The sequence below is a fragment of the Capricornis sumatraensis genome, chromosome 9 (assembly GCF_032405125.1).
Source record: "Capricornis sumatraensis isolate serow.1 chromosome 9, serow.2, whole genome shotgun sequence".
In the NCBI taxonomy this organism is placed as follows: domain Eukaryota; kingdom Metazoa; phylum Chordata; class Mammalia; order Artiodactyla; family Bovidae; genus Capricornis; species Capricornis sumatraensis.
The window spans coordinates 86,220,073-86,508,430 of record NC_091077.1 but is presented as its reverse complement, the minus strand read 5'-3'; the positions used below and the strand labels follow the sequence as shown (position 1 = coordinate 86,508,430).

The following is a 288,358-nucleotide window of genomic DNA, read 5'->3' as shown; positions in this document are numbered from 1 at the left end:
TCTAAAACAATAAAAACTTTGATAATTGTGAAAAATATCAACAGAGGTATTAGGAAATTAAATTAGCAAAACTGCTTAGTTATGGATAGAATAGAACCAGAATGCAAAAATAAGTATAAGAAATAAAGGGTAATTAATCCAGAAATATCTAAATATTAAGAGTTCCAGAGAGATTAGGGGAAAGGAAGGTAAAGAAGTAACCAAAGAATTAATAGCAGACAATCTCCTGGAACTAAAAGTCTTGCTGTAATTCAAATGAGCCCACCAAGGATCCAACAAAAAGGAAACAATCCCCTTTAAGTCACTTTCTCTAAAATTTTAGAATACTGGTTTCCAACAAATGAACTTAAATTCTTCCAAAGAAAATAGTGAGATACAAATGACAGACATCAAAATGGCATCAGCCTTCAGACTTACAGAGCAGTACTGAATGTCCTAACAGTGAGGGATTACTTTCCAAATCCTGAGGGTGAATACATTTTCATTTAAAATTTGGTATCTAGGTAAGCTACCAAGAAAGTAGAAGGATAATGTGAACATTTTCATAATACAGTTCTTCTAAAAATTAACCTTTACACGACTGAAGCGACTTAGCAGCAGCAGCAGCATCCTTTTTTAAGTTACTCCAGTATATTCGGAAGAAAAATGAAGACTCAAACCAAGAGGATACAGAGATTCCTACTCACAAGGATAGTGAAAGGAGGTGTTCAGATGGTAGTACTGTACCAACCCTATAAAGAAACCAAGTCAAAGCGATAGAGGGATAAGAGAAGGAGGTATATAGAAAAAAGTTAAATAGAACAACTATTTTATCTGATATATGTATGCTTTTGAAAAAAATTCTAATAGCTGTTTGAAACATCTGCGGGGAAAAGTGGCCAGAAAATGATAGCTAGACAATTATCCTTCAACTGAAATAAATAAAAGAAGATGATAGCTAGAAATAAGAAACAAAGCAAAGATGAGATGAAGTAATTATTACTGCCCCCTCCCACAAGAAGAAATGTTCTACTAGAAAAGAAACATAATCATAATTAACAAATTGGTACAGCAGTAAGTGATACTTGCATACTCATAATGATGGAAACATTGACTGTCACTAATAATTATGACATATATTCAGATAGGAAGTGAAGTCACTCAGTCGTATCCGACTCTTTGCGAACCCCCTGGACTGTAGCCCACCAGGCTTCTCCGTCTTTGGGATTCTCCAGGCAAGAATACTGGAGCGGGTTGCCGTTTCCTTCTCCAGAGGATCTTCCCGACCCAGGAATCGAACCCAGGGCTCCCGCATTGCAGGCAGACGTTTTAACCTCTGAGCCACCAGGGAAGCCCCCTTCAGATAGGAGGTAGTATGTAAATCATGTAAAAACTAAATCCTCAACATAATAGAAAATGAATAATACCTAAAATTTATAAATTAAAAAACACCTAGAAATATAGACCAATTAAAAAGACTCAATATGGTACTTGCTGAAGAGGTAGGTTGAGAAGTAGGGTGGTACATGGCAGGAAAACACATTTTTTTTGTTACAAGGCTACAAACTGCAGCTTGTACATGTTGATGAAACTTATTTTTAAAAAGAAAAACTGGAATCATTTGGAATATTTGAATAACAAAATGGCCAAGCATGTCAAATATATACCTTTTTATCAGATCAAAGAGTTCCTTTTTGTTACGGTTTATAACAGTGGTTTATAACATTATGTAAGTTTCATGTGTACAATAGTATATTAATATTTTTAACTCTGTGTGCCCTACAGCTTGCTCATTACTAAAAGTTTAGTTTCCGGTCATCCCCATAAGGTTGAATTCTCTTACCCGTTTTGTTCCTTGACCTCCCTTCCTTTCTGGTAACTGCTACTTCCTTCTCTCAAACTGTGTGTGTGTTTTTGTTTGGTTTGATTTCTTCTTTTATTTTCCTTCTTTACTTCCTTGGCTTTTAAAAATATTGCATAAATGAATGAAGCCATATTGCATTTGTGTTTCTCTGCCTGAATTATTTCACTTAGCATTATACCCTAAAGGCCATTCATGTTGTAGGTCTGCTGCTGCTGCTAAGTCGCTTCAGTCGTGTCCGACTCTGTGCGACCCCACAGACGGCAGCCCACCAGGCTCCGCTGTCCCTGGGATTCTCCAGGCAAGAGTACTGGAGTGGGATGCCATTGCCTTCTCCATGTTGTAGGTCTAAATATCAATGGAATGTCATTTTTATTGAAAATGAGTTTTCTTTCTTAGAACATGAAATAATGCTTTGGTTAATCAGTAGTATCTTAGATTTGATAAAATAAATATTTTGAATATTACTGTTAAGTATACTTTTAATGACAGATAATTTATAAAAATCAATCAGGTATTAAGCCACAGATTCTGTCACAGAGTTGTGGCTATGGTAGACAATTAGAAATATCTAATGTAAAAGGAGAAGTAGGCACAACAGTCATAATGATACAGAGGTATCATGGAATGAAGAAAGAAAAGAGCAAGAATCAAGATAGTGTTGGCACTGAGATGCTTTTTTTCAGATGCATATAAATATATGATTGGAAAATGAGAGTCATCTAGATGTACTGAACAGAAAGAAAAAAAAATAGAAAAATGAGAAAACAATCTGGAAAGAATTTTGGAAATGCAACTTACTAAAGACCAAATAAAATTAATCTAAAATCATTTATAACTTTCTGGACAAACAGGCAAATATCTTTTTTCAGCAAGATGATACTGAGAGATAAGTGTCTAATGTACAAAGGGAAGAATCTACAATAGGCATCCAGTTAAATTTGCTACAGGAAGACAGGATGGTGATTTCATAGAACTTACCAGGGCTTACAAAGTTGTTAGTGATAGTGAAGTGACAGAAGAGTTCTTCAGTGCAACCTATTCAGCTTAGGTCTCATAATTTTTCATTTCTACTGTATAAAGCACTCAGTTCCCCTACTGGAGGCTGCAGACTGACAAGGAGCCTTTGGATGATGCAATGGCAGAATTGGAAATAATGAGGAAGGAAAGTATAAAGATTCTACAATCATCATGCAATTGTTACATGAGAAACTCATACTATGGACTTCAGCCACCCAGGGTGACACTGAAGAACAGAATAAATTAGTATTACAGCACGTGGAAGATGGAAATCACTGAGTCATCAAAGCCAAAGGATCATTCACCTCTGATTAGCCCAACCATGCTCATTCCTACCTGTCCAAAATCTCTATAGTCACTAAAAATAACCAAATCTTATTTTTACATTTGGGTGCAGCATACAGGTTTTATCCTCTTATTTCTTTAAAAAAAAAAACTTTCAGTTGTCTTGAAGGCAAAGAATAAACCTTGGTGAATTTTACTAGTCCTCATCATTTTAAGGTTCTTCAAGACACCAAAGCACAGGCTTTCTTGAGTCTCTACACTATTGCCTCACCAATGGGAAATATTAGAAATAGACAGTCTATTTTAAAAAATTAATCCTCCTAGTAATAGAATCTCAGAGAAAGTTTTATTTCTGTAAGGAATATAAGATAGTATATTTCCTTTTTAATATAATTTCTTACTGAGTTATATATTGATATTTACAGTTAACTAGTTGCTTAAATTAAAGGTCTAGGTAGATATGATTTATTGTATTTATTGTAATAGTTTTATTGTCAAAATTTTTCTGAAATGTGCTGAAATGTTACAAACAATACAGCATAGATTTTTGCTCCTTTTACCTTATTTCAAAGTAGGAACCTGTACTGAGAAACCTACATCAATCTTCAGTCCTTTATTGTTATTTTATTATTTGTGTGTCTTTCCTCTTTCCTTCAGTAGCATAGCAAACTGTTTGGGGAATGAATAGACCTCAAAGGTTTCGGAAATCAGGGATATAGTGGCTGTGAAAAGTGAAAGTTTCTAGTTGTGTCCAACTCTTTACAGCCCCATGGACTGTAGCCCACCAGGCTCCTCTGTCCTTGGAATTCTCCAGGCAAGAATAATGGAGTGGGTAGCCATTCCCTTCTCGAGGGAATCATCCTGTCCCAGGGATCAATAAAACCTACTCAAAGTGGATTTGCTCTTTATTATCACCATGCTGAAGCAATTCTAAACAATATTAGTGATAAAGCTTGCTTCCACCTAAAATAATCTTGCTTTTGTTTTAATATTAATATCTATTGCAATTATGGCTGAGTTTTTATATGTAAGTGTCAAATAAGAACAACTGTATTACTTATCCTCTAAACAAAGACAGTATTTTCCTTAGATGTTAATTCAAAGAGCCTCAGCTATAGTTGCCTCCCATATAGGTGTGGATTTAGCTATATGCATTTGTTTGGAGAGTAATTTCCTAAGGTTACAGATCTTTGACTTGCTTCCAGCACTGTTGGTGTCTTCATCCCCTAAGATATCACATATTGCTGCCTTCAAAGAGTAGACTCAAAATAAACAATGATAGTGCAATGATTATAAAGACAAAGAAACAGAACTTGAGTTATCTCAATTCTATCATTCTGTGACCACGTGGAGTTTTTATTTGTGCTTAAAATATTTAAGAGGGCTTCCCAGGTGGCCTAGCAGTAAAGTATCTGCCTACCAATGCAGGAGAAGCAAGGTTTGATTCCTGGTTCGGGAAGATTCCCTGGAGTAGGGAATGGCCACACCAGTATTATTGCCTGGAAAATTCCTTGGATAGAGGAGCCTGGTGGGCTACAGTCCATGGGGTCACAAAGAGTCGAACACAACTGAGTGACTGAGCAGCAGCAAAATGTTTAAAACAGGAACAGTGAGCAAGTGAAGAAGTATAATATTTCATAAATGCAAATTTTATAGGTGTGAAAAATATACATAAATATGCATGAAATATATTTATTTCATCTTCTGGTTATTATTGAAAATAATTTTCTTAGATAAAGGAGAGAAGGTGTTTTTAAATGATCTACTTTGAGATCAGATAACTAGAAACACCAGTGCCCACTGTTACCCATCTTCCTTGCCAAGCCCCTTTCAATTGGTATGTGTAACAGAATACTGACTTCGATTAGTAATAGATATGATGAAGGGACACATATTCAGAATCTTATTGTTACTGAAACAAAGCATCCAATTCACATTTAAGTAATACAAAACCAATTTTAGAATACCCCTGAAGGGTTATAACAAAATCATAAATGAGCTGTAAATAAACAAGCATGTCAACACATATGTAAAACACACAGGCCTATATATATGTTTTGTGCATATTATTTTATGTATCTTGGAAAAATAAACATCCTTTTATTTAGATTTTAGATGAAAGAGGAAATTAAAACTGAAAATACATAACATTCAGAAGTCAATGGCAATGAGAAGGGGCTACATACCATATCTGTGAAATGTAGATAAGATAGAATTGAAAGAAAAATTCAATTTAATGTCTTTATTGGGGATAAAAGCATAAAATGACAAATTAAAATTTTAATTCAAGTAGCTAGTGGGAATATTAACTCTATATAAAAAGAAAATAGGATAAAATAGTTGTAATATAAATAGATTTATATTGTAATAAATAAAAAATTTACTAATTTAGAAGAATTAATAATATTTGCCTCACATAAATTAATAAGGAAATGACAAGAAATATATTTAAATGGAACTAAAAATATGGAAAGGCAGGAAGCATAAGGAATATGCTTAAACTCATATGCAGTCAAGGAATTACAAACTAAAATAAGAAAATAATTTTCTATTGGATGGGCAAATTTTATTACCGATAACATGAAGTGATAGAAAAACTGAAAAAAAATAAGATTTCTTGCACACTGTTGATGGAATTTGAATTAGTGCAGCCCTTTGAAAAAAATTTGTCAGTACTTATCAATAATACAAGTGATATACCCTTTTGATCTGACAATTCAATCTAGAGAAATTTATTTTACAGAAAGATTTGTTCACATGTTCACAAAGATATTTGTATAAGAATATTTATTACATCTTTATTTATAGTAACAAAAATAGAAAACAACTTAAAAGTCAGTTAACTTGGCATTTTTATGTTATGGAATATCATGCTGTCATTAAATGGAATGATACAGATTTGTATGTACTGAAATAAACTCAAGCTACCTAATTCCTAAGCACTTTATTAAGTGAAGAAAGCTAACTCATGGGAAAATGTATACTATGATCCCCTTTTTGGAAAAAATTTTTTTTGACTTAAGTAAATGTGTATACCCATCCCTGTAAGTAAATGCATGGAAAGCAGTCTGGAAAATACACAACAAACTGTTTCTTCATGGTGTGGCATTGGAATTGGGGTAGGGAGATAATAGAAGACTTATTTTTCATTCTATATGATTTTGTATTATCTGCAATTCTTTCAAGAATGCATTTATGAAAACTGTGCAATTGTGATATATAGACGGATAGATAGTCTTTAAAATAGTTACAAAGGAGAGTACAAGAGTAGTAAATGGAAAACAGTCCAGAAATTAACAATGAAGACAGGATAGTTGTAGAATAATCTCTAGAACCTGAGTCTAAATCCCACAACTGTGTGATCTTGGGATGGTAATTAACCTCTTTGTCTCAGTTTCTTCATCTGTGAAATAAGGGTGGTTAATGGAACATTGTTCAAGTGAATATGTGTAAAATCCTTAGACCAGTGTCTAAGGATATATAAAGTACTCCATGCATGTATAAAAAGAGTGTTAGCTATTCTTATTAAAGTCAATAGAGGAGCATTTCCCAAGAAGAAATGTTTGATATTCTCAAATTGGAAATGGATGAGAAATGAAATAACTGAGATGTTATTTTCACATCTAAAAGGACTAAACCAAGAGAATAGTCCTCAGGTTAAAAAACAGCAAGAAGTGGGGGGCACCAAAAATGCTGATACCTTTAACCAATATACAAGAAAAGAACGAAGTGATTATAATATAGATTAATTTGTGAGAATAGACTTAAAGGAAATGTTTTCAGAATAAAAGTGTTCAGTATGTTTGTAGCCTTCCATGAAATTGGTCCCATCCAAAATGTCCATAAAAGATTTTTTTTGATACAACATTTTGGCTCATGCCAAATGATCCTTGAAATTTGATCCTATCCAAAATGTTCATGAGCGTATTCGGTCGATGCTATTTGGTTTTGGATAGGAACAAATATCAAGGACCTTTTGGCATAATGTTTTATGGACAGTGTAGACAGGACCAAATGTCTGCTAACTGTTGATAGCAATGGAAAAAAGGAATCAGTGGACAAAAGATGAAAGGTGAGTTGGGAGAGAAGGGTGACTGGTGGAAAGTGACCTCAGAAGGGACAGAAGGAGATAGAATCAGTAGCACAGAATAACGTGGTGGGGAATTATTTCCAAATAGAATTTGAAGCATGGATCCAGCATTCTGGAAAAAAACTTACACAGATCTGTAATTCCGGACTTTGGAATCTGCTTTGTACTGAGAGTGCTTTCATATTGGATACAGAGGAAAGGAGCAGTTGTCATGGTGGCTTAGGAGATGAGTAAGGTTATCATACTGAATGACAGATTAGTGCATCAGAAGGACAGGAGGAAATTTCAGAGCCTCAGAACTGTTAGTGAAAGTTTTAAAGAATTGTGGAGATATGAAAGTGAAGTCACTTGGTCATGTCCGACTCTTTGCGACCTATGGACTATAGTCTGCCAGGTTCCTTCATCCATGGGATATTCCAGGCAAGAATACTGGAGTGGGTTGCCATTTCCTTCTCCAGGAGATCTTTCCAACCCAGGGATTGAACCCCGGTCTCCCACTTTGTAGGCAGACCCTTTACTGTCTGGGCCACCAGGGAAGTCCAGTGGAGATATGAGGGAAACTTAAATCTAGGTGTGGAAGCTTAAGAGTGTGCTAAATCAATCAGTTACAAGAAACTCTGAAGTTTCAGTCAGATTTTCAAACTTCTTCAGCATAGGAAATAGTGAAATTGGTGAAATGCACTATCTACCTACATCTGTAAGGGATGTAGCCGTCCTACTTTCGTTGGCAATTGTTTCTTTTAGCAGTTTGGTAGCATTTTGAATAGAGCTTCCCAGATGGCTCCTGCCAATGCAGGAGACCTGGGTTCAATCCCTGGGTCAGAAAGATCCCCTGGAGAAGGAAATGGCAACCCACTCCAGTATTCTTGCCTGGGAAATCCCACGGACAGAGGAGCCTGGCAGGCTATAGTCAATGGGGTCACAAAGAGTCGGACACGACTTAGCCACTGAGCCACCAGCATTTTGAATACCATGTATTTAATTAATGTTAAAATGCATTCAGTCATAATACACTGCATCTACTACTACCTTTTTTTTTTACTACTTTGTTTTTTAATAAAATAGAACATTTAACATATTTGTTAACCCTCAAATTTTAGTGTGTTTTTATAATTTGAAAAGAGACATAGAGAAAAACCACACACATAATTTTAGCAATGTCAATTACACCTAATTCTGCTTGTTTCTGTCATGTTCTAAATCCCTCACCAAAAGTTGAAGTATAAGGAAAGGTGAGATGGGAGAAAGAGTGAACACGGGGGACAAATGAAATGGGAGGGACATATGACATTTATTCCTCCACATACTTGACATGTCTTTCCCATGCCTAAACTGTTCTAATGGAACTTCTTTCTTCTTTGGCAGATGTTTTGGAAGAAAACAGATGAAGGGTGGACAGACATAGAGTAAGTAAAAAGAGACACTGTATACCTTTGTGACAAGGAAATGTATTTTTGTCCATACATTCATGGATCCATGAAACTTTTAAGACTATATCTCACTTTAAGTAAGCTCATGAAAATAATTGATATGTGCAAAAAAAAAAACCAAATCAAAAGGTTATTATTTACTTTAGAAAAGATTATTTCCTGTCATGAATGTTTTCTCTTGAACTTTAAATTAGCAAGTGATCCCCAGGGCAATAAACCTAAGAACTGATTTATAGTCCTTCAAAAATGTATCATTATTTGCCCAAATTCCAAAAGCAGAAACCTAGTGATACAAAATGTGGGTCAGTAATAATTTTTTTCTTGCTGCCCTTCTAAATGCCCTTGGTACTGAAATAGAGCATGAGTTGAATGTAAACCATCCAAAAATATATGTTTTTAAATCTCCAAAATACACACCAGAAGTATCTGAATACAAACTCTAACCATTCTCCTCAGCCTCCCTTGGTTGGGGATCGGGGCAGCCGTTACCGACTTGAAAACAGCTAGTTTGCCCACAACTCCAGATTTGAATTTAGCCACTGTAGAGTTTATCACCAAGAGAGTGTCAATATAATTCACAGGCATGCACACAAGACTAGGTTAGGGGTGGAGGTGGGCGGCGAGGGGTAGAGGTTGAAGGGATTGAGGCTGAAAACATGGGCCCTGGCCTAGGGACACTGAATGGAGGGACAGGATGGCCCTTGGGGACTAATCTCTAGCTCTTAGGGTCTATTGTAGGCAAGCATGATGATAATTTTACAAGCCTAATTACCTCTTTGGTGGGTAGAAAGGTTTTCCTAAACTATTTATAAAGTGAAATTGGAAGAATTAATGAAGAGGAGGTTTCTGCTCAACAAGTGAATTGGCTGAATTAGAAGTATTTTCTTGCTTTGTCATCTATAAAAGTCAATAAAATGTTTTATAATATGTGTTTGAATATCTATTTTGTTTTTCTGATCTTAGATCTCTGTAACACTTAAACAGTGGAAACTTTGCTTGGCTTTATCTCTTTGATATCTAATTAAACCTGATTTAGTGGAGAATTTATCAGCATGCCTTTTTCCTCATATTTCATTTATGGATATGGACAGACACCCATTTTTACCATGCACTGTATGTTGAAAGATCAAATACATCAGCATAATTTAAATAAATCTGAGCCCTATAAATTCCCACTGGATACAAGACCACAAATGGAAACAAGAACAAGGGCATGTTCAATGACATTAAAATGCAACTAATTTAAAACACAAAGGAAATACATTTCTATGGAGCGCCTAATAAATCTACAGCATTCATTTCCACAAGATTTCAGTGAGCCAAATACCTCAGCAAATTTCAAGAAAGAATTACACATTCATAGCACAGGAAAAAAATATTTGTGGCTATGAGGCTACATGAACTATCAATTTCCATGCTTTGTTTTTGAGTTGAAAGAGATTTCAGTCAACTTCCTAGATTAGTAAAAATTGCTTGATAATTAGGGAATGTGCTAAAATAAACTAGATTTGAAGGTCTTCATTTACTTAATTCTTTTATTTGACTGATGGGTTTATTTCAAGTAGCACTGGGGATACAGAAATGGCAGAATGTTTTCTTGGCTATCTTTGAATTGATTACACCAGTAGATCATTAGTGTAATTGAATCAGTCTCCTGCAAAGATTGGATGATATGCAGAAACAGTCATTTTTATGGTAAGACAAATATATTTTGTATAAGAATATTACTGGAGGGAAAGAAAAGAAAGCAGACTGATAGGAGAGTGAGTGAGAGCTGGAAGAGAGAAAGAAAAGAGCCAGGTGATCACATGGCTGGCATCAGAGAGTGGTTCTGAACCAAAACAGAGGTAAGAAGTCACAATCCCATGGACGGAGGAGCCTGATGGGCTGCAGTCTGTGGGGTCGCTGAGGGTTGGACACCACTGACCGACTTCACTTTCACTTTAGCTAATGAACCAGCTAAAGCCTTTATTTCCCCTCCTTATTACAAATGTTTCTTTTTTTTAATTCACTGATTTTATTTCCGGCTGTGGTGGGTCTTGTTTGCTGTGCGTGGGCTTTGTCTAGTTGCCCAGAATGAGGGCTGCTCTCTAGGTGTGGCTTCTCGTGATGGCTTCTCGTTGGGGAGCACAGGCTCTCGGGCACGTGGGCTTCTCCAGTTGCAGCTCACCGGCTCCAGAGCACAGGTTCACTAGTTGTGGCAGATGGGCTCACTTGCCCCACGGCATCTTCTCAGACCAGGGACTGAACCTGTGTCCCTTGCCTTGCAGGGCAGCTTCTTAACCACTGGCCGACCCGGAAGCCCCACAAATGTTTCTCAATGCATAGTCTTCCATGTAATGTGGATCCCCATGTTTTCCTTTTTATTCCTCTTCTCATACCAGCAATTACTAAAGAAGAGATGCACAAGTAAGCTTCCCTTTATCCAGATACCTTCTTAAAAGTATCTCTGAGGTTTCAGAAAGTCAAATGTCCCTTCCTATGAGCACAGCCTTCTGAAATATCATCCATGAACTCTCTACAATTCCAAGGCCTTGATCTTTCCATTCCTTCAAATATTTTGTAAGCCATCTGTCATCCCCCAGGCACTATAATAGACTCTGGAGATATGTCAACAAAATAAAATATTCTGCTCTCAGGAGTTTACATGCTACTGGGAGAGGGAAGATGGGAGAGAAGATAAATAATAAAATAAAAAGTAAAACGCACTGATGGTAATAGATGCTAGGGAAAAAGACAAGTCAAGAAATATGAGGAGTGTGTGTGTGTGGAGGCTTGGGAAATGGTATATAGTTTAAATAGAATGGTCAAGAAAATTCTCACTCGAAAGTGTTGGATGGACATTGTAAAACATAAGGAGTGAGGTATATATAAGGATGCTTCAAAGCAGAAGGAAAAAGGGCAATGCAAATTCTCAGAGGCAGATAGTGATTCTGGATTTAATTTTGGTAAAGATGGGGACTTGGGGATCTTGACAGAATTGTGTCATTATCTGATTTGCCTTTTAATGGCTCATTCTTACTTTGAGAGTGAACAATTTGTTTACTCATTGAGAGAAAACGAACCTGAAGTTTTGCATTGGTAGGTGTAAAGGACTAAACTAATCTGTTCTCTATGTCCATGCTTCTGCTTCTGTTTAAAAAATTGGTTCAATTGTGTCATATTTTACATTGCACATGTAAGTGATATCATGCGGTATTTATCTTTCTACCTCTGAATTACTTCATTTAGTATTAATCTCTACTTGCATCCATGTTGTTGCAAATGGCATTATTTTGTTCTTTTTATGTCCTAGTAGTATTCCATCCCATTGTACGGAGAAGGCAATGGCACCCCACTCCAGTACTCTTGCCTGGACAATCCCATGGACGGAGGAGCCTGGTAGGCTGCAGTCCATGAGGTTGCAAAGAGTCGGACACGACTGAGTGACTTCTTTCACTTTTCACTTTCATGCATTGGAGAAGGAAATGGCAACCCACTCCAGTGTTCTTGCCTGGAGAATCCCAGGGATGGCGGAGCCTGGTGGGCTGCCATCTCTGGGGTCGCACAGGGTCGGACACGACTGAAGCGACTTAGCAGCAGCAGCAGCAGCAGTATTCCATTGTATTGCCAGTAAAAGCAGGTCACATGTAAATGTTCCACATCTTCTTTATCCAGTCATCTGTTGAGGGGCATTAGGTTGTTTCCATGGCCTGGCTATTGTAAATAGTGCTGGTATCAACATCAGTCAGTTCAGTTCAGTCACTCAGTCATGTCTGACTCTTTGCGACCCCATGGACTGCAGCACGCCAGGCCTCCCTGTCCATCACCAACTCCCGGAGTCAACTCAAAATCATGTCCATTGAGTTGGTGATGCCATACAACCATCTCAACTTCTGTCATCCCCTTGTCTTCCTGCCTTCAATCTTTCCCAGTATCAGGGTCTTTTCCAGTGAGTCAGCTCTTTGCATCAGGTGGCCAAAGTACTGGAGTTTCAGCTTCAGCATCAGTCCTTCCAGTGAAACCTCAGGACTAATCTCCTTTAGGATGGACTGGTTGGATCTCCTTGCAGTTCAAGCAATTCTCAAGAGTCTTCTCCAACATCACAGTTCAAAAGTATCAATTCTTCAGCGCTCGGCTTTCTTTATAGTCCAACTCTCACATCCATACATGACTACTGGAAAAAGCATAGCGTTGACTAGATTGACCTTTGTTGGCAAAGTAATGTCTCTGCTTTTGAATATGCTGTCTAGGTTGATCATAGCTTTTCTTCCAAGGAGTAAGTGCCTTTTAATTTCCTGGCTGCAGTTAACCATCTGGAGTGATTTGGGAGCCCCCAAAATAACGTCTGCCACTGTTTCCATTGTTTCCCCATCTTTTGCCATGAAGTGATGGGACTGGATGCCATGATCTTAGCATCAACATAGGGGTGCATGTATCTTTTGAATTATAGTTTTTGCTGGATCATATGGTAATTTTATTTCTAGTTTTCTAAGGAGTCTCTACACTGTTTTCCATAGTAGTTGCACCAACCTACATTCCCACAAACAGTATGTGAGGGTTCCCTTTTCTCCACACCATCTCCAGCATTTGTTGTTTGTAGGCTTTTTTATGATACCCATTGTAACAAGTGTGAAAAGTGAAAGTGAAGGTTGCTCAGTTGTTTCCAACTCTTTGCGGCCCCAAGGACTGTATTGTTCTTGGAATTCTCCAGGCCAGAATACTGGAGTGGGTAGCCTTGGTACACTACTGTAGTTTGGATTTGCATTTCACTAGTAATTAGCAATGTTGAGCATCTTTTAATGTGCCTATTGGCTATCTGTATTTTTTTTTTTTTTTGGAGAAATATTTAGATACTCTGCCCATTTTGGGGTTGGATTTTTTTTTTTTTTTTTGGTATTAAGTTATATGATCTGTTTGTATATTTTGGAAATTAAGTCTTGTCAGTTGCATTGTTTGCAAATATTTTCTCCAATTCCATAGGTTGTCTTTTCACTTTGTTTATGGTTTCCTTTGCTATGTAAAAGCTTTGATTAGGTCCCATTGTTTATTTTTTATTTTATTTCTATTGCTTTGGGGGACTGTTCTGTTTGGGTTTTTGTTTTTGTTTTTTTTTTCTAAATTAGCAGAGAAATGTCTGCCAGTGTAGTTTTTGTTTTCAGAGTGAATGCTGAAGCAAATTGCTTCTTTTTATCTTAGGTAAAGTTTACTGTTTTGAGTTTGCTACTGGCCCTTTTGAGTTCCAGTCACTAAATATGAACCTAAGTTTTCAGCTTCACACCTCTTTTCCTGATTTTTAAGTTTGTCTTTTGGTGGAATAGATGCTCCCTATATGAAAGCTGTGCATAAAATCGCAACAAAATGAACTCAAAGGTTCCTCTTTGTCATTAATCTCCAAGTGTCCATCTCAGATGTAAACCTGCAGAGGGAGGACTTGGTAATTCCCTGCAACAGAGTAAAATAAAAATTGTATGGTCCTCAAAGGTAGTGCTCCCACAAGTAAATCTAGCAGCACAGACATCTCCTTTTTCATTTAAGCCAAATGTCCATTTTCCTGTAGCATGAATAGAGAATTTATCAAGAGAAAGAAATTCTCATAAAAGCTTAATTAGATGTTAAGAGAAATAAGCTAATAGAAAGAATTAATAAAAGGGAAGACAATAGCAGGCATATTTTGATGAATAATGTCTACTAATGTGTTAAATTGGCAGTAAAAGAAAAGTTATGCAAAGAAGTGGGAAAAAAGCAGAGAAAAGAAAAAGGAACAAAGTTCTCAAAGTATATAAGAAAATGAAGGAAGGACTGAAAGACAGCAGTTAAAAGTAGATGTTGAAACAGAATTGAAAGTTCCCACCATTTTAAAAACATTATTTAACTAATAACATTGAAAGTATTAATATTAAACTACAGGGTAATTCGTAAACAGAGATAAAGATATTTTATTAAAATTCTGTTTACATGCCACTGGATTTTTTTAACGTACTACCATTATAGTAGAACTGTCTATAATCTGTTTCTTTATATCATTGGATAGATTATTCCATATAGAGTTCATATGAAAATAGAGTAATCATACAATGTCTCAAATGCAGAGGACTCATTATATGTGTATATTAATCAGAATATTCAATTCTACTTGAATAAACACAACTATAATACTAAAATTTTAATATTTTCTGGATTCCTAACTATTCCATCGGTGATTTAGGATTACCCATTATTTAAAGTATAATTGGGACATCCCCCAAAATCTGATGGTTGCTCCTTTATTATAGCCATGTGCTCAGATTTATTCAAAGAGAGAACAGTTTCTGCAGCATCCTTTAAAAATAAAAAAAAATAAAGTATCTGATTGTGATTGCTGTTTTGTAGGTTCAGACATTTAATGCATTCTTCCTTGGAAAAAAATAACAACTAGGAGCAATAATCACCGGCAAAACTTTGCAACACCAATTGCCTTGAAAAGGAAACAAATATTTCCCCCACACACGAGAAAAAATACTGTCCATTCCTGTCAGCCTTTTCAACCTCTTTTGTGTTCCAAGAAATTGCGAGTAATGAAAACAGGGCAGAGCCAATCAAATGGGTGTGTATACTAGTGCACTGTGAGAGTTGAAAGCTCTGCATTTAAAATAAGGTTTATGCATAATTCATAGCCTATGCATGTTTATGTAAATTACCAAAGGCGGAAGTATATAGGAAACCAGAATCTGAGGTAAAATGACGATGTTATAATATACTGCTGGACTTGGATCTCGCCAGTTCAACATACCCCCCTTTATACTATTCTTGAAAATTACATCATATGCCAGTTCACACTAGGAAACCTAATAAAACTTTGAGGCTCACACCCATAGTATATTTTTCAACACTTCTTTCAGATTCCGTTTATTATTAAACACTGAAACTTAGCCATATATAATTCAGACAGCCTGGGAATAAAAATGTACATGCATATTCCGGTTAATGGGTGTTATATAAGTTGAGGGAAATAGAAACAGTGCCTAGAAATTTTATTTAAAGATTGGGAGGTTTTAAATGTATGGAGATTTCCACTTCTAAAAAATGGAGGAAATGAACTCTTCCATCACTGAAAAAAGAGTCAGTGAATTTTGGAAGGTAAAATAGTGTTGGGAAGGCAACCTCCCACGTAACATGGAACACTGGTGTGGTTTCTGGCTGGCGGTATTCAGCTCAGACTCACCTTCTGGGTTAAAGTGTTCATTTGAATCAGTCATTGTGGGCTGCCAGCAGAGAAGAGCTTATTTGCATGAGCTCTCCACCTCCTGGTCAGCTCTGAAAATCGTGGCAGCGAAACACTGCAATTGGCAAAGGAGTGTTTTAAAAAAATAATAATAATAAATAAGGGCTTCCAAAGAAAACACTGTCATAGAATTAAGTCCAGTGCACCTGAAATTCATTGTTGTGTTATCTCTTAAACTGTTATAAATATAGCAGGCACTTTGAAGTCACTTCTGTTTGTTCCTTTCCTAATGTACCGTGTGAACCATTTTTCACATGTGTTAACGTACTATATGCAAATTGCGTTTAATGTGTTTTATTCACAGAATGCATTTACAAATCATTTTTTGTGTATGGGAGGAAGCAGTTGCCCCACTTTTGCATGTGAAACTGAAAAGGAGGAGTACATATCACTACATTTCTCAAATGAGAGAAAATTTAAATAAAATGAGGAAGCCTACAGATGCTGTAAGAGAAATTTTCTAGGTTTCTAATTCACCTCTTAGTACCTTTTTCTCACTTCATATACAAAATCTGTTGCTGAATTTCCCTCCTTAAGAGTTTTAAGCTCTTATCGTGAGAAACAGTTATCCCTTCCATTATTCGTGCTTAGTTCCACGTATCCTGTTCCTCTTAGAAATCGAAAGGAAAAGCTCAGAAACAGCAAACACTTACAGGTGAAGCAAAGATTAAACATTTGTGCTCCATGTACTACCACAGTAACAGAATAATTTCTCACACATCTAATAGTCATGTATTTTATTTATGGCATTTAAAGACTTTCAAATAATTTGCAACAGAATTTATTTTAAATAGTTCTCATACACTAAACTACATAAATCAGTATGTTTTAAAAATGCACAGTAGGTTAAATATTGAAAATATATTAAAATTCCATTTTATATAATATTAAATATGTAACCGAAAAGAACATCTCTAATTGTGATAAAAATAATGTGAAGAATGTGTGCAACATAATGCTGTTATTCTGCTAATTTATAGAAATAGGTCCCTAAATGGTTATTATTTTCATTCCGTGTGTAGAATGACCAGGAAAAATGCTAGCAATTACTCGGTGAATGGTGTTCTACCCTGGCATGAAGCTATCACTGATTTGCATATAGCATTGTTGGAGATGAAGCCTGTGACATACAGATCATCATCAACATTGGGAATTCACACTGCCAACTGTACCTCCTCATACAAACACATACTGCCACTTATGGATCAAAGGGAGTGTTGCCACTGCAGTTCTGAGCTATTAAAACACATCACGCTCCTGGAATTTTAAACATATTTAGAAGTGGGATCTTTTAGAAGGATGTTTTTTCCTTTGTTATGTAAATAAAAGGAATTCTTTTAGGAACTTATTCCATGGAAATATTGGTCTTTTACCTACATTTTCATGGTTTCCTCAAAGGAAAAAAAGGCGTGTAGCACAACATTAAGATTTTAATTATTTGATATGTTAGCATCAAAGAGAGTGTAAATGTAGTTAGGAAGAAAATGTAAAAGTCTTCTTTAAATTTAAGAATAATACAGAAAAGATCAAAATGTAGATACAGTCCACTAATTTCTGAGCAGTGTCTTTTAGTAGCTTCTGTGGTGACGTGAGTCCACAAACATAAACTCTAATGAGGCAACGTTTACCTCATTTATCAAATAGACAAAAGAGAATCTTATTTTTAATTATTGGGATAATTATCTCTATTATTTCCTTTGTGTTGCATATATAGTCACTGATTGACTTATTTCCTGCTATTCATCCTTATTTATTAAAAAAAAAAACTAAAAATTCTTCTCTGTGCATTTTAGATTAAGTATTTTGAATTTAACATAATGAGGGATTATTATTATTTCTTGATTTAAATAAAAGCTTAATTGATAACAAAGTAGTGAATTGGTTGTGGAACTTGAGAATTATACTCTCAGCAAAAAGATATTTTTCTACCAAATTTTTGAGAGGACATGTGAGTGTGTTAGAGAATTTACGTCTGCCCTATGGGACTATCTCTAGTAGATTGTTTCTATACATTATATGTCAAGACTTGTCTGTTGAGGCAAATACAGCAGGTATGCACAGGAGTATAATTTATAAAGTATGCTTACAGGGTATTTTTTTTTATCATGTCCTCACCTATTCTCTATTACCTTTCTTGTCCTCTAATTTTCATGAGGCACTGCCGTGCATCTTATTTTCTATTTAGTGAAGAAGCTGAGTGATCGGTTATGTATGATAAGAGGAAAAATCAGTCAAATGTGGACAAGGCTGGCCTGATAAGACTGAAATGAAGTATGCTTTTGGTTGTATAATAATTTCCAGCTGTGTTCTAGTTTAAGAAACCATCCAACATGACATTCCTAGCTTAACTCAGTCACACATTTCATACAGGTAGTATTTTTCAGATGACACCAAGTTAGAAGGGGTTGCTAACACTTCAGAAGAGAAGATCAGAATTCAAAGTGACCTCGATAAATTGAAGAAACAGCATGAACCAGATGAAAACACTGGCTTGCCACAGGTCCTTCAGGGGGGAAAAAATCTAAGCTGGAATTCATCACTCATTTATTTATTCATTCATCCAGTATTTATTGAATTCCTACTATGTGCCAGCCACAAAGTGAATATTGGTTAATCTTAGTTTGGAATTCTGACCCCTGCTTTGATAACTGGTCATTTATCTCTCTCAAAATTGTATGTTCCTGCATTGTGCAAAACTAACAGGTTTCAGAAAAAAAATACAAGCAGATCAAGGAATACCATCATCATACAGATATGTGTGTGTGTGTGTACACATATATGTGTGTGTATAAATACATACATATATATAATATATGTATATCTATATAGTGTATATACATATATACACTTTTCATTCTTTTTAAACACAAGTCACTTTGAGGAGATAAAATGTAGTATTTAATGTTTAACTTTGGGTTACAATAGGTTGAAATGTGGTTCCCAGGTAGTGTGGTAGTAAAGAATCCGCCTCCCAATCCAGGAGACACAAGAGACTCAGGTTCAATACCTAGGTCAGGAAGATCCCTTGGAGTAGGAAGTGGCAACCCACTCCAGTATTCTTGCCTGAAAAATCCCATGGACAGAAGAGTCTGGTGGGCTACAGTCCGTGGTGTCACATAGAGTTGGACATGACTGAGCACACACACACACTTCCACAGGTTATAATAAAAGTAAGTGAAAGATATTTTCATACTGTTCATGGGGTTCTCAAGGCAAAAATACTGAAGTGGTTTGCCATATCCTTCTCCAGTGGACCACATTTTGTCAGAACTCTCCACCATGACCTATCTGTCTTGGGTGTCCCTACATGGCATGGCTCATAGTTTCACTGAGTGGGCCTTAGGAAGCATCACTACGAACAAAGCTGGAGGTGATGGAATTCCAGTTGCACACTATGTCAAACCCTAAAAGATGATGCTGTGAAAGTGTTGTGCTCAATATGCCAGCAAATCTGGAAAACTCAGCAGTGGCCACAGGACTAGAAAAGGTCAGTTTTCATTCCAACCCCAAAGGAAGGCAATGCCAAAGAATGTTCAAACTACCACACAATTGCACTCATCTCACATGCTAGCAAAGTAATGCTCAAAATTCTCCAAGCCAGGCTTCAAAAGTACGTGAACCATGAACTTCCAGATGTTCAAGGTGGTTTTAGAAAAGGCAGAGGAACCAGAGATCAAATTGACAACATATGTTGGATCATCAAAAAAGCAAGAGAGTTCCAGAAAAACATCTATTTCTGCTTTATTGACTATGCCAAAGCCTTTGACTGTGTGGATCACAATAAACTGTGGGAAATTCTGAAAGAGATGGGAATCCCAGACCACCTAACCTGCTTCTTGAGAACTCTGTATGCAGGTCAGGAAGCAACAGTTAGAAGTGGACATGGAACAGACTGGTTCCAAATAGGAAAAGGAGTACATCAAGGCTGTATATTGTCACCCTGCTTATTTAACTTATATGCAGAGTACATCATAAGAAATGCTGGGCTGGATGAAGCAGACACTGGAAGATTTCTGGGAGAAAAATCAATAACCTCAGATATGCAGATGACACCACCCTTATGGCAGAAAGTGAAGAAGAACTAAAGAGCCTCTTGATGAAAATGAAAGAGGAGAGTGAAAAAGTTGGCTTAAAGCTCAACATTCAGAAAACTAAAATCATGGCATCCGGTCCTATCCCTTCATGGCAAATAGATGGGGAGACAGTGGAAACAGTGACAGACTTTATTTTTTTGGGCTCCAAAATCACTGCAGATGGTGACTGCAGTCCAGAAATTAAGAGACACTTGCTCCTTGGAAGAAAAGCTATGATCAACCTAGACAGCATATTTAAAAAGCAGAGACATTACTTTGCCAACAAAGGTCCATCTAGTCAAGGCTATGGTTTTTCTAATAGTCATGTAAGGATGTGAGAGTTGGACTATAAACAAAGCTGAGCACTGAAGAATTAATGCTTTTGAACTGTGGTATTGGAGAAGACTATTTAGAGTCCCTTTGACTGTAAGGAGATCCAGCCAGTCATTCCTAAAGTAAATCAGTCCTGAATATTCACTGAGAGGACTGATACTGAAGCTGAAACTCCATACTTTGGCCACCTGAACTGACTCACTGGAAAAAACCCTGATGCTGGAAAGATTGGAGGCTGGAGGAGAAGGGGATGACAGAGGATGAGATGGTTCAGTGTCATCATGGACTCAACAGACATGAGTTTGAGTAATCGCCAGGAGTTGGTGATGGACAGGGAGGCCTGGCGTGCTGCAGTCCATGGGGTTGCAAAGAGTCAGACATGACTGAGTGACTGAACAGAACTGAAAACATATTTTAGTGGTTAAATCTTATATGCTATAATTCAGGAATATTCAATTCACTTTTAAAAATTTGATTGCAATAGTATTCTACCTTTGTTTTCCCCTGGCTGTCTTGAGGAAGTGTAATCATGCATCCTAGTTTGATTGGGACAATTGACATTTGCTTTTTCAACATAATTGTTAGTCTCTTTCACTCTCAGAAGTGATCCACTTAAAAAATAAATTATGTGATCCCCCTACTTTGAGATATGTACCCAAACAGTGTGCTTTTTGATGGTGTCAACTAAGATGTCATTCCTGCCCTTGGACACCTGGAGAGACATAAATATCAACAGATCTTTTCAGAGGAAACCAATGACCAGAAGGATGAACAGACTTCACAAAGGAGCCAGTAGTCAAGGGAACATTAAAACTGTTAAATTTGAGAACATAGGACAGTAAAGACTAATTAACAACTTACCAGACATAGTTCGTCTTTGAGCAAAAACTACGTTAGATTGGTGTCTTTAACTTGAAAACCTGGTTCCCAAGACAAAATAGGCAGGAATAGTAATAGTATGTGATAGTAACACCCATAAGTAACTAATATATACCTATCTATAATGAAAGCATTTCCATTACTTTTCCAGACTTCACCATTCCTTGAAATGGACATGTATATATTTTTTACTGGTAACCAAAATTTTATAACTATTTTATAACTGTTGTACCTAGGTTTTATTTCTCATAATCTTTTTCTCTTCTCAAATTTGTAGCCTTAGGTGTGAGGAAATAAAGAGTTAAATTTTTAAACAGCCACTGATATGCTCTCTAAAGCAATTATTCCTTCTGTCACCAAGAGATAAATGTACTACCACAAGACATTACAAATGTGCTCTTCTAGACTCTAATACAAATTACTGTCAGACCACACCACTTAAAGCCTTCTTGCTCTTATTTAGTAAAGCCAATTCCTTGTGATTTTTATAAAATATATAAAGAAGAAAATATCTTGCTCTGAGGATTGAGAATACATTTAAAAAATTTTTAACCCTTTAAAAATAACATTAGCTGCTTATTAACTCTTTCAGTACCAAGATGCACAGACATTCTGGAGCAAGTAGGTGAGGCAGAGAACCTCTGGTATTGGGTGAGTTTTCAATGTCTGTTAGGTATGCAGAAAGCACCTCTAATCAAGGAAAGGAACACTAAAGTTAGCCCGTACTTCAAGCCTCATGAAGACAAATTTAAATCGCAAAAAATGTCAACTAAGTTTACCTCCCTTGTAGTCTCACCCGAAGCAGAAATGATCTCAGGGTCACACAGAACATATCAATGTGCCTAGAGATTGTGAACACAATGCATGCATCTAAATTTGTGATTTCACTATAATTTTTTCAATTCCTTAGCTCTGTGAAATGACAAGTCTAATCAACAACTCATTTTGAGGAAGCTAAACTTAAAAACAGAGCTACTTGGCAGCCCATAGGCCATAGAAAGGTGCCACAAATTAGGCTATGAGTGAAGCAAGGTTGTGAGTGAGCACTGTCTTTTTTTAAAAAAATCTTTTTAGCAGTTTATTATTGACATTTCAAATATGGGAGAACAATGAAAGAATTTTGTAATGAACACATGTATACCTACTACCTAGACTCTACATTTATCACATATGTTTTATCACACTTATTTCTTATCCTTCTATCTTTCTTTAACCTCATTTTGGTTTTTTTTTTCCTTTTTTTTTAATTAAAAAAACTATTTTATATTGGAGCATACTTGATTAATAATGTTGTATTAGTTTCAGCTGTTCAGCAAAGGGATTCAGTTATACATGTGTCTATTCTTTTTCAAATTATTTTCCAATTTAGGTTATCACAGAATATTGAGTAGTGTTCCTGTGCTATACAGTAGGTCTTTGGTTATCTATTTTTAAAGTTTATTTATTTAAAATGGAACAAAGATGAATATTTTTAATGATAAAAGGTAAATTTCACAAATATAGCAGTGTATGCATGTTAATACCAAACTCCCAGACTATCGCTCCTCCTCCCCCTTCCCTTGGTAACCATAAGTTACTTCTCTAAGTCTGTGAGTCTATTTCTGTTTGTAAGTTCATTTGTACTTTTATTTTTTAAGATTCCACATGTAAGTGATATTATATTTGTCTTTCTTCTTAATCTCCAGGTCCCTCCATGTTGCTACAAATGGCATTATTTTATTCTTTTTAATGGCTGAGTAATACTCCATTGTATGTGTGTATCACATCTTCTTTGTTCATTCACCTGTCGATGGACATTTAGGTTGCTGCCATAATGGCTATTGTAAATAGTGCTACAATGAATATTGTGGTGCATGTATCCTTTGAAACCACATGTTTCTATGAATATATGAGCAAGAGTGGGATTGCTGGATTTTATGCTAACTCGATTTTTAATTTCTTAAGGAACCTGCATACTGTTCTCCATAGTGACCATATCAGTTTACCTCCCACCAACAGCATTTATTGTTTGTAAATTATTTGATGATGGCTATTCTGACTGGTGCAAGGTGATAGCACATTGCAGTTTTGATTTGTATTTTTCTAATAATTAGAGATATTGAGCATCTTTTCATGTGCCTCTTAGCCATCTGTATGTCTTCTTTGCAGAAATGTCTAGGTCTGCCCATTTGTTGATTGAGTTGTTTGATTTTTTTTTTTATATCGAGCTTCATGAGCTGTTTGTAAATTTTGGAGATTAATCCCTTGTTGGTCACATTGTCTATAGATAAAGTTCTCCCACTCTATTGGTTGTCTTTTTGTCTTGTTTACAGTTTCCTTTACTGTTTAAGGATTTCAGTCTGTAGATTGGAGAATGATGTAGAAATGCAGAGCAAAGAAAAGATGCGATGTGAGCCTGGAGGACTGACCAGTCCTCAGGTGTGTTTCCAGACCAGCCTAGCAGGCCCAGCACTGCTTCAGCTGCAGGCCTCCACTCTAACCACCAACACCATTTCATTAGTATAACTACAGCAGTCTTGTTTTATTTTTTCTAGCCCAAAAAAAAATATATTTTGAGGAAAAAAGTGAACAATTAAATAGATAAATAAGAAATGAGTGAGACAGAGAAATTGTCTTCACTACAGAATAGAGGTTGTGTGTTAACAGGAAATAGATTACATAGTATGCCGAGAAATATAGACGATCTGGCTTTGAGACTATTTATCATGAAAAAAGTCTTGACACTTGATTTGAAAAACTTTCACTAAGCACAGAATAGGAGACTACAACGCCTTGGCCTTTTCTCCCAAACACAGTTTACACAAACTATAACAGTGGGAGGAAACAGCTGTTGTCATTCTGTCCGTAAGTCATGTCCCCAAAGGATCAGTTCTTGGGTACTAAGCCTACTTTATGGTCCAACTCTTACATCCGTACATGACTACTGGAAAAACCATAGCTTTGGCTATACAGACCTTTGTCAGCAAGGTGATATCTCTTCTTTTTGATACGCTGTCTAGGTTTGTCATAGCTTTTCTTCCAAGGAGCAAGCGTCTTTTAAATATACGGCTGCAGTCACTGTCTGCAGTGATTTTGGAACTCAAGAAAATACAGTCTGTCACTGCTTCCAATTTCTTCCCTTCTACTCAACATGAAGAGATGGGACTGGATGCCATGATCTTGGCTTTTTGAATGTTGAGTTTTAAACCAGCTTTTTCACTCTCCTCTTTCACCCTCATTAAGAGGCTCTTTAGTTGCCCTTCAGTTTCTGCTGTTAGAGTGGTATCATCTGCATATCTGAGGCTGTTGATATTTCTCCCAGCAGTCTTGATTCCAGCTTGTGATTTATCCAGTCTGGCATTTCACATGATGCACTCTGCATATAAGTTAAATAAACAGGGTGACAATATACATCATTGTCGTACTCCTTTCCCAATTTTGAACCAGTCCATTGTTCTATATCCAGTTCTGTTACTTCTTGACAGGTTTCTCAGGAGACAGGTAAAGAGGTCTGATATTCCCATCTCTTTAAGAACTTGCCACAGTTTGTGTGATCTACACAGTCATAGTCAGTGAAGCAGAAGTAGATGTTTTTCTGGAATTCCCTTGCTTTCTCTATAATCCAGTGAATGTTGGCAATTTGATCTCTGGTTCCTCTTCCTTTTCTAAATCCAGCTTGTACATCTGGAAGTTCTCAGTTTACATACTACTGAAGCCTAGCTTGAAGGATTTTGAGCATAACCTTCCTAGCATGTGAAATGAGCACAACTGTCTGGTAGTTTGAACACCCTTCTTTCAGATTGGAATGAAAACTGAACTTTTCTAGTCCTGTGGCCACTGCTGAGTTTTCAAAATTGGCTGACATGTTGAGGGCAACACTTCAACAGCATCATCTTTTAGGACTTGAAATAAATCAGCTGGAATTCCACCACCTCCTATAGCTTTGTCTGTAATAATGATTCCTAAGGCCCACTTGACTTCACTTTCCAGAATATCTGGCTCTAGGTGAGTGATCATACCATCATGGTTGTCTGGGTCATTAAGATCTTTTTTGTATAGTTCTGTGTATTCTTGCCACCTCTTCTTAATATCTTCTGCTTCTGTTAGGTCCATACCATTTCTGTTCTTTATTGTGTCCATCTTTGCATGAAATGTTCCCTTGATATCTTTAATTTTCTTAAAGAAATCTCTAGTCTTTCCCATTCTGTTGTTTTCCTCTATTTCTTTGCATTGATCACTGAGGAAGGCTTTCTTATCTCTCCTTACTATTCTCTGGAACTCTGCATTCAGTTGGGTATATCTTTCCATTTCTCCCTTACTTTTCACTTCTCTTCTTTACTCAGCTATTTGTAAAGCCTCCTCAGAGAACCACTTTGCCTTCTTCCATTTCTTTTCCTTTGAGATGGTTTTGGCCACCGCCTCTTGCATAGTGTTACAAACCTCTGTCCATAGTTCTTCAAGCACTCTGTCTACCAGATCTAATCCTTTAAATCTATTCATCACTTCTGCTTGTGTAATCATAAGGGATTTGATTTAGGTTGGTCATACCTGAATGACTTAGTGGTTGTCCCTACTTTCCTCAATATAAGCCTGAATTTTGCAATAAGGAACGTATGATATGAGCCACAATCAGTTTCAGTTCCTGTTGACTGAATAGAGCTTCTCCATTTTTGGCTGCAAAGAATATAATCAGTCTGATTTCACATCTGGTGATGTCCATGTGTAGAATCATCTCTTGTGTTGTTGGAAGAGGTTGTTTTCTATGACCAGTGTGTTCTCTTGACAAAACTCTGTTAGCCTTTGCCCTGCTTTATTTTGCGCGCCAAGGCTAAACTTGCTTGTTACTCCAGGTATCTCTTGACTTCCTACTTTTGCATTCCAATACCCTATGATGGAAAGGACATTTTTTTATGGTGTTAGTTCTAGAAGGTCTTGTAGGTCTTCACAGAACCATTCTACTTCAGTTTCTTGAATGTTAGCAGATGGGGCATAGACTTGAATTACTGTGATATTGAATGATTTGCCTTGTAAATGGACCGAGATCATTCTGTCCTTTTTGAAATTGCACCCAAATTTTTGAAATTGCATTTCAGACTCTTCTGTTGACTGTGAGAGATGCTCCAGTTCTTCTAAGTGATTCTTGTGCACAGTAGTAGATGTAATGTTCATCTGAATTAAATTCTCCCATTCCTATCCATTTATTTCAGGATTCCTAAGACATTGATGTTCACTCTTGCCATCTCCTGTTTGACCACATCCAGTTCATGGACCTGACATTCCAGGTTCCTATGCAATATTGTTCTTTACAACATAGGATTTTACTTTCACCATCAGACACATTCACAGCTGAGCATTATTTCTGCTTTGGCTTATCTGCTTCATTCTTTCTGGAGCTATTAGTAATTGCCCTCTGCTGTTCCCAGTAACATATTGGACACCTTCTGATCTGGGGGCTCATCTTCCAGTGTCATATCTTTTTGATTTTTCATATTGTTTATAGTGTTCTCATGGCAAGAATACTGGAGTGATTTGCCATTGTCTTCTGCAGTGGACCACTTTTTTCAGAACTCTTCAGTATGACCCATCCATCTTGGGTGAACTGGCATGGCATGGCTCATAAATTCACTGAATTACAACAAGCCCCTTCACCACGACAAGGCTGTGATCCAGGAGGGAGGGAGGAAATAGAGGCATGGACTGTTCTGCAAGGCTTGTCTTCTGTTTGGGGAAATTATGTCAATTTCCCATTTATAACATTCCTATTAGAGATTATAAAAATACTACTTCTTGGTGCCCTAAGGAAGAACAGTTATATTTGGGTGGTGTTACTCTCAATCATATTCATAAAAGAGGAAATCCCACCAGCTCATCTTCTCTTAAGTGACAGTGAAAGTGAAGTAGCTCAGTCGTGTCCAACTCTTTGTGACCCCATGGACAGTAGCTTGCACCAGGCTCCTCCATCCATGGGATTTTCCAGGCAAGAGTACTGGAGTGGGTTGCCATTTCCTTCTCCAGGGAATCTTCCTGACCCAGGGATCAAACCCAGGTCTCCCGCATTGTAGACAGACGCTTTACCATCTGAGCCAATTTCCTCTGAGTTTGGGCTGTGGACAAAAGATTCTTTTCCATAGGCCCTCATAACACTGAAAGTCCCTTGGTCTGCAAGGAAATCAAACCAGTCAATTCTATAGGAAATCAACCCTGAATACTCACTGGAAGGACTGATGCTGAAGCCGAAGCTCCAATACTGTGGCCACCTGAGGCAAAGAGTCGAATCTCTGGAAAGGATCCTAATACTGGGAAAGATTGAAGGCAAAAGGAGAAGGGATGCAGAGGATGAGACGGTTAGATAGCATCCCTGACTTAAAGAATGTGAATTTGAGTTTAACTCCAAGAGATAGTGAAACACAAAGGAGCATGGCGTGCTGAAGCCCAGCCAGTCGCAAAGGTTTAGACACGATTTATCTACTCTACAATAACAACATGATACTGATAGTAAGTCTTAACTTATTGTAGAACTTGAAAAAACCAATTGAAAAAGCAGTAAAGAGCTAAGACCCAATATACATACTATCAAATTATTATTGTTTAGTTGCTAAGTCCTGTATGACTCTTTGGGATCCCATGAACTGTATCCTACCAGGCTTCTCTGTCCATGGAATTCTCCAGGTATGAATATAGGAATCTGTTGCAATTTCCTTCTCCAGGGGATCTTCCCGACTCAGGGATTGAACCTGTGTCTCCTGCACTGGCAGGCAGATTCTTTACCACGGAGCCACCAGGGAGGCCTAAATTTAACTCTAAAATTAATTCCCTAGATATTAATACCACCAAATTGTACACGTAAATGGTAAATTTTATATTATGTACTATAATTTTAAAAGTTAGAGTTAAAAATATGGTTTGTTTTTAAAAAAAGAAAAATTTTTTTGATTGTTTATGCCTCCTAAAATTCTAAGCTTTCGGCTTTCCTGGTGGCTCAGTGGTAAAGAATCTGCCTGCAAATGTGGGAGACATGGGTTCAATCCCTAGTTGGGAAAGATTCCACATGCCCCAGAGCAACTAATAAGTGTACACCACAATTATTGAGCCTGTGCTCTCGAGCTAGAAACTGCAACTCCTGAGCCCACGCACTGCATCTGCTGAAGTCTGAGCACTCTAGAGTCAGTGTTCTGCAAGAAGAGAAGCCACAGCAATGAGAAGCCTAGGCGCCGTTAGCTAGAGAGTAGCCCCTTTCTCCACAACTAAAGAAAAACCCGCACAGCAACAAAGACCCAGAACAGTGAAAAAGAAATTAATTAATTAACAAAACACATTCTGAGTTTCAGTTCTGAGCCAATTGTTTGTGCAAATAACTAATTACTTAATGAGGAGCTGAGCGAAGGAAGAGACATCTCTGATCCAGGTTTTTTAAAACAAATGGGTTAGATGAGGTCAGAATAAGGCAGGCCTTGAGAATTGGTTAGTGTTATCTTAAGAATGTGTTTAAATAAAACCAGTTTGGTCCTCACGCCATCTTATTTTTGAGGTCTTTATTACCATTATGGAGAGAGATTAAACAAATGACCAAGTGAAAAGAGGAGACAGGTGATAATTAAGAGCGGAAAAAATTAATTTTTAAACGTTCAGAAGCCTTGAGTATAGTGATTGCTTTGCTATAACTGAGTATGAGGACTATTAATTTGTTTAAAGAAGAGAAAGAAAAGTTGTTGGCACATCAAAGAATTAAGCGAAATAATCCCTGATGATATGTTCAAACTATGGTTAGGATGACTCTCAAATAAACTAAGATCTTCCCACCCCTATAGAGAATGGTGTTTTTCAAGAGACCAGATAGCATCAGGATTGTATTTAATAATTTTTTTTCTTTTCAATTAACCTTCTAATGCTGAACAAATTCAAGTATCCTTATACAGTGCAAGCTAACATGTTACATTTCTCTACCACAAAATGTATGCCGTAGGGAATTAATTCAGTTAAATCCACACATACGGACTATTTAATGGCCTGTGATACCTCTCTAACTGGTTCTTCAAGGCTGGTCTCATCCTCCTTTCCATTCATTGTTCTGTGCCAGAAGCAACCTTTCCCTCTTGCTTGGTCTCTGTGAAATACCAAGCAAGACATCATCCATTAAAAACTGAAAGTGATAAGAAACTACCAACTACCAGATTGTTGTAAAAGCAGCAGGTCCGTTCCCTCGTCGGCGGGGGGAGGTGGGGGAAGGGCAGAAAACAAGGTTCCGCATCAAAAATAATTATTTATAGCAATATTTTCTTCCCCATTTTGTAGAAAATATAAGATATGAAAAAGCCACAAGGTTCTGCTCTCGTTTTGCATTTTAGTAACGTGCTGGCTGAAGATCTGAGGACAGAGATAAAAGGCTTAAAGGTTCTAGGTAATAAAGACTTCTGGATTTCTTCCCACTTACTTTCCCTTCACAGAGCTACCAGATGAGAGATCTTGGCTATAAGCATCAGCTCTAGCAAAGCTGCTCTTCAGGGGAAACTTCCCACTGGAGCTTCCACCTCTCCTTTCATCACCCCTCCTTTGTTGGTAGGATATGTGTTGGTACAGCCTTTTGAAAATAGTTTAAAAATTTAAAACACACATACTTCTTGATCTTAACATTACATGAATGTTTCTGTAGGACTGATTTTTGAGACGGGGGAAAGCAGCCCCTGATGTCCAGGAACTGGCCTTACAAAGGGAAGCCTTGATGGTGCTGATTGTTTACCTGGCACCCACAGCTAGATGGAGGTGTTCTTCTGTTGGCCATTTGAAAAATCTCGTAGAACACTAACACTGCCCAGGGTCACTTGGTGACTGTGATGGAGTGAGACCAAAGCAAAACAAAACAAAAAAGATAGCTTCCTGGAGTTTTACCCAAAATTGCCAAACCAAAACCCAAATTCTGTGTTTTCAAATGCCCTCTTACTGAGATCCCTCATGGTTCACCATGATGCATGATCTCCCTTATTGCAACAAGCAATAAACCCAAATTACTTTCTGGGGGTCTTCAGTGGAAGGACAGAAACAGCTCTTTGAGAAAGAATATTGCTTACAGCAGTATTTGTAATAGCAAAAATTGGATCCAACCTATTCAGAAATATGAAAATGATTCGACATGTTATAAATACATCCATTTTATGAAATAGGCCTTGAATAAGTTGGATGCATAGTTTTGGGAATGGGGAAAAGACTGTCTAAGCTGTGCTGTTATTTGGAGGAAAAGGGGAAGCAACTTAAATAAAATCACAAAAAAATAGGATACTGTTCTATGTTTAAGAAAAAAATCTGTGTGTCTGGTGTATATACAGAAAAAGTTCTGAAAGAATGTACATCAAACTCTTTAACAGTACCATGAGGAAGCAGTTAAAAAGAAATTTTCATATTTCATGTTACTCACATCTATATTGTTTTAATTCTGACAAAGTTCTGTAATTTTTAGAAAGGACTATAATTTTTATTTTTTAGCTTATTTTTTATACTGGAGTATATTTGATTTACAGTGTTGTGTTAGTTTCAAATATACAGCAAAGGATTTATACATATACCTATATCTATTCTTTTTCACCTTTTTCACATATGGGACTATTGAGTAGCGATCCCTGTTGATTATCTATTTTATATATAGTAATGTTTATATGTTAACCCTATCCTCCTAATTTATCCCCCCCATTTCTCTTTGGTAACCATAAATTTGTTTTCTAAGACTGTTTTCCATAATGGCTGTATCAATTTACATTTCCACCAACAGTATAGGAGCATTCCCTTTTCTCCACCCTCTCTCCAGCATTTATTGTTTGTAGACTTTTTGATGATTACCATTTTCTGACCTGTGTGAGATGATACCTCCTTGTAGTTCTGATTTACACATCTCTAATAATTAGTGATGCTGAGCATTTTTTCCATGTGCTTTTTGGCCATCTGTGTGTCTTCTTTGGAGAAATGTCTGTTTAGATCTCCTTTCTGTTTTTATTGGATTTTTTAGGTTCTGATATTGAGCTGCATGATGTGATTGTATATTTTGTCAGATACATCTTTTGCAAATATGTTGTCCTGTTTTGTAGTTGTCTTTTCATTTTGTGTATGATTTTCTTTGCTGTCCAAAAGTTTTTAAGTTTAATTGCTGCTAAGTTGCTGCTAAGTCACGTCAGTCATGTCTGACTCTGTGCGACCCCATAGGCGGCAGCCAACCAGGCTCCTATCCCTGGGATTCTCCAGACAAGAACACTAGAGTGGGTTGCCATTTCCTTCTCCAATGCGTGAAAGTGAAGTTGCTCAGTTGTGTTGGACTCTTCGCGACCCCACAGACTGCAGCCCACCAGGCTCCAGGCTTAAGTTTAATTAGGTCCCATTTATTTATTTATTTTTTCATTTCTCTCAGAAGTGGATCCAGGGAGATATTGCTGTGATTTGTGTCAAAGAGTGTTCTGACTGTGTTTTCCTCTAAGACTTTTAGACCGTCTGATCTCACATTTAGATCTTTAATCTATTTTGAGTTTATTTTGGGGTATGGTATTAGAGAACGTTCTAATTTTTTTACATGTAGTTGTTCAGGTTTCCCAGCCACTTATTGAAGAGTTTATCCTTTCTCCATTGTGTACTCTTGCCTCCTTTGTTGTAAATTAATTCACCAGAGATGCATGGGTTTATTTCTGGACTATTTTATCCTATTCCATTGATTCATGTGTCTGTTTGTATTCTAGTACCATACTGTATATATAACTATATTGTTGCTGTTCAGCCACTCAGTCAGGTTCAACTCTTTGCGACCCTGTGGACTGCAGCATGCCAAGCTTCCCTGTCCTTCACCGTCTCCTGGAGCTTGCTCAAACTCATGTCCATTGAGTCAGTGATGACATCCAACCATCCCATTGACTGTCATCCCCTTCTCCTCCTGCCTTCAATCTTTCCCAGAATCAGGGTATTTTCCAATGGGTCAGTTCTTCGCATTAGGTGGCCAAATTATTGGAGTTTCAGCTTCAGTATCAGCCCTTCCAATAAATATTCACAGTTGATTTTGTTTAAGATTCACTGGTTTGATCTCCTTGCAGTCCAGGGAGCTCTCAAGAGTCTCCTCCAACACCACAGTTCAAAAGCATCAAGTCTTCAGTGCTCAGCCTTCTTTATGGCCCAGCTCTCACATCCATATATGACTACTCGAAAAACCATAGCTTTGACTATATGGACCTTTGTTGGCAAAGTGATGTCTCTGCTTTCCAATATGCTGTCTAGGTTTGTCATAGCTTTTCTTCCAAGAAGCAAATGTCTTTGAATTTCATGGCTGCAGTCACCATCTGCAGTGATTTTGGCGTGCAAGAAAATAAAGTTTGTCACCATTTCCATTGTTTCCCCATCTATTTGCCATGAAGTGATAGGACCAGATGCCATGATCTTTGTTTTTTGAATGTTGAGTTTTAAGTCAGCTTTTTCACTCTCCTCTTTTACTTTCATCAAGAGGCTCTTTAGTTCCTCTTCACTTTCTGCCATAAGGGTGGTGTCATCTGCATATCTGAGGTTATTGATTTTTCTCCCTGCAATCTTGATTCCAGCTTCTGCTTCATCCAGCCTGGCATTTCACATGATGTACTCTGCATAGAAGTTAAATAAACAGAGTGACAATATACAGGCTTGACGTACTCCTTTCCCAATTTGGAACCAGTCTCTTGTTCCATGTCTGGTTCTAACTATTGCTTCTTGACCTGCATACAGATTTCTCAGGAGGCAGGTGAGAAGGTCTGGTGTTCCCATCTCTTGAAAAATTTTCCACAGTTTGTTGTGATCCATGCAGTCAAAGGTTTCAGTGTAGTTATTGAAGCAGAAGTCAAGAAGCAGAATTTCTGGAATTCTCTTGCTTTTTCTATGATCTAATGGATGGTAGTAATTTGATCTTTGGTTCCTCTGCCTTTTCTAAATCCAGCTTGAACATCTGGAACTTCTCAGTTCACATACTGTTGAAGCTTAGTTTCGAGAATTTTGAGCATTACTTCACTAGCATGTGAAATGAGTGCAACTGTGCAGTACTTTGAACATTCTTTGGCATTGCCCTTCTTTGGGATTGTAACGAAAACTGAGCTTTTCCAGTCCTGTAACCACTGCTGAGTTTTCCAAATTTGCTGGCATATTGAGTGCAGCACTTTAACAGCATCATCTTTTAGGATATGAAATAGCTCAACTGGAATTCCATCACCTCCACTAGTTTTGTTCGGAGCAATGCTTTCTAAGGCCCACTTGACTTCGCACTCCAGGATGTCTGGCTCTAGGAGAATGATCACACACCATCATGATTATCTCTGTCATTAAGATCTGTTTTGTATAGTTCTATGTATTCTTGCCACTTCTTCTTAATAACTTCTGCTTCTGTTGATTACTATAGCTTTATAGTGTAGTCTGAAGTCAGGGAGCTTCATTCCTCCAGCTCTGTTTTCTTTCTCAATATTACTTTGGCTATTCAGGGGTCTTTTGTATTTATAGACAAATTTTAAGATTTTTTTGTACTACGTTTAAAAAAAAATGCTATTGGCAATTTGTTAGGGGTTGCATTGAATCTGTAGATTATCTTGGGTAAGATAGTTATTTTAACAATATTGATTCTTCTAATCCAAGAACATGATATGTCTTTCCATCTGTTTTTGTTGTCTTGATTTCTTTCATTAGTGTCTTATAGTTTTCAGAGTACAGGTCTTTACCTCCTTAGGTAAGTTTACTCCTAGGCATTTTATTATTTTTGATGTGATGGTAAATATGATTGCTTCCTTAATTTCTCTTTCAAATCTTTTGTTAGTGTATATACATGCAGCAGGTTTCTGTTTATTAATTTTGTATCCTGCAAGTTTACCAGATACATTGATAATCTAATAGTTTTCTGGTAGCATCTTTAGGATATTCTTTTCTGTGTGTGTGAGTTAAGTTTTATTTGGGACAAAATGAGGACTGTAGCCCGGGAGGCAGCATCTCAGATAGCTCTGAAAGACTGCCCCAAAGTGGCAGTGGGAGAAAGACAATATATAAAGTTTTGGTGAAGGGGGAGTTCAATACCTTGAATTTTCATTTTACAAAAGGCTTCCTGTTAATCATGAGAATCTGATATCACCATGAAGGGATTTAGTGCTTCTCTAGATATGAGGAGATGCAAGGATTGAGATGATAAAATCTGTTCCTAAAAACATCCAACTATCTAAAGACCTGTCCCACCAGATTCCCTGGAGCACAGAATGCATCACTCCACCCTGAACTCCCTCCAGGGTTGTTGAAGGTCAACAGCTATAGCAGAATGGGGTTCAATCTCCATAGAGCCAGATGGCAAACGCGTTTGTTATTCAGTCATTGGCAATGCTCTTCATAAGTGCCAATTTGTAGTTGATACGGCCCCCTTGTGGTCATAAATCCGACCATACTTTGGGGGGCATTTCATGACCATTTTGTCCCACGTTGCTGGGAAGGCTCGTTCCTGGTTCTAAACAACGTTTTTGTTGATGAGATACTCAATGTGCTATTAGTGGACTAGGACTTTTTTTTTTTTTTTACTTTACGATACTGTATTGGTTTTCCCATACATTGACTTGAATCTGCCATGAGTGTACATGTGTTCCCCATCCTGAACCCTCCTCCCACCTCCCTCCCCATCCCATCCCTCTGGGTCATCCCCGTGCACCAGCCCCGAGCACCCTGTATCATTCATCAATCCTGGACTGGTGATTCATTGCACATATGATGTTTTACATGTTTCAAGCCATTCTCCCATATCATCCAGCCCTCGCCCTCTCCCACAGAGTCCAAAAGACTGTTCTATACATCTGTGTCTCTTTTGCTGTCTCGCATACAGGGTTATCATTACCTTCTTTCTAAATTCCATATATATGTGTTAGAATACTGTATTGGTGGTTTTCTTTCTGGCTGGCTTCACTCTGTAAATAGGCTCCAGTTTCATCCAACTCATTAGAACTGATTCAAATGTATTCTTTTTAATGGCTGAGTAATATTCCATTGTGTATATGTATTTTGTGTATATGTATTCACAGCTTTCTTATCCATTCATCTGCTGATGGACATCTACGTTGCTTCCATGTCCTGGCTATTAGAAACAGTGCTGCAATGAACATTGAGGTACATGTGTCTCTTTCAATTCTGATTTCCTCAGTGTGTATGCCCAGCAGTGGGATTGCTGGGTCATAAGGCAGTTCTATTTCCAGTTTTTTAAGGAATCTACACACTGTTTTCCATAGTGGCTGTACTAGTTTGCATTCCCACCAACAGTGTAGGAGGGTTCCCTTTTCTCCACACCCTCTCCATCATTTATTGCTTGTAGACTTTTGGATCACAGCCATTCTGACTGGTGTGAAATGGTACCTCATTGTGGTTTTGATTTGCATTTCTCTGATAATGAGTGATGTTGAGCATCTTTTCATGTGTTTGTTAGCCATCTATATGTCTTCTTTGGAGAAATGTCTGTTTAGTTCTTTGGCCCACTTTTTGATGGGGTCTTTTATTTTTCTGGAATTGAGCTGCAGGAGTTGCTTGTATATTTTTGAGATTAATTCTTTGTTTGTTGTTTCATTTGCTATTATTTTCTCCCATTCAGAAGGCTGTCTTTTCACCTTGCTTATAGTTTCCTTTGTTGTGCAGAAGCTTTTAATTTTAATTAGGTCCCATTTGTTTATTTTTGCTTTTATTTCCAGTATTCTGGGAGGTGGGTCATAGAGGATCCTGCTGTGGTTTACGTAGGAAAGTGCTTTGCCTATGTTCTCCTCTAGGAGTTTAATAGTTTCTGGTTGTACGTTTAGATCTTTAATCCATTTTGAGATTATTTTTGTGTATGGTGTTAGAAAGTGTTCTAGTTTCATTCTTGTAAAAGTGGTTGACCAGTTTTCCCAGCACCAGTTGTTAAAGAGATTGTCTTTTCTCCATTATATATTCTTGCCTCCTTTGTCAAAGATAAGGTGTCCATAGGTGCATGGATTTATCTCTGGACTTTCTATTTTGTTCCATTGATCTATATTTCTGTCTTTGTGCCAGTACCATACTGTCTTGATGACTGTGGCTTTGTAGTAGAGACTGAAGTCAGGCAGGTTGATTCCTCCCGTTCCATTCTTCTTTCTCAAGATTGCTTTGGCTATTTGAGGGTTTTTTGTATTTCCATACAAATTGTGAAATTATTTATTCTAGTTCTCTGAAAAATACTGTTGGTAGATTGATAGAGATTACATTGAATCTATAGATTGCTTTGGGTAGTATACTCATTTTCAGTGTATTGATTCTTCCGATCCATGAACACGGTATATTTCTCCATCTATTTGTGTCCTCTTTGATTTCTTTCACCAGTGTTTTATAGTTTTCTATATATAGGTCTTTTGTTTCTTTAGGTAGATATATTCCTAAGTATTTTATTCTTTTCATTGCAATGGTGAATGGAATTGTTTCCTTAATTTCTCTTTCTGTTTTCTCATTGTTAGTGTATAGGAATGCAAGAGATTTCTGTGTGTTAATTTTATATCCTGCAACTTTACTATGTTCATTGATTAGGTCTAGTAATTTTCTGGTGGAGTCTTTAGGGTTTTCTATGTAGATGATCATGTCATCTGCAAACAGTGAGAATTTTACTTCTTCTTTTCCAATTTGGGTTCCTTTTATTTCTTCTTCTGTTCTCATTGTTGTGGCCAAAACTTCCAAAACTATGTTGTATAGTAGTGGTGAGAGTGGGAACCCTTATCTTGTTCCTGATTTTAGGGGAAATGCTTTCAATTTTTCACCATTGAGGATAATGTTTGCTGAGGGTTTGTCATATATAGCTTTTATTATGTTGAGGTATGTTCCTTCTATGCCTGCTTTCTGGAGGGTTGTTATCATAAGTGGATGTGGAATTTTGTCAAAGGCTTTCTCTGCATCTATTGAGATAATCATATGGTTTTTATTTTTCAATTTGTTAATGTGATGTATTACATTGATTGATTTGTGGATATTGAAGAATCCTTGCATCCCTGGGATAAAGCCCACTTGGTCATGATGTATGATCTTTTTAATATGTTGTTGGATTCTAATTGCTAGAATTTTGTTAAGGATTTGCTGTAGTTTTCTTTTTTTGTGGCATCTTTGTCAGGTTTTGGTATTAGGGTGATGGTGGCCTCATAGAATGAGTTTGGAAGTTTACCTTCCTCTGCAATTTTCTGGAAGAGTTTGAGTAGGATAGGTGTTAGCTCTTCTTGAAATTTTTGGTAGAATTCAGCTGTGAAGCCGTCTGGTCCTGGGCTTTTGTTTCTTGGAAGATTTCTGATTACAGTTTCAATTTCCATGCTTGTGATGGGTCTGTTAAGATTTTCTATTTCTTCCTGGTTCAGTTTTGGAAAGTTGTACTTTTCTATGAATTTGTCCATTTCTTCCACGTTGTCCATTTTATTTGCATATACTTGCTGATAATACTCTCTTATTATCCTTTGTATTTCTGTGTTGTCTGTTGTGATCTCTCCATTTTCATTTCTAATTATGTTGATTTGATTTTTCTCCCTTTGTTTCTTGATGAGTCTGGCTAATGGTTTGTCAATTTTATTTATCTTCTCAAAGAACCAGCTTTTGTTTTTGTTGATTTTTGCTATGGTCTCTTGTTTCTTTGCATTTATTTCTGCCCTAACTTTTAAGATTTCTTTCCTTCTACTAACCCTGAGGTTTATAATTTCTTCCTTTTCAAGTTGCTTTAGGTGTAGAGTTAGGTTATTTATTTGACTTTTTTCTTATTTCTTGAGCTAAGCCTATATTGCTATGAACCTTCCCCTTAGCACTGCTTTTACAGTGTCCCATAGGTTTTGGGTTGTTGTGTTTTCATTTTCATTCATTTCTATGCATATTTTGATTTCTTCTGTGATTTGTTGGTTATTCAGAAGCATGTTGTTCAGCCTCCATATGTTGGGATTTTTAATAGTTTTTTCCCTGTAATTGACATCTAATCTTACTGCATTGTGGTCAGAGAAGATGCTTGGAATGATTTCAATTTTTTCAAATTTACCAAGGCTAGATTTATGGCCCAGGGTGTGATCTATCCTGGAGAAGGTTCTGTGTGCACTTGAGAAAAAGGTGAAATTCATTGTTTTGGGGTGAAATGTCCTATAGATATCAATTAGGTCTAACTGGTCTATTGTATCATTTAAAGTTTGTGTTTCCTTGTTAATTTTCTGTTTAGTTGATCTATCCATAGATGTGAGTGAGGTATTAAAGTCTCCCACTATTATTGTGTTATTGTTAGTTTCCCCTTTCATACTTGTTAACATTTGTCTTATGTATTGTGGTGCTCCTATGTTGGGTGCATATATATTTACAATTGTTATATCTTCTTCTTGGATTGATCCTTTGACATTATGTAATGTCCTTCTTTGTCTCTTTTCACAGCCTTTGTTTTAAAGTCTATTTTATCTGATACGAGTATTGCTACTCCTGCTTTCTTTTGATCTCTATTTGCATGGAATATCTTTTCCAGCCCTTCACTTTCAGCCTGTATGTGTCCCTTGTTTTGAGTTGGGTCTCTTGTAGACAACATATATAGGGGTCTTGTTTTTGTATCCAGTCAGCCAGTCTTTGTCTTTTGGTTGGGGCATTCAACCCATTTACATTTAAGGTAATTATTGATAAATATGATCTCATTGCCATTTACTTTATTGTTTTGGGTTCGAGTTTATACACCCTTTCTGTGTTTCCTGTCTAGAGAAGATCCTTCAGCATTTGTTGGAGAGCTGGTTTGGTGGTGCTGGATTCTGTCAGCTTTTGCTTGTCTGTAAAGCTTTTGATTTCTCCTTCATATTTGAATGAGATCCTTGCTGGGTACAGTAATCTGGGCTGTAGGTTATTTTCTTTCATCACTTTAAGTATGTCATTCCCTTCTGGCCTGAAGAGTTTCTATTGAAAGATCAGCTGTTATCCTTATGGGAATCCCTTGTGTGTTATTTGTTGTTTTTCCCTTGCTGCTTTTAATGTTTGTTCTTTGTCTTTGATCTTTGTTAATTTGATTAATATGTCCCTGGTGGCTCAGACGGTAAAGCGTCTGTCTACAATGCGGGAGACCCAGGTTCGATCCCTGGGTTGGGAAGATCCCCTGGAGAAGGAAATGGCAATCCACTCCAGTACTGTTGCCTGGAAAATCCCATGGACAAAGAAGCCTGGTAGGCTACAGTCCATGGGGTCGCAAAGAGTTGGAAACGACTTCACTTTCACTTTCACTTTGGGGTGGAAAAGGAGTACATCAAGGCTGTATATTGTCACCCTGCTTATTTAACTTCTATGCAGAGTACATCATAAGAAATACTGGGCTGGAAGACCCACAAGTTGGAATCAAGATTGCCGGGAAAAATATCAATAACCTCAGATATGCAGATGACACCACCCTTAGGGCAGAAAGTAAAGAGGAATTAAAAAGCCTCTTGATGAAAGTGAGAGTGAAAAAGTTGGCTTAAAGCTCAACATTCAGAAAACGAAAATCATGGCATCTGGTCCCATCACTTCATGGCAAATAGATAGGAAAACAGTGGAAACAGTGTCAGACTTTATTTTGGGGGGCTGCAAAATCTCTGCAGATGGTGATTGCAGCCATGAAATTAAAAGATGCTTATGCCTTGGAAGGAAAGCTATGACCAACCTAGATAGTATATTCAAAAGCAGAGACATTACTTTGCCTACAAAGGTCTGTCTAGTCAAGACTATGGTCTTTCCTGTGGTCACGTATGGATGTGAGAGTTGGACTGTGAAGAAGGCTGAGCGCTGAAGAATTGATGGTTTTGAACTGTGGTGTTGGAGAAGACTCTTGAGAGTCCCTTGGACTGCAAGGGGATCCAACCAGTCCATTCTAAAGGAGATCAGCCCTGGGTGTTCTTTGGCAGGAATGATGCTAAAGCTGAAACTCCAGTACTTTGACTACCTCATGCGAAGAGATGACTCATTGGAAAAGACTCTGATGCTGGGAGGGATTGGGGGCAGAAGGAAAAGGGGACGACAGAGGATGAGATGGCTGGATGGCATCACTGACTCGATGGACATGAGTCTGAGTGAACTCCGGGAGTTGGTGATGGACAGGGAGGCCTGGCGTACTGCGATTCATGGGGTCGCAAAGAGTCGAACATGACTGAGTGACTGAACTGAACTGAACTGAAAAATATATCTAAGACTTTCTTTGGAGCTGTTGCGGACAGTGTGGGGTCCGTTCATTTTCAGATAATTCCTTGCTCCAGCTTGTACTTCTCACAGTCCATAGGCCCCTTCCTATGTAGTCAGTGTTAACTACAGGGTTTTAATCTATTGCACCTGTCACTTCCAAAGCAGTTCACTCTGCTTATTTTAGCTTCTTCTATTTGCTGGTCGCTTCAGGGTCTAATTTCCGCCCTGACACAAGGGGTGCAGTGGTGTTCACTTTTTTTAGGCACGCTTATTCAGTCGTGCTTTGGGGAAGGAGGAAAACTGCAAACAAATATCACTGGCATGTGTTCACAGTGATTTAGCCACACTGGGTTTGCCCCCGCTCACGGTGTGTGTGCTTTCCCAGTCTACACTGCTCAGACTCTAGGTTACTCTGCCGGGAACTATCTGATGCGGGCCCTGGTTTGCATGCACTTCCCAGGTCTAAACCGCTCAGGTTCAGGTTCTCAGGGTACTCCACAAAGGCGCAGACTTGGTTGGGCCTGAGTTTTGCGCCTGTCCCAGGTCCAAGCAGCTCAGGTGACCAGATCCTTAGTGCGCGTAGTCACCCCCAGTTGAAGGCTGCAACTTATCACCTCCCCCTTCCCAGGCACTCAGTTTTCTAGGTGTACAACGGGCACACCTTCTCAAGTGTGCCATATGTCACTTTTGGGAAGCTGATCTCTGGCAGCAACCGTCCTGGTGGATGTGAACAGTCCAGAATCCCAAGAAGTCTTGGTTAGCAAAGAAGTCTGCTTGCAGTTTGGTACAGGATGCCTCTCTGGGGCCATGATTGTCCCCTTCCAGCTCTGGCTGCCCTCGCCTGCCTGTCTGTGGCAACGGATGGGCCTGTCGACAGCCAGCTAGCTCTGCTCAGTCCTTTGTTCTGTGAGCATGCCTGGTGGTGGTTAGGGCTTTTTGCAGGATATCAGGATAGCTGTCCCACAGTCTGGGTTGCTATCTCAAGCTAGTTCTCTCAGATTGCCCCCAAGGCAATAAGGCCTGGTCCTTATCCTAAGCAATGCCTCTGGGCTCCTCCCTGTCCCTCCCTCACTTGCTAGTGGGGGATGTGAGCTTCTGGGCTGTTGCACTACTGGGAGTTGCTGTTGGGCACGTAATCTGTGGGTTTTAATTATTTATTTATTGTTCCTCCCGGTTATTTTGCCCTCTGAGATTCCAAGGCTCGCCACAGTCCCGCCGAAGAGAGTGTTTCCTGGTGTTTGGAAACTTCTCTCTCTTTTAAGACTCCCTTCCCAGGACAGATCTCCATTCCCTACCTCTTTCGCCTCTCTTTTTATCTTTTATATTTTGTCCTACCTCATTTCAAAGACAATGGGCTGCTTTTCTGGGTGCCTGATGTTCTCTGCCAGCATTCAGAAGTTGTTCTGTGGAATTTGCCCAGCGCTCAAATGTTCTTTCAGTGAATTTGTAGGGGATAAAGTGGTCTCCCGTCCTATTCCTCCAGCATCTTAGGACTGCCTCTGGACTAGGTGTTAATAGTCAAAGATCTCTGGACACCTGTCTTCTAGTTATGGTCCAGGAAAGTATTCCCTCTCATTGCATCTTTTCATACCTAGAGTTACACTATTACAATCACTGATCATCTATCAAGCTATATATTTGATCAACTGCTTCAAGTCTAGTCATCATTTTCATGGGAGGCTCAGTAATATACTTGGTAATACAAGAAATAATGTGAAACAAGCAAAATACAAACGGTATGCTGCTCCTGCTGCTAAGTTGCTTCAGTCATGTTGGACTCTGTGCAACCCCATGAACTGCAGCCCACCAGGCTCCTCTGTCCCTGGGATTCTCCAGGCAAGAACACTGGAGTGGGTTGCCATTTCCTTCTCCAGGGGATCTTCCCGACCCAGGGATTGAACCCAGGTCTCCCGCATTGCAGGCAGATGCTTTAGCCTCTGAGCCACCAGGGAAGCCCAATCTGTAGGATTGAATGATTATACAGTGGAAGTGAGAAATAGATTTAAGGGTCTAGATCTGATAGATAGAGTGCCTGATGAACTATGGAATGAGGTTCGTGACATTGTACAGGAGACAGGGATCAAGATCATCCCCATGGAAAAGAAATACAAAAAAGCAAAATGGCTGTCTGGGGAGGCCTTACAAATAGCTGTGAAGAGAGGCAAAAAGCAAAGGAGAAAAGGAAAGATATAAGCATCTGAATGCAGAGTTCCAAAGAATAGCAGAAGAGATAAGAAAGCCTTCTTCAGTGATCAGTGCAAAGAAATAGAGGAACACAACAGAATGGGAAAGACTAGAGACCTCTTCAAGAAAATTAGAGATGCCAAGGGAACATTTCATGCAAAGATGGGCTTGATAAAGGACAGAAATGGTCTGGACCTATCAGAAGCAGAAGATATTAAGAAGAGGTGGCAAGAATACACAGAAGAACTGTACAAAAAAGATCTTCATGACCCAGATAATCACGATTTTGTGATCACTCATGTAGAGCCAGACATCCTGGAATGTGAAGTCAAGTGGGCCTTAGAAATCATCACTATGAACAAAGCTAGTGGAGGTGATGGAATTCCAGTTGAGCTATTTCAAATCCTAAAAGATGATGCTGTGAAAGTGCTGCACTCAATATGCCAGCAAATTTGGAAAACTCAGCATTGGCCACAGGACTGGAAAACGTCAGTTTTCATTCCAATCCCAAAGGAAGGCAATGCCAAAGAATGCTCAAACTACTGCACAGTTGCACTCATCTCACATGCTAGTAAAGTAATGCTCAAAATTTTCCAAGCCAGGATTCAGCAATACATGAACCGTGAACTCCCTGATGTTCAAGCTGGTTTTAGAAAAGGCAGAGGAACCAGAGATCAAATTGCCAACATCTGCTGGATCATTGAAAAAGCAAGAGCGTTCCAAAAAAACCATCTATTTCTGCTTTATTGACTATGCCAAAGCCTTTGACTGTGTGGATCACAATAAACTATGGAAAATTCTGAAAGAAATGGGATTACCAGACCACCTGACCTGCCTCTTGAGAAACCTATATGCAGGTCAGGAAGCAACAGTTCGCACTGGACATGGAACAACAGACTGGTTCCAAATAGGAAAAGGAGTATGTCAAGGCTGTATATTGTCACCCTGCTTATTTAACTTCTATGCAGAGTACATCATGAGAAACGCTGGACTGGAAGAAGCACAAGCTGGAATCATTATTCCCGGGAGAAAGATCAATAACCTCAAATATGCAGATGACACCACCCTTATGGCAGAAACTGAAGAGGAACTAAAAGGCCTCTTGGTGAAAATGAAAGTGGAGAGTGAAAAAATTGGCTTAAAGCTCAACATTCAGAAAACGAAGATCATGGCATCCAGTCCCATCACCTCATGGGAAATAGATGGGGAAACAGTGTCAGACTTTATTTTTTGGGCTCCAAAATCACTGCAGATGGTCACTGCAGTCATCAAATTAAAAGACTCTTACTCCTTGGAAGGAAAGTTATGACCAACCTAGATAGCATATTCAAAAGCAGAGACATTACATTGCCAACTAAGGTCTGTCTAGTCAAGGCTGTAGTTTTTCCAGTAGTCATGTATGGATGTGAGAGTTGGACTGTGAAGAAGGCTGAGTGCCGAAGAATTGATGCTTTTGAGCTGTGGTGTTGGAGAAGACTCTTGAGAGTCCCTTGGACTGCAAGGAGATCCAACCAGTCCATTCTGAAGGAGATCAGCCCTGGGATTTCTTTGGAAGGAATGATGCTAAAGCTGAAACTCCAGTACTTTGGCCACCTCATGCAAAAAGTTAACTCATTGGAAAAGACTCTGATGCTGGGAGGGATTGGGGGCAGGAGGAGAAGGGGACGACAGAGGATGAGATGGCTGGATGGCATCACTGACTTGATGGACGTGAGTCTGAGTGAACTCCGGGAATTGGTGATGGACAGGGAGGCCTGGCGTGCTGCGATTCATGGGGTTGCAAAGAGTCGGACACGCCTGAGCAACTGAACTGAACTGATCTAGGTTGGTCATAACTTTCCTTCCCAGATGTAAGTGTCTTTTAATTTCATGGCTGCAATCACCACCTGCAATGATTTTGGAGCCCCCCAAAATAAAGTCTGACACTGTTTCCACTATTTCCCCATCTATTTCCCATGTGAAGGCTTAGATATGGTCAGTTACATCCTCCAACCCCACTGAAGGCACATGCATGTGCACACACACACACACATACACACACACACACACACACACGCTGCTAAATGGTCATACCAGGAGAATACAGTTCTTTGACCCATTGAGCTCATACCAATGGTAGATTGGTTAGGGTTACCTCTAATTCATTAACATGTATGACCTTTAAATTCATGGGAATCCCAGGCTACACCTTCATATCCATCCCTGTAGATGTGAAGGCCATAAATTAGTGCAGCAAATCCAGAGTTCTATACCGATCACTCTCTCTAAGGTTAATAATAGACATAGTTTATAAAGCACCCAGCCTTGTTTCATAATTACCAGGTTGATCATTTTATGTTTAGAATCGTTACACCTGCAAACAGTGACAGTTCTTCGTTTCTAGTTTGGATTCCTTCTATTTCGTTTTCTTCTCTGATTGTCATGGCTTCCAAAGCTATGTTGAATATAAGCGGCAAGAGAAAGGACTGTAATTTTTTAAATTGTCTTCTCAATAAAGAAATGCCATATGATCATATATATGATGTGTGTATGTGCATTATATATGTTAAGAAGGTGATAGATATACTTTTGTCTGCATCTGCTATTTTATGTACATCACAGAAAACATCCGCATGAACTGCTGTAGGCCTTCCTCAGTATTGTAATAGCTACATAACATTTCATAATAAAGATGCTCAGAATTTATTCATCCATTCTTATATTGATAGACATTTCTTTTTTGTACTTTTTCAGTCACTATTTATCTATATTTTGTGTCTATTTGAGCTGCTGTGTATATCTCCTTGCATGTGTAGTCAGTTTTCCCCTATGGCATAGTGATGGGATTTAAGGGTCAAAGGGCAAGGGCTCTTCTCAATTTTGATATATATTGATAGAGTGTTCCTCAAATTAATTTGTATTTCTACTATCAGATAGAATACTTTTTCCCCTGAATCCCTGTGACCAATAGGTATCACCTCTCTGTAAATTATGCCAAATATATATAACATAATGACCTATTTTTACATTATTTTGCATTTCCTTTCATAAAAGTAGTTGGCCAATTTTTATTAGAACATTTGAATTTACGTTTTGATGAACTGCCTCCAATAGCCTTTGTTTTTCTATTTTTTATTATTTTGTTAATAACATGAATTCTTTGTATGTTGTAGATAAATTAATTTGAAATCTTAAAGAATATTTTCTCTCCTATTTACTTTGGGTTTGATATCTTTCTATTTTAAGATATTTAAAATGGTTAAGTGTGTATTACTTTTCTGTAATGGTTTGTCTTGATTAAAATATTACCTCTAGTACCTCCACATGTACTCTTTTAAGTTTTCTTTTAAAATTTGTATTGTTCTCACATTCACGTTTTAATTCCACCTGGAATTATGTTCTGCTTTTTACAAAAGTTAAAGGATGATTCCATTTTCTTCCAAATAACCTATGCTGCCACTTATTTAAAATGTACTCTTCCCCCAACCGATTGGTAAACCATCTTTTATATATTCGAGTGCCACATATACTGGTAAGCAACCCTCCTGCCAATGCAGGAGACATAATAGAAGGGGATTTGATCCTGGGTTGGGAAGATTCCCTGCAGTAGGAAATGGCAATCCACTGCAGTAGTCTTGCCTGAAGAATCCCATGGACACAGGAGCCTGGCCAGCTACTGTCCATAGGGTTGCAAAGAGTCCAGCTCGACTAACGTGACTTAATACATGCATATATACTAGGATCTCTATTCTGACTCACTTTTCTGATTTATTCCATCCTCTACAACCCTGAAAACAAGTTGAATTATAATTATGATGTATATTATCACTAATGTTAATTTTTAGGTTCTCACCATTTAAAGTTGTATTTGTTATTAATTTTGCACAATCTTTACTGTATTTAAGTACAGTTCCTTCATTTTTATGATTAAAGAATCTCCTTTGAGCCTTTTATACAGCTTTAATTTGTAGAAAACTACAAATCACACTTTGGACCAGGAATCTTGCACAATTAAAAAAAAATCAAATAAACCTTTTTTTTATTCAGAAGCTTTGCTATAAATAGCCTTTCTCTAACCTGAAAAGGAAAATAGATAGTTACAAGTTTATGAACTTGGAAATAATGCATTGTCTGAGTAATCAGGCAAAAATCATGGTCCCAAATAAGATGAAATTTGATTATGCTGTATTCACAATCATAAATTATAGATCTCTTGTGTTGTGTTTCCTAACACCAGGATCAGTTACGTAATTTGTGAGACCAAGAGCAAAATGAAAATGTGGGATCCTGTACTCAAAATACAGGAAAAATGTACCATGAAATGTAGTAAAATACTGAAAGTTTTCCTTTTTCCCATGGTCTCTTCTTTGACCTGTCATGCCGTCTGGGGATGGCTATACTTCTGAGCAAGTGTAGACTCTCAAACGCACCCAAGGACTGGGCTGTGATTTGCCCCACAGGGATATCCACCTGCAGCCAGGCTCCCCAGCTAGTCTCAGAAATATATGTTGAAGAAACTTTCCTCACATATGCCCAGAAATTCTATTGCAAAGGATATTTTTCTCTGGAAGCATTTTTCTCCAGTTTTTGAAATTACGAATAGTAAGTTAATGTTCCTTCTCTCTCTCAACCTACAATATTTTATTGATCAACCAACCACATCAAACTATAAAAGACAGATTTCTCATAACTCACATATTTCTTAGGAGCAATAAGTTTCAAATTATCTCAAATCATGCTTGCAAATACGTGTTGGACCCTTAGAAGTTTCACCGTTTTGCTTACAGTAGTTTCAGAAGCCACTCATTTGTCACCACTCACCTAGCACAGTTTTTCACCAGCTGAAGACAAATGAGGAAGTGGCAATTTAGAAAGTTGCTACAGATAGTAGTGCATGCTTTCTTTGTACTTTGTTGATCTGTCTTAGAGTTTTAAATACTTATTTTTTTTTTCCTTAGGATGTTCATCTTTTGACCAAGAAGAGAAATAAAACTATTCTGTGATTACACTAGTAACTCCTGACAAGAAATAAGTAGGAAATTTTGCTTATATAGTTATATGATGCTCAAATTAATCTGATTCTAAATTTTAAAATAAAAAGACACTCTCCGTTATAACAATTCTGTCATCACCTACATATATACTTAATAGCTTTAAAATATACTGGTTTTATTTACTATTGAATTTCTTGCTGGCAGATCCTTAATATTTCTCTATACTTCTATTTACTGTTGTTCTTTATTTATGACACTATGAGATTCTATATTATGATTTTGGAAGTGCAACTATGGCTGAAAGTTCCCATGTGCTGCTAGTGCCACACTTCAGAATGAACATTGTATAGCCTACTGCACAGAGTTAGGTCTCCACCCACAATTTCCCTGAATTATGTATCAGCTAATCAGCACACATAAGCTTATAAATACGTGAACAATTTTATCTTCAGTGTCTTTAAACATTTAATTTAATAATAATTGTTTTTTGTGGGAATTTTGGAAAATAAAGACAATTGGTAACTTTACGCTTCTGTGTATCTCTCTTCATAAATACATGTGTACAGCCCACCAAAATCGAGATAATATTATTCATCTGATTTTTGTTGACTACTTTCCATACTGAATATATCTTACAAAACTTTTAAATGTACTGGTGCTTTGCATATCTTTAAATTTGACTTCTGCATAGGTATAATAGTAACTATATTAGCATCCCATGCCTAGAATAATGAATGTGTTTCTTAAAGATATAGAAATTGCTCCTTCAATTTTGCTTTCTATTTCCTCTTTTAAGTAGCTGATAAGAATTAGTACACTAGTGGCTTAAACTTATAATAAATGTGTGGTTTAAAAGGTGAAAGTCTTCTTAGTTGCTTTTCAATAATTAAACTCTAATATTAACAAAGTTGAGTCCTTAAAGGAGCTGGCTTGAGCTACTGTATACAAAAGCTTGTTTTATTTTTCAAAGGCATATTTAGATATATAATTCTAAGTGCTGAAAAGTATTTAAGACCACCACAGTACGTAAAAGTTTAAAAAGTACCATTCATAAATATCAATAGATAATATTTCTATGTGTCTAATTTACTCAAATAATTCCATTTACAAAGGATATTTAGAAATTAACCATAAACCCATTAAGGAGCTGAGTTACATGCTTCTCTTCAACCTCAGCCCCTAACATACAAACAAACGACTGCTGCTTCTACTCTTGATAAAATTGATAGGAAAATTATGTTGATTTCTGCTTCATTTTATTGCTCTGCAATAACTTGAGAAAGTTAATGTATATTTGAGTTTTTATCTCCAAAATAGAGTTCAACAAATGTTGAGTAATAGAACAAAATATCTAGGTCTTAGCCCTTGGTAGAATTGTTGGAAAGACTTTAAAAATTGAGCTGTACAGATTGAATTGAAGTAAGCAATATTGTGTGCCCAGGCCACAGAAATCTTACAGTGGATAACCACATTCCCTTATTACCCTGACCTAAATTTCTCTCCATTCTTACAGGCTAAATAATGTCCTCAGTCCTTTGCTCTTTACAGAGTAAAGTTGCTACTGGTATTAATGAGAAAACATCCTGCATTCTCATTAGCAACCTATATTCTTTATGATTGAACACATCTGCTATAGAGTACCAATATATTCCTGATCTTCAAATTTTTTATTAGTTTTGGATAATAGGCAAAACACATATGACCTGAATAATATCCCTGGACCCTAGCTACTGGGATCCTTCAGCATTTAATTGTTGATTGGCTGGAGTTACCAGAGGTCACCATCTGCAAGTCTTCAGCAATTGGGGTTACTAAAGATAATCAACTGCTATTGAAGTTCTTCCTTGCTGACTTCTTCCTCCCTTCTTGCTAATGATGAAAAGAAGGCTAAACAATGTGGCAAAGTGAAAATTCAATGGCAAAAGAGAAAACATAGAGTTTTGTGAGACTTCTGAGAGCACACCATGATGCACTACATCATATTTACCGCAATGCCATTGCACAACATGAGGTCAGTAGGTTTCCTTGGATTCTGTAAATCAGACTAGTTAGTCTTTACTAGTTTGTCACTGTGATTTCATAAAGCCGAAGGCTACGTGAGTGGAGGGGCTCTGACACTAACATGGTGTTTCTTCTTCTCTTATCTTAAATTTCTACATTTTTGAATTAAGAATACATGAGCTTGTAACATTTCCTGCAGGCTAGTGTGTGGTCTGCCACAACAGATTCAGACTGTGGGAGCTGGACGAAAGTAGAGCTGGTGACAGAAGGAAAATGTAGAGTGAGAAAAAGGAGAACCAAAAGAGTGATCTGAACTCCATAAATATCAAATATCTTTGTATATTCACTTCCTTGCACATTTTAAATTCCAAATCAATGATTTACTGTGAAATGTTTTCATTGACTAATTGAAATTAAGTTCTTTGTTTTTGGCAGTGAGTTGTAAGCCCTGAAGATAGTTTGTCTCCAGTTTCCTCATTTTGGGAAACTCTCTCGATATAACTGTTTTGTTCTCTCACCCCACTCTGGCTTCCATCAGCATCTCCTTGTATATGAAGCATCTGTAATATTCTATATGTTACTGTTCTAATAATTCTAAGATTACACATACTGTTATCTTCACCATCTCTTTTCACTTTGCATGAATCCAGTTTAAGCTCCTTAAAGATCTCAGATATGTGATAATTAGAGTGGCCACCCAGAAAGTATCAGTGAAATCAGGCTGCTGCTACTCCAGCCTTCTCAGTCTATTTGAAATGTCCTAGGATGCACAAGGGTATTGAAAAATACCAACCCTAGAGAACAGGATTTATCACCCCTGTCAGGTAACACTCAACACTGATGAATTCTGACATTCACCTCAATATGAGTCAGAATCCACTTATTATTTAATTAGCCAGTTCTGTGTATCTTTTGCCATTAAGTTTGACAACGTAGGTAGCCTCTCTCTTTTCTTGTATTGTGGTGTAATCTAACATGAATTAAAGAGGAATTTAAAATGGAGACTTCAGTCTTCAAAGTCATATATTCTTTGACCTGGAGCCTGACATCCTGTGGGTGATATGAGTTTCTCTGAAGAACTAAACCCTGTTGTAACACTATAAGGTCTCGTGTGGCATTTTTTAAATGCAAATTCTTGACATCAAATTGAGAATTCTTTCTAGACATGGGTAGCTTAGGAGTACTTAATGGTTCGTGTGTGTATCTGAAATATTACTGTTGCTATTTAAATAGTTTTGGCTTGAGTATTTAAGAACTGAACCACTCATTCAGCCTCTGTGGGAATAATTTGGCCGTACAAGTTGAAAGTGCTTCGAATTCCACATCTTGCATAGTTGAGGAAGTCATATATTCAATTCTAGAGGGAAAGTGTATAACCCTTAATATCACCAACTCCTTACTCTGAAAACTTCCCTTATTTAAAAAAGGAGCCCCCAGTATCTCAGTTTCTAGAAGTGCTTGTATGAGGTGGTAGATAGCAGCTGTCTCGTTAAACTAATAACCTGCCCTGCATATGTCATCTTTGCTCAGTTGCTAAGTCTTTCCGACCTCTTGGACTGTAGCACACCAGGCTTCCGTCCTTCACTATCTCCCAGGATTTGCTCAAATTCATGTCCAGTGAGTCAGTGATGCTATCTAACTATCTCATTCTCTACCCCTCTCTTCTTCTTTTAACTTCAATATTTCCCATCATCAGGATCTTTTCCAGTCAGTCAGCTCTTCACGTCAGGTGGCCAAAGTATCGGAGTTTCAGCATCAGTCCTTCCAGTGACTCTTCAGAGTTCATTTCCTTTAGGATTGACTGATTTGACCTCCTTGCAACCCAAGAGACTCTCAAGAGTCTTCTCTTGCACCACAACTTGAAAGCATCAATTCTTCAGTGCTCAGCCTTCTTTATGGTCCAACTCGCAAATCCATACTTGACTAGGGGAAAAACCATTATTTGACTTAGAGAGACCTTTGTCAGCAAATTGATGTTCTTTGGAACTCTCAGTTCAGTTGGGTATATCTTTCCCTTTCTCCCTTGCTTTTCGCTTTCATTCTTTCCTCAGCTATTTGTAAAGCCTCCTCAGATAACCACTTTGCTTTAATTTTTTTTCCTTTGGGATGGTTTTGGTCACTGCCTCCTGTACAGTGTTATGAACCTCTGTCCATATGAAACTCAGTCCATAGTTTGTCAGGCACTCTTTGTGCCAGATCTAACCCCTTGAATCTGTCAGTCACCTCCACTGTATAAACATAAGGGATTTGATTTAGGTCATACCTGAATGGCCTAGTGATTTTCCCTACTTTCTTCAGTTTAAGCCTAAATTTTGCAATAAGGAGTTCATGATCTGAGCCACCATCAGCTCCAGGTCTTATTTTTGCTGATGGTATAGAGCTTCTCCATCTTAGGTTGCAAAGAATATAATCAATCTGATTTCAGTATTGACCATTTGGTGACGTCCATGTGTAGGCTGATCTCTTATGTTGTTGGAAGCAGCTGTTTGCTATGACCAGTATTGTCTTGACAAAACTCTGTTAGACTTTGTGCTGCTTCATTTTGTACTCCAAAGCCCAAACTTGCTATTTATTACTTCAGGTATCTCCTGACTTCCTACTTAGCATTCCAGGCCCCTATGATGAAAAGGACATCTTTTTGGCGTTAGTTCTAGAAGGTGATGTAGGTCTTCATAGAACCATTCAGCTTCAGCTTCTTCGGCATTAGTGGTTGGAGCATAGACTTGGATTACTGTGATATTGAATGGCTTGCCTTGGAAACGAACAGAGGTCATTCTGAGACTGCACCCAAGTACTGCATTTCAGACTCTTTTGTTGACGATGAAGGCTCCTCCATTTCTTCTAAGGGATTCTTGCCCCTTGTAGTAGATATAATCATCATCTGAATTGAATTTGTTCCTTGCAGTCCATTTTAGTTCACTGATTCCTAAGATGTCAATGGATATTCACTTTTGCCATCTCTTGCTTGACTATGTCCAGTTTACCTTGATTCGTGACCTAACATTCCAGGTTCCTATGCAATATTGTTCTTTACATCATCATCAGACTCTACTTTCACCCCCAGCCACATCCACAACTGAGCATCATTTCCACTTTGGCCCAGATGCTTCATCCTTTCTGGAGCTATTAATAATTGCCCTTTGCACTTCACCAGAAGCATATTGAACACCTTCTGACCTGGGGGGACTTATCTCCCAGTGTCATATCTTTTTGCCTTTTCATACTGTTTATGGGATTCTCGCAGCAAGAATACCGGTGTGGTTTGCCATTTGCTCCTCCAGTAGACGACATTTTGTCAGAATTCTTAATTATGACCTGTCTGTCTTGGATGGCCTGGCAGGGCATGGCCTGTAGCTCCTTTGAGTTATGCAAACCCCTTCTCCTCAACAAGGCTGTGATCCATGAAAGGGCCCTGCACTACATTATCCTAATAGAAATAGCCCTTTCTTTGTGGAATTTTTCGTTCCCTAATCCATCCATGCAATTCTAATGGGAACTGCTTTTATTATACTACTTCCATAGCTCAAAACTGGGTGGAGCCCTGACTCGTACTGCCCCCAACATACTGCCCCATCCCTGGGGCTGCAGTGATTGTCCCAATAAAAACTGGTGACTGAAGCTGGACCAGAGGGCTTGTTAGTAGGATCTAATTATAGACTGTCAGGATCTCCTTTTGCTTTTTGAATTAAATAGATGGAAGTTTCTTAGTCTGGAGTGGTCTAGAGCCATATTCCCAATCAGGTTTTAGTTTTTACTTTTTTGATGTTGCTACCGGAAAAATTTAAATTATGTATGTGCCTCATATTTTGCTTTGGATGGTACTATGATTTGAACATTTGTGATCCCCCCTGATTCGTATGTTTAAACCTATCCCCTGATGTGATGGTGTTAATAAGTGGTGCTTTTCAAATTGATTAGGTCATGAGGGCTCTGCCCCTATGAGTGTGATTCGAGACCTTATAAAAGTAGTCTGACATAGCTTTCTTGTTTGTTCTGCCATGTGAAGTTACAGCTAGAATACTCCTTTAAAAAAAAAGAAAAAGAGGAAAAGGTTATTTGTTTGCTTACTTATTGACTGGCTGTGCTGGGTCTTCGCTGCTGGGTGCAGGCTTTCTCTAGTTGCATCGAGCAGAGGCTACTCTCTAGTTGTGGAACATGGGCTTTTCACCATGGTGGCTTCTCTTGTTGTGGAGTACAGGCTGTAGAGAGTGGGGGTTTCGGTAATTGCAGCCCATGGGCTCAGTATTTGTGGTACACAGGCTTAGTTGCCCTGTGGCATGTGGGATTTCCCAGACCAGGAATAGAACCAGTGTCCTCTGCATTGCAAGACAGATTCTTTTTTCGTTTGTTTCTTTTGGGGTTTTCTTTTAAATTAATTAATTAATTTTAACTGGAGACTAACTAATTTTGTGGTAGTTTTGCCATACATTGATGTGAATCAGCCACGGATGCACATATGTCCCCTCATCCTGAACCCCCCTCCCCGTTCCCTCCCCACCCCATCCCTCTTGGTTGTCTCAGAACACTGGATTTGAGTGCCCTGCTTCATGCATCAAACTTGCACTGGTCATCTATTTTACATATACACATTTCAGTGCTATTCTCTCAAATCGTCCCACCCTCACCTTCTCCCACAGAGTGCAGAAGTCTGTTCTTTACATCTGTGTCTCTTTTGCTGTCTTGCCTATGGGGTCATCTTTATTGTCTTTCTAAATTCCATATATATGCATTAATATACTGTATTGGTGTTTCTCTTTCTGACTTACTTCACTCTGTATAATAGGCTCTAGTTTCATCCACCTCATTAGAACTGACTCAAATGTGTTCTTTTTTTATAGGTGAGCAATATTCCATTGTGTATATGTACCACGACTTCCTTATCCATTTGTCTGCCAATGGACATCTAGGTTGCTTCCATGTCCTAGCTATTGTAAACAGTGCTGCCATGAACATTGGGGGTACATCTGTCTCTTTCAATTCTGGTTTTCTTGGTGTGTATACCCAGCAGTGGGATTTCTGGGTCATAGTTCCAGCTTTTTAAGGAGTCTCCACACTGTTCTCCATAGTGGCTGTACTAGTTTGCATTCTCATCAACAGTGAAAGATGGTTCCCTTTTCTCCACACCCTCTCCAGCATTTATTGTTTTTAACCACTGGTCTACCAGGAAAGCCCTAGAATACTACTTTTTAGAAACCAGATGCAGGCCCTCACCAAACACAGAACCTGAAAATGCAGGTACCTTAACCTGAGACTTCCAGCCTCCAGAACTGTGAGAAATATATATCTGCTGTTTATAAGACACTCAGGGTTTTTTTTTTTTTTCTTTTTAGTAACCTGAATGAACTAAGAAACATTGTATCCCATTGGTTAGGACTGACCTATAGATTTAGTCCAATAAGAACCCCCCCCCCCACCCACCCCAGGCTTTTGTTAAAAATTGACAGACTCGTATAAAATTCATACTGAAATGCAAAGATACCCAGAAGATATTTTTTAGAAGAACAATGTTTTTCAGAAGAACTTACACTATCTGGTTTCAAGACTTATTATAAAGCTATAGTAATCAATACAAGGTAATATTTCACATAAGGATAGGCTAATCAAGGGAACAAAATAGAGTACAAAAATTGACCCACATTATATAACCTCAGTTAATTTTCTACAAGGCATGAAAGGAAATCAAGGAGGAAAGGATCATCTTTTCAACAAATAATGTTGGAACGACTGAACAGCTATATAGAGGTCATCTCATGTGATAACACAACAATAGTTTGAAATGGACCATGGTACTAAATGTGAACTCTAAATAATGATGCAACTTCTGAAAGAAAACGGGATAAAATCTTTGCAACTTTAATGTTGAAAATTTCTCAGGACAAAAAAGTACAAACCATAAAAGACCAAAAAAAGGTACATTGGACATTCTCAACATTTAAACTTCTGCTCAATGATAGACACCAGTGAAAAATAAAATACTAATCACAAACAGAAAATATTTGTGATAAGTGTATCAGATTAAGGACTATATCCAGAATATAAAAAGAACTCTTAAATTCAATAATAAGAACATAAGCAATCTAGTTAAATCTAGTTACATTTGGCAAATATTTTAACAGAAATTTTATTTAAAAAACTAATAGATAGCAAATGAGGAAATAGAAAGATGCTCTTAATCATTAGTAAAATGTAAATTAAAACTATGGTGAGATATATAGCACAAGCCCATTAGAATAGGTAAAATAACTTTAAACTAATCATATCAATACTAAGTATAAGCAAGAATATGGAATAGGAATTCTTATACATTGTTGGTGGGAATGTGCAATGGTATAATCACTGTAGAAAACACTTGGGCAGTTTCTTATAAAGCTAAACAGCCATTGACCATCTGACCCAGCAATTCCATCCTTAGGCATTCACCCATTTAAGCAAGTCCACACAAAGATTTGTTTATGAAGTTTCGTAGATTTATTCATGATAGTACTGCCAAAACTCGGCCTCTGTCATGTTACCAGCACCGAATTGAACCTTGGAGACAGTATTTGATAAAGCAGAAAAGGACTAGATTTTATTGCTTTGCCAAGCAAAGGGGGCCACAGGAGGCTAATGCCCTCAAGACTGTGTGCCCATATCTTGAAGCTGGTAGGACATGATAGTATGATAGTAATGGTCCAAGGAGCAGGGTGTGACCATTTGTGGACGTTCTGATTGGTTGCTGGTAAAGTAATAATAATAATTGGGAAAATTGGGAATATTGGGAATCAGCATCATCAACCTTCTTGTTTCAACAGGTCTAGGGTCTATTACATTCTTGAGATCAGCAGTTTTCATCTGGTGTGGTTCTGCTTCCTGTTAAAACAACAGGAATGTGTGTCAATTCTTTATCTATATCTCTCAGGGAAGTGTGGGTTCCATGATTTTGCTGTGTGACAGATTTATATTCTAATTTGGTCCCCAGCCCAACAGCTATTCTTTGTTTCTACATATTCATATTTCCCAATTATTAACTCTTGAGTCAACTTTTTACTTCAAAGACAAGGCCACATAAGCTTGTACACAGTTTCCATAGCACCCAGTTAGAACAGGTGCTCTATCCATTCCCATGTAAATGAATAAATGATGATATCCATACAATAGGAGACTCTTTAGCAGTAACAAGGAGTGAATGTCTGATATATTCAGCAATTGAATAAATATCGAAAACATGCTGAATGAAAGACTTTAGATACAAAAGAATATAAACCTTTTGATTCATTTATATGAACCTAAAAAATTTAATTTATAGTGATAAAAAGATCACTGGTGGAGCTAGATAGGAGGGGACAGACAAACTAGGGAAGAACACAAGGGAATTTTTGAGGGATATAGGAAACGTTCTGTATCTTGATTGTGGTGCTTACATGGGTGCACATGTTTATCAAAACTCACTGAACTCTTCACTTAAAATGAATGCATTTATTGTATATAAATTACAGTTCAGTGAAGTTCAGGACTTTTTGATCTCTATGTTTGTAAGCCTATGTCTTGATTGTTATATTTACTAGTTTGTTGTGTTTTTCTAGATTCTACATAAAAATGAGAATTAGATTCTACATAAAAATCATATAGTACTTGTCTTTCTCTCTCTGACTTATTTCAGTTAGCATAATACCTTCCAAGTCCATTCAGGTTGCTGTAAATGACAAAATTTCATTCTTTTTAATGGCTGAGTAACATCCCATTCCATTCCATATTCTATGCCTTCTTTATCCATTCATCTATTAGTGGACACTTAGATTTCTTCTGTATTTTCTAACTTTGTGTTTTGTTTTTCTTTTTCTGATTCCTTAAGGTGTGGAGTTAGTTTATTTGAGGTTTCTTTTCTTTCCTGAGGTAGGCTTGTATTGTTATAAACTTCCCTCTTGGAACTGCTTTTGCAGCTTTCATGGATTTTGGATCTTTGTTCTCTTTTCATTTGTCCCCAAGTGTTTTTACATTTCTTTTTAATCTCTTCAGTAATCCATTTGTTGTTTAGGAGCATATTGTTTAGCTGCATGTGTTTTTGTGTTTTGCATTGTTTTTTCATGTAGTTGATTTCAAGTCTCTTAGACTTGTGATCAGGAAAGACACTCTCTGGTCACACCAGCCTGAATGCCCCTGAATTCATCTAATATCGGCAGCTAAGCAGGGTTGGGCCTGGTTAGTACTTGAATGGAAGAAAAGATAATTTCAGTTTTCTTAAATTTAGTGAGACTTGTTTTATTGTCTAACATGTAATCTATCCTGGAAAATATTCCATGTGCATGTGAAATGAATGTGTACTGTACTGCTTTTTGATAGAATGGTCTATAAGTGTGTATAAAACTTATTTGGTCTCATGTGTTATTTGAGGCCAGTGTTTCCTTATTGATTTTCTGTTCAGATGATTTGTCCATTGATATAAATGGGGTGTTAAAGTCCCTTACTATTATTATGTTGCTGTCAGTTTCTCCCTTTATGTCTGTTAAAGTTTGCTTTACGTACTTAGGTGCCCTTATATTGCATGTATATATCTTGACAGTTTTATGTTTTCTTCTTGTATTGATCATTGGTTGTTACATAATATCCTTCTTTATCTTTTATTACAGTCTTTGATTTAAAGTCATTTTTTCTAGAGTAAGTATTGCTACTCTGGCTGTCTTTTCATTACCATTTGGATGGAATACCTTTTCCATCCACCACCTTCAGTCTGTCTGTATTTTTAGATCTGAAGTGAGTCTTTAGTGGGCACCATATATGGATCATATTTTTGTATTCATTCAGCCACTCTATGACTTCTTTTTCAATTTTAAAACTATCTCTGCTTATTAACTAACCAGTCCAGTTCATTTGCTGAGTCGTGTCTGACTCTTTGCAGCCCCATGAATCACAGCATGCCAGGCCTCCCTGTCCATCACCAACTCCCGGAGTTCACTCAGACTCATGTCCATCGAGTCAGTGATGCCATCCAGCCATCTCACCCTCTGTCGTCCCCTTCTCCTCCTGCCCCCAGTCCCTCCTAGCATCAGAGTCTTTTCCGATGAGTCAACTCTTCGCATGAGGTGGCCAAAGTACTGGAGTTTCAGCTTTAGCATCATTCCTTCCAAAGAAATCCCAGGGCTGATCTCCTTCAGAATGGACTGGTTGGATCTCCTTGCAGTCCAAGGGACTCGCAAGAGTCTTCTCCAACACCACAGTTCAAAAGCATCAGTTCTTCGGCGCTCTGCCTTCTTCACAGTCCAACTCTCACATCCATACATGACCACAGGAAAAACCATAGCCTTGACTAGATGGACCTTAGTCAGCAAAGTAATGTCTCTGCTTTTGAATGTGCTATCTAGGTTGGTCATAACTTTTCTTCCAAGGAGTAAGCGTCTTTTAATTTCATGGCTGCAGTCACCATCTGCAGTGATTTTGCAGCCCCCCAAAATAAAGTCTGACACTGTTTCCACTGTTTCCCCATCTATTTCCCCCATGAAGTGATGGGACCAGATGCCGTGATCTTCATTTTCTGAATGTTGAGCTTTAAGCCAACTTTTTCACTCTCCACTTTCACTTTCATCAGGAGGCTTTTTACTTCCTCTTCACTTTCTGCCCTAAGGGTGGTGTCATCTGCATATCTGAGGTTGTTGATATTTCTCCTGGCAATCTTGATTCCAGCTTGTGTTTCTTCCAGTCCAGCGTTTCTCATGATGTACTCTGCATAGAAGTTAAATAAGCAGGGTGACAATATACAGCCTTGACATACTCCTTTTCCTATTTGGAACCAGTCTGTTGTTCCATGTCCAGTTCTAACTGTTGCTTCCTGACCTGCATACAGATTTCTCAAGAGGCAGATCAGGTGGTCTGGTATTCCCATCTCTCAGAATTTTCCACAGTTTATTGTGATCCACACAGTCAAAGGGTTTGGCATAGTCAATAAAGCAGAAATAGATGTTTTTCTGGAACTCTCTTGCTTTTTCCATGATCCAGCGGATGTTGACAATTTGATCTCTAGTTCCTCTGCCTTTTCTAAAACCAGCTTGAACATCAGGAAGTTCACAGTTCACATATTGTTGAAGCCTGGCTTGGAGAATTTTGGGCATTACTTTACTAGCATGTGAGATGAGTGCAATTGTGTGGTAGTCTGAGCATTCTGTGGCATTGCCTTTCTTTGGGATTGGAATGAAAACTGACGTTTTCCAGTCCTGTGGCCACTGCTGAGTTTTCCAAATTTGCTGGCATATTGAGTGCAGCACTTTCACAGCATCATCTTTCAGGATTTGAAACAGCTCAACTGGAATTCCATCACCTCCACTAGCTTTGTTCGTAGTGATGCTTTCTAAGGCCCACTTGACTTCACATTCCAGGATGTCTGGCTCTAGATGAGTGATCACACCTTCATGATTATCCGGGTCGTGAAGATCTTTTGCCTACAGTTCCTCTGTGTATTCTTGCCACCTCTTCTTAATATCTTCTGTTTCTGTTAGGTCCAGACCATTTCTGTCCTTTATTGTGCCCATCTTTGCATGAAATGTTCCCTTGGTATCTGTTTTCTTGAAGAGATCTCTAGTCTTTCCCATTCTGTTGTTTTCCTCTATTTCTTTGCATTGATTGCTGAAGAAGGCTTTCTTATCTCGCTATTCTCTGGAACTCTGCATTCAAATGCTTATATCTTTCCTTTTCTCCTTTGCTTTTCACCTCTCTTCTTTTCACAGCTATTTGTAAGGCCTCCTCAGACAGCCTTTTTGCTTTTTTGCATTTCTTTTCCATGGGGATGGTCTTGATCCCTGTCTCCTGTACAATGTCACGAACCTCATTCCATAGTTCATCAGGCACTCTATCTATCAGATCTAGGCCCTTAAATCTATTTCTCACTTCCACTGTATAATTATAAGGGATTTGATTTAGGTCATTCCTGAATGGTCTAGCGGTTTTCCCTACTTTCTTCAATTTGAGTCTGAATTTGATAATAAGCAGTTCATGATCTGAGCCACAGTCAGCTCCCAGTCTTGTTTTTGTTGACTGTATAGAGCTTCTTCATCTTTGGCTGCAAAGAATATAATTAATCTGATATCAGTGTTGACCATCTGGTGATGTCCATGTGTAGTCTTCTCTTGTGTTGTTGGAAGAGGGTGTTTGCTATGACCAGTGCATTTTCTTGGCAAAACTCTAGTAGTCTTTGCCTTGCTTCATTCTGCATTCCCAGGCCAAATTTGCCTGTTACTCCAGGTGTTTCTTGACTTCCTACTTTTGCATTCCAGTTCCCTGTAATGAAAAGGACATTGTTTTTTGGGTGTTAGTTCTAAAAGGTCTTGTAGGTCTTCATAGAACCGTTCAACTTCAGCTTCTTAAGTGTTACTGGTTGGGGCATAGACTTGGATTGCTGTGATATTGAATGGTTTGCCTTGGAGATGAACAGAGATCATTCTGTCATTTTTGCGATTGCATCCAAGTACTGCATTTCAGACTCTTTTCTTGACCATGATGGCTACTCTATTTCTTCTGAGGAATTCCTGCCTGCAGTAGTAGATATAATGGTCATCTGAGTTAAATTCACCCATTCCAGTCTTTTAGTTCACTGATTCCTAGAATGTTGACGTTCACTCTTGCAATCTCTTGTTTGACCACTTCCAATTTGCCCTGATTCATGGACCTGACATTCCAGGTTCCTATGCAATATTGCTCTTTACAGCATCGGACCTTGCTTCTATCACCAGTCACATCCACAGCTGAGTATTTTTTTTGCTTTGGCTCCATCCCTTCATTCTTTCTGGAGTTATTTCTCCACTGATCTCCAGTAGCATATTGGGCACCTACTGACCTGGGGAGTTCCTCTTTCAGTATCCTATCATTTTGCCTTTTCATACTGTTCATGGGGTTCTCAAGGCAAGAATACTGAAGTGGTTTGCCATTCCCTTCTCCAGTGGACCACATTCTGTCAGACCTCTCCACCATGACCCACCCATCTTGGGTTGCCCCTTGGGCATGGCTTGGTTTCATTGAGTTAGACAAGGCTGTGGTCCTAGTGTGATCAGACTGACTAGTTTTCTGTGAGCATGGTTTCAGTGTGTCTGCCCTCTGATGCCCTCTTGCAACACCTACCATCTTACTTGGCTTTTCTCTTAACTCTTACCTTCTCTTACCACCGCCCTTCCTGACCATCAACGTGGGATAGCTCCTTAGGCCCTCCTGCACCCTCGCAGCCACTGCTCCTCAGGTTGTTCCTCCCGGCCGCTGCCCCGGCCTCGGGTGTGAGGTGGCTCCTCAGGGCCACCACCCCTGGCTTTGGGTGCGAGGTGGCTTCTCCTGGCTGCCCCTAGCCTCCGAAGCAGGGTAGCTCCTCTTGGCCGCCACCCCTGACCTCAGACCTGGGGTGTCTCCTCCCTGCCGCCCCTGGCCTCGGAGGCGGGGTAGCTCCTCTCGGCTGCCACCCCTGACCTCGGACGCAGGGAAGCTCCTTCCGGTCACTGCCCCTGACCTCGGACGTAGGGTAACTCCTCTCGGTTGCGCTTAGTGCACCAGCGGCTGCGGCCCGGTGCACTAAGCGCGGCCGAGAGGAGTTATTAACTAACCAGATTACAGAAATAATCATAATAGATATCTTAGTTCATCCTTCTAATAAGCTTGTTGATCTGATTTTCCCTGTTGCCAGTATCTCTACCTTCTACAAAATGAGTGGTCTTTTTCTTCATTCCATTTCATGGAGAATACAATTTGAAGGTCCAGAGGAAGTTGTTTGCTTCTTTGAAATGTTTTCCAACAGTACAGATCTCATGAATCAGATCCGCTTTGTAGATAATGCCATATTTGCCACAGATTGAGCAATCAGCTTTTTATCTGTCAGGGCAAATTGCTTCTTGCCAATTTTGCCCTAACCATGCTTGTAAATAAATTCATTTACTGACGTCAGGTTTGGGTACTCCTGTACAATGTATGGTTCCACAATTCTCAGCATGTAAATTGAAGCCTTGTTGACTTTACAGAGGTGCCATTGAAGATCCGATGGAGGCAAAGAAGCTCCAACACTTTTTAAACCTTGGGCTCACACCATTGATACCTGATGATTTTAAATGAAGATTTGGGTTCTGAGGGTACGTAAAAGTTGCTGCTTTTTCTTATCATCCTAGCCATTCAAATTTCAGTTCTATACATCTGCTTGTACTCCATGTGACAAGGCTTAGCTCTTTCATAGGTATGCGTCCTCCTTGCCTTTCAAAGCATCTTTGGATCAAGCTTCTTTCTCAGATGCTTAATCCTAAACTCTGCGAAATTCTTCCACTTTTTCTTAAGGGTTTCTGGTACAATAGGAGCCTTCTTTTTCTTCTCTTTTGCATCCTCAATGGTCCCAACTGGGAAGAGTACTCAATGACTTTTCATTGGTGTGTCTAGTCCATTTCGGAGAAGGCAATGGCACCCCACTCCAGTACTCTTGCCTGGAAAATCCCATGGATGGAGGAGCCTGGTAGGCTGTAGTCCATGGGGTCGCTAAGAGTTGGACACGACTGAGCGACTTCACTTTCACTTTTCACTTTCATGCATTGGAGAAGGAAATGGCAACCCGCTCCAGTTTTCTTGCCTGGAGAATCTCAGGAATGGTGGAGCCTGATGGGCTGCCATCCACGGGGTCGCACAGAGTTGGACACGACTGAAGCGACTTAGCAGCAGCAGCAGCAGTCCATTTATATTTGAAGTAATTATTGCCAGTTGATAATTGTTTGGGGGTTGTTTGATAGTTCCTTTTTGTTCCTTCTTTTGTTCTTTTCCTTTATGATTAGATGACTAGTTTATTTTTAGATTTTCATCTCCTGTGTGTGTGTATATCTATTATAGATTTTGGGTTTGTAGTTACCATAAGGCTTATATATATATAGGAATCTTTCTATATATACAAATGCATTTAAGTTGATTTTCTCTTAATTTCAAATGCATTTCAACAAACCTTCATTCTTACTCCCCTCTCCCCATGATTGCTGTTTCTGACGTCATATTTTATACATTTTTGTTTTGTAAATCCCATAACTGCTTATTGTGGCTGTGTACATTTTGCTAGTTTTGTCTTTTAACCTTCCTGCTAACTTTATATGTGGCTGATTTACTACATTTACTGTGTATTTGCCTTTATTAGTGAGCTTTTTCCTTTTGTAATTTTCACATTTCTAGTTGTATCCTTCCCTTTTTCACTTTTTAAAGCCCCTGTAACTTTTCTTGTAAAGCTGATTTGGTGGTGTTGAACTTTTAGATTTTGCTTGTCTGTAAAACTTTTTGATCTCTTCATCAAATCTGATGAAAACAGTGCCAAGTAGGGTATTCTTGGTTGTAGGTTTCCCCCTTTCATTGCTTTAAATATATTGTACCATCCACTTCTAGCCTGCGGAGTTTTTGCTGAAAAGTCAGATTATAGCCTTATGGGAATTCCCTTGTATGTAATTTGTTGCCTTTCCCTTGCTGTTTTAATATCCTCTTTATATTCAGCCTTTGCCATTTTAATTACAGTGTGTCTCAGCTTGACCCTCTTTGGGTTGATACTGTTTGGGACTCTGTGCTTCCTAGATCTGGATATCTGTTTTGTTTCTCAAGGAAGTTTTCAGCTATTATGTTCAAAAGTATTCTCTGCTCCTTTCTCTCTTTTCTTTTTCTGGGATCCCTATGTTGTGGATGTTAATATGCTTGATGTCTCAGAGATTTCTTAAACTGTCCTAATTTTTTCCTTATGTTCAGCCTCATTGATTTCTGCCACTCTGCCTTCCAGCTTATTGATCCATTCTCATTCCTCTGCATCTTCTAATATATGTTGATTCCTCCTAGTGTATTTTTTTTTCATTTCAGTTTTGTATTCATCAGCTCTGTTTAGTCCTTCTTTATGTCTTCTAACGCTTGTTAAACTTCTCGTCACATTCGTCTCTTCTCTCAAGTCTCTGCTAATCTTTATGATCATTACCATCTCCACTCATGTAGTTCTCCTGAGGATTTGTTTTATTCCTTCCTTTGAAATATGTTCTTCTGTCATCTCTTTTTGCTCAATTTGCTGTACCTATTCCTTTGTATCTCATAGGTTGACTACATCCCCCAACTTGGAGAAGTGGCCTTTTTAGGAGACATCCTATGCATCTTAGCAGTGCATGCCCCTCTGGTCTTCTGAGCTATCTTCTGTAGGGGTCTCCCCTAGTTTGGACTCTGTGATCCTTCTGTTGCGGCAGGCTGACTACTGTGGGCAGTCTAGTAGGCATGGCTGACCCCATGTACCAGGGTGCCAGGCTCTGCCTTGTGTGGAGACTACTGGCCAGTGGTTGGCAGGGCTGTGTCATGAGATTGCTGGATATGGGACCCTGGGGGATCCCAGGGCTGGTTCTGGCCCACTGGTATGCATAAACAGGCTCTGAGATGGGTAGTTGTAAGGTCAGGATTCCCAGTCAATTCCTAGTGTCAGCCTGCTGATACATGGGATCAATTCCTAATATGACTGGCTGCAGGTCATAGGATGTCCCAAAGCTGGTACTGTCCCACTGGTGAGTAGGGCTGGATCCAGGCAGTTGGTTAAGGGGTCCAAGGTATCTCAGAGCTGATGTTGGCCTGCTGTTTGGTGGGACCAGGACCCATAGCATCCTGGAGCTGCTGCAAACTTGCTGGTGGGCTGGCTGGGTCCTGACAGGGCAGGCTGAAGAGCTGTGGTGGTCCTGGGGTTGATGTCCACCTGCTGATGGGTGGTGTCAGCACCCACAAGATCCTAGGGCTGGTACCTGACCTTCAGTGGGTGAAGCCAAGTCTAGGTGCTCTACCAGCCCCCCAGCAGGCAGAGTTGGATCCTGGGGTCCTGAGGCTCCTGGAGCTGGTGTTGACTCTCTTGTGGGTGAGGTCTTTTCCTGACACAGCTGACTACACGGTCCAGCTCTATGGGCTCAGGGGGTTTAAGTCAGAAGCTGGTGCCAGCCTGCTGGTGGTGGAGGCTAAATCCTGGGATGGCTGGCTGAGGATCCAAGGTGTCTCCAAGCTGGTGTTGGCCTGATGGTGGGCAGGACTGGAGCCCAAGTGGCCCTAGGGTTGATGCCATCTTGCCCGAGGATGGGCTGAGTCCTGTCATGGCAGGCTGTGGAATTGCAGTGGTCCCAGGGCTGGTATCTGCCTGCTGGTTGGTGGAGCTGAGGCCCAGGGCATTCCAGGGCTAATTCCTGCCCACTGGTGGGTGGGCTGATCCTGAGGCTAGTACCAGCTCACTGGTGGGTACAGCCAGGGAGTGGGGGGTCCTAGGGGTGGTGCCTGCCCACTGTGCACAGAGCTGGGTCCTAAGGTCTCTGGATGCAGTGCCCTGGGGTCCCTGGGATCCCTGGGGTCCCTGGGCCTAGTGCCAGTGCATGGGTATGCGCTGCCGGGTCCTGCGCCCTCTGGTGGACAGAGCCATTCCTAGGGCAGCTATGGGCTCAGGGGTTTTAAGTCAGAAGGCCTGCTGGTGAATGGGGCTGTGTTTCTGCCCAGTTAACTCCTTGGGTTGAGCGTCCAAGTACTGCTGATGCCAACAAGCTGGTGGGCAGATTTGGGTCCTAGCAGTAATACCCGCATCTCATATTTCTCCTGCATTGCAGGTGGGTTCTTCACCACCAGCACCACCTGGGAAGCCAGTAATAAGCTAGAGGGAGGATTCCAAGATGTGACTCATCGGCACCAGTGCCCACATGCGAGAACAAGCTGCTGCCAGCTTCATGTCCCCACATGTCTATAAAATGATTTGGCCTCGCTTTGTGGTTTGGGTCCCCCTTTTGATATAGCAACAGTGTTAAGATAGAGTCAGGTTTTAAGGATGCAAAAAAAAAAACTAAGAAACAACTTAAATGGTACTTCATAAACCTAAGAAGTTGATGGGTATTTGCAGAATAATTCTGTTTTAAAGAAGAAAGGGAGAAGTTCTTTCCAGAGTTCCAGTCTGCTGATGCGTTATTTACAAAAGAAAAGTTGCTTTTGTAGATAGTAGGCTGGGAAATAATTTCCTGGCAGTCAAGTGCTATAACCCATATACCAGACAGACTATCTTTGTCAAAGAATGAAAATTCTATCTATAAGACAAATTATTATAACTATTGTCTTTTTTGTCCACAAGAGAAAATAAAGTTATAGAACCTCAAGTCATAAATACATGGATCATAGCTTGTGGGCTTTGTAACATTTTATCAACTGTAAAAGAAGTCTAGTGAAGCTAAACGTGTGCAGTTTTTGGTTACTCTTTTATACTATCCTCAAACTATTATTTGTCAGTAGCCAAACAAAACTATCCATGCTAACCAAAGGTTGAGGAAGTTCAACTTATTTATCAAGAGAGAAATATTTTATTGCTGTGTTCTCCACACTGAAGTCAACTGATAAGCTTTAAAAAAAGAAATCCACTCATGCTAAGACTATGATAGAAATTATCTTCAGGCTTATACTTCCTTCTTGGTAGAGGCATAGAGAAGAAAAATTTCAAAATGCATTTTTTTGCATTATGCTAGGTTTTGCGTGTCTATACATTTAACAAATAAAGAAAAGCCAAAATTTTTAAAAACTGTGATGATGGATTAAAACAAAAAGCATGTGTCCCTGTCATTTTTATTTAGCTATAGGTCTACTACCCTGACAAGTCTAATCTGAACTATAATCATAACTTTGCCCCAACCCACCATGTATCTTTTGGGGAGTCACTTCATATCTCTGTGTCTTACATGTATTTCTGACAAGATGAAGGAATTAAAGTGGACAATAAATAACAGTCTTCTTAAAAGCAGATTTTTAAAGTTGAGTTCTGATGGTTTCTGATTCCACATTCATACTCATGAATATCCTGGACATTATAAATGACTCCAACTTAGAATCCATCTAACTGACTTCACCCTAATGGATGCCCATTTCCTTTTTGATTTTTCCTTTCTTCTACCATCTCCTTTTCAATATAACATTGAAAGATGCTTGTCTCTGCAGTAGAAATCACTCTTCCTTCTCTTTCATTGTCTCCACTATCTGTTAAACTAACAAAAAGGCCAAATGGCTTATGATTGCTGATCTACATTTATTCTTATGACTGCTTGTATATGTCCTCCTCTTTCTAAAGTTTCAGATTTAACAGGAATACTTGGTAGTAGGTACAAAAACTTAGTGGCGGCTTTATTCTAACATTGATATAACAATCACTTACCCATGTAGAAGGAAAAGGCAGTTAGTATCTACCAATATCATAAGCAAAAGTCCAATACTGAAGAAATAAAAATAAGTGTGAAGGGTAAACATTTTTAGAGAAAATATATTTATGACATCATAGAAAGGATTTCTTAACTAAAACATAAAAAGATATATTCATTAACCAAAACATTTGGGAGAAAAATATGACCTCGAGATAGGGATGAATTTTTTAAGCAATGCACAAAAAATAATAATTATAAATTATAAGAAGAGACTGCTAACTATAACTGCATTAAAATTAAGAGTTTCTGTTCCTCAAAATACATATGAAGGAAACAAAAATATACTACAAACTGAAATATTTTCAGCAAAGAGACATTTTGTTTGAAAATGATTAGGAACTAGGTACCAAAAAACTCATAAATAAAAAGAAGACAAAAGAAGATTCAGTAGAAAACTAGGCCACAAAAAAAGCAGATATTTCATAGAAGAGAAAATATGCATAGCTTATAAACATAGCAAAAGAGTTTCACAACAATTATTAGTTGTTAGGAAAATGTAAATCACAAATAATTTGCTATCATTTAACATTATCATTGTCATAAATTTACAAATCTGACAACATCATGTATTGGCTACAATACAAATCATCAAGAAATCTTAGACACTTGGTGTGAACATATAAGTAATATAAAAAATCACTAGGAAAATTATAAGTAATATAAGAAATTGCTAAGAAAATTGTCTGTAACTCTGATATAGATAGCATAAAAGCATAATATCATAATATCAGCATAATATCAGCTATAATAATATAAAGCCAAAGTTTAATGGAAAACATTTTTTGCTGATAATATCAAATTATAATTCATATTATTTAAACTAAGCCTCTTTCCCATTTGCTGCGAATAAATTATTTTCCTTTTTTCTGGCTAAACCTTAATGTGGTAGAACTTTTTCCATGCAGAACAAGATCTCTGAAAAATGTATCACCAGTTCCAGATCAGATTTTTTTCCTGTGTTCCTGCAAGAGTCTTGCCTTTGTTAGCATTTTCTCTACCGAAACACCTTCTTTTTCTTAAAATTCAGTTCATTCCATTCATCAAGGCCCAGCTCAAATCTACTTAAATCTACTGCTGGCAAGTGGCTCTGCCTCCTTTCCTGGCAATAACAGCTCTTACCCTTGAAGCTGATTTCCAGTCTTCAGTTCAGTTCAGTAGCTCAGTTGTATCTAACTTTTTGCTACCCCATTGACTGTGGCATGCCAGGCCTCCCTGTCCATCACCAACACCGGCAGTTTGTTCAAACTCACGTCCATTGAGTCGGCGATGCCATCCAACCATCTCATCCATCCCCTTCTCCTCCCACCTTCAATCTTTACCAGCATCAGGGTCTTTACAAATGAGTCAGTTCTTTGCATCTGGTGGCCAAAGTATTGGAGTTTGAGCTTCAGCATCAGTCCTTCCAATGAACGCTCAGGACTGATCTCCTTCAGGATGGACTGGTTGGATCTTCTTGCAGTCCAAGGGACTCTCAAGAGTCTTCTCCAACACCACAGTTCAAAACCATCAGTTCTTTGGTGCTCATCTTTCTTTATAGTCCAACTCTCACATCCATACATGACCACTGGAAAAACCATAGGTTTGACTAGACGGACCTTTGTTGGCAAAGTCATGTCTCTGCTTTTTAATATGCTGTCTAGGTTGGGCATAGCTTTTCTTCCAAGGAGCAAGCATCTTTTAATTTCATGGCTGCAGTCACCATCAGCACTGATTTTGAAGCCCCCCAAAAAAATAAAGTTTGTCACCATTTTCATTGTTTCCCCATCTATTTGCCATGAAGTGATGGGACCGGATGCCATGATCTTCGTTTTCTGAATGTTGAGCTTTAAGCCAACTTTTTCACTCTCCTCTCTCACTGTCATCAAGAAGCTCTTTAGTTCTTCTTCACTTCCTGCCATAAGGGTGGTGTCATCGGCATATCTGAGGTTATTGATCTTTCTTCAGTCTTTAGAGCTCTCAAAATTCTTAGGTCTCCTCTATAGTTGTTTATGATCTTTTTTCCACCCACTACATTATAAATCCTTAAATGTAGAATTCACATTTGATTTGTTTTTAAGTTCCTACTTCCTCTAAGAAAAGGAATTTGTTTATAGTAGGAGTTCTAAAAAATACTGATTGGTTCAGTAAATGAAGCAAATGAGGGTACAATGGTAACATACCACCAATTATTGCTGTTTGTTTTTGTATCTCACAAGACACTTTCATCCCTGAACATGTAGAAATCTAGTTCTTCTATTAGTCTGATCCATTTTATAATAGATAATTTTTCACTTTAATTCACAAATTGGTTATTATTAATCATTGACAATTTGGACTTGTTCAACTTGTCTAATGAGAATAGCTTCTCAGAAATCGTGTTCGACCGTTAATAGAATTAATAAATGGTAAGTAGGGGAATCGCCAAATGAAACACTTATCTCAAACTTTTTTGAAAATAGAAAGCTTATAAATGAGTTTGTGAGCTCACATAATAGTTCCTTATTTATTCCAATATCTTTGTACTTATGATATCCTTGGAAATTATTAAAAATTTGCTTGTGATTCCTGCTAGCCAGTCTTTCTATAAGTGATCTCTAAATATTACAGCAAACAGGGAGAAAAAGGCATTTTCTTGACTCAGCCAGTTGGCAGAGCTAAACCATTCATACCCTTTCTTTCTCTGTTTCTTCTTTGTAGTATCATTCAGAAAAGGCAAATATCTCTCTGTAATTGAGGAGACTGGAATGAAACCACCTATAAAAAGTCTTAATTGTTTCCTCAGTTTAGTCACTCAGTCCATAGTGTATATTTACATCCCCTAGATTTTGGTTATAAAGAAATTCAGCAAAAAACTGATTTCTGCAAGATATTCTCAATTGTGCTATTCTAACTCAACAACCTGATATACTAAATCTGCAAAGAATTGTTTTCCAAGAATATCTTATGGGATTAACAGAATTACCTAAATTTGCCACTGTTTTCTAGTCTCTGAAATTATATTATCATCAACTTAATTAAGATTTCTGGGAAGAACCTTGGAAAAGTTCTTATGATTATTGATTATTTAAACATTTTTTCAGGAGCACCTATTATTGAATCCTGAAAACATTGCCAATTTATTAACTTTTCCAGATAGCTCAATAAATACTTTTTTTTCACTTGTTTTACTTAAATCTTACCCATAGGACCAGCATTTTAACTTTTAAGAAACTGAAAGAAACTCTGATGCCTTTTGTGATATCTGATGATCTAGACCCGTGCTGTCCCACATGTCCCATATGGCTGGGCCAAACTGAGATGTGCATAAATGTAAAGTACAAGTCAGACGTTGAAGACTGAGTATGAAAAATCCAGTGTAAAACCTCACTAGTTATTCTTATGTTAGTTACATATGGAAATGATAATATTTTAGATATTTGCCTAAGATACTATTAACATTAATTTCATCTGTTCTTCCTTTTTTAATAAAAGCAGCTATTAGAAAATTTAAAATTTCACATGTAGCTTGTGTTTGTAACTCAAATTATATTTCTATTAGATAGCCTTGTCCTATACTTTTACCCAGTTTAGCTCAAAGAATTTTTGCTCAGGAATATATAACTATTCATTACTTTAGATTTCATCAGTTTTAAGTCAGAAAAGTTAAGAAAATAATGGGTAGTGACTGATTTTTCAAAGTTGGGTCAGTGTTTGAGAGGTAGTATTTTTAAAAGTGGTCATTTCTTTCATCAATAGTTGTTTTCAGATACAATGAGTTTTTTGACTTTAAGCTGTGTGTAATTGTCAGACACCAAATTTATACCTGGTTGTGTGGGATGAGATATATATGTGTATGTGTGTGTTTGTGTGAAGTGCTGATCAGCAAATATGGAGAGCATTATTTAACACACCATTCTTCCCACTTCATAAATATTTAATCAGCAATGACTAATAAACACATCAGAATGATAATTCACTCACGTCAAGCCATCAGTAAAATAAGTGCAAAATTCAGAGAAGAGTAAAGACTTCTTAAAAAAGCACTACGAAGAACTAGAATGAAGTTATTAACTTAGAGTAACTTCCTTGCCTTTATTATCATTATATCATTTCATCTGCAGATTGGTTTTGGCCACTGTAGGGAGGATAATTTTGAAATGTAAGAGATATAATGAGAGTTTTCTTATAATTTTTTTAAAATCTGATATTTTTGCAAATTCTTTGCTTGCCTTTTCTTTGAGGACAAAACTATGTCTCAGCTTCACATCATGAAAAAGTACAAAAGCAACAACACACTAATAGAAAGGAGTTACTTTACAAGGTGTCTATTAACATAGAAAAGTATATGGCACTCATCAAACTTCCAAATTCTTTTTAGAGTGTGTTGATTTGCCATAATTCCATCCACTAGAAGTGATTCAGAATCAGATACTTAGCATTCAGATCCTCTGTGTTATTTAAACCAGAGGAAGAGACATGAGTAGTGGATAAGTATTGTGGCTCCCCTTGCATGGTTATTGTTGCTAGGGAAACCACTTCCTTCTGATTCTTGCGTTCAGCCTGTCCATGCCACTATCTGGCATCATTGTCTCTCAAGAAGGGCAACATCACAGCATGGCATAAGAACAGGAAACAAAAGAGACAAAAACCAGTACATTATCCTGTTACATACAAACGTTTCTCAGAAAACCTACATGATAGTGACTTCTGGGAAATGAAAAACAGAATCAGTCCTCTAAAACTGCGCTATGCATATGTGCTAGTGACTACAAGGTACCACATTCACACATTCAAGTATGCAAAAACACCAATTTCCAAGCCACACTTGTGATTGCAGAAGAGAGTATCATGCGTCAGGCCCGGACAGGACAGGGCTTGGCATATCAGAAGCCCAAGACCTGGGTCAGGATGGTGCCCTGTGATCTTTCTGAGAGGCAGAGTCCCTGACAGGCAGTGTGATCAGCAAAAGGGCTTTTATGGGAGTAGATTTTGAAAACCAGCACAAGAAAGACTGAGATTCTTTGGGTCCTGGGATCAGGTTAAGTTATGAAACAAGCCAGCTAGCCAAACGAGAGCATCAGGAGTAAATAAAGAGAAAGCTGATACATGCTTGTAAAAGAACCATAAGTCACAAAGGTAACTGTTCTTGCAAATCTGATATCGGCTTCCTCTTGGACTCCTTAGCAACACAGTCAAACTGGTTCTAGGAAACAAGCATAAAGCAAAACTCTGAAAATCAATAATATACAGTAACTACTTTGAATGAACACAGTTAAAAGCACAGTTACACTATCGCCTGTGCATCTATAAGACATCAAACAATCAATTCCTGTACTGCATTTTGTTTTACTCTGGTTTTCTAGCATTTATTGCTGTGTTTTATAAACATCTGTTACATTGCATTGAATGTATAAAATTGAGTATGGTAGAGAGTAAGCAAAGTATACCAAATTCTGAAGTCAGTGGTGCTATAAAAAAAGCTGTAGACATGGTAGATAATTATGCAAGTAACTCTACTACAAGATTACACCTCCTCCACGAAAAAACTAATCTGGAAGAACCATAAAAGCCAAAAGTTGCTTATGGAGACCAGATGTAGTCATGGGTACATCTTGGTAAAACACACTATTTAAAGTTCAGTCAGCTTCCTTTATTCTTTTATAAACCTGGAACTTCATCTCATACGCAGGTCCTGCCTTATAACATATATATAATTGTGTCTTCTTGAGTGGTAATAGAGGGAGGTCCTTGAACATAGCTACTGTACAGAGGACCTTAGAATACCTCCACAGAGAACTGTTCTAACTTAAAAGGTTGATTTTCTTAGGCTCTCAAGAGTGACGTTCTATGTAAACCGATACCCACAAAATGTGATAGTAACCTATCAAATATATGAAAACAGAAGCAAGTTGTCTGCAAATCTGTCAGCCCAATCAGAACCATAATTCATCCATCAGCTTCTCGACTGCTCTTATGGGCAGTCTCACAAAATAGATGCCCTCAAATTTCCTGCCTGTGTTGCTGCTGCTAAGTCGCTTCAGTCGTGTCCGACTCTGTGCGACCCCATGGACAGCAGCCCACCAGGCTCCTCTGTCCACAGGATTCTCCAGGCAAGAACACTGGAGTGGGTTGCCATTTCCTTCTCCCTTCCCCCACAGACATCTCCAAATTGTCTGCTGGAACTCCCTTTTAACGTTTTTATCATCATCTTTGAGAATTTTAGATATACCTGAGGCCTTGAGAGGGAAATCCAAATTTATTTTTAAAGATTATGAACAGGAAAACAATAAATTGCTATTGACCATACTAATTTAATTCTATTTTTTTTCCTAGATGAAGATTGTCTTCCCAGTAACCCAATACTAAATACAGGATTCCTTTCCTGAAAATCTGAAAGTTCAACTCAGTTCAGTTCAGTAGCTCAGTCGTGTCCAACTCTTTGTGACCCCGTGGACTATAGGACGTCAGGCCTCCCTTTCCATCACCAACTCCCAGAGTTTACTCATACTCAGGCCCATTGAGTTGGTGATGCCATCCAACCATCTCATCCTCTGTCATCCCCTTCTCCTCCCACCTTCAATCTCTCCCAGCATCAGGGTCTTTTCCAAGGAGTCAGCTCTTTACATCAGGTGCCCAAAGTATTGAAGTTTCAACTTCAACATTAGTCCTTCCAATGAATATTCAGGGCTGATCGCCTTTAGAATGGACTGGTTGGACCTCCTTGCAGTCCAAGGACTCTCAAAAGTCTTCTCCAACACCGCAGTTCAAAAGCATCAATTCTTTGGTGCTCAGCTTTCTTTATAGTCCAACTCTCACATCCATACATGACTACTGGAAAAACCATAGCCTTGACTAGACAGTCCTTTGTTGGTAATGTTTCTGCTTTTTAATATGCTGTCTAGGTTGGGCATAACTGAAAAGTTCATTGCAAATGTAATACATACCCAGTTTCCATGTAATGTAGGAGCTACTTAATCATGCATGCCAATAGAGAGAAAGGAAAAAAGAGGCAGGCAACATTCAGAACTGTCTGTCTAAATCTGACTGGCTCCCCAAAATGTAGCTTTAATCTTTTTAATAAACAGCCCCAAAGAGAGAGCCATATGCAAGACAAGCTACAAAGTGTCTGCCTTTATTTTAATCCAAAACCTGATGCAAGGGTGCCCATCATATTCTTAATATGAGTATAACCTTATCGTTTTATTGTTAGGCACAAACGACAAATCAAATTAAGGAACTTAGTTCTGATAACCAACCATCATAAGGCATCGACTCTGTGCCTAACCAATCAGGGCATTGACAAGTTGCAAATGGTTGAACTACCTTTGTGGTTGATTTGATCGGTTCAAATGGCAGTTACCAAAGAGTAGAAGCGGCAGAGCTAATCAGAAAGATTGCATACATGGTTTGACAGTTTACATAACCTCCAATGGGACAGGAATTTATGTTTGAAATTTGTCCCTTTCCTTCACCATCTCATGCCCCACCCCAGTCCCCAGTGAAAATACACTGGGGTATATCCCATTTAACTTCTCCTGCTCCCTGCTCTCTGAGAGAAACACATCTCAATCCACTTGGTAAACTCTCGAGGGAAATGGTAAAAGACAAACCACCTTTCACAGGAGGCTGACAATGGTGAGGAGGTGGTGACATGTCTGGTGGGCTCCACGTGGGAAGATAGGATGGACAATAAACTCAGGGAGCGTGAGAGGCTGGAGGACAGAAGGGATGTGTGAAAAGATTGGAATCCCCATTTAAGATGTTCTTAACACGCTTACACCAGTGCAAGGCTAGACACTTTGTATCTCGGTTTTCCAAGTATTACACATAACAGTAAATGTCTAGGATATTCAGATCATAAATTTCTTTATATGACATTTCTCAAACCTAGTGTTTCCTTTCGGGGGGAAAGGCTAAAGAAAATCACACGATGGTTACATAACTTAGAAGACACTGTAGTAGCAGCGTGTGTGACAATCAGGTGTACCTCCTCTCCTGCTAGACTAGAAGCCTGTGTATTGTGTCTAAAATTATCCTTGCTCACCCAAGTCACAGCCTGGGCAGCGGCGGCAGCTACCTGAATGAGAGTTCCCTCTAGCCTCTCCTTGCCTTTTACGCTTGTCTTTCTCTCCAAGTAGCCCAGAGCCACATTTTAATAAGTGACCTTCAACTAGCTGAATAATTTCTTCAGTACATGGGTACATTCAAAAGCCTTGGAGGATTTAGCGGTAATAAGTAGTCCTAGCAAATATACGGTCTTATGAAGCCTTTGAAGTCTCTAAAAACTTCCCTTAAATAGCCTCAATAGAAGGTTCGGGCTAGATGATTTACAGAGCCCCTTGCAAAGCAGAAATCCTATGATTTGGGATCAGCAGAACCAGCTTACTGCAGTTAATATGGCTTTTCCATCTTTAAGAATATTTTTGGATCAAAAACAGGCTGCCTGAGTTGTTCGGCTATTAACTATTAATTAATGTTCAGTCTACACTGGGCTAGCAACAAAACCAAAGGCAAAGATTTTTATTCTCATCCCTTTAGTTTAGAGAATGAGCTAATAAAAAATTTTCCATTAGTTGCAATTAGAAAATATTGTACAAGTACCATAAAGGCGAAGGTATTTTCTTGTGACTCTGGATTAACTGTCATTTACAAGATTCGGGGTGCGTATTTTTCCTTCCACAAGCTCCTTTCCTTTACTTATAACTCATACATTCCACATATATTTCTGTAACTTTATAAACAAGCATGAAAACAATATAACAAATGTTCATAGTATTTCATTTTTCAGTTAGGGATGAAAAATAGAGAAATCTTCTCCAGTTGGTTGGTGAATCAGATTTCTAATCATATGTGCTCTGAATATCAGTTTTGAAGTCTTAAGGACCTTTTATACTAATTTCTGCTTTTAAAAATAGTAATTGCATATTTAGTCATGTGTGGCGTCTCTGGCATGGTTTTTGGAGAAATAAAATTTTAAAGCACAGTCATAAACAGTGATAGAGAACCATCATCAACAGAAAGCATAGGAATTAATAGAAAATTAAACTATCAAAATCAATTCACTGAATAACTGATTTATGAATGGCAAAATTGACTGATCAAATGTACCAAAAACTTGTTTCAAGAAATATTCTTTTAAAATATATTTAATGAAAACAAATACAGAATCAATCATTTTTCCTTTAACATTTATGGAGGAGTTACAATATGTCAGACACTGTTTTAAATTCTTTATATAAATTTATATACTATTCATACCAATCATACAACTTATATTTTATTATTTTCACCAATTATTTTACAGAAGAAAACAGAGGCACAGTCCTGTTGAATAAGTTTCCCAAGGTTACATACCCAAAACTGTCGAGTTTGACCCACTATGCTATTCTGGGTCATAAAATGACATTCACAGAAATTATATTGAGCTCATTTAAGAATGTATTCAACATAGCAAAATATAAGGAGATTAAAATCAGTTGTTATTCTTTGATTTCAAAAGTTTGAATATTTTTAAATATACTGCTAGGAAGCATGTACCCACTGACTAAAATTTAAAGGGAACACAAACATATTTACTGAATATATTTAAGAAGGATATTCCCTCAAATAAATCATCACTTGCACTGTATTGTATTCATTAGAAGGGAAACACTAAATAAGAAGAGGAATTAAGCTCCACCTCTTAAAGGCAGAATCATAGAATTTGTTGACATAATTTAAAACCACCACAGAAAAAATTTAATCAGTAGAAAATCTTAAATATAGATTATATCTTCTGAGGATTTCATGAGGTGGAGCTAAAAATACCATAGGTTAGACGTCCTGTGAACACCTCATTGAGAGTAGCGGTTTTCTTTTTAAATATTTTCTTTTAAAAAAGAGGTAAATATTCAGGTCATTCTGTGCTGAAATATTTAGTTCATCTCCTTGCAGTCCAAGAGACTCTAAAGAGTCTTCTCCAACACCACAGTTCAAAAGCATCAATTCTTCAGCACTCAGCTTTTTTTATAGTCCAACTCTCACATCCATACATGATTACTGAAAAAACCATAGCTTTGACTAGACGGACCTTTGTTGGCAATGTCTCTGCTTTTTAATATACTGTCTAGGTTGGTCATAGCTTTGCTTCCAAGGAGTAAGCGTCTTTTAATTTCATGGCTGCAGTCACTATCTGCTGTGATTTTGGAGCCCTCCAAAATTAAGTCTGCCACTGTTTCCACTGTTTCCCCATCTATTTGCAGTGAAGTGATGGGACCAGATGCCATGATCCAGCAGCTGCGCAGCGCTGGAGTGGCAGTGTGTGGTGCTGGAGCGACTGTGAGGAGATACTCCACAACCGAAAGCAAAGGAGAAGCGCCAGCAAGACAGGAAGAGGGGCGAAGTCACGTTTAGAATCAAACCCCATACCTACCAGAGACACTCAGAGGGCTTAAACAAACCTTGTGTGCACCAGGACCCAGAGACCCCACAGAGACTGAGACAGAACTGTGTTTGAGCAGCTCTGTGGGGTACGGGTCAGCAGTGGCCTGCCACAGGGGCAGGGGCTCTGGGTGCAGCAGACTTGGGTATGGCATAAGCCCTCTTGGAGGAGGTTGCCATTAACCACACCATAGAGCGGCCAGACCTTACATAGGACTGGGAAACAGACTCTTGGAGGGCACAAACAGAAGCTGGTGTGTACCGGGACCCCGGAGACATCAGTAGTGACCCCACAAGAGACTGACCCAGACTTGCCTGTGAGTGTCCAGTACTCTCTGGCGGAGGCGTGGGTTGGTGGTGGCCTGCTGCAGGATTGGGGGCATTGAGTGCAGCAGTGCATGCATGGGACCTTTTGAAGGAGGTCACCATTATCTACATTACCTCCACCACAGGTTAAAGTGAAAGTGAATTTTCTCAGTCGTGTCTAACTCTTTGTAATCACATGGACTATAGCCCAACAGGCTCTTCCATCCAGGGGATTTTCCAGGCAATAAAACTGGAGTGGGTTGTCATTTCCTTCTCCAGGAGATCTTCCTGACCCAGGGATTGAACCTGGGTTTCCCACATCTTAAGCAGATGTTTTACCATCTGAGCCACCAGGGAAGTCCACCATAATTTCAGTTCAGTTCAGTTCAGTCACTCAGTTGTGTCCGACTCTTTGCAACCACATGAATTGCAGCACACCAGGCCTCCCTGTCCATCACCAACTCCCGGAGTTCACCCAAACTCATGTCCATAGAGTTGGTGATGCCATCCAGCCATCTCATCCTCTGTTGTCCCATTCTCCTCCTGCCTCCAATCCCTCCCAGCATCAGAGTCTTTTCCAATGAGTCAACTCTTCGCATGAGGTGGCCAAAATATTGGAGCTTCAGCTTTAGCATCAGTCCTTCCAAAGAACACCTAGGACTGATTTCCTTTAGAATGGACTGGTTGGATCTCCTTGCAGTCCAAAGGACTCTCAAGAGTCTTCTACAACGCTGCAGTTCAAAAGCCTCAATTCTTCGGCGTTCAGCTTTCTTCACAGTCCAACTCCCACATCCGTACGTGACCACTGGAAAAACCATAGCCTTGACTAGATGGAATTTGTTGGCAAAGTAATGCGTCTGCTTTTGGATATGCTATCTAGGTTGGTCATAACTTTTCCTTCCAAGGAGTAAGCGCCTTTTAATTTCATGGCTGCAATCACCATCTGCAGTGATTTTGGAGCCCAAAAAGATAAAGTCTGACAGTGTTTCCCCATGTATTTGCATTGAAGTGATGGGACCAGAGGCCATGATCTTAGTTTTCTGAATGTTGAGCTTTAAGCCAACTTTTTCACTCTCCTCTTTCACTTTCATCAAGAGGCTTTTGAGTTCCTCTTCACTTTCTGCCATAAGGGTGGTGTCATCTGCATATCTGAGGTTATTGATCTTCCTCCCAGCAATCTTGATTCCAGCTTGTGCTTCTTCCAGTCCAGCGTTTCTCATGATGTACTCTGCATAGAAGTTAAATAAGCAGGGTGACAGTATACAGCCTTGACGTATTCCTTTTCCTATTTGGAGCCAGTCTGTTGTTCCATGTCCAGTTCTAACTGTTGCTTCCTGACCTGCATATAGGTTTCTCAAGAGGCAGGTCAGGTGGTCTGGTATTCCCATCTCTTTCAGAATTTTCCACAGTTGATTGTGATCCACACAAAGGCTTTGGCATAGTCAATAAAGCAGAAATAGATGTGTTTTTTTGGAACACATCTTGCTTTTTCAATGATCCAGCGGATGTTGGCAATTTGATCTCTGGTTCCTCTGCCATTTCTAAAACCAGCTTGAACATCTGGAAGTTCACAGTTCATGTATTACTGAAGCCTGGCTTGGAGAATTTTGAGCATTACTTTACTAGCATGTGCTGCTGCTGGTGCTAAGTCACTTCAGTGTGAGATGAGTGCAATTGTACAGTAGTCTGAGCATTCTTAGGCATTGCATTTTTTGGGGATTAGAATGAAAACTGACCTTTTCCAGTCCTGTGGCCACTGCTGAGTTTTCCAAATTTGCTGGCATATTGAGTGCAGCACTTTCACAGCATCATCTTTTAGGATTTGAAATAGCTCCACTGGAATGCCATCACCTCCACTAGCTTTGTTCATAGTGATGCTTTCTAAGGCCTACTTGACTTCACATTCCAGAATGTCTGGCTCTAGGTGAGTGATCACACCATCGTGATTATCTTGCTCCTCTCCCCACCATAGTTTGGCCCCATTTAAATAGCAGGGAGGCAAGACAGCCCCACCCATCAACAGAAAATTGGATTAAAGATTTACTGAGCATGGCCCAGCCATCAGACCCAATGTCCCCCTCAGTCAGTCTCCCATCAGGAAGCTTCCATAAGCCTCTTATCCTTCTCCATCAAAGGGCAAACAGACTGAAAACCACAATCACAGAAAACTAACCAGTCTGATCACATGGACCAGTCTTGCCGAACTCAGTGAAACTATGAGCCATGGCATATAAGGCCACCCAAGATGTGTGGGTCATGGTGGAGAGTTCTGACCAAATGTGCTCCACTGGAGAAGGGAATGGCAAACCACTTCAGTATTTTGCCTTGAGAACCCCATGAACAGTATGAAAAGGCAAAATGATAGGACACTGAAAGAGGAACTCCCTGTGTCAGTAGGTGCCCAATATGCTACTGGAGATCAATGGAGAAATAACTCCAGAAAGAATGAAGAGATGGAGCCAAGGCAAAAACAACACCCAGTTGTGAATGTGACTAGTGATGGAAGTAAAGTCTGATGCTATAAAGAGCAACATTGCATAGGATCCTGGAATGTTAGGTCCATGAACCAAGGCAAATTGGAAGTGGTCAAACAGGAGATGGCAAGAGTGAACATTGATATTTTAGGAATCAGTGAACTAAAATGGACTGGAATGGGTGAATTTAACTCAGATGACCAGTATATCTACTGCTGTGGGCAAGAATCCCTTAGAAGAAACGGAGTAGCCATCATAGTCCACAAAAGAGTCTGAAATACAGTACATTGCTGAGTTCAGCAGTCTCAAAAATGACAGAATGATCTCTGTTTCCAAGGCAAACCATTCAATATAACGGTAATCCAAGTCTATGCTCCAACAAGTAAGGCTGAAGAAGCTGAAGTTGAACGGTTCTATGAAGATCTACAACACCTTCTAAAACTAACACCCCCAAAAAATATCCTTTTCATTATAGGAGACTGGAATGCAAATTAGGAAGTCAAGAAATACCTGGAGTAACAGGCAAATTTAGCCTTGGAGTACAGAATAAAGCAGGGCAAATGCTAATAGAGTTTTGCCAAGAGAACCCACTGGTCATAGCAAACACCCTCTTCCAACAACACAAGAGAAGACTCTACACATGGACATCATCAGATGGTCAACACCAAAATCAGATTGATTATATTCTTTGCTGCCAAAGATGGAAAAGCTCTATATAATCAGCAAAAACGAAACCAGGAATGTACTCTGGCTCAGATCATGAACTCCTTATTGCCAAATTCAGACTTAAATTGAAGAAAGTAGGGAAAACCACTATACCATTCAGGTATGACCTAAGTCAAATCCTTTATGACTATACAGTGGAAGTGAGAAATAGATTCAACAGATTAGATCACATAGACAGAGTGCCTGAAGAACTATCGACGAGGTTCGTGACATTGTACAGGAGGCAAGGATCAAGAACATCTCCAAGAAAAAGAAATGCAAAAAAGCAAAATGGTTTCTGAGAGGCCTTATAAATAGCTGTGAAAAGAAGAGAAGCAAAAGGCAAAGGAGGAAAGGAAAGAATGCAGGGTTTCAAAGAAAAGCAAGGAGAGTTAAGAAAGCCTTCCTCAGTGATCAATGCAAAGAAATAGAGGAAAACAACTTAATGGGAAAGACTAGAGATCTCTTCAAGAAAATTAGAGATACCAAGGGAACATTTCATGCAAAGATGGGCTCGATAAAGGACAGAAATGGTCTGGACCTAACAGAAGCAGAAGATATTAAGAAGAGATGGCCAGAATTCACAGAAGAACTGTACAAAAAAGATCTTCATGACCCCGATAATCACGATGGTGTGATCACTCACCTAGAGCCAGACATCCTGGAATGTGAAGTCAAGTGGGCCTTAGGAGGCATCACTATGAACAAAGCTAGTGGAGGTGATGGAATTCCAGTTGAGCTATTTCAAATCCTGGAAGATGATGCTGTGAAAGTGCTGCACTCAATATGCCAGCAAATTTGGAAAACTCAGCAGAGGCCACAGGACTGGAAAAGGTCAGACTTCATTGAATCCCAAAGAAAGGCAATGCCAAAGAATGCTTAAACTACCGCATAATTTCACTCATCTCACGCTCTAGTAAAGTAATGCACAAAATTCTCCAAGCCAGGATTCAGCAATACGTGAACCGTGAACTCCCAGATGTTCAAGATGGTTTTAGAAAAGGCAAAGGAACCAGAGATCAAATTGCCAATATATGCTGAATCATCAAAAAAGCAAGAGAGTTCCAGGAAAACATCTATTTCTGCTTTATTGACTATGCCAAAGCCTTTGACTCTGTGGGTCACAATAAACTCTGGAAAATTCTGAAAGAGATGGGAATACCAGACCACCTGATCTGCCTCTTGAGAGGCCTATATGCAGACCTATATGCAGGTCAGGAAGCAACAGTTAAAACTGTACATGGAACAACAGATTGAATCCAAATCAGGAAAGGCTGTATGTTGTCACCCTGCTTATTTAACTTATATGCAGAGTATATTATGAGAAATGCTGGGCAGATTGCCAGGAGAAATATTGATAACCTCAGATATGCAGATGACCCCACGTTATAGCAGAAAGCAAAGAAGAACTAAAAAGCCTCTTGATGAAAGTGAAAGAGGAGAGTGAAAAAGTTGGCTTAAATCTAAACATTCAGAAAATGAAGATCATGGCATCTGGTCCCATCATTCATCGCAAATAAATAGACTTTATTTTGGGGGGCTCCAAAATCACTGCAGATGGTGACTGCAACCATGAAATTAAAAAACACTTGCACCTTGGAAGATAAGCTATGACCAACCTAGACAGCATATTAAAAAGCAGAGACATTACTTTGCTATCAAAGTTCCATATTGTCAAAGCTGTGGTTTTTCCAGTAGTCATGTATGGATGTGAGAGCTGGACTACAAAGAAAGCTGAGTGCCAAAGAATTGATGCTTTTGAACTGTGGTGCTGGAGAAGACTCTTGAGAGTCCCTTGGACTGCAAGGAGATGCAAGCAGTACATCACAAAGGAAGTCAGTCCTGAATATTTATTGGAAGGACTGATGCTGAAGCTGAAACTCCAATACTTTGGCCACCTGATGTGAAGAGCTGACTCATTTACAAAGATCCTGATGCTGGGAAAGATTGAAGGCAGGAGGAGAAGGGGATGACAGAGAATGAGATGGTTGGCTGGCATCACTGACTCAAAGGACATGAGTTTGGGAAAACTCTGGGAGTTGGTGATGGACAGGGAGGCCTGGAGTGCTGCAGACCGTGGGGTTGCAAAGAGTCAGACAGGACTGAGTGACTAAATTGGACTGGTTCAGTTCATTATCTTAATTTTTTAAATGCTGATATTTCTCCAACCACGGTCAACTGCATGCAAAAGCTCTTGTTTTATAACTTAAAAAAAATAAAATAAAATCTACCTCTTGATTATTGGTTTACTTCACTGATAGTCCCTCAAGGCAATTCTCTGGGAAGTAGGATGGCTTATTTTTCTGATAAGGGTCCTCAGAATTTTATGAGATGATTTCAATCCTAATGCATTTTGAATTGTCTGTAGGACATTCAATTTTTTTCCTCTTTAAATTCTGTTAAATCTCTCTCTGATTTAGTCATTAGGCCCCCACCTAGAATTGTGTTAGTCATCCTGGAGAGAAATTTGAGTCAGAGTTATGAAACTTCTTATTGTGTTTCTTATAAAAATGCTTGTGAAGATGTTGCCCATCTCCTTATGTGATGTTACTCTTTCTGAAGACCCATACATCCTTCCTCATCTTAGTATCAGAAAGAAAAATGAGTTTCTCTTAAACAGTGTATTTGTTTTTGTCTCAAGACACTGAATCATAGGTGATTATATTCTCCTCATTCATTGTCAGCGAGACGGTTCAGAGCCCAGTTTTCATTTCTATTCAGTGTGTATAGCTATGAGGTGAGTTTTGAAAGAACTTGTTCTTGCTACACCATCTTCTACCTACTGTTATTGCCCTTTGTCATGTTTTCTTCGTTACTTTTTTTTTTTTTCGTCATTAGGAGAGAATTTTATTTTAAAAGTGTCCTCTTAAACTGCAAGGATGTCAGTTAAACATCACAATTAAACATGCCAAAGGAGAAGCCATGTTGTCAAAATGCCCACTTAACCCACCCAAACATCTCAAACCCACCCTTTGCTGACCTTCTAGAACCCCATTTTTTCAAGTTTTTTTTTTCCTTTTTTTAAACAAAAGAAAGTAGACAGATACATGTTGGTAAAGGCTAACTGTCCGTATTCACATAGAGACACAGTGTAATCTCTGAGCCCAATATACAGAGAAAGGAGGAAAAAAGCTAGAATTCTATGCACTGCTACACAGGGGCCTAGCACCCTCCAGCTTCCGGCAGAGCTAAGGGAGCAGAAGGTTTTTCTTTTTTTCCCACAGAGCATGGTGGTGTTGATTCCATAGTTTTTGTTGAGACAGAAAGGGATAAAAATGAATTTGGAACAGAACGGGGTAGAGATTCTTGTCCCACTGAATTCAGCTCAAGGTATTTCCCTCCCACCCCCAAATAAGTTGTGAACCATGGTATAAAGGAGAAAAGAGACCTCAAAAACAGGGCGACTGAGCACAAGAGGAGGAAAAAAAAAATAAAATAAAGACTGCAACTTGCTCCCAGGGACTGGAGAAAATTAAAAATGGGTGGAATCCATCAGTGTTCCATTAGTCATCTGCTCCTTCATCTTCCTCTCCTTCCTCCCCCTCATCATCATCTTCATCTTCTTCACCTTCATCCTCATCCCCTTTTTCATCAATGTCTTCCAATCCTTCTTCCTCTTCATCGCCGTCGTCATCCTTTTCTCCTTCCCCTTCCTCATCGTCCATGTCAGGAACCAAGTAGTACTGTAATGGATTTGGCCAAATATCATCTTTGATGACCTCCTAACTCATCTGCACCTGCATCAGAATGATCAGTAAACCAGGTGAAAAGCTTTCTGGTTCCTCATGCTGTCTCTTCCTGCTGGCTTTATTCTGTGTTTGACTTGATCATTACGTCAAATCCTTTCCAGATTTTCATTTGATTTCAGCGGACTTAGAAGATGGATCACCACTCTCATACAGATGAAATTCTTTGCAGAGAATTTTATTTTAGAAGTAAGGGTTTTTATCAAAATAAAAAACTATTCTGTAACCTTTCTTTGGAATTGGAATGAAAACTGACCTTTTCCAGTCCTGTGGCCACTGCTGAGTTTTCCAAATTTGCTGGCATATTGAGTGCAGCACTTTCACAGCATCATCATTCAGGATTTGGAAGAGCTCAACTGGAATGCCATCACCTCCACTAGCTTTGTTCATAGTGATGTTTTCTAAGGCCCACTTGACTTCACTTTCCAAGATGTCTGGCTCTAAATTAGTGATCACATCATCATAATTATCTGGGTCGTTAAGATCTTTTTTGTACAGTTCTTTTTGTGTATTCTTGCCACCGCTTCTTAATATCGTCTGCTTCTGTTAGGTCCAGACCATTTCTGTCCTTTATCGAGCCCATCTTTGCATGAAATGTTCCCTTGGTATCTCTAATTTTCTTGAAGAGATCTCTAGTCTTTCCCATTAAGTTGTTTTCCTCTATTTCTTTGCATTGATCACTGAGGAAGGCTTTCTTATCTCTTCTCACTATTCTTTGGAACTCTGCATTCAGATGCTTATATCTTTCCTTTTCTCCTTTGCTTTTCGCCTCTCTTCTTTTCACAGCTATTTGTAAGGCCTCCCCAGACAGCCATTTTGCTTTTTTGCATTTCTTTTCCATGGGGATGGTCTTGATCCCTGTCTCCTGTACAATGTCACGAACCTCATTCCATAGTTCATCAGGCACTCTATCTATCAGATCTAGGCCCTTAAATCTATTTCTCACTTCCACTGTATAATCATAAGGGATTTGATTTAGGTCATACCTGAATGGTCTAGCGGTTTTCCCTGCTTTCATCAATTTAAGTCTGAACTTGGTATTAGGAGTTCATGATCTGAGCCACAGTCAGCTCCTGGTCTTGTTTTTCTTGACTGTATAGAGCTTCTCCATCTTTGGCTGCATAGAATATAATCAATCTGATGACCATCTGGTGATGTCGATGTGTAGAGTCTTCTCTTGTGTTGTTGGAAGAGGGTGTTTGCTATGACCAGTGCATTTTCTTGGCAAAACTCTATTAGTCTTTGCCTTGCTTCATTCTGCATTTCAAGGCCAAATTTGCCTGTTACTCCAGGTGTTTCTTGACTTCCTACTTTTCCATTCTAGTCCCCTAGAATGAAAAGGACATCTTTTTTGGGTGTTAGTTCTAAAAGGTCTTGTAGGTCTTCATAGAACTGTTCAACTTCAGCTTCTTCAGCGTTACTGGTTGGGGCATAGACTTGGATAACTGTGATATTGAATGGTTTGCCTTGGAGACGAACAGAGATCATTCGGTCATTTTTGAGATTGCATCTAAGCCAGGCTTCAACAATATGTGAACCGTGAACTCCCTGATGTTCAAGCTGGTGTTAGAAAAGGCAGAGGAACCAGAGATCAAATTGCCAACATCCGCTGGATCATGGGAAAAACAAGAGAGTTCCAGAGAAACATCTATTTCTGCTTTATTGACTATGCCAAAGCCTTTGACTGTGTGGATCACAATCAACTGTGGAAAATTCTTCAAGAGATGGGAATACCAGACCACCTGACCTACCTCTTGAGAAATCTGTATGCAGGTCAGGGAGCAACAGTTAGAACTGGACATGGAACAACAGACTGGTTCCAAATAGGAAAAGGAGTACATCAAGGCTGTATACTGTCACCCTGCTTATTTAACTTATATGCAGAGTACATCATGAGAAACGCTGGGCCGGAAGAAACACAAGCTGGAATCAAGATCGCCGGGAGAAATGTCAATAACCTCAGATATGCAGATGACACCACCCTTATGGCAGAAAGTGAAGAGGAGCTAAAAAGCCTCTTGATGAAAGTGAAAGAGGAGAGTTAAAAAGTTGGCTTAAAGCTCAACATTCAGAAAATGAAGATCATGGCATCTGGTCCCATCACTTCATGGGAATTAGATGGGGAAACAGTAGAAACAGTGTCAGACTTTATTTTTTTTGGCTCCAAAATCACTGCAGATGGTGATTGCAGCCATGAAATTAAAAGACGCTTACTCCTTGGAAGAAAAGTTATGACCAACCTAGATGGCATATTCAAAAGCAGAGACATTACTTTGCCAACTAAGTTCCGTCTAGTCAAGGCTATGGTTTTTCCAGTGGTCATGTATGGATGTGAGAGTTGTACTGTAAAGGCTGAGCACTGAAGAATTGATGCTTTTGAACCGTGATGTTGGAGAAGACTCTTGAGAGTCCCTTGGACTGCAAGGAGATCCAACCAGTCCATTCTGAAGGAGATCAACCCTTGGATTTCTTTGGAAGGAATGATGCTAAAGCTGAAACTCCAGTACTTTGGCCACCTCATGCGAAGAGTTGACTCATTGGAAAAGACTCTGATGCTGGGAGGGATTGAGGGCAGGAGGAGAAGGGGACGACAGAGGATGAGATGGCTGGATGACATCACGGACTCGATGGACGTGAGTGTGAGTGAACTCCAGGAATTGGTGATGGACAGGGAGGCCTGGCGTGCTGCGATTCATGGGGTCGCAAAGAGTTGGACATACCTGAGTGACTGAACTGAACTGATTCTGTAACCTGATTTAATGTCTTCAAATTCTGTCACTTCAACTCTTGTCAAATAATGCAGCGCCTCTTCATCCTCCTCGCCAAGCAGTGCAGACACTTGTGGCTGGTTAACAAATTTTGTTTCCCAAAAATTTGGGATTTGGGCGATCAATTCTGACCTCTTCTGAAAAAATGGTTGGTGGAGTTTGTTATATTTCTGTTCTACTTTCAAAATCTCCTCACTGGCTTGTTCATTAAGTGTGTCTATTTCGTTTTCTACTTCATCAATATGTTCAATTGCTTCTTGCTGTTCTTTTTCTTCCTTCAGCAAGTTTGAAGAAGCAGATGCCTCATCTGGCCTGGAGGCAGGAGTCGGCCTGGCTTTCTTCAGTTTCTTTGCTTGGGGTGGAAGAGAAGACTGGTGTCTGGGGACCATGCTGGGGAAAAAAAAAGCCAAGAATCCTCCCAGGAGAAGAGAGAGGAACTGCGAGCTCAGAGAACTCTTTTCATTACATTTTAAATTTTATTTTATTATTTTACTGAACATATCTGTGGTTCAGTTTAGTCGCTCAGTCATGTCTGACTCTTTGCGACCCCATGAGCCACAGCATGCCAGGCCTCCCTGTCCATCACCAACTCCTGGAGTTCACTCAAACTCATGTCCATCCAGTCGGTGATGTCATCCAACCATCTCATCTTCTCTCATCCCCTTCTCCTCCAGCCTTCAATCTTTCCCAGCATCAGGGTCTTTCCAAATGAGTCAGCTCTCTGCATCAGGTGGCCAAAGTATTGGAGTTTCAGCTTCAACATCAGTCCTTCCAATGAACACCCAGGACTGATCTCGTTTATGGTGGACTAGTTGGATCTTCTTGCAGTCCAAGTGATTCTCAAGAGTCTTCTCCAACACCACAGTTCAACAGCATCAGTTCTTCAGCACTCAGCTTTCTTTATAGCCCAGCATGACTACTACATCCATACACAACCATTGGAATAACCATAACCTTGACAGATGGACCTTTGTTGGCAAAGTAATGTCTCTGCTTTTTAATATGCTGTCTAGGTTGGTCATAACTTTCCTTCCAAGGAGTAAGCGTCTTTTAATTTCATGGCTGCAATCACCATCTGCAGTGATTTTGGAGCCCAGAAAAATAAAGTCAGCCACTGTTTCCCCATCTATTTGCCATGAAGTGATGGGACCAGATGCCATGATCTTCGTTTTCTCAATGTTGAGCTTTAAGCCAACTTTTTCACTCTCCTTTCACTTTCATCAAGAGGCTCTTTCGTTCTTCTTCACTTTCTGCCATAAAAGTGGTGTCATCTGCATATCTGAGGTTATTGATATTTCTCCCAGCAATCTTGATTCCAACTTGTGCTTCTTCCAGCCCAGCGTTTCTCATGATGTACTCTGCATAGAAGTTAAATAAGCAGGGTGACAGTATACAGCCTTGACGTACTCCTTTTCCTATTTGGAACCAGTCTGTTGTTCCATGTCCAGTTCTAACTGTTGCTCCCTGACCTGCATACAGATTTCTCAAGAGGTAGGTCAGGTGGTCTGGTATTCCCATCTCTTGAAGAATTTTCCACAGTTGATTGTGATCCACACAGTCAAAGGCTTTGGCATAGTCAATAAAGCAGAAATAGATGTTTTTCTGGAACTCTCTTGCTTTTTTCAAGGATCCAGCAGATGTTGGCAATTTGATCTAGTTCCTCTGCCTTTTCTATATCTGTAGAAACAGACTTCATTAGTCTTGAGAACAAGAACACTCTTCACCAAAATACAGTCATTCTTTAATAAATACCTCTCCATATATTGTCTCACGTTTAGTTTTCTTGATAGGGTATCTTAGCCACATGGATGTCTCCACCCAGCACTAGACAACCCAGAATGTGTGACAGTTAGATCTCCCTTCAAGAAAGAGCCTATCATTCAGTGGTGAGGAGGGCTAGTAGGTGACAGCCTCTTGCTATAGATCTGCCAAAACTCAGCACAGTATTTGAGGCAAGGCCATGCTTTTTATGAGAAGCACCCAGCCTGTGACAAAGGCCTTCTGCCCTACGGAGGGACTCTTCTGATGTCAGTCTTTGATCTGGGGCTCATCCTTGAGTTGGCCAGGACTTTGTCATCCTGAAGTCCTCACTATCCAGTTCTGTCTCTATCCTGCCTGGTGTCACATCAACATCATGATGTGAAAGCATTCCATGGCCATTATTTTTTTTCACTCTTTTACCTTATCAACTCTCCACATTCCTGATAAATCTTTTCCTCTTGTAACTCCAAATCAGCATCTGATTCTCAGAGAAGCCAAAATAATATACCAGATAACTCACAAAGTTACATTTCCTTGAATTTCCAAACCTATAAATGCATACAGTTACTAAGTCATCTCCCAGATGTCTCAAAGACACTTTAAATGGAAACCGAGCTCATGATTTTCTCCTAAATTTTTTTCTGTTCTGATGTTCTGGATCAGTGGGTAGTCCTAGCATCCGTTTGGTTCTGCCAGCCAGAAACCTGGGCTCTATCCTTGACATTTTGTCTTTCTGGTCCCAATTCATCATCAACTCGTGTTGGTCTTACTTCCTAAATATACTCTTCCTTCTATTTCTCTCTAGCTCCATCAGAGTAGTCTTGATCTTGAATACCATCATCTCTTGATTTTATTCTACTAGTCTCCGAAGACTAGTAGACTAGAGTCACCAACCAATCCATCATTCTCCATACTACAGCCAAAATTATTTTCCAAACACAAATTTGGTCATGTCTCCATCTAGCCTAAAATCCTTCTGTTGGTTCCCATTGCTCTTGTAATAAAGGCAAAAGTCTTTAAGACAACAAGTCCCTGTACTCAAGATCCAGCCTCATTTCCTATTCCCTTCACCACACCGTATTGTAACTCCATGATGGCAGATACTGTGCCTATTTTCTTTATCATTTTATCTGAGTCTGCTGAACACCTGACACATACCTGGTGCTCAATATAGAATTATTTAATGCATAACTAAATGATTGAGTGGATAAATGAATCAATCAAATGAGTCTGTTCATAATCCACTGGACACACTTTGTGGTTTTCTGTTGTGGAACTTTGTCTCAGAGTTGCCTATCTAAATCTTATCTATCTTGTAATTCTCAGATCAAATGTCAACTCAATCAAGAAGGCTTCCTTGACTTATCTAGGTGAAAATACTTGTCTTGTTATAAAATCCTGTATTCTTTGTGTGTGTGTGCTCAGTTACTCAGTTGTGTCCAACTCTTTGTGATCCCATGGACTATAGCCTCCCAGGCTTTTCTGTCCAAGGGATTTCCAGGCAAGAATATTAGAATGGGTTGTAATTTCCAATTCTAAGGGATATTCCTGATACAGGGATCAAACCCACGTCTCCTGCATACCCCACATTGGCAGGAGGATTCTTGACCCTGAGCCACCTAGAAAGCCCATTCTTCTTTTATATTACACTTAATATGTAATCAACTGATTAAATATGTTTAATATATTAATAGCACCAGTTAAACTCCACATTCTTTGAAGGAAAGTGTTGAGTTTATGCTCATAAGTATTCTGCACATCACCTAACATACACATATGTGTATAAGTGTATGGGCTTTACTTGATTGAATGATTTGATTGACTGATCTGGCAATATCTGGATGATTTTTCCTGCCACTCGAGCAACTGTTGTGATATTAGAAAGAGTGGATGAGGCTAATAAAAATGTGATGGCCCAGTAAAAATGTTGGTTAGGCAATATATCTCTTGAATCTATCTTTAAGTATCAAGAATAGAAGACTCATTTGGCCTATAAATTTTTGTTGGTTTTGTAAAGCTCAAATGTCATAAAAATCTACTTCATAGCTACAAAATGTGCTGTGGCTGTGTGTTTTTAAGAATTGCCTAAGCTTTATACTAAAGAAGGTTTCCAAAAGAATAATATGTGTAACCACTGAGGACAGAAAAGTTGATTATAGCTGCTGTAGAGACAGGCTGTTTAAAAATCTTTAATTGTGGGAGTTCTCTGGAAGTTCAGTGATTAGGACTTGGCACTTTCACTGCTGTGGCCCAAGTATAATCCCTGGATGGGGAACTAGGGTGCCACAAGCTAGGTGGTACAGTCAGAAAATAAATCTTTAATTGTTAATGAATATATTTGAATGTACATTAGAAAAAATAAACTATCACATAAAAACCATAATGGTCATAGTTAATATTGCTTTGGATAGGGTTGAAAAACAAGCATTTCCAGTTTAAAAATAATAATTTAAAAATATTATAATGTGATATGTCCACAAACATGACTAAAGGTTAAGAGACCTTATTTCAGAGATTTAAAGCATACTGAACACTACCTAGGTTTTTACTCCTCATTTTTTTATTTTTTACTATGGTTTTGGGTTCCAAAATCACTGCAGATGATGATTGCAGCCATGAAATTAAAAGACGCTTACTCCCTGGAAGAAAAGTTATGACCAACCTAGATAGCATATTCAAAAGCAGAGACATTACTTTGCCAACTAAGGTCTGTCTAGTCAAGGCTATGATTTTTCCAGTAGTCATGTATGGATGTGAGAGTTGGACTGTGAAGAAGGCTGAGCGCCGAAGAATTGATGCTTTTGAGCTGTGGTATAGGAGAAGACTCTTGAGACTCTTTTGGACTGCAAGGAGATCCAACCAGTCCCTTCTGAAGGAGATCAACCCTGGGATTTCTTTGGAAGGAATGATGCTAAAGCTGAAACTCCAGTACTTTGGCCACCTCATGCGAAGAATTGACTCATTGGAAAAGACTCTGATGCTGGGAGGGATTGAGGGCAGGAGGAGAAGGGGACAACCGAGGATGAGATGGCTGGATGGCATCACTGACTCGATGGATGCGAGTCTGAGTGAACTCCGGGAATTGGTGATGGACAGGGAGGCCAGGCGTGCTACGATTCATGGGGTCGCAAAGAGTCGGACACGACTGAGTGACTGAACTGAACTGAACTGAACTGAACTTACTCCTAGGTTTTTAATACTAAGAGATTAATAACTGGCTTTGTGAGCTTTTACTTTTTTGTGAAATATTTATGAAGCACTGCTATGTTTAAAGCTCTAGACTCAAAACTAGAGAAATTATGTGATTAACGTAATTAAGGTTTCGTCCCTCAAAGAGCTCACAACCCCAAAGAGCAGGGACCATAGAAAAAAATGTAGAAACCCAGTGCAAATGCCCTAGTAGAAAGACATCCATTGAAGGGTCAATTGTAAAGGGTACAAAGGTAGGTGCGATCAGCTCTGCTTAGTAGAGTGGGTGTTAAAAAGGGGGATAAATAGAAGAGCTACATTTGGGAGGCTGCGTAGAAGCTCACTGGTCCAAAAAAATGAAATCAGGTCATTTCAGGTGAAAACAGCAGTCTGTCAAGCCAGAGAGACAGCTACGACTGGAAGAATTCCAAATGATTGGAGCCTGGGGTGCGGCAGAGTAGGGATTGGAACTGAGACAGAAGAGGCAGGTAAAAGCCTGGTGTCCCATGCCGAGGAGTTGCTTGTATACCTCAGAGGGGACTGAGGATCAATACATAGAATAGGATCAGTGTTTTACTTAAAAAGAAATAACAGCAGAGGAATTTTACATGCTTATGAATTTCAATGCAAGAAGTTTGGAAAATACTTTTTCTGAAAAGATTCTCTTAGGAAAAGATGATTTCTCCCAAACACCCAAAAGTAGGATTTGAAGAAGAGATGCAAACTGAGGTGAGATAAAGGGAAATTTAAACTACCAGTCGGAGAAGGCGATGGTACCCCACGCCAGTACTCTTGCCTGGAAAATCCCATGGACAGAGGAGCCTGGTAGGCTGCAGTCCATGGAGTAGCTAGGAGTTGGACATGACTGAGCGACTTCACTTTCACTTTTCACTTTCATGCATTGGAGAAGGAAATGGCTACCACTCCAGTGTTCTTGCCTGGAGAATCCCTGGGACAGGGGAGCCTGGTGGGCTGCCGTCTATGGGGTTGCACAGAGTCGGACACGACTGAAGCGACTTAGCAGCAAACTACCAGGGGGAGAAAATATCATCCATCTCTATGGCTTCAATCTCCAGCCCTAAGATCTCATAGGAGTTCTTTCAATTTCTTTAGAATACCAACTTATAAAGGTAAAGGCACAATAAGAATTTTGAAAATCATCATTTTTTACCAATATCATTGTAATAGTTGATTGAGGTGAGAATTAACAATGAGCACTAAAACCATCAGGCAAAAGGTTGTTTGGAAACAAGATGTTGGTTCAATCTCAAAGTGTCACCCTGCTTGTCAAGTTATCACAGAATAAAAATGGTACATTTCATTGTAGAAATCCTCAATTAAGAGATCAAAGCTAGTATCACCAATAATAGAGCAAGTGACATAGCATGCTCTCAGGGAAATAGTCTTCCTGCCAAAAACATTTAATCTAATCTAATCATGAACATGACCATATAAATCCAAGTTGAAAGGTAAACCAAATTTCATGAAGGTCAATGACAGGCTGGAGAACAGTTCTAGATTAAAGCAGGAAAAAGGAGACAAGGCAAATTAATATAACATGAGATCTGACTATATCCTGGTTTGAAAAAGTAAAAAAGGCTAAAAGGATTTACTTGAGATAAGTAGGCAGTTTTGAATATGGACTATATATCAGAAAATGATGTATCATTGGTAAATTTTCTGAGTGTGATCATTGTGTCGTGCTTATATAGAAAAAAATGTCCTATTTTTCAAGCTACATGAGGAAACATTTGGAGGTAAAATTTCATAATTTGAGACTAAGTTATTCTCAAATGTTTCAAGAGTAAAAAGAAAATATATATATTAATATTTATTTAGAGAGATAAAGCAAACATCACAAAGGAATATGGACATATTATATAGGCTAGATGTATTTTATTTCAAAATAAAGTATTGGCAAAAAAAATTAATGACTGAGTCCCACCCCCAGAATTTTTTATGTAATTAGTTGAGGGGAAGCCTGGAGAATTTTGAAGATCACCAGATAATACTTAGGTTGAAAATCACCGCAATAGTTCAAAAATATTATTTTACAAATGTGGGGGGGGGGATGGGGATTACAATTCCTTGAGCCTGGCAATTCTTGGGTTCTGACCACATATCACTTTTATAAGTATTTAACATATATTAACTGGCTACATTAATTAACAGCACAGAAAATAGGCATGAATAGATACTTTATTTTGGTCTGTTCTTCATTTTTACAAGATATATCTGTGAGTGATTTACTTTGCACCAGAAACCCAAACCATTCTATCCCATAAATAAGACCAAACCATTTAAAAGAGAGTCTGCTCAGAATATGTAAGTGTCCAGGACAGAGAATTAAAATTTGAGAAACTTAAGTAAAAAACACTCAAAATTATATGCAGTCATGATATGTTATCAGTAAAAGGGCAAGATTTTTTCACACAACAATATATTAATGCAAGAGAAGAGATGATAAAATATGTACACAGTTATCCCAACACTGAGAGAGTGACAGAAATATAAATCTCTGAAATCAATAACTTTGTAAAAGAAAATCAACCTTTATGTCTGACCTTCACCCAGAGTAACAGAATTAAGGTGAGAGTCTTAAGTTCAGTTATTATTTTCTGTTACGTTTTTAAAAGATTTAATGGATGATATCAAATGAATTTTATATCTCTCTGGCCAAGTATAAAATTTAGACTTCATTTGCCCCTGATTTCAGGAATTTGTGTTCGGAAAATGCTATGGGAAAATTAGACATCATCTGGAGCTATAATTGCATCTCTTTTTTGTCTCCCTGACATTTGTCAGCTTACTCGTCAATTCCTTGCTCTTTCCATGATTTTGCATATCAAAAATTAAATAAAAAGCAATATTTCTATATAAGGGAAGTTCAAATGAAAAATAGAAAGTGCTATTCAGTATAACAGATTCACAGTCTCTGAGTTCTTATAGTCTCAAATGACATTACTTCTTTATTGTTATTTTAGTAATTAAGTTTTTCATTTAAGAGAAGTTTATCCTTTAACAAAATGCAAATAATTGGTTCCACCCCTTTACTACATTTGTGTTGAGTTACATAGCTAAAATTTAGTATCAAGTTTAGTACTTACCTTCTACTTTTAAATACACAAAGAGTTTTTAGTTTCCAATATCTTCAAACATTATCCCCATAAGTGCATTAGCCAAAGCAATTTAGTTCTACAGTTGTTAACTAGAAAAAAAATGAAACCTCTTATCCTACTTCTTGCCTCTTTACTGCATCTATGCCCTGCCCCTGCCCAAAACCAGAGAGAATTGGTGCAATATATAAGAGCAATAATGTCTGTGTTTTGATTTTGTCATACACAGCTAAGGAAGCAGCCATAAAAAACATATGAATCGGTCACTTACTAATATCTAGTATCTTTAGGAGACATAATTTGGAAATGGGAGTTAAATGAAAATGAGGGGTAAATGAAAAGAATTAATGCCAAGAAAAATTTTGGATAATGGGGAAAATTATAGAGAAGGAAATCAGTTCTCTCCTCTTATGGGTTTAGCCTTTTATATCCATGAACATTAATATTTGCCTGTGGACAGGGGTATGTACATGTGTGAATGAGTGTGTGTGTGTGTGTGTGTGTGTGTGTGTGTGTGTGGTTTGATAGATACTCTCTGTGCATGAAGATGCCCGTCTGCAATAACACCATTTAGGAGACTCTTGGAGACGAAGCTCAGACCTTTCCATGAGATGTGGAGTATCAATGCCAAATTGGAACTTCAGCTCCCATGGAATTATTCTAATGCATACTTAGAAGAATATACTTCTGGAAATGAAGGAAATAGATTCTGAAGTAAAACTAACCCTTGTGGATAATATATAGAGTTTCTAACAGTGATTGGAGAGATTGTCAAGGAGAAACTCTTAAAAACCTGGAGATAGAATAAGGTTGGGAATTGGGATACCTTCCTAAGAGGACCCTTAAGAAAGGTGGAAATTCACAGATGCTTTCCCTTTGGACTAAGGGAAACCCATATCTAACATATTCATTTACAATTCTTTCTCTATTACTTCTAGTTTTTGTTAACCGTTTAATAAATTCAGATTGACTTAAGCACGTTGGTTGTGATGTAGAAGGAAAGGAAAATTAGGGTCTAAAGACAACTGACCTGCACTACTTTTCCCACACACATCTTCTCCAGAGGACTTTGTCAAGTAGCATCATTTTCCTGAGGGGACCTAAAGTGCATTAACATGATAAAAAACAAGTCAAAGTCAAGTCTTGCATCTGTTGCTTCTAATGTACATCATTGCCTGCCATGCCTCTTCTTTTTATATACAACATTAGATATCAGGAAAAAAATGTTTAGTTTTTATTGGGGTATAGTTGACTTACAATATCACTAATTATTATAGTAGTGAAAAATGTTTTAAAACTGAAGTTTTATCATCAAAAAGCGAAGGGGGGGGAAGAACTAGAAAGAAATAGTGTAGAATGTTAAAGCTTTGTTCCCAGAACTTACTGACCTTACTTCTGTCCCAACCTTCTGCTGATGAACCTGGGCTGTCCTAAAACCACTCTTAGAGCCTTGGAGACTTTGATGTCAAAGAAGTCAAGGGATCAAGTCATTTCAAGAGAATGTGACATAGTTTTCATCGGGGAAGTTCTGTTGAAAAAATGCATGTTGATGTGAGTACAAATGGATTTCAAACACATGACTTGACCATAACCCACAATTAGTAAATTAAGTAAGAGTCTGCTCAGTTTTATCAACTCCAGAATTCTTGGCTGTATCCCTTCATGCTGTACCACCCCCACCTGTATAAAGTCGGCCTGCACACCTACATCATCATGAGCATGTCAGCTCCCTAGGGTCTTGTGCAGTGACGAGAAACAGTGCTGGAACCCTGAGGGCAGGTTGTGAGAGCATTACTTTGAAAATGTAGAGCAGAGTTCTGCTTATCAGTGACCAACCCTGTACTGATACTAACACTCTGCGTGTGTGTGTGTGTGTGTGTGTGTGTGTGTGTGTGTGTGTGTAGAATTAAGAAAGGGACGTGGGGGCACGCAGCAAGATCATCTTACCTGCAACCCTGAGAGGCTATGAGGTAGTTAGTACGTGACTGGCAGGAGGATCCACTGTGTTCATTGCATTGACATACAGATCAGAATGTTGAATAACAGTAAAATTCTTAATGCAGGATATAGATTTCTTGTCATATATCATGTTTAATAGATGTGTTTAATATTCGCTATTGAATATTAAAACTGTATTCCCTTGAAGCAGTAGAGGCATCAAGAAACAAAGAAAAATGACATGTTATCTTCTTTGACATAGTGAACATTGAAAAAGACTCAGAATAAATAGTAACTTGCTCATGACAGGTATACCTGGGGAAAGCAAGTGCTAGTTACTAAAAGAGCAGGAGCATCAGATGAGGAGTCCAGCAAGTCCGGTTCTGTTCATGACTGTGACACCAAACAGATAACCCTGGACAACCTTAAGTCACTTTCCTTAGTTTCCTCATCTGTCAAAAGTAGCTGTCATATACCCTAGATTTATTGTGAGGAGCAAATAAAATAATAGATATAATCACAACAAACTGTTATAAAAAGAGAAGTCAGTCTAATGGTCTAATGAAATAATACACCTATAATAGCCAAATTCCACTCATTAACCACAGAATTATTTTAATTAGCAACTACAAATCACTTGAATCCTCCGTGTAAAATTTTAAAAAAACACACACAAATATTAAATATAAAAAAAAACATTGGATCTTCCCCAGTGGCTCAGGGGCAAAGAATCTGCATGCAATTCAGGAGATTTAGGAGATACAGTTCGATATCTGGGTCAGGAATATCCCCTGGAGGAGGAAATGGCAACACAGTCCAGTATTCTTGCCTGGGAAATCCCATGGACAGAGGAGCTTGGCGGGCTACAGTCCATGGCGTCACGAAGAGTCAGACATGACTGAGGAAAGGAAAGGAAAGGAAAGGAAAGGAAACACTGGAGCACTGACAGCGCTCTCTGAGCTCAAATCATGAACCACAGGGTTTCGGTACCCATTTATCCACTTTGAGGAACACTCTAGCCCTCTTCCCAAGATGTAAATTCAACCAAATGCCTCGAGGACCCCTGGGACTCATACTGATGGAGTTGTTCCGCATCCCAAAGTCGGTCCCTGTTTTCGGAGGGTGGACTGGTGAGGGATGACTCCCAGTGGTCAGCATAGCATTTCATTTTCCAGGGTCATGTGAGATTAGGTTTCCAGAATGGCAGTTACAAACAGCAGATGTTGGTTGGGCTACCAAGGATCCCAGGCAAATCATGGACTTAAGCCATGTGTGTGGGCTTGTGAATGAACTCCCACCCATCTCTGTTCTAACCGCAATGCCACCTCTGGTCTAGCATCCAAAGATGTCCATTACCCTATGCACCTCTGGCCACTGGCCACTAGTGAGCCCCCTGTCCCCTCTGCAGACTCCATGCTGCACGTCTGACACAACTATGGCTGTGGCTATACGCATCTGTCCAAGGATTTAGTTGAATATCACTCTTGCTTTTGACCTATGTGGTCATGCCATGCACTTCTTTTTTCTTTTTTATAATTTTTATTGGGGTATAGTTGATTCTTGCCAACATCTGCTGGCTCATCAAAAAAGCAAGAGAGTTCCAGAAAAACATCTATTTCTGCTTTATTGACTATGCCAAAGCCTTTGACTGTGTGGATCACAACAAGCTGTGGAAAATTCTTAAAGAGATGGGAATATCAGACCACCTGACCTGCCTCCTGAGAAATCTGTATGCAGGTCAGGAAGCAACAGTTAGAACTGGACATGGAACAACAGACTGGCTCCAAATAGGAAAAGGAGTACGTCAGGCTGTATATTGTCACCCTGTTTATTTAACTTATATGCAGAGTACATCATAAGAAACACTGGACTGGAAGAAGCACAAACTGAAATCAAGATTGCCAGGAGAAATATCAATAACCTCAGATATGCAGATGACACCACCCTTATGGCAGAAAGTGAAGAGGAACTCAAAAGCCTCTTGATGAAAGTGAAAGAGGAGAGTGAAGAAGTTGGCTTAAAACTCAACATTGCGAAAACGAAGATCATGGCATCTGGTCCCATCACTTCATGGCAAATAGATTGGGGAACAGTAGAAACAGTGTCAGACTTTATTTGGGGGGGCTCCAAAATCACAGGATGGTGACTGCAGCCATGAAATTAAAAGACACTTGCTCCTTGGAAGGAAAGTTATGACCAACCTAGACAGCATATTATAAAGCAAGAGACATTACTTTGCCAACAAAGGTCCGACTAGTCAAGGTTATGGTTATTCCAGTAGTCATGTCTGGATGTGAGAGCTGGACTATGAAGAAAGCTGAGTGCCAAAGAATTGATGCTTTTGAACTGTGGTATTGTAGAATACTCTTGAGAGTCCCTTGGACTGCAAGGAGATCCAACCAGTCCATCATAAAGGATATCAGTCCTGAGTGTTCATTGGAAAGACTGATGTTGAAGCTGAAACTCCAATCCTTTGGCCACCTGATGCCAAGAGCTGACTCATTTGAGAAGACCCTGATACTGGGAAAGATTGAAGGCAGGAGGAGAAGGGGACAACAGAGGACGAGATGGTTGGATGGCATCACCGACTCAATGGACATGAGTTTGAGTAAACTCCGGAAGTTGATGTTGGACAGGGAGGCTTGGCATGCTGCAGTCCATGGGATCGCAAAGAGTTGGACACGACTGAGCAACTGAACTGAATTGAATAGTTGATTTACAGTGTTGTTAGTTTCAGGTGTTTGGCAAAGTAAGTAAGTTATAAATATGCATATACCCACTCTTTTCGATTCTTTTCCCATATAGGCCATTAGATAGAGTTGAGTTAGTTTCTTTGCTATACAGTAGGTCCTTGCTAGTTACCTGTTTTACATACAGTAGTGTGTGTATGTCAGTGCCAATCTATCCCTCCCCCACCTTACCCCCTGGTAACCACACCCTCTCCAGTATTTACTATTTATATATTTTTTGATGATGGATGCCATGCTCTTCTGAATTGAAGTTCCTTACACAAATTAGACTGCTCTTTTGCTTTCCCCTCTCCCCAGGTCCCTTACCTATTCTCTGATGGCTGTGTATGGAGGGAAGACAGGCAGTCATGAGCCACTGTGTAACCAGAGTTAAATAAATGGTTTCAGAGAAGGCAGAGGCAAGATCTATATTTTTCAATATAAGCAGGTTTCAAACAGCTATGACCCATAAGTAATAATAATGTTAATATTTTTTTTCTCAATGAGAGATGTGAAGTTAGCTATTAATGAAGCATTTGACAGTACAGAACTTGAGGAGATGGTCCTGAACCTGAACAGGAAGAAACAGTGGCCCTGAGCAGTCCTTCACGTTGTTGTTCTATGTACTAGATTGCAAGGATTATCCAGCTCTTGATCCTGTTTCTGTAACTAGTAACATAGATACTAAGCAGTTTAAGGTGACTGCAGCAAGACTGGGGGTGGAGGGCAGGGCTGTATGATTTGCTGCTTGCTACAGTGATTTGCAATTTGCTCAAAAAGTCCTGCACTCTTGGTCCTTGTGTCCTGTCCTCTAATGCAACCCACTGCCTCTACAGGTGTTACCTGAGCCCATTGCATCATGTGCGGGGACTTGGCAAAAACAACTAGCGCAGATATGCTGATGTGATCATGCTGTTTTCTATACTGTGAACCAATAAGGCCTTTGTCTCTAACCCAGGAGACCCCTGTCTTTTGCTGCTGCTAAGTCACTTCAGTCGTGTCCGACTCTGTGCGACCCCATAGACAGAAGCCCACCAGGCTTCTCCATCCCTGGGATTCTCCAGGCAAGAATACTGGAGTGGGTTGCCATTTCCTTCTCCAGTGCATGAAAGTGAAAAGTGAAAGTAAAGTGAAGCCGCTCAGTCGTGTCCGACTCTTAGCGACCCCATGGACTGCAGCCTACCAGGCTCCTCCATCTGTGGGATTTTCCAGGCAAGAGTACTGGAGTGGGTTGCCATTGCCTTCTCCTGTCTTTTGCTAGCATCCTTGAAATATAAACAAATTAACTTATTAGATTGGAAAGAGGGTAAATTCTCAGCCTTCACAGGCTTTTGTAGATACTACAACAAATTTTCAGGTGCACGGACTGGGCAGTAAACAAATGCTAAAAAAAAAAACCCTCAAAACTCTGCTTATTATTCTAAATTTTTATCAATATGTCACTGTAATTCACATGGACCTGTGAATTTCATAATACACTTTATTTTTTTTTTCCCCCTTAGTTTATTTATTTTTTTTTTTTAATTTTTTTTTTTATTAAATTTTAAAATCTTTAATTCTTACATGTGTTCCCAAACATGAAACCCCCTCCCACCTCCCTCCCCATAACATCTCTGTGGGTGATCCCCATGCACCAGCCCCAATCATGCTGTATCCTGCGTCAGACATAGACTGGCGATTCAATTCTTACATGATAGTATACATGATAGAATGCCATTCTCCCCAATCATCCCGCCCTCTCCCTCTCTCTCTGAGTCCAAAAGTCCGTTATACACAGCTGTGTCTTTTTTCCTGTCTTGCATACAGGGTCGTCATTGCCATCTTTCTAAATTCCATATATATGTGTTAGTATACTGTATTGGTGTTTTTCTTTCTGGCTTACTTCACTCTGTATAATCGGCTCCAGTTTCATCCATCTCATCAGAACTGATTCAAATGAATTCTTTTTAACGGCTGAGTAATACTCCATCGTGTACATGTACCAAAGCTTCCTTATCCATTCATCTGCTGATGGACATCTAGGTTGTTTCCATGTCCTGGCTATTATAAACAGTGCTGCGAACAGTGTGGAGATTCCTTAAAAAATTGCAAATAGAACTACCTTATGACCCAGCAATCCCACTGCTGGGTATACACACCGAGGAAACCAGAAGTGAAAGAGACACATAATACACTTTAAAATCAAATTAGTCTTATAGAAGTCAAAAGAAAAATATTTGCCCTGGACTCTTTATACCCTGGAGATAGGTTTCCATGATTTGAATGGCTACTTATGCTAATAAGTAGAAAAGGTATCGAAGTTGGCTTTTTGTCTGGTGGAAACCAAGAGTTCCAAAATAATATAATCATATTATTAATTATTATAGTTCTCAAAATGTGTTGTAGAATTAACCAGGACAGATAATTTAAAAATAATAACTAACATTGTTACTGAATTATCATATTCCAGAGACTGATAAAATGTTTGATATATATTATTTTGCTTGATCCTAAAATTCTGTTATCCTCAATTTTTTTCAACCAGTTAACAACATATTTAATATTAATATTTTAAAGTATTCTACCAAAATACATGGATAAATTTAGGGTTGTTGTTCATTGTGCAGTCGTTGTGTCTGACTCCCTGGACCCTATGGACTACAGCATGCCAGACATTCAAAGGTCATTGGAAAAGGGGTGTACTTGAGGGTGTATTTGGAGGACATTGGATTAACTCATGAATTGGAACTATGGACTGGGATCTTTAAAAAACAGGGTTTTCAGGGATACCAGGTATTAGAAGTAGAGATGTGACTGTTCTCCTTAGGACTCAGTTTATTGCCTTCTTTTCTCTGGTTCCTTTTCGTCTTTTATTTCTTCTGTCTGCTCAAAGTATGCAGTCCATGCCAAATTACTACCACCTACAACTCCTGGACTCATATCCTCACATCTTCACCACTTGAAATAAAAGTGCACATGCCTCTAACTTATTTAAAATTACTAAGAAGGAGTCTGATTGGCATTATATATATATATCAGGTGCCTGCTCGTGTACTATAATTAGCAACTTTTGCTGAACGGCAAGTTTAAATCTCAGAAGAGAAAGATGCTGGGCAAGCCAAGCAAAGAAATGTCCATAACAATAGATTAGACAATTATGTATCTATTTAAAATTTTTGAACTAATCTTACCAATATTATTGGTTTAGTTTTGGCAAAGAAAGAAGATCAGTTGTTATCAATATGTAACTTGAACACCATCTGGGAAGTCAGAACCCAAATAGCTAATAAGAGCTTCCCACTATTTTTGAGCTTGATAGAGGAGGTTAAAAACTAATAATGCTCTGTATAGCCAAGATATGTATTCTAAACACATTGCAGTTATCAAGGATCATCAACCATAAAATAGTCCCATCATCAAAAAAGGATTGCTTGGTAAGACCAATAAAGGCAGTAGAGTTTATTATTTATCTTTAATATAAAAACTATACTAAGTCTATCCAGTGTCACAGACACATTAGTTAATTGATTCAACAGCATGTTTGAACTTACGTTAGAAAAGCACTTGTTTAGTATCGCACATAAGTAGCATCCATATTCTAAGCATGGGTTTTGACATCAGAGGTGTTCAGCTAAACTTGAGCTCTTTGCAATGATGGCACGTTCAAAGACATTTATTTTCATAAACCTGAAAAGTTTGGTAAACTTTTTCACCAGAAGCCATTTTAGAAGACTGCTTTTGAAGGTTCTGTACACATGAGAGGACTATGTTTTTTTATGCCTGCTCCTATTGCTATTAATAGTGTTGACACCTTTGTATCAGAGCAATATCAAGATGTGTCTGTTCAAAAAAAATGATTTTACATGCCAAATGACTCACTTTTATCCAAAAGAAAGGTATATGCCATAGTGAAAATGCAGGTTGAGGGAATCATTAGCGAGCCCTTTTATATTTGTCTCACGTAATGAGTACCAGCAACTACCTCCATCTCTCCCCCCAAAACTGAATTGTATTAGGATAGATCTTGATGGCCTGAAAATAAAGACCAAGATACCCAGGTAACCATTATAAGCATTTATATCAGCTGGCAGGCATGAATGGGGAGACACTTAGGGATGGAGACCCCTCTTCTAGTTGCCCTGAAATCAGGGCCACATGACATTCCTGGACTCCAGGCACTTTTGCCTTCATGGGCCCCTTTCTCCATAAAAAGTAATTGCAAATAGTATTTTATCACTGTGCCAACATAACCATGAGTATATTACTATTTCACATTGAAACATTTTCTTTGATCTGGAATTCTATTTTTAATTCTGATTTAGAAGACACTAAAACATATTCATGCACACCTAAAAACATTGTGGTCACCAGGCACTGTTCTACCATGCCCAAAAGATGAGGCAGGCTTCTCCCAAATCATACCTCTAACTCTTCATGAACACCCAACCCTGAAACTCTAGTTCAGTCAGTTTCTTGGCATTTCTGGGATGAGAACTGTTACAAGACCAAAGATTCTAAATGGCTAGCCAGTGAGTCCAAAGACCTGCTAATTTATAAAGAATAACTGCAAAATACCATCACCCACAGGCAAGCAGTCCATTTCACTGTTGACTTAAACACAAATGTTACTGTTGAAAAATTCAGATGGGAAAGAGGTACAATGTAGAAGCAGCTGTTCCTAGGGAGCCATTCAAATGTTCCCTTTGGAGCAAATAAATTGACAGAACACAGTGTCTACTTTAGAATATATTTAACATTTGTTGGTTCACCTGATGCCACATTCTGCAGTCCAAGCCACCGAAAAAGAAGCAAGCACTTGGGAGTTGTTTGACAGAAATAAACATCCCTGTCCTAAGTAAGATGAAGCTGTTTTATATTATTCATTTGGTCATTCAATGAATATTCATTAGTGCCTACTGTATTAGTTGCCAGAGATATGAGCCCACGCCTCAAGAAGTGCAAAACCTGGGGATTTTAGCCTGCAAGTGACTCATTTGAAAAGACCTTGATGCTGGGAAAGTTTGAGGGCGGGAGGAGAAGGGGACGACAGAGGATGAGATGGTTGGATGGCATCACCGACTCAATGGACATGAGTGTGGGTAGGCTCCGGGAGTTGGTGGTTGCCGGGGTCCAGCCCCGGTGGATCCAGGGAATTCGAAGGGTGGACGGCGTTGGCGTGGAACAACTCGTTTATTTATTAATATAAGATTAGATTAAGAAACTATAGTGTAGTAGGAAGATTAAGTGGAGGAAGAAGGCTGAATAGCTTGGTTTACGCGGAAGACCAATAAAATTCCAGACAAGGAATTTGCACCATCTACGTTGGGCCACCGGTGCCCGCTTGAATATCTAAGGGTGCCTCGCCTTAAGCTCCCTTTCTCGCGGATCTTAATAACCAGGGCAAATAAGTAGACCTGGAGAGCCTCCGCGCCCCAGATGGAAATTTAGCCTGAAATTAAAGTAAAGAGCAGAGGGAAGAAAAGGGAGAGAAAATGAGAGAGAGAGAGACACGGGGGGAGCCAGATTCCCCAGAAACCAGGCCGAGAGACTAGTTCAAGAAACTGGTCTGAGAAGCTGGTCCGAGAAGCTGGTCCGAGAATCTGGTCCCGTCCTTTATTGTTCAGAAGGCCTTTTATACTTTTAATAAAACATGGAGATCAATGGGTAACACAAAGTTATGCAGCGTTAGCAGTCTAGACTCTTATCAAAACCAGGCTTTTCTCTCTGCATACCTAATTGTATACACAAGTCTTAGGTAATTTACATCATCTTCCAACCAAAAGGGCCAATTTAACATTTTACAGCCTTTTTTCTGATAAGGGTTTGTCAACCACAAGACTTATTTGTGTTGATTTTCCCAAGGTCTGGTGCCACTCTCAGAAAGCACTAAATAAAGTTACATTCTTACACAGCAAGGATACAGCAACTTATAACAAGTAGAGGGAGTACAGTGATTTACAGCAGAAGAGAAGCAATTAACTCAAAAGTCTAGTGTTGCTAACATCAAAACTACTATGTATCTTTTTCTACATCCTGCTTACATTAACATCCTTCCAGGTGCCTAAAAGATAAAGAATAAGGAGGTCTGGCAGCAATCCTTGAGTCAACAGTGAAAACCCTCTACCAATATAATTTTTAACTCTTTAGAAAAGGCTCTGTATCTTTAAGATGCTTTTAAGCTTTGTGCCTCCCGCGGTTGGGGGGCTGTAAGCAATTCACAAGCTGTAAGAGGTCTGGGGAACCTGTTAGGCAGGCTAGAGAGCTATCAGAGGGGTTTAACTGAAACATCCCTTTCAAATGCAGAAGACTAAAACCCTGAATTGACTTTTTCCCAGAGAATACCAGAAAAGCAGAAAAGCAGAGCACAAAAGCCGGCAGATTTTTGTTGGGGTACATGCTTAGGAATTTCCAGAGGGGTCCCTGAAGTCTGAGCACGCCTTGCGTATGTCAGCTTCCTTCCTCATGACCTTGTCACGGGCGGGATTCCTCACACTGGCTCCCGGCAGGTGGTGGTCGTGCTTAGGTTCATGGGGTCGCAAAGAGTTGGACGAGACTGAGCGACTGAACTGAACTGAACTCTGCAGGCTATGTCTTGGGAGTTGAAAGGTGGGAGATGGTGATGACGCTTAAAAAGGAAATGGTCAGTCTTTGAAGGGGCTTGTTTGCCTTGTTAAGGAAGTTGATTTTATCCTAAAGTTGTTGAGGAGCCAATGAATGATCTAACTGAAGAATGATGTGATTAAATATATAATTTAGAAAGATACTTATAGTGGTAGTATGAAGGATTCCCCTTCATGGATCAAAGACTTGTCATGGTGAAGGGGCTTCTGTAACTCAACAAAGCTATGAGCCATGCTGTGCAGGGCCACCCAAGTGAAGAGTCTTGAGAAAATGTGGTCCACTGGAGGAGGAAATGGCAACCTACTCCAGTATTCTTGCCTAGAGAACCCCATAAACAATATGAAAAGTCAAAAAGATATGATACCAGAAGATGAGCACCCCCTGGTCTGAAGGTGTCCAATAAGCTACTGTGGAAGCACTGAGGTCAATTACTAATAGCTCCCGAAACAATGAAGCAGCTGGGCCAAAGTGGAAACAACACTCAGTTGTGGATATGGCTGGTAGTGAAGTAAAGTCCATTAGTATAAAGAACAATACCAGGAACCTGGAATGTTAGATCTATGTTTTGTTGTTCAATCGCTAATTCATGTCTGACTCTTGCCTACCTCATGGACTGCAGCACGCCAGCCTTCCCTGTCCTTTAATACCTTCTGAAGTTTGCTCAAACTCATGTCCATTGAGTGAGTGATGCTATTTAAACATCTCATCCTCTGCTGCCCTCTTCTCCTTTTGCTTTCAGTCTTTCCCAGCATCAGAGTCTTTTCCATGAGTTGGCTTTCGCATCAAGTGGCCAAGGTACTGAAGTTTCAGCATCAGTCCTTCCAATGAATATTCAGGGTTGATTTCCTTTAGGATAGACTGGTTTAATCTTCTTGCAGTCAAGGGACTCCAACTCTCAGATCTGAACATGACTACAAGAAAAAGGTACATGAATCAAGGTAAATTGGATATGGTCAAGAGGAAGATGGCAAAAGTGAATATCAACATCTTAGGAATCAGTGGACTAAAATAGACAGAAATGGGCAAATTTAATTCAGATCACTATTATATCTACTGGAGAAGGAAATGGCAACCCACTCCAGTATTCTTGCCTGGAGAATCCCATGGACAGAGGAGCCTGGGCTACAGTCTGTGGGGTCACAAAGAGTCGGACACAACGGAGTGACTTCACTTCACTTTCATTATGTCTACTACTTTGGGCAAGAATCCCTTAGAAGAATTGGAGTTTCCCACATAGTCAACAAAAGAGTCAGAAGTGCAGTACTTGCATGCAGTCTCAAAAAGGACAGAATGATCTGTTTGTTTCTAAGGCAAACCATTCAATATCACAGTAATCCAATTTGTGCCCCAACTGCTGATGCCAAAGAATCTGAAGTTGAATGTTTCTATGAAAACCTATAAAACCTTCTAGAACTAACACCAAAGGAAAAAAAAAAAAGTCCTGGAATGCAAAAGTAGGAAGTCAAGAAATACTTAGAATAATAGGCATGTTTGACCTCAGAGTAAATCAGATCGATTATATTCTTTGCAGCTGAAGATGGAGAAGCTCTATACAGTTAGCAGAACAAGACATGGAGCTGACTATGGCTCAGATCATGAGCTCCTTATAGCAAAATTCAAACTTAAATTGAAGAAAGTAGGGAAAACCACTAGGCCATTCAGGTATGACCTAAAACAAACCCCTCATGATTACACAGTGGAGGTGATAAATAGGATAGATTCAAAGGATTAGATCGGTAACAGATTGCCTGAAGAACTATGGACAGAGATTCTTAACATTGTATAGGAGGCATTGACCAAAATTATCCCAAAGAAAAAGAAATGCAAGAAGGCAAAGGGGTTGTCTGAGGAGTCTCTACAAATAGCTGAGGAAAGAGGAGAAGAGAAAAGCAAGGGAGAAAGGGAAAGATAGCACAACTGAAGGCAAAGTTCCAGAGAATAGCAAGGTGAGATAAGAAGCCCTTCTCAAATGAACGATGCAGAGAAGCAGAGGAAAACAACAGAATGGGAAAGATTAGAGATCTCTTCAAGAAAACTGGAGATATAAAGGGAACATTTCACGCAAGACTGGGCATGATAAAGAACAGAAATAGTAAAGACCTAACAGAAGCAAAAGAGATTAAGAAGAGGTGGCAAGAATAGATAGAAGAACTGTACAAAAAAGGTTTTAATGGCTTGGATAACCATGATGGTGTGGTCATTCACCTAGAGCCAGACATCCTGGAATGTGAAGTCAAATGGGCCTTAGGAAGCATTACTATGAACAAAGCTAGTAGAGGTGACAAAATTCCAGCTGGGCTATTTAAAACAGTAAAAGATGATGCTGCTAAAGTGCTGCACTCAATATGCCAGCCAATTTGGAAAACTCAGCAGTGGCCACAGGACTAGAAAAGGTCAGTTTTCATTCCAATCCCAAAGAAGGGCAATGCCAAAGAATGTTCAAACTGTCATACAGTTGTGCTCATTTCGCATGCTAGCAAGGTGGAAAGTGAAAGTGAAAGTCACTCTGTTGTGTCCAGCTTTTTGTGACCCCCCCCCCCATGGACTATACAGTCCATGGTATTCTCTAGGCCTGGCATTTTGTATGATGTACCCTGCATATAAATTAAATAAACAGGGTAAAGAGTGGGTAGCCTTTCCCTTCTCCAGGGGATCTTCCCAACCCAGGGATTGAACCCAGGTCTCCCACATTGCAGGTGGATTCTTTACCAGCTGAGCCACAAGAGTAGCTAGCAAGGATATATAAGCTCAAAATCCTTCAAGCTAGGCTTCAGCAAATACGTGAACAAAGAATTTCCATATACAGAAACTTGATTTAGAAAAGGCAGAGGAACCAGGGATCCAATTTGCCAACATTTGTTGGATCAGTGAGAAAGCAAGAGAGTTCCAGAAAAATATCTACTTCTGTTTCATAGACCATTCTGAAACTTCTAACTGTGTGGATCCCAACAAACTTTGGGAAATTCTTGAGATAGGAGTCCCAGTCCACCTTAACTGTTTCCTGAGAAACCTTTATGCGGGTCAAGAAACAACAGTTAGAACCAGACATGGAACAAGTGACTGGTTCAGAATTGGGAAAGGAGTATGTCAGAGCTGTATACTGTCTTATTTATTTACCCTGCTTATTTAACTTATATGCAGAGTACATCATACAAAATGCCACGCTGGATGAATCACAAGCTGGAATCAAGATTGCTGGGAGAAATATCAATAATCTCAAATATGCTGATGATACCACTCTACTGGCAGAAATTGAAGAGGACCTAAAGAGCCTCTTTATGAGGGTGAAAGAGGAGAGGGACAAAGCTGGCTTAAAACTCATTATTCAAAAGACTAAGATCGTGGCATCCAGTCCCATCACTTCATGGAAATAAAAGGGGAAGAAGCAGAAGCAGTGACAGATTTTATTTTCTTGGCCTCCAAAATCATTACAGATGGTGACAGCAGCCATGAAATTAGAAGACTCCTGCTGCATGGAAGGAAATCTATGACAAATCTAGACAAGTGTTTTAAAAACCAGAGACATCACTTTGCTGATGAAGGTCTGTATAATCAAAGCTGTGGTTTTTCCAGCAGTCATGAATGGATGTAAGAGTTGTACCTAAAGAGGGCTGAGTGCTGAAGAATTGATGATTTTGAATTTTGGTGTTGGAGAAGACTCTTGAGAGGCCCTTGGGCTGCAAGATGATCAAATCAGTCAATCCTAAAGGAAATCAACCCTGAAGCTGAAGCTCCAATACTTTGGCTACCTGATGCAAGGAGCCAACTCATTGGAAAAGACCCTGCTGCTGGGAAAGACTGAAGGCAAAAGGACAAGAGGCAGCAGAGGATGAGATGGTTAGATAGCATCACCAATGCAGCGGACGTGAATCTGAGCACACTCCAGGAGACAGTGGAGGACAGAGGAGCCCAGTGTGCTACAATCCATGAGGTCACAGAGCCACACAGGTATGAGACTGAACAACAACGGAGCACTGAGTTACAGTCTTGCTTTCAAGATTGAATCACTTGCACAGCCTTGAAACTTGCCAGTCCTCAAGCCTCACACTGCAAAGATTCCTGTGTAATTAGCCTCAGGTAACGCCTCAAAGGGAGAAGGCAATGGCACCCCACTTCAGTACTCTTGCTTGGCAAATCCCATGGACGGAGGAGCCTGGAAGGCTGCAATCCATGGGGTCGCTAGGAGTTGGACACGACTGAGTGACTTCACTTTCCCCTTCCTTTCATGCATTGGAGAAGGAAATGCCAACCCACTCCAGTGTTCTTGCCTGGAGAATCCCTGGGACAGGGGAGCCTGGTGGGCTGCCATCTCTGGGGTCGCACAGAGTTGGACATGACTGAAGTGACTTAGCAGCAGCAGCAGCAGCAGCGCCTCAAAGATGAAAACTTTATTTATTTGTTTATTTTTTAATATATATTTATTTTAATTGGAGGTTTAATTACTTTACAATATTGTATTGGTTTTGCCATACATCAACATGAATCCGCCACAGGTATACACGTGTTCCCCATCCTGAACCCCCCTCCCTCTTCCCTCCCCGTACCATCCCTCTGGGTCGTCCCAGTGCACTAACCCCAAGCATCCAGTATCATGCATCAAACCTGGACTGGCGATTTGTTTCATATATGATATTATACGTGTTTCAATGCCATTCTCCCAAATCATTCCACCCTCTCCCTCTCCCACAGAGTGAAGTAAGCCAGAAAGAAAAACACCAATACAGTATACTAACGCATATATATGGAATTTAGAAAGATGGTAACAATAACCCTGTATGCGAGCAAAAAAGATGAAATTTTTAAAAACTGCCCAGGTGATTATAATGTGCAGCCAAAGTTGGAAAACCACTTGCTACCTAAGAGTGGACTATAACAAGACTGTCATGTGCTAAATAAGAGATAAAAAAGAACTAAATTAATAGTACCAGAGAAAATTGTGTACAGGAACAAGAAATGTGGTTCTTTGGATTTAGCATGACTTATCTCAAAACGGAGAAGTGTAAAAAAACTTGTGTCTCCAGGATCTAGCCACATGGCTCCACCATGTGGATAAACTGTGATGTATCAAGTCAGTTGATTGCTTTTTTTCCTTCAGATCCTGCTTGCTGTAATGTGAAACTATCAGTAGAAATAAGTTAAAAAGCTAAAAATAGTGCATCAATTAGAAGAAAAATATGTATTGGTTACCTGAAAAGATTTAGCATTCAAATACTTCTTTCAAATCTGATATAATGCTTTACATATGAAACTGCTATAGAACTTTTGCTTGGGCACATATATTACAGAAAAGTGTTTCTGTTTATTAAATCTAAAAATCTATTGTATAGTGAAATTATCACATTTGTTTGGGGGTAAAAGATTTGTCAGAGAAGGCAATGGCACCCCACTCCAGTACTCTTGCCTGGAAAATCCCACGGATGGAGGAGCCTGGTGGGCTGCAGTCCATGGGGTCACGAAGAGTTGGAGTGACTTCACTTTCACAGAGCGACTTCACTTTTCACTTTCAGGCATTGGAGAAGGAAATGGCAACCCACTCCAGTGTTCTTGCCTGGAGAATCCCAGGGACAGGGGAGCCTGATGGGCTGCTGTCTATGGGGTCACACAGAGTCGGACACGACTGAAGCGACTTAGCAGCAGTAGCAGCAAAAGATTTGTAAAGAATGTTGCTTTGATAAATCGAAATGCTGAACATTTATAATTACTTTTTATCACTATAGAATTCCTTCAAAGTAGCTTCATAATCATACCACTCTTATTCTTAGGATATACTGAAATAATTCAGGTAGAAATTTTAAAGTGATTAGAAAAAGAGAAAAATAAATTGATTACTTTTTATGACTGTAGAAGTTTCTCATCTTATTTAACTACTCACATAATTCTCTTTAAAAGCTTGAAATGTGTGATTCTTAATGGCAAAATAAAACATCTTCATAGTCTGTAAACTTTCATACATGATTGACTATTGTAATTTATCAATATCTCTTCAAGCAGATTCTGAAAATGAGATTATTAAACTAGCGAAATTAACATTGCATTTCTAATTCTCCAGCCTCCAGACAGTTTGCTCAACCAGCACTTTTCAGTTCATAATTGTACTTTTCACCTCAAGGTTTGAACCAAATTTAAATTTTAGTTTTATAATTTGACTTAATATATCAATTCAAAGACATCTCTTTTACTACAAAACGTCTTTGTTTTCGAAGAAACATGATCCTCACCACTGAAATGTATCAAAATCTATTAAAGGAAAAATAAATTAGTTCTGAAAATGTGAATGGATAAAAGTATTGCCTTATTTACTGTAATGATGTCCTGGTGACAAAAAAAAATGTCCTTTCTAATGTTAGACAGTAATTAAGTGAAAATGAAAGTTTTTCAACTGCATCTGACTTTTTGCGACCCCATGGACTATAGTCCAGGCCAAAATACTGGAGTGCGTAGCCTTTCCCTTCTCCAGGGGATCTTCCCAACCCAGGAATCGAACCCAGGTCTCCCGCATTGCAGGCGGATTCTTTACCAGCTGAGCTACAAGGGAAGCCCAAAACAGTAATTAAGTTAATAAATATTTTTAGAATATCTTCCAGATGTAAGGTACTATATGAGCATCACAGGTAATAGATGTTCTAAAAACAAGATCCCTACTTCAAGAGAGTTTAAGTCTTTAGGAGGTAAGAGAATCACACATCTAAGAGTCAAACAGATAACATTAAAAACCAAAAGAAGCAAAGTTAAGTGCAGTGAGGAAGGAGAGATCACAGTCAGGTGGAACAGTTAGAAGAAGTCATAGAAGTAACAGGGTTTAAGTTATGGACCTAAAAGAAATCTGTATAGACAAGGAGTTTGGGGCGTTATGGTCAGGTACTAGGTCAAGGGCAAAAACTGAGAACTAGGATACAGTTTGCAGGGCAGCAGCATCAGCCTCAACCAGGATCATGTTAGAAATGGGGAATCTTGGTCTTGGCTTCCTGAATCCCAGTTTGCATTTTCATAAGAATGCTAGGTGGTTGGTACTGATATTAAACATTTTAAAGCACTCTCAGAATACTGGCAGTAAATTCTTTTCTGTAAAAGGTCAAATAACAAACATTTTTGGCTTTACAAGCTACTCTGTTGCTTAGCATGAAAGCAGCAAAGATGACAGCATGCAAATGAAAAAGCCTGGATGGGTTCCAGGAAAACTTTATTACTATGACCATTAATTTCATGTATCACCTTGACTAGAACAGGAGGTTCCCGGGTCTTTGGTTGAACATTGTTCTCAGTGTATCTGTGAGAATGTTTCTGGATAATGTTTGAATTTGTACAGTAAGTGAAGCAGATTGCCCTCCTCAATGTGAGTGGGACTTTTCCGTCTGTGGTGGCCTGAATGGAACCAAAGGAGGCGTGAAAGTGAATTTGTTCTCTTTGCCTGACTGTTTTAGAGCTTCCCTGGTAGCTCAGCTGGTAAAGAATCTGCCCGCAATGCAAGACCCCAGTTTAATTCCTGGGCCAGGAAGATCCCCTGGAGAAGGGAGTGGCAACCCACTCCAGTATTCTTGGGTTTCCCTGGTGGTTGACCTGGTAAACAATCTGCCTGCAATGCAGGAGACCTGGGTTTGATCCCTGGGTCGGGAAGATATGCTGACGAAGGGAATGGCTACCCACTCCAGTATTCTGGCCTGGAGGATTCCATGGACTGTGTAGTCCATGGGGTCACAAAGAGTTGGACATAACTGAGCAACGTTCACTTTCACTTTGGAGCTGGGGTGTTGATAGATCCCTGGGTTGGGAAGATCCTCTGAAGAAGGAAATGGCAACCCACTCCAGTATGCTTGCCTGGGAAATTCCATAGACAGAGGAGCCTGGCAGGCTGCAGTCCACAGGGTTGCAAAGAGTTGAACACATCTTAGTGACTAAACAACAACAACAAAAGATATATATATATATATATATATACACACACATTTACACATGTATGTGTGTGTATATATATTTGTGTGGGTGTATGTGTGGGTGTATGTATGTCTGTATACATATATGCATGGAGAATGTGGGTGCTCAGTTGTGCCCAACTATTTATGGACCCTATGAACCGTAGCCTGCCGGCTCCTTTGTCCATGGGATTTTTCAGGCAAGAATACTTGAGTGGCTTGCTATTTCCTTCTCCAGGGGATTTTCCTGACCTAGGGATTGAACCCACATCTCCTGTATCTCCTACATTGGCCGGCGGATTTTTGTTTTTCTTTTTAAACCACTGAACCACCTAGGAACCCACATACATATATTCATTCTATTAGTTCTGCTTCTCTGGAGAAGAACCCTGATTAATATAGTTATGGACACCAAGTTTGAGTTTCATATAATTGTCATGTGTCATGAAATACTGTTCTTCTTTTTCTTTTTTCAACCATTTAAAAATTTAAAAACCATCTGAGCTTACAGGGCATACAAAAACAAACACTGGCTAGATTTGGTCTGTGAGCCATAGTTTGCCAACTATGTCTTAGAATACTGAACATCAGTAGAATTGAAAACAAGTTAGCCCTTCAATTATTTTTATCATCTAAATTCTGGATTTTATAACAATAGAATAATAACTATAGAGATATTTATACTCTGTAAATATAGAGTATATTTATCTATATATATAAATATAGCCAAAGAATAATTTTTATTATTCCATAGCTAAGGATATCTTAGGGAAAACCACTAGACCATTCAGGTATGACCTAAATCAAATATCTTATGATTATACAGTGGAAGTGAGAAATAGATTTAAGGGGCTAGATCTGATAGATAGAATGCCTGATGAACTATGGACTGAAGTTTGTGACACTGTACAGGAAACAGGGATCAAGACCATTCCCATGGAAAAGAAATGCAAAAAACCAAAATGGCTGTCTGGGGAGGCCTTACAAATAGCTGTGAAAAGAAAAGAAGCGAAAAGCAAAGGAGAAAAGGAAAGATATAAGCATCTGAATGCAGAGTTCCAAAGAATAGCATGAGATAAGAAAGCCTTCCTCAGCGATCAGTGCAAGAAATAGAGGAAAACAACAGAATGGGAAAGACTAGAGATCTCTTCAAGAAAATGAGAGATACCAAGGGAACATTTCGTGCCAAGATGGGCTCGATAAAGGACAGAAATGGTATGGACCTAACAGAAGCAGAAGATATTAAGAAGAGGTGGCAAGAATACACAAGAAGAACTATACAAGAAAGATCTTCAAAACCAAGATAATCACGATGGTGTGATCACTCACCTAGAGCCTACATCCTGGAATGTGAAGTCAAGTGGGCCTTAGAAAGCATCACTATGAACAAAGCTAGTGGAGGTGATGGAATTCCAGTTGAGCTATTTCAAATCCTAAAAGATGATGCTGTGAAAGTGCTGCACTCAATATGCCAGCAAATTTGGAAAACTCAGCAGTGGCCACAGGACTGGAAAACGTCAGTTTTCATTCCAATCCTAAAGAAAGGCAATGCAAAAGAATGCTCAAACTACCACACAATTGCACTCATCTCACATGCTAGTAAAATAATGGTCAAAATTCTCCAAGCCAGGCTTTGGCAATACATGAACCGTGAACATCCAGATGTTCAAGCTGGTTTTAGAAATGTCAGAGGAACCAGAGATCAAATTGCCAACATCCACTGGATCATGAAAAAAGCGAGAGAGTTCCAGGAAAACATCTATTTCTGCTTTATTGACTATGCCAAAGCCTTTGACTGTGTGGATCACAATAAACTGGAAAATTCTGAAAGAGATGGGAATACCAGACCACCTGACCTGCCTCTTGAGAAACCTATATGCAGGTCAGGAAGCAACAGTGAGAACTGGACATGGAACAACAGACTGGTTCCAAATAGGAAAAGGAGTACGTCAAGGCTGTATATTGTCACCCTGCTTATTTAACTTCTATGCAGAGTACATCATGAGAAACGCTGGGCCGGAAGAAGCACAAGCTGGAATCAAGATTGCTGGGAGAAATATCAATAACCTCAGATATGCAGATGACACCACCCTTAGGGCAGAAAGTGAAGAGGAACTAAAATGCCTCTTGATGAAAGTGAAAGTAGAGAGTGAAAAAGTTGGCTTAAAGCTCAACATTCAGAAAACGAAGATCATGGCATCTGGTTCCATCACTTCATGGGAAATAGATGGGGAAACAGTGGAAACAGTGTCAAACTTTATTTTTTTGAGCTCCAAATTCACTGCAGATGGTGACTGCAGCCATGAAATTAAAAGACGCTTACTCCTTGGAAGAAAAGTTATGACCAACCTAGACAGCATATTCAAAAGCAGAGACATTACTTTGCCAACAAAGGTCCGTCTAGTCAAGGCTATGGTTTTTCCAGTAGTCATGTATGGATGTGAGAGTTGGACTGTGAAGAAAGCTGAGCACTGAAGAATTGATGCTTTTGAACTGTGGTGTTGGAGAAGACTCTTGCGAGTCCCTTGGACTGTAAGGAGATCCAACCAGTCCATTCTGAAGGAGATCAGCCCTGGGATTTCTTTGGAAGGAATGATGCTAAAGCTGAAACTCCAGTACTTTGGCCACCTCATGCGAAGAGTTGACTCACTGGAAAAGACTCTGATGCTGGGAGGGATTGGGGGCAGGAGGAGAAGGGGACGACAGAGGATGAGATTGCTGGATTGAAGGATATCTAATCCAATCATCAGTTCAGTTCAGTTCAGTCGCTCAGTCGTGTCCGACTCTTTCTGACCCCATGAATTGCAGCACGCCAGGCCTCCCTGTCCATTACCAACTCTTGGAGTTCACTCAGACTCATGTCCATAAGAGAATAGTATTTTTCTTCACCATTTTTTAGCTAGTGGGAGTGTGGTTATTGGTATTTTTTCAAGTGGATATTAAATTTCACCATATCATGGTACATGTGTATAAATATAAGGCAAACAAATGATTAAATTATCTTCCATTATTTTCTTTCACAAAGGCAACCTAGAAAAATAGTAAGATTTCCTTCAGTCAACCCAACAGAAAAGGTGAAGACTCTCCATGATAGTGTCACTGTCATTCTTCTCCTCACTTGTGCTTTAAAAATCAATCACATTGAAGCAACTGGAATGAAAGTTCTCTAGGTGTGTTCCAAGTTCTTAGCATCTCCTGGGAACTAGTTAGACTTGCTAATTCTTGTGGCTGCCCAAGAGAGGGAGGCGGGGGCAGTGTGGAGGGAGAAGGAGGAGGACTGGGCCTAGCAATCTACGTTTTTAGAAGTTCTCAAAGGGGATATGATGAACGTTAAAATTTGGAAACTGCCAAACTCAATATAACTCTTGTTAAGAATCCATCCAGATTCTTGGAATTCTCTTGCAGATCCATTGAGTGGGAATCTCTGGTTTGCATTTTAACAGGCTCCTAGATGACTGTTATGCTTGTTCATATTTGAAAGTCACTACTTTAGAGTTGGTGCTTCTCTTTCTTCCCACCACCCCATCCAACCTATAAGACCTTTGCCAAATCCTATAAACTTTACACTTGCAAAAGTTTCCAAACCTAATGCTACTTATCAGAAAAACCTAAGATTTTTATAAAATTCCCAGGCCCTGCTCCAGAATTACACAGAAAAATGTATTATATAAATATAAACATATGTTATATGATACATACATATATATATGAGATATACTGTCTGTCCATCTGGGAACATGGTGAGGAATTTACTCTTATATTCTTAAATTTGATGTAGCTACTCACGAGTAGACATTTCGGCCTCACTATTAGAATTTACTCCCTTGTTCTATTTTAATATACTTTAATTTGGACTTTATAAAGTCCTCATTATGAAAACAATCACAAATAATATCCAAATTAAAATTATGCAACTCTGATCATTTTATTCTCCCACTCAAAATTTTTTACTGTATTACATACAAATTACTCAGCTTGACATTCAAGACCCTCTGCTAATGTTCTTACTAATTTATATCTCAGTTAATTTAGCTCATTCTCCAACCAACCAAGCTATGCTCTTTTTCTGGTCTCTGGATACATCTCGTACTTTGTACCCTACTTTGACCAATCTCATCCCATCTACCTGTAGCATGCCTTCACTCAATATAAAAAACATTAAAATGTACATAAATGTTATATTCTATGTGTCAGTTATGTAATAACTAACATTTATGGAACAATTTGTAGAAGCCAGTCATACTGCTATAATCTTCACATGCAGTAACTAACTTAATCCCTTAAAACCACCTTGTGAGTTAGCTACACTGATTTTCTTCACTGTTCAGAGGATGAAACTCAGGGTAAAATAAATTGAAGTAACTCTCAAAGAATATTCAGTAGCAAGTAGTAAAACTGGGATTGTGAGCTTTGAAAAAGTAGGTCTGCTGCTGCTGCTAAGTCGCTTCAGTTGTGTCTGACTCTGTGCGACCCCCATAAATGGCAGCCCACTAGGCTCCTCTGTCTCTGGGATTCTCCAGGCAAGAACACTGGAGTGGGTTGCCATTTCCTTCTCCAACGCATGAAAGTGAAAAGCGAAAGTGAAGTCACTCAGTCATGTCCGACTCTTAGCGACCCCATGGACTGCAGCCTACCAGGCTCCTCCATCCATGGGATTTTCCAGGCAAGAGTAATGGAGTGGGGTGCCATTGCCTTCTCCAAAAGCAGGTCTACTAGATCACAAATGAGAGCTTTCCATCTTATTCAGTTCAGTTCAGTCACTCAGTCATGTCTGACTCTTTGAGACCCCATGGACTACAGCACGCCAGGCTTCCTGTCCATCACCAACTCCCGGAGCTAACTCAAACTCATGTGCATTGAGTCGGTGATGCCATCCAACCATCTCATCCTCTGTCGTCCCCTTCTCTTCCCACTTTCAATCTTTGCCAGCATCAGGGTCTTTTCCAATGAGTCAGTTCTTCACATCAGGTGGCCAAAGCATTGGAGTTTCAGTTTCAGCATCAGCCCTTTCAGTGAATATTCAGGAATAATTTCCTTTAGGATTGACTGGTTTGATCTCCTTGCTGTCAAATGGACTAGCAAGAGTCTTCTCCAGCCCCACAGTTCAAAAGCACTAATTCTTTGGTGCTCAGCTTTGTTTATAGTCCAACTCTCATATCCATACATGACTACTAGAAAAACCATAGCTTTGACTAGATGAACTTTTGTTGGCAAAGTAATATCTGCTTTTTAATATGCTGTCTAGTTTGGTCATAGCTTTTCTTCCAAGGAGCAAGTGTCTTTTAATTTCATGGCTGCAGTCACCATCTGCAGTGATTTTGGAGCCCCCCCCAATATAAAGTCTCTCACTTTTTCCACTGTTTCCCCTGTTTGACATGAAGTGATGGGACTGGATGCCATGATCTTAGTTTTCTGAATGTTGAGTTTTAAGCCAACTTTTTCACTCTCCTCTTTGATTTTCATCAAGAGGGTCTTTAGTTCTTCTTTGCTTTCTGCCATAAGGGTGGTGTCATCTGCATATCTGAGGTTATTGATATTTCTCCCAGCAATCTTGATTCTACCTTGTGCTTCATCTAGTCTGGCATTTTGCATGATGTACTCTACATAGAAGTTAAATTAGCAGGGTGACAGTATACAGCCTTGACATACTCCTTTTCTAATTTAGAACCAGTCTGTTGTTCCATGTCTAGTTTTAACTGTTGCTTCTTGACCTGCATACAGATTTCTCAGGAAGCAGGTAAGGTGGTCTAGTATTCCATCTTAGTAAATTGCTGTAAAATTGTGTTGGAAAGGACCATATGATACTTTATATAATAGTTCTATTCACTCTTGATTAATTACTATAATAAAAGGATAAGGTAGTGACAGATTAGTCCCAATCATGATTGTAACAGAGGCCAACTCTTTGTTAATTTGTTTTGGGAAGAATTAACAGTAATTTTTTTAAAAAGCCACAGGAGTTACCTTTATGTTGATGACATACCCCTAGTTAACAGAAAAGATGCTAAGCCTTTTGGACTGAATGGTCCCTAGTTGGGGCTGAATGAACTATGGGTCTTCCATTGGTTTCAAGTCACTAAAGGGTAGTACCTACACTAGTACCAGGTATCAGCACTCAGGGATAAGAGATATTATTACCTAGTTCCCTACTGGACCCTACTCAAAGTTACTATCATTGAGAAGGGACTGTATTTGTCCATGTCATAATCATTCTACTATACTCTAAGGACCCTGAGGTAGGACTGTGAAATAGCCATTTTTGTGTCCCCATTGCCATCATCACCACTACCTAACAATTAGTATTAAATCTTCGGTACAGTGATTTAATATATTTTGAATAGAACATGGATTTTTAGAATTTGCTCCACAATATACTGTCTTTACATCTTAATTTTCAATAGCCCTAAAATATAAAAGAAAAAGTGTTTGAATTTTGGGAGAGTTAAATTTAGATTGAGGATATTTTTTAAATGCTATTTCTTCTTGTCCTTTAGTAGTATTCTGTTTTAGAGAAACTAGGTATTTACTGCAGGAAGAATAAGACAGGGAAACATTTAGGGTCAGAATAGTAAAGAGCAATACCTACACACTGCTTCTAGTTTTCCAACCATGTTCCTGTCTCTCTGAAGCCAAGAATTTGGTACCGCTCCAGAGATACTTTCTTAAAAGAACCAAGAATGCTTCTGCTTTACGATCTTGGCTGTTCAATCTGATCTGCCCCCATGTCATCCCCATGTCATTGTTAGCCCCACCCAACTCTTTCAAAACTTTGCTCAGAATGTCACCTTTTTACTGAGGCCTCCTCTGAACCATCCTATTTAAAAGTTGATACCCTCCCAAGTCCTTTCCTCACTTCTGATCGTCCCATGTTAAATTGTTCAGGTTAGCCTCCACAAGCCCTAAATTTATTGATAGTTCCCTTTTGAACAGCCCTCCGCCTCGCTTCTCCTTTAAATCTTGTCGGGAAGGGGCGGAGCTAGGGCCCAGGCTCTCGGAAAGGAGGAGCGGCTTCTGTCGGTCACGCCCACTTAAGTCGCAGGCGCCGTCCGGAGACGCCCGGAGCCATTCTCCTCCCAATCCGCTCCGGAAACGCGACTGGGGACGGAACTACCACGTGAGGTTGACGTCATCGCCCCCGCGCCGGGTTGTCCTGACTTGGCTTCCGCTGGATCCTGGAGGTGTCTTAGGTGGTTTAGGTTTTGTACAGTTCGCGGTCTTTGCAGAGACTCGCTGGGCCTCGCCTCCGATTTCCCGATGTACCACAACAGTAGCCAGAAGAGGCACTGGACTTTCGCCAGCGAGGAGCAGCTGGCGCGGTTGCGGGCCGACGCCAACCGCAAATTCAAATGCAAAGCAGTGGCGAACGGGAAGGTGAGGGCTCGGGCTGCCGCCCTTCGGCCTCGGGCTCTGTAAACTCTTGCCTGTCCCCCCTCCCCCAGGACTTACCCCACACCTCCCTCCCGCCTCCTCGGCGCAGAGTGCGTTTATCCATCTAATCAACAGCGAGCACCTTGCCAGGTAGAGTGGGTAAGGAGACGGACAAGGCCGTCCATCCCCTCAGTCGAGCGGCGGACTGTATAGTCAGTAACAAGGCCAAGAAGACACTTTGTAGGATGCTAATGTACCGGGGGTAGGTTTCTCTTAGTGGCTGGTGTGGAGAAGATGGGGAAAGGACTTTCCCGGCGGACAGAGCCACAGGTGCAAAGGAGTTCAGAAATCGCAGAGCTGGTCTCTGGAACGCTCTCGATCGTGTGTGGCGGAAGCAGTGTTCGAAAGGCTGGAGAACGCAGGCAGGGAACTTGTAAGCGGAAGTAGTTGGAACTCTGTGATGGACAGATGGGAAAGCTTAGATTCTAAATGGGAAATTAATCTTGTCAGATTCTGTTCTAGAAAGAGCTTTCTGGGAAGGAATGGATTGATTGGATGGCGCAGGGCAGAGGAAGGGGGATGAGACACCGTTAGCACAAACCATTTGACCACAGAAGGTTTACGACTAGAGTCTGTCAGTCACGCCCTTCCAGCTTTACTTTTACCTGTAACGTTTACTTCATATCATTTTATTTTTGTGCTGTACAGACTAGTACTTCGTTTGCTAAATTTTCAATATTTGGCAACTGTTAGCTCATATAATCCTCACAACTACCCCATGAGGTAGATACTGTTATTATCCTTGCATTACATCTGAGGACACGGAAGTACAAAGAGGTTGAATAACTTCTCAGGCTATATTGCTAATAAGTGGCAGAGCCAGGATTTGAACCCATGGACTCTGGTTTCGGCTTTCCTTCTGTGAATCGCAATGCCATTCTGTCTCTATAAAACGAGCCCCACCTGTGTTAGTTTCCTAGGCCGGCCACAATGCCATACACTAGGTTACTTAACACAGCAGAGATTTATTGAGTTTTGGAGGCTAGAAGTGTGAGACCAAGGTGTTTGTGGAGTAGTGCTCTCTGCAGCTTCTAGACCCTTTCCTCTTCAGCTTCTGGTAACCCCAGGTGTCCTTCCGCTTGTGGCAGCCAACTCCAGCCTCTACCTGCTTGTTCCAGAGTGTTCTCCCTGTGTCTCTTTATATGTTCTTCTTACAAAGCTACCAGTCATACTGGGTTAGAAGCCTCTTCTACTTCAGTAGGACCTCATCTTAACTAATTGTATCTGCAAAGACCTTATTTTCTCACATTCTGAGGTACTGGGGTTAGGACTCAACATACTTTTTTTTGGCAGTTGTAATTAAACCAGTAGTGGCACCAAATAGATATTTTTGTAGTAAAATTGTAGTATTTATTAACCCTACAGTGTATTTTGTAGAAATTTTGTAGAGATGCAGAAGAGGTAATATGTTAAGGGTCAGAATTATCCTTGAGACACTTGATTTTTACTTCAACCTCTGTGACTCAATAACTGACTGAGAAAGGACTATTGAAAGTTTTCCAACCATTGATGGTTTCTTCCTTTTGATCTGTAAAAGTGACATCAAACTTGTGAATGTATACACACGCTCCTCACGTTTGCTTATACCTTAGTGAAGCGAATATTCATCTGACATTCAGAGAAGTTAATGCAGTTGTGGCACAGTTTTAGTTTATTGACTATTTTTAAAACTTATTTTTGTGTAATATTAGACACAGGAGCCTGGTAGGCTGCAGTCCATGGGGTCCCTAAGAGTCGGACACAACTGAGCGACTTCACTTTCACTTTTCTCTTTCATGCATTGGAGAAGGAAGTGGCAACCCACTCCAGTGTTCTTGCCTGGAGAATCCTAGGGAAGGGGGAGCCTGGTGGGCTGCCATCTATGGGGTCGCAGAGTTGGACACGACTGAAGCTACTTAGCAGCAGCAGCAGGAATTCTATTGGAGAAGGAAATGGCAACCCACTCTAGTGTTCTTGCCTGGAGAATCCCAGGGACAGGGGAGCCTGTTGGCTGCCGTCTGTGGGGTCGCCCAGAGTCGTTCAAGACTGAAGTGACTTAGCAGCAGCAGCAGCAGCAGCAGCAATTCTATAAAAAAAAAAAGAGGTACATTTCCCTTTGGTTAGAGATAAAAGCCTAATTAAATCTGCACAGAGAAATATTATCTAATTTATTAGATATTTATTTTTGTTCCAACTTTTGATCTAAAGGTTCTTCCAAATGACCCAGTCTTTCTTGAGCCTCATGAAGAAATAACGCTCTGCAAATATTATGAGAAAAGATTATTGGAATTCTGTTCCGTGTTTAAGCCAGCAATGCCAAGATCTGTTGTGGTAAGTTTTAGGAGTAATGAAGTATAAAGTCCTGTAGCTAACTTACAAGAGTTTATAAAGATTAATCTTACAAGGTAGCTTATGACCACTTATAAATATTTAACTCAATTCTCTATCCACTTTACTCAAAAATGCACCTTAGTTATATATATAATTTATGCATCAATATTTGTTTGGTCACATATTTTTCAATAAATGCATTAAATTATGAATTCTTACATTGTATCTTACACAATGTTTCAAAAATCATTTCATATCAAAAGAATTTTGAGGTCTGCTGGATATGTCATGACATTCTCATTTTATAGGGAAAGAAAAAAATTACTTTCCCTCTGGGTTCCCATGTCTTTGATTCAGATGTTTGTGTATGTGCTTGTGTACTTCTGTGTGTTTGTACTGTGATAGGGTATTGTTGAGGAAAAACAGGTAGTTAAAACTTTTTGGCTGTATGGATTTGTATATGCTGTCTCTGTAATTGTTTCTATCCTCTTTCTTTTTTAATTGGAGTATATTTGATTACAGTGTTATGTTTCAGCGAAGTGATTTAGTTATACATATATCTTGGAGAAGGCAGTGGCAACCCGCCCCAGTACTCTTGCCTGGAAAATCCCAGGGACAGGGGAGCCTGGTAGGCTGCCGTCTGTGGGGTCACGAGGAGTCAGACACGACTGAGCGACTTCACTTTCACTTTTTACCTTTCACGCATTGAAGAAGGAAGTGGCAACCCACTCCAGTGTTCTTGCCTGGAGAATCCCAGGGACAGGGGAGCCTGGTGGGCTGCCATCTATGGGGTCGCACAGAGTCGGACATGACTGACGCGACTTAGCAGCAGCAGCAGCATACATATATCTATTCTTTTTCACATTCTTTTCCCATATAGGTTATCACAGAGTATTAACTCGAGTGTCCTGTGTTATACAGTAGGTCCTTATTGTTTATCTACATACAGTAGTGTGTATACTTTAATCCTAACTTAATTTATCCCTCATCCGCCACCTTTCCCCTCTGTTAATCAAAAGTTTGTTTTCTAAGTCTGTGAGTCTGTTTCTGTTTTGTAAACAAGTTCATTTGTGTAATTTTTTAGATTCCACATAGAAGTGATATCATATGATATTTGTCTTTCTCTGACTTCACTTAGTATGTTAATCTTTAGGTCCATTCATGTTGCTATAAATGGAATATTTGGTTTTTGTTTAGTTGCAAAGTCATGTGCAACTCTCTTGGGACCATGTGGACTATAGTCCGCCAGGCTCCTCTGTCCATGGAATTTTCCAGGCAAGAATACTGGAGTGGGTTGCCATTTTCTTCTCCAGTGCCTCTTTCTGACCCAAGAAGTGACCCAACTCACTTCCCTGGTGGCTCAGACAGTAAAGCATCTGCCTACTATGTGGAAGACCCAGGTTCAATCCCTGGGTCGGGAAGATCTCCTGGAGAAGGAAATGGCAACCTACTCCAGTATTCTTGCCTGGAGGATCCCCTGGACAGAGAAGCCTGGTAGGCTACAGTCCATGGGGTCGCAGAGTCGGACACGACTGAGGCTTCACTTCACTTCACTTCTCTTATATCACTTATGTCTCTTACGCCTCCTGCATTGTCAAGGCGGGTTCTTTACCACTGAGCCACCTGGCTATGGCTGAGTTATATTCCATTGTATATGTGTACCACATATTCTTTTTAAATTCCTCTGTTGATGGACATTTGGATTGCTCCCGTATCTTAACTGTTGTAAATAGTGCTGCAATGAACATTGGGGTGTATGTATCTTTGAAGTATGGTTTTCTCCAGATACATGCCCAGGAGTGGGATTGTTTATCATATGGTAGCTCGGGTTTTAGTTTTTTAAGAGCCGTCCATACTGTTCTCCATTGTGTCTGTACCATTTTACATTCTCCGCTGCAATGTAGGAGGGTTCCTTTTTCTCCACACCCTCTCTAGCATGGATTGTTTGTAAAGTTTGGCCATTCTGATGTGTGTGAAGTAGTACCTCATTGTAGTTTTGGTTTGCACTTTTCTAGTAATTAGCCATGCAGAGCATCTTTTCATGTGCTTTTTGGCCATCTGTAGATGTTCTTAGGAGAAATGTCCATATTATATCTTCTGCACCTTTTTTGATTGGGTTTTTTTTTTTTTTTTTTTTATTGAGCTACATGAGCTCTTTGTGTATTTTAGAGATTAATCCCTGGTTGGTTGCTTTGTTTGCAGTTCTCTCATTTTGAGGGTTGTCTTTTTGTTTTGTTTATAATTTCCTTTTCTGTGCAAAAACCTTTTAAGTTTAATTAGATCTATTTGTTTATTTTCATTACCCTTGGGGGTGGATCCAAGAAGATATTGTTGTGATTTATGTCAAAGAGTATTCTGCCTTTGTTTTCCTCTAAGAGTTTTCCTCTAAGAGTTCACAGTTAGGTCTTTAATCCATTTTGAGTTTATTTTTGTGTGTGGTGTTAGTGATTGTTCTAATTTCATTCTTGTATAGGTAGCTATTCAGTTTTCCCAGCAGCACTTATTGAAGAATGTCTTTTCTTCATTATATATTCTTGCCTCCTTTGTTGAGATTAACCATGAGTGCATGGGTTTATTTCTCTGCTTTCTATCCTGTTCCATTGATCTATGTGTCTGTTGGTTTGCCTGTGAAAGTTGCTCAGCTGTGTCTGACTCTTTGTGACCCCATGTACTTTACAGTCCATGGAATTCTGCAGGCCAGAATACTGGAGTGGGTAGCCTTCCCTTCTCTGGGGGATCTTCCCAACCCAGGGATTGAACCCAGGTCTCCCACATTGTGGAATTCTTTACCAGCTGAGCCAGTAGGGAAAATGGATTCTTTACCAGCTGAGCCAGGAGGGAAGCCCAAGAATACTGGAGTGGGACGCCTGTCCCTTCTCTGGTGGATTTTCCTGACCCAGGAATCAAATCGGGGTCTCCTGCATTGCAGGCAGATTCTAATAATTTGCCAGTACCATACTGTATTAATTACTGTGTCTTAATAGTGTAGTCATAAGTCAGGGAGCTTCATCCTGCCAGCTCTATTTTTCCTTCTCAAGATTGGTATGGCTGTTTGGGGTCTTTTGTGTTTCCATACAAATTTTAAGACTTTTTTAGTTTTAGATTTACAAAAACTGCCATTGGTAATTTGATAAGGATTGCATTGAATCTGTAGATTACCTTGGGTAATATAGTTATTTTGACAGTGTTGATTCTTTCAATCAGGAATATGGTATATGTTCCCATCTGTTTTTGTCATCTTTGATTTCTTTCATGAGAGTATTACAGTTTTTAGAGTACAGGACTTCTGCCTCCTCAGGTGTATTTATTCATAGGTATTTTATTCTTTTTGATGTGGTCAAAAAGGGAATTGTTTCCTTAACATTTCTTTCTGATCTTTTATTTGTATATAGAAATGCAAGAGATTTCTGCATATTAATTTTGTATCCTGCAACTATACAGAATTCACTGATGAGCTCTGGTAGTTTTATGGTAACATCATTAGGATTTTCAGTGTTTAGTCTAATGTCATCTGCCAACTGTGACATATATTTTTTTTTTCTAATTTGGATTCCTTTTGTTTCTTTTTCTTCTCTGATTGCTGTGGTTAGGACTTCCAAAACTGTGTTGAGTAAGAATGTTGAGAGTGGACATCCTTGTCTTGTTTCTGATGATAGAGGAAATGCTTTCAGCTTTTCACTATTGAGCATGATGTTGCTGTGGGTTTGTCACATATGGCCTTTACTGTGTTAAGGTAGGTTCTCTTTGTGCACTTTCTGGAGAGTATTAATCAAATCAGTATTGGATTTTGTCAGGTTTTTTCTGTGTCTGTTGAGATGATCATATAGTTTTTATTCTTCACTTTATTAATGTGGCATATCACTGTAATTAATTTGTAGATATTGAAAAATACTTGTAGCCTAAGAAGAATGCCGCTTTTCATGGTGTGTGATCATGTGGCCGTGCTCAGTCTTCCTTGCTGCACAGACTTTTCTTGTTGGAAGCACACGGACTTACCACTGGGTGGCATCCCGTGCTGCAGAGCCCAGGCCTTAGGGCATGCGGGCTCCTGTAGTTGTGGCACATGGGCTCAGTAGTTGTGGATCCCAGACTCTATAGAGCACAGGCTCAGTACTTGTGGCACGTGGGTTTAGTTGCTCCACAGCACGTGGGTCTTCTCAGACCAGGGATTGAGCCTGTTTACCACTGAGCCACCAAGGAATCCCTCGTGAATGGTCTTTCTAATATATTGTTCAATTCACTTTGCTAGTATTTTGTGGAGGATTTTTGCATCTATGTTCATGAGTGATGAACTAATAGCCTGTAGTTTTATTTTGTCGTATCAGTCTGGTTTTGGCATCTGGGTGATGGTGGCTTCATAGAATGAGTTTGGGAGTGTTTCTCCCTCTGCAGTTTTCAGAAGGATGGGTGTTAACTAGTCTCTAAACTATTCTCTTTATCAGTAGTCCCCAACCTTTTTGGCACCGGGGACTGTTTTGTGGAAGACAGTTTTTCAGTGGACCTGGAGGGGTGGGGTGGGGATAGTTTCGGGGTGATTTCAAGCAGATTACATGTATTGTGTGCTTCATTTCTATTATTACTGCAACAGCTCCACCTCAGATCATCAGGCCTTGGATCCCAGAGGTTGGGAACCCCTGCTCTAAATGTTTGATTGCATTTACCCATGAAGCCATCTAGTCCTGGGCTTTTGTTTGGGAGATTCTTAATCATAGTTATTTCATTGCTTACAATTGGTCTGTCCATATTTTCCATTTCTTCCTGGTTCAGTTTTGGGAGATTTGCATTTCAAAGAATTTGTCCATTTCTTCTAGGCTATTCATTTTATATAGTTGGTTGTACAAGTCTCTTGTGATCCTTGGTATTTCCGTGGTATCTATTGTAACTTCTCCTTTTTCATTATTGATTTGAGCCCTCTCCTGTTTTTCATGATGGGTTTGGCTAAAGGTTTGTCAGTTTTGCTTATCTTTTCCAAGAACCAGCTTTTAGTTTCATTGATTTTTTTTTATTATTTTCCTCGTGTCTAATTTCATTTCTGCCCTGATCTTTGTGATTTCTTTCTTTTTGCTAACTTTGGGTTTTGTTTGTTCTTTCTCTAGTTGCTTTAAGAGTAAGGTCAGGTTGTTTGAGATATTTATTTCCTGGGGTAGGACTGTATTTCTATAAACTTCCCTTGTAACTGCTTTTACTGCATCCTAAGATTTTGGATTGTCCTGCTTTGGTTTTCATTTGTACCTAGGAATTTGGTTTCCTCTTTGATTTCTTCAGCGATCCATTGGTTGTTTAGTAGCATATTTAGCCTCCAAGTGTTTGTGTTTTTTACAGCTTTTTTCTTGTGGTTGATTTCTAATGTCATAGCATTGTGGTTGGAAAAGATACTTGATGTGATTTCAGTTTTTTAAAGTTTATCAAGGCTTACATGGGTTACATGTGATCTGTCTAAGTGTACCCTGTACACTTGAATGTTTATTCTGCCACTTTCAGATGAAATATTCAATAAATTTAAATTAAACCCATCTGGTTTAATGTGTCATTTAAACCCTGAGTTTCCTTATTGATTTTCTGTCTGGATGATGTGTCTGTTAATGTAAGTAGGGTGTTTAGTTCAGTTCAGTCACTCAGTCATGTCCAACTCTTTGCGACCCCATGAACCGCAGCACGCCAGGCCTCCCTGTCTGTCACCAACTCCTGGAGTTCACCCAAATTCATGTCCATTGAGTCAGTGATGTCATCCAACCATTTCATCCTCTGTCATCCCCTTCTCCTCCTACCCTCAATCTTTCCCAGCACTAGGGTCTTTTCAAGTGAGTCATTTCTTTGCATCAGGTGGCCAAAGTATTGGAGTTTCAGCTTCAACATCAGTCTTTCCAATGAACACCTAGGACTGATCTCCTTTCTGATGGACTGGTGGGGATCTCCTTGCAGTCCAAGGGACTCTCAAGAGTCTTCTCCAGCACCTCAGTTCAAAAGCATCAATTCTTCAGCACTCAGCTTTTTTTATAGTCCAACTCTCACATCCATACATGACCACTGGAAAAACCATAGCCTTGACTAGATGGACCTTTGTTGGCAAGTAATGTCTCTGCTTTTTAATATGCTGTCTAGGTTGTTTAAGTCCCCCACTATAACTGTGTTACTGTCCTTTTCTCCTTTTTTGACTGTTAGGATCTGCCCTATATATTGAGGAGCTCCTATGCAGGATGCAGATGTATTTACAGTTGTTGTATCTTTGTGCATTGATCCCTGGACCATCATGTAGTGTTCTTTTTTAATCTAATCCTTTTTAAATCTTTAGTTTAGTCTGTTTTGTCTGATATGAGCCTCAGTACTCTAACTTTCTTTTGATTGCCATTTTCATGGAATCTGTTTTCATTCCCTCACTTTCAGTTTGTATGTGTCCCTAGATCTGAAGTGGGTCTCTTGTAGACAGTACATATATGGGTCTTGTTTCAGCCAGTCTATGTCTTTTGGTTGGGGCATGTAATCCATTTGCGTTTAAAAGGTAATTATCAGTGTGCATTTCTTATTGCCATTTTGTTCATTGTTATTTGTTTTGATTCCTTTTTGTGTGTGTGTATAACGTAGATTTTTGGTCTGCAGTTACCATGAAGATTTTATATATATATTATATATATATAGTTGCTTTTGTCTCTAAGTCATGTCTGACTCTTGTGACCCCATGGACTATAGCCTGCCAGGCTCTTTTGCCCATGAGATTTCCCCTGGCAAGAATACTGGAGGGAGTTTCCGTTTCCATCCCTAAGGAATCTTCCCAACCCAGAGATCGAACCTGTGTCTCCTGCATTGGCAGATGGATTCTTCACCACTCAGCCACCATGGAAGCCTGTGTGTGTGCATGTGTGTGTGTGTGTGTGTAAATGTACACTAGATTGTTTTAAGTTTCAGGTCTCTTAGTTTCAAATGCATTTTCAATATCCTGCATTTGTACTCTCCTCACAGTTGCTACTGTGTGTGTGGATGATTTCCTGCCTTTACTGTATATGTGCCTTTGCTGGTATATAAAAGCTTTCCCATTTGTAGTTTTCTTGTTTCTAGTTTCTTTTCCACCTAGAGAAGTTCCTTTGGCATTTGTTGTAAAACTGGTTTGGTGGTGCTAAATTCTGTTAACTTTTGGTTATCTGCAAAGCTTTTGATTTCTCTGTTGAATTTGAATGAGAGCGTTGCTGGGTAGAGTTCTAATGTATTTTTTATTTGAGTTAAGGTATTGGTCATCTCTGTTGGTCCTTTATATTTCCTCACTCTTTGTTAAACACTTCTTTTATCTCCTTAATCTATGCCTCTTCTTTTTCTGAGTTCTTGGATCATTGATCTCTGCCATCCTCAGTCTGAGTTCTTACAGGTAGATTGTGTGTCTCCACTCCACTTATTCTACTGGAGTATTATTTTGTTTTCCCATCTGGATATGTGTATTCTTGTTGATAGAAAATAAACTGAAATTTAAAAGCTGCAAGATTAAAAAAAGGGATGCATATAAATTGTTTTTTCCATATTACCTCACAGATTTGTTGTGAATATCAAATATGAAAGTCTTAAGTGAAAGTAGATCATACATTTTAAAGTTAAACTGATTGAATAATCTGTGACTCACAAAAGAATAAGCTCCTAGTAAATAATCTCCATTTTTAAAATTGATAAATGAAGTATATTGAAAATATAGTCCAAAAGTATTCATAGTATTTTCTTTTTTAATCAGACTTCCATCTGAGATCAGATTTAATGTAAAATTTTAAATGTGCTTCCTTTCCATCTCCAGATTTGGTCCTAGTCTTTTCTGATAAGAAAACTATAACATGAGGCAGTAGGTTTAAGTGATCTTTTCAGGTGAAGAAACTGAATCCTTGAATAAACTTCTTTGTGGATTTGCTTTTATATAACTTATTTTTTATAACTGATAGTTTTGATGTTTGTTTCATGTAAAGTGACCAAATGAAACTTCAGAAATACTTAAAAAGAAATATGTTTTTTCCATCCTAAAATAGATATTTATTTCATTGGTTCTAGCCAAATGAAATAGTGGTTAAAAGTACAGGCAGACCTTGGTTGAAAACATCCCTGTTCCTTGTTAGATGTGTGACCTTGAGCAAGTCAGTTAACCTCATTGATATTCAGTTTCTTTCTCTGTAGAGATAGCAACACTTCACCAAATTGTTATAAGAATTAAAATAAGGTAATAGTTTTGAACTTGGCACAAAGTGTGGCACATGGGATGCAGTCAGTAAATGGTAGGTGCTGCTTCTGCTGTTTGGTTTGGCAGCAGTGATCACGGTTAGATCACAGATCTAGAGTGGATTTAAAGAGAAGACTCATTGCTCTAACAGTGTTATTCTATCAATATTTTATAAGATTGATTAAGCTTTGATCATTTGTATAAATTATACAAATATATGTGTATACTTAGTCACTCAGTCATGTCCAACTCTTTGTGACTCCATGGACTGTAGCCCGCCATGCCCTCCTCCAGGGGATCTTCCAATCACAATTTATTTTGAGTTAAGAAAAAATAAGTTTTGGCATTTTTTTACCAGTGACTTTTTTAAAGGAATATTTGCATAAATTTTTTTTTTAATACAGAACAACTTGTATGTGTGATAGGTTCTGATAATATGTGTATTTTTAATCTTAGGGTACAGCTTGTATGTATTTCAAGCGCTTTTATCTTAATAACTCAGTAATGGAATATCACCCCCGGATAATAATGTAAGTATAATTTATTGACTTTCACTTAAGCATACTTTTTTACTATGTGACCATGTATGTGTGTGAAAATGACTTCCTAATAAAGGGTAATTTATACTTGTATTCTGTTCTGAACTTAAGATCGCTCCCTCAAATTCTGATGACATCTGTACTGGCACTTGTCCAAATTCACATTCTGTTTCTCTCAAATTAGCTACCCTAATATCTTTCTGTTAGTGGAACCTTTCTTCCCTCAGTTGCTCTGAGAATTATTTACGGCAACTCCTCTTTCTCTACAAATTTACAAGTCCTGTAGTTCCCTGTTCATTTCACTTGAACAAAGATCTGTTGTTTCTGGTCTCTGCTAAGCACTGTGCTTATCATTAAAGATGAAGTTAGTATGAAACATAGCTAAGAACTTGCTGTCAGTCGTACTGTCCCTGTATATGTCTTCTTTTTTATTCTTACTTCTACCAGTCCTGCTCAGGCCCTTGGTACATCCCATATTGGTTTTTGTGGTAATCTTTCTCACTCTGAAATTTATGTAGCAGCCATGAGAGTTTAATAGGTTTGTTCTTGAGGTAATAACCCTCTATTTAAATGCCTTTAGAGACTGCCACTGATGGCTTGTCATAATGTTTCTCTGACGTAACTTTCTTCCCAGGCCCATATGTACTTATGTGTGTGCTTTTTTTTTTTCCTTCTTCCATTTGTTTTTCATGATGCTGAGTTCTCTTATTCCTATTATTTTGTTTTCCCAGATATTTAGGCTGCACTGCCATTAAGTTAATAATTGAATGCTGTGACACTATTATACAGTTTAACCTACAACTTTAGTCACCTTATGAATAAAAAGATTAAAAAGGAAACTTTTTTTTAACCAATTTCCAAAGATGTCTAGTATAGTCATTTGTGAATATTAGGCAGTTTTAGAACATACTTTTAGAAATATTTCTTTATTTTATACATATTCCTCCCCTTATTTTTTCCTCTAGGCTCACTTGTGCATTTTTGGCTTGCAAAGTAGATGAATTCAATGTATCTAGTCCACAGTTCGTTGGAAATCTGCGGGAGAGCCCTCTTGGACAAGAGAAAGCACTCGAACAGATTCTGGAATATGAACTGCTTCTTATACAGCAACTTAATTTCCACCTTATTGTCCACAATCCTTACAGACCCTTTGAGGGCTTTCTCATTGATTTAAAGGTAATCTTGCTGATGTAAAGTAAATTGGTAGAGTGAACTCCTTTGCTATTGTTAAAAGAATCAAAATTTTGCTATAATTTTTAATGATCCTGATGGGCTTAACTAAAATATGGGTTTGGCCTGGATTCCTAGGGCAATAGTTCTCAAACTTCAATGTGCTTTAGTGCTTCAGAACCACCTGGAGGGCTTATTAACTGAAATTGTCAGACAAGTCCCAGAGCTTCTGATTTAGTAGATTTGCAAATGCCAGCCCAGGGACCCTAATGAAGACCATTGTGTCTTTGTAGTAACACTTTTAAAGACTTAACTCTTCTAACTCAAGTATACTGTCTTGGATACAAAAGGCTTAATTTTAAACTAGAAGATTGCTAAGTGACTTCTATTTTTAGGACCTTGTGAACTAAATTCAATATGTAAGCATCAAAAGTAACAGTAAATAAAATGTTTTGTCAGAACACTAACAAAAGCAACTAAAGTTGTTTTGTTTTGGTCCTGAAGAAGGACTTGAATAGTGTGAGTTATTGGTCCATTCATCTTGAGTGGCAAAATTTGGGTGCTTTCTTTGTGCCAAACATGGTGCTTAAGGATCAGCCAAGAACTCGACAGGAACAGCCTCAACTTTATAGGCCTTATAGTCTCACAAGAAAGTATCATATATTCAATGTGCTAAATGTTAACAGAAGGGGAAATACAGGGTGCTTTAGAAGGAGATGGCAGATTGAGAGGAAGAGGAGACAGTTCTGAGAAAGTGTAACAAGGTGAAATTCAAAGCAAGAGTAGGGACTGGGTGGTAGAAGAGCATCCTGCTCAGAGACTTCTTTGGCCAAAGGCCCAGATTTTAAAAACCATGGTACACTAAAGAACCTAAACAGAACTGAGAGATGGGGATGTCTGCCTGAGTGGAAGGCAGTCTAGACTGTGGAAGTAACGTTACAGATTTTGAATAGAGTTGACAGGAAGCCAGTGAAGGGGTCAGGTCTGAGGAGTGATATGATCAGGTTTGCAGCTTTAAAAACATGCTGGCAAGCTCATGCATCAGTCTGCACCAGGTGTTTATTGCACTTTTGTTATTATGTGTCAGGCACAATGCGGAGAATGGATTCGAATGGATGAAGGGATCCCAGTAACAGTAGTTCAGACAGAAGATGGTTGGTTTGACTCACGTGGTGGCACTGGGTACAGAGAGAGCTTCTTGGGCTTGGGAGATGGGCAGAGTTGGTAGAGCTTGAAGAATGATTGCCTATAGAGAGTGAAGACCATGGGAGAATCCCCAGTTTTTGGCCTGAGCATATAGGTAGATGGTGGTACATTTATGATACAGGTAGATTGTGTCTGATACAGGTAGATTGTTTGTGATTGATACAGGTAGATTGTTGGTAGATGTTTATGTCTGGAGGTCAGAGAAGATGGGTAGGCAGGAGGTATAGATTTGGGCATGATTGCCCCAGGAAGATTTCAAGTGGATTGGTCATAAGGACTATTTAAAGGGCAGCTAGGGAAAAATAAGAAGACTGAAGAATATCTAAAGAGGTAGGACTTTTGGAGAAGTAGAATGCTTTTATAATATGATCAGGGACAGCTCTCCAAACCTGCTCAGAATTCAGGCAAAGTAAAAGTTGACATTTGCTGGAGTTAGTGCCAAAGGTGATTTGTGATCTTGGTAAAATTAGTCTTTGTGGAGTGTGGAAGAAGAAGGCAGATTGGAGCTGGTTGGGGAATAAATCAAAGGTGAGAAAATACATCTATATCTTGGATTAAATTGCTTGTCTTTGAAGTGGAAAAAGAAGGTGGGATGATTGAGAAGATGGGGTACGGGGGACTGCTAGCAGAAAGGAACAGTTTTTTGTTGTGTTTTGTGTAGGAAACTGATGCAGAGAACTCATGAAATGCAACCGAATATATGTAGCTTGAGGTTTCCTCTGGAGTGTGGTGAAAGGGCCTGTTACAGGATTTCGAAGCAACGTAGAATTGGCTGTTTCTCTTAGTGGAGGAAAAGAGGAGAACACAGGGAAGGATGACATTATGCCTGGGGATCTGACTGTAGCAGGAAACAGTGTCTTTTTTATCAGCAAAGTTCATTTTCTGAGAGCAGTGAAGTTTCTGAGAATTATCAAAGACTTTGAGTCAGGTGGAAAATGTTTAATCACCAAAAAGGGGGAGAACACATTTTCAACGGAATATTATCATCATAGCTAGGCAGTGTTGAGAGCCGTTTTGAGGTTAGTGAGCTTGAATTTATATGGATATTTCCGGACCTCTTGGTTGTATTGTTTTCTTTAGCAGGACCCAGAAATCTGGGTACAGTTGAAAAGAAGGTTGGTTGAGTTTGACTGCTATTGACGTTTTGCTGGAAATACGTTGGCAGCGTACTAGGGCAGGGAATTAAAGAGGAAAATCAGAACCAATGGACACTGGTGAGTAGGAGCAAGTGTGGGGATAAGGAACCAGAGGTTCTGAGGAGGAAGTCAGCGAACAGCTGTGAAGTATTGGGTCCTGGGAAAGGGAGCGCTGTGGTCAGAGTATTGGGTTTGTAATATTATGGCAGGCATTTGGGGATAATGACAAGAACTGGGTCTGACTACACAACTGACTCTGGCTGTTTTGTTTCAGAGTATAAGATTTCTAACTGCTTTGGGACTTGAATGTGGATATCTGAAATATATCTGAGGGTTTAAGATTAGGGTTCATTAGGTAGAAACTGTTAGAAAACAGGGGATCATCAGGTGGCTCAGTGGTAAAGAATCTGCCTGCCAGTGCAGGAGAGGCAGGAGACGCAGGTTCAATCCCTGGGTCGGGGAGATCCCCTCGAGGAAGAAATGGCCACCCACTCCAGTGTTCTTGCCTGGGAAATTCCACAGAGTAGCCTGGCAGGCTGCAGTTCATTGAGTGGCAAGAGAGTTGGACATGACTGAGCATTTACAAGGGATGGTTCATATATCTTAGGCATATACTAAAAATAATTCTATAATCAAACCAAGATTCATTTCCACTTACTTCCGAAAAGTAAACTTCTGGTGGAAAGAATTTAAAATCAAAAGGAAGTGGTGCTTTGGTTGCTAAATGTGGCTTACAGGGGCTACACATATAAAAGTGTTCTGTGTTAAGCACTTTCTGGTTTATATAAATATTTTTGTCTTGTTACTATTCCATTAAACCTTCAGAAGTGATAATATTTGCAAACTCTCTTTCTAGACTCGCTATCCCCTGTTGGAGAATCCAGAGATTTTGAGGAAAACAGCTGATGACTTTCTTAATAGAGTTGCATTGACAGATGCTCACCTTTTATACACACCTTCCCAGATTGCTCTGACTGCCATTTTATCTAGTGCATCCAGAGCAGGAATTACTATGGAAAGGTATTGTTTTGTGTTTTAACTTAGATCAGACTCAGTCCCTCAGTTTATTCCTTTCTGGAGTGCCAAGTTTTTAAGTAAGTTTCACTTTATGACTGCAGTCTTTCGTGTTCTTATGCTTGAGCATTGGTGAGGACAACTGAGGGAAGACTTGGAATCACCTTTTAAGGAAATATTTAAAAATTAAGTAAGATATTTTTGAGCTAAAATGATCCATTTATGATCAAAGTAGAATTAAATCTACTGTTATCAAAAGATTGATAACAGCCTTCAATATATGGAAAATTTAGAAGTTTTGTGAACTGGTAAGCAGTGTGAGTGCAACAGATACATCTGCCTTGTTTTATCATTAATCTCCATGTACGGCACATGGAGTTCAGTAAAGACTTGTTGAATGAATGATGCTTTAGAGAATGTCCAAATGAGTTTCAGTGAGCTGTAGACTGTAATAGCTGATACATAAGTGCACACTGAGAACTGTGTTCTGTGACAAGCACTTTACATGAATTAAATCCACGTGATTCTTACAGTAATATCTTATACAGAGGTTAATTAGATACTTATTGTATTCATTTATAATTAACTCAAGCCCAGGCAAGTAGTAAGTTAGACTTTTTAAACTTTCACATTTAATTTCTTTATACCTTGGAACTTCTGCTTGATTCATTCCTAAAATAGCTGAGGAAGAAAGATGGTAAAACTTTCTAAATTTAAACTTTTCTATGTTTGTAATCCCTTGTCTGTAATTTCAAAATCCACTGATATGGTGGCAGGAAACGTGAACAGATGTGATTTAGTCTTTATTCAACTGAATGGGAATATCTGTAAGTTTCCTTGCATGGCTATTAAGATAACTGATTATAGGATACAGCCCCAGAGACATTGGGGCAGTGTATATATACTCTGAAATATTTCACATTTCATGGTATGTATACCATGTTAGCTTTCTAAGACATGAATAATTCTGAATTTCAAAACAAATCCAAGATAAGGGATTGTGGGTTTATATTTTAATTTATGGTATGCTTCTTATCAATTGTATATTAATATATACATTTAATCCCAAAATGATCTATACCTTCATTTACTAAGCAAACCTTTGTGGAAGTTTTTCCTCCCCCCACATTGCCGTCTATATATCATGCACTCTACTATACTGTAGAAATTTAAGACTGAACAAGCTATCCTTAGTCTAGTTAGGAAGGACGGCCATACAAACTGATACTATGGATTTTGCAAATGTGGAGCTTCCATAGTGTAAGGGAAGAAAGTCATTTCCACAATTCAGATAACCAGTTGTTTGCTTAATCTGTTTAAGCATTGTATCTTATGCAGTTTATATGCTAGAGGTAAGATTTTTCTTATATCAGTAGAGAAGGATGAAGGATCCTAAGGTCTAAATTCGAGTTTATTTCATCTTAGAAGTTTAGTTATAATTTCAGATAGGCAGGTGAAGTGAAATTATAGTACCTTGAAAGTTGCAAGTGTTAGTTGCTCAGTCTCGGCCAACTCTTTGGAACCCCTTGGACTGTAGCCCACCAGGCTCCACAGTCCATGGAATTTTCCAGGCAAGAATACTAGAGTGGATAGCCACTCCCTTCTCTAGGAGATCTTCCCAATCCAGGGATTGAACCCCAGTCTCCTGCATTGCAGGCAGATTCTTTACCATCTGAGCCACCAGGGAAGCCCCATAGTACCTTGGGTTCACTACAGATTAAATACACTTTCATTGCATTCCCAGACACTATAGACATTTGGGCATTTTTACCTTTGAGAAAATGCTTTCAAATAATTTTTAACTTCTGACCTCCTTTCCAATTTTTGGGATACATGGGAATTTCTTTTATGTTGATTACTAATTTAAAAAGGGGAAAGCCTTTGTGCTGTTGTTATATTCTGAATGATGTTTTAAGATAATTACTTATGGAATATTCTGTTGTTGGTTTGGGGTTTCTTCTTTTTCATTGGATTTAGAGCTTTACTTCACATCTCCTAGTTTGACTTTTTAGGTAACGAAGAGAAACAAAGATGGCAGAAGCTTGAAAGGAAAAAGAAAAAACTAATTGTTACTTTGAATTACTGAAAACTAGAAATGTATTAGCTGTTACGGGAGTTACTGATTTCCATATTTAAAATGGATTCCCACGCTGGATGAAGACAATATAATAGCAAAAGCAGTTATCAAATTTCGTAGTATAATTTAAATAATTTTGATAGTTTAAAAGACATATAGCAACGAAACTTCTTTAAAGATTGTCTAAATTTTATAACTTTATTTCACCTAAGAGAAAAATTAACAGTTTTTATTACATTTATGTTTGAAAGATTATTCTCAAAGATTACCTTGAGAATCTGTTCACTTGGGCTGTTATTAATTATAGATCAAGTTCAAGTATATAAAACCTCAGAGTGGCTAAAAATATAAACATAGAAATACTATCATTGGTTCCAGGAAAACAGTTAACTGAGCTTTCTGTCCATTTAAGTAATACTATTGGGTTGGCCAAAAGGTTCTTTTGGGTTTTTCATAAGATGTCCCAAATGAACCTTTTGGCCAACCCAGTATTAACACCTTTGATTTGGACTTGATGCAGAAAGGCTTCTTGGTGGCTCAGAGGGTAAAGTGTCTGCCACAGTGCGGGAGACCTGGGTTCGATCCCTGGGTCGGGAAGATCCCCTGGAGAAGGAAATGGCAACCCACTCCAGTACTCTTGCCTGGAAAATCCCATGGACAGAGGAGCCTGGTAGGCTACAGTCCATGGGATCGCAGAGTCGAACACGACTGAGCAACTTCACTTGATGCAGAAAAGATGTAATAGATTTGTAAAGCATGGGGTGATACTCTTACTGGTTATCAGGAATACCTGTTTGTTTCAAGAAGAGCAATTATAGTTAACATGGACTTGATAATAAGGGCGAAAGAATTCTTACTAGAGCCACGTTCCAGTTCTCCTACTCCCTGACTTTATTCATGATTTGTCTGTCCCTGTGACTCAGATTCCTCACCTGTAAAGTTAGACTGATAGGCTTTAAGTATTAAATATTAAACATTTAACATCAAAAGTATTAGAGTATTGCTACTAGTATTTTCATATCATTTTCCCTCTGAATATATTATGGAAGTTAAATTAACTTGAACATTAACCATTTTTAACCTAGTACCATTTGTAGTAGATTCTTAAGACTGTAAGAGATAGAGATTATAGTTTTAGTAAAGTTCAAAGTATTGTTATTTAACAGTTTTCAAGTAAACTTCTTTAAAAATTCACCTTGATGAAGAAAAGAACATGAAGAAAAATAATTTATGATGTCATATTTTCTCAAGATGTGTGCGATAGATTAAAACATTTTTTTCCCCTCTCTTTTCCAGTTATTTATCAGAAAGTCTGATGCTCAAGGAGAACAGAACTTCCTTGTCACAATTACTAGATATAATGAAAAGTAAGTAAAACAGAATGCTTTATAAAATGTTCTATCACAGAGTTACTTTGTAAATAAATAACTCACGGTATTTTAACTTGAGATTACAAGTTATTGTTTAGATTTCTTTATTATTGTATCATGAAGGTGAAGAACAAATAGAAGGTACATGAAGTAGTTTTTACACATAACTTTTTAGGAAAGTGAAAAATATTAATGAGATTCACAAAGGGTTGAGATTCAAAACAAGGTCCTTTTAAAGTGTATGCAAATATGAGCACTAAAAAAGGTCTTAGGGAACTAAAGGCTAATTAAATTGGAAACTTTTATTTTGTAGATAAATTAGCTTTAATTAGTTAATGTGTGTCATTTGCTAGTCACTTCCTTAGCTGCTATTACAAAAGCCATGATTCTTCACAGGGTGAATTTTTTTTCCCCTGTCTATGAACATTCTTGGTTGTTACAACTTTGGGGGTGGGGGTGTTTGTGGCTGCTGCCATCACCTAGTGTGTGGAGGTAAGGGTGCTGCTGTACATTTTATAACTCACAGTGCAGCCCCTTGGTAAGGTGAAAAATGGCTCCGCAAAGATAGCTATGTCATAATCCCTGGAAACCGAATGTTGTTGCTTTATATGGCCAAAAAAAAAAAAAGGTGCTTGCAGATGTGATCAGGTTAAAGACATTACCTTGGATTATCCTAAATGTAATCACAAGTGTCCCTATTAGAGGAAGGCAGAGGTATGACAGAGAAGGCAATGTAAAGACAGAGTAGAGAGATTTGAAGATGCCGGCCCTAAACATTGGAGTCATGTAGCCCCAAGCTGAGGAACGCTGCCAGCCCCCAGAGGCAGGAACAGAAGCCCCCAGAGAAACCCCCATGCCAATGTTTGGCTTTTGGCCCAGTGACACTGATTCCAGACTCTTGGACTTCAGAACTGTCGGGGAATCCATCCTGTGATTTTAATAAGCCTTACTAAGTTTGTGGTAATTTTTAATAGCAGCCTTAGGAAACTAACACAGCACTTCATGACAAAGAATCATCTAGCCCAAACTGCTGTCAGTACTATTGACGCTGAGAAAAACTGTCTTGAGGGTTGGGGTTTTTTTTTTTTTTTTTCTTTCACTTGTTAAAAATATAGTTGGGTTAGTTTCAGGTGTATGCCAAAGTGATTCAGTTATATATATATGTGTGTGTGTGTGTGTATATATATGTGTTCTTTTTCAGATTCTTTTCCATTATAGGTTATTACAAGATACTGAATATAGTTCCCTTAGCTGTGAGTTAGGTTGAGTCAGAACCTCCACCTATCTTACTGGCTAGGTTAGCCAGCCCTCTCCAGTTTCATTCTTGCCTGTGTCACACTGCATGCTCAGGGCTGCTGGGCTATTCTTTAGGGTTAAAAATCAGTGTGTTTCCAAACCATTTGTGCCAGTTGTCCTTGTTAATAAAATCTGTAATTTAAGTACTGAAATATGAGATTGCAGATCTTGATCTTGGATGACGGAGTACTTACATCTTCTATGTTTCTAAAGTCAAGATGCGTCAGACTATGTAAGTTCTTTGCTTGAAATTTTCTTGAGGGCTTCCCTCTTGAGAAAAACGAATTTGTGATTTAAGAATCATAAAACTGTAGGTTTTCAGTTTTACCACTAGAGGGTTCACTTCCAAAGCTAGTTGTGATTTGGCCATAGACACTAGGATCAGGGAATTTAGTAGGTAGAAGAGGTCTTAAAGGTAACTCACTGTGCTGTGTGTATACACGTGACAGTTTTGTTAGTGATTCTCTCAGTAGCTTTATTTTACTCCACTTGCTTTACTATAAGAATAGCTCTTGTTAACACTCAAGAGCTTTAATGATATTAAGGCATCTTATTCATAATTTTTCACACAAAGATACTGTCCTAAGGGTGTTGTCACAAGTATTAATTTAGTTGAAAACACTGCTTTACTTGCATTATGAAATAAATCAGTCACTTGGAGCACGTGGCTGACTAACAACAAGCCCTGGATCTCTCATTCCCCTAATAAATCTTGTGACTTATGGTCTTTGGTTTATTGTAGTTGAATTAAATATAGACTAGGTAGAGGATGTTTCTGCGATTTTGAAGTCACTGAATTTTTTAGCTTAATGAGGACATTTTTGTTTTCTTGGTGATACTTCATTGTCTAAGTTTTGCATTTTGTTAAAGCAAAGGATGGCTGACATGTTTTTACTAAGCATGCTACCTTCATTACTAATTATGTAATAATGGCTTTCTTTGTAAATAAGTATACTCTCAGCCCTCCATCTGTAGGATCATGAGTGAAGAGTGAAGTCACTCAGTCGTGTCTGACTCTTTGTGACCCCATAGACTGTAGCCCACCAGGCTCCTCCGTCCATGGGATTCTCCAGGCAAGAATACTGGAGTGGGTTGCCATTTCCTTCTCCAGGGGATCTTCCCAACCCAGGGATCAAACCCAGGTCTCCCGCATTGCAGGCAGATGCTTTAGCCTCTGAGCCACCAGGGAAGCCCAATCTGTAGGATAGAATGTTATGAATATGGTTGGTGGCAGGGGACAAAGCATGTCTTTACTAAATCAAGTAGAGCTTTTTTAACAGCCTGTAAAACTTTAGCAAAAAGTAACCATGGTTAAGATTGGGAAAAAAAATACTAGTAGAGCAAGTTTATCGTTTAGCTGTACATGATATGGGCTAAGCAGCAGATGGCTATAATAACTTGAAGTATGGTGGCCATTGGATTTTAATGTGGGACAATATTAACAATGAGAATCATCACATTTCAGGAGCGTTTTTGGTTCCCAAAACTAGATGGGAAATTATTTAACTACCTTATGGGAACAGGGCTTTTTATTATCTGGTTTAAATCCTTTTATTAATCTCCACATAGGCATGAGGAACTTGGTAAAAAAATATGAACCACCCAGACCTGAAGAAGTTGCTGCTCTGAAACAGAAGCTGGAGAGGTGTCACTCTGCTGAGCTTGCACTTAATGTAGTTACGTAAGTAGATGTGAGACTGCCATTCAAGAATAGAGTTGTTACTGTGTCCAGCTAGTCTTTAAAGTGAATTATTTAACTGGTAAATTTTGTTTCATATGGGGAAGACTGACTTACCCCCAAATCTGATTTTTTTTTTTAGTGGAGATTTCTAACAAGATTAAACACGACATAATAAATTATTATGAGTTTGGGTTTCAACAGTATATTCTGCTTCTGCTCTAACATGTCCTTCAGCTTGCAGGCCCTGTCCCATTATTCCTTGTGGGATCCACGGGGCGGAGTCTTCCTAGGGAATTCCTGAACCTCTTCTTGCCCTTTTAATCTTTGGGTTCTTTGTGATCTGGTTTTATCTCCTCTGAAGAATAAGTACACTATTCTAGACTTAACATCTATTAGCTAGGGTAGAGAAACTTGGCTTATTTTCTCTGTGGTAATTTTATGCTGAAGACAGAACCAATAGGCAGATGTGCTGTTCAGTGTCTTCTTGTAGCCACAAGGAACACCATAATGCTGCTTTTTTGATTTGTAGGCTGAATGTGGAAATCACTGTATTTGGGCTTCTTATGCTTTGCAATTTGAAATATCTACTTAAACCTTTTAGGTGTTTGAACAGTTGAAGATCTGGGTAGGGTAATAGGAATGGTGAAACTTCTGTTCCGTGGACTGTAGTCTGTAAAGTTTACTGGGAATTAGCTCTGGCATCTTAACAGCCAAGATGCATTTGAAATGTTTTTCATCTTTATAATTATATAATCTCTACACTATCAGATAATATGTAAGCCAGCAGAGCATTAAGGCCTTCAGATCAGGTACACATGACTCAAATTCTTCAAAGTTATAGTGTGTAAAATATGAGACTCTTTTATTATATTTGTAGTTGTAACTGTAAAACATGCCTTAGCACAGAACTTAAAATGGGTAACTTTCACTTCTGGGTTTCTATGGTGACGAGAAGGAAGGAATGGTTACAGAGAAGGAAGAAAAATGTTGACTAATGAAAAGGACTGCAGCACTGATTGATAACCTTTTCACGTTGATTTTGACATGGGCTTCAACCAGGGGTTGCCAAACTATAGCCCATCCGCCAAATCTGGACCCAGTGCCTGTTTATAGAAAGTTTCCTTGGGGCGTAAGCACACTCACTAGTTTGCATTATTATCTATGGCTATTTTCACATAATAACAGAAGAGTTGGGTAGTTGTGATGGAAACTGCATGGCCTACATGCCTAAAATACTTAAAATCTGGCCTTTTTAAAGCCAATTTTGTCAACCTCTGAATTAGACCATTGAACTGTTACTGTTAACCCTCATAGCTACGTAAAGGACTGTAATGGAAAATTCTTAATTGCTAGATTTACATATTATTCCAGGTGACCTTCTGCTTTGTACTGTGTCAGTCAAATCTTGCATTAAGTGGTGCTTACTTAAGTGGTGCTTCTCAAACAGTCTGGAAGGGACTGTTGGTTTTATTTCTATCCCATTACAGATGTTTATACTTCGTAAAATGTTACCAATTACTGAAAAAAGAAAAAAACACGTAAAGATAAGCTTAAATTTTATTAGATTTAACAGTCATAAATTATTCTATCAAATTGCTATAGTTTCTAAACATACACTCAGTTTCTGTACTTATTGCACACTGGAAATTGTTCGTGGACCAGCAACATCGGTCCATGGACCCACAGTTACAAGCATTGCTTTGGGATAAAATATTTTTCCTTGGTCTTTAAGATTCTTTATCTTTTTTCAGTATACAAGTAATATATTATCATTATTAAAGCCAGTTAATAGAGGTAAACCAAAGTTCTCGTCGACCAAACTCCAGTCCCAGTTGTGACCTGAGAGGCATTTACCTCTGCCAAGCTTTTCTCTATGTATCTGTTGAAGAAATAGTTTTCTACTGTTATCGTATAAATTGTATAATATTTAATACTGTCAATCTTTAACGGTTGCCAGTCTGGGTAAAAAAGAAAATAGTATCATCTTTTAGTTTTCATTTCCCCTATTACTTTGAGGCATTGATATTTCTATGTTTAAGAATCATTTGCGTGTCTTCTGCATTGCATAATTATAAGCCCTACTCAATTTCCTGGTGTCGTATACAACTATTTCCTTCCGTTGTTCCTTTCACCTTGTGATGTAGGCAACATGTCTTTTGCTTTATTAACATCTAAACACCTTTTCTTACCCTAAATTATTATTTTGCGTTTTGTTCAGCTGTAAAACCATTTACAATTATTTGTGCCTGGCCTGAGGTAGAAATCTCATAATAAAATTTTTGTTCAAATAAGTAACCCATTGTACCAGCCATTTAAAAATCTCTTGATTTTCTTAAATACTCATTTATTACAGATTAATTATACTTTGTTTTTTGCCTGTCTGCTCTGATCGTTGATCTCTGTGATTCTTTGCTGATACAGTCAGCCCTCTGGATGCAAAACACCACTGTACCATTGCCATTTTATATAAGAGACTTGAGCATGTGAGGATTTTGGTATTCTGGGCGTTCCTGGAACCAGTTCCCCTCAGATATCAAGGGACAACTGTGCCACACTTTTAACTACCATAGTTTACAATTACAGGTGTATATTTTGGTGTCGAGAAGGACAAAGATCCCCCTTGTTCTTTTTCAGATTCTTTTGCTAATCTTTCCCAGGTCAGAGTTAAGTATTGTTTTTGTATTGTAACTAGAATTGCATTGATTTAAAGAGTAATTTGAAAGAGTTTTCCTATCCGAATTTTTCACCTCTTTCCATTTATCCAGGCTTTGGTCTTCAGTAAATGTATCTCATAGCCTTGCTAACTTACTCTGTTGCCCATATTAGATTGCTTATTGATGGCTGCTTAATTGTAGGAAGAAGAGAAAAGGTTATGAAGATGATGATTATGTTTCAAAGAAATCCAAACATGAGGAGGTATGTTCTTCAAAGGTAAAATGTAAATTACTGTTGTATAGTCTTAACATTAACAACCATAATGTTAAGGTTTTATTGTTCTAGAGTACAAGCATTATAGAGAGAGGTACTGGAAAGCTTTCTTTTGTGTCCTTTATTAACCTTGGCCATTATTGGAGGAATTTTTCTCACTTCTGTCTTGGCCTGTTCTGAAGTAGTATAAAAGTTACTTGATGAAGAATCCTTCCTAAGGTTATAGAAGGTAGTAGATACACTTCTTGATCTTCAAGGAGTCTTCTCCCACCCTTGTTTTAAGAAAATTGTACATGTCAAGTCAGATAATAAACAATCAGACCCAGAACATCACAACTGTAACAACATTTATTCCTGTCACTAGGCTCACCTGGTAAGACCATACCATATTATTATACGGTTAAACTGCTACACATTTTCCCGATTTATTTACCTCATAGTCAACATAGCAAAAGAACATTTTCCTAAAGAGAGGCAAGAAGGTAAACAATACTGGTTATGCTTCAGTATACTGTTTTCCTTATGACATTTTCTTTCCTTCTTAGGAAGAATGGACTGACGATGACCTGGTAGATTCTCTCTAGCCATTTGAAATTGATTTGTCAATGCTAACTAATCATCAGACGGATGAAGCATGTCTGGCATCTAACTTTATTTGTGAAAGCATCAAAATATATTAAACTTTTCTATTTATGTTATTTAAAATTTTTTCCTTTCAGGGTAGGTTTATGTGAAATAAAACATCTTCAAAGGAACCAGAGTAACACCAGGTTTGGATAACCTTACCCCATCATGACTGATATCAAATTAAAGCTATAATTTGCCAATGTTGTTTTATATAAAGTGTCATAATCTAGATTGTTACAGCATTTAATTATTTAACTGTGATCTTAGTTTCTAGAGTTAAAACCAAATTATGATGGTCAGTTTTTTTGGCTAGAAAATGAGGTTAAAGAAATTCTTAGAAACTCAATTGTCCTGAATCTCAGTTTTCCAGATACAACCCTCTCCTCAGTGTCAGTGCATCCCAGGATACACTTTTCCATGAAGTATAGGTACCATTTAATTACATTTCAAATTTCAAAAGTAAAGTAAAATTTACTATATGCATATTTTTAAATAATTCTTTGTATTTTAGGCTTGAGCTTTTTTAGTTTTCCTTCTCACTGAGGAATGAAATTCACAAAGTATGATCTTATGAAAGTGAAGGGGGAGAAGCCAGAACTGACGCTCCTCTAAGTACAGTCCAGATGAAGCGGCAGTGCTGCCAGGCTCTAGACAGGAAGGCAAGCTGTCCCCAGTGAAGTAGCTTGTTTCTCTTTTAGGTCACTCAAGTTTGGCATCAGAGCAAGGTCCCCATTTATCTCTGAAGATTTTCCTACCAACCCCCTTAAAAAAAAACGTTTAGGTTTTATTTCATCATTGATCAGCTAAGTGACTCTCAGTCCTACAAAGGTAAATAACAAGTTTTTTATTCCAGTTTTAAGGGATAAGCATGTCATTAAAATATGAAAAGCAGGGTGACTTTATATTTGTGGGGTTTTTTTTTTTTTTTTTTTTTAATAAATAAAAGGCAGGAGGAGGAGAAATAGTTGAGATCAGGAAAGGGCAGGTACATTAGTATGGTGAAAACTGAGGTGTGATTAGAGGGAGATAACCAAATTGCCAAGCACTCAAATCTGGACCTTTTTATTTCCAAAATGTTTTCAGAGATATCACTAGCCTGTGTCCCTTCTAGTTTATCCTAGAACACCAAAGGAGGCCAAATGGCATACCACTGTCTAGCTGAAAAGAAAGGAACTCTGGATATGCTGAGTATTTTGGTAACACTGTTCAACTTGTAAAATTGCAGCTACTTTAGGGCTAGCTGCTGCTAAGTCTCTTCAGTCATGTCCCACTCTGTGCAACCCCATAGACGGCAGCCCACCAGGCTCCCCCGTCCCTGGGATTCTCCAGGCAAGAACACTGGAGTGGGTTGCCATTTCCTTCTCCACTGTGTGAGAGTGAAGTTCCTCAGTCGTGTTCGAGTCTTAGCGAACCCGTGGACTGCAGCCCACCAGGCTCCTCCGTCCATGGGATTTTCCAGGCAAGAGTACTGGAGTGGGGTGCCATTGCCTTGTCCATTAGGGCTAGCTACCTCTATACAAGTAACAGCCTTTAATACTTAAAATTATACTATGTAGAAATTTTGTGAACCCTCAGTTTTAACACTTTATTCTATCCCTCTAATGCTTAAAATACAGGAAGAAACAGTGTTGCTGTTAGAATGTAGGCCTTCAGAAAATTTTTCTTTATTGTGGGAAATGCTTTTCTCAGTACATACTTGTTTAGAACCACCTTGTATGCCTTGTCTCCCCCTGGAAAATTATGGGAGGGAAAGAATTGTTAACAAATACATAATGAATTAATAGAATCCTTCAAAAGAGACCATTAGCCAGAAAAAAAAAAAGCTCAAATTTCATCTTCTCCCTGGGCCTTGCTCTGGTACTAAATTTTGAACTGCCCCTAAAGGAGGAAGAAAATAATGAAATTAAATGTTTAGCTGTATTTAGACAGAAGTAATCAATTTTAAGATATCCCTTGGTTTTATTTTAACTTAACCCTGTGAATAATTCACAAAAATACACATACAGAAGCAAATAAAACTATACAGTCAAACTAAATATCCAGCAGATACAAGTAGTCAGAAGGTCAAAGATGGATAGTTGTTCAGTGGCTGATGAAGTTGTTCGCATAATTTAAAAATTCAACTTGGAATTAATGAATATGTTCAATGAAAGTATTCTAGGTTTTTTTTTAACATACAAAAGAAATTGGTCATTTATAAATGGTTGAATGGGTAACATGCATTGATCAGTACACAATGACCAATAATATTTATTGAATTCAAACTATTTACTGTTGTAAACATTAAACAAAAGCATTATGAGTTCTAAATACAGTCTTTGACAATTCCAACAAAATAAGTGGTACGTTTAAAAAATAAAGCTGATGAGCAATAGATCCACTCTATATATTTTCTTTCAACAGTTCCAGCAGAGATAGCACAGTTATTTTAAAAAAGTATACAGCAAGGATTGTTCCTATTGTAATGGCAAATTCTGGAAACTGTAAATACAAATAGTCATTGAACAGTCAGACGGTCATATTCCTAATTCAGGAAGAAGTAAGAACAGTCTGCAATCCAGTTATACTCAATTGTCAACAGAGAATGCTTTTTCATAGTTCTTTTCTCAAGAAACAGCAAAACTTTGGCAATTGAATGTATTGAAAATATATTTTCAAAGTTCAAGATACAGTCATAACATTGTGTGAAAGGTGATCTGTACACCAAGGCTCAGAGGTTGGTAAAGATAGCTTACAAAGCTGCTGGAGCAGTTACCAGCAGAATCTTGAGTTCTATTTGCATAGCTCACACATCACTGGAATGTGGAAAGGTGTGCTATTTTTTTGGCAAGAGCAAAGGAGACGTTATACTGATGTGATTTACCATTTGGGGCATGCTGAATCCATGCAGAACACTGCGGCGAAGGCTGCTACCTGACATCGTTAGTTTTTGTATACTGGTTTTGTTTTTGCTGAAGCAGTTCTGTTATAGCCAGAAGCTTTTTCAGTACATGCTAGACAAGGAAAAACAATATGAAAATAATTAGTAAATGAATGAAAGCTCTGTCAAATCTCAGGGATGGGAAACCTGGATTTGAAAGATACCGTATGAACTCAAAAGGATTCATAAAATAACATTACCATTCTACTCAAAAAAAAGCAAACAACTGTAAGTATGTATTACTCAGTCCTTGATTAAATATTTCTGGTCATGTTATTTTGGTTGAGATATAATTTTTTACTCAACATCTTATCAGAAGACAGATTTATCATTATAAATGACACACCTCAAGCCCTGTAAGAGCACATAAGGGCAATCAGGCTATAGTCTAATGAATGCTGTAATCATGAATGACAACACTGGGCCTACAATTAAATCATTCAGCTCCTTTATCTTTCTTAGAAAGTCTTAACTAATTGGGCCAAATTCTCCAAAAAAAAAAAATAATTAAAAAAAAAAGTATTTAAGGCAAGCCATATAATAAACCCAACTCCAGTGTAGCAGGAAGGCAATTTAGATGCCAAGAGCATATAAGTAGGTCTATGGCACATATTCTGCCTGAGTTTCTAAAGTGATCGGAACCTAAGTGAATCGTGCTATTATTATCTAAACTGGGAAGAAACGAGAATTGTAGAATCTCAGATTGAGGAGAACTCAGAATCACTGCAGTCAATGTGTTAACCCCTCCTAAGGCCCCTGCCGCATGTCGGCCACTGGTGACAGTGCTTCGTTTTTAAGGCCATATTCCAGAATCTCTGGATCTTGAAATGTTTTTATCAGTCTTAGAACACATGCATAATTCTCATGTGTTTGACAGTTTGCAGAGTTACCTGGCCATGCATGGTGTGTGTGTGACAGAAGCAGACAGAAAAACACTACATCACTACTGATTGACTGTTAGCTCACTTACCACTTCCATACACGCCACAAAGGGTATAAACACCTCCGTTTTTTCAATAGAGTTCACATTAACTTAGAAGCAAGGTTTGACATTTTGCGGTATCAAAAATATGTAATCTTTATCTGGGCTCATCATTCCTGTTTGCTGAGATCTTTGTGGATTTTGATTCAGAGTCTTAAAATTTTAATTAGTAAAGTAAGACTAATTGTAGTTCAGCTATTTATCAGCTCTCAAAGAATCTTATGCTGATATTGTGCTTACATGTAAAGAAATAATATTGTTAACAAAGGCTGGCAAAAACCTACCTGTTGTGCACCACGCTCATTACTGAGCGTCCGCAGTTCATCTGAATGGGCCACACAAATCTCATGCAATGCTGCTAAATCACGGGAAAGGTCAGTTCTAGAATGCTCTGTAGTGTCCGGAAGTTCAGGTACATTCTTTAAGGGAATCATAAAACTGGGTTTAGAAATACGACACTACTATCTCTTCTGAAAAGATCCTAACTGGTACAATAGATAAAATTTAATACATAATTATCTCTTAAAATTCAACTTGACAGATTTTATGACCTCAATATTCACACAAAAATCAGGTTTCATTTTCTTCAATCACAGGACAAAATATCATGTAGTATTACTACTATTCTAAGCAAATGGTTTTTCTAAATTTTAAATCTATGAAGAGGTTTTTGTTTAAGAAAAAAAAAATCTGGAGGGCAAATAATGCAAGCATTAACTCTTTAATATGGATTAAAGGCAACCGAAACTTAAAATTCCTATGCTCTTTCAGACTGACTTTCATGATTAAACTGGTATAATTTGTCCAAACTCATCAGCACATATAAGAGCTACATGACAGGTGTTAATGAGAACCATTCAGGTCTATAATTATCTGTGGACTATGCCACAAACACATAACTAACATATAGAAATCAGTGTTAATTAATTAAGTTTCATAAAGTAACTTAGTGTCAATAAAGTACTACCAGACTGAATACTGATTTTACTGTTTCAAGTTCCACTACTTTGTTAAAGCAGCTAAAGCAGCAACAGACTGACATAGTGGTGAGGTGGGCAGCTAAGAAGATAATGAAAGACAAGACAGAAACTGAAAATGACACAAGAAATCCAAAAGCCACAATACTATATTTGTGGTGAAAACTACTTATCATAAGAATAAATGATTATCATTATAATCAAGTGAAATTGTTTAGGAAGGTAGACAAAAATATGCAGCTTTTGAATTTTTTTTTCAGTTCTGGATAGAAAAGCTTTTAGGTGTCAAAATACTTAAAAAATTATATACATACCCCTAGTTCATCTAAAAACATGATCATGCGATGTTTATTACTTTTGATGAATGGATTGACACCTTCCATGTAAGGCTCCTAAAAATATAAAAATAAAAGTCTTACTATATGGACGAAAAGCATCTGATCTGTAACAAAAACAATACATATAGTATAAATTCTTATAAATCATATTATCAGTAGCAGAACATATTTGTAAGAATTTAATCATAAAATGACTATTTTCTTTCTAATATAAGCAAGCAGCTATTCTAAGGAATAGGGGTATATTTTTAATGACCAAATTCTGGATGAAAAAAAATCAGCATACATAGCCTAGCAGAAACAAACTGTTTATATGTAGGTCATTCAAAAATAATTACTGAGAAACTACTTGCCAAGTACCCAGAGGTTATTAGAATCTAGCAGAGAATATAATGAATTAAAATACAGTATGATAAGGACTGCAATAAAAAATCAGCACTCATAACCTGCCTCAGAATTCAGATACATTCAAAAGCTAAGTCAGGCTACAAACTGCTTCTTTCTAAAGTCTTAAACCTATTCTACAACATGCTATGTTACAATAGGAAAAGTTTAGTATTAACACAAGCTCTTTTAAACTCAGTAAGGTGAGATAAGGACCTAGACATGAAAAATCATCTAGTCTAAAAGTGATGAAATAAGGAAACACAAAGTAGTATGCCTATCAGACTGTCAAAAATAAAAGTAATAATAGCTGAGTTTTGGCAAGGCTGAGAAGCAAAAAGTCTTCTTCCTTAGTAATTCTGCTCCAAAGTTCATTTAAAGAAATAACTGGACAAGTTTGAAAGGAAGAGAGAGAGTGTGTGTGTGTGTGTGTAACAAGTTTGAAAGGAAGAGTGTGTGTGTGTGTGGATATAAGGCACAGTGACAAACTGGAAATCATCTATGTATCCAGTAGAAGATATTTAACATTTACATGATGGCATTAAATAAGGATTAAGAAAAATAATTACATGTTTCCAGATACAAGAAGTTTAATAATGACAGAAGCAGGTGACATATTAATAGTCAACTGTCCTTAGTAGGATCACATATGGGTTGTTTAAAAACTCATCTAAATTTTAACATTACAGAGAATGTTTAGTATGTAATACATAACAACTGGGGTACATTTTAAAATATGCTAACTGATTTTTATATTTAAAAATGGAAGACTTTGATTATACTGGAAATTACACTGAAAAAAGTTTTCTATACTAGCTAAAACTGGTTTTTAAAATTCCATTATTAAAATCTAAAAACATTAAATATGTGAACAAACCAACAAAATCATAAATTATGAAATATCCACTGTTGAAAATTTACTTATATTTTATGGTTTTATCATGTTTAGGTTTCACTCAAAAATGACATTTTAAAGTATCAAAATGTTTTTACCTTAGCTCCAAATTCCACAAGATTTGCTAAGTTCTGCACAGACTTAGCCACTAATGTCAGTGTTCTTGCAGCAATAGGAGATGGGGAATCTACAAGAGAATTGGGCACAGTTAATGACACCAACTCCAAAGGTACTTCCAGGTAAACCATTATAAATTTAGCACTTTAATATTTCTTTACAGTTAAAAATACTAACATTCTTCCATTCAGAATGCAATGTGTTTTTTGGCAAGTGTATGATCTGTATGAATCAAAAGAGCTTGATTTAAAGGGGGGAAACCAAACACATTTATTAGCACTTGCAGTTTGTGAAAAGGGTACAAGGCTCAGCAATTCCCAACTGGTTGATAGTATTACAAAATACCTCAAAACTTTACCACTAAAAAGACGTGTCACTCTACATACCCTTTGGGGACAATTCACGAATTGTGAATTTCAACCCACCCAGGTTGTCAATTTGCAATATGAACAGTTTCCTGCTCCCAGCCTCCAATGAGTCAAGTAATTCACTTTAAAGCTCAATAACAAAAATAAATTCTGGAATCTGCTTTATTTTGAGGAGAAAAACATAATGTATTAATTTTTAAAAGTTTTTTTAAAGGTTAATTAGGAAATATTGCCCTGTATTGACAGTAGAATGTAAATGAAAAGTATTTGTCTATTAATTTTAAGCTCTGAAATGAGATTATTTTATAGTAAAAGCCTATAGATAGTCTCTCTGGCTGCCTGATTTTAGATTGTATTCTTTTTATCTTAAGCTGTTGAACAATAAATAATATTGCCTAGTGGTTCAGAGTCTGACATTCAGATGAACACATCTCTCCAAAAGAATTCTAAACCCTTAATTCTTAATAGACCCAAAGATTTAACCATTTTAGTAGCAACAGAAAGTATTTACAGAGATATAATGGCTATAAAGGTAAAATTTAAGATATTCCAAAAATGTTTAATACAGTTTTAAGCTTCAAATTATTAAGACAAAAATGCTTCAGATTCCTTCTGCTAATAATGGCTTATGATTACATTTATAGTCACAAATATCATTCTTATCCTTTATTTGAAAAGTCTACTACAACATCAGAAAGTCAGTCCATAATGGACATATGAGTAATATGCAAATCCGAATCTGGTTTGTTGGGAGTTTAAAATGCCAATTATTATGTAGTTCGTGACAAGAAATCTCTACTGGGAAATCTCAGAGGGCTTCTTCATAAGTATTTGCAGAGTACAACTACAATTGCAGCTATAATTTTAAAATCCAACTTGCAATGGTAGTGACGAGAGTCTAGCATGAGCTAAAACCACACAGAAAGCTCTTCTTCCCAACCTGAAAAAGCCAATACTGCAGACTGGAAAAAGTCCTAAGAGTCTGAGACATGGGTATGGACAGGCCAAAAAATGGTATGTGTCTACTTATGCCATCTCAGGCTTCAGATAGTAGTGGAAAGAAAGGAAAAAAAGCAAAATGGAAAGAAAAGGTAAAATAGCAAAAACAAATTGGGTGCTTTTTTATACCAAGTCTTAGAAGTAAATAATTTAAAAATCAGATTTAAAAGAAAAAATGAATAACCTCACTAAAGAGTATGAAACTTTTTTTAATTTCAAATTTTATTACCTGAGATGATATTAAACATCCGTGGACTCAGGATGGCAGGACAGATAAGTCGAAGAAAAACAAAACCACTGAATGGGAGGGAAATTTTGTTATTTTAGAAAACTACTATAATGTGTTACATTAAAATAATAAAAATCTTAATACCTGTAGAGCCATGAACTTTGAACTAATGCAGGGCTGACCAAATATACAACTTCATGAAAATAATAAGCTATTTTAAGAATACATATATATATATATATATATATATATTCTGCTTCTTAAACATATGTACTTATTTAGAATTGTAGGTTTACTCTGGAAAGATTTAAGTTATATCTAAAATTCACTGTTTATTTCAGGCCAACAGTGCATTTTATACTTACTTTGAGGAAGGAGTGTCCTTAGGAACACTAGGAATTTCTAAATTATTATAGGAGTACAAGTGAGCCTTTTTAATAGATACATAGTTCTGTAAAGGTCTTAAAATTGACATTCTCTCACTTCTCCTTCCTCTTAGAACAGTCTGTTATAAATCAAGTTCGTTATACTGACTTTGTTCACTTATTATTATGTAAAAATTAAGAATCCATTGTACTAGGGGTAAAGTGACTTCTTAATAAATGACAAAGTATACAAACATAATGTTGAAAAGCCTTTAAGGCAACAGAGGAAAAGACATGCGTTCTAAAGTTAAAAAAAAATTCTCAGATTACAAAATATTAATAGCAAAAAAAAAACTTAGTATAAACGCACATTTAACAACAGTTGTCATATGATTTTACCTGCTAATCTTACTTACTCTGGGAACAAAGTACAAAGTACATCTACAAGTGTATATAGCTATTGCTAGTCTGCCCCCTTCAGTTACTGGTATAGTCCTCATTTAGATACTGTTTCTCTAATTTACTCTTAAAGAGGGATCCACACTCATAACTGACCTCTCACCTGCCCTTGGAAAGACAAGCATTATTTCCAAGATAATAAAATTCTTTTTAGAAATTACTGACACAGTCTCTCTTCTCTATTAGAGTGAAGAACACTTCTCAGCATTCACCTCCCAACAATGTTGTTTGCTAATTTGGGGAAATCTTAGAAAAGGAATATGTTGATTATCAGTACATTAAATCTTTAGATGTCTTTTAATTTATGAGGAAATTGCGTAAGTTTTACTTGAAAATATTCTGATATCTTTGCCTTTGAATCTGAAATATAACCTAACCACACTGAATTATAAAAGAATTTCAGTGTGCGAATCTACTTTCTGTGAATTCTTACAGGTAACTTTAAATATAAGAGGGATACTAGGTATCTACATGTATATTTAAAAGCTTAACTAGGGGCAGAAGTCACCACCTAGGCCATAAATGCCCCTTAAAATACCCTGTCGTATCAAACTGCATAGCAGAATTTCCAGCTGTTTGCTTAACAAACATACTTGTTTGAAATTTACAGACCAGTTTTCATTTGTATCACACACAACTGTGCTGAAACATTTGCTTGTAATTTTTTTCTATTCTCTCAATCTCTACTAAAGCCAAAAAATGTAAAATTGACAATTCTTAGATATTTGTCATATCATTAGTAACCAAGAGATTTTATCTGTAAAATGAGATCTCTCTGCAAATGTAGGTTGGGGACAGGATTAATGCAAATTTTCAAAACTAATTCTGTGATACCAGTGTCTTCAGTAGTTGCCCAGTTTTTTTTTTTCAATGGTCTGTAACACGATGGGCAGCATATATTCTATACGATAAATTTTATTATCATTAGACTGTTGAATTCTCTGATGCTTTTGCAGTAATTTCCCTACTGTCTTGAATAGGTTGTGGTGTGCTTAATAAAGTCCTTCAGATATTAAGGATATTAGATTGGGTCTTAGACGTTTTGCCTTTGGTTCTGCCTTAGCCACTATCTATATAACCTTAAGCAAATTCAGCATCTACAGATCTCCCTCCTCGTTGCAAAAGTTAAAATAATACCAAAGTCCTCCTATATAAGCTAAAAAATGATATGACTTGACAGAGCAATTCCTTCTAATTACTGCACAACTAACACACTGCGACAGCTTCAGAACTATAGACTCTGGCAGGAGATGAGCACCAAGACACAGACTGTTACAAATCAATTAATCATTATCTGTATGGTTCAATTATTGCTTTTCCTAGAGACACATTAACTAATCTTAGTCTCCCCGCTCCCTCTTCTACCTCTTGTTTCTCTCTCCTTTTCTATGTATGTATACACATAAATGGGCTTCCCTGGTGGCTCTGCAGTAAAGACTGCCTGCCAATGCAGGAGACTCAGGTTAGATCTTGGGCCAGGAAGATCCCTTGGAGAAGGAAATGGCAACCCACTCCAGTATTCTTGCCTGGAGAATCCCACGGAGAGGAGCCTGGTGGGCTACAGTCCATGGGATTGCAAAAAAGTTAGACATGACTCTGACTAAACAACAACAATGCACATATATGCATGAATGTGTATGTGTGTGTATGAAGGGTACTATATGATGTTAGCTACAGATTTTTGTTGGTTATATAACTTTTAACCTCATTTTGTATGGTTTAAAAACAAAAAAAAGACCTTCCCAAATAGTTTAATTGACTATCAGTGAATGTTCAGGTTTTTAGAAAATGCAAAACGGTAGCTACCTAAGTATTTCATAGTAACTTAAAAAAAAAAAAAAAACAACACAGTAAGTTGACGTTTAGGAGCTATCTGAATTTAGAAAATATTCAACAGGGCCTAACATAAAATTCAAAGAAAAAAGGTTTTTAATTGTATACTATATACTGTTAGTCTTCACATTTCCACACTTAGCCACTTGACTGTTGGTGCAGGCTATTAAAATGATTTAACAAATCAATTAATAAGCCTTACCTAACAACTCTTGTTCTCATGGTGGTATTTGTAGGCCACTTGTACTGAACAGATTTCTGTAAACACCCATAAATATACCTCAGTGTCCTGCCAAAATAACACAATCATCTCAATACAGAAAGCAAATGAAAATACTGATCTCATTGCAGTCTAAAGCTTATGACATCTTTAAATGCAACTAGCCTTTTTCCCAAAAAAAGTACTCTGCTACAAGTAATAATATTTAGCAAAGGATAAGGGAAACTTAGGTTTTCGTCAATTCATTTACCCAGTTCTTTATATCTACTATGGAGGAAACCCTATCATTTTCAGATTACTTCTATATTAATGAAAAGAATGAAAAGATACTAGAATGGAGGCAGATTTTAATGTAAGTTAACTTCTGTCTTGAATAAGTGATTTCACTAACGGTGGAAGCCACTAAGCAGATACCAGGTAACTATCTTGTGTACATACTGAGGCAGATATTCAACTATAGATAGGAGAGGTACATATGTTTCATGATGTCAAATCTGAGACTATACGCTTCTATTCATCCCCCAAGTTACTAGATAAACCATACATACTGGCCTGTATAAAAACATGATTTATTTTAATGCAAATATTTCACTTTGGTTTCTTCAAGTCACTTTTTCCTTAAACACAATTCATCGGGTAAAGATTAAAAACTCTGCTTTTTCAAAGTATAACATCAGTATAGTCAAAAAGCTTACACGTTTTTATAAATACAGATTTTAAAAAGGCAATATACAATTTCTTGTCAAATTAAAATTTCACCACTTACGGTGGAAGTATTTCTGAAGCCATGAATATTTTCTCCACAAGCTCTGAAAGTATGTTCAATAGGTGTGCTAAATTAGTGTTCACATCTTCATTTTTTTCTAACTTTGATGGACTTAACTAAGAGAAGGAATAAATCAATATAAATGCATCTTGGCAATAATAAATGCAAATCAATCAAGGTAATCAAACAGTTGTTTGCAAAGTTCTCTATTTTTCCATTTTTCAATCTGTATTAGTCTTTTGGTGTTGGTGGTGGGGATAAATGGGAATTTCAAGTAGTTTACTCTATGGAACTCCTAATGGGCTTATTACTGTTAATTCCCAACTACTCAACTGAAGAGCAAGCAATGATTATTCAACAATTTTCAGCTGCCTTGGGGTTAATACTAATCAATAAAATTCTCTTTTATTCATTTACCACATTTACCATAGACTTTACAGGCACACAAAACTGTATTAGACTATTTTAAACATAATATTCCCAACTACAACACAAAAACCCCGTTTAAGTGGCCACGTATTCATAGATATATTGGAGTATTTTAACTGGGAAGAAAGATCACTGTATATTATTATAAAACCTATCTTAATTCTAAATTCATGTGAGGAAAAAACTTACTAGAAAAGTTTTTATCAGTAAGACTTTTTAAATGACTGATAAAATACCAGATGCCTCAGTGGCAGCATCATGAACTTGACAGCAACTTTTGATATGTAAGAATTCTTGTCTAGAATCAACGGAGTAGATGTATCTATGGGAATCTAAATACCTTAGCCTGGATTCAACATCCAGAGACTTTCTGCAGACTTGCTGCATGTCTCTGTCCTTTATACTTAGGCTAACTATGGTATTAATCCAGGTCTGCAATACTATATTATCAATTTATCCTCTGAGTTAATAAGTAAAAATTGACAACTTAGTGCAGAATTAACATCTTGACTGATCCCAGTGTACATTATCAAAAGCAATTCCTTTGTTCTGTATCAGACCTAAAAAATATTATCCTGTAGTTCCTCTACCTTCAAAATAAAATGATAAAATAGTCACATAAATGAGATTCTACTCTTTTTCTTAATGGTTTGTTATGAGTTTACATTCCCAACCCTGGGATCAAACCCAGGTCTCCTGCATTGCAGGCAGATTCTTTACCATCTGAGCCACCAGGGAAGCCTGAAGCCTTTAACAATTAATCCTAAAAGGATGTTTTTTATTTGCTTTTAAAGGGATACCTCTGCCATTCCTACCACCCACCTCCCTGCCACCAAAAAAAAAAAAAAACAAAAAACCCTAAGGACAAACCTAGATATTACTTAGAACTTACACAAGAGAACTCTCTTAACAAAAACTTCAGTTTATGTCATACACACTTTCTGAAAGTAGTATACACTTTATGATAAAAGTACTTTCATGTATTTCTGGCACAATTTGAGGTTTTTAATCCCCAAATAAATTACATCTTTTGAAGTCTGTTTTGCGTAACATTTTTCTACTTGTATTACAAAAGGTATAACTGCTCTGATGAACAGTTTCAGACAGCTAATACATTTTCCTTAAAGTTAGCTATAAAGTATTACCTATTAAAATATGCTCTTTGCTAAAATACAACATTACTCACCTCACAAGACTGCTTGCTTTCCATTATCTTTAAGATAGAGTCTTTTAAAGCGTGATGAACAAATTGTGTAGCAGTGGCTTTCATATACTGTTCCATCAAGGTGCTCGCAAGTGTTGTCGCTCGAAATAGGGTAGTGGCTTCATCTACATAAATATTTAATATTATAAAATTATTTGTAAAGGATTGTACTATTATGAATCAAACTGGAAATTAACTGAATTCTTTGTTTTCCTTAACCACTTATAGCCATTTAAGCATATTTATCTGCATGCAGTATTACTGAATATAATGATGTCCTGTATTTCTATAAACTTAACTCTTCAAAAGACTTCTATTACTTCATAAGATCATAAACAGAAAGGATTCACACTGCCATGTTTATATGAACACACAAAGGCTTCAGACAGTTATATGACTTATCAGTAAGACTAAAGAGCCAAATAGTGACAAAACTAGGACCGGAATCCAGCCTTCCTTTCCACTGAGCCCACACTGGAAAACATGAGTTGATTTCCAAACAAGCATATAACATAAAATTCCTGTATAGATTAACTTAGTAGTCTAACATATAGCCATTAATAACTTTTAATAAAATTCTAAAAAACACAAATATTGAAAGAAAACAATCTCAGTATAAAGTATGTACCACCACTTTATATTTTTGTATTTTCTATGAGTAGGAGGAAATAGTTCTAGATTCTACAGTTTATTAATACCTGGGGAACCTAGAAGCAAGTATTGTGTGAGTCAAAGTGCTGGCTGGAAATGGGTTATTCTGATGTATTTACAGGTGGTTACAAAGTACAATGTGTCCAGCTGCCTAGGAACTACCTATCTATATAGACGCTAGAAATAAAATGTAGCTGACACCCAACTTTTGTGCAGTGAATTTATAAGCAAAAAAAATAAACAACATGGTAAGTATACCAAACTATTAATAATCAGACACACTTGAACCAATGATCTGGACATGGAAGTCACTTTCTTATTGTTTCTAATACTAATTTGCCATGACAGAAACCTGTATTAAATATAAATAACCCCCTGCTTCCTATATTAGCCAGCATAAGAATCAGAACTGACACTCCAACTAATTTTTTAATGAAGGAAAAACTGAGTAACTTCCTTTGTAAGATGATTTAATTATTTAATGTTAAGATAAAGTCCATATATATTTGATTATAAAAGAAAGATGAGCAGCGAAGAATTGATGCTTTTGAACTGTGGTATTGGAGCAGACTCTTGAGAATCCCTTGGACAACATCCAACCAGCCCATTCTAAAGGAAATCAGTCCTGAATATTCATGGAAAGCACTGATGCTGAAGCTGAAACTCCAATACTTTGGCCACTTTGGCGAAGAATTGACTCATTGGAAAAGACCCTGATGCTGGAAAGATTGAAGACAGGAGGAGAAGGGGACAACAGAGGATGAGATGGCTGGATGGCATCACTGACTCAATGGACATGAGTTTGGGTAAACTCTGGGAGTTGGCGATGGACAGGGAGGCCTGGCTCCAGTCCATGGGGTCACAAGGAGTTGGACACAATTGAGTGACTGAACTGAATCGTTAACCCAGTTTTTAAAAGTATCACACTAACACATCCATACTATACCTTCCATGCTTATTTCTCTGTCATTTAGTGTGCATAACAACAATGATTCAAGCTTTTCATGAAGAAAAATCTTCAGTAGAATGCTAGCAAGTAGTGTTCGGTCCTGTCCACATACATGTGATAAAGCGTAGACTACATGAAGTTCCTTTTGCAGTATAAGCTAGAAAAGACATCGAGAAAGGTTGCTGAAAGTATACAACATTGAGCATTCTCAGATTAACAGAAAATATGTTCTTCTATGGGCTTCCCAGGCAGCACCAGTGGTAAAGAACCCACCTGCCAATGCAGGAGACATGAGAGAGATGGGCTCGATACATTCTCAATTTAGGAATATGTTCTATTGAATACATGTATTAAAAACAGAATGAGATTGTAGCCTTTATATTCATGGGCTTAATACCAATGTCATACTGCTGCACAGCTTTTCCATCTTCTCTGTCAACTGTGCCACTAAACTATGAAATTATCATATTTAACTCAACAGACCTTTCATTAAAAGTGAACTATTTCTCTTAATGCTTTTAAAAATAGTCTGGTAAATAACTTACATACCTCCTTAAATTCGCTGTACTCTTCCTCTGGCATGATCTTTTCCATACAATATCGTGCTCGGACACGCAGAGTTCCTGGTTCAATACCTTTCAATGGTATATGGGAGCTGAGCAAAAACCACTCATCTGTGGCATGCCCCTTCTGTAACCGGCTCAACTGGCAGCGCATAAATACTTTGACAGAAAAACATCAAATGATTACTATCTATCTCAGAAGATGACACTGTAATCAGTCCCACAAATTTTCCTAATGTTATGTCTTCTCTATAGTGTTAAACGCTTTTCATCAAAGGACTTTTAAGTAATACCACAAATTTTAACACTTAATGCTTACTTCATTCATTCACTGAATGCCTACTATGTGCCAGACTCTCTGATAGGCAAGGATGTAGAATACAGACATGATTAATACATGGTCTCTGACATGCATGGAGACCACCGTGTAACCAAGGAGGCAAGAAATCAATTATGGTACCCTGTGGTAAGTGCTATAAAGTTATTAATGCTAATGAAGTACAGAGAAACAATTTGTAATTCAGCCCGTGAAGTTTTAAACATCCATTCCAAACAGATATCCATTAAGCTGACTTATAACAGGATCTGGAGGTGTAACTAAGTAGAAAGGTAGAGAAAAAAAGGCAGTGTGCACACAGTCTGAACACAAGGTATGGTGGATGGTTTTAAAATCCATGGATAATTTACAAGCTATAAGAAGGCTGGTGCAGCTGGAGAGAAGGATATACAGAAGATTAAGAATGAGAAGGAGTAGGTCAGGAAAGGGTTCTGTATCATTACTATGGGGTTAGATTTTATCTTAAAAATAATGGGAACCACTATAAAATGTTAACCATTTAAAACAGTACAGAAATTACAGAATATAGCAAACATTCAGGCTTTGATTCTGTTAACATATATCACTTTTTTTTTCTTTGTAAGCCTGGTTTTTAAGAAGATATTTAAGGATTAACCTAATTCACTCTGGTGTGAATTGCTAAATCACACTGTCACCTGTTTCCAAAATGGGCTGCGAAAAGTATGCTGCTGAGACACAGACTGACACTACAAGTGAACAGTGTTTTAAAGAAAAAAATTTAAAAGAGTGCTTTTTTTCATGTCCATGCAAAGGATAGGAGAGGAGGAGAAACCTAAAAAGTAGGAAGAAGGGGTAAGGAAGCATCACAGGAAGATGACCACTGTCACTATTTTCTTTTTCTTGTTGTTCACTGGATGAGCAGGGTGAACAGACACTACTTTAATCGTGAGGGCTTAAGATTATAGTATATACAATTTTGCCATTTTGGTCCTTATTCTTTTTTGGACACATTCTTTCTCAACAACTAATACTTTCATGTGTACAAAAAGCAATCTCAAGTTAACACTATTTACATACCGTTATAATTTCCATTTTAGACTCTACTTCATTATGAATTTCCAAAGTATATAAAACATACTTTTTTACTTTAGAAATAAATTTCTGTATTAACTTACAGATATCAGGATCTTTGCTTTTCTTCGTTTTATTACTAAGAGTTATTTCAAATCTGTTGATGTCAGGAGGAAGATCACTAAAGAAGCATGTGGGGAGAAAAAGAATTAAGAAAATGTCCTGGCATCACACTATCTAATTCTTTTGTCTCCAGTATCGAATAAGCTCCCTATTTTTATTTCTGCTACTAACCCAGTTCAAAGTGGTAGATTTAAAACTAGATTCAAAACAGGTTTATCATTTGGTATACAAGAATACAGACAAACTACACTTTTCTAACATCTTTAACTTCCCCAAGTAAATTGTGGAAACCCTCATAAATATTTTGTATGTGTATGTTAGTAAATGCTTTTGGATTTGTCACTGAATAACTAGGTGAAAAACCATGGACATAGCACTTTACTAACAAAAGTGAACAGGTAAGATAGAAAACAAATATAGGTACTATAAAATGCCTGAGCCTGGCACCTTGTTCTGACTGGTTTAGATACAGAGTTAAAAGGAAAAAAAAAAGAAAATGCATTATGGGAAAAGAAAATCATCTAATGTAATGAGAAAATAAGACTTACTCAAAGACAAACTCTTCTGACCATACAGGGTTTTGCCCTTCCCTTGCATGAGTTTTTGCTACCTGGACGCTATTCAGGTAGATGTTACAATATGGATTAGTAAAATGTTTTACTGGGAGTTTATGGGCTTCTTCAATATGTAAAACAAGACTGCTGACCTAAAAAAAACACAAAAAGTATTACCCTAGATTTCAAGAATTACACATTAGGTTTCAAAGGCAATTATAAAAACCCAAAGTAGTGACTTATCCCCCCTCTTTTTAACGAAACATGACTTTCAGTTATGTTTTCCTTTTTAAGTGACATACAATGCAACATTCAAGCACTCAGCAAATTCTCACTTAAAAAAATCATATTTTACAAGTTATTATTCCAATTACAGTCCTACAAAAATAATGAAATATACCTTTTTTACTATAAAACCATGATTCAGAGGAAATAAAGTTGAGAAGAGGATTCTTTATTAATTTAAGTAAATAACTGTCACCTCCCAAAGCAAAATCTAACATACTATATAGTGCTCCTCTGGAAGATTTTATTTCTATATAGAGTTCCACAGCTAGAAAATAATTTAAAAATACTGATTCTACCTTCTCATTTTACAAAAAAGGATACAGATCCAAAGAAGCCGTTTTTCAGTTTTGATGCCAGAATTTAGATTCTGATTCCCACATTCTAGTATCAGGCTCTCCTTCCCTCTTGCCAACTGCTATTTGTATGGCCTTGCACAAGTCAATTTCCATGCACCTCTGCTTCCTCAAATGTCAACTTAGGATAAAGTCTACACTGCAAGTTGTTGTAAAGGTTAGAAATGATATGTATAAAAGCCCAAGTGGAAAAGCTGGCACATATATGTCCCTGGGGAGATTATCAGACTTCTGGCTACAGGGAACATTAAATTTAGAGTCATCTAAAAATAATCATTCATCCACTTCTTGGTTAAATTCACCTAGCTTACTGGAAGTTCCCATAAGTATTAATACAACAAGAGTTACTTTAGTCAATAAATACTATACTATGCTTTCCTCAAAACTCCAAGAATGTTAAATTTACTTAACTTTTTTTCAATTATCTGGGGATAACTAGAAGAAAAAGCAAAGAAATAGAAGGTATACAGTTGACTTTACATACCTAGAAAAAAAAGAGAAAGCCTAGCTTTACTCTCCATAAATGAACATGCAGGACATGTTAAGGTTTCAAAAAAGATAGGATACTACCTGTAAGTTACATAATAGGTTTCAAAAGCAATTACTATAAAAAACACTAAAGTTACCAGGATTAGTACTTTCAGTCAGATGATTTTTTTTCAATGAGCACTTTTAGTTCTTTTTTAACACAGACCAAAATAATTTTTTGAAGAAAAGAATAGTGCCAAACAATAGTTTCTGTTGTTGTTGACTTGGTATTGGAACTTTCAGTAGAAGAAAAAAGTCCCTGGTATGTATTCAACAGATGATATTAGGGACTAAGTACCCTATATAAGGCAGTAAAGTCTGCCTGCAATGAAGGAAATGTGGGTTCAATCCCTGGGTCAGGAAGATCTCCTGGAGAAGAAAATGGCAACCACTCCAATATTCCTGCCTGGGAAATCTCATGGATAGAGAAGCCTGGTGGGCTAGAGACCATGGGGTCATAAGAGTCAGACACAACTTAGCAACTAAACAACAACCCAGCAAGGATATAAGAATATTCTTCTTCATAAAGAAATAACTATTTCTCCTGCTGCTGAAGCCAAGTGGGAGCATGGCTTTAAAATGCCTGAAAAAGATTAACCTCTCTTAAGAAATCTAAAGTATTTAAAATGTTGCCCAAAATAGTTCCAAGAAATAAAGAGCAAAGTGATAAAGCAAAACACAATCACAAATCTGTGACAATCACAAATCAAAGAAAAAATTTCACCTGACGCAGGCGTTTATTAGATGTCCCTGGACTACTTTTCCTTAAGTTGCAAAATGCCTGCAGACCTTTCATCCAATCCTAGGAAAAAGAATAACAGCATTTCAAAGAAATATACTATATAACAGTTTATGCAGTTTCCAGTCATCAATTTGGGTTCCTCCTCAAAATTCAATAGTTCTTTTCTGCTCTACACTCAAGAATATCCTGCACTTTAAATATATGTTATCCCACAAAGTAAAACAGTGACCAAAAAAGTTATAATAATTTCTGCAAAATAGATTGTATTATTGCAGAATGTCTAAACTAATCCTAAGTGTCAATGAGTGATTGTTTATTAGCCAAAAAATAAATATATATGTAGTTAAGCAGTTGAGGCACCCTAAGGCAGAATTTAACTTGATACATTTTGTGAAAGGAATGCTGACTACAAAACCAGCTGATAATGTGATGACTAATTTGATGACTAGTTTTCTAATCTTTACCTTAGACCATGAAACATATAAGGGGATCTGGGTGATTTATAAGCCTTTCAAATATTAATGTTAGATATAAAATATTGCAGCCTAATATTAAAACTAAGTTGAAGATATATTCTCAAATGTTTAATACCCTACTACACTGGAGAAAGGAGAGAATAATTTTAGGTTTATAAATTATAAACATGTTCGGCATACATGTTTCTAGTAAGCTCTGTACTATTGCTTCACTCAATTATGTCTTCAGTGTGTTGGCTACTTCAATGAATCTGAATTCTGTCAGTGTTTAGAGTACGTCTTTTAATAGGCAAATTTAAGACTAAGTCAATTACCATAGCTTTTATAAAGAGAAACCAATACAATATTGTAAAGTGATTAGCCTCCAATTAAAATAAATAAATTTAAATTAAAAAAAGAGAGAAGACAATAACTAGAGATTCTACAGGTCACCAAAGTAACAAAATTTTGGAATGCCAGTGGCATTTTTGGACTTTAAGAGGTATATGAAAACATGAAATATGGAAAAGAGTATAGATAAATAAGAAAATGTTCTATTTATACATTATGTGAGATACACAAAACATACTGAAACGTCATCAAGGTGTGTAACACAATCTTCAGAAAGAGAGAACATGATAAAATAACTGAAAGATAGGAAAGAAACTTAAACTTGAGTATCCTAACTCAATTTCTAATGATTAAAAAAAATGTCAAAGTTACCGAAATATTATGAGCCCTATTTTTGCAAATTAGGGATAAATAAAGAGCCTCTTGATGAAAGTGAAAGAGGAGTGTGAAAGAGTTGGCTTAAAGCTCAACATTCAGAAAACGAAGATCATGCATGGCATCCAGTCCTATCACTTCATGGGAAGTAGATGGGGAAACAGTGGAAACAGTGTCAGACTTTATTTTGGGGGGCTCCCAAATCACTGCAGATGGTGATTGCAGCCATGAAATTAAAAGACACTTACTTCTTGGAAGAAAAGTTATGACCAACCTAGACAGCATATTCAAAAGCAGAGACATTACTTTGCCGACTAAGGTCCGTCTAGTCAAAGCTATGGTTTTTCCAGTAGTCACATATGGATGTGAGAGTTGGACTGTGAAGAAGGCTGAGCGCCAAAGAATTGCTTGTGAACTGTGGTGTTGTAGAAGACTCTTGAGAGTCCCTTGGACTGCAAGGCGATCCAACCAGTCCATTCTGAAGGAGATCAACCCTGGGATTTCTTTGGAGGGAATGATGCTGAAGCTGAAACTCCAGTACTCTGGCCACCTCATGTGAAGAGTTGACTCATTGGAAAAGACTGTGATGCTGAGAGGGATTGGGGGCAGGAGGAGAAGGGGGCGACAGAGGATGAGATGGCTGGAAGGTATCACTGACTCGATGGACATGAGTCTGAGTGAACTCCAGGAGTTGGTGATGGACAGGGAGGCCTGGCGTGCTGCAATTCATGGGGTCGCAAAGAGTCGGACACGACTGAGCGACTGAACTGACTGAACTGACCCATCCTCAAATGGTAAAGGATCTGCCTGCAATGCAGGAGACCCAGGTTTGATCCTTGGATTTGGAAGATCCCCTGGAGAAGGTCATGAATACTCACCCCAGTATTGTTCCTGGAGAATCCCAGGGACAGAGGGGCCCGGTGGGCTACAGTCCATGGGGTCACAAAGAGTCAGACTAATACTTTCACTTTTTTCACCCATGAAACAAGGTTTTATGTGTATTATAAGCTAACAATGAGTATTCAATTGTGATATTTTTTTCATGACATGAAAAATTATATGCAATTATGAGCCATAAAACACAATGGCTCATTCATCAAGTTTATTCTACAGCCAAACATATCTTCATAATTTATCAATCAGGAGCCCAAGCCAGGACCCGGAGTTTTAAAACCATCTGTCTCATATCCAGAATTGGCAAATTATCTTCTTTTTTCAATAAAGTCACATTCTTTCTTTCACCTCTAAACTACTTTCAGGTTCCTTCCACAGAGAATCAGCAGAAGAAAATACAGCCATATATCTATAAAACACCACTTAACACCCCAGAAATATTGTGGTTCAGAAAAATCAATGTATTTTTAAAAGGAGATCTTTAAAAACATTTCTTCACTTTACTTAAAATTTAATAAAAGTTTTAATAAAGGCACTGCACCCGGATCAATGGCTAATACTGAAAGAAAACATTATATCTAGACTTAGAAGAAAAATAGAAAAATTCCTCAAATTTTTACTTGTGATGACAATTTCTATTTTTAGATACAGAGTTCAACCAGTGAAGAATAGCCAACGCTTATTAGCAAAACTAACTGACTTACCTTTTTGAGTGTACTGAGAATATCCACAACCTTTCTTCAGAGAAGATTTTAAATGAGCATTCTCAGTTGACCCAAACATCATAAGAGTATTTTAAGGTCAATTTAGAATGAAATTTTCCCAATAACCCTTCACTACTTCTTTCAAAAATTTTTTTACACATGAAAGTTCTTATTGCTTAAAATAAAAGATGATTTGATTCCAGGCATCTTTTTTTATCACCTTAAGTGCATTAGGTTTCTATTCTAGTTAAGAAAATATGGACTGAATAAAGGTTTATAGTAGCTGAAAAAACATTTAACTTACCTCTGCCTGTTCTGGAGTTTCTCCTGCAAAGTAGAAGATGTAATGTTCTTCACTGAAGTGCTGAACCACTATCTGGAAACAGTTTGGCCTTTAAAATACAAACAAAAAGTTATTAGGAAGTCCAACAAAATGTACTGATTACAGCACTTATACCAACTTTAGAAAAAAAATCAATATAATTATATAATTTATACAAAATTAACAATTCATTAGAGAAATAATCCACTGTACTAAATTACTAAAAAGAATATGTCAGCTGCATATATTTTAGAAAGCTTTCTGTCGGTACTACTGAAATCTATCAAAGTTTAAAAACATTTCAAAGTACTATGTAAATTATTTTAAAATAGAAAAGTTATAAGAAAATTGAAAAGTTAAAAGAAAATTGAAGCATAAGTGCTAGAATTGCATATAGCTAATCTAAAGACTTTAAAACAAATAAAATGTTACTAAACTTGCAGCTTAAGGATGATATATAATATACACTTCTATGTACTAAGAAAAAACTAGACATTTGGGATTTTTTAGACCCAAAATGTTCTTAATGGCTATCTCTCAATAGATTATGGGTAATTTTAATTTTCTTCTTTATAACTTTAAAATGTTTTTTAAAAACTGGCCATTTTTCATCTGTTAAAATGGAAATATCAACAAGCTTATTTTGAGGATCAAATGACCTAATGCTGCTGCTAAGTCGCTTCAGTCGTGTCCGACTCTGTGTGACCCCATAGACGGCAGCCCACCAGGCTCCCCCATCCCCCAGATTCCCCAGGCAAGAACACTGGAGTGGGTTGCCATTTCCTTCTCCAATGCATGAAAGTGAAAAGTGAAAGTGAAGTCGCTCAGTCAAGTCCAACCCTCAGCAACCCCATGGACTTCAGCCTTCCAGGCTCCTCCATCCATGGGATTTTCCAGGCACGAGTACTGGAGTGGGGTGCCATTGCCTTCTCCGAATGACCTGATAGTAGCATACAATAAATATTAGTTCTGTTCTTCCTATCAGTTCAGTTCAGTTGCTCAGTCGTGTCCAACTCTTTGCGACCCCATGAATCGCAGCACGCCAGGCCTCCCTGTCCATCACCAACTCCTGGAGTTCACTCAGACTCATGTCCATCGAGTCAGTGATACCTTCCAGCCATCTCATCCTCTGTCGCCCCCTTCTCCTCCTGCCCCCAATCCCTCCCAGCATCAAAGTCTTTTCCAATGAGTCAACTCTTCTACACTGCATATAATTTACTTGACAAGTAAATACAATATTAGTAGTTAACATATTTTTTGAAGACGTGTTGTTTTTCCAATTAGATTTGAAAGTTTAAAATGACCTTCAAACTTTTGAAATTTAATAAGTGTTATTTGTATTTCTTGCTTTCACCAAAGAAATATCTTAGACCTTGGTGTTAGAAGGTCATAGCAAAATACCCAGAGTACAAGCTTAACATATGGATTAAAGATAAAAAACCATGTCTTCAATGCTTTAAGGATACCATAAAACAGTGGAATACGTCAATTGAAAACTTTTGATTCTGAAAGTGGTTTGTACCAGACTAACCCTCCTGGATGGATAAAATATAAACTAAACAAAATACAACTGTATGAAGTCACTGGAGAACAATGAGGTGGCTAAGACTTGAGGGACCAAGATATAATGAGGTGAGACTGACATTCTCCACAACTGTTCTTTTCAAGGTGTTTGCCAGTTCCTAAACTGTTAAGGGCAGGAAGCTGAGGCGATAAGTAGAAAGCATCTAAGAGGCTAAGAAGCTCACCAGGCACATTCAGAGTTTCACAGTGTGGGGAGAGAGAAATGAGTTCAGGGCCTTTAGATGAGGAGGCTTTCTGTTGAGAAACCTGAAGGGCTATGCTTTCAGAATTAAGAGCAAATCAGAGATAAAATAGCCTTCACCAAAACTTCATATTGATCTGCCTAGGAATCAACTGGAACTACCCCTATTCTAACTTATCTGGCAGAACAGTCCTCTCTGGAGGCAATAACATTATGTATAGCTTCTGCAGTTTGTCACATACTATATCCACTATTTAGTCAAACATAAGCTGACATCACAGGAATCAGGATCAAATGTCTGAACAGCTGAAAGAAAAACAAATGAGAAAGACCTACATATAACACAGATGTTGAGGACAGATACAACTTTCAAATATTTTTCATAGTAATTAAAATTCTTTGAAAAAGGTTAAAAAAAGAGAATTTTGTTAGATAACTAGAAATATACAAGATGACTCAAGTGGAAATTATAAAGTGGCAAATGTAATAAATAAAATTAAGACCTCAACAAATGCATTTAACTACAGAAGAATAGTGAACTGAAAGACAAATCAGAAGAAAATATCCAACCTGAAGCACAGAAAGGAAAAAAATTATGAAAAACATAGAGGAAACTGTTTAAAAGACACATGGGATGTAGTGGATGGTCTATAACATGCAACATGAATTCCAGAAGATTCAAGTGAGCGTGGCAGCAGGGCTGTTTAAACAGACACTAACAGAGAACTGTTCAAAACCGACAGGAGACATCAGGTCTTAAGAATAAAGAAGCTTTACAAACACCATAAATTTCTAAAAGTATTTTTTTTACAGTAGGCACATATTGATTTAACCTTTGAAGATCTAAGATAAGGAAAGATCTCAAAGCTTCCAAAGAAAGATGAAATAAGTATACACCTTGAAGAAAAAAAAATATATCCATAATCTCTAAAAGAGAAAACAATTAGAATGAGAAAATTTTAGAAAGTAGAGACTAAGGCTAAAAGTAGAGACAAGGCTAAAAGAAAATAATCACCAAACCTAAAATGTAATATCCATCAAAAACATCCTTCTTAAACAGATAAAACAATAAGTACTGCCACAGTAAAAGATTCAGCCTAAGAAAAGATACAAGTACAAAACTCCCATGTAAATATTCAGTACAGCAATAACTCTGTATGACTGAAATGTCTTTCGACTTGTGCTTCTGAAACAGTTAATATTTAAAGTAAAGCAGTATTAAAAGTCAGAAGTTTAATATAAAGAAACAGGAATATTAGAGACATCTCAATAATATTGAAAAAACCTGGAAAAATTGCACAGCTACACAACTAAAGCACTGGAGCCAACAGCTGAAGGGCAGTGCTGACCAGCATTCCTACACCACAGGCTGGGTGTGCATAGCAGTCATCTCTACTGCTGGTAGAACTTTCACATTAGACTCCACCCAAATGCTCAAGGTAAGTCAGTATACTGGGCTCTATGCTTACACAAAGCAAGAAATATACAATGACTTTATCTATTTGATAACACAACAAATAGTGTAGTCTCAGGATTTTCAGTAGTTACTGGAGGAAATGGTCACTGCTCCTTTCTCTGGCACTGTTTGCCACCTTCGCTCTCATGAAAAAGTGGCTCTGTGAGAAAAACCTAGTATACACAAAGTAAGGCAGAGTAGCAAGACCGAGAGGAAGCCAGAGGTCTGATCCTACTACATCTGAAGGCCAAGTTTCCCATATTGTTAAGTGAGGGGAAAAAAATCTTAACTCCTATCTTACCCAGATTTGTCTTTTTTTTTGGACAGCTGTTTTCAAGAGATATTAAGAAGTGTTTGGGGCTGGGTATCAAGCAAGAGTATCAAGGTTAAATGAATTCATGAAATACTTCATAGTATTTTATGATGATTCACATAGTATTTCATGATGATTCACAGTATTTCATGTTGATTCACTCTTGATGATTCACAATACAAACTTGGGCTACAACTTCAAAATGTCCTGCTGTGTGGAAAATTATTTGTCCAATTCAGCATCTCCCAAACCTATTCGACCACTTAAAAGAGGCACTGTTAAATTTCAAATAATACTAATGTGATCTCCTAAACACAACTTGGAAAAAATGACAAGCTTGTATGCTCTGCAGGTATTTCTCTTGACGTTTTCCCAACTTAAATAGGAAAAACTGAAGTTGCCTAGTAGAAATGCCATCCTGGAGCAGAAAATAGATTGTTAAAAATGTGTTGTAATTATCTGTGTTTTCTTCATCATGCCTGTGTGCCTTACTCAGTCACCCAGTCATATCTGACTGTTTGCCATCCCCATGGATTGTTCGCCCACCAGGCTCCCCTGTCCATGGGATTTCCAAGCAAGAATACTGGAGTAGATTGCCATTTCCTTCTCCAGGGGATCTTCCTGACCTAGGAAGTGAACCAGCATCTCTTGTGTCTCCTGCATTGAGAGGCAGATTCTTTACCACTGATGCCACCTGGGAAGCCCCCATAGCAATACGTAATAAAATTGCTTGCTAAGTATACCCAAAAACACTCTAGAACAGATTCATAACAGATAGTCCATCAGTCAATCTTTAAGCGGCCAAATCGGTTTATTAATAATACTGATGGTGAAAGGTAAAGAAAGGCCCTTGTTAAAAAATCTAGATGGAATTAAGTGCTGAATTTGCCTTGTGATGTTCAGGATTTACTTCTATTTATTTTTTTAAAAATTGTGACATTAATGTAAGAAAAAAAGTTTTAATTTCAAATCTGAAATACTCTCTCCTCTTTTCTATTGAAATAATTGTTTTTATACTACATCTTTCTTAGGAATCAAGTTAATATAGTACAACTGAGTGATCTAGTACTATCAGATGCATTGAGTTAACCAAGAATGATAAAATAGGAGAAAGGCGACAAGAATCAAAGTCATTCGAAAGACTGGCAGTAAGTGCAGGGCAACACACTGCATACAGAGTAAGTCTTTATACAAAAGATCCATAGATTTCTATGTGATATAGTGGAAGTAGAATTTTATGCATAAGTTAGTCTAAAAGAGAAAAACAAAAATTATCCTAGAAAGTAAATGTGACATTTTCAGATGATTTTCAGGCTCTCAAAATTGGTTTGCTTTGAAATGATCTGAACATACTATTTTATTATTAAAACAATTCCAAAAATATATAGGAAACCAATTTCTTACCTGCCAAAGAGACTTTCATGAACAACATAGACAGAACACACGCTGAGATCTATTAATCCTTTTGGTTTTGTAGCTCGTTTTTCACTTTCAAAATAAATAAGTTGGGCATCACTGCCCTCTAAGATAAAATATAAATTTTTCCACCTTTTTCCCTTTCCTGTTAAAAAAAAAACAAATTGTTTTCCCTTAGCCAAATAATGAACTATAAAGTCACTGATAGTAAAATCATAAAAATGATCATTGCTTAAAAAAAGTCAAATATATTTCATATTTAAATTTTTATTCCCAAAGCTTCATAAAATGAGAAAATCCTTACAAAATGAGAAAATGTCTGTAATCTATCTGTAGAAAAATATTTTGTTATATTCCTTGTTTTAATGAATCACAAGGTAAGTGACAAGGGTACCTTAACAGTGTATTTAGAGATTTCATTACAATAAATCATTAAAATTCTCACTTAGCATTAATTCTTTTCTGGTCATAAGGGAAAAAAATCTCTTCTGCTAGTCATGCACCCCTCATCCCCCACATTTCTTAATGCCAAACTGAGGCAAATATATAAGCTAGAAACCTCAATACCATGAATGTGATAAAAGTCTATATGAATTTTCACTTTAAAAAAGTTATGGACAGGTGACCAGGGGACCAAGAATCAGATGCCAACTTGTTAAATTCATATCTCAATGATAAGATTTATGCCCAGTACTCACAATGTTTCTATTAAGAAGCTGAATCTTTAGTCTTAAAAGTTTACACTTACCTTTTTTTAGAAGATAACCTTTTTTAACAATATTTTTATAAAAGGCATCCTTTGTTTTACGACGAATTGTATTATAAATTTCCTTGCCATCCACTGCATCATTGAGTACTTGTTCTTGATCCTGAATTTTCAAAAATATTAAAATTATTTCATGAATTCTTGATGGAAATGAAGTAAAATCTACTAAACTACCGACTTAAAAACCAGATTGTGCCTGTCTAGACATTAAAAAATAATAATACCAAAATCTAAAATAATGTAACATATATATTAAGAGATTCTGCTTTCCAAAGAAATTTTCAAAAAGGTGTCCTTACCATTTCTCAAGAACTATTTTTTAAAATACAGTTTTTTGTGTGCTTTATAGCAACACTGTTTTGAAAACATGTATTTGTCCCAGCATAACTGATAGATTTGGACCAATTTGAGCATAAAGCAAATTCATGTTTGCTTATGCACAATTACATCCTCAAGAAACTCTAAGTGAGTGCAGAAAGCTGCACCCAGCTGAAATGAGATGCCTGGGAATATGCAAAATACATCCCAAAAGCCTACCGGCCTGCACAGATTCACTGAGTGTTATAACCCATATCCATCCAGCCACATCTGGCGTCCTAATGTGTCTGATTTCAGATAGTCCTCCTTTTTACCACTTCCCACTATTTACAACCCTTCTGATGGCCTCTTCCACAAGAAAACTTCAGGCCTTTTTCAAGGTAAAGTGCCTTATTTATTGTACTACTTGATGCGAAAGTAACTGCTGTTTTTGCATTGTTGGACTCTGCCATCTGATTTTGGAATACATTCTTAAATAAATGTGGTTATGTTATACATGATTTTAATGCATATTTCTCGCTTTATGCTTTTCTGCCAATGACTTATTACTTGCTGTTTAGCTTTTAGACTGTGGAAATGATGTTAACACAAAAAACAAATTCGAGTGATTTTTTTTATTCGAGTTCAAATGCATCGTAAAGCAGTGGAGATAACTCTCAACATAAACAACACATTTGGCCCAGGAACATGAACATACAGTGCAGTGGTGGTTCAAGAGGTTTTGCAAAGTAGGCCTTGAAGATGAAGAGCATAGTGGCCGGCCATCGTAAATTGACAACAACCAATTGAGAGCAATCATCAAAGCTGATCCTCTTACAACTACCCAAGAAGTTGCTGAAGAATTTGTGTCAATCATTCTACAGTATTTGGCATTTGAAGCAAATTGGGAAAGGTGAATAACCTCCATTAAGTGGGTGCCTCATAAGCTGACCAAAACTCAAAAAAAATCATTTTGAAGTGTCATCTCTTCTTCTACACGACAGTGAACCATTTCTCTATCTGATGTGCAACGAAAAGTGGATTTTATACAGTCAGCTCAGTGGCTGGAGTGAGAAGAAGCTCCAAAATACTTCCCGAGTCAAACTTGCACCAAAAAGCAGTCATGGTCAGTGTTTGGTTGTTTGCTGCTGGTCTGACCTACTACAGCTTTCTGTATCCTGGCAAAAACATTACATCTGAGAAGTGTGCTCAGCAATTTGATGAGCTGCACCAAAAACTGCAATGCCTACAGCTGACTTTGGTCAACAGAAAGGGCCCAATTCTTCTCCACGAGAATGCCCAACTGCACATTTCACAACCAACACTTCAACAGTTGAACAAATTTGGCTGTTAAGTTTTGCCTCATTCACCATATTCAGCTGACCTCTCACCAAATGACTACCACGTCTTCAAGCATCTCTGACAACTTTTGCAGGGAAAACACTTCCACAACCATCAGGACACAAGAGTTTGTTGAATCCTGAAGTATGGTTTTAATGCTACAGGAATAAACAAACTTATTTCTCAGTGGCAAAAATGTGTTGATTGTGATGGTTCCTACTTTGATTAATAAAGATGTATTTGAGCCTAGCTATAATGATTTAAAATTCATGGTCCAAACCCGTGAAAACATTTGCAACAACCTAGTATTTAAATATATCTTACCTATTTAGCACATATAAAAACTCTGCTAATTGTTACTAGTTTCTTATCTTTATGTGTCACTGATGATGCTTTTCAGTGTTGTACCCGTAACTCCACCTTTCCCATAATCCTGTGGGGTTTATTGCATGGTTTTATATGACCCTGAACTATAGGAAGGCATGTATCTTAACTGCTAAATCCCCACAACCACCTATAATAAAATAATTAGGATGTCAGGAAGAATATAAAGATATAAGTGCCTTTATAATGATCTTCCCCAAAGAAGTCAATCTTCAATATTACCATTTAGTCCAATGGACCCAATTTTAGTTTTTAGTTTCTTGTTTGAGCAGCAAGAATTAATATTTTATGACTTTTTCTTAGAGATTCATGGATCCGGCTGACCATTTTATATCTAAGATATGTTATAGAATTTTCATGAATCCTCTTTTTTCCTACATCTTGAAACACTCTGCTATTTTATCATCGTAGGAACCATTTCATCATGACTCAACAATTATACTCAAGTATGCTGAAGAGAATGGCAAACCATGGCACACAGACCAAATCCAGCCCACTGCCTGTGTTTGGACGTAGTTTTACTGGAACACAGCCAGGGTCATTGTTTTACATACTGTGTGTTGTTGCTTCACTACAAAGGCAAAGTTTAAGTAACTGAGACAAAGACTGAATGACCCACAAAATCTAAAATATTTAGTATCTGGTCCGTTACAGAAAAGTCGGCCAACCTTTGGCCTAGAGGCTGATGCAACAGTGAAATAAATCAATTTTATTGCATCACCTTTGGCACTTTTTACTTTGTTGCCAACTACTGCAGCATCTTTCAAAAAATATAAAAGGCCATCTTTGTTATCTGTTTATTAGTTTTCACTGAGTGCAAATAAAAATTCAGAATTCTTAATTTTCTGCCCATATTAGCAAAAAGAAAAAAGTGAAAAAGATGTTTGACAATTATAAAAGGAATCAGATGATGAAAGCAAAGCAACATCAATACTCTGTGACCTACTAACTATGATGATAAAATTGATTTTGATAAGCAAAGTTTCAGACTATAATTCTTGATATGGTAATATCCTTGATGAATTGTCTCAAACTCAAGAATGTGCTGAGAAAATGTTGTATTTCTAGGGAAATAAAGGAAATATGGTGCACTCATCTAGTTAGTGATTCAATAGAAAGGACATCATGGAATAATTTGTGACAAGAAATCTAGATAAACCTGTTTCCTAACAGAAAATGAGGATTCTTAAAACTTTTATAATTTCCATCAAGATTTACTCATATGGCTTATAAATGGACAAAGGTATTTCACATTTAAAGGTTACTGGAAGGAAACATATAATGTAGAAATGTAAAAATTCACCATATTGATCATTCTAATTGATGTTTATAAACCTAAAAGTATATTTACAGAGTATAGAAGACTGTACTATCCAACAAAATTATGAAACAAAGTTTTCCAAAGTATTACAGCTAATGTTGCAAGAACAAGAAAGAATCAAACTAGAATGCAGCTGAAATATATTTAAAATCTAGAATCAGTACTGCATTTTGACAGTAAAAATGTGAAAAGAACCAGAGAAATTATAAGCAAGAACTATTATAAAAGCTGTATCTGAAATTAGGGTTTACAAGATGGATATGATTCAGGTCCGTACAAGACAGTGGATAACAGTTAGCTGCCTTCTATTTCAGGAACAAGCCTTTATAACCAAGGAAATATATGCATAGTACATCATGAGAAACACTGGACTGGAAGAAACACAAGCTGGAATCAAGATTGCCGGGAGAAATATCAATAACCTCAGGTATGCAGATGACATCATCCTTATGGCAAAAAGTGAAGAGGAACTCAAAAGCCTCTTGATGAAAGCGATAGAGTGAAAAAGTTGGCTTAAAGCTCAACATTCAGAAAACAAAGATCATGGCATCCGGTTCCATCACTTCATGGGAAATAGATGGGGAAACAATGGAAACACTGTCAGACGATATTTTTGGGCTCCAAAATCACTGCAGATGGTGACTGCAGCCATGAAATTAAAAGACACTCCTTCGAAGAAAAGTTATGACCAACCTAGATAGCATATTCAAAAACAAAGACATTACTTTGCCAACTAAGGTCCGTCTAGTCAAGACTATGGTTTTTACCTGTGGTCATGTATGGATGTGAGAGTTGGACTGTGAAGAAGGCTGAGCACTGAAGAATTGATGCTTTTGAACTGTGGTGTTGGAGAAGACTCTTGAGAGTCCCTTGGACTGCAAGGAGATCCAACCAGTCCATTCTAAAGGAGATCAGCCCTGGGATTTCTTTGGAAGGACTGATGCTAAAGCTGAAACTCCAGTACTTTGGCCACCTCATGTGAAGAGCTGACTCATTGGAAAAGACTCTGATGCTGGGAGGGATTGGGGGCAGGAGAAGAAGGGGACGACAGAGGATGAGATGGCTGGATGGCATCACTGACTCAATGGACGTGAGTGAATGAACTCCGGGAGTTGGTGATGGACAGGGAGGCCTGGCGTGCTGCGATTCATGGGGTCGCAAAGAGTCGGACATGACTGAGTGACTGAACTGACTGACTGACATTTAAATTCTTATTAAATTTCTAATAAAGTTTTTTTTTGTACTAAACCTTCATTCTTACTACTTCAAATTATTCAGAAAATGACCAAGAAAAAATTTTTTTAAGATACACTGCACCCAGATGATAAATAGTGATGACTGTGTCCCTAGTTGTATATATTTGTACCTATCAATTTTTATCACAGTAGTGATAATATTTACTCTTCAGTACAGAATGGGGCATATTTGTCGTCTACCTGGTGGCTCAGTCAGTTAAGACTGCCTGCTATGCAGGAGACCCAGGTTCGATCCCTGGGTCAGGTAGATCCCCTGAAGAAGGGAATGGCAACCCACTCCAGTATTCTTGCTTGGAGAATTTCATGGACAGAGAAGGCTGGCAGGCTACAGTCCTTGGGGTCACAAAGAGTTGGACACAACTGAGCCACTTTCACTCCCTCATTTAAGACATTACAACATTGACATTTGGATTTAAATACCTGAATTCAGGATTATATAAATCTTTCCTATTCAACATAAAGGCTGGTCAACTGATATACAACACCTACATTAGAAGACACTACAGGCAGGGACACCACTTCATGTTCCAAGTTTTGGTAAGTTACTAGATGACAGGAGGGAAGGCTTCTCAGCCTATTCTTTCTACAAAGTTCTGGAGAAGGAAGTCTCATACATTCCTCCCAAAGGGAAGCAGATTATCTGATTGGTGAGAGTCTAACAACCACTGAAGCAAGTTTTCGCACAGAGGTTAGGTGTGCAGGCTCCTACTTCAGTTGTAAATCCTTTTCTCAGGGAATAGCTAAGAAAACTCATTTGATAAATGAATTCAATAAAAGTTCTTTGAGTGCCAGTTCTTGAGATACATCAGTGAATAAATCAAAGATCCTTACCCTCAAGGAACTTAACATTCCAAAGATGGAGAGAGATAATAAACATAGTGAATAAGAAAACTGAATTGTATGTTAATAGACGGTAAGTGCTCTACAGGGTAGGGCAAGTAGCAGCAATAAATAATATGTACCAGTAGGTCTCAATTGTGAAGAAATTTGAAAGAAGAAAAAGAATGAGGCGAGTGGATATTTGAGGGAAAGTCATTTTGGGCAGCGTGAACAGCTGTAGCAAAAATCCTAATGCAGCAAAGATCCTGACATATTTTCTTTTTAATAGCAGAGAAGCCAGTGTGAGTGGAGATGAGTGAGAGAGAAGGATGGTAGGAAGAGTTCAGAAGGACCACGGGACACTGCACTAGGGTCCTGCACGCTACTGCAGGGACTCTAGCTTTTACTCTGGATGAAAAAGACCACCTCTTAGTATCAAACAGAGGCGTGAAATGGTCTGACTCACATTTTAAATGGATCCCTCTGACTGTGGTACAGTTTTAAAGGGAAGTTGGGAGCAGAAGGAGGTTGAAACAAAGAGATGATATTCTCTGTTAGAATCCTGCTGGCAAAGATAGCTAAGTGTTGGCATTTCTCAAACTTCTATTGGAACATACTTTCACTCCAGGCCCAAAATATTTCTGGTGATGGTTAAATTCTATATATACTTTGAAGGCAGAGGTGGCATGATGATCCTGACAGTTTAAATATAGAGTATAAGAGACAAAAAGAAGAGTCAAGGATGACTTGATGCCTTAAGTAATTTACTTACCTTCTCTGGTCCCATTTTCCTATCTGTAAAATGGGCGTAATTACAGAATCAACCTCATCAAATTGTTTAAAAAGTTAAATAAATTAACACATGTAAGACATGGTGTCTAAAATAGTGTTCAAAGGGCTCCTCCTTTCTTCTAGTATCTGTCTCAGGAAGTGTTAGTTCCACCAAGTAAAAGACTTTCTCTTTCAGCATCTTACCCTGAGTAGGGGTATGCAGGGTAACCTTAGGGAGAATGAACTGATTCTGTTAGCTAATCACTTTTACAATAATGAAAGGACATTACTAGCCTTTGGGTTCTCTAACAGTTAAGAATCCTTCTGAGAAGGGCAGGTAAGTGTTATGATTCTCAAATTTTTCTGTAAACTACTTTCACTCCAGACCCAAAATAACTGACTTCAAATAGCATTTAATGGTTTCTATGAAGTAATCAAATTGCTCTGTAATCAGCATCAGTTATTTCTGAAGTACTGAAAGCATTATAGGCACTTTTGCAAATGACAATACTTGGAAGTTTGTTCAGTTGTGAAACAGTGACACAAGAATAAGACACAATGTATGTCTGAAGTAAGTTTAAGTTTTAAAGCTATCTTAAAGTTTACAAAATGTCAAATGCTCCTTATTTTTCTAACTATAAAAAGTTTAGTTAGAAAATTCTAATAAGACAAATTTAGGATGGGAAAAATGCGTGCATGACTTGTGAGCAAATAAAATTACTCAAACAGCCAATCTGAATTAGAATGCAGAATACAGTAACAGAAGTGAGTGGCAGGATCCATCATGTGTAGGTAAAGGCACCTCTGATCCAATAAAAAGATCCTAAGCAGTGGTTTCTAGAAAGCACATACCATACTACATAAAAAAACGGTAGGCAAAGTCTGCCAGAACTGCCAACAAAAGGGTTGGGTGGGTGTGGGTGTGGGTGTGTCTATGTCAGTCATATCTGATGCTTTGCATGGACTGTAGCCTCTGTCCATGGGATTCTCCAGGCAAGGATACTCGAGTGGGTTGCCATGCCTTCCTCCAGGGATCTTTCCGACCCAGAGATTGAACCTGGGTCTCCTACATTGCAGGCAGATTCTTTATCATCTGAGCCCCCAGAGAAGCCCCAACAGAAGTGGTACATAATTGCTAACTACAGATATTGGGAAGGTGTCAACAAGGAAGTGAAACTTGAGATGTAAACCTGAAAGGCAAAGAGGAAGAAACTGACATGGAGTTCACAACAAAGCACTGGAAACACAACACAAAACTGCCCTCATGAACTTTCCATCTACCAGAAAAGCATGAGGAAATGAAGCAAGATTATATTAAAATGTGACAAGATGATTCCTAAATTTATATTAAGCATCAGAATAATGTTTCTCTCTTAAGTAGCAATTAATAGTCGGTTATAACCATCATAAACTAATTTGTTAGGAGGAAATAATGAGACGCTCAAGACACTACAAAAAACCGTGGAAGTTTAGCGGGGACCCAAAACCCCTCACAATCCTTCTTTACATCCCGGGAAATTCACTACCCCCATTTTCCACATAGGAAAATTCTTAATCACTCTTTTGATGCACCTTTTACTTACCCTTTACCCACCACACTTTAGGAAGTATGGGCAAGATACAGAAGCTATAATCACCTAGGCATTAAGCACCTAGCGTTCAGCAGGAGCTCGCGTTCAAGGCCAGCCCTTTTAATGCTCTGCATTTCGGTCACTCTTGCCTTCTCTAGGACCTTGTACATGGGGTACTGCCACTATCCCATCCCTCACCCACCACTCACTTTCCTCAAGTACACACATGCTCAAAACTCTCTCACCATAAAACTACCAGCAAATAAAACAAAGAAGTTACAAGTTTAAACCCCTTTTTGCCCTACATCATCTTCTAGCTACTGTTTTTTATTTTCTTTACTTCCCAAGAGCTGCCCTGGTGGCTCAGATGTTAAAGCGTCTGCCTCCAAGGCGGGAGACTTGGGTTTGATCCCTGGATTGGGAAGATCTCCGGGAGAAGGAAATGGCAACCCACTCCAGTATTCTTGCCTGGAGAATCCGACGGACAGAGGAGCATGGTAGGCTACAGTCTATGGGGTCGCAGAGAGTCAGACACGACTGAGTGACTTCACTTTTTTTTTCCCCCCAAGCTCACCTAGATAAACTTGGCTGTGATTTATTCTTGCTGTCTCCACTTTTGCCTCCAACAAACTCACTCCTTGACCCAGTGCAACTTGGTTTCTGTCCCCACCACTCCTTCTACTCTCAAAAAGCCACCAAGGACTTCCTAATTATCTAGAACCAACATAAAAACTAAGAGATTCTCTTACAAATATTCACTTTCTGAAAGAATCGGAATCATCAGCAGTTTTAAATTTTATCCAATTTCAAATGCATGGATGTGTGCATAACCATATCACCAAAAAAGCATTTTAAATTAAAAAGCTGATTACTGCAAAAAGAAAAAACAACACTGACCTGCATGGGTACAGGTTCCTTAAGATAATACCCTTCAACAATTTGTTCTTTTCGATAGTGATCTATGATGTCCCCAATGCTGTTAAAATAAAAATTACTAACACTGACATAATTTGTCTCATAAAAATTGCAAATCTTAAAAATACACACAAACCTTGTTAGCAAGGATTATCTGTTTGCAAGTTTTTTTCCAAAGTATATAGCCAGAATGTAGTAATAGAATACATGATCATTACAGTCACATTACTTTAGAAAAGCAAGAATGTTCCTAATATTGATTTACAGGTCAGAAATACTTGACTCAGAGATTTCAGTTTTCCACACACATAATCCAAGCACCACTATATGTGAGGAAAGGATTAAAAGTCTACTTTTTTTTTCTTTGTGTTTTTAGACAAAAATATCTGAGAGATTGAACAAGAAATGACAGACAAATCACATTTATTTAGCAAGTAGTGAGTTCAGGTTAAAGTTAAGAATTTTTATCATCCGAATGATAAATTATCAAAAGTTACCATCATTTACATATTCTGCTTTTATAGTAAGATGGAGTCATAAGACAAATAGCAGGTGAAAGCAGAAACAAAAAAGGGAGGGAAGAAGGGAACGAGGGAGGAAGGAGGAAGGAAGGAAGACCAGGAGCTAATCTTATATGTAGTATTACAGCTACAGCAGGAAAGGTTTATTGATGATTTTGATAAAAATGCTACAAAATATTAATATTTGGAAAATGTTACAAATAAAAAAACTGAAAATAAAATGACATTATATAATGTATTTTAACACAAACTTTAACATGAGTTTTTCTAAGTATAAAAATGTTTCTCTATAATCACTTTGCCATTTTACTGTCCTAAATATGTAAAACCTAGAATTTTTAACTTTCCTTTAATACACTAGAGGAAATGATATTTTAGTGACAGCTAGGCAACATTTCTCAAAACATCTTGTTAATTTATCATTTGATTTTTTCATGTTTTTCCTACTGATCCAATAACTGTTTTATATACACATAGGTGTATATTTATATATAACTGGATATATATTCACTATTTTTCATAGTTGTTCCTACTGAAAGAACAGTTGAAATGTATATCTTTTATCTTTGGAGATACATATGTATATATATACACACACATATATATTTATCCCTGGTGATAAAATATCTTTGCTATACTACAAAATTATTTCGAATTAAATATAAATAAAGTATAATGTTAAAAAGCAAAACAGAAGACTTGAAAAGATTAATAAAAAAGTACAAATGAATACGAACTAAATACCAGAGACAGCATTTAACATGACAGGGTGAGGGGAATGAGACAAGCGAAGAATTTTAAAGGTGAAGAGTAGGAACCAACAATTACAAATTAATACCAGCTTGGGAACAACCTAATATTGTTGGGTAACATTATTAGTAAGTCTTAGGTCATTCTTTAACCTTTTTCCTATTAAAATGTCTCACTGATAAAAGACTAATACATTTTCTTTTCTTAGATTAGATGTTCTGTTGTCCTACAGTTAACGTATGACCTTACTAACAAATTTGCTGCAAATAACCTGTGCATTAATAATCAAAAAATTATATACATTATTTTGGAACAAATAAATTATTAATTTATATTTATGTTTGACAATGTCTACAAAATCCTTGGACATGACAACCAAATTACATTAAATGTCTTATAATTTCAAATATTACAGAGTCAGAAACTTTTATATAATTTTGATTCTGATAAACTATTATGATATTTCAACTCTACTCACCAAAAGTAAAAGATAACTATAAATTTCTCCCAACTTACCTGTTATAATATCGGCCTCCCATCATAAACTGATTGTTCGGTGTTGGACATATTTTAAACCGCTGAATATTTTCACTGGTCCGAAAATAAAGTGAATAGTCCCCAGGAGTATTATCTGACGGTCTCACAAGAAAACTGCAGACTTGACCAACTGTAAAAGTTAATCTGTTATTTTATTCCCTAATTATCAAATTAAAAAATAAAAAGAGTTAAGTAGTATAATTACAAATTACATTCAAAAGCATATACAAATTTTAATTTTCACCAGGTACTTGTTTTATAATAAAAAAATCTTAAGGCAATTATTTTTTTCTATTTTCTGGTTTATGAGTCACAACCACCCATAATGTTACTTGTCTTTATTACATAAAAATACAGGGCAGAAGTTTACAGCAATGACTTCTGGTTAATAATATATATATCTGTCATAACTTGGAAAGAATACTGTAACCACAGGTAGGGGGTACTGGGTAAAACTGCTACACTGTTTGCAAATCCCATGGTAAGAAAAGTCAAAAAAACAGTTGAATTGAATTTTACTTTCACATACTCTGTACTTAATACTTCTGATTAAACATTAAAAAGTCATAATTGTAATAAAATAGTAGCAAAAACTTATAAAGGTAGATGAAAACAACTGAAATATTTGTGTACCTAATCAAAATTAATACACATACACTATATTTCATTTAAAAGGCATGATCTTACAAAATCATAAGCAGCAAATTATTATATATCAGATATTTCATATTAATTTTAGAGAAGTCTTTTTGACATCTGCAATTAGCAATGACTCTTACCACTAAGATGCTTTTCTACCTTTTTTCTGTTTAAGTCCTAATGACATAGGAAAGATCAGAACTTTATTGCTTTTGGGAAAGCACAATGAAAACTTAAAATATCAGATGTTGTTCTGTAAGTTACTAATAGTTCCAGTCATCATGCCAAATCACTTACTACCAAGTAGTTTTATGTTCAATACAAAGAACAGGAACTACTGCAAAATTGGGCATGCAAGCGCTTATGTGTACTTTTCAGGGCAGGAAGTCACCAGACTCTTAAAAGAGCACATGACCCAAAGAAAATAAAAACTAATTTAAGAAAATTAAGTTTAGTTCTTTTTTAATTTACATGCCTAAAACAACAGTGAGTGCCTCAGGTATTTGGTGCAAATTCAAAAAATATAAACTATATTCAAAATTCAGTAAATTCATTAAAAAAATATTTTGATGTCACTTTGAAAGCAGATAGGATGTCATTTTGGTTTAGCATTTCATCTGTTACTGCCATATGGCATTATCATGTTCTTTATTTCTAACCTATATCCTCACAATATAATTGAATACTTAATAAAACTGCCTCAACTGTTTCAGAAGAACAAAGTGTTAATTAAATTAAATGTAATACCTCGTGGCTTGAATAGTAACTCAGATAACAGTTTTAAATAATCAGTGGTTTATTCACTGTATACAGAAACTACTGAACTCTGGTCGTTTTTTTTTGTTTGTTTAAAGAACTAAGACTTATAAATTACAGATTATTACTTAAACTTGTCTGAAGGTCTTCTAAAGTATGGCTTATTAAAGACATATTTGGTAATTAAATTTAGTCTTAAGTTTTAGTTAGGATGAATGATGGAATACTTTTTCTTTTAAATAATAAACCCACAACAGTTTCAATTTTTATTTTGCCTATCTCTGTAACAACAGTTTTATGAAATATTAAAACCACTATATTTTCAATAAGGCCCGAGTATATAATTCTACAAGTGTATAAAGATAAATTCAAGAACATTTGCTGCACCTAAACAATAAGAAAATGAAAACTTAATATTGCTCTATAGGAGACTGATAATAAATTATGGTATTTATACAATGGAAAGTTTATGGTCATTAAAAAGAATGAAATTTTAAATATGCAGATATGGAATAATCTCCCAAAATATGTATTAAAATGAACAAAGTGTGTTGCATGTTCCTGTGAGAATGTGTGAGGAGGTACGTATAAAGGTTTACGTCACGGTAAGGAAGGCAGGCACACACAGACAGAAAACTTCTAGAAATACAGGCAAAGACTCATCTGGCACTGCTCCTAAGGAAGACTGTAGGGGCCTGGTCCAGAAAGAAAGCACATTGTGCACTGAACTTTATACTGCACTTGTGTTTTCCACTAAAAAACACCAAAAATACCAATTTCTCTGTGCTGGGCAAGAAATTACAGTATGCATAAAAATCAAAAGAGTGCTAAAGGCAAAACACATGGTAAGTGTTTTATTCTTTTTAAATAACATTAGAAAAGTAAAGTGAATATACAAGTACCTGTCATTAGTAAATTATAAGCTTCTTGTTTGGAAATTTTCCCATGGAACCATCTTAAAAAGAAAATAAAATATGTAAATCAAAAAGTCTTTCGCTGTTAACTAAGTCAAAACTAAATGACTAACACAATACAGTTAAGTTTAATTCAAGCTGACATGTTGAAATAAATGTAATGCAATTCATCAAATGACCTCATTCCTTTGACATTACTTTGTAAATATCTGTAAACAGATGTTTTGTAAACAACAAAATATACAATGGGCTGTCTAGTATGAACTACAATTTCCATATTAATTACCAATACAAAAAATAGGATTTATTTTAATTCTGATAACGACAAATTATTATCATAGCTAGTATTCTTTTTTTTTCTTTTTATTAGGAGTGGGGAGTGGTACAAGTAGAGCCCGCCAAAACTGCCAAAAAAGATTAGTCAATTAATTTTCTCATACTTCTCTCAAAGTGAACTTCCCTGAAAGTTCTCCCTTTTCAGTCAATGTAGCAGACTGCTACTTTATGGAAAGCCAGAAAATAAGATTGAGTGATGAGAAAGAGTAGATACCTGTTTGAGCTAATGGCCTATCATATCAGATTGCTAGAATATTTTATACTCTGATACTTAAGACTTTAGAAAATGTTATAGAAGGCATTATAGCAAAAATCTACTGCATATATTTAAATAATTTACCTCAAAATAAAATGATACATCTGGAATTAAAAATTAATTACTAGTAATTAAATTAGTTAAAATCTCTCATGTACCAGAAGGACTATTATCTATCTTGCCAATTAACACATGTATGTTAATACCAAGCTGACCACATATTCTCAGGGTCTACTATAGTATTTTACTTTCCAACCTGTTCTTTTCAGTCATGATTAAAAATAATACTGTGAAATTAAGACATATAACTGCCCTAAAATCCAATGTTACAAGTTTAGAGGCTGTTCACCACTGTTTTAAATTATCCACATGATTATGGGTCAGAGTATAAAATGAAACTGGATTTTTCTCTCTTCACATGAATAAAATGTTAAATGTTTAAATCCTCTTTTTAATTTTATTCTAACAATTAACTCACTAATTCAGATTCCCTGAGGCTCCCAATGCTAATTATGAATAATATAAAACAAGTATACAATATCTGGAATAGTCCAGGTTGCCCTAAAAGGCAGTAAAGTTCCATACTGCATTCAAGTATGGCCGAAATGACCATTTATTACAATGCCAGAACAAGATTTCTATATTCTAGGGGAGAGATGATTAGATGACCTTGAAGGCCTATCCTATACTTCTATAGCTAGAATAAAAGAGAAAAGGGGAATATAAAGGCGGGGGTGGGGTGGGGTATTGGGCAACAAATGGCGTTTATACAACAAATCAGCAATACCGCTTTCTGAAAGGATTAGATCAGAGTCTCCTCACTCAGAGATTTACCACCTATATGTAAAATGAATCTATTTCAAGCACATGGTTTGTACCAATAATAGAAAAATGGGTCTGTGACCTCAGGGAAGACCTCTTTTTAGTAAGAAAAAGGAACATAAATACTGTATAACTATAAAACAAATGTAGAAAATATAATAAAGCACTGTGATAGGTACATGCTGAGGGCATTTTTGGAATAACAGAGCACCAATTCTGTAGGGTGTGTAAGGGAGAAGATAACAGAAGACTTGCTGTCAAGAGTGATAAATGAGTTAAGCCTCTAAGTAAGAATAGGCATTAACCAACACAACAGAGGGGGATTCTGGCCTAGGAAGTAACTTGAACAAAGGAGAAAAAAACAGTGATACACATTTGAAGATCTACAAGCTGGAGAGGTGGAAATAAAACTAAAAATGACAAGAGATGGGACTTGTAAGGAAACAAGGGCTGGATCAGGAGAACTTTTCAGACTCTGCTAAGGTAGAAAATCAGACAAGAATTTTCAGTGAAAAGTAATACAATCAGATACATGTTTTAGGTGTTTTAGCTGTTGGAAGAAAGGATTTGAGGAAACTAAAGTGTCAAGCAAAACCAACTGGGAGGTGCTCATTACATCAAAGGAATACAGCTAGTTATACCTTCTGTTTAGTTTCAAAGAGCACTCCGGGATGTTAATGAGGATGCTCTACTGCCAGTCAACACCTTAAGAAGTTACAGGGAGCTGACAAATACATAAAATAAACCAACAATGCAAATTTATCTTATGCTAAATACCAAATGAGTAGAAAATTATGAAGTTTCAGAAAATGGAAATATTACAATGATATTAAATTATTTAAAGAAAAAAGATTTTCCAATGCCAGTGAGAGTTACAGTTTACACTTAGAAAACTGGACACAGCTTTAGATATTTACTGGTATTTGACCTCTTTTTTTCCCCTTTTCAAAAAGAATCCATGGCATTATTTTAATAGAGATACAAATCTACGTTTCTCGCTTCTCTTGGAAATCAGGAGGCTTTCGTTAACACTAGACTCCTAAACTTTGACACATCAATTAGTGCACGCACCTCACTGCAGGCAAACATTGGCTAGTTTTGACTTCCTGTGTGTATGTGCTCAGTCGCTTCAGTCGTGTCCGACTCTTTGCGACCCCGTGGACTGTAGCCCACTGGGCTCCTCTGTCCATGGGATTCTCCAGGCAAGAATATTGGAGTGGGTTGCTGTTTCCTCCTCCAGGGGATCTTCCTGACCCAGGGATTAAACCCACATCTCCTGCATTGCAGGCAGATTCTTTACCCACTGAGCCACCTGGGAAGCCATTGACTTCCTAGCCTTCCCTAATACAAAGAATGAATGTTAGTTTCCATTTATCACATTTGCATTATATAAAAAATTAGAGTAGGGAAATACTGTAATAGAAATTACAGTAGGGAAACAGTTCCATGTACCTTAATTTCTATCAAAGAGGGAAAATAAGAAAGATTAAGATTATTGTAATTTGAGAAAAATGGGAATACATACACCTGACTCAGTTCATCTGCTTTCATTATCTGTATGCATTCTCCAACAATAATTAGAATTTGTAACTCCCCTCATAGGTAGTGAGAAGACCTCAAACTAGTACAATCAACAAAGTACAATCTCACTGATGGAGCCTACCTTAGCAGATACACAGAACAATAAGGAAAATGAACTCAGAAAATATCTCATGCTTCACTTAAAGAAGAGTGGACACTAAATTAGATAACTGAAAGCACAGTATCTGGCTTAATGTTTTCATGTTCTAAGGGTTAGAACAGAATAAACAAACACTTGAGAAGCAAGTCTTCAATGCCACCCATAATTGCCGACAGGAAGGTAAGAAAAAGTATTCCCCTGAAAACATTAGAAGATTAACAGTCAGTTAAAATAATATGAATAAAACAGAATTGGGATTAAGAGGTAAGGTCTTTAAAAGAAAATATATATACAAATAAATATCAAATGGGATGAAAAGGACACTTAGAAAGATCTTCAAGGACACTAATAAATTAGAGCACAGCCGACACCCCATGAGGAACGATGACCTGTAAGAGCAACTAATAAGGGAAAAATGCGGCAAGCAGTAAGTGTAGTAATACACGGCCTTTGAATTAGTGCTTATAAGATACTTAAAATCTGCCTTAAAAAAAACTATAAAAACAAAGTCCTTGAAGAATCTTATTAATATGATAATTGTAATTCAGGGGAAAGTTCTCTGACTTTAAAAAAACAAAACAAAAACTGAACTGAACTATAAAGTACATAAAAGATATGGCAACAAAAAGAAATACTAAGAAGTAATCAACAAGAAAACAAAGTGTGAGAATTATGATATTTATAATGTTATTAATGTACTGTTTACTGTTAATCAAAAAGTTGTTAGTTTGGTGATCTAAGAGCTGTATGTAGGTATAAGACACGTTCATTATCACTAGGTCCTTAAGAAAACAGAAATCAATTCTTGAGTCAAATAAAAATAAATTTTTAAATCAGCTCAAAAAATACCACTTTTCTTCTAAAACGTTTTTAGATCAAAAGTTTTCCAATTAGTAATTGTACAGTATATTTTTTCCTTTTAATAATTAACACAAACTTACATTTTTCCTTCATGTGGATCTTCTTCTCGACCCTAAAGGGGAAGACATTAAAACAGTATTTTATGTAACTATTAATATATTTTTGATAAAATTAATAAAATTGTATCTTCAAATATATCTACACCCCGACCTCCATATTTATTTATGTATATACAGGAAAAGCTGTTTCTGTTTATGAAAACTTTTCAAACCTCTTCCCCTTAGTCCCTCTCTCTCTCTGATTATTCCAATCCAGGCACTTTTCCTTCCTTTTCTCAAACTATTAACAGTAGCCTAACTAGTGTAACCACCGCTGTGCCCCACACCACTCCAATATGGAGTCGTCAGTTTCAACTTCAACTCCGCCCTGCATTAAGAAACACCAAACAAAACAAAAATAAACAAATTTTAAAAATAAGACCTTTAACACTTCTCTACCCCCTACAATTCCTCACTTTACAACCAGAATCCTTTATCATATGATTCAAGTCTACGTTTCCTATCTCACTTCTCTTTAGGTATCTATATACCGTAACCATGGTATATAGAAGCCCATAAACTGCCTCTTTGGTAATCTACATTCTCCCACCGCTGTAGTTTGTTCTTTTTTACTTAGAATGCCCTTTCCACTCACTACTTTCCTAGCTATTAGTTAAACCCTAAACTGTGTAGGCAGGATCTCTCAAACACAGTGCCTACTCTATAACACTGCATCCCTAAAACATAAATATGAACTTTTACTCAGAATAGAAAAGACATCTTTCATCATCTCTTGAACTTTACCTTACTCTATTAGATATTGCTATAATATACTGGGTGATATTAATTTCATTATCATGGCTATAAGCATCTTAAGACATTAGTCATTCTTTGTTAATACCAACTACCACCAAACCACTAGCACAAAGCTGGACATATAATTTTCACTAGTATCTGTTGAACTGTGGTCCTAAATACCCAGCCAGTATACTGTGGCGTCAAGTTTCCATTGAATAAAAAAGGTAGGAATAGGAAAATGGACTAAGTATATGTAGATTTACTATACTTCTCTCAATTTGGTCCTCACTCAAATATCGAACCAGAGAAAAATCAAACACTTGCTAAATGCCTTCTATACTACAAAACACTAAAAAAAAAAAAAAAAAAGACATAAAAACAAAATGCATTATTTTCTTACCCAGAGAGAGTTAATCTCTACATGAGATTTTTACAGAATAAATTTATTTTACAATGTAATGGGATACGAAGTTAACAAGGTGCTATGGAAACACACGAAGAACAATTTAGTCTCAGAAAGCATAAAAACTCTCTGAAAGAAAAAAGGCAACATCTGAGCTAAACTGAGAGACAATCAGATTTCCGAAATCAGTCCAGCAGGGTAAGAGTGTCAAGGAAGACGGAAAAGAACAGGCAGAGAGACAGCCATTCATTCAGCAAACACTGACTGATTGCCTCTACTGCAAGGCATTATTCTGTTCAATGGCGACATATCACTGAATCAGAGACAAAAATCCTCAGAGAGCTTATATTCTAGAATTAAGACATAACAGAACAAATGTGTTTGGCGAATGGTAATTAAAATTAGAATGTCATAGTGGAAAATCTCTCAAATCTAACCACCAACCACATGTCTGAAATCTAGATAATCACCAAATGGCTCTTTAACCTTCAAGGATTAACTATGTCCCAATAAAGACCATTATGAAAAATCATCCTAAATATTGGAGAAAAACTGTAATTCTGATTTGGATTATTCCACTACTAATTCAAAGTACGACCATATTCATTTTTAACAGCCACATCACATCGTTAACTCATATTGGGCTATTAACTTGTTCTTTTTTTTCTTTCCTTTTATGTTAGGTCATGTCTCTTTATCTCAAACTGGATTTTTTTTTTCTGTATTCAACAGATAATTTTCACTTATCCTTATTAAAACTTGTTTTGTTAAATTTGACCCAGAGTCCCAAGAGCTTAAAAGAAAAGTTTAACTATACTTCAATTCCTTTAAATAATCAGCATGATGAGGGTAGGTGTGTTACAGCAGGAAGAAAATTCAACATACTATGAGGAAACTTTTTAGTAAAACTAATCTAGATAATAAGATTCTTCATTTTGAACATGCCTTGCCCATAGAGAATAAATACCTCTTCTGCTGTAGAATACAGAATTCTAATCTAGGCCTTAGTTCTAATCCCAACTCTTCTACCTAAGTAACGATGTGACTATGAGTATGGAACGTATCATACCATTTCCTCAACTCTTCCCACTTTTCCTCAGTATGTTTTACTTCTACATATCAAGATCTGGCTGCCAGAAAAGGCAGACAAGAGAATTAATAGCAAAGAAAAATATTCTCCACTGCCGTCCTCCTGGAACAATAATCAGAGCATAGGTTTCAGCATATTACCAGGTTCAAGGCATAATTTAAAAATAGTCACTCTGAAGGTTGTGGAAAGAATAACAGAAAACCATTCCATCCTGCTGGACAAATCCAAATGAGTGAATTCCTAAACTATAATATAATGTTTAATATGTTTCGGTGATACTGAATACTGTATTTGAAGTGCAAATGCTGCTTGAATGCTGATCTGTATCTAGAAATGCATACGTAGAATTATTTATATTGTGTCTAAGACTGCTGATAATGTACTTTGTGATGACACTGAAAACAAGCCAAATATTCAAAATATAAAACCATGTGATAATATACGTGTAATGTAACTAAATTTCTCCAAGGTTACTAGAAAATTATACATATATTTGGGAGATAAAGAATTTGAAAGCAAACACGTGCAACCATTTGAGATTCCACAGTCAGTCTGACATAACATCATTTATGAGGAAGACCAAGAAGACTTTTAAAAAGGGATACAAACAAGCACAAACGTTAAAATTTTTAATTCTAGAAACTCATTAAAACTTTGTGAAAATTGGCAGCTACAGAATGATGTGGTTAACTTGGATATGCTCTTTACAAATAAATAGCATTTACCAATAGTAAATGCATTTTAATGAAAAATTACTTGCACTTATGAATTAAGGTTTTTCATAAAAGAAATATATCTATACCTGACTTCCCTGATTATGGGCAAGTTTCAAATTTAAGAAGTATTTAAAGTTTTAAGAAGGAGAAGAAAAAATAAAACTTACCACCTCTTCTACTAAGTCTTCAACAATAAGACCTTGTTCATCTGTTCTTAGATTTGTAACCCACATCCATCCATCTTCTAATTCGTTATGAACAATGAACATATCTCCTTTTAAGAAACTGAAAACAGTAATTATGAAGTTATCAAAATTAAATGAAATTTTGAAACATGGAAATTTATGTGATCATATACCACATCACAGAGATAATACTATAAAAATGCAAGGGGTTAAAGTCAAATATCCTAGATTTTTGTTCTGTTTCTGTCATCATTTACATGTAAAACTTTGAAGATACTTGTAAACCTGAATCTTAATTTCACCATGTGTAAAATGCGTTTAATAATGGTAACTGTACTATCTATATCACTGGATTATTATTAGACTCAAACTGGAATTTATGTGGACAGTAATTATACATATATTACAGCTTTGGAGGTGTAACTACAAGAAAACTGAACTTTAAAATTTAAGTTTCAATGTTATTACTCTTTCAAAAGTAGGTTAAACTAAAATCATAAACATAAACATGAACTCATTCCACATACACAGGTTACTTTATAAAAAGTTGACTTTAAATAAGCATAATTAGCCTTATCACACAGATGCTTATGAAACTAACATTTTTCTCATTAAAAAAAAAAAAGTTTATTTAATTCACTCAGCTATTCATGGTCCAACAAGTACAGCACTCTTTCTCCAAAAGTGGAACAAGTGGTATGAAAATGCATGCATGCTTTTTCTGTCATCAATATCCTAGTGGAGGGATATATACACATACACACACACACAATATAGTTTACTTTCATTGTTGTCTACATGTTTTCAGTCTTTACCCAATCACAGAACTAAAAAATTGTTAATGTATTTCATCATTATAAAACCCATTAATAATTCCTTGAACTTTTCCTTTTAGGCTTGAACAAATGCTTTTGAGTGATTAAGATTTTAAGATAGACTGGATGCTACCACTAACCCTGTATCTATATCCTTATCTGTCATATATATGTAATTATTTAATCAAATTTTCCTTTCAGTCTTAATAGTCAAACCAAATATTCAAACTTAATACAAACCAAAGTTGTAGTACGTAAATCTCTTCTCGTGTCTTTGAAAACTTTTTCTCTAGACTATCTGAAGCTTCATGGTTACTTGGAGTAGTATCATGCTTGAAATATACTCTTTTTGAATAAGCACAGAATACTGCATTCTACCTTGATTCTAAAGGTATTAACAGTGACCAATATTTTACTAGCTGAAAGGTGGCAGACATAACCACTTAGCCAAATAAATTGTTCTTTTCCAGAACCAAACAGATACATTAAGAAAATAATCGTGAGTAAGTAAAAAGGGAGTGCATATGGACAAGAAGTCAAAGAGAAATAAGAAATGTCATGTTTCATTTTTGGTCAAATGTAGTCATAAGAGGTTTCAAGTTGTTTACTTCTTTTATTGCTGTTATATTACCAACTTTTATGATAAAAAAAAACAATGAAAATAAAAAGCTTACTAGCACCTAGTAAGATAACATAATCCTAAAATTCATTATGTATTATTTTGCATTTTTCTTCAAAACAGAATAAAGTGCTTTATTAAATTTTATTTATCTTCAGATGTTTTTCCTTGAAAAAAAAAACAACAACTTCTCAGTTATTTGTGTGTGTTAGTTGCTCAGTCATGTCCAACTCTTTGCAACCCTAAGGACTGTAGCCCACCAGGCTCCTCTGTTCATGGGATTTTTCAGATCTCTGCACTGCAAGCAGACTTCACTGTCTGAGCCACCAAGGAAGCCCTCTCAGGTATATACAAACTTAAAAAGACTCACAACTTCAAACATACTTATGACATTCTAATTCATGTTTAAATTTTCACCTTCCTAAATCAGAAGTATTCAACTTTGGAAGGTCTCTCAGGACCCATTTACACTTTTAAAAAGTGATACCCTAATAGGTTTTCTCATTTATTCATTTACATGAATTATATATCTATTGATGTTTACCATATTAGAGTTTAAAATGTAAATATTTAAAAATATTTATTAACTCCTTTAAAATATTAACATACCCCATTATCATGATAATACAAAAAGTAATTATAATTTTCACATGTTCAGTAAGAATATTATTGTCTTGCATTTTTGTACATGTCTGGCTTAACTGAAAACTACGGGATTCTCCTATCTGTTTCTGTATTCAATCTGTTGCTATATAGTTTTTTTGCTTAAAGTATATGAGGAAAATCTGGCTTTATACAAATATGTAGCCGTGAAAGGGATGAGTATATTAATTGCCTTTCAGATAACTATAGATATTCTATGACATTAAACCTAAAACTTGACAGCAGTACTTTTTTGGAGATTGATTATAATGTGGAATCTTAAACTACGCATCTATGAACTTTCTGTACCAGTCCAATAACATCTACTGGTCTGTTTTACCCTTTGAGTAGATCTTTTGCCCAGCCATAATTTGGTAACCTCATGCATTGATCACTTAGAAAATACTGTTTCACTGAGCTGTGCAGATCCATCCGATACAAATATGTTATACAGTATCAAAACATCACACTCTATTGAAGAATCACCACCAATGTTGTCAGAAAAGTCATGAAGTATCTAAGAAGCTGTCAAACTCCTGATGGCAAATATAGGGTATCCAAAATTCTAATTTTTCCCTGAAAGCTCAAACTGTCATTGGCAACAAATACTGTCAGTTATTCCTCTTAAAAAAAGGTCAGATACTCAAGTCTGAATAACCATAATTTGCCTGTCAGTTATTCTCTCAGATGAAAATGGTGTGCACAAAAAAGGTAGCAAAAACATTGAACTCTGGTACACAGTAGAGGTGTTTTGTGAATATGTCCCATCTCATCACAAAGATATTAAAAAGATATGTAGCCGAAGGTTGAGATTTACAAAATAAATAGGCTTTCGTATCTCACCAGTAACAGTCATAAGTGAAACCAATGATTTTGTTTAACTGCAAGTGTGGGGCAGTGAAAAACACTATATATTTGTTCCACTATCTTGATTCGTGCTAAGGCACCAACAGTTTTACTGTCTTTGGCTTTTAGTACCTTCCAAAAGTTATCACTACATTTTAAATGCTGCTGTTGATTTCTATGAGAATTTAACTCAGGGCCAGTAATTATTCAAAGTAGCCTTAACATTTTATGAGTAAGAAACAAATCAGAAAGCTGGTAGCTTACAGAAAAATACAGATAATTTGATAATTTATTATCAAATTATATAGTAAATTTGCTAATTATCAACTCATAATAAATCAAATTATACAGACATAATAAAAATAAACTGTATAAATTATATAATAAAAACAAAATTTACTATGTTCTATAGTTTTATACCATTAATAACAATAAAATTATTCACTCATAATGTAAAATAAAAATTAAATCACTTGAGTAACATTTACAGATCAGGCATAAATGTCATGTAATACAAATTAAAATAGAGTACTGAATATAACAGCCCTCTCCTTACTCTGTAAGATAGTCTAATAAAAGCTAAGTTATTTCTCCTGTCATCTTCACTGTGGCTTCTCTGATCCAAATCCACAGTCTGAACAGATAAGCCAACACAGGGACATAGGAATAATGGACATAACATTAAGGACATGCTTTGCTGGATGCTATTTCCTCAATTTCCAAAACCTTCCTAGTCCAAGAGCTACAAATTTTCAAAGTCTTTCAAATGCCTATAAATGAAAATATATTATAAAATACCTTATTTCATCAGTGTCTGGTACTTTTGTGTAAGGGAGAATGGCTCGGACACGCCTTCTATCTTCTACTGGCTAGAAACCATAAAAAAATTGATTTACAGAAGAAAACTTTTCTATGTCAAAGTCAAATTGGGTATGTCCACATAAAAAGTCAATAAAAATCCACATTATAGAATCCTAGGATCAAACTAATTTTTACTGGGGCTCTAAAAATACAAATCCTAGAAATGCTCATCTTGTTGTGTTTTTGTTTTTACAAAAATTCTTTTAACAGTATAACCAATATGTTTTTAACCAGGTATTATGAGTTATCACTTAATTTTAAATAAACTGCAGAACATATAAAGTAACCTTTCTCCAATAATGCACAAGACATTTCAGAATCTTAGAGCAACTTCAGCATTAGTACTATGATATCAGTAATTACTCCACATTTACTAAGAAATATTTGTTAGGGTATCATCATACCGTATGATAAAAAATCTAGTAAACACAAAGTAAAATCACTCTTTTTTAAAAGAAGTTGCCAATTTTGCTCTGACACTACAACCAGAATTAAATCTTTAATTATATAATAAACATCATGAGAAACTGAACAACAGCTAATCCTATTAGTAAAGTGAAATAATAAAGTTTTGAAAGACATTTTACTTGCCTCTGGTGGTGCAACTGGATAAAGCAGTTTTTCTCCTTTAAGCAAACAGGAAACATGACTGTAATAACCTATTAGGTCTGACAGAGAAGAAAAACGTCTTCCACCAATGTAGTAATCTCCACACATAGCAATAATCCTATTTGTACAGGAAAAAAAAAATACAATATAAGAAAAACCTTTATAGTCAATTTTTAAGAAAAAGTTCCATAGAAATTAGAAATCTGTAATTCTCATACTTTTCCTTTACCTGCATTTCTGTAGTAAAATACCACTTATTAATACCTTCACCATATGCAAGTTACTTGATGCTATTTCTTTTTGAAAAGATATATGCATACATTTGAAATGAAATACATATCTGACTTATAAACCTCAATTACTTAATTCATTAAAATATTTATAAATCCATCCTCAGATACCTCTCCTTACTTTCCATATTTAAGACAAAAGAGCAATTTTAATAATTTTCTTAGGCTAAAAGTAGGCTTACAGAGCTCTTGAAATATTTAGAGTATAATAATTTCATATTCCACATGTGTGATGATGGTACTTTTAAAGTATATTTTAAAATCTAAAAATTAAGGGCATGCAAACACTTTATTATTTAACTTTACAGGCACTAGATGATTTTTTTCAACATCTCCCATAAAAATGAAATCAAAGACAATACTATATATAAATATATTGATAGACTTTTATAGCTGTACTTGAAAATCCAGATACCTGTTTAACTGAATGAACGTCTAGAAAGATTTCAGAACAGAGAAGGTAAAATGAAGTAAAGGGCACTTTTAAAATACAGTTTCTGCATTTTCTATTACTCAGTGATCTGAATGTATACATTTCCATTATTTCTGCTTTACCAAAGTTTGTTTGCAATTCTTTGTACTTTAAAAGCAGTAACTATATTTATGATCAGCACAAAAAAGTCCAATAATACTGTTTGTAAACAAAAATGTAAGCATTAATAATATCTATTCTAAAACACTTATTAAATCATTTAATTGAAAACACATTTCTTTATCCATTATTTAAAGCCACTAAAGCAGGTATACTTGTAAATACTACAGCAAAACAGCTATAGGATGTGGCCTCATAATAGGAATAAAGACTTACCTAAAATGGTTGACAACGTTTGTCTGGCTAAGAAAGGAAAGTACAAAGGACCCTGGCCTCCGGTCACTCTCTCTTATAAGGTAACTGCCGGACTTCCCTGCTTGCCTGAGGCGTTCTTCTGCTATAGTTCTATCAAGTTTTCCATGATACCACCTAAGAAAGAAAGTTGAAACATTAGAATAAAAACAGAAACCATAAAATTACTATTGGTAATTGAAAAACATACTACGACAGACTTTGCATACCTACATGTAACAAACATTTACATTTTACTCTGAAACATTCATTCCAATTTTAACTCAATTATTTTTAATTTCCTAGTCTCTCAAAAATAATGAACTCATTTACTCATTTTTTAATCTGTTGTATAAGCCCAGGCTCAACTAAACACCTCACATATTCACCTCTTCTATTTTAGCCCATCTCTTGAACCCCTAGAACTGTCTATCTGTTCAAGATACAAACACTTCTTACAATCAAATGGCTAATTAGAAAAATAAGAGTAAGATGGACAAATGGAAATGATACTGTCTAAAGGCTACTATTCTCATTTTCCATTTCATTATGAAACTGGTTATTTCCTTTTGTCTTAAGATGATCCACTCCATAACCACACATTTGAACTCTTCAAATGTAACAAATAGGTCGAAAATAAATAACAACTTTGTCTATTTTCCTGCTCTCAATTTAACTATCTTCTACCTACCATACTACTAGATAATCTGCTTAAATGACTGGCTACAACCCTAGCATCATCCACACTACCAGTCTATGCCTATAAAAGCCACATGGATTGATATAAACAAACTGGAATTTTCATATGAGCATAGTAACAAATCTACAAAGTAACTGTTATAAAATATTTTTACACTTTCACTCTATTAGTCATCCAAATTTATTCTTGGTACTTATAGTCTTAACTTGAAACACTGAGAGGAAAACAATAAACATTTACATTAACAATACATTGACATTACCTAGCCATAAATTGACAGTCAAAACTATTATAGTACTATGACTGCTTCTGTAAGCTTGATGTAGTGAAAGTTTACGATTCTTGACTTATTTAAAAAAAAAAAACACTTAAAACTTCTCACAAGAGTTATTTTTAATTTTCTTCTAAAACCCAACCTATTTATTTGAAAATTTGTTTATAAGACAAATAAAATAATGAAAAAACAGTCATGGAGTTTCACTGTAACTTAACAGGAAAAAAACAATTGTAAACCATTAGTATTAGAGGAAGAAGCAGAACAACAAATCAACACTGCATGCCTCTAAATTCCTAGCCTTCATTTCAACCATTCTTTGAGGCTACTGACAAGTAAATTTAACTATTAAGATCTGTGTTTTTTAAAGTCTAATAGGAAAAGCTTGGACCAATGATCATTTAAAGCTCTTTGAAATGCTAAAATTCAATTACAGATGATCAGAATAAAATTTTGAAATTCCAGTCTCAAAGTTTATTTAGCTGTGAAAATACATGGTTCAACTTTGGAATGTCAAACAGGTACATTCCTTATTACCTAAAGTAGTGGCGTTAACACAGAGAGCAGATTTATTTTTTGTTCAATAAAGACAAAATTAAGGACAGTTTAAACAATGTATTTTTATGTACTTGATATTTGTTAAATTTCTGTTGTGTTTTAAGGAAAACATCAAACTTAAAAGATTTTTTTTATATCATTTTGTGAGCTCACTGTAAAATGATACATGGAGGTTCACAAGGCACTACACAATCCTATGTTATAATAAACCCCTAACTAAAGACTTATATCTGTGAGTTTCAGATTTTACATCTAAGTACTTTCTGTAAGATTCTGGCAATTCGAACAGGTATTCAGTTCAAGACAGAGACTTAAAACTAAATAAACAACTTTTGTTTCCTGATTATTAGTAAGTCCCTTTATGCAAAAATCCCTTAACTTTGAACACATTAGATAAAACATGTCAATTCTTGATTACGACTATAACAAAATTACAGGCATATGAGCATATATGGAATTGAATGTGATTCTCGAAAGAGTTCAAACATTATACTGCTACAAGTCTCTGAGGTTCAAGGAAAAAACCTGAATGGTCTTACCCAGAAAACTTAAAATTTCTTGATCTATGTTCACTTCAAATTATCAAGATGAATCATACTGACAAGAATATTTTAACTGCATCTGCAAAGGTAAGATGGTTGCAATGGCACCTCTAAATGTCTTCAAAAGAGATTAAATGGACTGGTAAGACTAGGACTTACCAGAAACCTCCATAATCATGGTCAAGTCTCTAAACTCTGTACCTCATTACCATCACTTGTAAAAAGGGGGGAAATAACCTTCATCTCAGCCTTAAAATATATTAAATATTTGTCCTAAACTCCTTCAGAGAAATACATAAAAATGAAAAAGCACTACACACGCTGTATAGGCACATAATAACTAACTTCACAGAAGGTTGCACAGTATTATTATAAATGCATACCAAATCTGATACACATAAACAGTGTACATAGACTACAAGACTAAATCAACGTCATCAATGAAAATCTCAAATTTTATACTAACTGACTGCTTAATTTGTGGATCACCTAAGCCTCAGTTATCTTCCTATCTTCCAGTCTTGTTTACTTTCCATCTAATTTTGGGAAGAGGACAGGAAATACCAATCTTTGTTTCTACTAAAATACTGATTTTAAGAGGAAATTTCTTTTCCCAAAACATCTCTTTGAACTTTACAGATCACACATATTAATTGACACTGGAATACTCTCATTCCTCCTGGCAATCCTAGACTTCTAGAAGCCTTCAAATAGCCTCATTCCACCCCAACGTGGATATATTTTTTGGAGGGATAGTAAGGACAATATGCATTTGAGATACTGTGACTTAAATTTGCCTAATACTTTAATAGTAAAATATCTAATGTTCTCCTAGTTAAAAGTAAGTTATACCTCTCTCGTGTTCTGTCTCTCTTTTAAGGAAGATTTGAAAAAGAAACAGCATGAAATTTAAGAAGTAAATATATTTTTCTCAGCTAGTTTTGCCATTTTTTGTTAAGAAATCTTACAAGCAGACATAGTAGACACTACACAATCACTGTATCTAAGATAAAACATCCGAGATGAAACATATTAAATAAGTTAACTAGAAAAGACAAGTTGCCCAAGCTATAGGATCATCTTATTTCTAAATCAAGAATCACATAAATGTTTTTATAAACACATGTTTTACACTGGTGCAGTATGTTTAAGGGATTTTGGAGCAGCTAATCAGGTAGAATAATAAAGAAATCTGTACCATAAGAAAGCAACCTGGTGTGAATACAGACAGACACTTAACTCAAACTATTAAACTAACCGGGCAATACTAAATGGAAACTGTCTACTACAGTAGAAAACAATTAAATAGCACTATCAACAAACATCCTTCGTCTAAAAAGGAAACTACACTGAAGCTCCCAGCAGGTCACTTTTACTTTCCGCTACGCTATTATACCTCCTAGTTATGCCGCTGACAGGCACCAAAGTTCTCAGAGAGAAGCATATGCAAAAATCTAACTGCCAAAACCTTTGTCACCTCAATCACCTGGAACGCTGTGTGCCTGGTCATATCACGAACTCAAGTTTTTCTGAAACTCTCAAAGATGTGTTAATCAGATTTTCTCACACATGCTGTCCTTTCCGAAATTAAATTGGTTATTTCAGACTGGTAAGACATAAACTATAAACATATGCTAAAACTACTATAAACCTCCTGCAACTTCCATTTCCTCTTAACAAACACATTTCTTACAGTTGTACAGTGTAAGCTGGTGGTTAACAAAAATAAATGGACTTTTTAAAGGGGAAAGTAAAGATACCTTACAGTAAATGATTTTATTCAGTCTTTTTTTGCCCCATATCACTATGCAGACAGACTAAAATCTGGTCACTAGTAATTCACTTGAACAATCACTAGACTAAGTCTAAGAGGTGTAGTATCCTTAGACCAACTACAGTAAAATTAATATTCATGTGTATGTTCGACCTCTTGAGTATACTTGTACGTTCAGGCAAGTAAGCAGTATGTGTGTGTCTATGCAGCTAGTTGTATATCTCATATTAAATTAGCTCAATTTCCTTTTGACACAGGTGACATATTTACAGGGTTTTGGACCTAGAGGTTTAAGTTCTGGAGAAGTATTTTTAAGGAAACAGCACTATTATATATTCACAAATTCAGTTTACTGACAGACTGATCCTCCTGAAGTGAAAGAAAGTGAAGTCGCTCAGTCGTGCCCGACTCTTAGTGACCCCATGGACTGCAGCCTACCAGGCTCCTCCGTCCATGGGATTTTCCAGGCAAGAGTACTGGAGTGGGGTGCCATTGCCTTCTCCAATCCTACTAAAGGTAGGACCAAATAACATGATGTTTATGCAATCAAAAATTTACAGTGAAGTGCATTCAACCAAGATAGTCTCGTTCTCACTAACCGAATTCCTATCACCTCAAAAAACAGATAATGAAAGGTAGAGAGAGCCACACCATTTCCAAAAATGCTGTACACTAATCAAACATGTTAAAGAAATTTTTTTAAAGTAACAAAAAAAAGAAAAAGGAAAAGCATAATACTTACTGGCAGGAGACTAACAGTTCCTACCTCACATCTTCCAGCTATTATATCTGTGGAATTTCATTTATCAGAAAACTACCATATTTTACAGTCTAGTTTTCCTTAGAACTTCAACAATTATAGTTCATGCCAGTAACTAAGAACACGAAATAGGGGCAACAAAATGAGATTAGTGACCATCTGGTCCAATGAATGCATTACTGTAACACAGTTGTAAACTATCTTGAAGGGCAGTTTTTCTTCTTAAAAATACTTTAAAAAAAAATTTCACAATGTTCGATCTAAAACTTTGGAGGGTATGGTGATTCAGTGGCTACCTACTGTAATTACAACATTTCTTAACCTGTATTTTAAGATACATCTTTAAAATACCAAGTCTGAAGTTTAAAAGCAAACTTTAGTCTGTCGTGGTCTTTAGTCCATGGCCAACAAATACGCACCAAGCATTGTGCTACATGGTAGAAAAACAAGTTAACACCACAGAACACCACTATTTGTAACTTTATGGTTTCTGATCTCGAGGAGAATACAGACAAAACAGGCAATGGTAATCTGATACAGCAAGTACTAGAATGTGGGGGCAAATGGAAAACTTCAGTTTTCGCATTTTAGTGTGCACCTTCTGAAAAAAACTGATGGCTAAATGGAAACCTACAAGGTAAGGAGCAACTAATTCAGAGAAAGCAAAGGACTGAGAATGGGAGAAAGATGTCACAGGCAGAGGGAAAATGTAAAGGCAAGCAAAGGCCAAAAAAAGCTTATATACAGATATGGGAACATGAAAATATTTTAAACTTTCAAAATATACTTTGCAAGTCTAACTCTTATCAGATAATATGGAAAGAATATAACCTCCTGAATTAGAATAGACTTCAGACCTCACTTGTTGAACTTTCTCGGTACCTCAAAGAGGATCTCAAAGAACATTTTAAAAGTTCAAAATATTCTCAGATCTATCCACTCATCTGCTCTCAGCAATAATCGCCTGGGCTGAGGATATCAGAGTACGTCACTCAAAGTTCTCCACTGCGAGTCCATTACTCTCTCCTATATGTCCCCTATAGGGCTTCCCTGGTAGCTCAGCTGGTAAAGAATCCCCCTGCAATGCAGGAGACCCTGGTTGGATTCCTGGGTCAGGAAGATCCCCTGGAGAAGGGATAGGCTACTTACTCAAGTATTCTTGGGCTTCCCTGGTGGCTCAGAATGTAAATAATCCGCCTGCAATGTGGGAGACCTGGGTTCGATCCCTGTGGGAAGATCCCCTGGAGGAGGGTATGGCAACCCACTTCAGTATTCCTGCCTGGGGAATTCCCCATGGACAGAGGAGCCTGGAGGGCTACAGTCCATAAGGTCACAAAGAGTCGGACACGACTGAACAACAAAGCACAGCACATACGTCCCTTATATCCCAAACAATTACCTTTATTCATTCAACGAAAATGTAACCACCTACCATGTTTGGGCACTGTTTTAGACAGTTTTCCTCCCTATGCTTTTCCAAAATATGCTTCCTATTTAACATTTTTTTAAGGAGATGAAAAGATAATGCAACTGAGCCAAAGGTCATCCTACATTTTTATTTTCTATGGGTTTTTGGTCTTTATTTCCTCAGAAATTTCTATTTCTCTATTCTCACTCATGGAAATATCTGAATCTCTTCAGCTCAAAGTATAACTTCTGTGATGATTCCCAGATTCTTCTAAGGCTGACTTTCCTGTTAAGCTTCTGTGTTACCAAGTACCTTCTAAGAAGTTCCAACTTAAGGTGACTCTGTGTGTATGGGCACACGTGCATGCACTCAATCGTGTTTGACTCTTTGCGACCCTCTTGACTATAGCCCACCAGGCTCCTCTGTCTATGGAATTTTCCAGGCAACCCTAGAGTGGGTTGCCATTTTCTACTCCAGGGGATCTTCCTGACCCAAGGATCAAACTCATGTCTCTTGTGTCTCCTGCACTGGCAGATGGATTCTTTACCACTGCATCACCTGGGAAGCCCTAAGGTGACTATAGGTCAGCAGCTATGCTTAAGCAAACACATACATCCACACACCCCTTGTGCTTTACTCCTCTATACTGTTAATGGCAACAGCATCTTTCCAAGCGTTTAGACTCAAAACTTCAAAAGCAAAACTGATTCCTTCCAATTTCTCTTGCCATAACACTTCTGCCAACTTGCGAACTGCATCTCCAACATCACTGGAGTTGCAACATGCAAACTATTCTCTAGTTTTCCATTTCCTCTATTTCCTGCTTTGATAGATTTGAACACATGTCTTGCACGTTTTCTGAAAGTTAATAAAATTATAAATAGATTGTGTAACAAATTACCTAAGAAGTCACAGAAAAATTTGACTAAATTTTTGAACTTCCACTAATAGAAGGCTTATTATAGGCTTCCCTGGTGGCTCAGAGGTTAAAGCGTCTGCCTGCAATGCGGAAGACCTGGGTTTGATCCCTGGGTCAGGAAGCTCCCCTGGAGAAGGAAATGGCAACCCACTCCAGTATTCTTGCCTGGAGAATCCCAAGGACGGAGGAGCCTGGTGAGCCCCAGTTCACGGGGTCGCAAAGAGTCGGACACGACTGAGCGACTTCACTTCACTTCACTTAATAGAAACCAAAGGATCAGCCTTTGTATTCATTTTTTTAAAAATTATTTTTACCTGGTATATTCAATTTTATTTTTACCTGAAGTATATTCAATTTCATATCAATGTTGATTCTTAGGCAAGACAAATACCCATAACTGCAAGGAAGTATTTAATTTGCTTGATTACTATTAGATAAAAACAATGGAAAAAAAGACTATTGTTCTGAAACTGCTCCTTCTTGTTTAAGTACATAAAACATAATAACACCAACAGCTGTTTAACATTCTCTCAAATCAGCATTCAACCAGGAGACAAACTGTACTCTGTAATAATTTCAGATTGAGACATTCTCCGAAAACCATAGAAGATAGCTACTTCTTTAAAAACACAACATTTATTAAAAAGAAAGCTTTTGCCCCTTAGATTAATAAGAGCTGCCAAACAATTTTATACTTATTTATAAACACAGTAACTATGAAAATTAAAATGTCCCTTTTTTAACAATACATCAATTTTAATATTAATATAAAACTCTCTATTTTAAATAATTTCATTCTGCCTAATTCCCAATATAGCGCACTTAACAACAGGTATAATATTCAAAAGGATTTTCTTTGGCATCTCCAAAATATGAGGAGTGTATATGATCTAGGGCACAGAACCATCAGGTTCACCTGGTGTTACACAGTATTTTTCAACAGAAATCATTCCTAACTCTACAGCCAACCACAATTGACAACCTGCATTTCCAACTGCTGGACCTTTCAACCTGGATATCCCAACTGATAAGTCAAATTCAACACATCAAAAAATGACCTCACCATAGTACTTCCCACATCCTTTCTCCTCCTCCTCCCCTGGTTCTCATCTTGACTTATGTTACACATCAATCCACTCTCCCAAATTATTAACTAAAACTATATATTGCTGTATTTTTAAGGCTAAAAAAAGTACACATTGTTCAACCTAGTGGAAACTTCTCATCAGTAGCTCTTAGTCCTCTGTTTATCTCATATCCAATTGGTGAAAAAGCCTGGACAATCCCAAACTCCTTTTATTTATCTAATCGTTTCCTTTCCCACTGTCAATATCCTTCCTTATCATGCCCTGTAGTAATTCCTGCTCTTCTATTTCCTTTATCTGTGGTAACACTTCCCCAAACATCTATGCCTGAACTGCATCTCAAAAAACTGAAATGGTCCCATTGCTAAGAGAATAAAATCCAAACTATTGATATGACATTCAGTGAAGAATTCAATCCTTTCAGTAAAGGATTAAATTCTTTTCCACTCTTCACAAGACCATTTGTCACTTCCTAAACACATCAAATGCATACTTTCAAGCCTCTATCATTTTGATCATGCTCTTCCTTTCATTTGAAATGTCCTAACTGTCTTCAGAAATTCATGCCATTCATCATATGCCTATCACAAATGCCATCTCCTTGAACCTCTGGTCATAATTAATCTTCTATCATGCTCCAGCTTATTTCTTATATGATTTTTTTGATATTTTGTCGTCTTATAATATAGTTACACACGATGGTGTGGTCACTCATCCAGAGCCAGACATTGCAGAGTGTGAAGTCAAGCGGGCCTTAGGACCATAGACAAAGCTAGTGGAGGTGATGGAATTCCAACTGAACTATTTAAAAATCCTAAAAGATGCTTCTGCTAAAGTGCTGCACTCAGTATGTCAGCAAATTTGGAAAATTCAGCAATGACCACAGGACTAGAAAAGGTCAGTTTTCATTTCAAGCCCAAAGAAGGGAAATGGCAAAGAAAGTTTAAACTACCATATGATTGTACTCATTTCACATGCTAACAAGGCTAATGCTAAAAATCATTCAATCTAGGCTTCAACAGTACACGAACCAAGAACTTCCAGATGTACAAACTGGATTTAGAAAAGGCAGAGGAACCAGAGATCAAACTGCCAACATTCGTTAGATCACAGAGATAGCAAAGGAATTCTAGAAAAACACGTACTTCTGCTTCACTGACTATGCTAAAGCCTTTGATTGTGTGGATCACAACAAACTGTAGAAAATTTTCCAAGAGATAGGAATACCAGTCCACCTTACCTGCCTCCTGATCAATCTGTATGCAGGTCAAGAAGCATCAGTTAGAACCAGACATGGAAAAATGGAGTGATTTCAAACTGGGAAAGGAGTACATCAAGGCTGTATATTGTCACCCAGATTATTTAACTTCTATGCAGAATACATCATGCAAAATGCTGGGCTATGTGAAGCACAGGCTGGAATCAAGATTGTCAAGAGAAATATCAACAATCTCAGATATGAAGATGATACCATCCTAATGGCAGAAAGTGAAGAGGCACTAAAGAATCTCTTGATGAGAGTCAAAGAGGAGAGTGAAAAAGCTGGCTTGAAACTCAACATTACAAAAATGAAGGTCGTGCCGTCTGGTCCCATCACTTCATGGCAATTAGGGAAACAATGGAAACAGTGACAGACTTTCTTTTCTTGGACTTCAAAATCACTGCAGATGGTGACTACAGTCATGAAATTAAAAAGACGCTTGCTCTTTGGAAGAAAAGCTATAACAAACCTCGACAGTGAATTGAAAATCAGAGACGTCACTTTGCCGACAAAGGTCAGGCTTCCCTGGTAGTTCAGCTGGTAAACAATCTGCCTACAATGCTGAAGATCTTGGTTTGATTCCTGGGTCGGGAAGTTCCCCTGGAGAAGGGATAGGCTACCCACTCCAGTATTCTTGGGTTTCCCTGGTGGCTCAAATGATAAAAGAATCCACCTTCAGTGTGGGAGACCTGGGTTCAATCCCTGGGTTGGGAAGATCCCAAGGAGGGCATGGCAACCTACTCCAGTATTCTTGCCTGGAGAATCCCCATGGACAGAGGAGTCTGGTGGGCTACAGTTCATGGGGTCACAGAGTCAGAGATGGTGTATTAAATATTAGAGACATCACTTTGCCGACAAAGGTCTGTATAGTCAAAGCTATGGTTTTTCAGGTAGTCATGTACAGATGTGAGAGTGAACCATAAAGAAGGCTGAGCACTGAAGAATTGATGCTTTCAAATTGTGGTGCTAGAGAAAACTCCTGGGAGTCCCCTGGACAGCAAGGAGATCAAACTATGCAACCCTAAAGGAAATCAATACTGAATATTCAACAGAAGGACTGATGCTGAAAGCTCCGATACTCTGGCCACCTGATGAGAAGAGCTAACTCATTGGAAAAAACCCTGATGCTGGGAAAGACTTGAGGGCAAGAGGAGATGTGGGCAACAGAGGATGAGATGGTTGGTTGGATGGCATCAACAACTCAATGAACATGAGCTTGAGCAAAATACTGGAGAAAGGGAAGGACAGGGAAGCCTGGCATGCTGCAGTCCATGGGGTTGCAGAGAGCTGGACACAACTTAGCCACTGAACAACAACAATATAGTTAGTCATTTTCATATCTATTTTCTCCATTAGATTTGAAAAGTACTTGAGGATATTGGGACATTTTAGTAATCTTCACAGTTCTCTACTCTAGCACTTGGCACAGTAGTAGGCACTGACAGGTGGGAGGCTAAGAGAAACAAATTTTTCAAAAATTCCTGCCTACACTGAAATTTTCAAGTCATAATCCCTGACTGGAATTCACATGGTGAATGCCTTGCATTCTCCCATTCAAGCTATTTCCTCAACCTGCACTGTCCTCCCACCTCCATTCTAGAGATCTTTTATCACTCTTCCCTCCAGGGAACACCATGCCTCCTGGCAGAGCCCAAATTCCACCTCCTCAATGGCATCTCCTGAAGACCATTCTGCCCCATGTGATGGTTTCTTGTAAAAATCATCTAGTATATGATGCCTTGTGGTTATATCCATTTTCCTAGTAGAGTAACTGAGCAGAGATATTAGTTTTCTCACCTGAATACCCCAACTTCTCCTGCTCTGAACTCCCACAATACTGGCACTCTATACACATTGCTGACACTCGAAGATGCTGATACTCGGCACCCATCCCATTCAGTAAAATCACTCAACATTCACACCACCCTCTGGCTACTGTTTCTCCCCCACTTACAACAATACAGCTCCTGAGGAGTTTTCTTTGAAGAATGAAGCCCAGTCAATACTGGTCATGCCATGGTACAGGGTACAAGCAGGGTTTTTCACACTGAAAGTGAGAATCAGTCTTCTTCTGAAGGTAAAAGCTACCAGATGCAAGAAAGAATCTTTGTTCATTATGCTTGCTAGGTTTTCCACTACTTGTTAGAGCCAGTCTGTAATAAGAAAGAATGAAGGTGACAGGATGGAACTTAAGATTCATGAGAACATTTAAATCCCTACTGCAGCTATCTGAGATCCCAGATAGCTGGGATCTTCCTACTCTTCCCTTAATTTAGCTGTTCATCTCGCCCTTCTATTACCTCTAGAACAGTTTTTTGGTCTCCAGGTCCTCTGACATATTTAAAAACTTACTTGACCCCCAAGAAATGTGTTTATGTAAGTTCTTTCTATAAATATTAACAGAAATTAAAACAGAAAATTTTAAATCAATAGCAAATATTTGAAATGAGAACATAATAGTTACTATCGTCAATATAAAAAACATATTCCTTATGTAAGACAATTTCCAAAAGAATATTCAGTGAAAACAGTAGCATTATTTTACATTTGCATATACTCTTTAATAGCTAACTTAAGAGAGCTGGATCCTCATATCTGTTTTTGAATTCAATCAGTTGTCCATTGTTTTGGTTCATAAGTTATGAAAATGGCTATTCAATGTAGCTACTTAAAAGTTAAAATGTAGACTCTCACCACACCCAGAAATGTTCCATACACTGCTATTAAAATCCTCTGGTATACCATTTATTCATGTACATTTTGTAGCATCATGAACTAGCCACTTGGCAATATTGGTTCACTGAGTTATGAAGATCTTCCAAATGTTAACATGTTTTATTTTACAATAGCAAAATATCACTTTCTTTGTGCGACAACTACACAGTTGGCCTGGGTTGTTTAAACTGCCTATCTCTTCTTTGCCTCACTCCTAGGAGATAACCTCAACACACCTGAAAATCCTGTCTTAGTTAAGACTGTTTATTGAGAACCTTGGACCATGCCAGATCGTTTACACTAATATTATTTGCAGTGGAGAACTTCCTTCTCCTCTGAAGTCAAACTGATGGAGTAAAAAAAAAAGGTCAGCCACAAGGGGGCATAAGGCCTACATGACTAAACCTCGATAAACACCAAGGCTCAGGTGAGCTTTCCTGATCAGCAATCCTTCATACATATTGCCCCACACTGTTACCAGGAGAATTAAGAACTGTCTGACTCCACTGTGCAAGGACAACCAGAAGCTCGCAATTAGTCTCTCCTGGATTCTGACCTATGCACTTTCTTTCTTAGCTGATTGTAATCTGTGTCCTTTTGCTATATGAAACTGCTACAGTGAGTGCAACAGCTTTGCCAAGTTCTGTTGGTCCCCCTAGAAAAATCACTGAATCTGAGGGTGGTTTCAGGAACCTTTAACAACCACCACCAATGTAACATGGGTGTCATAAATCCCTTCAGGTAGTAAGTGTAACTATGAAGGAAAAGTGGCACTGCTTTCAAAAAACTGAACTGACTCTGGGTTTGGTAGATTTTTTTCAAGAACTACAAAGCACCACATATGCATATTATACATGTTTTCTTGCTGACCACAGTTACGTTCTAGAGTTCAGCATGAACGTTTTAATTTTTGTTTTGTTTTAGTTAGATGTCATGTTTGTTGCTAATTCTAGCTATTATAATTGCATGTGTGAAGAATATACTGTAGTTTACGGATTGGCTAGCATTTCAAATAAATGGTTTATTTAAACATTGACCTGACATTTTTGGAGATGCCTGTCAACTGACGTTTTTTCTTAGCCCAAGAAAAAGTCTGAATTATCAACATTAGAGGTATTATTTTAAATATATTAGGAATTTAAATATAAGCATGACACTTTATCTTGGAGCATGAGACGAATTCTCCACAAATGATTTTCTTTGGGAACAAGCTGCAAAAATCTCTCTTAAACTATACACAGTGTATAATAAGTATAGCATATAGTATATGAAGCTTACAGTATGTAATGTTTCATCCAAATAGTTGTTACATTTTGAAAAAATGCTAAACAGTTTAATAGTGCCACAAGAAATCTCTGCCCAGAAAAAAAAGAATAGTCATTGGAAAAGGCATTTAAGTATTTAGAAAGCTCTCAAACTTATAGTGCAGATAACAAGGTTTCCAAAATTCTAATATTTACTTGAATGCTCAAATTCTGCTTGAAAGCACCAAACACTGTCAGTTGCTAAGGGGCTCACTTTGTTCTTTCCCCCAAAAAAAATTTCTATCAAATACTCTAAGTTTGACCAACCACAGTTTGTCTGTCAATCACTCTTTATAGTAAGATAGTGTGCCATAAAAGAAGCGGCCAGTTCAGCTCCAACTCAAATAACCACACAACTGCTTTTCAAGACAGTGTACTTCGGGATGTAGCATTATGAGTTTTCCATTTTATCACACTAAAAATTGAAAAGACATATGCTTGAATTTCCTTGGCAGTCCAGTGGTTAAGAATCCTGCCAATGCAGGGGACACAGGTTCCATCCCTGGTCTGGAAAGATCCCACAGGACCTTAGTTGCTGCAGGGCACTTAAGTCCCTGCACCACAACTACTGACACCCTGTGTGCCCCAACTACTGAAGCCCCCAGCACCACAACTAATGAAGCCCCACAGCACAACTACTGAAGCCCCATGCCTCAAATACTGAAGCCCAGGCTCCTAGAGCCCTATGCGCTGCAACAGAAGCTCTACTGCAATGAGAAGTCCATGCACCACAACTTGCCAGTAGCCCCTGCTCTCCACAACTAGAGAAAGCCCACACACAGCAAAGAAAAATCAGTGCTGTGAAAAATAAAAATAAAAGACATGCACTCAAGGATTGTAAATTAATAAAACTAATAATTTTCACTGCTCCAAAGACCTTCTTAATTGAAACTGTTTTTTCTTTTTTCTTTACAACTATATGGTAGTGGTGAAATCTAGTACAGTTTGGTGACACTACATTTATTTACAATGAAGTTACAGAAATACTGCTTTGCACCATCAGTGCAAATGTCAACAAAGTAAAAATGGCAAATAATGGCTTAGTATTATAAAAACTTTTACAGAACTCCAAAGGGTCTCAAAGAACCACAAGATTTGAAGTCAATATTCTAGTCAAAGCAGACTACAACAGTCTATTCTAGAGAAGCTATACTAACCTAAACCATCTGAGCTAAGCCTGTCTGTCATCTTTTATATGGAAGACAAAGCCACTATCAATATTACAACCCAAAATTTAATTCTTCCCTCTCTTTATCTTTATGTTAAGCTCACCCAGCCTCTATTAGTTATGAAGTTGGGGTTATCATTGTTTGTATATAAGATCAACTCTGTTACAAAGCACCCTATTTCCAAATACTTTATTAATTCAAACATAAATTTTATTGATATGTTTCAGATTTTAATTTTCAAGCTTTGAAATCTTTCTTCTCCTTATTAACATTTTAATGATCAATTCCATTCTCTTTAGATTACTAATTTTTCTTCAGTTGACTCACAGGCTTGAAATTATTTAAAATTCCCTAGTTTCTCTTTGATGTGTGCTACATTCTTTACCTTTGAAATAGTTTCAGCAGTTATTTAGGGTTGTTTTACGGATGAGTCTAAATTATGCACAAAGAAATGAACTTCTACTCAGCCAATCATTAACTGACCTTCAAAATCAATAAGCTCATTGACATGACTTGCTACTGTGAGTAATCCACGCTTTTACTCCAGTCAAAACATTACATATATGCCCTTTCTCTTCCCCCTAAAGACTTCTTTCCAAATCACACGACCAACAGCACATCTTTCAACCACTTCATGCACATCAATTCTAGAAAAGGACCCTATGACATATAACAACTGAATATACAATGAAAGACATACTACGAAAAGTGTTCATTAACAGTCCTGCAACAATCAATTAGCTGTTTAGAAAGTAATCAAGCAATGATTCCCAAATAAAATATATAAAACAAGTGCCAGAGAAATTAAATAATATTTTTAAAATCAAACTTAGGTTTACATATAAATCTTAATACCTGGTAATCCAGGCTTGAAAAGCCAAAAATGAAAAAAAAAAAAAAAAATACAAAGATTGAGATTTGACAGCACAAAAACTTCATATGTCAAGATAAAAAGCAAAATTTTAAATGCACGTGTGCTCATGTAACACACTCAAGGACCATTATTATAGCTGCTTACAATACCAAAAGGCTAGATAAAACTTATTTAATAACTAGAGATATAATTAAATAAATTATGTACATCCAACAGAAAACCATTCAAGTACTTAAAAAAAAATCCAAATATACACAAGTACAAAATCTCCTCAATGAGTCCTATTCTGACCACCTTACTTAAAATTTGCACACTCCCTTTTGGCACTATCAATACCCCTTAATCCTGTCCAATTTTGTCTCCTTTTTTTAATCATGGCACTTATCTCCTCTATATTTTATATAATTTACATTTATTCCTTTCCCCCAGGAAAATATAACCTCCAAAAAAACAAAGTATCTTCATCTATTCATTCATTTATCTTAAGCATCTACAACAGTGCCTGGTATAAGACAGGTTCTAAAAAGTTTATCTATTAAATAAACATCCAAAAAAACTGATTAAGTTGATCTTAGAAAGTTTAACTAGAGAACTGAAAGTCAATGGTAGAAGGGATTTTTTTTTTTGGTAACTAAAGAGTAATTTTTTATACATACTGCAAAATAAAACAAAGATGCACTATAAAACTGCAGGGAAAAAAAGCTGGCTCTTGGAGAGACTAACTTGGAGAAATTCTAGAAACACTGGTCAAAAGAAGAAAAATGTTACAAACTATCAATCTCAGATGTACAGGTGAATAAATTTGAAATTTAAAAAGAAAGACTAATAATCTAAGAAAATATGTGAAAAGATAAAGCTGGAGATTAGTCATAAAATTGGAATGATTAAAACGTAACTGAATTTACAGAATTAATAACTAAATATATAAGAGTAACAGCAGACTAGATATATTTTTTAAAACCTAATGGAAACTACCATAGAAAGCATCTTTACTTTAAGCATTAAGTAGAAAAAGCATTAAGAGGAAAAAAGGATAGAATATACAGGAAAGAGCGTATAAAATAATGGGATAATTTTTTCAAATGTGGTGTTGGAGAAGACTCCTCAGAGTCCGTTGGACTGCAAGGAGATTAAACCAGTCAATCCTAAAGGAAATCAACCCTGAGTATTCAGTGGAAGGACTGATACTGAAGCTCCAATACTCTGGCCACCTGATTCGAAGAGCTGACTCTGGAAAAGACCCTGATGATGGGAAAGATTGAGGGCAAGAGGAGAAGGGGATGACAGAGGATGAGATGGTTGGATGGCATCACCGACTCAATGGACATGAGTTTGAGCAAGCTCCAGGAGATGGGGAAGGACATGGAAGCCTGACATATTGCAGTCCACAGGGTCGCAAAGAGTCAGACATGACAGAGCGACTGAACAACAACGGTGGCAGCTGAGGAAGAGGAGGAAGAAAATGGAGCAAAGGCAAAATCTGAAAGGAAAATGGACAAAAATTTCCCAAATCTAATGAAAGGTATCAACCCCAAGATGAGAGACAGAGGAAGGGAAGGAGGGAGAGAGACAAGGCGAAAGAGACAGGAAAAGAGAAAGAAGGAAAGACAGAAAGACTGCCTGCCTCACCTAGGTATCATACATTACAGAAGAGATGCTAAAAACCAAAGACAAGGCTACATTTTAATAGCTAACAAAACGAAAAGGCAGTATCTCAAAAGAAATAATAAAAATCCTTGCTGACTTTGCAACAGAAATACTGGAAACCAGAGAGAATGGAATATCTTCACATTTTTGAAGGACAGTAACTGCAAACCTAGAATTTTATGCCCCAAAACAATATCCTTCAAAAACCACAATGAACATATTCTAAAAAAAAAAAAAAAAAAGAAAACATATCCTTAGATAAAGAGAAAGCAAATTTGCTGACAGTTGATATTTAGGAAAAGAAATACTCAGAGTTCTATAGGAAAACAAAAAAAGGCTCCCATAGAAAAACATAGAAATGCAGTATAAAGTAAAAACAGTAAATAAATAAATAAATATATAGATAAATCTAAATAAACACCAACCATATAAAGCAATACTACTTAATGAGTACTGAAGCATAAATGAAAATTAAGGACAATAATGTATAAAACAGCAGCAGTATAATATAAGTAGAGTTAAAGTGTTCAAAGTTCTTAGCATTGTTAAGGAAGTGGTAACAGTAAGTATTTTGTGTAGATTGCAATAAGTCAATGATAAGTATTGTAATCTCTAGGGCAACCACTAAAAGATCAAGATTGGCAGAAAGGATAAAAAATAAAACACAAGAGATACATCTTAAATGAAAGAACATAGGAAAGTTGATTGTGAAAGGACAGAAAAAGTTATACCATGATAGCACCAATCAAACAAAACATTACACCAGACAAGATATATTTTAAGTATTAATACAGATAATAAGGGGCATTTCATAATAATTAAAAGACCAATTCACCAGGAATTTAAGCTAAGCTCATGGGGATAACCAATAACACAACATCAAAATATAAAGCACAGTAGGTTGGGAAACTTTAACATGCTTCTCTTAATGGTTGATAAAAGAAGCAAACAAAAGAAAACAAAACATAAACATAAAAATAGATGACCAAGATTCATAAATATAATGTAATGACCTACACAGAAATAACATCCAATAATAAAAAAATAAATATTATTTTCAAGTGAACATGCAACATGTGTCAAAACTGCTGCTGCTGCTAAGTCGCTTCAGTCGTGTCCGACTCTGTGCAACCTCACAGTTGGCAGCCCACAAGGCTCCCCCTTCACTGCAATTCTCCAGGCAAGAACAGTGGAGTGGGTTGCCATTTCCTTCTCCAATTCATGAAACTGAAAAGTGCAAGTGAAGTTGCTCAGTCGTGTCCAACTCTTAGCGACCCCATGAACTGCAACCCACAAGGCTCCTCTGTCCATGGGATTTTCTAGGCAAGAGTCAAAACTGCTATATACTAAATCAAAAAGGAAGACCGCTTTCAAAGGACTGAAACCATTCCGAACAATGTTCTCAGGACTGATATCAAGAAATCACTAGACCCAAAAAAAAATAAAAACAAAAACAATTAAAAAAAAAAAAACAGCACTACTATTTGGGAATTGAGCAACATACCTCTTAACTATTAATCAAAGGAGAAATTACAATGGAAAACAAAGTATTTAAATGAATGATAATGAAGATAAGACATATAAAAAGCTGCGACATACAGCCAAAGCTATACTTGAGTATTAAATCTGTAGCCCTAAATGCTTATATCAAAAAAGGAGAATGACAATAATTATTTAAGTATTTACCTTGAGAAATTAGTGAAAGAACAAAAAGTTAAATATCAAAAAGGCAAAAAACAGAAATGAACAGAATTAATGAAATCAAGAACAAAGGTATAACAAAACCTCAGAAAACAAAGCAAAAGTGGTTTCAGGAAAGATTAACAAAACTGTTAATTCTAGCAAAACTAATCAAAAGAAATCATAAATTGTCATTTTCAGTCATGAAAAGGGAATCATAGGTTCTGGTACACTCTCATTTATCAAGACTTTCTGCAAAAACAGACAAGTAAACCAAAGGAATAGAACTGAGATGAGTAATAGGCTCACACACAGACCGCCATTAATTTATGACAATAATAAACATGGAGAATATGGTGTTCAGTAATGTTGTTGGATCGATGGACATCAATATTTTTAAAAGGATGAGGGGGAATGGCAGGTCAGGAAGGGAGGAACAGGAACAGGGAAGAGGAACAGGGAGGAGGATAAAGCAAGATACAAAAGACTCAGAGCCAGGAAAAAGAACAACTCAAAATTAGGAAAGAGAAAGAAAAGCCAACAGAAAAAATGGTAAAGGACTTGAACAGCCAATTTATGGAGGTTATCCAAACAAGTCAATCAATATGAAAAGATACACACCATTATTATTCATTATATCTGGAAGATTCCAATTAAACCACAAGGGTTATTTCATTACACACCCACCAAAATACTTTGTTACTGAGAATGTAAACTGGGATAAGCACTTTGCAAAACTAGTTATTATTAAATGCACATCCTATGACCAGTAAATCTAATCCTAACTGCATAAATATACTGACCAAAAATACAATAAAAATTCATAGCAGTACTATTTGTAATAGATAAAATTGGACACATCCTGTCATATCTATCTGTAGCAGAAAAGATAATACATAGGTTAGTCAGTGTTAACAAATACAAGCAAAGAAAGAGTGAAATATTGTACAAGCAACAACATGGATATATTTCATAAACGTAACAAAGTTAATGAAGTAACACAAAGAATCTATACTATATGACTCAATTTATAGAAAATTTTAAAATCCCAAAATAATCTACAGCGTAAGAAGTTAGTGTTGCATTTATCTTGTGGACAAGTGGGCTTCCCTGGTAGCTCAGCTGGTAAAGAATCCGCCTGCAATGCAGGAGACCCTGGTTCGATTCCTGGGTCCAGAAAATCCGCTGAAGAAGGGATAGGCTACCCCCTGTAGTATTCTTAGGCTTCCCGGTGGCTCAGATGGTAAAGAATCCACCTACTATGTGGGAGACCTGGGTTCAATTCCTGGGCTGGGAAGATCTCCTGGAGAAGGAAATAGCTACCCACTCCAGTATTATGGCCTGAAGAATTCCATGGATTGTATAGTCCTTAGGGTCGCAAAGAGTCAGACACAACTGAGCGCCTTTCACTTTGGACAAGTGATATGGGTATTAGACTGGGATAGAAAAGGACTTCTAGGATTCTGGTAACAGATATTCTTAGCAAATAACAGTAAAAAATAATATGTATTAATACATATCATGCATATATAATACCTACTAATAACACTGCTAAAAATTCATTGAGATGAAAACTTACAATGCTATACTATATGCGCATTATACTTCAATAAAAAGCATACTTTAAAAAAGTAATCTGAAATATAGAAAAACTCTTCACACTAAACTTTAACATTAAAGGGCACATGCTTAAACACACATTTATACACAAACAATATTATGTAGTCAAAGTTAAATCTACATTATACCACTATACTGTACAACTGTCCAGCATACTGCTGCCCATACCCTCATCTACTGTATTATCTTGGACTTAAACTCCCTTAACCCTCAATACTACCAAATGATTGCACATGTCAAGACTGTGGTAAGTTTTGCAAATTTACATTAGGTTCTGCTCAATAGTCAGTCCTAGCAGCTGAGTCAATGGATGACACAGAGCCAGGCTCTAGCCCTGTATCACCTGTTGTCTTCCTGTGACTAATAGCTTATGGCAACTAAGGTCATAAATTTGATGGGAATACATGTTTCTGCCTCTTTGGCATGTGTATTTTTATACCTCTCAAGATTTTGTAACCATTTTTCACTTTATCTATTAAGTAATTATGTAAACTTCAATCATATCACATATTATGTAATATACTGATATTATGTAAACATCAATCATTATCACATATTAGTTTTCAATAATAAAAATGTGAATACATTACACTCTTCATTTAGAAAGCTCTTCCACCCCCAAATTACTGTAGGCATTATTCTAAAATTCAGTTTTAACTTTCTTAGAAAAAAAAGCAAGTAGAAGTATAGATGTTATCTCAAAAATAACTGCATGATTTTACCTCAAGTGTTCTACCTTGTTTATATTTGTATCATTAATAATTAGGATAAACTTTCCTGTTAAGGAAACTTCCTCTTGGAGAAGGAAATTTCCTTTGGAGAAGGAAATGGCAACCCACTCCAGTATTCTTGCCTGGAGAATCCCATGGACAGAGGAGCTTGGTGGGCTACAGTTCACGGGTCGCAAAAAGTCGGACACAACTGAGTGACTTCACTTTCACTTCACTTTTTCCTGTTAAGGAAACTTCCTCTTAACCCTGTAAATCTTAATGAATAACACTAAAATATATATTTACACTTGCATCACTGTTATCTTATCCTGGCCACATATTGTAGTAGATACAAAAGGAAAAAAGTTACCTGAAAACCTGCTGCTTTGACTTAACATTAACAAGCCATTCACTTACGTACTTAATTCATTGACTATTTCAGTATTTAAACAGGTTTCTGGTTTCTATGACAATGCATATCAGTGTCACCAGCTCCCAAAAGAGAGATATCAAATGTTTACCTTCTGTAAGAACCACAAACTTTATGTATAAATGTTTTACTAAAGTTTTTTAAAAATAATTATAAAACATCAACATCACTGTGAATTAAATGGAAAAGGAGAAAAGTTACCATATTTCACAAAAGGAAAATTAAAGGATGAGGAAATTAAATAAATTTTCCAATACAGGGATTCACTAAAAGCAAACAGAAACTCAAGTTTTCCAAAGACTTAAACTATGAGTTCTTCCTCTATACTACTGTACCTCCCACGTAAGCACCAGATGGACAGAAACCGGCTGCTGCTGCTGCTAAGTCACTTCAGTCGTGTCCGACTCTGTGCGACCCCATAGACGGCAGCCCACCAGGCTCCCCGTCCCTGGGATTCTCCAGGCAAGAACACTGGAGTGGGTTGCTATTTCCTTTTCCAATGCATGAGAGTGAAGAGTGAAAGTGAAGTCGCTTAGTCATGTCCGACCCTCAGCGACCCCATGGACTGCAGCCTACCAGGCTCCTCTGTCCATGGGATCTTCCAGGCAAGAGTACAGGAGTGGGGTGCCATCGCCTTCTCCAGATAGAAACCTAGCTACTTGCTATTGCTATGTTTCTCAAAGCATGCTCTACAAAGAATATTCATTAAGCATGTCCTTAAGTTTACGAAAAGCAGAGTTAAAAAGGTTTGCTTCGTATATTAAAGACTAAGGAATCTTGTATCATGTGCATTCTCTAATTCCAAGAACACAGACCCAAATTATTTAACTGTTAAAAATAAAGTCACAGACTATCAATTCCTATAATTGAACAATGCAGTGTGCAATTTACAAAATATTATGGGACACTTAAACAGTAGATTCCTGTTGACTGATTAGTCATTACCTCCATTTTTTCAAGCTACTTTCTTTCAGTGATAAAGTCTCTACCTTAATTCTTTAGGTTTGAGTAAATGTATTAAGATAGACTGAAAATAAAGCAGTGCTTTGGATTAATTTGAATAAAAACAAAAAATTCAACCTAAGTGTTTCAAAAGACATCCAAATATTTACTATTAGGAATAAAAATATTCTCAGAAGAACTTTTACTTTGAAAAATTTGTTCCCGTTACTTTGCTATCACCTCGGGCTACTATTCTCTGGAAGAATTTATTCACCAAATTCCCATAAACCAAACTCTTTGACCTCATTAAAACTTTTAACCTAAAACCTCTTTAAGCCACTTCCAGTTTTCAATCAGGCATATGAGGAACTCAGAAGTTGCTACTCTGTCCTAAGAACAAGTAAAAGCTGAACAAACTAAAAAATCAACAATTTGTCTTAGATCCATCAGAGAACTCAAGCCATAAGGCAAACCACTGCCCTTAATATTGAGGCTGACAGGCAAATGAAGGGAATCGTATCTTACCTGAGCACAAATCTTCCCATGGAACCAGCATTAGAGTAGGGAAACCTGACCTCTGACAAATTACTGGAGGCTCACTATGGACAACTCAGAGAGTTTTAACTCCATTGTAAGGCAGGCCCAAGACTTTCAAAAGCTTACCAGGTCCTCACAGTGAACATCTGAGAAAAACCACCGCATGCTTTTAGAAGTAGAAGGGAAAGAAACCATTCTGAAATACACCAGAGCATTCTGTTTTTCTTAACAAGGTCCGTCCTCAAGGGAAATTAATTTACCAGAGCTTAACATGATAGGAGTCCCAATGCACCTGAAGGGAGGGAAATACTCCAGTCCAGTGCTCTATAAACATGCTATTCAACCTAAAAGGGTAAAACAAAAACAACCAAGGTATTGAAGTTCACAATCCAAAGTCACAAGATCCACCGAAAGACTAAGACTTAGTCACAGTACTACAGAACACTTCCTCCCCCACCTCCCAGACCTTACAGTGATGTGATCCGCTCAGTCGTGTCCGACTCTTTGTGACCCCGTGGACTGTAGCCCACCAGGCTCCTCTGTCCACGGGATTTTCCAAGTAAGAGTACTGGAGTGGGGTGCCATTTCCTTCTCCAGAGGATCTTCCCCAACCCAGGGATTGAACGCGGGTCTCCCACATTGTAAGCAAGACGGTTTACCGTCTGAGCCACCTTAGCACTACATTATTAAAGGTTTATGTACCACAGTTACCTTTTCCCAGTACAGTATGTCCACTTTTCAACAAAAAAAATTACAAAGCATGCTAAAAAGCAAAAAAGGCAGTTTGAAGAGATAGAAGAGCAAGTCCTCAAACCAGAGTCAGATATGGCAGAAATGCTAAGATTATCAGATCAGAAATCTTTTTTAGAAAACTCTAATTGGGGCCTTCCCTGGTGGTCTAGTGGTTAAGAATCCACCTTCCAATCCAAAGGACTCAGGTTTGATCCTTGACCAGGGAACTAAGATCCCACATGCCATATGCAACTAAGCCCATGAGCCACAACTACTGAGCCCATGTGCTACAGCTACAGAGAAGGCCATGCTTTAGCAAACATGCCACACATCACAACTTAGACCCAAAGCAGCCAAAAATAAATATTGTTTAAAAACGAAGAGTTTCAACGGAAGAGTAAACAATATGCAAAAACAGAATAATATAAGCAAAAAAATGTAAATTATACAAAAGAAACAATAAGAAATGTTAGAGATCAATAACATTAATAGATCTTCAATAGGCTCATTAGTAGACTAGAAACAACTGAGGAAAGAAACTCTGAACTTGAAGATATGACAACAGAAACTTCCAAAACTGAAAAGCAAAGAGAAGAAGAAGACGACGACGACGACACCTGGGAAAAAAAAAAAGAATATTCAAGAAATTTAGTTCTGAATTTAGCATTTTTAATTTTTCTTTCAGTTTTTCTGAAGGATATACATCACATCTAGTGGGCAATAAAGTACATTCTATAAAGTAAACACAAGTACAAAGTAAAATAAAATCATAAAATAATGAACTTCACCAATATAAAATTTGCCACCTACAACATTCCAATTCCTGAATATATTTATAAATTTACATTTTCAGTTTAAAAAAGACTTTTGAGAGCTCAAATTTTTAGATTTAGCTGTGAGACAACTACAAAAAATATAACATACATGAAATGGGAATATTATAAGGAGAAACAAAAGAAAAATGAAAATTAACATTCAAACTTCTCCAAGCTTGAATAAGGACTGAGAACTTCCCCCAAATTAATGTCAGACATCAAATCACAGATCCAGGCAACTCAGAACACCAAGAAAGATAATGCCAAAAGAATTACACCTGAGCATAGCATAGTCAAATTTCACAAACATCAAAGACAAACCTAGAGTAGCAAAGACTAAAAGCAAGTCCAACTTCTCAGAAACAATGCAAACAAGAAGAATATGGAGTGAAATATTTAAAGTGCAGAGAGAAGCAACCAATCTAGAATTCTGTACCCTGTGAAAATATCCTTCAAAAGCGCAGGAGAAATACTTTCTCCAACAAAAATTGAGGAAATTTGTTCACAATTAATCTGTTTTGCAAGAAATGTTAAAAACTCTTCAGAGAAAAGAAAAATGATATAGGTGCCAAGTTCAGATCTACATAAAGAAAGGAGTGTCAGTGAGGGCATAACTAAAAGTTGTATTTTTCTTATTCTTAATCTACCAAAGTCTGTCCCAAATAACAGCAACAATATATTTGACTAGGTATGCTTATGTACAGATCACAAATGAACGACAGCAAGGAAACAAGTGACGGGGGAGGAAATATTAATATTTTTAAGGGGGGAGGAATTATTAATATTTTGTTATGGGAAAGTACTTGCACTGTGAAGCAAGTATTATTTAAGTGGACTTAAAATAAGCATAAATATGTACTGCAACTTCAAGGGTAAAAACTAAAGAGAGTAAAATGAGAAGTATAACAGATATGCTAAGAAAAGAGTGAAAAAGATCGTATAAATGCTCAATTAAAACCACGAAAGGTAGAAAAAAATGTGTTGGACATAAACAGAAATAAAAACAAGGGCAACAAAGAAAACAGCAACAAATATGGCAGATAAATCCAATTATATCAATAATTACCTTATCTTTTTAATTTTTAACACCAGAAACATTTTGTATTGGGGTTTCCCTGGTGACTCAGATGGTAAAGCATCTCCTTGCAATGCGGAAGACCCAGGTTCAGTCCCTGGGTCAGCAAGATCCCCTGGAGAAGGAAACGGCAAGCCACTCCAGTACTCTTGCCTGGAAAATCCCATGGACACAGGAGCCTGGTAGGCTACATTCCCAGGGGTCACAAAGAGTAGGACACGACTGAGCAACTTCACATAACTGATTAACAGTGTTATTTATGGTAGTTTCAGGTCAACAGCAAAGGGACTCAGCCATACAATATCAATAATTACTTAAAATGTCAACAGTTTAATATGCCAGTTAAAAGACGGACTATCAGAGTAAATCAAAGAACAAGTCTCAACTGTTGCCTACAAGAAAGCAACTTTAAATATAAACATACATAAAGAGATTGAGGGGCTTCCCAGAGTCTGCCTGCAGTGCAGGAGACCCAGGTTCAATTCCTGGATCAGGAAGATGCCCTGGAGAAGGAAATGGCAACCCACTCCAGCATTCTTGCCTGGAGAATTCCACGGACAGAGGAGGCTGGTGGGCTACATACAGTCCACAGGGTCACAAAGAGTTGGACACAACTGAGTGACTGACTAACACACACACACAAAGAGATGGAGAGCTTAAACTTTCTTATTACCAAAAAAATGTAGGTAAATAATGTGTTTAATAAAAGAGAAACACTTATCAAAAACAACAACAACAGCAACACTGGAGTAATTACATCAATTTCAGACACAGCAAATGTTAGAGCAAGGAAAATTATTGAGGATAGACAGACATTACATAATGATACAGGGATCAACATTCCAAGAAGACCTAGCAATCTTCAGTATTTACATGCCTAACAAAGAGCATCAAAATATTGAGGGGGAAAAAAAACCTAATGGAACAATGTGAAACACAGGAATTCAGTTATAGTTGGAGACTTCAGTGATTCTCTATCAGAAATGGACAGACCCAGCAAGCAGAAAATCATCAAGGTCACAGTTGCACTCAAGACCATCAATGTAACTGACATCTATAGACTATTTCATTGAACAGCAGTTAACAGATTCTTCCCAAAGCCTACATGGAACACTCACCAAGACAGACCATCAGTTCAGTTCAGTCACTCAGTTGTGTCCAACTCTTTGAGACCCCATGGACTGCAGCACGCCAGGCCTCCCTGTCCATCACCAACTTCCGGAGTTTACCCAAACTCATGTCCATTGAGTCAGTGATGCCATCCAACCATCTCATCCTCTGTCATCCCCTTCTCCTCCTGCCTTCAATCTTTCCCAGCATCAGGGTCTTTTCAAATGAGTCAGCTCTTCACATCAGGTGGTCAAAGTATTAGAATTTCAACTTCAACATCAGTACTTCCAGTGAACACTCAGGACTGATCTCCTTTAGGATGGACTGATTGGATCTCCTTGCAGTCCAAGGGACTCTCAAGAATTTTCTGCAACACCACAATTCAAAAGCATCCATTCTTCAGCGCTCAGCTTTCTTTATAGACCAACTCTAGCATGGGCCATAAAATTATCTTAACAAGTTTAAAATTAGAGATTATACAGCAATGGGATAAAAAAGGAATTAATAGAAACAGCTCAAAAATTCCAAAATGTTTAGAGATTAAACACACTTCTGAATAACAAATGCATCAAAGAAGAAATCTCAAGAAATTTAAAAATATTTTTAACTAAATGAAAATAAGACATTAAATTTGCAGGATGTAGCATAAACAGTTCTTAGAAGGAAATTTACAGCATTAACTAAATAAATTAGAAAAGATATGAAATCAGTAGTCTAAGCTTCCATGTTAGGAAACTAGAAAAAAAGCAAATAAACCGAAAGAAGAGAATAAACATCAATTAGAGCAAAACTCAGGTTTTTGGAAATTGAAAATAGGAAATCAACAGAGAAAAACCAATGAATCCAAAAGCTGGTTCTCTGAAAAGACCTATAAAGCTAATATAAACCTCTAACCTGGCCAAGAAAAAAGGAAAAAGACACAAATTAATAATATCACAAATTAAGGACAAAACATCATGACTGATTCTTTGGACATTAAAAGAATAATAAATGAACCCTATGAAAAGTTCTACACTCAATTTGATAACCCAGATCAAATGGATCAATTGTGAAAAACACAATTTGCCAAAATTCACACAAGATCAAACAGATGACATAAATAGGCCTATAGTTACTAAAAAAACAATCAATAATTAATAACCTCCAATAACAGAAAGCACCAGGCCTAGATGAATTTACTGGTTAATTCTACGAAACATCAAACATTTAAAGAAATTATACCAATTCTCTATAATCTCTTCCAGAAGACAGAAGAGAGAATAAAATTCTCTACTAGAAGTAGAGAGAATACTTTGTTTCCGTGAGGCCAGCATTAACCTAAATCCAAAACCAGACAAAGACACTTCAAGAAGAGACTGTAGACGAATATCTCATGAACACAGATATAAAATTCTTTAACAAAATGTTAGTAAATCAAATCCAACAATATATTAAAATAATTATACACCATGATAATGTGAGACTTATCCCAAGTATGCAAGGCTGGTTCAACAATTGAAAATTAATCAATGTAGTCCACCACATCATCACATTAAAGAAAAAAATCATGAGTATACAGATGCAGAAAAAATATGACAAAATCCAGCACCCATTAATGATGAGAAAATCACTCAAAAATCTAGAAACACAAAGGAACTTCTTTAACTAGATAAAAGATGTCACAACTTTAAAGAACTTTACCAAAAAACCTACAAGTGACATCACACTTAAAATGGTGAAAAAACCAATTTTTCACCATTTCACTAAGATCAAAAACAAGTCAAGAAGTCTTTTCACATCACTCCTTGTCAATGTTGTCCTGGAAAAGTTAATGCTTAGACAAGAAAAGGAACTACAACTCACATAACTGGGAAGAAATAAAAACTTCATTGTTCACATATGACTTGACTATCCATGAAGAAAATCCAAATGAATCAACAAAAACTCCACTAGAACTAATGAGAGATTTTAGCAAGACATCAGGATACAATGTTAATATATAGAGGCCAACAACTTTCCTATATACAAGCTATGAGCAAGTAGAATTTTAAACTTACAACATATTACCATTTATATTAGCACTACAAAAAATTAAATGCTCAGATATAAATCTAACACGTGCAAGTTCTACATGAGGAAAACTACAAAACGTGAACAAAATCAATGAGGAACTAAATAAATGGAGAGATATTCCATGTACAGAGATAGGTAGACTCAATATTGTTATGTCATTTCTTCCTAACTTGACCTACATTCTAAGGGAATCCCATTCAAAACCCCAGCAAGTTATTTTACAGACATCAACAAACTAATACAAAGTTTATATAAGAAGGCAAAAGTGACCCAGAACTGCCAGCTCAATATTGAAAAAGAAAAACAAAGTCAGAGGACTGACATTATTTAACTTCAAGATTTACTACAAAGCCACGCTAATCAAGACAAGACTGTACTGGTGAAATAACAGACAGATCAATGGAAAACAAAAAGAAAACCCAGGACCAGATCCACATAAATATAGTCAAACTGATACTAGAAAAAGAACAAAAGCAATACAACGGAGGAAAGATAGTCTTTTCAACAAAAACAATCTAGGCACACTTTATATCCTTCACAAAAATCAACTCCAAAAGATCACAAAATTAAATATAAAGCACAAAACCATAAAACTCCTGAAAGATAACATAGGTAAAAATCTAAGCAACAGTGGATACTGAGATGACCTTCAAGATACAACATCAAAGGCATTAAAAGAAATAACAGGTAAACTAAACTTCTTTATAAATCAAAATTTCTGACCTATGAAAGACAATGTCAGGAGAATGAGAAGGCAAGCCACAGACTTGGAAAAAATATTTGCAAAAGACATTTAGCAAAGGACTGACAACTATCAGAATGGCCAAAATCTGGAACACTGACAACACAAATGCTTGCCTGAATGGTGAGCAATAGGAACTTTCATTCACTGATGGCGGGAATGCAAAATAGTACAGCAACTTTAGACAGCACTTTTAGGGTTTCCTAAAAACTAAACTATAGCCCACCAGGCTCCTCTGTCCATAGCATTCTCCAGGCAAGAATACTGGAGTGGGCTGCGATGCCCTCCTCCAGGGGACCTTCCAGACCCAGGAATTAAACCGGCATCTCTGTCTCCTGCATTGACAGGCAGGTTGTTTACAACTAGCGCCACTGGGAAGCCCCCAAACTAAACATTGGTGGGTCGGTCGGTTCAGTCGCTCAGTCATGTCCGACTCCCTGTGATCCCATGAATCACAGTACACCAGGCCTCCCTACCCATTACCAACTCCCGGAGTTCACTCAGATTCAGTCCATCGAGTCAGTGATGCCATCCAGCCATCTCATCCTCTGTCATCCCCTTCTCCTCCTGACCCCAATCCCTCCCAGCATCAAAGTCTTTTCCAATGAGTCAACTCTTCGCATGAGGTGGCCAAAGTACTGGAGTTTCAGCTTTAGCATCATTCCTTCCAAAGAAATCCCAGGGCTGATCTCCTTCAGAATGGACTGGTTGGATCTCCTTGCAGTCCAAGGGACTCTCAAGAGTCTTCTCCAACACCACAGTTCAAAAGCATCAATTCTTCGGCGCTCTGCCTTCTTCACAGTCCAACTCTCACATCCATACATGACTACTGGAACATACTCTTTATCATAAAACTGAACAATTATGCTCCTTGGTATTTGCCCATATGAACTGAAAACCTACCCATATAAAAACCTATACATGGATGTTTATAGCAGCTTTGTTAAGCCTTAAGTTAGCCTACATGCTCATGCGTGCTTAATCGCAACCCTATGGACTGTAGCCCACCAGGATTCTCTGCCCATGGAATTTTCCTGGCACAAATACTGGAGTGGGTTGCCATTTCCTTCTCCAGGAGATCGTCCAGAACCAGGGACTGAACCTGCATCTCCTGCATTAACAGGCAGATTCTTTACTGCTGAGTCATGAGCGAAGCCCAGAGGCTGTATTGGTTAACTGCCAAAATATGGAAGCAAACCAGATGTCCTTCAGTAGGCGAAGGGATAAATAAACTGAGGAACATCCAGACAATACAAAAATATTCACCACTAGAAAGAGATGAGCTACCAAGCAATGAAGATACATACAGGAACCTTCAGTTCAGTTCAGTCGCTCAGTCGTGTCTGACTCTTTGCGACCCCATGAATCGCAGCACGCCAGGCCTCCCTGTCCATCACCATCTCCCGGAGTTCACTCAAACTCACGTCCATTGAGTCAGTGATGCCATCCAGCCATCTCATCCTCTGTCGTCCCCTTCTCCTCCTGCCCCCAATCCCTCCCAGCATCAGGGTCTTTTCCAATGAGTCAGCTCTTTGCATCCGGTGGCCCAAGTATTGCAGTTTCAGCTTCAGCATCAGTCCTTCCAAGGAACATCCAGGACTGATCTCTTTAGGATGGACTGGAGAAATCAAACTGAAAAGGCTTGATACTGTAAGGTTCCAACTATGTAACATTCTGGAAAAGGTTTAAAGTAAAACCATGGAGACAGTGAAAAAAAAAAAGCTGCCAAGGGTTGCCAGTGGCAGGAAGGGGAGGGAAGACTAGAATAAGCAGTGAAACTATTCCCTGTGCTACAGCCGTGGTGGACATATGTCATTTACATTTGTCAAAACCCCTAAAATGTAAAACACCAGGGGTGAACTGAAATATAAACCATGAACTTTGATAAGGATGTGTTAAAGAAGGTTCATCAGTTGCAACAAATGTGCCACTGCAGGGTAGGATGTTGATAGCAGGGGATGATGTACATGTGTCGGGACAGGGAATATATAATAACTCTCTGTAATTTTTGTTCAATTTTTCCTTGAACTTTAAATTGCTGAAAAAATTAAGTTTATTACCTTAAAAAAAAGTGAGTCAGAAAAAAACAATACCGCCCCTTAATCATATCTATAAGCATTTACCATTTTATTCAAATAGAATTCCTGTTAATCATCATCTTCAACATTAAACTCAACACCTTTTCTGAAATGCATCCTCCTAGCCCTTATTGGGAGAAGGCGATGGCACCCCACTCCAGCACTCTTGCCTGGAAAATCCCATGGATGGAGGAGTCTGGTGGGAGGCAGTCCATGGGGTCGCTAAGAGTTGGACACGACTGAGCGACTTCACTTGCACTTTTCACTTTCATGCAATGGAGAAGGAAATGGCAACCCACTCCAGTGTTCTTGCCTGGAGAATCCCAGGGACGGGGGAGCCCGGTGGGCTGCCATCTATGGGGTCGCATAGAGTCGGACACGACTGAAGCGACTCAGCAACAGCAGCAGCAGCAGCCCTTATTATCTTGAAAAGATCACTGTTAATGAAACAAAAGGGTAACGTGCTAGACAGAATTAACTTGGTGGCTGCCAAGAGACTTTACTTCCCCAGGATCTGCTACTCAAATTCAAACTAGTCAAGTTTCAAGAGTGGCCTGCATTTCAGGTTGTTGATCCATCCTTACAAAGCTCACAAATGACTAAGAAACCAAAACAAGTTTTCTATTAACAAAATAAATGCCTTCATACATCTCTTCCCAGCTTAGCCCCCCTAGCAAGCCAGTTAAATGGGAAGCCAAATTATAATCACAAACATTGTATACCAAAGAATGCTAATAAGTTTCAAAGCAATGATAAATAGAAAAAAACACTAATCACCATTTTACAGTACAATAGAGTAATAACTGATTCAGGTAAAAATCAATGATGATTAAAAACCCATGGGTATGCATTATTTATTAATTACCTTTAATAGCAAAATATGGTGAATCTACCTAAACCAAGTTTGAACTTATATATGTCATCAATAAGACAAGTGACATCATATGTCCTGGACATGACGTACCAATAACTCATGACCAATGGAGTATTCCTGCCAAGAACGTTTAACCTGAATATAATTATGAGGAAACAATCAGACAAATATAAATTGAGATGTGTCCTGCAAAACAGCTGTCCAGACTTTTGAAAAAGGTCAGTATCATGGAAGAAAAGTTGGGAGAACAGTTCTAGATTAAAGGAAACTAAAGAGATATAAAAATTAAAAAGAATTAAACAAATAGATATAGGACATAGGAATAATTGAGGATATACGAGTACGATGTGAGCTACTGCCTTTATTCTTAGGACATATGAGTATTAGGAGGAAAGTGACATCAACTCTGCAGGTAACTGAGAGGTTAGTAAAAATAATATACAATATGTGGATGTCTATAAAAAGATAGAAAAATAAGTGCACCAGAAACAAAGAGGTTTCATCCCTGGGCTCCGATTCCCTTGAACTTAGATGATCACTGACACAATCACCCTTAATAAATCATTTCCTATGAGTCCATTATGACTATGTCACCTGCTACAACTTCCACTTTAAACATGTCAATACCACTAACTGGTAACTGTCATGTCTTCCTAAACAGAAAGCATCTTTAATTCATCATGTTAATTCAACTGATATACTGTGTTTTACTTTTCTAAGAAAACGCTTCTTGCCAAGTTTGTGTGATGAGATCACTATCATTCCTTCAAAAGAAAATTTCTATCATTCTGCATGCCATTCAGTAACATCTCAGCTATCTTCAGAAAAATGAATGAAGTTCGTCACACAATCAAGGAAGAGAGAGGGCACTCCACACTGAATAAATAGCAAATAGAGAGACAGAAATTAGCACAGCAAATTGAAGGAATAGACAGAATAGTATTAATAAAAAGTAAATACTGGAGAACAGTGTAAACGTCATAGTATGGCAGACTAAAGCTTTAATTTTCCCATCTCAAGCCACTGGGTCAAGAAATCAGTAGGTCTCAATCAGTTTTTTGTTGTTATTGTTGCTGTTTTTCAATAAAGTGAAACAGAACAGAACAGTAAAGAGCGTTTACCCTTACTACCTGTGATGCACTCTGTTTCGTTATGTTTGTTTACGTGTGTGTGCTGGGTCACAAATGTAAAATCTATTTATTTTGGTGAGTCATGGTCAAAATTAGATTTGAAAGCCACTATTCCTTTAGACAAGAGTTACAAAAAGGTCTCAGAGAGAGTGTACAGAAAAATCTGTATTTATAAAATCATGCAAGCAGTAATATAAAGCAGTTTTTCTAACTGCTGGGAGCCTCAAATTCAATTTAGCTACTCTCCACCAGTTTTGTTATCTTTTTTTTTTAAGTGGAACAAAACAGAGTTAAAAAGAAAGTCAAATGTATCAGAAGCAGCAATTAAAATTTGGGGTGTTTTTTTTTTCCTGCATTTCAGTTCAGTTCGGTCGCTCAGTCATGTCCGACTCCCTGTGATCCCATGAATCACAGTACGCCAGGCCTCCCTACCCATTACCAACTCCCGGAGTTCACTCAGATTCAGTCCATCGAGTCAGTGATGCCATCCAGCCATCTCATCCTCTGTCATCCCCTTCTCCTCCTGACCCCAATCCCTCCCAGCATCAAAGTCTTTTCCAATGAGTCAGCTCTTCACATGAGGTGGCCAAAGTACTGGAGCTTCAGCTTTAGCATCATTCCTTCCAAAGAAATCCCAGGGCGGATCTCCTCTAGAATGGACTGGTTGGATGTCCTTGCAGTCCAAGGGACTCTCAAGAGTCTTCTCCAACACCACAGTTCAAAAGCATCAATTCTTCAGCGCTCAGCTTTCTTCACAGTCCAACTCTCACATCCATACATGACCACTGGAAAAACCAAAGCCTTGACTAGATGGACCTTCATTGGCAAAGTAATGTCTCTGCTTTTGAATATGCTGTCTAGGTTGGTCATAACTTTCCTTCCAAGGAGTAAGCGTCTTTTAATTTCATGGCTGTAATCACCATCTGCAGTGATTTTGGAACCCCCAAAAAATAAAGTCTGACACTGTTTCCACTGTTTCCCCATCTAATTCCCACGAAGTGATGGGACCAGATGCCATGATCTTCGTTTTCTGAATGTTGAGCTTTGAGCCAATTTTTTCACTCTCTTTTACTTTTATCAAGAGGCTTTTTACTTCCTCTTCACTTTCTGCCATAAGGGTGGTGTCATCTGCATATCTGAGGTTATTGATATTTCTCCCGGAAATCTTGATTCCAGCTTGTGCTTCTTCCAGCCCCGCGTTTCTCATGATGTACTCTTAGAAGTTAAATGAGGATGACAATATACAGCCTTGACGTACTCCTTTTCCTATCTGGAACCAGTCTGTTGTTCCATGTCTAGTTCTAAATGTTGCTTCCTGACCTGCATACAGATTTCTCAACAGGCAGGTCAGATGGTCTGGTATTCCCATCTCTTTCAGAATTTTCCATAGTTTATTGTGATCCACACAGTCAAAGGCTTTGGCATAGTCAATAAAGCAGAAATAGATGTTTTTCTGGAACTCTCTTGCTTTTTCCATGATCCAGCGGATGTTGGCAATTTGATCTCTGGTTCCTCTGCCTTTTCTAAAACCAGCTTGAACATCAGGGAGTTCACGGTTAACGTACTGCTGAAGCCTGGCTTGGAGAATTTTGAGCATTACCTTCCTAGCATGTGAGATGAGTGCAATTGTGTGGTAGTTTGAGCATTCTGTGGCATTGCCTTTCTTTGGAACTGGAATGAAAACTGACCTTTTCTAGTCCTGTGGCCACTGTTGAGTTTTCCAAATTTGCTGGCATATTGAGTGCAGCACTTTCACAGCATCATCTTTCAGGATTTGAAACAGCTCAACTGGAATTCCATCACCTCCACTAGCTTTGTTCATTGTGATGCTTTCTAAGGCCCACCTGACTTCACATTTTACACACACACACAAGTTCTGTCACAATGTACAATAAATTTCTTAATTTTTACTTAAATGAAATTCGGAAATTTTCAAAGCCATTAAAGGAGTTATTAGTTAGCAGAGAAACAGACATGGGACATGGAAAAATTAATGATTACTCCAACAGGATGAAAGAAAAAATGAGGGTTTGAAGCCACAGGAGATTAAAAAAAGTGTTAGATTCTAAAGCAATTTAGAAAAGAGAAAAGAACCATCACAGGAGATGATTACACTGAAGTGGAGAAAGAAGAAAAAGGCAAATTAACTGAAATCTTTTTTTTTTTTTTAAGTTTTAAAAAGTAGAAAAAGACAGCATTCTATAATTCCACACATCTACAAAAGAATGCTCAGCCTCCTTACCATTGCATTTACAACATATGTCTGCTAGCTTTTATATTCAATTTTTCTTCCACTGTACTCAGTCCCTGTGCCCTAAGCAAATAATACCATTTCCATGAGAGATAACACTAATTTAATAAAATGTACTATTTCTCCTCAGGACTCTAAGACTTTGTATGATTTCTGACTCTACAATGTTAAATGTTATATTATCAAATTACATAGAATAGGTCCCCAAAAAACAGTAGCAAAATGAAATGATTAAATATTATAAATACTATTCACTTTTTTCAAAAAAGGGTTCATGATGAAAATATTCTGAGGATAATATTCATGTATTCCAGTACTAACTAAAGGATACAGTCCCCTGTAAATGTTCTTTATTCCTGAATTCCATGAATAGTTAATTTATGTAATGACTAAAAAAGCAAACATAAAGCACACCATTAAGGAATATTTAATTGCAGGCAATGACAAATGCAGAGAATTCCACAGGATTCCAAAGAACTAAAGAAGATTTAAATTTAATTTCTCTTACCATCACCTTACCATTGCTGTGAAAAAGTAAGTAAAAATACATACAGTAACAATTGCACTATAGATACCTGGATTAGTTTTCTTACGTAGAAACTAAAAGGCAGTGAATTATTCCTAAACTCTCATACAATCACTCTTTAACATAGTAATTAGGAATTTCCCCTAAATCCATGCTTAGGCAGTTACCCTAAAGCTCAGTGTTATGGGTAAACAACCGAGCTCACTGCATATATGTGATGGTGACCTTACTGTCACTCAAGTGAGATAATGTGTGGAATAATTTCTACACAATTTGCTCCTCAATAAATGAGTAAGGAAACTAACAATGATTTACTTTAAAAAACAAAACCAAAAACCAACCACCTCTTTTTCAAAGAAGATAAAACTTTACAAAAAGAAAAAAAAAAAGCCTATTATTGCTTTGCATTTAAATATAAAGAGGTATTTATTTAAACATCCCCAAGTGAGTGCCTAAAACAGAGGTATCAAAACTCCTTTCTCTAAGATAATCTTCCAAAATACATAAATATACACATGTATGCACCTAGACATATTCAAATATCTACAGATGTATAAGCTGAACTACTTAAACACTATTCACCATGTCTTTTAGAGGGCTGTTAGTTGATTGACTATCCCTCCCAAAATAAGTTCAATTTTCAGTTGAAACAATTTTTCTGAAGTAGTAAGGAAAAGCAAAAAACAGGATAAAACAGATGGGACTACAGTGGTTAAAAGCATAGACCTAGGGATTACAAGCTTGCATCTGAGTCATTTGGAAGTTCTGTGACCTGAGAAAGTTACCTAAAACTCTCCTTACCTCAATTTCCTCACATGTGAAAGTGTCAGCTACAGTTATATCTGGGAGAATGAAAATATACACAGGAATATCTCACTGTATTGTTCGTTACTTTGTTGTCCTTTGTAGATAGTTGTGCTTTTGTACATAATGAAGGTTTGTGGTAACCCTCCAAGAAGCAAATCTGTCAGCACCATCTTTCCAACAGCAGTTGCTCAATTTATGTCTCTGTATCACGTTTGGCAATTCTCGCAATATTTCAACTTTTTCATTATTATTTTATTTGTTATGGTGAAACTTGCTCAGTGATCCTTGATGTTACTACTTTCCCTCACTGAAGGTTCAGTTAACATTTCTTTTTAGCAACAAAATATTTAACCAAAAATATCTTTAATTTAAAAAGTATGTACTTTTTTCAGACATAATGCTATTGTACACTTAACAGACATGACAGTACACTGCAACTATAATTTTAACATGAATATATTGAAATTAATAGAATGTTAAAATTCACACGATTTGCTTTATTGCTGTATTCACTTTGTTGTGGTGGTCTGGAATGGAACTCAGAGTATCATATCTCCAAGCTATACCTGTACTTATTCCCTTTCACATATATGTTACATATTTATATGAAAATTTAATAGGAACTACCTTTGGCAATAAAAATAAAGTGAAATTTTTCTTTGTATTTTCCAATAGTCCCCATTTTCTACAGTAAGTATATATTAATCATACTAAGGGGACAAGGGCTTTCCTGGTGGATCAGACAGTAAAGAACCTGTCTGCAATACAGGAGACCCATGTTCAATCCTCGGGTCGGGAAGATCCCCTGGAGAAGGAAATGGCAACCCACTCCAGTATTCTTGCCTGGAGAATCCCATGGACAGAGGAATCTGGCAGACTATTGTCCATGGGTTGCAAAGATTGCACATAATTGAGTGACTAATAGCAACAACAAAAAGGGGGACAAAGTGATTTTAAGAAACTACATGGAAAACACAATGTCCAAAATACAATAAAAAATCACCCATCACAGTAAAAACAACAAAAATCACTACTTGAATGAAAAGCAATCAACAGAGCCAATACTGATATGAATTAGATGTTAGAATTATCCGACAAAGATTGTAAAGCAGCTATCATAAAATTTCTCCATCAATTACAAATTCTCTTAGACAAAATTCAAGCCAAGAAATAGAAATGATTTTAAAAACTGAACCAAATGGCAATTACAGAATTGAAAACTACAATAAGAAAGAAAACTAAAAACTCTTTAGATGCACTCAACAGTGGGAATTACAGGACAGATCAACAGAATTTACCCAATCTGAACGACAGAAAAAAAGATAAAAAGAAATATCATTGAAAACAACGTTTCATAGATGGATGGGACAATAATGAAAAGACCTACATCCATTCATTAGCGTCCTATGAAGAGAAGGGAAAGAGTAGAGAGAAGAATATTCAACAATGGCTGAAAACTTCCAAATCTGGAGAAAGGTGTAAATCTATGTATTAAACTGAGCAAACCACAGACAGGTAAACCCACAGATATTACAACTTGACACACGTATCTGAAAACAAAGGAAATCTTGAAAGCAACTACATAGAAAGGATGTAGGGCACACAAACTCAAATGATCGTTTTCTCATCTGAAACCACATAGGGCAAAGAAAGTAACAAAAAAATTTTCAAGCACTGAAAAAAGAACTCTCAACCATTAATTTTGTATCTGACAAAATTATCTTTCAGGAATTAAGGGAAAACAAAGACATAGCAGGCAAACGAAAAACTAAAAGAATCTGTCATTTGCAGACATTCTTCAAGAGTGGCTAAAAAAGTTCTTCAACTGATAAAACAAGACTCTTGGCACGTGAAGAAGAAAGGACAATGGGAAAAGCAAAAATATGGGTAAATAGACTCAACAGACTACTATTCTTCTCAAGAGTTAAAACCTAATCATAATAAATGGGTGAAATAAAAACTATATAGGCATAAAATATATAGGCATAAAACTATATAGGCATAAAATACTGGAGTTCATAAAAAACTAGAAATCAAAGTTAAAAACCTGTTTATTAAAAGATATTATCAACAAAGTAAAAAAGCAAACTCTCAGAACAAAAGAAAATATCTGCAAACCAGTTATCCAAAGAGGGACTGATAATCAGAATATATAAAGAATTCCCAAAACTCAACCGAAAAAACCTGATTAAAAAATGGGCAAAGGACTTGGATATTTCTCCAAAGAAAATATACAAATGGACAGAAAGCACACGAAAAGATGCTCCATATCACTATTCAGTAGAAAAATGCAAATCAAAACACAATGAGAAACCATTCACACCAATCAGAATAGCTATTATCCAAAAAGAAAAATAAAAAACAGAAAATAGAAGTGATGGCAAGAATATGGCTCAATTAGAACCCTCAGGCATGGCTACCATTAAAAACGGCCTAGCTACTACTGAAAGTGAAAGTTGCTCAGTCATGTCCAACTCTTTGTGACTCCATGAACTATACAGTCCATGGAATTCTCCAGAATACTGGAGTGGGTAGCCATTCCCTTTCTCCAGGGGAGCTCCCCAACCCAGGAATTGAACTGGGGTCTCCGGCATCGCAGGCGGATTCTTTACCAACTGAGCTATCAGGGATGGTATAATGCCTCAAAACACAACATATAAAAAGATACAGAATATGCAAGGCCAAAAAGGTTAAGAGGGAAAGCCACAGCATTAAATGCTTACTTTGGGAAACAGGAAAAGTCTCAAATCAGTAATCTTAAATTCCTCAAGAAACTTAAAAAAAAAAAAAACCCCAAAGCACATATTGCCAAAATAAAATAAACATAACTTATATAACCATTTTAAAGTGAATTCATAATTTTAAATCTCCAAAAGAAATAATAAATCCCAGGCTGAAATGTTTTCACTGAAAATTCTACCAAATATTAATACCAATACATCAAAAACTCTTCCAAAGAGCAGAAGAGGGAACATGTCCTTACCCCATTCTATGAGGCTGCTGCTGCTGCTAAGTCACTTCAGTCGTGTCCGACTCTGTGCGACCCCATAGACGGCAGCCCACCAGGCTCCCCCGTCCCCCGGATTCCCCAGGCAAGAACACTGGAGTGGGTTGCCATTTCCCTCTCCAATGCATGAAAGTGAAAAGTGAAAGTGAAGTCGCTCAGTCATGTCCGACCCTTAGCGACCCCATGGACTGCAGCCTACCAGGCTTCTCCATCCATGGGATTTTCCAGGCAAGAGTACTGGAGTCGGGTGCCATTGCCTTCTCCTTCTATGAGGCTAGTATTACTCAAATAATGAAGCAAGACAAAGATATCACAAGAAAACTAGAGAAGAATTTCTCTCATTAAGACAAAAATTCTCAACATACCAACAACCTGAGCTCAGCAATGCTTAGCATACACCATACTATAATGAGATTTATTCCAGGCATGCAAGGCTGGTTCAATATTTAAAAAAAAAATCAGTATAATCCACCACATCAACATGCTAAAGAAAAAAATCATATGATCACATAAATTGACTCAAAAAAGAATTTGAAAATATCTAACACCCTCTCATGGTTAAAAACTCAGAGTAAACTAGGAAGAGAGGCAATCTCAGTTCAGTTCAGTCGCTCAGTCGTGTCCGACTCTTTGCGACCCCATGAATCGCAGCACACCAGGCTTCCCTGTCCATCACCAACTCCCGGAGTTGACCCAGATTCAGTCCATCGAGTCAGTGATGCCATCCAGCCATCTCATCCTCTGTCGTCCCCTTTTCCTCCTGCCCCCAATCCTTCCCAGCATCAGAGTCTTTTCCAATGAGTCAACTCTTCACATGAGGTGGCCAAAGTACTGGAGTTTCAGCTTTAGCATCATTCCTTCCAAAGAAATCCCAGCGCTGATCTCCTTCAGAATGGATCTACCTCAACTTAATTATGAGTATCTATACACTCTTCTCAAAAAAGCCTACTATATTTAACATCATATTTGATGGCAAAAAAACATTTAAATGCTTTCCACCTAAGACAAAGGGACAAAGCAAGGATGTCTGCTCTTACCACTCTCATTCAACAGTACAGAATTTCCACTCACTGTATATGACAAGAAATAACATAAAAATCAGGAAAAAAAAAAAAAACTCCCTATCTGCAGTTGACATGATTTTCTATCCTATGGAATCTGTAAAAAGTCTCTTAGAACTAAAAGATAAGTTTAGCTAGGTCAAAGGTGCAAGACCAACATACATAAATCAATCTACATTTCTATATGCTAGCAATAAACATGTAGAAACTTAACACAGTAATATTAACAGAATTGCTTCAAAGAAAACAAAAAAATTTAGTACAAATTAAACAGGTATAATATAGGACTGCATGCATACTAAGTTGCTTCAGTCATGTTCTACTATGTACAAACCTATGGACTGTAGCCTGCCAAGCTTCTCTGTCCATGGGACTCTCCAGGCAAGACTACTGGAGTGGGATGTCAAGCCCTCCTCCAGGGGATCTTCCTGAACCAGGGATCAAACCCAGGTCTCTTACATCTCCTGCACTGACAGGTGGGTTCTTTACCACTAGTTACACCTGAGAAGCCTATTAATACAGGACTGATATACTATTAATTACAAAACGCTGATTAAAGAAAAAAGAACTATATAAATGCAGACATACCATGTCAATACAGTAAAGACGTCAACTCTTCCAAAACTGATCTAAAGGTTTAATGCAATTTCTATGAAATTTTCAACAAAGTTTTTGTAGACATGAACAAGCCTGTTGTAAAATTTTTATGTGAAGACACAAGTCTTAGAATAGCTAAAACCAAACTGAAAGGTAAGAGGAATCACTTTACCCAATATTAAGGCCAATCATCAAAAAAGTAGGAGAGTTCCAGAAAAACATCTACTTCTGCTTTATTGACTATGCCAAAGCCTTTGACTGTGTGGATCACAACAAACTACGGAAAAGTTCTTAAAGAGATGGGAATACCAGACCACCTTATCTGCCTCTGGAGAAATCTGTATGCAGGTCAAGAAGCAACAGTTAGAACAGAACATGGAACAATGGACTGGTTCCAAATTGGGAAAGGAGTAGGCCAAGGCTGTATATTGTCACCCTGCTTATTTAACTTATATGCAGAGTACATCATGAGAAATGCTGGGCTGGAAGAAGCACAAGCTGAAATCAAGACTGCCAGGAGAAATATCAATAACCTCAGATATGCAGATGACACCACCCTTATGGCAGAAAGTGAAGAGGATCTAAAGAACCTCTTGATGAAAGTGAAAGACTGAAAACGCTGGCTTAAAACTCAACATTCAAAAAATTAAGATTATGGCATCCGGTCCCATCACTTCATGGCAAAGAGATGGGGAAACAATGGAAACTGTAACAGAATTTATTTTCTTGGGCTCCAAAATCACTGCAGATAGTGACTGCAGCCATGAAATTAAAAGATGCTTGCTCCTAATCTTCAGAAAGAAGAACGGAACTAGAGGAATCAAGCTGCCTGACTTCAGACTATACTACAAAGCCACAGTCATCAAGACAGTATGGTACTGGCACAAAGACAGAAATATAGATCAATGGAACAAAATTAAAAGCCCAGAGGTAAATCCATGCACCTATGGACACCTTATCTTTGACAAAGGAGGCAAGAATATACAATGGAGAAAAGACAATCTCTTTAAAAACTGGTGTTGGGAAAACTGGTCAACCACTTATAAAAGAATGAAACTAGAACACTTTCTAATGCTGTACACAAAAATAAACTCAAAATGGATTAAAGATCTAAAGTAAGACCAGAAACTATAAAACTCCTAGTGGAAAACATAAGCAGAACACTCTCTGACATAAATCACAGCAGGATCCTCTATGACCCACCTCCTAGAGTAATGGAAATAAAAAGCAAAAATAAACAGTTGGGACCTAATTAAACTTAAAAGCTTTTGCACAACAAAGGAAAACTATAAGCAAGGTGAAAAGACAGCCTTCAGAATGGGAGACAACAATAGCAAATGAAGCAACTGACAAAGAATTAATCTCAAAAATATATGAGCAGCTCATGCAGCTCAACACTAGAAAAATAAATGAGCCTATCAAAAAATGGGCCAAAGAACTAAACAGACATTTCTCCAAAGACGACACACAGATGGCTTACAAACACATGAAAAGATTCTCAACATCACTCATTATCAAAGAAATGCAAATCAAAACCACAATGAGGTACCATCTCACACCAGTCAGAATGGCTGCTATCAGAAAGTCTACAAACAAAAAATGCTGGAAAGGGTGTGGAGAAAAGGGAACCCTCTTACACTGTTGGGAATGCAAACTAGTACAGCCACTACGGAGAACAGTGTGGAGATTCCTTAAAAAACTGGAAATAGAACTGCCTTATGACCCAGCAATCCCACTGCTGGACATACACACTGAGGAAACCAGAATTGAAAGATACATGTGTACCCCAATGTTCACTACAGCACTGTGTACAACAGCTAGGACATGGAAGCAACCTAGATGTCCATCAAAGATGAATGGATAAGAAAGCTGTGGTACATATACACAATGGAATATTACTCAGCTATCAAAAAGAATGCATTTGAATCAATTCTAATGAGATGGATGAAACTGGAGCCTATTATACAGAGTGGAGTAAGTCAGAAAGACAAACACCAATACAGTATATTAACACATACATATATATATATGGAATTTACAAAGAAGGTAACAATGACCCTATATGTGAGACAGCAAAAGAGACACAGATGTAAAGAACAGACTTTTGGACTCTGTGGGAGAAGGCAAGGGTGAGATGGTTTGAGAGAATAGCATTGGAACATGTATATTACCATATGGGAAATAGATAACCAATCCAAGTTCAATGCATGAAACAGGGCACTCAAAGCCAGTGTACTGGGACAACCCTGAGTGATGGGATGGGGACGGATGTCGGAGGGGGGTTCAGGATGGGGGACACATGTACACCCATGGCTGATTCATGTCAATGTATGGCAAAAACCACTACAATATTGTAAAGCAATTAGCCTCCAATTAAAATAAACAAATTAAAAAAAAAGGTTGCTCCTTGGAAGAAAAGCTATGACAAAACGAAACAGCATTATTAAAAAGCAGAAACATAACTTTGCCCACAAAGGTCTGTCTAGCCAAGGCTATGGTTTTCCCAGTAGTCACGTACAGATGTGAGATATGGACCATAAAGGAAGCTGAGCGCCAAAAAACCGATGCTTTTGATCCATGTTGTTGAAGAAGATTCTTGAAAGTCCTTTGGACTGCAAGGAGATCCAACCAGTCCATCCTAAAGGAAATCAGTTCTGAATATTCACTGGAAGGACTGATGCTGAAGCTGAAACTCCAACACTCTGGCCACCTGATTCGAAGAACTGACTCACTGAAAAAGACCCTGATGCTGGGAAAGACTGAAGGTAGGAGGAGAAAGGGACGACAGAGGATGAGATGATTGGATGGCATCACCAACTCAGACATGAGTTTCAGCAAGCTCTGGGAGCTGGTGATGGAGAGGGAAGTCTCGTATACTGCAGTCCATGAGGTTGGTCGCAAAGAGGCGGACATGACTGAGTGACTGAACTGAAGACACACACTTTACTCAAGGTCAAAATATTATCTTCATTAATTTGTAATTATTTTTTACCTGACAGAATCATTAGGCAAAGGTTATAGGAATCAGTTACCTCTTGTTCAGAATAAACTAAGCAGCACTGAAAACACACCTGCTATTTTTCCTCTAAAACCTTACTGATTCTAATTATACATCTTATTATTTTAACCCCCATGACCATGTGCTCATACTTTACTCATGATATTTATCTTCAGCTATTGAAGTTACTTAATTTTCTGAAAGTGAAAGTTGCTCAATAGTGTCTGACCCTTTGTGACCCCATGGCATATACAGTCCAGGGAATTCTCCAGGCCAGAATACTGGAATGGGTAGCCTTTCCCTTCTCCAGTGGCTCTTCCCAACCCAGGATCCAACCAGGGTCTCCTGCATTGCAGGCAAATTCTTTACCAACTGAGCTAAGAGGGAAGCCCATTTAACTTTCTCCTAGATCGAAAACTCTCTTGGAAGAGAGACTCATGAAGAAAAGGAGTATCTTACTCATTGCTCTCTCTTAAATTAAGCCCCTACTACACTGCTCTCCTACTCAGACAAATATCTGGTCATGTTCAGGTTCTGTGGTCACTATGTCCACACCTAATCTCTGCAATTCTCACTCCCGCTTTTATTAAGAAATTATGACTCATCCAGAGTTATAACGCAATCAATGACAAAGTTAATGAACACTACATGTCTTAGTACTAACATTTAACAATGATTTGACTTAAGAATGATTTATATTTTTATACAAACAGTATGATGATTTTTAAGGAAACGAAAAGTATTATTTACATTCCTTATTTCTTTTATCTTCCACCTTCAGGCTTGAGAAAACTTGCATCTTAGGTCCAGGGTAAGATCTAGTTAGCCAGACACCACACAAATAATATCAAAGGTGAAGCAGGCCTGGTGGAGACCACAGTTAACTGTAGAGCTCAGAACTTAAGGTGGGCAATCATTACTCAGCTATAGAAAACTATTCTCAAGCACTAACAGCAACCAGGTAAAGCCAAGTCTCAAGTGATGCTAGAAATCAAGACTTCTTAAACATGAAGTTTTGCTGTTTTTAAAAGTGGCAACTAATCCACTCAATGCTCCAAATACACTAGGAGCAAGCAATGTGTATCTCTCAACTGGATTCAGCCCAAGAAGCTCCTGCTACTGCAGGCTCACAGTTTAAAATATCTATACATAACAGAAGGTGGACTAGAGGAGCTATACTACTTTACTGTCACCCCTCACCTCTGAGGAAGAAAGTAAGAGGAGGACCACGTCAAAAAGCTCCATTATAGTAAACGAAGTATGAGTGAAAAACTCCTTTAACTTTTTGAAAAACTCCTTTAACTTTTCTCTCTTGGAAAAAAAAAAAATTATTAGCTGTTTTAGATACAGGACATTCTCTACATAAAAAGATGTATGCAGAAAATATTTTTCTTTTAAAAATTTTTTTCTAAATTTTGCAAAAAAGAAAAAAGTATTTAAATAAATGTAATAGTTACAATTATACAAACTTAAACTTCTGGCCTTAACCAAATGAATGAAAAAGCTCAGTGATAAACATGAGGCTAATGATTCACCATGCACACAGAGAAACAAGATACAAAATAATAGTGTTATTATATTTGCACTAGTGTATCTACATATTGATCTACATACTTGATTCTTTTGTGACCAACAGCACCGAACAACCTGGACACACTGTTGAAACTCTGTGACTCGGGAGCCCTAGTCTATCTAACAAACCACTGCGAACTCGAACCTCCTTAATACCATGTAATCAATAACTAAAGTGACCAGTCACTGGTAATCATATATTAATTTAGCCAAAAAAAATTCTTCAATACTTTAATGAAAGGTTTGACATTATTTGACATTAACTAAGTCTCTAAGGCTTTTCCCTTTATTTAAAATTAGGAATTTAGAGAAAACATTAGAATTCCATCTCTAAACCTGCTTCACCTGCTGAAAGCCTTTATAAAGTTAAAATAAAAATTTTGATATAACTAATCATGGTAGACAGGCCCGTGGAATTCAAAACATTCTCTCAAATAGCTATTAGCATAGGAGTTCCTATACAATTGACAAGCAATTTAATGATAAAATTATGTACTATTTGAGCCAATTTACTGAACACTTACTATGTATCAGTTACTGTGCTGAATACATTCAGGGATTTCTCATTAACCTTAAAAAGTATCATATGAGGGAGATAGCATTATTACCCCATTTTACAGATGGGGAACCTGACCTTTGCAAGATCACACAGCTAGTAAGTAGCAGAGTCAGGATTCCAACCCAAATCTTGTCTAACTTCAGATTTTGCACCTTAACCCCTACACTGCATTGCCTCCAGTAAGTCTGGGTTGATATTTAAGATAAAGAAGAGAGGGAAATTTGTACTTCTCGTTGGCAACTTTTAAAAACTATAGTGAAATAGAGGATACTTTTTAGAACATGAACAATTCTCATATACAGAGTTACACAAATAATTTTTTATTCTCAAACACAAATGATGAAAATCTTACAATGGATTTCTCACAAGAATAATTTTTCTTAGGTTCTCATTTATATTCATTAAAAATTTAATTGGAACACTGTGTTTTCTGTTCACTTCTACGGTGAACCTAAAACTGCTCTAACAAATAAATTCTATTTTTAAAAAAACTTAGAACTGCAACACACTAAATATGCCTTATTCAATTTAGTTAAGAACTAGCATAAGACTATATTCTTTCATTATGAAAAGCTGAACTTTATCATAACCACAGGGCCCTTAATACTTAAGTAGTTTTGAAAAAAGGCTTGAAGATGTGTAAACAGAGCTGTAAATTTTTAATTTTTAATACTTTCAGAACACCTTCAGAGAAGTCTGCAATATGTAGATAAGAAATGATAAGCAGAAATTAAATTAGACAAAAAATTGAACTCATGATGAACAATATAAAAGGAATAAAACTCCCCTGTCCCATGGCTGACATAAGATTAACTTTACTTTTCCATCAAAAGATATATGTAGCCTTAAGTCAAAAATGCCCTAATTTGTTAAGTCCTTTCTAAATTTTCTGAAGAAGCTTATCCAAAAAAAGAAAAAAAAAAAAAAACACAGACACAAAAAAACACCTTCAACTGTCTAGAGTGATTGTCAACACAGGAATCAAATCTTTCTTTCTCTGATACCTCACCAAGGTTGTCAAAATTCTAAAGGACAATTAAGACAGATATGAGGGATCTATAAAACAAGTTTTGCCTACTGCCCATCAACATGTTCCTCTCAAGATCCAAACCTAAGTTCACTTATGAAGAGAACAAGGGAGAAAGTACTATATATATATGTAAGTCATTTGTCCTGTATATTCTGCAGAAGATTGTCAAAATTAATTTTCAAATAGAACACTGTATTTGCCACCAACAAAAGGTGTTGAAGGGAAGCACGATATTAATTCTAGTTCGTTTCAATACTGTACTTACAAAGTTTCAACTTACAGAAGAATTACACTAACATATTAGTAAACGGGAATTCTACTGCACATGTTAAATACTGTTGGAGTACAGGCCCTTAACCACACCAGTAATTAACAGAACTTTCCTTTCTCGCTGACCCACGTTCTCAAAAGCAATCCAAAGACTTCTGCATCGCAACGCTTTCAACAGCCAGAAGCCGGGAATTGCAGGGCAACAAAAACAAAGCAATCCGACCAAGGCATGTTTCAAACAATACTACCACGATATTCACTCAAATATTCAAAGCTTCTCACTAATCGTCTAGCTTCAACAGGGAATGCAACTAGGTTGATACAGACTACGACTGCCTCGGTAGCTGCAAGCTCAGCTGAATCCCAGGACGCCACCTCAATCTGCAAGGGACAGAACCATATCCGGTTCTCCCTGGATACACATTTTCCCATGCTTCCCATCTTGAAAACTTTACATCTTCCCAGAGGAGCAATAAATATACCAAGACGCCAGGGAGAGTGCCTGTAGGGAGGATGAGTGATCAAATTAAATCCGTACGCACGGAACCTTGAGCTTCAGAACTTTTTCTGAACGAGTCACAGCTGAAAGCACGAGTCACAGCTGAAAGCACTACGAGTCACAGCTGAAAAGAACTAGACCTGTTTTTCCTATTTCTTTCCAAGGAGTCAGCTTCCCCCAAAACGCCGGTCTTTACTTACTGGTTAGTCGGAGGAGCGGTCAGCGGGATGGCCACCTCTTCCTCCTCGTATTCTGGTCCATCCAGAGAGTCACCTTCGTCCACTGTTCCCAGGCCAGCGCCCAAAGGGGGCAACTGAGGAGGAGGCGGCGGCAGAGGAGGGAATCCGCCGCCGGCCCCGAAGGTCTCAGTGGGCAACGAAGTGGTCCCTTTGGCTTCAGCCATCTCCCCGCTGGGTCCGGCGGCGGCGGCGGCGACACCAGCTACGCCGGCGGCAGCGCCTCCGGCTGACAGTCCGGCTCCCCCCGGGGCCCCCGCCACAGACCCAGGTCCCAGGAAGCCTGACCCCAGAGCGGCTCCGCCACCCAGAGTCGCGGCCACGCCGGCCTCCGCCAGCCCAGGAAAGGGGGCGGCGGCGGCCACGGGCAGGGCCGCGGGGATCTTCACCCGACACACCGCCGGGTAGGCACCCGAGGCCGCGGCCGCGCCGCCTCCCGCTGCCCCGGCGGTGACCGGGCCGCCCTCCTCACCGCCGGCCTCGGCCGCCATCATGTTGAAGCCCGCTTTACGCGGCCCTACCCTGCCCGCCCGGGAGCCCCCAGGGGCCACCAGGCCCGGGCTCCGAGCCGCCCCACCCAGGCGCGTCCCCTCTTCAGCTCCCCGGGCGGAGGAAACAACAACAAAAGGAGAGAGCCCGCTGCCGCCGCGCCCCCTCTCCGGGCCACAGCCCAGGCTCGGGAGCTCCCCGGGTTACGGGAAGAGAAGTGGGCAAAAAACCCCAACGCCTGCACAAACGCCGCCCAAACCTTCACCTTCCACACCCACACTAGCGCGCGCGCACACACTCACACACACACATGCACAGAAGCGAAAAACTTCCTGGCTGCACTAAAGAGGAAGGGAAGCGAGGTGGGGGGGAAAGCGGCTTGAGGCGGCTGCTGCTCCCTCAGCCGCCGCCGCCGCCACCGCTTCTTCACCACCCCAGTTCCGGCCACCCCCACCGCAACCACCGCCGGTGCCGCTGCAGGGGCTGGGGCCACTGCGGCCGCCTCATCCTCCACCAGGCTGAGGCGGGAGGGGTGGGGAGAAAAAGAGGAAGGGGGGCGGGGTAGCGGGGAAATCAACCTAAAGGCTCCCAACCTGGAGCGCTAAGTGACATCGACGAGAGAAAGGAAGGCGGGGCGCGGGAGGAGGGGCGGAGGGAAGGAAGGGCGGGGAGGGAGGGGCGAGAGGGCAGCTTCTGCGCAGGCGCACTCCCCGCGCGGAGGCGGTGGGTTGGGGTGGGGGTGTGGCGTGCTGGGCCTGGAGGAGGGAAAGGAAGACTCTGGAGGCAAGGAAGCGGCGGGGACGCGCTGTGTGCGGCAGCGCTCGCTGTCCCGAGCCGAGGGGAGCGCGTGGAGGCGCGGCCAAGCTAGCAGTCCCGAGCCAGTGGGGAAGCGCGTGGCGGCGCGGCCGCCTCGCCGGTCGGTGTGGCCGGTGGCGCTCGCCCGCCTGACTGGGCTTTGTCTGAGAGGCGGGTTAGGCGGCGGAGGGGAGGAGTGGGTCCCCGGCACGCGGCTGCTCAGCGCGGTAAAAACCTGTGAGCGACGAGGAGGGGTTCTTGAAGAGGGAGGAAAAGAGAAAGAAAGATGCGGCAAAGCCAGTTCCTCGTTTCCCGACCGGTAGAGCGGACGCCGTGGCCGGCGGCGCAGAAACCCGACGGCCGGGGCCCGCGGGAGTGGCAGTTGGAGGGGTACCTGCCTGGAGGTCCGAAAGAGTCCTGTTAGTGTTTCGGTTCTCTTTTCATTATATAAATGACTATTTCAAGCTAGAAAAAATAAAATGAAATTTTTTTAAATAGATTCTAAAACTCATGCGAAGAGTTCACTCATAGGAAAAGACCCTGATGCTGGGAGGGATTGGGGGCAAGAGGAGAAGGGGACGACAGAGGATGAGATGGCTGGATGGCATCACCGGCTCGACGGACAAGAGTTTGGGTGAACTCCGGGAGTTGGTGATAGACAGGGAGGCCTGGCGTGCTGCGATTCATGGGGTCGCAAAGAGTCAGACACTACTGAGCAACTGAACTGAAGACTCAGAACGAAATGGATAACTGGGGAGACATATGGGGAGGGCTAAGAATTTTAGAAGAAACAGTAGTTGTGAGTCGGATTTCTGTGACTGTACTCGTTTTGTTGTCTTCTCCGACTCTCCCTGTATTCTTTTTTTCTTTCTTTTCCCTTTCTTTCACACCCACATACACTACCTTTGCCACTGCAAGTCTGTTGGGTATAATAAGGTGTGGAGAGGAGAGGTCCCCAGACAACGCTAATCAATGCACTTTTTTGCGCAAAACACAAAACACGGCAGGGCACACTCCACGGTACACGTGTGAATGTACAGAGCAGTTTCAACCAGCAAATGTCAAGGAGGAGCCAACGCGTCAGTTACAATTATGTATCCTCAAAAATAATAAACTGAAATTCACCCTTTACATATCCAGAGACAATGGGTTTTGTTTTTTATAGTGGAATATGTATAAAAGTGTGCTCCCCTGGTAGCTCAGCTGTAAAGAATCCGCTTGCAATGACAGAGACGGAGGTTCGATCGCTGGTTGGGGAATATCTGGAGAAGAAAACTGCAACCTATTCCAGTGTTCTTGTCTGGGAGGAGGGAAGAACACGTGGACATCACATGGACAGAAGAACCTGGCCGGGTACAGTCCATGGGGTCGCAAAAGAGTGAGACACAACTGAGCAACTCAACAACAAATGTGTAAAGGTAGGTGGAGGAATCATTTCCATTTTTTTTTTTTTTTTGAAATTCCAGTATCTGTGATTAGACCTTTTGGATTCATATATATTGCTTTTATTTTACATTCTCCTAGGAGGAATTTCACATTAAATACCATTAAATATTGATCTTTGAGATTAATATTTTCTCTACTAAGGGTAATAGTCAAACCCACAAGAAGCACATTGAGGATGGAAAGGGGCTGTGTAACAAGAGGCCAAGGAAAAAAGGAAAAGACAGTTGAAGGAGGTGGCAAGGTGCGCACAAGATGTTTTCCTTTAGAAATGTCTATTTCCATAAGCCTGGTTGCCAAATCAATGACAATGCAATTAGTGGTAGTCCTAACGACTCCTTCATTCTGGCAGTAGAGAGAGTGAAGGACTGACTAATCACAGTAATAATCTCAGACCAGCAATATCCCAGGAACTTGTTAGACATGCAAATTCTTAGACCCCCACCGCAGACCCTCTTGAATCAGAAAAATGGAGTACTCTTGTTTTAATGAATTCTCCAAATTTGCACATTTACGTTTAAGAACCAATATAATATGCTAAAAAGAAAAAGGTATGCAACACCATTGTTGGCCTCTGAACATAAGACGTTGGACTGGCAGGTAATCACCAGCTCTGGGTTAACACACAGCATATTTATTCTGCCTGAGATTCCAGGTCAGACTCACTAACTTGCAGAATTACATCCATCCCCTTTTCTGGAAATTCTTTAGCATCTAAAGGTCAATATTTAATGCAGTCCAACACCAATTACATACCGATATATACTATTTTGTAGTTCCTACACTGCAGACACAACTTGTAGTCTCACCTACTGCCTAACCTAATGCTAGGCATCTTTGTCAATTGCTTTGAACTGGTCTCCATTCTTTTTAAAAATACTAAATTAGATCAGCTCATATCGTTAGACATCAGTTGCTCAACCAGTGGGAGAGGTCTACTCTGTCTGTATATATCAACCTAATACCACTGTCTTACATTATATTCAGCCTTAGAGAACTGTTGTCCTTTCCATCTAAAGAGATTACCACACATTGCTGATGAGATATTTTCAGATTTTTTACACATTCTGTTTATTGGATGGGTCTAGGCCTTGATCCTTATTATTCTTTGTGTACTCCCTTTAATCAGTCTTCTGTCTTCAGTGACTTATTTTTTTCCAAAAAAGGCTAAATGTTTTGCCTTCTTTATTTTTTTTCTATTGCCTTTTTTCTTTTTCTATTCACCTTGACCTCTCCATCTTTCATTTATAGTCTCTACAGTCTAATTTTTTTCTGCTAATTTCTCCCTCAATTTCTACCTCTGTGTTTCCCTTTCCTTTTCTTCCAAGTCCCTGAATTTCCTGACATAGATAATGTACTCCTTGAAGTTTCATAAATCAAAAACTGAAGAACATTTTTTTTTAATGAAATATTTATTTGGAGAGAGGCATTACAGGGTTTCTGCAGGGACTGATGTTAGGTGTGGTGTTATGTAACATTAGTTAACAAAGGGAAGTAAACAGTCTGCTAATTAAATTCACAGATAATATTAAACAGGGAGGCACTGAAAAACCGAACAATATACACAAAGAGGAAAATTCCAAATAGCTTTTACTCTTAGTAAAACAATCTTTGATATCTGTGATTTGAGAAAAGTTACTCCGGATATAGAATTAAACAGCATTTAATGAAGAATAAATAATAGATGGCAAATAGATGGGGGGGAAATGGAAACAGTAACAGATTTTCTTGAGTTCCAAAATCAGTGGAAACGGTGACTGCAGCCATGAAATTCAGAGACTCTTGCTCCTTGGAAGAAAAGCTATGACGAACCTAGACAGAGTATTAAGCAGCACAGATATCACTTTGCTGACAAAAGTCTGTATAGTCAAAGCTATGGCTTTTCAGTAGTCATGTATGGATGTGCGAGTTGGACCATAAAGTAGGCTGAGCACTGAAGAATCCATGCTTTTGAACTGCGGCTGGAGAAGACTTGAGAGTCCCTTAGACAGCAAGGAGATCCAATCAGTCAATCCTAAAGAAAATCAACCCTGAATATTCATTGGAAGGACTGATGCTGAAACAAGCTCTGATACTCTGGCCACTTAATGCGAAGAGCAAACTCATTGGAAAAGACCCTGATGTTCAGAAAGATTTGAGGGCAAGAGCAGAAGAAGGTGACAGAGGATGAGATGGCTGGATGGCATCACTGACTCAATGGACATGAGTTTGAGCAAGCTCTGGGAGATGGTGAAGGACAGGAAAGCCTGGCATGCTGTAGTTATGGGTTCCCAGAGTCATACGTGACTTAGCAACTGAGCAACAAGAACAAATAATCAGAAATGCTGGGCAAAGACTTATGGGTAAAAAGAATCTGAACACTTAATTTTCTAAAAAATGATTTTGACTCATTCTGATTTTACTGGTAACTCAGATATGAATAGAATACACTCTAAAATATGTTACAGATTTGATGCTTCAATATGTGAAAAGATAACTGACTCAGTAATACAATTTTAGAGAACATTTCTGAGGGGAATACTAAGCAAGAAGTGATAAAGAGCATAATTGTGTTTCATGCCCTAGTACACATTCAGCTAAACAAATAGGCTTCCAAGTTTCTGTAAATAATGTGAAAAGGTTTCATTGACCTCAAAATTTTACTCCTAACCTCTAATGTCCTTAGTGCATTTGTTGACCTCATCTTAAAATTTTCAAGAGCAGAAATTTCCTTACTAGGAAGCATTTAAGCAAATAACATTGAGGAGATATAGGTTAATGGAAATTATTTTGATGAAAAAGTAAAAATAGCTCTTCAGAGATTACAGTATGTGATATAATAATTAACTAAGCTTGAAGAAAATTATAAACACCATGGAGAAATTAAAAAATAGTACAAACTGAGGCTGTAAAACTTTAAAGAAAATTATTAGAGCCCTCTTAAAACATTTAAGCTTATATATGGTTAAAGGTGGAGCTTCCCTGGTAGCCCAGCTGGTAAAGAATCCACCTTCAAAGCAGGAGATCCCAGTTCAATTCCTGGGTCGGGAAGATCCCTTGAAGAAGGGATAGGCTAACCACTCTAGTATTCTGGCCAGGAGAATTCCATGGACTGTATAGTTCAAGGGGTCGCAGAGAGTCAGACAGGATTGAGTGACTTTCACTTTCACTTTTCAAGGTTAAAGGTACTTAGATCAATTGGATTGAGCATAAATATCCCTTCTCTTGAAAGAGTAGCAAAATGTATTCATTTTTTATTTGTTTTTTTATCTTTTGGTCTTTCATTATTCTATATCAGAAATTTTTCTCCTGCATCATTTCTAGTTTGTTTTTCTTTATCTACTAGATTCCTCTGTGTTTCCTTTCTGCACCTGGGTTCCTTTACATGATAATGCGTTATGCTAGAAGTAAAAGAAAAAAGGAAGCGGAATGCTTTTACGGCAAGGGAATGGGGGACTCAGGGTGGTGTGAGGCTCCAGTTCACATTTTCCTCATGATTAACTGCTATTCTGTGCCTCTGTGGCAGCAATTTAACTACTACCTGGAACACCTGAAACCGTTTAAATACCACCTGAAACAGAGTCATGGAATCCAGCTAACCTTTAGCCTTTCACCTACGAATTTTACTGCTGCTACTGCTGCTGCTGCGGCTAAGTCGCTTCAGTCGTGTCCAACTCTGTGCGACCCCATAGATGGCAGCCCACCAGGCTCCCCTGTCCCTGGGATTCTCCAGGCAAGAACACTGGAGTGGGTTGCCATTTCCTTCTCCAATGCATGAAAGTGAAAAGTGAAAGTGAAGTCGCTCAGTCATGTCCGACTCTTAGCGACCCCATGGACTGCAGCCCACCAGGCTCCTCCATCCATGGGATTTTCCAGGCAAGAGTACTGGAGTGGGGTGCCATAGAATTTTGCAGAGTCTCTTAATTCTGATTGCTTTCTTGGATTTACTGGAGGAGCTCCCAGTAACCCAATTCTCTCTAAATTTAATACATCAAATACGTAAGCCCTTTTAATAGGTTTTAAAATAACTATACAATGAAAGGGTTAGATAGCACTTTGAGATAATTATAGATAAAATAAGGTGAGAGTTTTAAGTACATCAGAAGAAGTTGTGGATGATGAAACTTAACCTAACTAAAACTATCTTTCTAAGATATTTCTAACTATTTTTCTTAATACATGTTTTTGAAGAACTCAGTTTCACTTGTTATCTTAAACTTTTTAATATTTTAACTTTCTCTTCTTTCTTTATCTAATTGTGAAATAACAATGAAATATAACACATAGTATATATAGCAGCAGTAACTTCTAGTTTTCTAGATTTTACAGAACACTAAAGCATCAACAAAAAACTACTGAGTTATGAATTTTGTGAAGTGGGGAATATCTTGTTACTATTAACAACAATTTTCTACAACTCTGTTTCATAAAAAGAAAAGATATTTCAGGTCAGAAATAGTAAAAAGGGAGATCATGGATTAGGGGACAGGGAGAGAGGAAGGAAGGGAAAGAGGGAAAAAACAGAAGAATCAATATCAGGGCAAAAAATCTTTTGAATCACATAAATTTAGCTTCATGAAATGTGCAGAGTATGTATTGTGTCCTTCTTTTCCATTTTTCCATGGATTTTTAAAAATTGGCATTAGTTTATAGACCAGGTATCCTAATTTGGGTTTCCCCAGAAGCAGACACTGAAACTAGGACTTGAGTGTTAAAGTGTTTCTTTGGGGGGACATTCTGGGAAATTTCAATAGGAGAGTAGAGAAGGGAAGGAAATTAATAGAGAATGTATTAATGAGCTGGTTACTGCTAAAAACAACTGGGGCTCAGTTCTACCATGGAGGTCTGGCTGATCGCACAGAGCCCCCAGGAGGAGGCACACCTGAGGGACACAGAAACTGCGGTTTTTATTCTTCAACTCCCGCTTATCCTTGGCTGAGGGCAGCTTCTGAAAACATCTCCAAACTGCCCAATGTACAGCCTGAGCATCTCCCCTGGCCGGAGAAAGCCCTCAGGCAGAGGGTAACTAGCATTAGCAGTGACAGGCCACTGCTTCCGTAGAATAGGTGGATACCAAGAGGGAAGGGTTTGACACTGGCAGTTCTACTACAGCAGGGTTTGAGAACCCCTGTGATGAAGAATGTATTTCTGTTAAATATAGGGATGTTATTTGTTACACTTGAACCACGTTATATTTAATTTATCCTATCCTATGACCTAACTAAGGCTATTTAGCACAAATGGCTAAGAAGCTTGCTGCTGCTGCTAAGTTGCTTCAGTCATGTCCGACTCTGTGCGACCCAGAGACAGCAGCCCACCAGGCTCCCCAGTCCCTGAGGTTCTCCAGGCAAGAACACTGGAGTGGGTTGCCATTTCCTTCTCCAATGCATGAAAGTGAAAAGTGAAAGTGAAGTCGCTCAGTCGTGTCCGACTCCTAGCGACCCCATAGACTGCAGCCTACCAGGCTCCTCTGTCCATGAGATTTTCCAGGCAAGAGTACTGGAGTGGGTTGCCATTGCCTTCTCCGCTAAGAAGCTTAATCAGTGTTAATCATGGTATGACTGGGATGAGAACTCATCGTTTCCCAGTCATGTGTATTATTAATGGAGCATTTCTGGCCAGAGGGAGTGATTTTTTTTTTTTTTAACTATTTATTGCTTGATTCCAAATATATTTTCTGTCTTTTTTTTAACATGTATTTTCAGCTAAATGATAGAATAGAAGCAAAAGTAATTATGCACTGGACATAAAATAGATTAGTATAAGTGAAAGTGTGACCTAAATCAAATCCCTTATGATTATACTGTGGAAGTTACAAATAGATTCAAGGAATTAGATCTGATAGAGTGCCAGAAGAACTACAGACAGAGGTTTGTAACATTGTACAGGAGGTGGTGATCAAAACCATTCCCAAAGAGAAGAAATGCAAGAAGGTAAAACGGCTGTCTGAGGAGACCTTAGTAACAGCTGAGAAAAGAAGATAAATGAAAGGCAAAAAAGAAAAGGAAAGATATACCCATCTGAATGCAGGGTTCCAAAGAATAGCAAGGAGAGATAAGAAAGCCTTCCTGCGTGAAAAATGCAAAGAAATAGAGGGAAGCAATAGAATGGGAGACTAGAGATCTCTAAAAGGAAATTAGAGATCCAAGGGAATATTTCATGCAAAGAGGGGCACAATTAAAGGACAGAAATGGTATGGACCTAACAGAAACAGAAGATATTAAGAAGACGGTGGCAACAATACACAGAACTATACAAAAAGAAAGTCTTAATGACCTGGATAACCACTATGGTGTGATCACTCACCTAGAGCCAGACATTCTGGAGTGTGAAGTGAAGTGGGCTTTAGGAAGCACTATGACAAACAAAGCCAGTGGAGGTGATGGAATTCTAGCTGAGCTATTTCAGGTCCTAAAAGATGATGATGTAAAAGTGCTGCACCCAGTATGCCAGCAAATTTGGAAAACTCAGCAGTGGCCACAGGACTGGAAAACATTAGTTTTTCATTCAAATCCCAAAGAAGGGCAATGCCAAAGAATGCTCAAACCACTGCACAATTACACTCATTTCACATGTTAGTAAAATCCTTCAAGTTGGCTTCAATAGTACATGAACCAAGAAATTCCAGATGTACAATCTGGATTTAGAAAAGGCAGAGGGAAACAGAAATCCAACATCCGTTGGATCATAGAAAAAGCAAGAAAATTCCAGGAAAATATCTACTTCTGCTTCATTGACTATACTAAAGCCTTTGACTGTGTGGGTCACAACACACTATTGAAAATTCTTCAAGAGATGGGAATACCAGACCACCTTACCTGTCTCCTGAGAAACCTGTATCCAGGTCAAGAATCAACAGATAGAACCAGACATGGGACAACAGATGGGTTCCAAATTGAGAAAGGAGTATGTCAAGGTTGTATATTGTCACCCTGCTTATTTAACTTGTATGCAGAGTACGTCGTGTGTTATGCTGGGTTGGATGAAGCGCAAGCTGGAAACAAGATGGCTGGGAGAAATATCAATAACCTCAGATATGCAGATTATACCACCCTAATAGCAGAAAGTAAGGAGGAACTGAAGAGTCTCTTCATGAGGGTGTAACTGGAGAGTGAAAAGTTGGCTTAAAACTCAACATTCAAAAACAGATCATGCCATCTGGTCCCATCACTTCATGGCAAATAGAGGAAAAAATGAACACAGCGACAGACTTTATTTTCTTGGGCTCCAAATCACTGCAGATGGTGACTGCAGCCATGAAATTCAAAGACATTTGCTCCTTGGAAGAAAAGCTATGACAAACCTAGACAGCTTATTAAAAAGCAGAGACATCACTTTGTTGACAAAGGTGCATACAGTCAAAGCTATGGTTTTTCCAGTAGTCAAGTATGAATGTGAGTGTTGGACCATAAAGAAGACTGAGCACTGAAGAATTGATGCTTTTGAACCATGGTGCTGGAGAAGACTCTTGAGAGTCCTTTGGACACAAGGAGATCAAACTTGTCAATCCTCAAGGAAATCAGCCCTGAATCATTGGAAGGACTGATGCTGAAGCTGAAGCTCCATTATTTTGGCCACCTGATGTGAAAGCTCTCTCATTGGAAAAGACCTTGATGCTGGGAAAGATTGAGGGCAGAAAGAGAAGGGGACAACAGAGGACTAAACGGTTGAGTGGCATTACCAATTCAATGGACATGAGTTTGAGCAAACTCCTGGAGATAGTGAAGGACAGGGAAGCCTGGCTGCTGCAGTCAATGGGGTTGCAAAGAGTCAGACACGACTGAGCCACCAAACAACAACAACAAGTGAAAGTGTTAGTTGCTCAGTCGTATCTGACTCTCTGCGATCCCATGGACTGTAGACCACTGGGCTCCTTATTCACAACCAAATGGGAAAAATTCATGTAGAGCTAACATGAGTATTACAATGGCATTTGTGAAGAAATATTGTGATAATATGTTTTGCTTTATTAAAAGTGGTCCAAAATCCATGCCTTGTATTTGTAGAAAAATGTTAAATTGTCAAAGTGACTTCACGTGTACTCTTTCACAACTCTGAAGAAGTATGACAATATTACTGTCTTCAGTTAACAAATCTGTAAGCGTTTGAGTTTCAAAGGTGTGGTTGACTTGCCTTAAGTGATGAGGTTTATTATACGGATTCCTGGAGAATAAGAGAAGATACGAAAACTGTCCCCCAGTAAAATGTCTAGTCTCATAGGGAACTGTAATATTTTTTATTGTTCATAATCCACAAGCAGTTCTTGGGAACTAACAGGCATGCTTGTGGTTATGTATGAAGAATGGGGACCATGTTATTATCTCCTTTAGTGGTGACACCATTCCCACGACTCAAGAACCCTGTCACGACTTCATTCGATTTCTCTACTCAACACAATCACTCATCTTGACTCTGACCCCAGTACCAAACACCCTCGACCACCCCTCTCTCCCCAGCTCTCTACCTTGTGATTCCTGCTTACTTACTTGTAGCTTCTTCTACTTACTTACTTGTGGCTTTTTCCACTTAAAATATTTATTAAGTGCCAGGGAAACAACAGTAAGCCAAAATAGATACAGTCCTTGCTGTCATAGATCATACAATTTAGAGAGAGAGGTAAACATTTAATCTTCTAGCCACATAAATAAATGCAGCATTTAACACTGTGATAAATGATATTAGGGAAAGAAAAGCTAAACTGACTTGAAATCTTTATAGTTTTTACAGTCACTTGACTAGATTCTTTGTCGAGTGTTCACAGAGCATTACAGTGTGATAATACAGACAGTAAATCAGCTCCAAACCTGAGTTGCTGGGACAGAAAGACTGTATTTAAATCCTTCCTCTGCCTCTGTTAGCTCTAGAACTTTGGTTAAGTTACTTAACCTCTCGGAATCTCAGTTATGTCATCTATTACTTGTGTGGATAGCAATACCTGTTGCTAAGTTAGCTTCCCCCAGAATCAGACTCCAAGACTAGTATTGAATTATAAGTTATCTGGGAGCTGATGCCAAGAAGCTCCATTACAGAGTGAAGTGAGACAGGGAAGGGAAGGAAGCAAAGGGTGTGTCATCAAATAGGTAATCACTGTGGGCAAGGGAAAGGAGCTCGATCCCATGGGGGTCTGTGAGAAACTATGTTAAACTCACCTCAGAGTTATCCTCCATAAGGAGTGAGGAGCTGAGGGTACTTATGTCTGTAACTCCCTTCCACCTTTGGTGAAGGCTGCTCCTAGGTTCTTTAACTTACTGCACTTCTTAGATGTTCCATGTTCACAGGGGAGAGAAAGCAAAACTTCTACAGAGAGTCACCAGGGACATTCCATGACCATGCACTAGAAGTAAGTGACAAGGGAGAATGGGTGAGGTGATGACAGCTTCTACATCTGCCTTCAGGAGGTTTTTATGAGGATTTGAGATAACAGAACAAAGTAGGAGCTCAATGAACTATATCTATTACAATGAATAAAATTCTGGTTGAAAGGATCAGATATGCACTTATGAAATGGTAACATAATTACAATGTAAAATTCAATATATGATTGTTAACATGAGTTATTTGGGGGGGGGGGGCTCTAAAATCACTGCAGATGGTGATTGCAGCCATGAAATTAAAAGATGCTTACTCCTTGGAAGAAAAGTTACGACCAACCTAGATAGCATATTCAAAAGCAGAGACATTACTTTGCCAACAAAGGTCCATCTAGTCAAGGCTATGATTTTTCCAGTAGTTATGTATGGATGTGAGAGTTGGACTATAAAGAAAGCTGAATGCCAAAGAATTGATGCTTTTGAACCGTGGTGTTGGAGAAGACTCTTGAGAGTCCCTTGGACTGCAAGGAGATCCAACCCGTCCATCCTAAAGGAAATCAGTCCTGAATAATCATTGGAAGGATTGATGTTGAAGCTGAAACTCCAATACTTTGGCCACCTGATGAGAAGAGCTGACTGATTTTAAAAGACCTTGATGCTGGGAAAGATTTGAGGGCAGGAGAAGAAGGGGACGACAGATGAGATGGTTGGATGGCATCACTGACTCAATGGACATGAGTTTAAGTAGACTCCAGGAGTTGGTGATGGACAGGGAGGCCTGGTGTGCTGCAGTCCATGGGGTCACAAAGAGTTGGACATGACTTAGCAACTGAACTGAACTGAACATGAGTTATATTGCCACAGTGGCAGTTCAGAAGAGTCAGATAGATTGCATCCTAAAGAAAAAGGGCAAAGCTTTTCCTTGAGTTTCTAACTCCTTTAACTATGAAAGAAGAAGGACTGGATCTCCCAGGCCAGGAGATAAGAAAAGGTGAGAAGGTAAGAAGAACATTTTTCTGTGGTAGAGTAGGAAGAAACAGCCTTACTAGAGTGGAGGATTCACAAAGAAAGATGAACTTACAAGTTGGGCAAAGTTAAGGAGTTTTTCAGAGCTAATCAGAGGCATTAGGATTTTCTCTTGAGGCAAACAGGCAGCTTCTGAAGATTATTGAATAAGGAAGATCATCATGAAAAAAAATTGAAGGATAAACATTAAGTCTTAAATCTTGAAAAGACATTAGAATTTGTGATAAGTACTACCCAATACAAAAGGCCTTTCTGGAAAGTCTGTGACTTGGTGAAAATATGAACATTTGCAGTGAGTCCATGTTCATAAGACATGGCATTAGCTATAAGTGTTAAAAAGTGGTTCCCTTTATTGAACAGAAATGTGCTCCTGGTGACTTGTGCACGTTAGTCCTGGTTCATGCTTCTAAATTTGTATTGAAAATAGAGCCCTTTTAATACTTGAAGTTACAAGTAAGTCCTCCAAGACACCTTTTATAAGTTCTAAATGTTGGGAGTACCCTTAATCTTTTTACTGTCTACTACTTCTAAATAATTTGATCCAGATCCATGACTTTAAATACCAAAATACAGTATATGCAAATAGCTCCCAAATTAATATCTCTAACCCCAGCATCTCCTCTTAGCTCCACTGTCCCTTGGCAACTTCATTCAAATATCTCAAGTTCAAAGTAAAACTCTCGAATTTCCTACACATAAAAGCTCCTCTCTCAGAATCTTACTGTAACAAGTGGTATCACTGCTCCCTTACTGGCCAAAGTCTTAACATCGCTGATTCCTCTCTTTTTCTCACATCCCACATTTAATTCATTCGTTCATCCTGTCAGTTCTACCTTCACAATATATCCTGTATTTAACTACATTTCAATCTTAGTTGCTACCACCCCAGTCTAAGCCAGCATCATCTCTTACCTAGACTTTTACAATAGAATCTTCTAACAATCTTCCTGTTTCTACTTTTACTCCTCTTGCCTATTCTACACACATTAGCCAGAATAACCTTTTAAAAATGTAAATCGAATCATTTCATATTCCTTTTTAAGATCCTCCCATCACACATAATAGAAAGAGAACTTCTTCCCGTGATCTGTAAGGTCCTCCGGGGCCTGACGGTTTCCTCACTCATAAACCTAAGGCCCACCACACACCTCTACCCCTGCACTACAGTCCTGTTACAATGAATGTCTTGCTGAATTCCCCCCACAGTCCTACTGTCTCAGAGTCCTTAAATTTACTTCACGCTCTGCATGAATTACTCTTCAACAGAACTTTCCCTGGCTTACTTCCTCCCTTCACTGAACTCTGCTCAAATGTCATATCCTCATAAGGTCCTGCACTGACCGCTTTAACCACAAAAAGCCTCCACTTACACTGTTTGACTTTCCATCTTACTGCTTTTCAGTGCCTGAAGTGATGGCATGTTTTTATTTATTTGCTTAATGTCTTTTTCCATAGATAGATTATAAGCTTCGTGAGTGCAGGATTTCTGTCTGTATTAACTGCTGTGTTCTGTTTGCCTGGGTTAGTGCCTGCCATGTAGTAAGTTCCTAACAAATCTCTGTGGAAGGAAAGAAGAATAGAAAAAAGAAGAAAGGAGGAAGGAAGAATGAAAGGAATGAATAGAATTCTTGGCAATTCATACCTGCTGTTGAAAAATGTTGAGTTTAGAACCATTCCTATTGAAACATTTTCCTTATGAACATTCAACCAAGTAAAGTCTCCCCAATGCTGTGTTTATGCAATTCATAGCATTTAATCTGGTGGATACTTTTAGTTTAATATTTTAGGCTTTCAAGTTTTTTTTTTAATCCACATTATATAATAAAATATGTTGACTATTCCACTTTTTTTCATATCCATGATGGCTTATTTTGTGTCAAGCCTAAGCCTTGGCTAGGCTATATTATTTAGTTATTTAATTAAATACTGTCTCGGTGTTACTCTGAAGGCAGTTTGAAGATGAGGTCAATAGTTGACTACACATAAAGGAGATCAACCTTAATAATGTGACTAGGCTTCATCAGTTTAAGGCCTGAAGAGCAAAAACAGATTCCCTGGAGAAGAAGATCTGCTTTAAGACTATAGTGTCAGTTCCTATCAAGTTTCCAGGTTGCTGACCGGCCCTGCAGATTTTTAGCTTGCCTCCTCCACAATTATGTAAGCAAATTCCTAAAAATAATATCTTAATCTCTCTCTCTCTGAGATACATGCACACACACACACAGATGACATATAGATAGAGATGGAGACAGATATAAGTATGTAGAGAGATCTCCTTAGCAAGAGAGATATCTATAGATAGATTATAGATAGATAGGTCTATCTATCTGTCTATCATGTATTTATCTACTTCATATCAATTCTGTTCCTCTGGAAAACCCTGGCAGATACAGAGTCCAAACGTGAAAAGCAAATTATATATACTACCACTCAAGGTCAAAGCAATAATATGATGAACTACTACAAAGCAGAAACCTCTCAATGTGAACATGAATCCATTTTCAAATACTATTTAGGTGTATTTGTTCAGTTCAGTTCAGTCACTCAGTTGTGTCCAACTCTTTGCGACCCCATGGACTGCAGCATGCCAGGCCTCCCTGTCTATCACCAACTTCTGGAGTCCACTTAAACTCATGTCCATTGAGACAGTGATATCATAAAACCATCTCATCCTCTGTCATCACCTTTTCCTCCCACCTTCAATCTTACCCGGCATCAGGGTCTTTTCAAATCAGTCAGCTCTTCTCATCAGGTGGCCAAAGTATTGGAGTTTCAGCTTCAATATCATTCCTTCCAATAAACATTCAGGACTGACTTCCTTTAGGATGGACTGACTGGATCTCTTTGCAGTCCAAGGAACTCTCAAGAGTCTTCTCCAACACCACAGTTCAAAAGCATCAATTCTTTGGCACTCAGCTTTCTGTATAGTCCAACTCTCACATCCATACATGACTACCGGAAAAACCATAGCCTTGACTAGATGAACCTTTGTTGAAAAAGTAATGTCTCTGCTTTTGAATATGCTGTCTAGGTTGGTCATAACTTTCCTCCCAAGGAGTAAGTGTCTTTTAATTTCATGGCTGCAGTCACCATCTGCAGTGATTTTGGAGCCAAAAAAAAAAAAAAAAAACTCTGTCACTGTTTCCACTGTTTCACCATCTATTTGCCATGAAGTGATAGGACCAGATGCCATGATCTTAGTTTGTTCAACAAGCAATACATTCTCTTAACCCACCTTTGTCTTATTTCTATGTGTATTATAAATTATTTCAATAAATCTTGCTAATTTCAAAAAGAATCTTTACAGCATTTTCCCATGTGTCATATTAATAACCTTAAAAAACAAAACAAAATAAAATGAAGGAGAGTTTGATATGTCTTGTTGTGAATTTCTTCTTGGTGAACATAACTAGTCATTGTTTTCATTCTAAACTCTAGGCAGTTGGTTGATAATGTTTACTAAAGTTTTGTTAGGCACTGATACATTTATTATATATTTCTGAAAATTTTCTTAATAGAAGAAAGAACTAATATTTTAAAATTCTCCTCTGTGTTATATCTTACCTCATTTAATCCTGTCAGTAGCCTTCAGTTCAGTTCAGTCGCTCAGTCATGTCCAACTCTTTGCAACCTCAAGAATCACAGCACACCAGCCCTCCCTGTCCATCACCAACTCCCAGAGTTCACTCAGACTCATGTCCATCGAGTTGATGATGCCATCCAGCCATCTCATCCTCTGTCGTCCCCTTCTCCTCCTGCCCCCAATCCCTCCCAACATCAGAGTCTTTTCCAATGAGTCAACTCTTCGCATGAGGTGGCCAAAGTATTGGAGTTTCAGCTTTAGCATCAGTCCTTCCAAAGAACACCCAGGACTGATCTCCTTGGTTAGATCTCCTTGCAGTCCAAGGGACTCTCAAGAGTCTTCTCCAACATCACAGTTCAAAATCATCAGTTCTTTGGTGCTCAGCTTTCTTCACAGTCCAACTCTCACATTCATACACGACCACTGGAAAAACCATAGCCTTGACTAGATGGACCTTTGTTGGCAAAGTAATGTCTCTGCTTTTGAATATGCTATCTAGGTTGGTCATAACTTTCCTTTCAAGGAGTAAGCGTCTTTTAATTTCATGGCTGCAAACACTGTCAGTAGCCTTATAGAAATGGTATTACTAGTCCCACTTAGTAAATGGGAAAGCCAAAGTCCCCAAGTATAAACTACTTGCCAAAGTCACCCCATACTGTAGTACTCTTCTAATCAGAACATGTATCCAACATCTATTTTCTGGTTTCTGTTATAATCATTATAACAACTCATCCAATTTATCAGGAAGTCTATAATCACATCTGTAAATTCTTTCAGTAGATTAAGATGTAATTTTTGTGAAACTGTTTGTTGGAGTCCATTCACAGCAACCATGTTGCCATTAGTATTCTCTAACTTGTTTTAGATTGTAGATTATTCTTAGGTTGATCTTCAAATCAAGCAATACTCCAGAGAAAGAATTAGAGGGAGTTTGGAACTGGCTGGGAGTGAGAAGCAAAGATGACAAAAGCTTTTGTAAAATGATGCCACTATATTAAGCCCAAAAGAATAGGACTGGTAGATTGCATTCCTTCTGAGTTGCTTCCTGATTATCTGTAAGATGGTTATCACTGCAGATGGTGACTGTAGCCATGAAATTAAAAGATGCTTACTCCTTGGAAGAAAAGTTATAACCAACCTAGATAGTATATTCAAAAGCAGAGACATTACTTTGCCCACAAAGGTCCATCTAGTCAAGGCTATGGTTTTTCCAGTAGTCATGTATGGATGTGAGAGTTGGACTGTGAAGAAGGCTGAGCGCCGAAGAATTGATGCTTTTGAACTGTGGTGTTGGAGAAGACTCTTGAGAGTCTCTTGGACTGCAAGGAGATCCAATCAGTCCATTCTGAAGGAGATCAACCCTGGGATTTCTTTGGAAGGAATGATGCTAAAGCTGAAACTCCAGTACTTTGGCCACCTCATGTGAAGAGCTGACTCATTGGAAAAGACTTTGATGCTGGGAGGGATTGGGGGCAGGAGGAGAAGGGGACGACAGAGGATGAGATGGCAGGATGGCATCACTGACTTGATGGTCGTCAGTCTGAGTGAACTCCGGGAGTTGGTGATGGACAGGGAGGCCTGGCGTGCTGCGATTTCATGGGGTTGCAAAGAGTCGGACACGGCTGAGAGACTGAACTGAACTCAACTCAACCCATTGCCATGGAACTTGCAGTGCCTCTTGTCCAGTGGAGTATACTCTCCTAACACATTGTCAGGTTTGGTCATGTGATTTGGTTTGGCCAATGATATGTAAATGGAAGCCACACATGCCATTGAATATTTCTACCAACAGTCTTGGTCTTTCTCATTGTCAATAAGGATAGAATGTTCCACACAGAGACTGTTTCCAGTCAAGGTCCCAGAAGTTAGAAAAAAAAAGAAAAACAAAAAATGAAAATGAAAATATGCACGGAGTAAAACTGTAGGCAGATTTGTTGGTCGATATGTAATGTGTGCAAGGAACAAGTTAAATGATTTCTAGGATAATTTGTTCCTGAATCAAAGCTGACTGATAAAAGTGATGGGCCTATAATATAACAAATAGAGTCAAATATAGTGAAAACTAATGGTGATTTAGGATTATGTTAATGGATTGAGAATGCTACAAGTTTATATAGCTTAAAATCTGAATTATAAATAAGTTTTGTACCTTATGGAATAACAAAAATATCATAAGATTATAAAGATTAATGAAGAATGGAAGGTTTTAAAATCTGAATTATCTACATAACTGTCTACATAGCCATAGGTCAAAATGCATTAAGTTATTTACAGAATTTGAACAATCATAATAATAATGGGTAGCATAGATAATTATGTTTTTGTTTGGAATGGAAATTCTTTTTTCTTTTAGACTGAGGTATTAGAAATAACATTTATTGACAAGGAAGTATATTCATGATATAACAGGGAATGAATAAAGTAGGTTATAAAAACATGTAGAGTATGATCCAATTTTTTTAGAACTAATTTTATATTTTCAAATTTGCCATCTGTCCATTTGCTTTGTTTATTAATTAATTATAAAGGTTATGAGGGTTTCTGTATTTGTACTTTGGTATACTTTTTTTTGTTATTCAGTACAAATACTTTTTAAGTCTTAGCTAATAAAAAGGATATCCATTAAATTTCAATACTTTTTGAGATGCTTGAACAGCCTTACAAATAGCTGTGAAAAGAAGAGAGGCAAAAAGCAAAGGAGAAAAGGAAAGATATAAGCATCTGAATGCAGAGTTCCAAAGAATAGCAAGAAGAGATAAGAAAGCCTTCTTCAGCGATCAATGCAAAGAAATAGAGGAAAACAACAGATTGGGAAAGACTAGAGATCTCTTCAAGAAAATGAGAGATACCAAGGGAATATTTCATGCAAAGATGGGCTCGATAAAGGACTGAAATGGTCTGGACCTAACAGAAGCAGAAGATATTAAGAAGAGGTGGCAAGAATACACGGAAGAAGTGTACAAAAAAGATCTTCACGACCCAGATAATCATAATGATGTGATCACTAATCTAGAGCCAGACATCTTGGAATGTGAAGTCAAGTGGGCCTTAGAAAGCCTCACTACGAACAAAGCTATTGGAGGTGATGGAATTCCAGTTGAGCTGTTTCAAATCCTGAAAGATGATGCTGTGAAAGTGCTGCACTCAATATCCCAGCAAGTTTGGAAAGCTCAGCAGCGGCCACAGGACTGGAAAAGGTCAGTTTTCATTCCAATCCCAAAGAAAGGCAATGCAAAAGAATGCTCAAACTACCTCACAATTGCACTCATCTCACATGCTAGTAAAGTAATGCTCAAAATTCTCCAAGCCAGTCTTCAGCAATACGTGAACCGTGAACTCCCTGATGTTCAAGCTGATTTTAAAAAAGGCAGAGGAACCAGAGATCAAATTGCCAACATCCGCTGGATCATGGCAAAAGCAAGAGAGTTCCAGAAAAACATCTATTTCTGCTTTTTTGACTATTCCAAAGCCTTTGACTGTGTGGATCACAATAAACTGTGGAAAATTCTAAAAGAGATGGGAATACCAGACCACCTAACCTGCCTGTTGAGAAATCTGTATGCAGGTCCGGAAGCAACAGTTAGAACTGGACATGGAACAACAGACTGGTTCCAAATAGGAAAAGGAGTACGTCAAGGCTGTATATTGTCACCCTGCTTATTTAACTTCTGTGCAGAGTACATCATGAGAAACGCTGGACTGGAAGAAACACAAGCTGGAATCAAGATTGCCGGGAGAAATATCAATAACCTCAGATATGCAGATGACACCACCCTTATGGCAGAAAGTGAAGAGGAACTCAAAAGCCTCTTGATGAAAGTGAAAGAGGAGAGTGGAAAAGTTGGCTTAAAGCTCAACATTCAGAAAACGAAGATCATGGTATCCAGTCCCATCACTTCATGGGAAATAGATGGGGAAACAGTAGAAACAGTGTCAGACTTCATTTTTCTGGGCTCCAAAATCACCGCCTATGGTGATTGCAGCCATGAAATTAAAAGAGGCTTACTCCTTGGAAGAAAAATTATGACCAACCTAAATAGTATATTCGAAAGCAGAAACATTACTTTGCCGACTAAGGTCTGTCTAGTCAAGGCTATGGTTTTTCCAGTAGTCATGAATGGATGTGAGAGTTGGACTGTGAAGAAGGCTGAGCACCGAAGAATTAATGATTTTGAACTGTGGTGTTGGAGAAGACTCTTGAGAGTCCCTTGGACTGCAAGGAGATCCAACCAGTCCATTCTGAAGCACGTAAACCCTGGGATTTCCTTAGAAGGAATGATGCTAAAGCTGAATCTCCAGTACTTTGGACACGTCATGCGAAGAGTTGACTCATTGGAAAAGACTCTGATGCTGGGAGGGATTGGGGACAGGAGGAGAAGGGGACGACAGAGGATGAGATGGCTGAATGGCATCACAGACTCGATGGTCGTCAGTCTGAGTGAACTCTGGGAGATGGTGGTGGACAGGAAGGCCTGGCGTGCTGCGATTCATGGGGTCGCAAAGAGTCGGGCATGAATGAACTGAACTGAACTGAACTGAACAAACTAGAAAAGCTGGTCAAGAATTTTTTGCTGAAAAATCAAAACAGTAGTTAGAAAAATATAGTGCCATATTATTTTCCTAGTAGTTACAAATTTATGACTTACGTATATAGCCTGATTTGTTTCAAATTGTGCAATTCTCAATGTTACTGATGAACCCATCTGCAGGGCATAATGGAGAGCAGATGTAAAGAACAGACTTGTGGATGTAGGTGGGGAAGGAGAGGGTGGGACAACTTGAGAGAGTAGCTTTGAAACATGTACATTACTGTGTGTAAAGTTGGATAGCCAGTGGAAATTTGCTGTATGACACAGGGAGCTCAAACACAGTGCCCTGTGACAACCTTGAGGGGTGGGATGGGGTGGGAAGTGGGGGAGAGTTTCAAGAGGGAGGGGACATATGTATACCTATGGCTGATTCATGTTGACATATGGCAGAAACCAACACAATATTGCAAAGCAATTATCCTCCAATTAAAAATAAATAAATTTTTTTTTTAAATTTTGCTTTTCTCAAGTAATCAGACTTAATATTTACATTAATGATTTTGGCCTTATGTTTTTTAAATGTATTATGTATTGATGATCTTATTTCCTGAGCTTTCTGATTGAAGTCATGGGTAATATGCTGCTTATATAATCTTGCTCTTAGGTGATATATGTTTATTTAGCTTTTTAATTATTGGAAGATGATATGGTTACATTTATTTTTCCCTTTCTATATTTTGCAACTATAAGTGTTTCATATTATATTGCTCATCTGATGTAAAGAAAAGTTCTGAAATTTAACGGAATAAAAATCTGATTTATTTTCATCTAAAATAATATGCTGTTTTATAGTCTTTTAATTTATTATATTCCATGTTATAACAATAATATTATCTAAAATAAACTTTTATGTTAGTCTCATGTTGTGTCTTTGCAAATATTTTATATTTTATATTTTATTAATTTTTGAAATGGCATCTTTTTTTACTTTTATTTTAATTAAAATATTGTTCTCAGTCATGCCCAACTCTTTGCAACCCTATGGACTATATAGCCCAGCAGGGTCCTTCTGTCCATGGGATTCTTCAGGCAGAAATACTGGAGTGGGTTTGCCTTTTCCTTCTCCAGGGGATCTCCCCAATCCAGAGATTGAACCCGCATCTCCAGCATCTCCTCCATTGCAGGCAGATTCTTTACTGCTTAGTCATCGAGTTATTAAAATATTAGAAGAAGATAAAATCAGGCAATGTTATGACAAAGCTGAAGGATTCTGCAGAGAACAGACACAGTGCTTATGGCAAATCTTGTTAGTTATTTATCCATAAACTTACACCTCCTTTCCTGCTAACTGAATCATGACTGCTTCAGAAGGGCATTATATCCTGCTTGAGCAATGAATACTAACTGCTCCAAGCTAGTCTTTAACAACTCTGTTCTCATTTGGCAGAAAATTAATTCCCATCCACCTGATAACTAAATAGGGCCTTGTGATCCAGGTGGGTTCTTTTATGCCTTTTGGATTTTTGTCATTGTTAAAAGAATTTCTCCATTATAATACTATTTTTAGAAACTCTCCCAAGTTATCTTCTGGTACTTTAATGGTTTCGTTTTCTGTGTTGTTTAAATCTTTAATTCATCTGGAATTTGTTTTGGAATAAGGAGTGAAGTAGTCACCCACCTTCTTCCTCTCTCTCTCTCTAAATGTAACTTCCTCCTCATACACATATTATTGCCTTTGTTTTTCCTCCCCTTACACATTCACTCTGCTTTTTAAAAATCTTTGATTTTCAGAATGAGGTATTATTAAAAGTAGGAAATAACTTGTAAATCAACTATACTCAAATAAAATTTTTTAAAAAGGAGGAAATACCATCAAGATTTTAATTATTTTAGGCCTTCAGGGAAAGCTTCTATCATATTTAAAAGCTTAGATAATGGGAGATCAAGATCAACCTTCTTGAAATGCCATTTGCTTCTTCTACCTCATACAAACACCAACATTGGAGTGAAAATGCCAAGGAGAAAAAGAGAAACTTCCATAATTATATGGGAAACATGAGGACTCATACAAAATTTTGCTAAAAATTTGTGTGTGTCAAAAAAAAAAGATTTCTGGTACCACACTTTTTGAAAATTAAACAGAGGTCTTTGGTAGTAAAACACTATTTTTGAACAAAAGTAGGAATCACTTCTTGTTTTCTGTAAAGGAGATAAGCTTCGTGCATTCAGTTTCCTCTGAGTGGATCGTGATTCCCTTTACAGACAGAATACATTCACAGATATAATCTAGGTTAGGCACACAGACTACAGGAGGAGCTCCTTTAAATTATAATCTAGGTTAGGCACATAGACTACAGCAGGATCCCCTTTAAATTAATGTGAATCCTTTTAATAGATTTTAGAAAATATAAAAAACTTCAACACTTGTTGAAGCTGGTTGATGATGGTACTTGTAGGTTTATCATCCTATTCATTCTACTTTAATGTATAACTGAAAAGTTCCATAATGAAAAGAAAAGCGTAACATTTTAAACTTTGATTAGTGATTTATACCTCACTTTGTATAAAGATCCTTAGAACAGTGGGAGAAGAGTGTCCAGCAAGAGGTGAGAAGGGCTCACCTCAGAAAGCAACAACTAGTGATAAAAAGTTACCATGTCCCAAGCATTCAGAAATAACCCTTGACAAGCCAAGATGAAGGAAAAGCCTGAAAGGAGGACAGTACAAATGGATCTGAAGACATCTACCAAACATTCTTAAAAACACAATGTCTTTTCATTAGACTGAAGTTGCATTACAACACTCCATTAGTGTGGCTGACTAGTTGTTATGAGTCAATATCACAACCCAACTTTTAGGACATTATGTCATAGTTTTGTCGCTATTTATTATTTCTTTTGTTAACAAATGGTCTTTTCACTATTATTCAAGCTGTTAAGGCAAATTTAGAATATAAAATAAAAACACCAAGGCATTTAAATTAGAGAGGACCAAAATACATAAACTAATTAATATATACATACATATATATGTGTGTGTGTATATATATCCTCTAACATCTATTTCAATTCTAAGGTTCAAATATCCTTTGATTTGAAATGAACTAAGACAAACAGCTTGAGGCACATTAAAGCTACATTTGTACTGAATTCTCACTCAACTTTTTCTAATCATATAGCTTCATTTCTTATCAGGATTCACTTCTGCAAAAATGTTAGTTAAAAGAACAGGAGGAAAGGGCTAGTGAGAGTGGTATGGTTAGTTGCCAAGCCAGATCCCTCTTGTTGGTGATTCAAGCCAGAAGTTAAATAATGTTTATTTTCATCTCTATTTCAGAAAAAAAGAAAGGTATACAGTGAGGTGGAATGACCAAGAAAAATAAAAAATAAAAGTTGTTTTCAAGCGTGTCACAAAGATGTAAATGAGAGGAAGAGAATAAGATTTAATATAATACAGACATGGCATCATAAAGAAGGAATAAGGAAAAAGCAATATGGAGGCAGGGAGAAGAGTTGTGCTTGTTCTTGTTGTTTGGTTCATTTTATTAGGCAGAGAAAGGATTTTGAGGGAAAGTGAGGCATGCAAAAAAGGTTTTAATGAAAATTTGAAGGGTGATTGGAATGTGCATAATTTTATTTTAGAGTTGTATCTGTATTTATTTTGGATGTATTGACATGGGTCTGAAGCTGAAATAGAGTAGGCCCAGTTTTATTCAAGTTTCAGTTCAATAAAATGAGCTAAGCTCGCTTTAGCCTAAAGTATGTATGTTAGTGCTTCTTTTTAAGGTCACAATTATAAAGATGCTAAGTTAATTTCATTATCAGTGACTCAAACATTAGTTAATATAAAGTCAAAAGACTGGAGGAGACATTATAAATAGAAAGCCTGCTTTGCTTACTCATTTTCCCACTAAATTCAGAATACAGTATAACAAAAAGATTACAGGCATTGTTTTTACAAATCCACCACATACAAGTAGAGTGATCTTAGGCAAATCAAACTTAACAAACTTCTACTTCTATATACGTGTAATTTCAATGAGTATATTTTTAGTTCTAGAAGTTCTATTTGATATCTTTTAAAGTTGCTTCATACTGTTTCTGTGCTCAATTGCTCCATCGTGTCCAACTCTTTGTGACCCCATGAACTGTAGTCTGCCAACTCCTCTGTCCATGAGATTTTCCAGGCAAGAATAGTGGAATGGGTTGCCATTTCCTTCTCCAGTATATTATTTGAGACTGTCACTTTTTCCAGTTTTTTTTAAAATATATTATCAGTTCAGTTCAGTGGCTCAGTTGTGTCTGACTCTTTGTGACCCCTTGAATCACAGCACGCCAGGCCTCCCTGTCCATCACCAACTCCTGGAGTTCACTCAGATTCACGTCCATCGAGTCAGTGATGCCATCCAGCCATCTCATCCTCTGTCGTCCCCTTCTCCTCTTGCCCCCAATCCCTCTCAGCATCAAAATCTTTTCCAATGAGTCAGCTCTTCGCATGAGGTGGCCAAAGTACTGGAGTTTCAGCTTTAGCATCATTCCTTCCAAAGAAATCCCAGGGCTGATCTCCTTCAGAATGGACTGATTGGATCTCCTTGCAGTCCAAGGGACTCTCAAGAGTCTTCTCCAACACCACAGTTCAAAAGCATCAATTCTTTGGTGCTCAGCCTTCTTCACAGTCCAACTCTCACATCCATACATGACTACTGGAAAAACCATAGCCTTGACTAGATGGACCTTAGTCGGCAAAGTAATGTCTCTGCTTTTGAATATGCTATCTAGGTTGGTTATAACTTTTCTTCCAAGGAGGAAGCTTCTTTTAATTTCATGGCTGCAATCACCATCTGCAGTGATTTTGGAGCCCCAAAAAATAAAGTCTGACACTATTTCCACTGTTTCCCCATCTATTTCCCATGAAGTGATGGGACTGGATGCCATGATCTTCGTTTTCTGAATGTTGAGCTTTTTAAGCCAACTTTTTCACTCTCCTCTTTCACCTTCATCAAGAGGCTTTTTAGTTCCTCTTCACTTTCTGCCATAAGGGTGGTATCATCTGCATATCTGAGGTTATTGACATTTCTCCCAGCAATCTTGATTCCAGCTTGTGTTTCTTCCAGTCGAGCGTTTCTTATGATGTACTCTGCATATAAGTTAAATGAGCAGGGTGACAATATACAGCCTTGACGTACTCCTTTTCCTATTTGGAAATATATTATAGTCAATACCTAATAATTCTACTTTCTAAAGTTCTTGGATCTAAGCCTGCTGTCTCTTGTATGTGTTGACCAACTCACAGTGGATTATTTCCTCATGTGTTTTATAATTTTGGATTGTGAGTGAATTGTAGTGGGAGCTTTATTTGTGGTAATGCTGTATTGTGTGTCCTTCTAGAGTAGCTTGTATTTTCACCTGTAGGTAAAATGAAGTAACAGGGACTATGTTTATCCTCCTGCCCGAAACAACTAAATTTCTGGACAAAATAATGAAGCAACAGTTTTAAAAGACAAGAAATATTAAGCCACAAAGACAATGTATCCTGAGAGATGGGAAATGAGCAAGGTGAGCTCCAGGAAAAGGGCATACAAGAGGAAACTGGCTTTTTTTTTTTTTTTTTTGAGGTAAAGAGGTGGAACCAGAAATGTGGAAAGGCCAAGGAGGCTGGAGTTTACACTGCATAGTATCAAGAAGGGGAGAACTGTGTAGGGAAAGAATTCTAGAGACCTGTACAGTGTGTTCTCAACTCTAAACATCCTAATGGAAAGTCAGAGATTGATAGATTGGATAAAAAGCAAGACCTAACCTTAGGGTCTCAAAGAGTCAGACACAACTGAAGTGACTGAGCACACAGAGGCATGCAGCTATCACTATCTCCAAGATACCCACTTTAAATAACAAGATAGATTTAAGGGAAAAGGATAGAAAAATACACAATGCCAACACTAACCAAAGGAAAGAAAGTTGGAGTAGCTATAGAAATACCCAAATAAAATCAATTCCAAATAAAAAAATATATAATATTGCCAAGGATAGAGAAATCATTTTATCTACTGATTTGGTGTTTTCTTCTGCAAACTCCCTATGTGTGTTATTAGCTTTGATATTAATGGAGACATAGGGAGAAGAGAGCAGGCCTTAGACAAATAAGAGGCAAGGAGTGGGTACTGAGGCTGGGAAGTTCTTGGCTCAAAAGTTTCCAGGCGCTGCAGAGAGTGAAACATCTAATCTCAAATCTGAGAGCTGCTCTGAGGTACATTCTGGGGAGACTGTTTTCTCATCCAGAATGCAGGGTGATGACATGCGTTTCTGTCGCCTAGTATGCTGGGTTTATTTTTTCTACGTCACCCTTTCCCTGAGTAGCAGTGAGCCTATCTTTTTGCAGAGGGTTTCAGTTCTAACCCCCTCACCCTATCTGACCCAAGTTGTGCCCCCTTCATATCTATGCTTATAGCAAGTGAGGATCCCTCCTGTGCCCTCCCTCAGACAACCCACCATCAGTTCACACTTTAAGCTCTAGTTTTTAATTTCCTCTTCACATTTGACCTCTAGGTCAATTTCCTCTACTTTCTTGTAAGCTTGACTGGACTTCCCTGGTGGCTCAGAGGTTAAAGCATCTGCCTGCAATGCGGGAGATCTGGGTTTGATCCCTGGGTAGGGAAGATCCCCTGGAGAAGGAAATGGCAACCCACTCCAGTATTCTTGCCTGGAGAATCCCATGGATGGAGGAGCCTGGTGGGCTACAGTCCTTGGGGTCACAAAGAGTTGGACACGGCTGAGCAACTTAACTAACTAACTTGTAAGCTCAGTTATGTGTTCAAAAGGAGATTTCTTATAATTTGTCAAGCATTTTTAGGTGTGTTCTTTTGGAGGATTTTTCAGACAGATTGCCGTAGTCCTGGAAATGGAAGGCTGTCTTTATGTGAACTGGGGAATAGTGGCTATCTTAGGACAGGGATAAGGTTTGAAGACAATATTTATAAAATGCTCAGCATAATGCTTAGAGCATAGTTAGTGCTCAATATAGATATTATGGAATGAGTGACTAGGATGTCAAAGTGATGGTGCTCTAGAGATGACAAAATTTTGGAAAGAATGCACTCTGCAGAATATGAAAATAGATTGGATACGGAAGTCTTGTTACTTTTACAGACTTTCTACAGAAAGTTATCAGGACTTTTTCCCCACAACCTCCTTACTTTTGTGTTAGTGATTATAATACAAAATTAATTTTTACAATTAATTTTTTTACATGAAGTACCCTCCCATTTTTTCTGAGGAAAAATTATTTATAAATGATTTAATTATCTGACAATGACTGCTGTCTAAAGGGCCTCTGGTATTGAATAGGGGATTAATTCTGAAAGAGAGAATAGTTCTAGTTTCATTAAAATTAGTATTGAAGATACTGAGACACAAAAGAAACAGTTTAACCCTCAAGGAGCAGGGGGTACCTGGTAGAAATGTGAGACACATATATCCTTGCAAAAAAGCGACTAACGATAATACCAGAAAACATGAGCTTTGATACTATGGGTAGGCCAGAAGAGGGAAAACAGCTTGGGTTGAATCAGTCAGTGAATGAGAGAATGCTTAGATAGAGTTAGGTAGAAGGAAGAGGGAAGCCAGAAGGGAGAGAAGAAAGATAGGCACGGGCATGCAAGCTGTGAAATGAAGAACTGAAAGGGCCAGCCTCACTAAAGGGATTTGTTAAAAAATAATAAAAAAAAGCAAAGGCACATTGAGGAAGGCCCAAAAGTTAAGGATTGATTTTTTTTTAAGCATTAAATGCAGATGAAGATTGAGATGGAGCGACACAGTGAAGGAGGCTCTATAGAATAATTGTGGCTTCTTGATACTGTACGATATACTCTCTTACATACGTATCTTCCTGCTTGAGCTAGTGTCTAGCGACACAGCTCCTTGAAGGCAGAGACTTTGGCTGTCTTGTTTACTGCTGTAGTCTTAACACGTAGACAAGTGTCTAACAGAATTGCCACTGAATGAGTGAATTATTCATCTGGCAGCAGTATGCAGGACAAAGCAAGCATAAGGAGAATTTAGAGGCGAGACAAGTATTTAGGAGGCTTTCGACATAAAGCAAGTGCAGTGACCATGGAAGTTAAAGAAAACATTGCAAAGCCACTATACTGGGCCCTGTGGTCCTTCCCAGAAGCAGGAATTATGATTTACTCATTGTGACAGTTTTGGTGCCTGGCATGATGCCTAAAGACAGCTGGTCCTTGCTAAATGTTTATTTAATGAATAAGGGGAATAATACAACTTAGTGACACTATTTGTTATGTGAATAAGTTAGGGAAGGGCATGTAAGATGACTTGAAGTTTCTATTATTAGTGACTAGGGGGATGGTGATGCCATGAATGGAAATAGACAAATCCGGAAAGAACAGGAATTTCAGGGAATAAAATGCTGCATTTTATTTTAGGAATGCTGAATACAATTTAAGCTCTAGGATATGTTTAAATGCTTGTGGATATATATAAAATGCTTGAAGTTATTAAACAAATTCAATGACAGTTTGTTTCACAGATGTGTTAGCTACAAAAAATTCTTCCTGTCTTTTTACAAATGATCTCTAGAGCAACCCTTTTGGTAGATTAGAAAAATTCAATAACATCCTTGCATGAGTTGTTTCTCTTAAGATGAGCTATTTTAGGATAAAAAGTATAAACATTGGTAACCCAAATGGTTTCTTTCCACTTTAAAATTGTATATTGTATTTTAGGATTATGTTAAATTTCTATTATTTTACATTTATGTCGTTTTGCCTATGTATTTTTAACATTTAGTTCAGTTCAGTTACTCAGTCGTGTCCGACTCTGCAGCCCCATGAACTGCAACACCCCAGGCTTCCTTGCCCATCACCAACTCCCGGAGTTTACCCAAACTCATGTCCATTGAGTCAGTGATGCCATCCAACCATCTCATCCTCTGTCATCCCCTTCTCCTCCTGCCTTCAATCTTTCCCAGCATCAGGGTCTTTTCAAATGAGTCAGCTCTTCACATCAAGTGGCCAAAGTATTGGAGTTTCAGCTTCAGCATCAGTCCTTCCAATGAACACTTAGGACTGATCTCCTTTACGATGGACTGGTTGGATCTCCTTGTAGTCCAAGGGACTCTCAAGAGTCTTCTCCAACACATAGTTCAAAAGCATCAATTCTTTGGTGCTCAGCTTTCTTTGTAGTCCAGCTCTCACGTCCATACATGACTCCTGGAAAAACCATAGCTTTGACTAGATGGACCTTTGTTGGCAAACCATCACAATTTCTCCTCCTCTTCTTCCTTCTTTAAATAAATCTCTCACATTGCTTTCTAATCTTCGCCTTGTAACCGAGTGGTTTTTAAAATTCATTAAATGTATTTCTTATGTTGGAAATTCATATATGATTAACATGCACCTGTGTAAGCAGAATTCTAAAATGACCCTTAGTAACCACACTCCTTGGTCTACAGATGCTCTTTTTGAGTATGGACAGGACCTATGAATATGGCCGGATAGTCACTCCTTCGATTAGGTTTTATTGTATATGACTCCACCAAACCTGACTGAAGGGACAAATTCTCCTTTTGACCTTGAAGAATTGCCATATCATGGAGACAGCCAAACGGCAGGGAATGGTGGAGAGCCACCAGAAGCTAAGAACAGATCCCAGCTGATAGCCAGCAAAAAAGCAGGGAACTTGGTCCTGCAATAGCAAGAAAATGAGTTCTGCCAATAGCAGTGAGCTTGGAAGAGGACTCCAGAGCTTCAGATGTGATCAGAGCTCCAGCTGCCCCTGTGATTTCAGCCTGGTGAGAGCCTGAGTTGAGGACAGGGTTAACTCCTACCTGGACTCCTGACCAATGGAAACCATGACAAGTCGGTCTGTGCCATTTTTAAGCTGCAAAATTTGTGACAATTCCTTATGCAACAATAGAAAACTAACATGGCATCTATAACTTTATTATAATTCACTTGCTGCTTTATCTTACACATTAAATATTAGTGTCATACCCTATTTTTTGAAATTTTTAGACACGGATGACCCTGGTTTATGTACTTCTTTGTTCTTAATTATTCAAACCTTAGACTTGAATGGCCTCTGGCATAAATTAGTAGTCGAATCACTTCTGGACTACCATCATTTTAATGTTTTGGAACATCCAATTAGAAAATTAATTATCACTGACAAACCAAACCTCCTCCTCAATCCTTGTTAATCACATAATTTGATAATATTCTTAGTCACATGTTTAAAGTATAAATTAATGTTCAGATGCTGATTAATTATAAATAATTACCTTTGGTACTACAAAATAATGAAACTGTGCATCTGTGTGTAATATCTATATATTACTAGGATGTTTTTTATTCAAATGAATATGTAGTACTTGTATAGTTTTATCTATAGTTTTAGCAATAGGCTTAACAATTTTTAAAAAAATTTTCTAATAGTTCTTTACCTAGTATATTTTATTTTTATTTTTTTATTGAAGTATATAGTTGACATACAACACTATATAAGCTATAGGTATACGATATAGTGTTACACAGTTTTTAAAGGTTATACCCCATTATAGTTATTATAAAATATTGGCTATATTCCTTGTGTTGTACAATAAGCCTTTGTATCTTATTTTATCCCTAATAGTTTGTATAATACCTCTTAGTACCCTACCACTATCTTTTTCCTCTCCACTTTAAGCTCCTCATTGACAACTACCAGTTCATTCTCTATATTGGTGACTTTGTTTCTTTTTTATTATATTCACTCTTGCATGCTCAGTTGCTCAGTTGTGTCCGACTCTTTGTGACCCCATGGATGGTAGCCCTCCAGGCTCCTCTGTCCATAGGATTATCCTGGCAAGAATACTGGAATGGGTTGCCATTTCCTCCTCCAGGGGATCTTCCTGACTCAGGGATCGAACCTGCATCTCCTGCAGCTCCTCCATTGGCAGACGGATTTTTATACTTACTAATTTTAGATTCTGTGTATAAGTAATATCATACAGTATTTGTCTTTGTTTCGCTTGTTCCACATAGCATAATGCCTTCCAAGTCCATCCACAGTGTTACAAATAGCAAAAGTTCATTCTTTTTAATGGCCGTGTAGTATTCCATTGTATATATGTAGCACATCTTCTTTATCCACTTGTCTGTTGATGGACACTTAGATTGCTTCCATATCTTGGCAATTGTAAATAATGCTGCTATGAACATTGGAGTGAATATATCTTTTTAAATTAGTGGGAGATTCTTGGTTTGATTTTAGGGGATAAATACTTAGGAATGGAATTGTTGGTTTGCACAGTAATTCTATTTTTAGTTTTTTGAGAGACCTCCATAATATTCTCCACAGTGGCTGCATCAATTTATATTCCTCCCACCAATAGTGTATGAAGGTTCCCTTTTCTCCACATCTTCACCAACATTTGTTCTTCAAGTTCTTTTTCATGATAGCCATTCTAATGATATTGTGGTTTTGATTTACATTTCCCAGCTTAACAAACTTTGAAGTGTAAGTTTGCAGTTATTCTATGTTTTCAGGTGCATAGAGACAGGTAAGTGAAGTGTTATTCTGTTAAGGTTTTTTTGGTGGTGAGATGGACAATGTTTTAGTTTTACTTTTTAATAAGATATTACTGACTTATATACATGGAGGTATACAAATAACTGGGGCTTCCCTGGTGGCTCAGTGGTAAAGATTTCAACTGCAATGCAGGAGCCGCAAGAGATGTAGGTTTGATCCCTGGGTTGGGAAGATCCCTTGGAGAAGGCCATGGCAACCCACTCCAATATACTTGCCTGGAGAATCCCACGGACTGAGGAGCCTGGCGAGCTATGGTCTATGGAGTCACAGAGAGTTGGACATGACTAAAGTGACTTAGCATGCATGCACTCATACAAATAACTACTACTAAATTGACTTCACAGAATGAGCACTCCTGTGTAGTCACTGACAAGGTCAGTAAACAGAACAATGACAGAATCTCAGAAACCTGTTTCCAGTTCCTACACTTCTTACCCAGTGGTAAACATTAACTTGAATCTAATACCACAGATTCATTTTGCCTGTTTGAAACTTGTATCAGTAGACTCATACAGTATATTCTCTTTAATGTCTGGATTCTTTTACTCAGCATTTTGTTTGTGATATTCATTTACGTTGTTGTAGTTCATTTATTTTTATTGCCATTAGTGTTTCATGGTATGAACATACAATTATTTATTCCACTGTAGATGGACATTTGGCTTGTTTCCAACTTCTGGCTGTTACAATCAGATTTATAAGCATTTTACCCATATTCAAGGTGCATCTAGTCAAGGCTATGGTTTTTCCAGTGGTCATGTATGGATGTGAGAGTTGGACTGTAAAGAAAGCTGAGCGCAGAAGAATCGATGCTTTTGAACTGTGGTGTTGGAGAAGACTCTTGGGAGTCCCTTGGACTGCAAGGAGATCCAACCAGTCCATCCTAAAGGAGATCAGTCCTGGGTGTTCTTTGGAAGGAATGATGCTAAAGCTGAAACTCCAGTACTTTGGCTACCTCATGTGAAGAGTTGACTCATAGGAAAAGACTCTGATGCTGGGAGAGATTGGGGGCAGGAGGAGAAGGGGACGACAGAGGATGAGATGGCCGGATAGCATCACTGACTCGATGGACGTGAATCTGAGTGAACTCCGGGAGTTGGTGATGGACAGGGAGGCCTGGTGTGCTGCGATTCATGGGGTCGCAAAGAGTCGAACATGACTGAGTGACTGAACTGAACTGAACTGAACATATATTTACATTTCTGATGAGTTTATAACAAGGGATGGAATTCCTAGAACATACAGTATGCATAATCAGCTTTAGTAGATGCTGCCAAACACTTCTGAAGTGGTTGTTCCAGTTTACACTCTCAACAGCATATATGTGATCCAGTTATTCCACATCCTCACCAGCACTTGCTTGATATTGTCTGCTTTTAATTTTAACAATGCTGGTAATATAGTGTTGTCACTTCATAGTTTTAATCTGCATTAGCCTGACAAATATTTAAGTTGTTTACCTTTTCATATTTTATTGCCTATTTGGAAATACTTTTGGTGAAGTGCCTTATTGAAGTCTTTTGTTCAATTATCTATTGAACTATCAGTCATTTTCTTCTTTGTTTGTAAATTATTTATGTATTCTAGACATGAAATATTCATTAATCATATATACAGCAAATATACTTTTCCACTCTATAGCTAGCCTTTTTACTTTCTTAATGGTATCTTTTGATATATAAAAATTTTAAGCTTTAAAGGAGGGCAATGCATCTTTTTTTTTTTCTTTCAGTTTATCATCTTTTTGTTTCATTTAAGAAATATTTGCCTACTCCAAAGACATGAAGATATTCTTCTATGTTTTCTTCTTGGAGCTTAATAATTTAGCTTTCACATTTAGCTCTACAATTCATCTTAGATTAATTTTGGTATGTCATCTTTGGATACTCTATGTACACAATCGCATCATCTGCAAACAATGGCAGCCTACCACAATGAAGAGCAGCCCCCACTTGTTGCAACTAGAGCAAGCCTGTGCACAGCAACAAAGACCTAGCACAGTCAAAAAATAAATAAATTAACAAAGAAAAGAAAATCTTCTGATACTCAGTGGTGAAGATCAGGGGAAATATACCCCTATCAGAATGCTTTTTAAACAACTTTGTTTCTGCCTTGATGTATTATTAATTAATTGTACCATGTTGTCACTTTCATAACATGTTCTTTGACTTTATTCCCTAACTATAACCTATAAACTTGCTCAAAATATATCTGCTGAGGCTGGAAGATCCTTTTTTCTTGATAAAAAACAAAAAAAGAGGTCATGAGAGTGGCCAGATCAAAGGGAACTTGTAAGTTCTCCAGGTCAGCAGTCTAGGCACAACATTACAGGATTCTCAGCTTAGGGTCTCATCAAGCTGAAATCAAGGTGTTGCTCGAGTCCGCACTTCTTATCTGGGGTTGAGGTTTTCATCCAAGCCCATTCAGGTTGTTGGAAAAATTCAGTGTCTTGTGGTTGCAGGACTGAGGACCCTACTTTGCTGGCGTTCAGCTGTGGGCTGCTCTTAGCTGCTAGAGGCTGCCCTTTATCCCCTGCTGCGTGGCCCTATTCACAACCTTTTGCTGTCTTGTAGGCCAGTCAAAATGTATCTTTCTGACTTCCTCTTCTGTGATTGGCAGAGAAAAACTCTGTTATTAAAGACTCATATGATCAGTTCAGGCCCACCAGAGTGCTTTCCCTATCTTAAAGTCAATGGATTTTAGACATTACTTACATCTGTAAAATCCCTTCACACCAACACATAGTTTTTGACAGAATAAGTGGAAGAAGATATGTATATGTCAGGGACTGGGAATCTTGGAAGGACATCATAGAATTCTAAGAGTCAGATATTTACATGTGGCCCATTACTTGGGACACATTCAGTTCAGTTCAGTTCAGTCGCTCAGTTGTGTCCGATTCTTTAATATGAAAATACCATACTGTGTAAGATGTGGAGCATATGCTCTAGAAAGTTTAGGGGAAATATAGGTTGTATTGGGCTTCCTTGGTGGCTCAGTGGTAAAGAAGCCACCCGTGATGCAGAAGATAAGGGTTTGATCCCTGAGTTGGGAAGATCCCCTGGAGAAGGAAATGGCAACCTATTCTAGTATTCTTGCCTGGGAAATCCCATGGATAAAGGAGCCTGGTGGGCTACCGTCCACGGGGTTACAAAAGAGTTGTTCACAACTTAGCAACTAAACAACAGTGCTATAACAGCTGTTAGTGTGGGTAAAATAATGTTGTTGTTTTTGTTATCTCTTGAACGATTGTTCATTTAGGTATGAATCCTGACAGTGGTCAGAGACCTTCCATTGATCATAAGGTGATGAGTATGAAGTTTGTAATAATGAGTATTTTGTTTAATGTGTGTATACATACATATATATATAAGATTCTAATATGTTACTATTTCAGTTTTAGGAGATAGCCAGATATAAATAGCCTTAAGAACAGCAAAATATTCCTGTTTTACTTGTTATTCTATGCTAGTAATCAGTCAACTAATTTTAATAGATGGTATTTTTAATGTGCTTCTCAGTATGCACATAATGGAAATGTGTGAGTTGTCATTTTACTATTTGAGCACTCCTATTTTATTTCAGGTTCATGGAATATGAGAGAGGGACCTTAAAGATCAAACTATCCTTTGTTAGCATTTAAGGGTAAGATAGTTGAAAAGAGACTTTTCCTGTTTATAGTTAATAAAATATCAAGGTTCTATTTTGTTTTTTGAATATGTGTACTTCTTTTCAAATGATAACAGATGTGACCATCCTAATGAGTGCGTTTCTCGAAATAGAGCAGAAACTTAAATAGCGAGAATGGGCAGGATACCAAGGAAACAGACTAATCAGGCAGATGGTGACTGTTTCCTAGGGAAAGTCTGAGTAAACCAGTAACTTTGCAGCAGTGATCTGAAAATAAAGGAACATTTGTGCACATGGAAAACTTACTGTTTTTTAAAATGCTTTTCCATATTAATAAATAAATAGATATATGTACATATTTTTATGTGTTATCACTGATCATAGGAAATTTACTTGTTTCCTTTATTATAATGCTTTCTTTTCATATTAACCACTTTTGTCAAAATTTTTTTGTAATTAAGATATAGCAATGAATTTCCTTTTTTTGTGTGAAAATCTTTGGAGTATTTCTACTGGCCTTTTAAAATTATTTAATCATTTTGAAATGAATTTATTTTTAAATTTAATAAAATGGATTTATAAATGACAGAGCTCTGGTGGTGTAAAAATAAAAACCATAATCAACTGAAATACATTTGCTGAAGAATGAAATTTTGTATAAAAAACAAAAGTAAAAAAACATATCCTAGCAGGAAACCAGGAACGGAATAAAAACACAAAAAGGTATCTCTGGCACAATGCCCTGAAGGTCAACAACCATGGCCAAGAGCATGAGGTGATGTCAGAAGTAAGAAAACACCCTGGGTCAGATTCTTGTCACTCTGATCTTAAGACCATTAGTGATCATGTGAAAATGTAATCTGTATAGTGATATAAAAGTTGTCATATATTGTATTTTATTTCTACCTTGTAACGTCCTGG

The 288,358-nt window shown here is 37.8% G+C and overlaps 2 protein-coding genes and 2 pseudogenes across 4 annotated transcripts; 1 reads left to right on the top strand and 3 right to left on the bottom strand.

Annotated features, from left to right (window-relative positions):
- Positions 1 to 62,048: 62,048 nt before the first annotated feature.
- On the bottom strand, positions 62,049 to 62,781 carry LOC138085170 (large ribosomal subunit protein uL30-like; annotated as a pseudogene).
- Positions 62,782 to 85,014: 22,233 nt separating this feature from the next.
- On the bottom strand, positions 85,015 to 88,414 carry LOC138086482 (protein SET-like; annotated as a pseudogene).
- Positions 88,415 to 122,427: 34,013 nt separating this feature from the next.
- Positions 122,428 to 148,423, top strand: CCNH (cyclin H). 3 transcript variants are annotated; one of them, XM_068980938.1, is made up of 9 exons: positions 122,428 to 122,639; positions 124,884 to 125,006; positions 133,648 to 133,721; positions 134,696 to 134,906; positions 138,099 to 138,262; positions 141,630 to 141,700; positions 144,569 to 144,680; positions 147,536 to 147,596; positions 148,154 to 148,423. In XM_068980938.1, exons 1-9 carry the CDS (start codon positions 122,523 to 122,525, stop codon positions 148,190 to 148,192), a joined length of 972 nt encoding a protein of 323 aa, XP_068837039.1. In that variant the 5' UTR covers positions 122,428 to 122,522; the 3' UTR covers positions 148,193 to 148,423. The 3 variants fall into 3 exon arrangements, with proteins under 3 accessions (XP_068837039.1, XP_068837038.1, XP_068837040.1); XM_068980937.1 differs by having other exon boundaries at positions 147,536 to 147,611; XM_068980939.1 differs by lacking the exon at positions 124,884 to 125,006 and having other exon boundaries at positions 147,536 to 147,611.
- Positions 148,424 to 149,960: 1,537 nt separating this feature from the next.
- On the bottom strand, positions 149,961 to 251,688 carry RASA1 (RAS p21 protein activator 1). The gene is made up of 25 exons (XM_068980935.1): positions 251,035 to 251,688; positions 202,126 to 202,278; positions 201,010 to 201,145; positions 200,356 to 200,426; positions 196,618 to 196,735; positions 193,486 to 193,517; positions 189,438 to 189,490; positions 187,120 to 187,270; positions 185,315 to 185,393; positions 176,640 to 176,760; positions 175,880 to 176,036; positions 170,924 to 171,011; positions 167,823 to 167,900; positions 165,924 to 166,081; positions 165,357 to 165,433; positions 163,870 to 164,042; positions 163,318 to 163,477; positions 161,703 to 161,845; positions 160,088 to 160,203; positions 159,304 to 159,390; positions 156,445 to 156,512; positions 154,830 to 154,918; positions 153,429 to 153,506; positions 152,422 to 152,556; positions 149,961 to 151,228 (listed from the first exon to the last, which is right to left on the bottom strand). The coding sequence occupies exons 1-25, from the start codon at positions 251,562 to 251,564 to the stop codon at positions 151,145 to 151,147; spliced, it is 3,135 nt and encodes a 1,044-aa protein (XP_068837036.1). The 5' UTR covers positions 251,565 to 251,688; the 3' UTR covers positions 149,961 to 151,144.
- Between the last annotated feature and the right edge of the window lie 36,670 nt (positions 251,689 to 288,358).

Excerpts from the sequence above, each read along its gene's own strand:
- CCNH (XM_068980937.1), top strand. The coding sequence starts at position 122,523 with ATGTACCACAACAGTAGCCAGAAGAGGCACTGGACTTTCGCCAGCGAG. Across the intron at positions 125,007-133,647 it reads CAATGCCAAGATCTGTTGTG|GGTACAGCTTGTATGTATTT; the intron begins GTAAGTTTTAGG and ends TTTTAATCTTAG. Across the intron at positions 147,612-148,153 it reads AGGAGGTATGTTCTTCAAAG|GAAGAATGGACTGACGATGA; the intron begins GTAAAATGTAAA and ends TTTCCTTCTTAG.
- RASA1 (XM_068980935.1), bottom strand. The coding sequence starts at position 251,564 with ATGATGGCGGCCGAGGCCGGCGGTGAGGAGGGCGGCCCGGTCACCGCC. Across the intron at positions 196,736-200,355 it reads CCAGACACTGATGAAATAAG|TTTCTTAAAAGGAGATATGT; the intron begins GTATTTTATAAT and ends TACTGTTTTCAG. Across the intron at positions 176,761-185,314 it reads AGGAACCTGTACCCATGCAG|GATCAAGAACAAGTACTCAA; the intron begins GTCAGTGTTGTT and ends TTGAAAATTCAG.